The sequence below is a fragment of the Lepisma saccharinum genome, chromosome 4 (genome assembly GCF_977018435.1).
Source record: "Lepisma saccharinum chromosome 4, izLepSacc3.1, whole genome shotgun sequence".
NCBI classification, from domain to species: domain Eukaryota; kingdom Metazoa; phylum Arthropoda; class Insecta; order Zygentoma; family Lepismatidae; genus Lepisma; species Lepisma saccharinum.
In genome coordinates this window covers 116,667,212-116,955,569 of record NC_139232.1, presented here as the reverse complement: position 1 = coordinate 116,955,569, position 288,358 = coordinate 116,667,212, and the positions used below count along the sequence as shown (strand labels likewise).

The 288,358-nt window shown below is 39.6% G+C and overlaps 1 protein-coding gene across 1 annotated transcript; it reads left to right on the top strand.

The window, feature by feature from the left end:
• Positions 1-81,508: 81,508 nt before the first annotated feature.
• On the top strand, positions 81,509-284,859 carry LOC145987069 (43 kDa receptor-associated protein of the synapse). Its single transcript, XM_083121526.1, has 10 exons — positions 81,509-81,547; positions 81,797-81,876; positions 238,737-238,914; positions 249,611-249,762; positions 263,410-263,716; positions 265,103-265,303; positions 281,847-281,945; positions 282,516-282,707; positions 283,455-283,654; positions 284,438-284,859. Exons 1-10 carry the CDS (start codon positions 81,509-81,511, stop codon positions 284,634-284,636), a joined length of 1,647 nt encoding a protein of 548 aa, XP_082977652.1. The 3' UTR covers positions 284,637-284,859.
• Positions 284,860-288,358: the final 3,499 nt, after the last annotated feature.

Below are 288,358 nucleotides of genomic sequence, written 5' to 3'. Positions count from 1 at the left end.
CTTCCGCTATGCGCGGCTTTGTTCCAGAGATGCTGGGACAGAATACAGTTAATTGTTTCTCAAAAGGTATCATCTATCTCTGTATGCCACACATTTAATTCTTACTCACATGGAAAAAAATATGTAAATTTGTATTCAGGGGTAATTTCACAGTTACAAACTATTTTGGCCTTGATGAGAAGTTTAGTGTAAGTAGGCATTTTGTTTATAATTTTGAAATTGAGGTCGTCTAAGGTTGAAATCCTCATATTTAGGGCTTGAACTCGTCACCTAAGAGGTTGAAGATCGTCCTCGACTTTGTGCGTGACCTTCTTTATTTTTCTATTCATAATTCATTCTCATCGTCGCGATTAGCTAAAGGTAAAATAAGAAAAGTCCTCCTCCGTGACCGTGCGGTCGAAGGAGCTGTGCTTTGGACTCCGACTGCAGGAAGGCATGGATTCGAGTCCGCCTATTCTCACTCTCTAGGTTCTCGGCCTGTGTATGGGACCGGTAGCAACCCACCATCGTGAAGAAATTGTGAGTGAGTAGCGTAACCCGGTCTTGGAAATCACATATGGGGCATGTTCCTGGGTAAACAAAAAATAATCGATCAGACAATTCGATTATCGAAGGCGATAAAATAACCTCCAAGTTGCCAATATAAATAAATGGAATACAGATTGTCTTCGAGCATACATTGTTAAAAAGGAGCGGATACACGTATTAATATCCCAATAATTATTCAATACGGTTTTTTGTTTATCAGGAATTATCACTTAAACTATTGCATGTTGAGCTGGTGCCTACCTAGCCGCCTCTGATGAAATCTATCATTCTTCAGATTCTCTTTAAAATTCGACTCTGGTCACTTGTAACGTGCTGGGTGCAGACACTGTGCATCGAACCACAGTGTTTTGCGATAAGAAGCGGCCTTGAATAGCGTGAGTGAGTCACTTTGATCGCGAGCAAGCTAGACTACCAAGCTTGTCTGCCTTTCAAAACCAAGTCATTTTTTTCACGGTTTCCGAACGCGATTGCTATTGTAGAAGTATATATTCTCTCAAAAGAGCAAGAAAGGAAATTCGACCAATGTTCTCCCGTCGTATAAAACCAAATATTATCTATTAAACGAAAAGTTCACGATTGTCAATAAACGGTTTAACCTATCTGAGCATAAGGTGAATGTAAATACTAAATTTAATAGAAAGGTTCTCCAAAATTTCTCTTCCACTGTCTACGTAAGGTCAGTACCCAGGGGAGGGGCCATGTGGGCCATGCTCCCCATTCGAACCCTAAAATATTTAAATGTGAACCTATAAATAAATATATACGAAAATAACATCGTCGATTTTTTAAATGTGTAAAAATTTCAATTTTGCTCTTGCATAAATGAATCTGTTTCTTGCGCAAAAGTCTTCAAGCTGCAATATTGGGTGGTTTTAGTTTTATAATCATTGATGCAAGGCTACCAGACGTCTTATTCACCGATTTAGTCAGGACAGTGCGTTACTTTCAATCCCTGTCCCGACTTTTTCGAACTGCAATCGTGATGCGAAAATGTCTCTTTATTATTGTTTTTTTGTTAAATCACAATTAGACATATTCTTTATTGTATGAATAATTCTAAGTACACAACATAGAATTATCATGACTTTTTAATGGCGCTCTCACTATTTGAACTATTTTGTAATATCTGTCTGTCTGTCTGTCTCTCTCTCTCTCTGGTCTACGTCAATGAAATGCAAGCAATATTCTTATTTATTTTTAACCCAATTAAAGGAAAGTGTAAGAATTTAAAAGAAATAATAAAGATCATCACTGTTGCTCTTCCTTAGAAATTGTTGTTCTTCGAAGAAGAAAAATTAAAAGGATTTAGTCCAGCACCTTAACACAGTGTCCCACGAGTCTCTCTTGACTAATGCTGTCAAATGTAACATGATTTTATGAATAAAATTTTCCGCCTGTTTACGTATAACGTTGCACAGATTTGGTAGTTCGCACAAGGTGTAATTATTTCTTGTTACCTTACGCAACAGCAAATACATTTCATAAGACTGTTCTGGACACAAGACTTGCATCAGTAAACAAGCATTTTGTCTGTTACAGTATCACAAGAAAAGAACATCGTCCTGTAATGTTCAAGCTTCTAGATATTTTCCATTAGTAATGTCTAATCACAATAATAAGTTAGAAGAAATAACTCGCATTTTCACAACTACCAATATTCTTGTTTTTAATCACTTCGAAAATTATTTCTCGAAGATATCGGTTATACTACAAGAAAGCAAATCAAAATTAAAGTAAAAGTTCAACTACACGTATACCAAACGACATTTACAATATTGGAGGGACAGAATACTTAAAAAAAATTGTTGCTTCATTCGAAGGTAAAGGCGTGGTGTAGTGGTTCTTCTACCTGGTTTAAGGAGCGAAAGCTTGTAGGGTAGTGGCTACCGTTCAGGATTGACAATCTGATGGTTGTAGGTTCAAACCCTTCCGGTGGCAGAAAATTTTCGTACGTTTTAGACATATCCCAATGTGTTCATAGTCCACGCCGTGTGAAACAGAATGATTCAGTTTGAAATTAACGATGGGGGAGGGGAAATATTGAATTACAAAATCTAAATTTCAACGAACCGAGAAGTGGAGAAAAATTGAAGAATTCTTATAAATATTAAAAATTACGTTCATTTTTTTAGTGGTGTAATCGCAGGTAAAATCAAAGATCTTACATGGAAGATTTTGATTTGCTCTGAACTCAGCCAAAAGGCATTTCGCACCGATCTAATATATTTTCCAATAAATTTCAAAATGTTATTGAATGTTTCATGTCGATAATTTGACCAATGCATCCATTCTTGACGCTCAGACGATATTTTCTGCAACTACCTCTTCTCTCCAGTTCCTTCTCCTTCTTCTCTCCCCTCTTTCTGTTCTGCTTTTATCTCATATCCCCTTCCCTACTTTTCTCGCATCTTATCTCCATCCCACTCTTCTCAACTCCTCTTATCTCCTTTTCTGTCTTAAATTTCCGACTCCACTGCACTCTCTTTTTTCGTTCTTCTCTATTTTCTCTCCTTTACTCTACTCTCCACTTCCCTCTTCTCGTCTCCTCCTCTCCTCTCCTTTTCCTCCTATTTTCTCTTCTTTGTTCTTTTTTCTTCATCTCTCCTCGAATCTTTTTCCATTCTCCTCACTACATCTCCTCTCCTCGTCTATCCTATCTTTCTTCTCTCTTCTACTTTTCCTCTTCTCCTTTCGCTTTCTCTTTCTCCTCTCCTTTGTAACCTTTCGTTTCCTCTCACCTCTTTTCCTTACTGTAGACTCATCAGCGATGAAATACTAGAAAACCTATTTTTTTCTTTCAGAAAGAATTGTCATTTGCGATATAATAGTGATATTTTTAATAATTTTATACAATAATACTTGTTTATATTTCTTTTGCGTATTTTATAAATATATATTGTGCATGTGGCAACCCTGAAATTGAGCCTAACTCTGCACGCAACCCACCAACGGCTTGTGTAAATTGGGTTGCCTAGTTTAAAATGTCGTTGTCCTAAAACTTTTGAGAGACACTGTACGTATAATGCAGAAGAATGGAGGCTTTTTATTTATAGCTCGAAGAGGATTTTGAAGTGTGTGTTGCTGCGTAATGAATAAGTTAGCATTCATTCCTGTTGGCCACTCCGTACATTTGAAGGAAAGCTACGAAACAATGAAAGAACTGCTTCGAAAGATAAAGTATGCAAATGACAATTGGCTTGTGTGCGAAGATCTTAAGGTCATTTTAATGTTACTTGGTCAACAAGCAGGTTTCACGAAATATCCATGCTTTTTGTGTTTATGGGACAGTCGAGCAAGGAACGAACATTGGGTACGAAGACTGTGGCCTGCCAGGAAAAGCTTTGAAGTCGGGGCGAAAAACATCCAGAACAAGCCGCTTGTTGATCCTAAGAAAGTGTTACTTCCTCCACTGCACATTAAGTTGGGATTAATGAAGCAGTATGTAAAAGCTCTGGATAAGAATGGGGCTTGCTTTAAATACATTTGCTCAAAATTTCCTGCATTGACGCATGAGAAAGTAAAAGCAGGTATTTTTGATGGTCCTCAGATAAGGATGCTAATGAAAGATGAAGAATTCTTACAAACAATGAACCGCAGAGAGAAAGATGCATGGTGTGTCTTTTCTGATGTCATTACAAACTTTCTTGGAAACTTCAGGGAGCACAACTACAAGGTTCTAGTTGAAAATTTGTTGGTGACGTTTCAAAAGTTAGGAGTAAGTATGTGTGTAAAGCTTCACTTTCTGCACAGCCACTTGGATGTATTTCCGTCCAATCTTGGTGCCGTAAGTGAAGAACAGGGCGAACGCTTCCACCAAGACATAAAAACCATGGAGCACCGATATCAGGGGAGATGGAATGAAAACATGATGGCCGGCTATTGCTGGTGCTTGCACCGTGACGTTCCTGAGGCCACCTACTCCAGAAAATCAAAGAAACGAAATTTTTTGCCTAAGTAGGTATGCATGTTGTGCTATTCTATGGCGTATGTTAAGTTTAGCTTAAGTACAGGCATCAGGTGTTGACTGTATGTGCTCGTGAAACAAATTGATCAATTTGCCGGAATTGCCTAAACTTTTTGTCCATTAAGAACTGCCAATTGAGGAAATAGAAACGTATGTTTGTTAAACAACGTAACGTGATACTCTGCATGGACATCTGACTACGTCGCATTCTCTTTGCAAGTGCTGTTGGAATGTAGCCGAATAAAATTTTCTGAAAATTGTGAAATGTGACTTCTGAAACAATGCAACTTAATGCCTGTTATCAGCTACGCCACCTATGTATAGTCCTATAATTTCATTATGTGCAGATGTCTATGTGTAAAATTGGAGTTTAGCCCAGTATTATAATATTGTGAAAATTTTCAAATGTGATTTGTGAAAAATTGTGACGTGATACACGTTTTCTGACTACATATTTGGAATCAGCGAACTCAAATTATATAGAATCAGTTAAAATATCTAAGTCAGCAGAAAAAGAAATTTCATTATGTGCAGATATCTATATGGAAAATTGTTGGAGTTTAGCCCAGTATTATAATATTGTGAAAATTTTCAAATGTGATTTGTGAAAAATTGTGACGTGATACACGTTTTCTGACTACATATTTGGAATCAGCGACCTCAAATTATATAGAATCAGTTAAAATATCTAAGTCAGCAGAAAAAAATATTTCATATGTAGACCAGTGTTATCCGTGGTAATAAGTATTTTTATGTCGTATTCTCCCTATTATGCGTTGCTTTTCTGACATTTTGGGCAAATCGCGATTTTATCTTGTGTAAACTCTACGGCGATTACTTTGTTCGTAGATCAATGCGTTTTACCCCTCCCTCGTCGTTGTTTATTTAGCGTCGCATTTTTCCAATTTTAGGCTAATCGCGACGATGCTATGAAAAATTGATGACACAAAGAAAGCTCTAACAGAGATTCGAACCCAGGACCCCTGCATTAACCGAACAATGGTATTTATCCTTGTAGAACATTTTTATGCACTTATATAAAATAAATACTACGACCTTACGAGATATGTCCCGAATTATTAGCAGAAAAGGAATGGAAGGGTGGGGTGAGCAGATCATTGCGCTACCCAAAGTGTTCTAAAGGGCGCTCGAGCCATGTTGCAACATTTCCCAAATTGTATCTTTCTCTTCATATCAATTGCTGCACAGTTTAACGTGGGTGGCAATCTGCAGGATACAGCACACTTAATACCAGCAACTGTTTCTGGTGCCGTCACTGTAATTTTCTCCCTTGTGTAGGCCTACCATATTCAATCGCAAGATGTAGACACTTCTGATTTACCAACGTAGAAAATTCCATTCATCTGTCTATGGCCTCATAAAACGATAGACAAATGCATCCACTTTCTCTGCAATTGATATCAGTGGAGTACCCTGAGGAGAGGGGGGGGGGGGGAATTTGATGCTGAAAATGCCAGGGAAACAAAATACAGGATTCGAAGGTTTTGTCTCAGGAAATAAGAATAAATCATAAAACGTATTATTAAAAACTACTGATGGACCATTAACGCTATTCACCTAACGAAACCATTACAAATCGGCTGGCGGCTTGTAGGTATGAAATATACTGGAATAAAAGATATATACATATAGTCAGTCAGTACTTGTTTTCCAAACTTAACCACCATCCTAAGAAAATTGGGGACCTACAAGTGAGTAGCGTAACCCAGTCTGGGAAATCTCCTATAACAGCTGAGGGTTCGATGTGCTGACCCTACGTCACCCCATTACTGGTTGAAGATCTCCACACCTCTAGGTAGGGTTGTGGGAGGCAGACTGGCAGTCAGTTGATAGGCCAAGGACCTTCCAGGGCTGTAGAGCAGTGGATCTCCACCTTTTTCAGTCGGGAACCCACCTTGAAGGATATTACACTTCATGGGACCCATAAGATGGGAACAAGCGGAATTACTTTGTAGGGGTGTGCACCTAATCTATAATCATATATTTGCTCTTTTACAACAACACGGCCTGAATTTAAATTGTTAAAACAATATATTTAAGTAATTTAAGGTAATAGGTTTTTAAGACCCAGTTAACAAAGTTTCGAACCCAACTTCCCGACCCACCAAATGTCCCCTCAGGACCCAGGAGTTGGTCGCACCCTATAGGTTGAGAAACTATTCTGTAGAACCATGGGTTATGTTATGCTGTAGATGAAAGTAAATATTTTACACTACAGTTAATTTCTATCACAACTTACATTCAGTGTTCTGTAGATGAAATAGTATTTTGGACAATACGACATAGAAACTAGTTCAGTGCCATCTGCCATGAGAGAATAGAATAAAATAATAGTTATGAGTGACACAGCTCATTGGGGAAGTTATCAAACAGAATAATTTCTGGAATAAAATTGTAATTGTTTTAATTCTATCAGTCTATTTCTCTGTAAAAACTACTATGATGGTGATAATGAATAGTTATAGGAAAATAGAGTAAGAAAATGTCACACCTTACACAAGTTAACCTAGAATGCCTATATAGCAACCACCCCATCTCGAAGTTGTACCTATATGGAGACGCATAGTGGTTCGGATCCCACTTTAAACTGTAGTTCCAGTCCCGATTGGCCTTACTGTGAATAAAGTTGACTTAAAACACCAAATCAATCAATCAATCGAAGTTGTATGAAATTTCACTTTTCTGGTTTGCATAAGAGTAATTTCAACCCATTTCTAAAAACGTGTGAATGTTTGTAAGATATATTATTAACTAATCACTGCATGCTTATTCATTTTAGTATTTGTCAAAAATCCCTAATTTTTAATCTAGAATGGGAGTAGGAGTATGTCATACAAGCGAGTTTTGTTCGAAGTTACTTACTGGAACCACTCTACATATTGACTACAGTTTCATCATATGGCATTACATATTTCATAGTTACACAAAAATCTGGACTCGAAATATGAATGTCTTAGAATAAAAAACAAAGCAGTCATTGAGTATGTAGGATCAAGCTAGATAAGCACAATCCCGGCCCCCCACTCCTAAACACACACACAATGGAATTAAAAATACACCACTGAAAGATCTTATCCTGCACAGATATGTATTTTATATATTCCGTAACGCAACTCCCATGCTGCGTTTGGGATCGAACCTAGAACCTCTAGATTTAATTGGGTGATGTAGTTATTTGTTATTCATCTCTCAGATGGTTATCACTCGCTTGGCCTAAATGTGATAAATGCAAGAGGTTACCTTTTAAAGGAATGGCGATAGAAATTAGCTTAGATTAGATATGGGTTTTATACTCTCCATGACTGAACCGATATGGATTGGTTAAGGAGAGGATATTACTTGCCTTACAAATATATGGAGATTGTTCCTAGCTTGTCCTCTCAACTATCACTTGTCTCTTGTCACACACCATCGTCCAATAGTCGTTCCCCACTTTGCTCCTCTCTCACAATCCGTAGTCCTTACTCTCTCTCGTATTCTCGCCAACTGAGCACACCTCCTGACAATTCCAACACTCATGCCACATACGACTTCCAAGTCAATCACACGACCTTTGCCTGATTACTTATTCAGCATTCCTATCTCTGTTTCCTACTATGCTAAGAATTTATACATCCTACCCAATACCTTGGGTACGATACGATTCATAGACTTAATACAGTACTGAAGATGATACAATCCATGCATTCAGAATAAATATTGCACATGAATTTTTTAAAGCTAATTAAAAAACAAAAGAAATGTGCAAATTTCCAGCTGATGACAAAGAAACCAACAGTATTTTTTTGCAATTTAGAGAAATTTCACACCAAAGTGACATGTGACATATGCCACTTGGAAATGAACCAATGAATAGCAACATTTCACTCATAGTGGATGCCATATTGACAAAATCCCTGCTACTTCTAAATAATGTCACACGTGTTTCTAGTCAGTCTAAAAGAAAGTGAACATAAAGAGTTAATAAATAATCATTCTTTCAAGCTTCACACTATCAGGTCGATCATTGGTGCATGTTTCTCATATCATCCCTTCCATCAAGAAGTAAATTTAACTTGGCCTCGTATTGAACATAGGTGTCTCACTCATGATGATTTGCTGCAAGGGCTAGACCATCCAACGTGTCATGTCTAAATGTTAAGTGATTGGCTTATTCCTACCTAATGTGTAGATTATACTTTCCTCAAACTTTTGATCTTACCAATTATTGACCAGGTTGGGAGATAATGAAAGCACTTTAAGAATGTCATTACCTTTTTGAGAAGAGCTGGGCTCTTATACTGTCTCTGAGGAAGTTCGTAGTTTTGTGTATATCCTTTGCAAGTCTTTATAACATTTCACTTTCAACCTTTCTCAAGGGGCTCTTCACACCCATTTTTTAACTTAGGTATGGGTTCGATACCCGGTGGAGACCCATAGTGTTTCGGATCCCACTTTAAACTGTAGGCTCAACCCAATTAGCCTTTCTGTGCATAAAGTAGACCTAAAAGAACAGTTCAAACTCAAGTAAGGATATTAGATAAGAGGATTCTTCCTCACATACATTGAATGGCCCAATATGGTCATTATGCCTACAAGTCCCAAAATTTATTTCAAGCATCTTACTTCCAATTACACATATAAATTATATTGTTAGCATTAAACATATGGAATATAAAGTAAAAGACTATAAGAAATAATTAAAACCCTATATCAAATAATTTCCACTGTATTGAATATTATCATAATATTGTTAATGAAATTCCATTAGACAAACCATTGTGTCATACTGATAGGTTTCTTGGTCGGACACTCACTATGGTGACATGTTATACTTCACCAAGAATGAATTTACATGTTGAAATACTCCAGAAGAAGAGAACAGTTTTAGAGTAAGTACATTACTCTTAATGATACTCATACTGTGGAAATGTAAAACATTATATTATATTGCTAATAACAAATGTAAGGGAAAATAAACAAACACGTTGTTATTCAGGTATATATATATTTATTGAATCACTAGTAATTAATATATTTTGCATAAGGTATGATAATCTCTTTGAGGTCCTACAGACTTTCACTGGAATAAAAGTTACTGAAATTATTAAAGCCTCATTAACACACTCAACAAACATTTCCATAGTAGGTTCACATATGTACAGTCTCAAACAGAAAAATATGTGCATTTTATTTCCTTTAATCAAACTTTTCAAATATTTTACAGGACTGTTTAGCTGAAAATCATATCTTTTTCATCCATCCTGCTTGGAATATTTAGTGAAACATTTAATACATTTGTTTCTAACATCCTCAAGCAACGTATCGTGTTGTTAGGTGTTATGTACTTTAAGCAAAATTTATCTCTAAAGCATATATTTTTTTAATGCAGAAAAGGGAAAATACAATTTCTTATGCATGAGCCACATAACTGATGACAATGTTATTCCATAAGAAATGCAATATACTTACTTGGTTCTACATCTGGGTATCCATCATGCACTAACTTATTTCTATTAGAATTCATAAACATTTTCTCTGAAAAATTGTCTCCACAAACTCTGTAACTTTTGTATGTTTTGTGCCTCAAGTCCTTTCGCCATATTTTCTCCAACTATATCTCAGCTCTACGAGAAAAATAAAAGACGAAAAATTATTTTAGAAACATATAACTATGCAAGACAAAGCATTCTGCATTTTATGTCACTCAAAAAAGATAAATTCCAAGATGCAAGAGTTGTTTGTGAGCTAAGGTCAAAGCGTGTCAACACAAAGAAAGGTTACTGAAAATGAATATGCATTAGATCACTATCTGTATCTGTTGAATAAAGTAGTGTCAAATGTATAAGGGTCCATTCTATGATAGCTCCTTCAACAATTGCGCAAAATCTTATGAGCTTGTCACCATTCAATTGATTTATTTTTACTCAATTTTCACATTATTTCTCATCGTAACTACTTCTTATGGCACCATACAGTGTGTGGTAATGCAAATAAAAAATATTATAGATATTGCACTAAACTTCCTAACATATGAAGCAAAGTTTTACCACATTATCTTTTAGAAAGAGTCCCTGAAGCTTACTGCCTAACATACAACTGGCTAACAATGCAATTTTTGTCATTAAATGGATCATGGAATCTATTCCCGGGAGTGCTTTCAAGAAAAATGTTACGACACAACATATTTTTGAAGAAGATACCAGGACAGGAAATATGTCAACAAATCAAAATCACCCGTACCATCTAGTAGATCAAAGCCCATGACCAACAACAAGAGCTATTACAGCAATAATATTAACTACAGGTATAACTAGATGATTCCATCAACAAAATATATTATTATTAATAATAGGAGTAACATCCACAATTCTGTAGGGTTGGATTAAAGCACATAGATTAAAATGCGATTTGAAACACAAAATCTTCCTCCCGTGGCACCAGTGATAAAGGATTTTTCTTTACAGTAACACATGTGTAAATGTTCGTAAAATATTTTGCATATATTGCACACGTAGGTTAGTTACACTCATTTTGTTTCCAAAACTAGTGATTACTTATGATTTGGTTCAATGTATGTTTTCGTAGTTAGGTTAGGCAGGCCAGGTTTGGTTCTCTTAGCATTATAAATAAATTACCTAAATTCATTTTACTAAGGTTCCGATTTACTTCTACATTAATTCCCACTAGTCTACGATACTTACAGTCCCTTGTCAATGGAAAATACATTGTCCTTGGGAAGCGTGCAAGCTTGCGTAAGGTAATTTTTAAGTTTTTTTTCAACATAAATATTTTTTTTAAAAAAATCCAAAGAGTACTAATTACTTTAAGAAAGGTTCAAATTTCGTGTGACAATGATTGCTAAAATTCTATGATAATTAGTCTTCCTGCTAAGAGAATTTTTAAAAAAATCATAGAACGATAGGAACCGTTACCTTAGGTTTCATTGCTTTAATATTTACACGCCTTTTTTCATCTCCTGTACATATTGACATAGTTTTAAATGCTAGAAGAAATAAACTTCATGCAGAAGCGAATAGGAGCGCGATAACTTGCAACTTTCTGCATTATAACATGCACGAATGAGCTTTTCCGAACTTCAAACAAACTTCAAGTCATTCCTACTATTCTCGTTGGCTTCCTATCCTCCTGTGTAACTTATAAATAACATTAAGTTACAAAATCGAACCTTTAATCTTTCAGACGTTTTTTTTTAACACATGTCCTTTTACTTAAATGAAGCAAAATACAGAATACGAAGACATGCTAGGAATTATTCTCCGTGGAAACTAACTTTATGGAAATTATTTTTACATAAAGAGCGAACAGAATTCATAAATAACTAACCTTTCAGGATATGACAGAACACGAACACAGCTCTGGATTCCTCTTCTGACAGTTTTTACAATAAAAATCTGCACAATAAGCCATTGTTTTTATTTTTTGTTCTTCTACATCCTTATTAAAATAGTTAGTGTACGTCCATGACAGATCATATGGAACGATGTTACGTCATGTAGAACTAGTGACTTTAAAAATACGATTTTTCTTATGCATGTTTAAGAAGGGAAAGGCATTTAATAAAATACAGAATCACGTACAAGTGATCATCATTGATTAATAGATACATAAACTAAATTTTTAATGAGAAAATTAGGATTTAGCATCGATGGTGGTGCCGACTGGTAGCTGGTTAATTCATGCACGAACAAATGAATTCCGAAATTAACCCTATTCGGATTTTTGCACCAGTGCGGGAGGCCTGGTACCACAAGGAAGTATTATAGGACATATCCTATTTTCCCTATACATCAAAGATTTTAATGATGCATTAAAACACTGCAAATATACCACCAGTATGCGGATGACACACAAATATATATACAAACACCATTAAGAAACAGTGCAATGGCCCTAGAAGCATTGCAACAGGACCTCAATTCAATATCTAAATGGTCTGAATGTAATGCACTCAAACTGAATTCATCTAAGTCTTACATTTTAACTTTAGGCACAACGAGTAACCTCAAAAAGTTAGAACAATTAAAACTCCTCCTCCCTACATTGAATAATTCCAAAATACAGAAAGTAGAAACAGCACGCAACCTCGGCATAATATTGGACGAGAATCTACATCTACACACATAATTAAAAACTCGATGGCCAAACTGAAATCACTTTTTCCATTAAAACATATGCTAAGCAAAGATACAAAAACTCACCTAGTGAACACACTTGTAATGTCAAAAATTGATTATGCTTCACCCGTATTTATAAACATCAACCCTAAATTACAAGCTACAAAAACTTCAAAACAGTTGCATAAGATTTATACTGAATGTGAAAAGAAGAGAAGATATTTCCCCGTACTTATAGGAACTTAATTTGTTAAACGTTAAAAATAGGAGAAAATATTTGGCATTGTCGTTATTGTACAGGATCCTGAATAATAAGAAACCAAAATATTTATATGATCAAATTGCCCCGTACAGGAAGAAGGGAAAACAAATGAATCTTTGTCAAAAAACACAATTCACGATTCCTGTACTCAGAACAATCTATGGGAATTCTTTCATAGTCACCGCAATAAAAGAATGGAATGACCTCCCCCCACCACTGACCTCAGAAGAGCTCCACCCTGCAACACACAAAATAAACCTAAAGCAGCATCTACTGTCCAAACAATAGGGTCTGGATTTGTCTTTTCTGTAGTGATTGGGAATGAGGTATTTGTTTTAGTTTTAGTTTTATCTCTGTAATAATTGTATTCTAATTGTGGTTTTAGATTTAACTCTGTACCTTCAGTACTTTAATTGTTTACATTATAAGTAAGTTTATGAATGTTTTATTTTTATTTTTCTACTCCAACAGTGATTTTCAAGAAGTGTAAAGTGTCAATTGTAATATGTATTTTTATTTTAAGGGTTTGTTGTAAGAACGGCCCGCGAGGCCGAAACACGCCCTCTCAATAAAGACGTTATTATTATTATTATTATTATTAAGTTGGTGTAGTAGTTAGCTTCAAATTATTACGGGAGACCATCATAGATATTTATAAATTGTTCGAGGAGGTAAAAAGAAAATACTCGTATAGCCTACTTGAGTTAACCCAAATGTTATTGTTATTATTTTCATCATTATTTTGATTAAAAATGACAATAATATACTTACCATGATTATTATAATTATTATTAATAATGCATTTTATTAATTTCTTACTTTATCGTTGCTCTCCTACCTTTTAAGATCAATCGTGTCAATTTTATGAAGTAAAATAAAGAACTAATACATTTATTTTCCTTAGAATCATAATTGGAAAAAAGTAGTCCATATGATGATAATACTGACAATGGATTAAGAATAATGGATTTTCCTGCAAGCAGAATTTTTAAAATCACACTTGACAATTGTTTCACAAACAAAACCATTTCTCACTTTGAACTTCTCCATTGAGTTTACTTATTTTATGTATTGCAAGTTCGGCTCTAATTTTCATGATCAGTTTAGCTTTCGTTTCAGTCATAGGAAACACTTCAGGGGCTATTATGTCACTTTTGGCACGTGCACACTCAACCCTGTAGAAATAAGAAAGGACTCGCTGCCTTTTCCGGCTGCGTGTTTTCGGATCCTTGTCCTTCCTGGCTCCTACCTCTTCATCTTCGGGTTCCTCTCTTTTCGTTTTCCTGTCCTTCGACTCATCCAAGGAGGAAGTTTTCTGCCCTGTGGTGAGCTCGTATCATTAGCTGTCCGCTAATGGGACAGTGGCGAGCGCGTGTTAGCCCCGGTTCCAAATTAGTGAGCGTAGTTGAAGCCCTCGCTGCCTTTTCGGGTCTCGTCTTCACGTGTCTCGGGTCGTTGTCTTCTCGTACCCCTATCGTCTCGTGTCTCTGTCTTTTGATTCCCTGCCTTTTCTATTTCTTGCCTTCACTGTTTCTTTATCCTAACAGGACACATTTTAACTTCCATTTTAACAGTTCGATGAAATTTTTCTCAGTGTTCAATTATCCTGTACAAGTCAACCGTTGCTTTGCAAGATACTTGATCTAACTAATAATGACGATCAAACACCCTTTAGCTATATCTTCTGCTGAGACGTTTTGATTGTTGACGATTATGCATGTCCTGGAAAGTTTTGCACGAAATTTACATTTTTCTGACGCCTAGTATTTGAATCCTCTCTCCAAATACTAGGTTGTTTTTTTTGTATTTTACTCTATTATTGCTCGTTCATCCGGGTTCATCCAGCATTCAATCGATCGGGAAAATCAGCACCTTTTGTTGATCTAGTTCTTCTTTACCAGATCTTTGATCCCAAGTGACCTTCATCTCTTCGTACGGAAACGACGAGCCTGGTACCAACAGTATCCTGAAATAACCTGAACATTTTTGGATATTATTTTCGCTGGCAAAGCATTCCTTACATGCAGATGGTCTTTGCTGTGGGAAATACCTTTAGCTTTTGGGGAAAGTACGTTGGAATAAATTAGTTGTAACCAGAACGGGAGTCTCTTTCTCTCTCGCTGCTTTAATGGGTTCCGCGGGTTAGCTGAGTGAGAAGTGCCGGCCATAATTCACACACTTCTCATTACTCATGCAGGCAAATGTGTGTTAAAATTTAACGTCAGGTGGACTACACGCTGCATATAAGGACACGGAGGGAATTTCCACCTTTAACATAGAATGTTTGGTCGTAAAATTTATAGGTTAACTGATTAGGTATGCTTTGGGAGAGAAAACTAATTTTGTCAAGTGTATACAAGCATAGGCATGCAACAGGGGTAGGTGTATTCTACAATTCCATGTAGAATATAGGGCAATATCATTATTTCGCTTCTCATTCCTGCGTTCAGACGCTTCTTCAGCAGTTTAAAGAATTCTGAGCACACCTATGCATACAAGCAAATTAGGGATCTTTTGTGCTTCATACGTCGAAATAATTTGTATCTTTTTTACTGTTTATAGCAGCCATAAACATACTTAAAACATACTCAATGTCAGCATTTGCCTTGACAATAGAACCTTGTGAGGCGCTGAAATACTACCAAAATTCAAGCACAGCACTTGTCAGGTCACAATCTATGTGTTTTTATTAGTTTGAATTTTAAGTTGTAAAACATTAAGCTAGTACCAAGTATGGGTGCCTGTCTAATTCCGTATTATGTGTATTGCACTTTTTGCGGCGACTTACAAGTTGTCACTATTTTGGAATAACTTAACAAAGTATTTTAAAAGATTGTTGGAACGTTGGGAATGCTAAATTTAAAATCATTGCAGTATTTATCGACAATGGCCTGCCTCTTTTATCTTGCTCGTGTTTCTATTAATTTCCCATGTTACATTACAAGTGCCTTATGGTACGAAAATCATTATAAATGTAAGATCCTATAATAATAATCCGTCGCTCGTCAGCCCTGGAAGGACCTTGGCCTATCTCCCGACTGCCAGTCTACCTCCCACAATCCTACTTCGAGCTGTGGAGTTATTCAACTGGAATGGGGTGACGTGGGGTGAGCACGTCGAACCCTCAGCCGTTATAGGAGATTTACGAGACTGGATTACGCTACTCACTCGTAGCTCCCCGACAGAGACTGAACCCAGGCGGACTCGAACCCATGCCGTCCCGCAGTCGGAGTCCAAAGCACAACGTCTTAAACAGCACGGCCACGGAGGAGGACATAAGATCCTGTGATTGTACAATGTTTCCCCACCATCATCATCAAATCTAGAAATGGTGGGTGCGGAACCAAGATCAAGATCAAGACCTAAGAGAATATTCTGATTTATTTTTTTACTTCTCTAAATATTTAAAATGCAGTATTTTTATTATTTTGTCAAGTCATCGCCGCATCTGCCGATGACCGGACGCCTCGCCTCTGTATTAACCTCTTTCCCAGTAACCAATTTTGAAAATGGATGTGGAAGAGGATATACCTCAAGAATGCGGAAAATGAAGAGAAAGCTTTTGTTGCAAATTGTTTTGGGCTACTTCCACTTTTTCCATTGAACTATATCGTTAAAAACTGCAAGAAGGTCGAGAGGTTTGAATTTATTTGATACAAATCATACGTTGGTCTTCGATGCGGAAAGACGAATTTGGTAATAGCTCAAAGGCCTCGAGGAATTCCAGGTGAGTTGGGTTTGGCAACTTCCCTCCGTCTTCCTTTAAATCTTATGGAAATTGGAGCCTGCTTTCGCGGCAGATCTTCCGTCCCGGAGTTTCCCCTTTGTGAGCCGTGATGAAGGGGATATTTATACAGAAGTTCGCCTTATGAAGGTCCGTGACGCAGCCCTCGGGCGGAGAGAAAGGGAAAAGTTGTGCACAAAAGGCACAAAGCGGAGACAAGTCCTAAGAAGCCTTCCCGTCGTATATCTTTTAACGATGTTCGTAGAGAAACAATACTCTGCCGGAACTACCCGAGACTTCGGCAAACTGCTGCTTCAAGATTAACCCAGACTTCGGCGGGTTCTGTTTCGTGCTGTCGCCTTCTCTACGGTGTTACGAGCAAAGTCGCACCGAATAACCGAATCTCAGTCTTTACGTAGGAAGTTACTTTTTAAAGTAACTGAGCTACAGCTGCAGTTACTTCACTCAAAACGTAATTCAGAGTTATCGTTACACAGATCTGAGGTTCCAGGTTCGCAACGTTTGTAGGTAAGAATTTATCAGTGTCTGCCCCAACCCCAACTTTATCAGTTCATAATTCATCTTCATTGTCGCGATTAACCTTAGAGGAAAAAGCGACGTAAGTAATACAAATATGTTTCATATGTAAGCAACCTGTTATTTTTCTAAACTGACATTCTAAATTTTTTAATAATGTTAATTAAATTATACACAACGTTAATTTAAATATGAAAAGATACAGGTAAGAACATTCCATGATAAAGCAAAGAAAAATAATTTTACAAAGAGCAGCTTATTTCGTTACTTCATTTAAAATTTACTGACACATGTAACTAAGTTACTTCCAAAGACTATATCGTAAAATTAACTATGGAGGATGCTTATCATGTGCCAAAGATTCTATTGTTTCATTTTCCTTTCTGTTTCGTACGAGCTGTTTCTGAACAAAAATAAGTAAGTTCTTCACTGGACGGTTCCTTTAGTTACGAAAAATCTTCCCACAATTTTTATTTATTTATGCAAAGCAAACTTAAATAGTTGCTAATTTAAGGCAATAGAAAGCACCACGTGTAAAAATATCCACTTTCCCGCGTGCTCAATAATTTCTTCGAGCAGTGTTGAACATATTTTAAAGACGATTTTTTATTTTTGAGCTTTAGTAACACTACTCACTTCAACACCGCAGCACATAACTGAATTGTAGCTACAAAGCTGTGGTTGCGGTGGTAATGCGTCTGACTGCCATCCAGATTTGATTCCCGGAGTGGGTGATCTAAGGTCTGAAATTTTCCGGCCTTGTCCCTAGATAAAGCGGCTCTGGGGCTCACCCAGCCTCAAATCAATGGGTACCTAGTGGCAACCTTGGGGGTAAAGGTGACCGGAGCGTGATGCTGATGACATCACCTCCAAAGTGGCCCAGGGTTCCCTACCTCCACATATCTTAAATATGCCTTCATGACACGGTGCTATATGCACGGGAACTTTACCTGACATTACGAAACTGTGTGTTAAAAGTTTAAAAGGATGCTTTAAACCCACAAGAAAAGCAATTAGCAAGATTCGTAGTGAGAGACAAATGCTTGTGTACATTTCCGTTTATCATATTAAATCCATGTGTAATTTATTATTAATAGTATGCAAAAATTGTCTGGTAGAATGACGAGAGCGAGCTTTTCAGTCTAGAGTGCCATAAGCCTTTCCAACACTGGATGTAAATTTTGTGTAATTGCCATGCGCAGAGTAGACCACCCTGTATAGTATCGAGGACGAAGAAGGAGAGGAAATTTACTGTGGATTAAATTTACCGTTTCTCTGGTGCAGGCGCCGTTCCATTGCACATTCAACACATGAGTCCGGGGAGTAATATTTCGCGCCTCGTGAGGAGCTGCAGCGTTATTTTGGTTGCGTCGTGAGCTGAAAAACTCTCGTCGCGAAGGAGGCTGAAATTTACTCCCTGATTTTGCGGCTTCTTAACATTCCGCGCAGGGCGGAGGGAGAGAAGTTCCAGAGTTCCTTCGTCTTTCTGGAGAACACGGTTTCTTATGCCAGACAGATTCTTTGCAAGTTTCTCCCCCTCTCTCTGTGTTCGTGTGTGCGGACGGGGATGTCCGAAGTAGGGAGGATAAGGGAACGTCTCAGTAATTCAGAAACATGTTTGATATATGAATAGACCGACCTCGGTGGCGAAGTGCGTTTTTTGCGAGTGTCCCTTCAATTTACTCATGTCGGTCGCGATTAACCAAAATCGGCAGAATGTGACACTAAATAACAAAGATAAAAGTTTTACGAATCGTATATCCTTAAAATGATGTATAGACTATGTAGTATTAAATTAATTTATAGCTTGATGTAAAATAAACCTGTTTTAAAATCAAATTAGATAGATTAAACGTGTATTCTTTTTTGTGCCTTATTGACAATGTATAAATTATACAGTGACTGCTCCAGAGTTTGGCAGAGGAAGGGGGCACCGGTTGATATGTCCGCCCCCTATTGCACCCACCTGAGCAAACAAGAAAACTAGATAAATAAATGTCGTAATACACTCTAAAAAAATACGATTCCTGCGTGTTTTACAGGATTCTTTATTCCCCGTGCAGAGTAATTCATTGGCCACTTTTTAATGCTACCGTGAATTTTGATTAAACTGCAGATAAATGCTCAACTCCTACCAAATTGTATAGTGAATCAAGGGATCCAAAAATTTAATTCTGAACTTCAATTTTTCTGGTTTTCCATTATTCTCGTATAATAGTAGTACTTATTCAGGACATAACACTCCCAATTTTTTTAAACAGTTTTAATTAATGTTTTAAATATTAATGTTCACAATATACTCAAGTTTAATTCGATTGGGGGGAGGAGGGAGGAAAACCAATTGAAAGAAAATAGTTGTTCCAACCATTTTTACAGTTTTGATTTTATAAAAGCTAAAATACTTTTTTAGGATCAGATTCTCTAGGAACATTTGTCTTATTGACGATGAAACAGAAAATTGCTACCATTGAAACCATGCTGTCACACTTGAGAAATCGGAATAAACTTAATTCCAACAGATTTTCACACAAGTTAAAACTATTTTCTATAACTCAATTAAAAAGAGCTATTGTGCACACAGTACAGCACTTGTGAGAAATATTGATGGAAATTAATATTCACCTCGGACAACTTCCTCCCGGTAAGAGAGTTTATGAAGAGATAAATAATGCCGCAACGCACAAGTCATAGTTTACGACGCATTTTTTCGCGGGTTCCCTTTCGCAGCAAACGAATAAAAAAAGTTGGAACGCAAACGAGGAAGTCCCCTCGGCTGCTTCCTTGGCCTCCAGGTCACGCGCACCTCGCAGTTTCGGAGAATTGATTGTAGGCTGCAGACATTCAAGAGGATATTGTGAGGGCGGGACGTGGCTCTCAAGTTGGCTGCATCAAAGCGGCGATCGCGCAGGTCCGTGAACTTAGCTCGCCACTTGTCTAGAAAAATAACGAAATTTTGTCCATCGTTAGTGCTACGTTAGTGCTCGTTTCTGCCGTAAACAGTTTCGTTAGTGCTAATATAATTCCAAAATTAGGGCAATTTCAAAATGGGGCGGGCTAAGTTCACGTAGCCCGCCACTTGTCTAGTAATCTCATGAAACTTTGTCCATCGTTAGTGCTACGTTAGTGCTGTTTTCTGCCGTAAAGAATTTCGTTAGTGCTGCTATACTTTTGGAACAAGGGCCGTTCCAAAATGGGGCGGGCTAACTTCACGGTTTTCGAATTTTCCACAAAACAACCGAAATTTTGCCCATCGTTAGTGCTACGTTAGTGCTGTTTTCTGCCGTAAAGAATTTCGTTAGTGCTGCTATACTTTTGGAACAAGGGCCGTTCCAAAATGGGGCGGGCTAACTTCACGGTTTTCGAATTTTCCACAAAACAACCGAAATTTTGCCCATCGTTAGTGCTACGTTAGTGCTGTTTTCTGCCGTAAAGAGTTTCGTTAGTGCTGCTATACTTTTGGAACAAGGGCCGTTCCAAAATGGGGCGGGCTAACTTCACGGTTTTCGAATTTTCCACAAAACAACAAAAATTTTGCCAATCGTTAGTGCTACGTTAGTGCTGTTTTCTGCCGTAAAGAGTTTCGTTAGTGCTGCTATACTTTTGGAACAAGGGCCGTTCCAAAATGGGGCGGGCTAACTTCACGGTTTTCGAATTTTCCACAAAACAACCGAAATTTTGCCCATCGTTAGTGCTACGTTAGTGCCGTTTTCTGCCGTAAAGAGTTTCGTTAGTGCTGCTATACTTTTGGAACAAGGGCCGTTCCAAAATGGGGCGGGCTAACTTCACGGTTTTCATATTTTCCACAAAACCACCGAAATTTTGCCCATCGTTAGTGCTACGTTAGTGCTGTTTTCTGCCGTAAAGAGTTTCGTTAGTGCTGCTATATTTTTAGAAGAAGGGCCGTTCCAAAATGGGACGAGCTAAATTCACGGTTTTCAAATTTTGCTTAAAACCACCGAAATTTTGCCAATCGTTAGTGCTACGTTAGTGCTGTTTTCTGCCGTAAAGAGTTTCGTTAGTGCTGCTATACTTTTGGAACAAGGGCCTTTCTAAAATGGGACGAGCTAAAAACACGGTTTTCAAATTTTGCTTAAAACCATCGAAATTCTGCCAATCGTTAGTGCTACGTTAGTGCCGTTTTCTGCCGTAAAGAGTTTCGTTAGTGCTGCTATACTTTTGGAACAAGGGCCGTTCCAAAATGGGGCGGGCTAACTTCACGGTTTTCATATTTTCCACAAAACCACCGAAATTTTGCCCATCGTTAGTGCTACGTTAGTGCCGTTTTCTGCCGTAAAGAGTTTCGTTAGTGCTGCTATATTTTTAGAAGAAGGGCCGTTCCAAAATGGGACGACCTAAATTCACGGTTTTCAAATTTTGCTTAAAACCACCGAAATTTTGCCCATCGTTAGTGCTACGTTAGTGCTGTTTTCTGCCGTAAAGAGTTTCGTTAGTGCTGCTATACTTTTGGAACAAGGGCCTTTCCAAAATGGGACGAGCTAAAAACACGGTTTTCAAATTTTGCTTAAAACCATCGAAATTCTGCCAATCGTTAGTGCTACGTTAGTGCCGTTTTCTGCCGTAAAGAGTTTCGTTAGTGCTGCTATACTTTTGGAACAAGGGCCGTTCCAAAATGGGGCGGGCTAACTTCACGGTTTTCGAATTTTCCACAAAACAACCGAAATTTTGCCCATCGTTAGTGCTACGTTAGTACTGTTTTCTGCCGTAAAGAGTTTCGTTAGTGCTGCTATACTTTTGGAACAAGGGCCGTTCCAAAATGGGGCGGGCTAACTTCACGGTTTTCGAATTTTCCACAAAACAACCGAAATTTTGCCCATCGTTAGTGCTACGTTAGTGCTGTTTTCTGCCGTAAAAAGTTTCGTTAGTGCTGCTATATTTTTGGAACAAGGGCCATTCCAAAATGGGACGTGCTAATTTCACGGTTTTCGAATTTTCCACAAAACCACCGAAATTTTGCCAATCGTTAGTGCTACGTTAGTGCTGTTTTCTGCCGTAAAGAGTTTCGTTAGTGCTGCTATACTTTTGGAACAAGGGCCGTTCCGAAATGGGACGAGCTAAATTCACGGTTTTCAAATTTTGCTTAAAACCACCGAAAATCCGGCCAATCATTAGTGCTACGTTAGTGCTGTTTTCTGCCCTAAAGAGTCTCGTTAAGGCTGCTATACTTTTGGAACAAGGGCCGTTCCAGAGTGGGGCGGGCTATCTTCACGGTTTTCGAAATAACCAGTTAATTAGATGTGTGTGTGTGTGTATATATATATATATATATATATATATTAGGGATGGGCCGATATGAAATTTTGACCGATACCGATAACCGATATTCTATCGATCCGATATAAAATTACAAATTGTCATTGAAGAACCTGAAATGTTCATTGATCTCCTTAATAAATGTGTGTTTTGAAGTGACTGCAGTGCACTAATTAGAAGATATTTATCGATACATCGGATCTGTAAAAGAATCGGTAATTTTGCCGATAAATCTATACACCATATGCCTGTATCGGCAGATACCGATAGAGTACCGATTAATCGGTCCCATCCCTAATATATATATATATATATATATATATATATATAAACGCACACACGTGGTGTGATTGTGTGTATGTTAAGGATAGTAGGTACATTACGGTTGGGACATTTGGTGATTTATTTTGGGAGATTTGTAGATCCGGCACTGGAACAAAGAACTCCTTGTTTCAGAACATCACCACACTAAATTGTCCTAACAAGATATTGTCCGCACATTGCACGGTGGTTCGGATCTCATTTTAAACTGTAGATCCAGTCCCGATTAGCTTATCTTTGAATAGAGTTGACTTTAAAATTGTCCAACAGTATATCTACACATTTATGTGAAATCAGTAGCCTCAAAACCAGCTATTTTTGACTCCTAATTCTGTAGAGTTGTAACACTAAGACTTTGTCATAATGACAACCACATTTAAAAAGAATGATACTACATAATTTTGTAGTACTTTGATTTTCATTTGGTAAAAATATTCTTCGCCAGTATTATTAACAATTTCTCTATTTGAAAGGAAAAGAAAGATAGTCATTTTGAATATGGCCGTCATTGCCTAAAGAACGTCGATTTCAGTTGATTCCAGCTTTAAACTCTATCTCATGTACCAATTAGCCTTTACGGAAAGTTAGGCATTTGTATCAGGAAGTGCACTATCATTTTGCCGATCTTCCAGACTATTAGCAAGTAAACGTTTTGTTGTACCGCAACGCATATATTTGCCAACGAAGTTCCTGAAAGAAAACTATTTTATTGCACTTCATTATTTATTTTTTTAAAGTGTGCTGGAACGCCAAGCTCAAAATGCACCTTGTTGAAACTTTTGTGTTCTACATATGTCTCATGTATTAAGACGCCTTTCTGCTGCTTTGGCTGATCAAGAACAAACCATTTCTTGGAAACGTAACAAAAATGGATGAAAACAACATGGCTACGATTTCTTGGAGATTAATGATACCGAGTACATTTCAATCACAAGCATAATTCAAAATTTGCTCACAATAGATGACAACATTAAGACATAAAGAGAATAAAGCATCTCCCTGTATACTAAAAATACAACGGAGAATTTACGAAATATGTTTAAGAGAACGTCATTGCGAAGAATATTTTTGTAGCAAAAAAAAGGAACATTCTGTTTTTCTACAAGCGCTATTCTTGGTAACGAAGTTTTCATGAAATATTTCTACCGCACTCCACTACTTTTTTAGAGTGCAGACCTACTTTAGTACTCTCACTATACACCTTTTCACTAATGTTTTGCACATGAAACAAGCCTATACTATTCTTAAGAGTATATGTACCGGTAAAAAATTAACTGGGTGGGCTTACTATTGTTTCAGTATCATACCACTATTACACCACTATTCCGTTTTCCTAATCCTATATTTTGGGTTGTTTATATATAGCATTCTCAAACTATTATCGGCCTCCCCGATGACGCAGTGGTAGCGTCGCCGCCTTGTAATCAAGGTGTCCCGGGTTCGATACCCGGTGGAGGCACAAGTGGTTCGGTTCCCACTTTAAACTGTAGGTCCAGTCCCGATTAGCCTTACTGTGCATAAAGTGGACTTAAAACACCAACTCAACAACAACTCAAACTATTATCCAAATGTATAACAAATAATAACAAATATTATTAGAATAAAGCATTTATTTCTCCTGTTGAAGTATCGTGTCTAACAATACACTTTTCAAATAATTTTGTATTCTCTCTTTCTACATAACATGAAGAGATCATGACATGAACAGAAAATAAAACTTCTCTTTATCTGGTTATTATTATGCTTCAATAAAAAAGTTCTCGTTAAATAGTCTACGTTTCTTTAGTTGTTTCTTTTGCTTAAAAATGACAAACCCTTTATTCAACACTTTCAAAAGATAATAAAAATATTACTTGAATATAAAAAGTATTTCTTGCATTTCTTTCTGTGGTTACAATATTGCGTTCTAAATTAACATTTATTTCTAATGTTGTGATTTTAGCACGTCACCCACATGTCATACTTTTTAACATATATATGAATGAAAATCAGCAAACAAGGACAGCACATCTATGTACATACTGCTACAAAATCAGACTTCGTTAAATATATCACCCATGCACACCAATCAGAAACTTTGATACAAATTATTTATTTATTTATCATCTATTATATTGCTCTGACTCCAATTTTAATAGCTCTACATAGAGCAATAACAATTAGAAAAACAATTATAACAATGTAAATATGGATAGCAATAAGTGAAACAATATTAAGCTTATTGAAGAAGCACCTTCTCTCAACAGTTCAAATATTTTGCAGTACAACAGTTATCCTTCTAGCTCATTTTGTGAACAATTTTCAAACTTCATAAACACCATTTGTTGTGGTCAACGCAAGACATTAGGAACTAACGGGTTCAAATAATGGTCAGGCGTAGCTTTATCTGAGTGTTTGTCACATTACAAATATCATGTGTTCCACCATTCATCCTTGCCGAAGCGACTTATCCAAGATGTAGAAAAGAGGCGTGTTTCAACCAAAATACAAAAATATAATACAAAAATCTTCATTTCATATATGTAACACAAATAATATTATAATAACAATAGAAAAACGCACATCTACATACCCTTACAAAATTCTCGTTAATGAGCTTTTCCTGTGCGCATGTCACATAAACTGATCGCCTGAAATAGTTACGAAAACCCACAACACAACATGAAATGAATAGCAGAACCTATAGCTATATGTATAATGTTACAATATTGAACACCAGCATAATTCTACTGGTGATTGTGGGTTCTATCTATATTATCAGAATACAAAAAATATTCAGGAAAAGCATAAAATCACTGACAATACAAGACATAAGTAAAGAAAGATATTATTTCAACTGCCACAGTACCGTGCACCATCAATCACTTTGTCATTCATTTTGATTTCTATATACACACATCTAACAAGAATCTAAATTTACAATTGTATAACAATGAAATTCATAAAAAATAGAACAAATATTTAAACCCAATTTATGTAATACCAAGTGAATCAACAAAAACATCTAGAAAACTCGGAGTTACCACACACATCAAATCAAATTTCTCGGAAATTGGCTACTTCCGTACAATTGGCATCTATGTCACACTTTCCTGAATGAGAATTTCATACATTTCAACACAATTTCACATACGGGAACTTGTTTAAATAGAATAAACAGCTAGGTGCGCTGTTGTTTTCGTGGAATCTTTCACATTTAGAACTCTATGCTTCAGGTCGTCATACAATTCCCACGAACCATCAATTCTCTTACAATAGGCTGCATAATGTCCAGTTCCCTTCTTGCACGCAGGGGGAAAAAATGCTACAACAGAGCGAAGGCAATATAATTTCTGTGAAATTTTCAAGTAGGGAGGGAAATCACTCAAAGGGGCACATATTAACTTTTCGACCTCATTATCAGCTTCAATTCCACCAATGTCTATCAGCAAATGGTTCATAAATTCAGTCTCGTATCTGACATCACCGAAGCACAGTCGGTGATTTGAAACAGCCTTGTCTTCATAAATAAACTCCTCCGGCACGTTTTCTTCTGTCATGGGCATTAAGCATTTTACTTCATCGCGGCAGGTGCCCAACTCGATTGCTCTATGAAGAAACCTAGGGCCCTGCACTGAAAGTACTCCCACATGAACTCGAAGCATGCTGAAATGTCTTTCCTGTGTTGCTGAAGGGCAAAATTTAGAAGAACATCGTCTTGTTTCCTTTAACGATGAAGGGATATTTATGTTTCTGATGATTTTGCTGACAGAACACTGACAGTCGATAATGTCAAGGCCATTGACTACCTTGGATGGAAACATGTTTGAAAGAATATTTGCTCTCAGTTTGTATGCGTGTAAGCCACTTCCTGTTGTTGTAAGGTGTACAACAAGGTCTAGCAAATCACGTGGCACATCATTGTTTACACATTCTCTGTATCTTGCACTGTCACAATAACTCACAGCAATACTTTGTACGAATGCGTCGAAGGCACATGTGTTCGATAAACAAACTTTCTTTCCCTGGGTCTTTACACTTCTCAAGGAAATGTCTTGTCCATTTTTGAGAAGTCCTATTTTCACTTTCTTCAGAACCTCGTTCATCGAGATTACATTCCATTCTGGTGCAATTGTCATGTAGAAACTTTTTCTTCTTTTTCGAGGGGGTAAGCACAATCCTCTCCAATTTTCACAAGCTGATAATTCTTTGTGTATATTATCTGGTATAGACCACTCTTTGTCTCTTACAGCACAGTCTTCTTCATCTACTGCACAGTCTTGTTCAGATACAGATACAGGAGTAGCTGATACAATGCAAGCAGGTTTCACTAGATTTATACTTTCCTGGTCTTGAATTTCTTCATTTTCTTCAATGTTCTGCGTTTTATCTATTAATTCCAAATTTTCTGTAGTGAATCTGCTTGCGCTATTGTTATGGCAGGAATTACAGAGTCTGTTCTCTCCATACCCTTCTTCATCACCAACGGAAACTGAACAGCCCTCTAAAATGTGCACTGGCTTCTTGCAGGAAATGCAGCAATGGGCACCTGTTGGCTTGTCTCCTCTTTCACAAGCTGCACACAGAGGGTTGCTAACAATTCTTGGAGTGGTTTGGGCTTTGACAGAACCTTCTTCTTCTAGACACTGATCTGATTGTGTGGTATCTACTTTTTCATTTGAAGTTTTGATTGTTTCCATGCATCTTTCTTCTTCGTGCATTTGTGCTGAAGAAAGTTTCATTTGCCCTTCAATGGTTTCCATGTGTTTCATAATGAAGTCCTCCAGGCGCCTGGGATGTTCTTTGGAGAGAGTTCTCGACTTCAGGTCGTTTATATAACTTTCCACCCCACTAGTGGTTGCAACCCTGCTTCCACACTTAAATAATGGGACCATCGTGGCAGTCCAAAGGGGGAAAAATTTGCAAAGTTTTGCTAAGGAATCCACTAATTCTGGCAAACAATATAAGTTATCTCTGTTTCCTTCTTCTTCCGTTGTGGCTTCTCTCCTAGCACATTCAACGATATTTTGAATCCATTCTCCTGTTCTTGCAAAAGTCTCTTCCTCGAAATCACTACAATGTGAATCAAGTGTAACTTCATTCGACGTTAAGTCCGTAAGATCTGGAATATTCGTACCTTGAACTTCTCCAGTCGACAACAAATGCCGCAAGAAAACTTTTGTGGACTCGCATCTTGTATCTCTACCTGTACTACGACATTGTCCTTCAGTTTCACTAAATGCAGTCACACAAATAGCTTTGAAAATTGTTTCAAAATTCTTGACTTCATCGCAGAGCACCAGTTGTGCAATACTGCGTATGTAAAATTGTCTTACACGCCTCGGTTTATTTCTAACACACTTCCACCTTGAAACAAATTTAAGAAGATGAGCAACATCCACGCGGATAAACGTACGCGGAAGAGTTGACGAAAGCTTCTGTAGGGCATCGAAACAACAATCAATATATTCCTTCACGGAGTGCAAGCCAGCAAATGCGCGACAAGCGGCTCCTAATAAGGCAAGGCTGAAGTCGCTAACAAAAATTTTAGGGGCCTCCGCACCACAACGCAACCACTCTGAGAAGAAGTATGTTATGGCATTTGTATTTTGTCGTTCTGATAGCATTTGAAATATAGGTATTTGGCCATCTCGGATGTCAGGTATTCTTATTACGGCACAATATAAGAAAATGTGACCAGATTGAATCCCTCCTGGTCTCTGTAACTTCCGCACTATGTGCCCAGTTGCATCTACCATCAGTGTCGAAGGTTCACAGGCTGTATATTCAGCATAGACTCGAAGTTGAGATGATGACCAATAGTGCACAAAGAATGGGTCTAAACCGATCTCTCTTATGTAGTCATTATAAGGGCTACTATATTTCAGTCGGAGAATTGACATTAAGGGATCCTGGTCAATTCGACTTGCTTTCACTGCATTGCTTTTAGCCTTCCTAAGCACCTCTAAACTGGGAATGTGACTTGGTTCAGCACCAAATAATTCCATTTTCTTATACGCTTCTTCCCTGCGATACTGACTCGCAGTTTGACGATGGTCAATTAAGTGTGTTACACATTCTTTTCTCGCGAGCCCCCTTAACTGTCTTTTAACAATGGATGAATGTTGGCTTCCGAAATCCCCACTTAGCAAGCATTTTAAATGCAAATATCCACTTACTGGAGCCTCAATTGCCGATAGTTCTAGAGATGAAAGGCACTGCTTACATTGTGCTTCAATTGCTATATATTTTGATCCTGCTTCCGATACCCGCGAATGCTTGAAAGCAAATGTACAGGGAACTTCTACTTTCTTCCACACATAGTCATTGATTATATCTGTCCATACGCCAGGTTGTAGAATCTGGCGCTGTCTTTTCTGTTCGTTACTATGCCCGTCATTTCTATTGTACGTAACAGTTATTGGTTTCATTTTATTCCAGTCATCTGGTTCTATTACTAGGTCAAATTTTAAGAAGTTGCGTCCATCTTCATCACTTGAAAAATGATTCCTCTCTGACACATAATCAGTACAAGTTACTGTTTCATCTTCACTAGAAGATGAAGTACCATTTACAAGTCCTAGGGATGTGCAAACATTATGAGAATCGCATTTCACAAAGGTATACAAGGCTTTCGCTGTCATGGGTACATTGTAATCCACTTTTATCTTGTTCCATATTGGATTGCTGGGCACCACAACAGTGTTATTAACAATAATTTCGCTCTTGTGCGAAGTAAATATCTCTATCAAAGAAATTGGGTCGAAGGCAGGTTTCTTCGGCATCCTGAAAGAAATAAGAGAAAGTAAGATTTTTATGCATAATCAACACAATAAAACATTCGTCATTCGCTAACATATGATAGATTGTGAATATACTCGTAAAATTAATTCAAAACTCAGGCCCAATTTCTGTCAAAGAACCTTGAGTTTACAGTATGTATGTGACAGCTTTCCTGGAATATGGGTAAACAGCTGTATCATAAGAAAGTGAACAACTTATCAGGTTCATTGAAAGAAAATATCTGAAGCACAACAATGGGGTTTGTTGTGTAACAATGAGAAAAATCTTCAAGTTTTGTTTTCATGTGCAAGACTTTTGTAAAGGCGGTCATTGCGACGCTTGTGTATTGTTAAAGAAAATGGCGACTTTTAGTTATTCGCAGACCATGCACCCCTAGTCTTCTGCATTTGGGGCTTTGTGAAATACGTCATTTGTAGACATATGTAGACATTCTTTGCAATTTGAAGTATTACTGATTGATACATAACAAATATCATTTATCATTGTTGTATTCCCATTAGTTCAGTCGAAATAATTCTTAAAGTTGTTTGCTCTATTATGATACACCTTTATTGTTGAGTATCGATTGTTACATCGCGCTTACAGCTTACCTCTCATTTCTGCAAATATATTGATTACACTGTTGAAGAACTACATTTACGAAACCGCACCTGTTACAGTTATTTAGTCATCTGCATGTTATTAAATACTGCTTCGAGGAATTGTAAAATTCTCTTGGATATTTTGTCAGAGTCAGAAATATGGTAGTTTATGTTATGTAGGGTTTTTTAAAATTTTGTTACATCAAAATGAACACAGAAAATAAATAATTCATTTCATCTTACATAACAGGGGCGTCGGCACTTGGTGGGCGAGGGTGAGCTCTAGCCCATCCTAAAATAATCTGAGGAGGTTTTCTTTCATTAATGTGCGAAATATAAGCACATAAAAAAACGTAATTGTTCCGCGGTTAGAAGATGCCGCACTGGTTTTCGTCAATCGGTTTCAAGTTTTGACGATTTTTGTTTTGTTCTCTTGTGTTTATTAAAATTACGTTCACTGCGGAGGGACCGCGTTGGGAGCAGTCTTCTGGGGACGCCAAAATGATCACATTAAACTTTTCACACATGTAAAAACAGTGAGAGAACCTACAAATATACGAAATTTATTGAATAAATTTCATTAAAATGGTTATCTACTACTATTCCAGTACCTGTGATTAAAGGAGTTTTAGATAATATATATATTTTTAATGTTATCAGTTGAAAATGATTTTTTCCATAAAAAAGCACAGAGAAGCTTTTATTTAACTGTTGAAAGCGTATTTCGCTTAGTTTTATAATATTCCTATTTTTTTTTTACAAAATACAGGAAATTTATATGACGAATACTTTGACAAATAAAATTTTCATACAAAATATTTGTAATAATTCCTTTATAGTTATGAATTTAAGTCATGAACAAGAATAGTCAAGTACAGCACAACGTCGCTGCACCTTGAAAAATTCCATAGCCATGGCCAGGACCATTGAACCAGAGCCCATCTACAAGTATTTTGTCCGCCCTTGAGCCCACCCTAAGAAACATTTGTGGCGACGCCACTGCCACGTAACCTATGTCCAGACAGGACTCTAACCCGGGGACTTGAGAAGAGAGTCTGGAAATCGACCTCTTGACGTTTTCATTTCAGAAAGATACCCAGAAGCATTTTTTTTTCAGGTCTTGTCCAGGAATCGAACTCGGAATCCCTGACGTTGTCGACGGTTCAGCCGCCGAGCCAGATCCTAAGATTTTCAGTCCTTCAAAATATTTTCTGCTATGAAAATTAAAGATCCAAATCACATTTTAGGGGAGTTGGTTGTCAGAAATAGAGTTGCAACAAAAGCCTGCTTTTGCGAATGGACTTTTTTTTTTATTCTTTAAGAAATAAAACTAAAATTTTGGCTTCGTTAGCTTTATACCAATTGCGGCTAACCAATTTCACTTGCGTGGAGGTTCGTAATGTCATGTTTTGGAATTAGGTAAATCATTTTACATGATGTAGCAGCCAAAATAAAAATATTTGCAAATTCTTCTAATAACAGAGAAAGACCTTGGCCTATGTCCCGGTTGCTTGTCTCCCTCCCACAATCCTACCTAGAGGTGTGGAGATCTTCAAGCGGTAATGAGGTGGCGTGGGGTCAGCACGTCGAACCCCCAGCCGTTATAGAAAAGGGGAGCACTTTACTTTTTTTTTACTTTAAATTTTTGTGGGGATTATCTTTTACGAATTTTTGTTTGATATTCAATCACGAAATAAATAGTAGGCCTATGTATTCTTAACCTGAACGTCTGAGCTATTCTTCGACAAAGAACTTAGTGTTCCCAATATCCATGGTGAAGATTATAACATTGTTTGTATATCAGTTATTCTATTTCTTTTGATTCGATCGAACCGTTCTGTTAGTTTTTATTGTGTAAAGAGACCAATTGTTCTCAGGAAGCAGGGGTGCCCACAGGGGGAATTCATGACGCCACTACATCATGGGAATCTTTTTTGTGGGGGGACAAAATTTTATAGTTTTCAACTACCAGTTCTATACATCTTCACACAAAAATGGGGGGATTGTTTCGTTTCATGAATTGTTATTGATGTTTACTTATTGTCATTACGCAGTGGCGCAACCACAGACGGGTAGGGGAGAGTTGCCCTCCCGTCCATGAAATTGATAAATAAACTCTCACAAACATCCATGCCCATGCCGGGATTCGAACCCGGCCCCTTGGCGTCGTAGCGCGATGTACAAACCACTCCGCCACGAGGGCCGGCAGACGGAAACCAATTCCCGGGGAGGGGGATATAGAGGTAACTAAAAACAAAAACTAGCAGAATCTAATAGTAGCAGGACAAAAGTACAGTCAAGATGAAATTAGTTTTCAGGTATTTCTTGCAGTTTTCTTCCTGACGGCCAAGGCCATCTGCAGGGGAGAACAGAAGGGCGATTGCCCCGCTCGATTTCAAATTTTATACAAATAAAAATACAGTCCGTAAAGTTTTTATGCTCGCTTGGCTTGCAATTGGTGTTTTTCTTACAGTCTCGTTAAGTTCAGAGCCGTAACTAGGGTGCGGCGGAAGCCAGCCATCGGAGCCAGGCGGATTAAATGAAAAAAAAAAAAGAGGGAATGCTATGGAACCTCATCAAATTATTTGCGTCCTATAAAATCAATATTGTTTCGAGCTTGCTAAAAAAAATCCGTAAAAAAATTCTTGCGAGCGAAGTGTGCAATATGATTTTTTCCTGTATGCATTGTAAATTAACAGAGAGATAAGTAAGATAACCTATGTACTTCAGACTGTAGCTGCTAAACAGTTTTGTCTTAAATGCGTGAACAATTGTTTTAAGAAAAATGAGCGCGCACATTTTAGAGACAATTCATATCATGGATCTACAAATCTTTGGTTCCCCCCGCAAAATATTACCAAAAGCCCCTCTTAACTACCTACCTTTACACACACACACATTATATATCGTACTGGGTGACCCAGAGATGTATACCCATTTTGGAATGAACATTACACAGTTAATTGTACACCAAACTGTATTATTTTTGATGTATAATGTGTGTGATCTATTGCCATTTATTTTACATTTATTTATTTATTTATTGCAGTTACCATGGAGTCGTGGTCGGTGGAACATCACGTGGTCATGTATGATGCCTATGTTGAAGCTCAGAGGTTCAGCACCTGGTGGTGTTTTTGGAGTTACAGTGCCTGTGGTTCGAAACTGCCTAACTCATTCTAAGATTGTTTTGCATGTTGGAACTGCTCCATGCCGCCTTACGTGAAGTGCCGGCGGGATAACCTCTGAGATGCAACCACTGAGTCGCCGTTTCTCACATAGGCATCATACGTGAACACGTGATGTTCCACCGACAACGACTCCATGGAGACTGCAATAAATAAATAAATAAATAAATAAATAAATGTAAAATAAATGGCAATATATCACACACATTATACAACAAAAATAATACAGTTTGGTGTACAATTAACTGTGTAATGTTCATTCCAAAATGGGTATACATATCTGGGTCACCCGGTATAAGAACCCTTTAGGCTATCTAGTTATAACGCCCGGGGTCACGGGTTCGAGTAACGCCTTCGGCGTGATACGATATACATATACATATATATATATATATATATATATATATATATATATATATATATATATATATATACACACACACACACTCCGACTGCGGGACGGCATGGGTTCGATCCACCTGGGTTCAGTCTCTGGGTTCTCGGCTTGTGTATAGGACCGGTGGCAACCCACCATCGTGAGGAAATTGGAGAGTTACGAGTGAGTAGTGTAACCCGGTCACGGATATCTCCTATAACGGCTGGGGGCTAGAAGTGCAGACCACACGCCACACCCACCCCACTGGCTGAAGATCTCCACACCTATAGGTAGGGTTGTGGGAGGGAGACTGGCAGTCGGGGGATAGGCCAAATGGGCTGTCGAGCCATGGGTTGTTAAGTGTGTGTGTGTAATTATTGATCTCATGTTAACAAAGTCAAATATAAGGACCTAGAGGGTGATTCAAAAGTCCCTTAACACCCCTTATAAAAAGTAAAGACGTTAGGCGGGGTACAATTGGTTATTATAGAGAGGAGGAACCACATTGGTGTGTTCAATTGGAAGCGGGTGGTGTTATATATATATATATACGTACATATATGACACTGTTTTCTCACACCTGGAAAATGAGACATTTGTTACAATGTTGCAGTCGTAACTTCTTTCCAGATTAATGGATAGGTTGAAGAAACCTTCACCACTGCATTTCTATTGAAATTCTAGCCTGATTTGATTTTAGTCTGACTGCCACGCGAGAAACCCAGGGTGGGTGATGTAAGCGGCTATGGGGCCCACCCGGCCTCAAATCAAATAAATTGTACCCGGCGGGAGAGGTGGTAAAGGCGGTCGCAGCGTGGTCATGATCACATCACCTCCAAGATGGCCGACATCGAAAATATGTGGGACCCTACCCACACATATCCTAAATGTGCCTTCATACACGGTGCTATATGTGCAGGGAACTTTAACTTTACCTGTATCTATTGCATTTGTTTCCCCAGAGTCACTACTTTTATTACTTACGTACGCATACAAGAACTCTCTACTATGTCAATGTCTGAGGACCCCCTAAAGGTTAACTTGTCTTCGGGGCCCCCCGCACTGCGAAGTTTTACGGGTTGTAGATACGGCACTGATCATTTTTGATGTTGGTTTGTTATGAGGCGGATCAATTGTGTAATGAAGTTATATAATATGTTATATATGAATTAGAGAAACTATGAATAGGTACACAACTTAATGTTAACATGTTGCTTTTGTGTAAAACATATGTTGTAAATGAAACTTATACATGTTATATGTACAAAAATAATTATGTTCGTCATGCATTTTCTGTCTTTTAAAAATACAGTTTATGCGCTTGACTTCCATTATTAGCTAATGTGAAATTGAATAGACCTATGTGGAGAAAAAAATTGAAATCATATCAAAAGGTTTAGCACAGACTTTTATCCCGTTCTTGCGTGATTATAATAATAATAATGTTGATGATATTATTATTTTTATTGCTATTATTATTAATATTAAAATTATTGTCACATTTATCCTCCCTTTTTTACGTACAGTTCTTCTACATACGTGGGCGATGGGGTTGAAGCGAAACACCAACTCTTATGCCTTTAGAATCGGTTTGGAAAGTGGGACGTGCTATTCGCATTAATACAAGCTTTGTCAAACGTTCAGTGCACTAACAATGGCAGTTAACCTGAGCAGAAGATTTAAGAAAATACATGGTTCATTTTGAAACTGGTTGCTTGCATGCTTTAAAATAAGGGGGGATGTTCTACCTTTTTGGGGGAGTGCGTCATAGACCTTGGAGGGATGGCAAGGTACGAAGTCAAGTCGGTACGGCGTCCAACAGTCAACTGGGAGACGCTGCTTCCATTCCTAGCAAGGGTGCCCAAAGGTGCGCCATCAATTTTTTTTTGGAGGGATTCTTTTCCTCAAAAAATATATAGGTAATTGAACATTTAAATATTTTTTCCTTACATATATGTGCACAAACGTTACACATTAGGTGTACCATATTTAAGTTGTTAGATGAAGAAAAGGAAGTATTTAGCGTTGAATGGAATTGATTTGTTTTTTTAAGAGCCCATGTTATACACTTGAAGGCTAATCTGGACTGGACCTACAGTTTAAAGTGCGATTGTAACAACTGTGCCATGTGCTTCCCCAAGGTATCGAACCCTTGACCCTTTGATTACAAGGCGACGACGTTACTACAAGGTTATCGGCGAGGTCCAAGATTTTAAGGATAGGGGAACACACAGGCCGGTTTGTGGTGCAGTTAGCGTATCCCAACTTGCTCTTTTTTGGGGGGAGAGGGGGGATTTAGTGATAGAGATTTCACTGAGTATACAGTACAGCATGGCATAAAAGTTGAATTACGTTACATAAATATTGCTATATGAACAGCAATTTGTAGAATTGTAACGTGTAATATGTATTATTGGGTGGCGGAAGAGCAATATACAACTCTTACGTATTAGATTTATATACGTCACTACAGTTGACTTCAGTTTTTGTTTAAGTCCCCTTTAGGCACAGATAGGTTAATCGAGACTCGTCATACAGTTTCAAGTATGACCTGGATCACTATGTGCCTCTACAAAGGAACCTTCGTGTCTCTGGGCACACCCATCCACGGAATGGCTCTTGTCTCTCATTTCTTGGAGAGTAGAACAATTTTTGTGGCTAGACTCTTTGAAAGATAAATAATTATAGCAGTCATTTGGTGCAAGCCAACTCCTGCTTGAAATCCCCAAATTCGCTATTAGGATCATTAGAACCTCAGAATGCCTATCGGGCTAAAGTAAAGATGCATCGTAAGGAATCGCAATTATACGCTCGCTCCCTACTAGTTCGACTAGAAGGAATGTCGTTTAGTCGAGGGTAGGCTGCAGAGACTGTTGTGTCCTAATTGCGAACAGTCCTAATTGCGAAAAGTGCCTAAATCGTCCTAATTGCGAACACATAAAAATGAGGAAATACTTCCATGTCCTAATTGCGAACACATGTAACTAAAAAACCAGTTTTCAAAAACTAATAAGGGTAGTGACTCGGAGAGACAGATGGTTTGACTAGCAACAATAACCAACGTGATTGACTTATCATGGTCTTCCACTTTCTAAAGCCCTTCATAGTCAATTCATCCTTTCAGTCTACCGAACTTTTACTTTTTTATTTTTTACGAAAAGGTAGCGAAGAGCACTAATAGGTATGAGGGGAATGATGGTATGCATAAATTTTTAAGTACAGCATAATGGTTTGAAATTTGAATTTGAAATTAATAATTATATTATATAATTAAATGACGAAGTTCTTTTTAGCTAGAAACTGTGCAGTATGTAGTCGTATACAGAAAATAGGCCACACTTTTAATATTAAATTATTTATACTTGGGCAAAGACTTTAATCATGTTGAATTTTCTATATTCCAACAAGGCAGTCTCAAAGTCCCTTAAAAATATCGTTAAAAAGACACAGGAAGTGGAGGAGAAAGTTGTAGATCCAAAGGCAGAAATTGTGTTCGCAATTAGGACCTTGTCCTTCGAGGTTAATCCTGTTTTGGCAGCGAGTGTTCGCAATCAGTGGTCGCATTAAGTATGCTGGTGTGGAGGTTGTTAACAGCTTTTTTGGAATATTGTTTCAATTGGTACTTAAGAGTTGGATGTTGTCCCCCAAATTTAATGTTTAACTAGAATTCCCGTGCTAACCTACGTGGTAATCTGAGACTTAACATTTATATTAAACACAAAAAATATTATCCCCCACCACAAATGAATGATCAATCCCTCCCCCAGAACTTCTTGGAAGTAAGCAATATTACAGTGACGCTTAAATGATGACGTAGTAAAACTTCCGTCTGATGCTGTATTGTTTAATGGGACTGGTGAAGTCAACAAAAGCTATTTTAGGTGGCAGCACGATAGATTTGTCCTCACGCATTTCATGGGCAATTGTTATCTCATTTGAATATATGGGAAATTTGATGCAGAACATGTTGTTGTATTACATTAAATTGCAAGATTAATTTGATCTTAATTCCATAAATCATGTCGAAATATGATAGACGAATAATCAGGATGATCGTCAACAACACAAAATATGTAGGAACTAATATTTTCACATATTTAGTATCCACGGATCAGAGGCAGTATCTCAAATCCGTCTCCCAATTTTTGCCCCCTGTGACAGCCACTACTTGCTCTTGTGAATAACCTTGTGCTTGACTTGTACATGACGAGTTTAACACCATTCTATCTCACTTATTGTTAATTCATAGGTAAGGAGGAGGATGGTCAGAGCTAACAATTTCACTGCGCCGTGCGACTCATATTCTCGTTTAGGCCTGCCTATTCAAAGAACACGAGGGAGTGTTTCTCCCAGGTAAAGTAGAATTCATACGCAAGACTGAAAGATTTAGATGTTGTCTATATCGATATCCAATCGTTAGCGAATTTAGTAATCGAAATATCGATAGAGCAGAGCCAAGTCTATGGGCATGTATACCAGTCGTGGATCCACGGAGAGGGCGACAGGGGCGATCGCCCCTCCTTCCCAACTACCAGAATTTGGGATACATTATTTTCCCTAATACTTTTCGAGACTCCACTGTTCTTTTTTTTTATCGCCACGTTTAACAGGCTAGAAAATATGTTTCTAAGATGTCTTCCTGTTTTCTTCAAGTCTCATTGGAAAAAAGCTTTCAGTTGCTTTCGGGTATCACCAGGTCGTTCTCGGGAAATTATTTAACGCAAGTTGAATCGGTGACGGTAGTTTTCTTGTAAATTCGTTCTATTTTTCAAAGACTGTTACGAAGAGGCACAAATTCGTGAAGAAATGGTATAGTTCGTTGTTGGGGAGACAGTGCGTCCCAAGGAAATTTTAACTATGAAGTTGCTGTACACTTAGCGTTTTGTCCTGACACCACAGCATCTGGGCAGGCGAAAGGTAGGCTATGTATTATGTAAAACGAACGCATGTAAAAAGAGAAGTAACAAAGCAACGGAACATTTTCAGAAAAGTGAATCAGTCCAAAAAAGTGAGTTGATAATTACATGAAAGTGACTACATGATTTCGTATTTATTGCGATATTTTCTTTTTAAAATTGCAGAACTTTAGGTTGCATAGTAGCGATTTATTTATTTTACCCAACGCACACAAACTGAATACTCAGCAGTTGTTGTCATCTATACAACGTATTTGACATTTGATTAATAAGTGAATTTTGTACCTCAATTGGTTGAAATCAATGGGATACCGGGTTCGATACCCGGTGGAGGCACATAGTTATTCGGATCCCACATTAAACTGTAGGTCCAGTCCCGATTAGCCTATATGTGCATAAAGTGGACTCAATCTAAAAGTGTACATTTCAGTTACGGTCATTTATGTTAATTATTATAAGAACGTTGCAGGAACATGGTAACTTCAAACTGACGGATCTTTTTAGAGGGATGGGGGGAAATATTAGGTGGGGGGAAATATATATCGACCCCCTCTCCGTGGAAAATTGTCTTGCCTTGCTGGTCTCTCCATGGGGAAAAATCCTCCAGTCGTCCACATATGTCATTGGCCTCCTTTGAACAAGCTCTTATTTCCAAATTTAAAAACGTCGTTGTTCTGCTATAATGAAGCAAACAGCTCGTACTCTTCACTTGCATTAGCATATTATCATAGATGCCTACTAAAAGTTGATTGATATGTGATTTAGGGACTAAAACATCCATGTATTTCATGTTTTCTTTATTTTCAACGTGGCACCCCCTAAATTTCATTCCGCACCCACCTCAGCACCCCTAGATGATAAATCCTGGCGCCGCCGCTGATTGTCCCAGATGTTTGACTGTGATAAATTAGCCATTGATTTTTTTCCACAGCATTTTTGATAACATTTCACGAGCTCAAGGGGGGGGGGGTGGTTAAAGACCGTAAAACCCCCTTGCGTACGCCACTGACGATAAGAATATAGTAGGCGTCCTATGAAGTGTGAATATATATATTTGTGTGTAAAATAATTTGTATAATAAATGAATGTGAATATATATGTTTTCGGATGAGAACATTTTATGCACAGACAAGCTAATCGGGACTGAACCAACAGTTTAAAGTGGAATTCGAACCACTAGGTGCCTTCAATCAGTATCAAACCCAAGACCCCTTAATGGGATGTTACCATATCGCCATCGCGAAGGCCCGAGTGTAAATATCTATTATGAAACTTAAGAATTCCTTGCGTTGTTACGTTAAGGGACGTGTGCGGTTATAAATTCACTATCTGCAGGGAAAAAGTAAAGCCAGCAACTTCAACCTGACAACGTATCATTGCCATTTTATTGCTTACATAAAATACTGTGGTTTTGAGAGTCTCGTGGTACAAATTTAATAAATGTCAGTGGCAACGACGAAATGTGGAACAGAAAATACCACTTTTCGGCAGCTCAGAACATCAAAAGGAGTCCTCTAGGAGCAAACCGTTTCTAAATAAAGTTTCTAGAACACTACACAATATAACATATTAACAGTTGTTGCTGTCTTACAGCGAAAACATTATACTTACCTTCAGGACAATTACAAGTAGTAAAAAGTAGCGGTAAATTAAACTAGGATTTATAGAATGCTTTTTTTGTCAAGGTACTGTACAATGCGTAATATGAGAAAATACATTTGCTGTAGGTACTTCAGGGCACATTCTCATAAATTTGTGACAAAAATAATTCAGCATCCCTTCTGTTTCGAGGTGATCTTAACCTGAAGCCATTCTGTGACTGTCACAATCGACATTAGTTGCAAAAAAGAAAAGAGAAACCGATGTTTGACAAATGTAGACGAGGTTTTGTTTTAGTTCTAGTTAAGTTAGTGCTCCTATAAATACAAAACCAGTGCTTGAATTGGAAGTTCCTAGTTTGGGGAGTGGTGCTTGTAGCAGTTGGATAATAGGGGGACATTAGTATGGAACCATGAATACATTTAAGAAGGAGTGATGCGTATGCAAATTTTCCCAGCTAGAGGAATGGTCCACACAAATTTTCTTATGTGGGGCATAGCATTCTCCGCTTTTCCTCCTCTCCGAGAACTACATGTAAGCAATATTGGGTGCAAATGTTACAAGAGGATGTACGAAAAACCGAATTTTTCCTACCTTGTGAGAATTTAATGGGTACAAAAGTTAAAATATGTTGGACAGAAACTGTTTTTTTCTGCCTTGTGAGAAATTCGAATTTAATTAACTGTTTGTAGGGCACATTTTTGCAGATTAAGATCGAAACTGTCTGCAAATTTATGGTATTACTGGAGCTATATGATTCTAATAAAATCCCTGTTGTTATTAGTAGCAGTGGTGTGGCAAGGGGTGGGCGACCGCCCGGGGCCTCGTTTTCCGTGGTGTTCATACGAAACATGTAATTATAGAAATGAGAAAAAAGATGGAAAGGATAATTTTTGTGGACAATAAGATTAAAACATTATTTTTTTCTTGTTCTAAATTCTAGGTAAAAGTTATAATTTGAACAAAGAAATTTTAGGGCGAATGAAATTATTAAATATCATTCTCGTCAGAAATTTAATATTATTATTATTATTTAAAAATTATTTGCTGACGTGTCACTGAAGATTTTGTATCGATTCACATTGAAATTTCAAATTTAAAGAACGGATGGGGCCTCGAATTCTAATCTCGCCCAAGGCCTCACGATATGTTGCTACGTCCCTGCATATTAGAAAGGAGGAGGTGGAGACGAAATGAAAGACATCGATAATGTGACAGCGATATTGCGGGTATTCAAAATTCTTCTGACAGTATTTTGTAATCTCTGTTTAGACTACATTTATGAAGCGTAACAAACTAAACTGACAGTAATTTGAGAGAAATATTTAGCAATAGTACGTTGTTAATAAGTTTTCAAATATAATGTATAGAATGCGAGGGGATTGGGGGCAAAATTATAACCATTTTCACTCCTATAACTACCATCAATTTAATGAAAAATATGTAATATTCTTAAAAACACCTTAGTGCCTTTGACTGTTGGTCTTGAGTTATATTTGATAAAAAAAGTGAAGTAAAAGTAAAAAAAAGTAAAGTGCTCCCCTGTGCTTTGCACCACGCCCAGAAGGCATTTACTGTGTGTGGAGTTAGGAACCACACTTTCTTGATCACAGCCGAAGGTGGGGTGATGTGATATGCACCACAACCCTGGCCGCCTTTACCCCCCCCCCCCCCCCGAGTTTCCTACAGATATCCACTTTATATGACGCTGGGTGGGCGCCGGAGCTGCTTGAAACTTACATGATCCTATTTTATTAAATGAACTAAATACTTTAGTTAAACCTGAAAATAAGAAGAAAATGGTTCGTACGCTGGCCTAGACCAGCAGTACTAGTTCAAAATGTATTCAAGCTTGTCACTTGCCTACATGATTGGATCTCTAATTTCTTCCCTTTTTTGTTCATAAGAATAGCCACGCAAAGATATGAGAAACTTTAAGTGAAAATAAAACGAACTAGTTATGCGCTATTCTCGAAATTACTTAAAAGCTGATGTAATTCCCTTGCCCACTACCAGTGTCCCTTAATCCCAGATTAAAGAAAAAACAAAGACCTTGACAGTGTCGAATGTACAACTATCAAAGTATAATACGCGGATTCAGGCACCTGGCTCTTCGCCAAATGGGTAAAGTTATATTGCAAAATCAACGCGTCCCTTAATCCACTCGTTTCCTATTAAGAAGTCGGTCCGGTTCCCTTCAGGGGTTCGAAATACGTTTCTCTAAGAACAATAACAAAATCTTCCGAAAAGTAAACGTTGTCTTGTCTCAAAATGAATCTAAATTAGCGTGGACTTATCTATGCATTCCAATGAAATATTTGGTTGACCCGTGACTGCTATCCCTAGGATTAGCCACAGCCACTCCGCCACCGAGAGAACCTTCTAAAATAAATAATAAAGGTAGTCATACTAACCCCCCTTTACTCAATTGATTCCCTTATGGAGGCGATTCGAAAAAAGACCACTAACTTGGAATTTTCCACCATCATGAGTTTGAAGGGACAATGTTTGAAAAATAACCTCCTTCTGCAAGCGTGCTTTTACGGCCAGCCCTACAACACTTTACATTTGAAACTGTATTAAACAAGTGTTACTGTCACTAAACAAAAGAAAATATTGATAGAAGAGCCAAAACGAACGCGCTGTATATCCCTAAAAACACAATTTTCAGAGAAGGACCATGTAGTGATTCTATCGTTAAAGTTTGTTATCTCAAATTGTGAGCATATACGAAATCTGTTGGGCCTCCCCTATGGTGCAGTGGTAGCGTCTCCTCCTTGTTATCAAGGGGTGCCGGGTTCGATACCCGGTGGAGGCAAAAGTGGTTCGGATCCCACTTTAAACTGTATGTCCAGTCCCGATTAGCCTTACTGTACATAAAGTGGACTTAAAACAACAAATCAACAAATGTACGAAATCTGTTAAAAAATTAAAGTGACTATTTGTGCTGCAATTACGTGAATTCGAAAACTGAAAGACATAGACTTATGATAAATTGTATACGTAATTTCGTGATCTTTGTCAGTAGTGAATAGCTTCTCTACTTTTTTCACTGTTGTTTTTCTGGGATTGTTTTATCGCCTGGATTAATTGCAAGGCTGAGAATGAATGATGAACTAATAAAGTGAGCGATCGAAGAAACAGAAGGATAAATATTTCCGTCCACGACTGACGTGGGTTGGAGCCTGGAAACGCAGGCTTCGGAGCGCGTCACGTTGACCACTCCGCAACAGAAGCCAGCAAATGTGCTACATAAGAAATTACAGCTAAATTTAAAGCAAGTTGTTACAGGGGGAATAGGTGATATTTGCTTATGATGACCTATATGAATCCCAACCTTCCTCCCTCCCTCTTTGCAGTGGTTCTATATTTTGAAGATGAAGAAAAACAAAATGAGGATTGATTATATCACTGAATTGATCATAATTAAGAGACCACATATTATATTCCTTTTTAGTGTGTTTTTTTACTACATAACCATCATTCCCCTATCTGATTGCGTTACCAGCTACGAACGAGATGACGGACCTCCCCGATGGTGCATTGGTAACGTTGTCGCCTTGTAATCAAGGTGACCCGGGTTCAATACCCAATGGAGGCATCTGACATAGTTGTTTGGATCCCACTTTAAAATGTCGGTCCAGCCCCGATTACCCTAACTTTGCATGAAATTGACAAAGCATTAAGTCACACAAACAAACGTGATAACACCTTCCGGTAGCCGAGCGCAAGCAGTGATCGATTAACGATTTCGCCTCCAAAGGTAATCAGTGTTTATTTGCGAGTTTCCTCATATTGGTCGTTGAACCTCATCGTTACTATTAGACACATTTGGACGAAAAGCGACACTCAGTTATAAAAAAATACAAATACGAAGAGAATGAATGGCGATTTGTCGCTCAAACAAATGGAATCTAACACATTATGGCTTGTCCGACACTCAAAAGCATAACCATGTGGCAATACGAAGGCGAGATTGTGAATCGATCACTTATCACTCCCACATACGAATGCGAAGATGTCATATCAAATAAAGAGTTAAATGGTTATGAAGGTGACTTACCTTAGGAAAAGGTAGCTTGGTGACACACAAGAGATTGCGGATGAAAGTTAGGAACGTCGTCTTGAATTCTCTTAGTTCGAACACTCTTCTCCGCTCAGTCCAGAACACTTTACGAATTTGCACTAATGTGCGAATACGGATGCAAGTGGGTTTTTGTACGATTCGGAGTCACGTGGAAGGGGGTGGGGGTCTTGTTATCTGAATAAGAAGACAACCTCCGTGCGAAAACATCCAAGAATAACCTACAAAGGGGATGACCCCTTTCCCCTTCTCAGAGAAATCATTTTTGATTTGCCACCCTTAAGTGCGGCGGGAAAGTAAGGCCCTGACCTACTAAAGATGATGCGGAAACGGGGGATATGTGAAAGCAACCCTTTGATGGGCAGAATCTGAAGGTTCGGCTTGGATGTGTTATTCCTCGGGAATCCATTTTTATTGCCTTGCTTGTGCAGAGAAAACACGTGTCGTCGGTGTTCAACCCAAAGTCTTTGAACTGTAGTAAACAAGCTGTAAAACAATAAAACTGCATTTTGTCATATCGTAGCTTTCCCTTGACCAGTGAAGGAGAGATCGCAATTATTTGTAGAAAGAATCCTTTCAGTCCCTTAAACTTGACCTTGGGGAATCAACAAGGACGCCGCGGATTTTTAGGTGGGGGTGTTTGAGGTATAGCAATGGAATAGCAAAGCAATTGCATTCAAGTGTTTAATTTATGCTTAGTATTTTCCAGTGAACATCTATCTATATTTGTACTAAGCTAGTCTGGTCAGTGGCTGAGCGCGTGAACTGGCCGACTTTCCATTTTGCCACCGAAGTTTCGAGATTCGAGTCCCAGTGGGGGCATGAGTGGTCGTTTCATCAAATCATCAGCGATCATCATTATCGCTGTTAGTCCAAAAGCAACATAAAATAACAAAAATTAGAATCATGGAGGGAAAGTAACAATCACATAAAATTAAATGACGTGATCATTATTGTATATTTCACTTTTCTAGTACATAGCAACAAAAACAACATAGTGATGCCTCTCCGATGGCGCAGTGGTAGCGTCGTCGCCTTGTAATCAAGGGTCCCGGGTTCGATACTCGGTGGAGGCACATAGAGGTTCGGTTCCCACTTTAAACTGTAGGTCCAGTCTAGATAAGCCTTAATGTGCATAAAGTGGACTTAAAACAACATTTCAATTCCACAACATAGTGACGAAAGAAAGAATTGTACTTACCTATCTTCTTCTCTTGCGAAACTTTTTTATCCACACAAGACGCAGATGAAATATATTACAATTCTACCTCACCTTAAAGTTTCTTCATCTCAAGATGAAACACCATGCAAGGCGATTATATCCAAATTATCGTGTCGTCTGGAATTCCGATACGGGGCCTGGGCTATTGGTTGGAAGACTAGGGGAGAAGGAGTTCAGACTTTCTAAACAAGAGATATCAGAAACGACAACGAGACAGCGAGCGCACGATACAGTCATGACGAGACCGAGACTCTCATCCTAATCGGAACTTTAGTAACATGAAAGAAATGCAAGGTATTTTATAATGTCAATATAGGAAAGCTACATATTTGCTTAAGACATTTCAAAAGTTTGTATGTCAGTTTATTGTACACAGAATAAACAAAGTAATAACTTCTATTAAGGCAACTACGCTCAGGTAGTACTCAGCACAATTTCGATCTCGACCACAATGGATCATTACTACTCCCCAGTCGCCTTTACCTCTACAGTTTGTCCACAGGTATCCACTGATTTGAGGCTGGGTTAGCTCGTAAGACATCGTTGTATTGTAAACTTCCAGTACACTTCATCAAACAAACAAAGCTCTGTTTTCGGATAACGCTTACCATACTCGTAAACCAGAAGAAAAACATGAGATGGTGAATATATTATGTATTTGTGTATGTGTGTGTGTGGGGGGGGGGGTGTATGCATGCACGCACGTATAATGTGAAAAAGTAAAGCCGGCATTTTTCTTCGTAGTTGTCAATGTTTTCTTAAACTGCAAATTCAAAGAACTTATCGAGGACAGTTCTCTAACACAGACAGAGCTATTTTATCATTCTACTTGTATCTGGAGCACTACCAAAAAATCTCTTGTCTTTTCTAAACTTACAAACTGCTTTTCAGCGACGTTTGCAGAATGATTTCAGTTATTTATACAAAATTGTGAATGGCAAAATCCGCTGCAACACACTTCTTGAGGAATTCCACTTTCGAGTACCTATGCGCACAACACACAACACAAGATTATTTTATACAAAAAAAACTAGACTAGAAATTCAAAAAAGATCTCTCTTTTACAGACTTGCAGCACAATACAATGATCTCCCCTCAAATATTGATATATTTTCCTCCGAGTTTGCCATTCGGTCTTCCATCAGAAGAAATGCTTGTAATTAAAATCACATAGTGCCATCTTTTCCTTATTTTTTTGTTCATTTGCTATTCACTTTTATGTTGTTTGTTACTCTTAATTATTTTTTATTTTTTTTTTATTTATTTTTTATTTTTTTATTTTTATGCTTATTATAATTATTGCTTTCTCATTGTTGACAATTTCAGTGTAAAATGGCCACCTGTGCTGTACCTGAAATTGTCCCAATAAATAAATAAATAAATATGATTGGAATAAATTAGTGTTCTACAATGGCAGATTTGGTTACAAGAACCCAAAACCTTCTTGTCATTGCCTTGTAATCAAGGGGTCCCGGGTTCGATACCCGGTGGAGGCACAAGTGGTTCGGATCCCACTTTAAACTGTAGGTCCAGTCCCAATTAGCCTTACTGTGCATAAAGTGGACTTAAAACAGCAACTCAAACCAAACCAAAACCAAACCAAAACCTTCTTGTTCGAAAACACTTTCACCAAAACGTTTACCGCGCACATTACTTTGAACTACAGCGCCTAGAATAACGTAGTGTGGAAAACGGCATGGTTCTGCGCTTTCTGGCTGGTTCCACTCGAAAATGATCCGCTAGAGGCGCTGGTGTTGACCCCGGTGCTTGGTGTTCGACTGCTTATAATGGAAGTAAATGGGGTTTTTGCTGCAACGTCTGATTCTTTTCCTTGTTACATTTCTTTGTATCAGAAAATTGTTATGATATTTGGTACAGGAGTCACGAAAATATTAAAGAATATTATGAACCGTCGATCATGACCTGTCCTTGAGTTCTTTATTAACAATACGGAAGAAAACATAGGTATGGATTGTAACACGTAACATGACAATTGCTACGAGAATTAGTATTGTGTATGCATTATCCTGAAAGGTTCATTAATATTGTCATTGTCACAAATATTTTTTTATGGAAATTCACACAGACAATACTCGTTTATTTTTCAAAGATTGTTTTACATCCACTCGCGTGTTGTCCAACTTACCGCCCAAAAACTCGCAAGCGTGAAATATGACACTTTTCGTTTCCCGCTTACTGGAAAAATGTAAACGACGCGTTGGTTGAGTTATATTTGTGTTATTATTATATGATCATACGATGTTAAACCGGCCAGCAATTGCACTGCCTGTAAATCGTTCATAAATTCTTTCCCTTAAAAAAAATTTAAAAAATAATCCAATGAAATAAATAAAAAGTGAATAAATACAACGGTGGACTTATGTTAATTTGCTGTTTATTTTCATCGAGTACAAGGTAGACATTTTACAGCCAAGTCACGAGTAAAAATGCACAGCCCTTAACACCAATGTTCTACTTACCAATCGACACGAATGTAAAGCAATTTGTTGATAGAGATGACAAGGTACAGCCTAATCGGCTATTTGAACTCCATGGAATATGAAATTAAATTCTTTCGAATATCTGCATTTCGGGAAAATGACTTCATAATATGTACGCCACGAAACATTTTTTCTCCTTCATGACACTATTTCAATTTTATTAGTATACAAAAATAAACTTGTGTACACAATCCAACGTTTGACGTCCAGCCTCACATGCGATATGTTGATGCTCGTGTTGCGTTGCAGATAAAACGTACTTATGTTACTTTTCTCTGTAAATTAATGCCATTTCGTGGCTGCAAATCACTCCACAAATATAACTGTTTCCATCAATTCACTTACCGCCTTTCTAGAGAAACAAATCTACACAATATATTCCAAAAACTAACTAAGCCGCATTACTTTCATAACAAAATTAGCACCTGGGTCGATCGCACTGCCATCTACTTGTCATCGTCTCGGGGAACCAGATCTTGGGTCGTTTTCCACACTACGTTATTCAAGGCGCTGTACTTTGAACAATGACATTTTGTAGTGAAAGCATCTAATGTAATAAACAAACAGATATCAACATTCATTATATCCAATCGTGCTTGTGTACTACGTGTTAACTACGAGTTAAAATTTAACAAAGTGTTGAAAAAAGAAGGTTACGTTAAGATTTATTTTTGGTGAAAAAATAACAAAAACTACTCTTTGCAGGGTTGATTCTGTCCTCAGCTTTTTCCTCACCACTGCTCGCCATAGAATACCTTCTGTCAGACACCTCCATAAAACAGATGTTATGTATATTTTGAATATTCAGTCACCACACACTCGTCACCAACTAGCAGACATGACATTTTTGCATAAAATCATTAATGACAAAATTAAAACGGAATTCCTAGTCAACCAATTTCATCTATGAGTACCCACACGGCCAACCAGCAACGTAATGCTCTTTCACATCCACGCTACAAGTCTCTCTCTCCTACAGTGGTCTCTTTACTATAGGCTCCCCCACTTATATAATAACCTGCCTGTAAATGTTGATATTTTCTTGTCAAAACACAGTTTCCGACAATCGCTAAGAATGTACATTTAACAATTTATATTTTTTCGTCTGCCATCTTGAATTGTCTTGTTTTGGTGTTGTTATTTTCATTTTTTCTTGTTGCTACAGTTAAAGTATCAAATGGTCTTTCAGTACTGTATCTGATACTTTAAGTAAATTGATAAAAATATATATAAAAAATAAAATTGCGTTCCTTCAAATCAAAACCAACATTAGTGTTGCCTACGAGACTAGACTTTCGTGTGTTTCGTCTCGTTTCGTGAAAATGACAACTCGTATCGAAACTATTAGTTTGCCCCTTACGGTGTCTAGTCTAGAAAATTTTCGTTTCCCCCTTCTCGTGTCTCTTCTCGTCTTGTCTCGAAAACGAGACAAGATGTCTTGCCCAGTCCTGTAAAAGCAGGATATCAGACACAAAATGTAAATGTGGGAGACATCACAAAATGTTATTTATTACATTTTGCTCACTGTATAGCGCGAGAATAAATAAGGTTCGTTATTGAAAAGGAAATTAGTCTTTAAAATGCTTGTTGTTTTTGTTTTAACGATATTTAGGTATTTTACGGAATGTGCCCTGTGGTTTATCTGGCTTCCATGCACTCTTTATCCATCGTACATTAGCCCCGTCTAGTTGGCTGCACTTTTTTACTCTCTTTGCACCGAAGCCTCTAGTTGGTTGCACGGTGCAACACCGAGTCGTCTGGTGTCAAGTAGTGTATTTGGTGTCTGCACCGTTTGCACTACGTTCTGAGTCGGTGTACATGTGCCGTATGATCACGTGGTGAGTGCTAACTAATGAAATGACCGTTTAAAGCAGCAGACAGGCATTTGTTGAATCTTTTGAACTTGAACACCGCCTCGCGAGGAGAAAGAAACCATGTATCGTGCACACACTCCAGACTTCTGACTTCCTGGATTACAATACCATGGCACGTGATCTTCACATACTATCCATCAGAAAAAATGATCAGGGAGATTCTGTTGACTGGACTACAATGCGAGAGGTGATGGTGCAAAAGACTGATAAGGAAAAAGTCTTCTTCAAAACCAGTCATCTGGTGGGAACGACTGCAAGCTAAACTCAATTACAACTACCATGTATATTGTACTCAGAACCTCCTAAGATTTCAAAGGACAATATGATGATTTGATGTCCCTTTGTCCCTTACCTGTAGCCAGAGTAGCGGATTATGTCAGTTTTTTTTAAAAAATCCTTGCCGTATTGAAAAAAAGAGAATCTTGCTTGCAATAGTTTCTTTGATTTGACTATTTGTATCTAAGGGTCAAAATATAATGTTCTGACAGTTTGTGAGTATGTCACTTCATAGTATTTGCGACAGAAGTCCATATAATTCTGCATGTTTACCTTTATATGAATATCTTTATGGCAATACAAATCATGTTCCATTATTGTATTATGTACTTCAGGTTTATTGTCACTGTAAGTGTCCAGTATTTTTTAGTTAATGGGTATGCGATCTATAGTACAATACTTTCCACAATGAAATATTACGCACTAAGCTCCGCGTCAGGTTAAGTTTGCAGCAGGTTTTATGTATTAATCCGCGCGAGAACGGAGCTCAGAATCATCCGTGCCAGTCTTGCCTGAACCACCGAGCTCTTCGTATCGCAGACAATGAGAGAATCGGCAGTATTACCAACCCCTTAACATATGAAAACCCGTACATGCATATCAAACGGAATGCATTGTTGCTTCTTTTTATCTCCTGAACCATACCATTTTTTAAGTACTTTCTGAGCATAGATTATGTAATAAATGTGTCCCTACTTAATATCAATCGCGAAATATCTTCGAAACATGAGGGCATGTGTGTATGTGTCGAGCACGCGTAAAAGAAAAATAGCAAAGGTAAAAGTAAACGACAGGCCCCTCTTGAATGTAATGAGTAACGTTATTGTTTCTCGTTAAGAAAGAAATAAATTTATGAAAATCTTTATTGCTTCGTTCGCAATACATACGTTACTATAAGATACACGCCCTTCAAGTTTATACTACCAAAAAAGCATGATTTGTTTTATGTAGTGAATTGTCTGCTACTATTTCTGTTTGGTTTCAATTTATGAATCACTTCACTAAACCAGGAGCCAAATGTTGATCTGTCCATTTCTTGGTGATAATCACACTTCCCTTTCATTGCACGGAACAGTAAACATTCGTATTCAACAAAGCCTTCATTGCCGCCAGTGCGTGAAACAATAAGCCTCCCCCTCCCCCGCCGTCGGTTACTTCAGCCCTGGTGGTGGTTTTGCACGCTCCCACGGTTGAATCAATGTACGACCCGCGTTGACGCATGCCTCGTCCAAATAATTAACGTTTTTTTTTCACGCGATATCTTTTAATACCGCGGAGATTCTTTTGTCGTCAAACAACAAACAATCGTTTCCTACTCCTAAACTCAACCGCAAATCATTCAAAATCCGAGATAATATGTGCGCTCATCGACGGCAAATCACCTCACGACCTGTTTTATTTTGGTCTTGTTGCCGTAAAGAGGAATATGTATTTAAAACAACTTGTTTAACTTTGAAGAGCTTTATCCTTCGGATGATGTTAAAAATAACACTTGGGCAAAGCCAAAAGACACTGAACAGGAGACCTCGATTTAGCCATTCTCGCTGTACAGCTCGAATAGCAATGAATCACGATAAAAATTGGGATAAATAAATACCCACGTAACGCCGGGAAATCAGCTAGTAAGCCACTAAATGTCTGCTAATAGTTCCCCGTAAATTTGGTTTTCTATTAATGTATACCTCGTACGCACTATCTTTTTTACCTACAGGGTGGGAAATAAGTAGTGTAATTGGCTATACTATGAGCACAAAATCATATAAATGAAAGAGCCATATGCCCGATTTGCCTACACTTAAAACTATGCCAAGATGACCTTATTCCCTATTTCTTCAAGTGTGATATGCTCTTGATTCCAAGAATTCTGAATTCTAGTGTAGAAAAGAAGAACCGTCAATAGACAGATTTGCCTACACTTAAAACTATGCCAAGATGCCCTTATTTCTTATTTCTTCAAGTGTGATATGTTTTTTAATTCCAAGAATTCTGAATTCTAGTGTAGAAAAGAAGAACCCTCAATAGACAGATTTGCCTACACTTAAAACTATGACAAAAAGGGCATATAGCCCAATGGGCCATGTGTGTACATATTTAAATCCCAAGAATTTTGAATTCTAGTGTAGAAATGAAGAACCCTCCTCAGACAGATTTGCCCATGTGTGTAAAAGCTGAATCTCTCAGTTACAAATCAATACAATAGGACAAGAGCAGGCATGCATGTTCTTTCTAATCTTTGATCAGTTTCATGTCCCGGCCAGCAATAAATTATGCACGCCTGGGAGATTTTATCTCATGCTTGCATGCATAAGATAAAATCTACACTGTGCTCTTTCAGGGAAAATTCTCTATACATGCCATCATGTTATTGACTCCAAGGGAAATTCTTAGTAAAAAGAACATTGGCCTCTTGCATGTTGTCATATATGCCTGAATTGGATTCAGTTTTGCCTCGCTCTGATAATATATACCCGAGTGAGACTTACAGCATATTCATTGCTCAGTTCAAAGTCCAACTTTGAATTGTATTTAGCTGATATAGAGCTCATAGCTCTGGGTTCTCAATAAAATGTGGACATAGTCCCATGGCTTATTGCCTTGTAAACAAAAACTCTTGGTTTGAATACTGGTAAAATGTGAGGCCTCCCCTGATGGCAAAATGTTAATATTATTGCCTTGTAAACAAGAGCTCTGGGTTTGAATCCTGGTAAAATGTGAGGCCTCCCCTGATTGCAAAGTGTTAATATTGCTGCCTTGTAAACAAGAGGCTCGGGTTTGAATCCTGGTAAAATATGTAAGATTGAAATACATGTGGCAAAATAATATCTCCACACGTGAGATTTTGAGAATATTCACTGCTAGTTGATATACAACTGATAGCTCCCAGATCTGAAACCTGGTAAAGTGTGTTATACAACAGCATAATAGAGCAAAACTATTCTATATTGTGGATCACCAGAGCCTAGTTATTGCTGTTGTTTGGGTTTAAAAATACCAGCTCAGCCACTGACTGCTCTTATAATTGTTTTGGCATATTGTCCATAGTTCTGTTTTTTTGGACCAAGAAATTTTATATAAATAAACATTAAAAATGCCAAATCAAAAATATTGCAATCAGTGTAAAAAAAATATATCTAGTTCTAATTGGTCTAGGCACTGGCATATTTGTGAGCCTAAGAAATGCAGAAAAACTACTAAATTGTGTTCAAGATGTCAAAAAATATTAAGCAAGGCATATTACAAAAGGCATAAGTGTAATTCTTATGTACAGTCATCAATATTGCCCCCACAACCATCTACATCTGGTCTGAAAAGGAAGCATGAAACACCTGTTAATGCTAGAGCAGCAAAGCAGCCACGCTATGAACCACCTATCCATAGCAGTTTTAATGGCCAATTAAGGGATTACCGGTTTGTATCAGAGCAAAAATGTGGTATTAAGAATTTTTTGAACAGTATAAATTCTGATGTGCAGGCAATTCTAAATGCACAAAATGGCTCTTATAAGCTGTCCCTCAAATTGTTTACACAATATAAGAAACCAAATGGCACAAAATTTACACAGCCCCACATAACAGAAACTGTACCGGTATATTCAAATGCAAATTTAGACAAAATAATAAGCAGTTTGAGAGATCAATTGAATATTAAACACTCTGAATTTGCAGGAAAAGAGTCTGGATGGAGCCTATGCGGTTCTCCACACAAGCTCTATGTTAATATTTCTGAATTCAGCCCATTACAAGGATCTACATATTTGCCATTACCTGCCAATATTAAAAACAAAAGAGCCGTGGTTAATATAGAAAATAATGATGAGAAATGCTTTTTGTGGTGTATTTTAGCTGCTTTGTTTCCAGTTTCAAGGAATCCTCAGAGAATAAGTTATTATAAACAATATGAACAGAATTTTGATGAAGCAATGGAGGGTTTAGAATATCCAATGTCTGTTCAGAATATTGATAAATTTGAAAAAAAGGCCCGGGATATCAATGGTAAACAATTATCTATTAATGTATTTATTTGTTCTACTGGCCGTGGCAATTGCTTGATAGCACCTCTCAGAATCAGTACATTTGATGATGATTCTGCTGTTCCGATTGATCTGCTCTTAATTGAAGGGGATGACACATATCATTACACTCTGATACACAGTCTTGAAGCTTTAGTTAGAACACAACTAGACAAATCAAATCTAAGACAATATTCAAGTTGTGTAGAAGATGTTTGACTGTATTTGATGGTAGAAAAATGGTGAATGGGGTTCGGGAAGTGAATGCAGAAATTGCTAAAAACAAGTTAATTGAGCATCTGAAATACTGTGACAATCATAAACCTGTTCATATGGTGATGCCAATGCCAAGTGAAAATGCCAAATTCAAAAAGTTTGAAGCCCTGTTGGAACACCCAGCATATATAGTCTGTGATTTTGAATCAAACCTCAAACCCCTTGCATTCTGTAGCCCAGATCCTGATGAATCTTCAATTACATCATATCAATTACATGAACCTTCTAGTTTCTGTTATATAGTTATACAGAATGGAGTTGCTAGTGAACCACACTTATACATGGGATCAGATGCCATCAAAGAATTTGCACATAGAATAAAAAATGAGTGCCATAACATAGCATCTAATATCTTATTAAAATCAAAACCCATGTTGTCTTTAACAGAGGATCAGATTGAAGATTTCAACAATGCAGAAAAATGCCCGGTATGTGATTCTGAATTTTCAGATACAAATATCAAGGTGAAACACCATTCTCATACAGATGGTAAATTCTTAATGGCCCTGTGTAATAGCTGTAATATTAAGTTCCAGAGACCAAAATTTATCCCTATATTTTGCCATGGTGCATCCAATTATGATTTCCATCATCTGATTAGGTACGAGGGGTTTGACAAGGAGAATTTAAATATTTTAGCATAAAATGATGAGAAATATATTGCTATTAGCAAAATAATTAAAGTTAATGGTGTTCCTATTCACTTAAGATTTCTTGATTCATACAGAATTTTATCGGCTAGCCTGGCTACACTGGCCACTCAATTATCTGATGATCAATTCAAAATCACATGTGCTTTGTTTCCAAATCAGGACCTGAAATTAATTAGGGGGAAGGGTGTATATCCATATGATTATGTTACAGATTTTTCTAAATTTGATGAGTGTGCTCTGCCCCCAAAACAAGAGTTTTACAGCAAAATCAGAGCATCTGGAATCACTGATGATGATTATCACCATGCCCAGTTGATGTGGAACAATTTAAAATGCCAGAAATTTGGTGATTATCACAAGGCATATTTAAAACTTGATGTGACCCTCTTAGCTGATGTACTTCAGGCATTCAGAAAATCTTCCATGCAAAATTATAAGCTGGATCCAATGTATTTTTACAGTGCTCCGGGCATAGCATGGTCTGCAATGTTTTTAAACACTAAAATGGAATTGGATCTGATCCAGGATCAAGATATGTATCTGTTTATGGAACAATGTATAAGAGGAGGCATGGTGCAATGTTCTCAGAGATATGCCAGAGCAAATAACAAATATATTCCTGATTATGATCCAGCACTGCAATCAAATTATATACTGTATGTAGATGCCAACAGCCTCTATGGTTATGCTATGATGAAAAAACTGCCATATGCAGGGCTTGAGTGGGTTGAAGATTTCAATATTGAAGATCTTAACGATTTTGATGACAGTAACTATGGCCTCTTCTTAGAGGTTGATCTGACAATTCCTGATGATTTACACAATACATTTTCTGATCTGCCCCCAATTCCTGAGGTAGAGTGCTCACCTGGCTCTAAACAGAAGAAATTGATGATGACTCTGGAGTCAAAACAGGATTATGTCATATATTACAAAAACCTCCAGTTCCTAATGAATCATGGTGTTCAAGTGACCAAAGTTGGAAAAGTTTTAAGGTTCAGGCACTCAAGATGGTTGAAACCATATATTGATACAAACACAGAGCTTCGAACATCTGCAATGAGCCAATTTGATAAGACCTTGTTTAAATTGATGGTCAATTCTGTATATGGCAAAACAATTGAAAATGTCAGAAAACATACTAATGTTAAAATAATTACTGACCCCAGCCTGAGCAAAAAATTGATTACAAAGCCTTATTTCAATTATAGAAGAATTTATGATGAAAATATGGCACTCTTCAACATGAAAAAAACAAAAATTAAGTTTGATAAGCCTATTTATGTAGTGGCTGTGATATTGGAATTGGCCAAATTACATATGTTAAAATTGTATTATAATGTGTTGAAACCTTTTTATGGTGATTGTGTAAAATTGATGTACATGGACACAGATAGTTTTGTTCTTGATATTCAAACAGAAGATGTTTATCAAGATATAGCACAGCCTGAATTGTTTAAATATTTTTATACCAGTGAACATTCAAAAATTCAACACCACAACAAAAAGGTGCCTGGCAAGTTAAAAGATGAGACACTTGGTGATGTTATTGTGGCATTTGCTGGGTTAAGGGCCAAGATGTACAGTTTTGAAACATGTAGTGGTGCTGTTGTCAAAAAGGCCAAGGGCATCGGCAGAGTAACTGTTGATAAAGAGGTCCAATTTGAAGATTATGAAAATTGTCTCAAATCATGTAGCACAATCAGAACATCAGAATCCAGAATTCAGAGTGTGGATCACTTGTTGACTAGCAATATTGTAAGAAAAGTGGCTCTGGACCCACATGATGATAAGAGATGCATTTTGTCATGTGGCATACATACTCTACCATGGGGTCATTGTGATTTGAAAAATGGCAATCAATGCCCAATTACAGAGCATGATTTGAAATAAATAAACATGCCCATGAACTTATTTGGGTTCAAAGAACAGGCTATTATGGACCTGCCAACACCACAACCCTCTTCTGATATAATATCTAAACTAAGTGCTTTGTTAATTATTCATCTGAACAGCATACTTACAGATGTTGATGATAAAACAGGTAAAACATTGTACATATTTAACAATAATTTAAATTATTACCAATTACCTGTAGGTGGACAATTACAATTTATTACAACCCCTGAGAGTAATGTCAAGATTTCAATAGGGAGAAATATTTATAGAATTAAGCACTCAAACATGATTTCTGGCACTGTATATACTGTTTCTGCTGGTGACTGCTTATATATTGAGGTCCCGGGATCATATGACAAGCTTATACCTTTTTTTATAGAATTAAGAATCAGATATTCAATAATAAATAACCACTAAAACAAAATGCCTAGTGATATATTTGGCCATACAAGGCATGAAGATCACAGTGATGAGATTTTGATGCTTGATGTCAGAGTCAAGAAATTAAGAAGTGATTTACAAGCTTTACAAACCACACTCAATGCCAGTCTTCAATTAGAAATTACAAATTTACAATCACAATGCATGGACCCTCTTCTTAAAATTGATTCTGAACTCAAATTATTGCTTCAGAAATATACTGATTTGGCCACATTGGATAATTTTCAAAGTTTAGAAGAGGCTGTAGCAGCTCTTCAAGCCAAATTTAAGACCCATGCTAACAACTCTGACCAATTGAAACAACAATTGGAAGAACAGATAAATAATGTCCAGACACAGCTCCAAACAATTGTCAAAAGCATAAAATCACAAGAAGATTTTGATCTAGTGATTTCCACTCTAAAAGAACAGATTCAATCACTGGAGATACCTAATCTGGACCCTCTGAACAATGCCATAGCCGAGGTTAAAGAAAAAATTGAGACACTTGAAAATTTTATGAACAACTTGCCATCTTCTGATGCTTTGAGTGCAATAACTCGGAGTGTTGCCAACATCAAGCTGCAACTTGAAACATATGAAGATTTTGGAAAAATTCAAAGTACCATAACCCATCTTGAGGGTACAATAGCAGCAGTGCAAAGTGATTTGACAAATGTACAAGAAACTCTAGAATTCTGATTGCCTGGGATTGTAGATACCCTTGTCAGTGTCCAGCAACAAATCGCAAAGCTTGAAAACCTCAACACTGAATCTGAGCTATCTCATTTTCATCACTTGATCGATGATATCCAAACAAAGCTTGAAATTTTACAACAATCAACACCCACTCAGGCAGATATAGCCCTGCTTCAAGATGCTATGCGTGGTGTGGTTGATGCTTCTGAATTAAATGATGTGAAATTGGCACTTGAATCTTTGCAAAATACTGTATCAAATCTGCCTACATCACAGGAACTTAAAAATATTAAGAGAGCTGTGAATCGCATATTGAAATCAGAAGATATCAGGAATATCCAGACAGAGATCAAACAACTTACTCAGACAGTGGCCACTCTACCAACTAATCAACATATTAATGAACTGCATGCCCTGTTTGAGGATATCAGAAGACAGGTCCATGATCTTACAACCCAAAATTCAAAATTGGCAGTTGTTGAAAATTTACAGCAAATTGTAGCTAATATCAAGCAACAGCTAGGGACCATGGAATCCAATCAAGCAAATGCTTTGTCTGTTTTTGCCACCCAGCTACAAGAAATTGTGCAACAATACAAGAAACTTGTTGTGGACATAAAAATCAAGCCAGGCCATGATGATGTTGTTAGGACTATCAATGAGCACCTTGAATCTGTAACAAGTAGATTGCTCACAGCAGAAAAGGAAATAACAGGCATAATCGAGAATCCTAAACATACAGTAATTCTTGAATTGTACAGCATCCCCAACAAAGAATATGATTCACCATTTACACCAGGTGGCAAAATATATATGCTGTCCCCTGCACAATTTTATTACCAGTTTTTTGTTGGGGGCACACTGAGACCAATCAAGATCAAATATTGGCTTCAACCACAGGCACACCACTACCCTACCTTATCAATAACAAATGCTGATAACAAACCAAAAATCACGAGTGTAGAGTTAGAGGATTTTACAGACCCCAATACATTAGAAACATCTTATGCTGAAGATGATGGCTCTCTGGAATTTCATATACAAATAGGAGACAAATTATATTCAGAAAATCCTGTAGTATCAGCTGCTGAACACCCCATAGTTGCAATATTCTTGTTTACATATTATGTCTAGACAAATTATTGTTGATGAATTACACAGACAAGCCAGGCATAATTTTAAGAGACTGCCAGTAGTCACAAAAGGCATAGATGATTTATGGCAGAGCGACTTGGTTGAGTTGGCAAGTGGACAGCTGAAAAACTTAGACAAAATCAACAAGGGCTACAAGTATCTACTCACTGTAATAGACACATTTTCAAAATTTGCCTGGGCTGTGCCACTCAAATCCAAGACTGGAAAATGTGTTACAGAAGCCATCAGGACAATCATCAATCAAAGTGGAAGATCACCGCGCTATTTGCAAACAGATAATGGCAAAGAATTTTATAATTCTGTGTTCCAACAATTTATTAAAAGCCCTTCAATACAACATTATTCGAGTTACAGTGATCTCAAGGCCTCAATTGTAGAGAGATTCAACAGAACCCTAAAAAATCATATGTATAAACAATTTACACTTCAAGGTAATTATAAATGGATTAATATTCTTCCAGAACTTCTACATAAATATAACAACTCTGTCCATTCCACAATCAACATGAAACCCTCTGAAGTAACTTCATCTGATGAGCAAAAATTGATCAGGACTGTTTATTATCCTAGATACCATCCAACAACAAGAAAAGCCAAATACCAGGTGGGTGATCAAGTAAGAATCAGCAAATATAAGCACTTATTCAAAAGAGGCTTTACAAGAAACTGGAGCACTGAATTATTTACAGTGGTTCAAGTTAAACCTGGGACCCTTAACACATATATAATAAAAGACCACCGAGGAGAAATTCTCAAAGGCCGGTTCTATGAAGAAGAACTCAACAAAACTAATCAGCCTGACACATATCTCATAGAAAAAAATCATCCGCAGAAAAGGCAACAAGTTATTTGTCAAATGGCTAGGACTTCGAGAACACAGCTGGATCGATGCAGACAAAGTGATAATATGAGCACCTGGGATGTTATAAAGAGGCTGCCAGAACCTGAACAGCAGAATAAGAGAAATGGCAAGTTGCTGCCTGATAATATTAGGTGTCTTATTGTTGGGCCATCGGCTTGTGGTAAAACTACACTAATGATTGATAATTTTTTATTGGCACCCAACTGGTTAGACTGGAAAAACAGGCACTTGTATGTCTTCTCTAAGAGCTTGGAACAATTAAAATATCAGCAGCTGATGAAGCTATATGATGGACTGGATATAGCCACTTTTGAACCAGATGTTAAGCCACTCCATGAATGTCTCGATAATTCTGTTGTTGTGTTTGATGACATTATACTGGATAATCAAAACAAGGTTAGAAATTTCTTTACACAGGGCCGACACAAAAACATTGATTGCTTCTACCTGGCACAAACTTTTTCTAAAATACCGAAGCAACTGATCCGAGACAACAGCAAATTTATATGTGTGTTTCATCAAGACCATACCAACCTCAAACACATACATGATGAATATGTAGGTGGGGACTTGAGCTACAATGATTTTTCTAAGTTTTGCAGTGGGTGCTGGAACCAGGACAGTTATGGGTTTGTCACAATTGATATGACAAGAAAACCCAATAGTGGCAAATACAGAAATAAAATCAACAATTTTCCAGACATTGAAACATATATAAATAACCATGAAAAGGCCAATCATTGATGATCTTAAATTAAAAGATTATCTTGTAAAAAGATTTAAGGGATGGAAATCAGAGAACCGAGGAATTTATGAAAAACACAAACAAACAGAACAGCCTATTATTGATGCTATTAGTGAATTAGGTAAAAATATCAAAACTGTTACAGAGCAAAATCAAAATTTGATCACAGAGCTTGTACCTGTAGCTGCTAGGAACATATTAGATTATCCATTCACCCCACTTTCTAGTATTCATACACCTAGTCCTGTTGCTCCTAGAAGAATTGAAGCTACTCAGGATCCTATTGAATTGGGTCTTCTTGCTCAAAAATATTTAAGCACACCTAAAGACAACAAAGATGATGTCTTTGGCTTATATGCTGACACAGAGCGTGATGGTAGCATCATACATAGAATTGGCAATTTCAGAGTAACATTTATGGGAGATGATATAATTGTATATTCAGAATCTCATCTTGGAGAAAAAGGTGGTTTTGTTAAGTATCTCGGAACACCTGGATTGTGGGAACTGATGACTAGGAAAAGGCCTGGCAGCTATACAGATTAAGATTATGAGCACTACAAAGAAATATTAATAAAATCAGATGCTCTATACCAGAACAATGATCCCACACAAAAAAGAGTCAAGTCTAGCAGTGGAGCAAAATACAATAATTTAATCAAACCCATATGGTCACAGATCAAGACTGGTAGTGGAATCAAACAATACAACACCCTGCCTAAAGAATTTGTGTGGGTTCATGATGTCAGGAAACTTGTAGATAGGTTATTGGTGATAGCTGGGGAGGAAAATGCTGGCAACCACAATTTTTACAATGAAAAGGTTGGAATTATGGACATGATAAGCACAAAATTGTCTAATTTTATAGTGAATGACACTAAGGGGATTGGATATCTTATAAAAATTATTAATACTCTACCACCTAAATTTTGGAATATTTCTGAGGGTCGGGGGCTGGTTAATGACATTATAAACAAGCTGCCATTTGAACTACATATTCCAGGCTATCAGTATTGTGGTCCAGGCACAAAATTGGACCATAGATTAAACAGAGGTGATCCTTGTGTTAATCCCCTAGATGCTGCTTGTAGAGACCATGACATAGCATACAACACACATTCTGATCTTGACAAGAGACATGTTGCAGACAAGAAATTAGAAGAGGCTGCATTTGGTAGATTTGTAAGCAAAGATGCTTCTTTAAGTGAAAAAATAGCAGCATTGGGAACCACCATAGCTATGAACACCAAACAAAAACTGGGGTGGGGGCTGTGAATATGTATATAATAAACCTACAATGAAGGCCAAGGGTGTTATGTATCAAATACCTTATGCAGGTCTTAAATCTCTTAAAACTATTGATAGCCTTTTGACCAAAAAGCAGCGCAAGAAAAAAAATTCTTGTATTGCCAAGGGTTATGGTATGAAATTGTTGCTTAGCACCCCCCAATTAAAAAAATTACAACAATCTAGAAAAAAATCACATGTAGGGGGTTTCATATTTACTATCCCGGCCATCTTAGCAGCACTTGGGGCTGTTGGGAGCTTGGCTGGGGGATCAGCTGCCATAGCAAAAACAGTAATAGATGCCAAGAAGAATAGGGCAGAATTAGATGAAATAAAGCGCCATAACCTGGCAATGGAGAAACAAGGCAAAGGTGTTAAGAGAGCCATGAATAAGTTTAAAAAAAACAAGAGCCGCTTACAAACCAAGATATTGAAGCTTTAATCAAGCCACTGGGCATCAAAAATTTTAGAGGTGTGTACATGTCTGATTCTTTACCAGAACAACCACTAAACAAGAGTGTGGCATTGTTAATTTGGATAAGTACAAAAATCAGGGCACTCACTGGATTTGTTATCTTAAATATTTAAAAGATGAGGCATTTGTGTTTGATTCATTTGGAGGTGTTCCACCTGAAAATTTAGTAAAATATCTAAAATCAGCTAATCTTTATTACAATAATGCCCGTGTTCAAAACTTCAAAGATGTTAATTGTGGACATTTGTGTTTATCTGTTCTTAGATATATGTCTCAAATAAATAAACCATCAATTGAAAATTTTCAAAAAGCCCTGTGGTATTTAAAACATCATGGGGGTATTCCATCTCACCAGCCAAAATTCAATATTGAAACTCAAATTACATGATGATATAGTGTATCCCAAAACAATAGCTCTCAGAGCATTTTATGGCATGTACTTGATCCCTAATATTACACACCACAACAACACAATTGCAGTAGGGGATCAAAAAATTGTCATCACTCCAGAGCAGTATAATCTGTCCACTCTAAATGATCAATTACCCAGAGGTATAGTATTAACTCAAAATTCTGTCACTCACAGAGTAGAGATTGTATCTGCTACAGAAACAGTGGATCTGGGTACTATAGGAGAGCTGTTAGGATTTGAGAACAACACAAAACTTGAACCAGCTATTAAACACACTGCTATTAATATACCTAAATTCTTGGCCATAGAAACTCTAAATATTCACTGTAATGTGGCCGAGGGTATGATCACCAAATCAAATGGCATAGGCACTCACAAACAAACTGGCATCATTGCAACATTCAAACCTAATTCTGAATTTATGGAGCCAATCATCTACACTCCATCCCCAAAATTATATTTTCCTGTGTGCCATAATAGAATAGATTATGTTGAGTTAATAGTCACTAATGAAAAAGAAGAATTAGTTGATTTTGCTGTAATATTTAAATAAAAATACATACAAAAAAAATGGAAAATATTGAGAGTTATGAGCTACAATCATTCCCTCCAAACAGGAGGACATTTGCAAATTTAAATCAACCCAACACAGAGATTGAGGTTGATCTTGATGTAGGGGATGGCTTTATACACTCCCACAGAGCAGATCTATACATCAAATTTGATGTTGTAAAGCTCGATGGTACAGATTATCCGGCAAATTCAAATATAAGATTGGTAGACAATTTTGTGCCCCATCTATTCTCTGAAATTTAGATCAGAAAGCATGGTGTTGTTATAAACAGAGTAGATTATCCCGGCATTACCTCCACAGCTTTGGCCACATTGAAATTATCCAAAACCGAGGCTTCTTACTACAAAATAGGTGGATTTGAGGCTGGTAATAAGATATTATCCAAGAACCACACTGTGCTGTTCCCCATGCGCCTGTTACCAGGATTCTTCTCAGATTACAAAGATATTATGTGGAAGGGTGGTTTAAGAATCACATTTAGAAGAGCTGCCAATGATAATAATGCTTTGATGAGGTACAGTACATTAAACTCTACAGGGGAAGCTCTGCCTAATACCCTACCTGATGAGGGCAAGTGCATTATTCAGACTATGGAGCTAAGAATCCCGGTTGTTGAGTATGAAGCCAGTTATGCTCTTAAATACAAAGCTGATATCCTAAAAAATCCACAAATTTTTTTACAATTTTATACATATCAATGTGTACAGAAACCCGCCACTGGTACCTATTATGAGTTTGATGCTACAAATTCATTCTCCAGTATACAATATGACATGCCAGATTTTGTGGTGGTGCTGTTTCAGACTGGAAGACACAATAATCAGGAAAAAAATTCAAGTAAATTTGATAGCTGCAACATCAAGAACATATATCTTAAAAATGGCAGAAATGAGGTATTCCCTAGAGAAAATTATAATTTAGACATGTCCAAGGATGATTTCCTCAAAGTATATGAAGCATTTACAGCATACAAAAGGGTCACTACTGGCAATACCGACATGTATTACACACCAGATTTATTTGAAACACAGAGACCCATGTTTGTCATCAACACTTCAAAAAGGAAACAAGTTGTGGTTAATGACAGGACAAACATTAAAATTATCTGTGAATTCCACGATACACTCCCTGATGACACCATATGTAGTGTTATTCTTATAGGTGAAAAATCATATGTTTATGATGTAAGAAATGAGAGAGTCACAGAGCAATTCTAGAGGGTCTCTGCACAATGCATTGTCTTAGTACTAGATATGCAAGTTGGACCTGGTGTCCGATTAAAATATTGAGCATATTCCAGGTAATAAGTATTCCAGCATATATTATATTATATTATTGTGTAAGCAAAAGCTCTGATGAGCATTTTTGCCCTAGTTTTAAGTATAGTCAAAACAATAAAAAGGGGGGCATATTTTTGACAAGTTTATGGAGAACAAACTGAGAGATTCAGCTTTTACACACATGGGCAAATCTGTCTGAGGGGGGGTTCTTTATTTCTACACTAGAATTCAAAATTCTTGGGATTTAAATATGTACACACATGGCCGATTGGGCTATATGCCCTTTTTGTCATAGTTTTAAGTGTAGGCAAATCTGTCTATTGAGGGTTCTTCTTTTCTACACTAGAATTCAGAATTCTTGGAATTAAAAAACATATCACACTTGAAGAAATAAGAAATAAGGGCATCTTGGCATAGTTTTAAGTGTAGGCAAATCTGTCTATTGAGGGTTCTTCTTTTCTACACTAGAATTCAGAATTCTTGGAATCAAGAGCATATCACACTTGAAGAAATAGGGAATAAGGGCATCTTGGCATAGTTTTAAGTGTAGGCAAATCTGTCTATTGAGGGTTCTTCTTTTCTACACTAGAATTCAGAATTCTTGGAATCAAGAGCATATCACACTTGAAGAAATAGGGAATAAGGGCATCTTGGCATAGTTTTAAGTGTAGGCAAATCGGGCTAGGCTCTTTCATTTATATGATTTTGTGCTCATAGTATAGCCAATTACACTACTGAAATAACCTTTTGCTAGGGGTCTGCAGGAAAAAGTAACAACAATTAAGAAATTATGGTAATACCAAATGTTTACTACGACAATTGTGGTTACAAAAACAAAATTAAAAGTTAGTTCACGACAAACCACCTTGCTTCAAGGCAAATGCTAAAACCAAGACCTTCTTCGGCGAAGTGGCATTGACCTCTTCAGCAGTTCTGAATGGCCGGGTGCATCACCGGACCTGAATGCAGCGGAGCACTTTGGGGCTATTCTGAAGGACGCAGTTGAGCCCTTGATGATAGTGGAACGCGGACCGGACCGCTATTCCCGGCCAACACTCCTTGCACATTTGGAACAAGTCCTCCGTGACATGGAATGGAATACGGACTGTTTGCGAATCTTCTGAGCTCCTACCATGATCGTCTTCGTGCTGTGAGAGAAGCAAACGGTGGACATACTAACTTTTAATTTTGTTTTTGTAACCACAATTGGTGTAGTAAACATTTGGTATTACCACAATTTCTTAATTGTTGTTACTTTTTACTGTGGAGCCCTAGCAAAAGGTTATTTCCCACCCGGTATATGGTAGATATACTTATAATTGGACGTTAATTCATTGAAGTATATTTTTGATATGGAATGGAACACAACTCAACACAAGGGTGCCCATCTCCCCGAGGATCATCCTATTCACAAGTTCTATACCCTGTTCCAGTTAACTGTAAAACAGGGCCGCGCATATCGGCAGAAGAGGAGGAGGAAAATGGAGTTGTGAAAGCTCAGCGTTGCTAACCGTACGGTACTGACCATACATGTACGGACGTACGGTCCAGACCTTAGTCCGTACGCTAAATGCACGGCCTGTCAAAATTTGCTCTTGCAGTTTTATCCCTAATATTTCCATAAGAAATTCTTAAATCAATCGTACGAACCTGGAGACAAAAATACAATCCGTTTGCAATGTGCGTTCGGTATTATCGTTTTCAAAAGTTTCCAACGCTTACAGTAAGGAGCAGTATTACACAATCTCGTTTCTCTCAATGTTCGTTTGTGGAGCCGTCTCGCGTCACTCCTTGCGCAGGGACTTGTTCTCGTTCGCCTGGTCTACAGTTAGCTGGTACGGAGTTTATAAGTGAGGTGGCAAAAGATTTTCAAAGGTTTAACAGTATTAAATAAAGGTCAATTACGTGTGTGCGCCATATTAAGTTAATCTGGCACACAGGTACAGGTAAAGGTACCCCTGTGCTTTTGCACATATGCCATAAAGGCATATGCGGTGGTGTAAACGTAGAGGTATAGAGCTCCGCATATTCGTGATCTCGGCCATAGTTGGGTTGATGGGATCAGCAACACGTCCGGCCGCCTTTACCTCCATTTACCCATTTGTACTCTGATGAGCGTCAGAGCAGCGCAGAAACAGGATATTGTCTGGACTCGAACCTGGGTCTTCAGGGTGGTGTGCAATTAAAGAGCATCGTATAGAAAATGGAATTCGGGAGGATGATTTTGGCCAACTGAGTTCCTTGGCTCCTGAGAATGTGTTGAGTGTGTTGGTTTGATTTAAATCAGATTGAGTTTTTTTTATTTAAATCACTGATTTAAACCACTCTAAGGAAATAATTTAGAGAATAATCTACATAAGGAATTGTAGATATGAGAATCCCTTTTAATGAAAGTACTGTAAACTCGATATCATTGAATTGTGTTTATTAAACTCTAAGAACGGAAAAGAAAGGATGCAAATATGTGTACTGATGGGGTGAAGATCATATGAAAGGAAATGTTGTAAGCAAACTGTAAAGACACTAAAATTTGTCTTGATCTAGTTTCAATACTAGGCAAATGTAGGAAAAACTCTGTGCAGACTATATAAAATACTAATCATGTAAAACCGTAAATAACGTAATTATCGTTAAGCTGTAAATAATCATGGCAGCTTATATTTTGCAAACTATATTTAAGAAATTGCCAAATTTCAGCTACAAAGACAATAATTTCAATTACAATTACATCGCTCATCCAGAATGTTTTATTTTCACTGGAAAAAAGTTACTGAAATTATTATATTTTCATTAACACTGTCAACAAACACTTCCATAGTAGGTTCATATACACACTATCAGAAACAGAAGAACTTATATTTACATATATCTTTTAAATATTATTCTATACTCAAACGGTTGAAACATGGCCGTTTAATAGAAAAATTCTTTGTATGTACGGTACAAAAAAACCATACAACCAATTATTAGTGTGTTTTTTTCCTTTAAAAAAGCGATTTATTTAAAAAAAACATCAAAAAATTACTTTTTTAAAAATAAAAATCATTATTTTTATCCACCCGGGTTGAGGATAACAAACAGTATACTGTAAATTATGAGAAGTATGTTAATTTTGTTTATGTTGTTTTAATTGTTCATTACATTGACATTTAATATGGGTATAATAATTCCAAAAATTGAATCAAGTAGTTCTTATTCTGACTTGATATATTCATTATAGCTACTATTTGCATCGGTACCACCTTCAGTAATTAACTGAGACTGCTTGCAGACATCACCTATAGTAAGCATTGTGGGAGAACCAGAGGAACCCATTCAGCTCCACCCCGAGTCAGATCAACGTATCTCCACTTCTTCTTATCAGTAAAATGATGGTGTCGAAACTTTTGTAAAAACAAAATTCGCGGACTTTTCCAGGTTTTCCAGAGCAAGAACCAAAGTTTCAAGACCAAATCATTAGGGCAATTGGCGTATATGAACATGTGTGGAAGAAGATCACAATATTTCACACCTTATATACCTGTCAATGAAGGGGGAAAATATCAAATGTCAGGATTAATTCAGTGAAAGCTAACATTTGGTGTGTTGTTAGAAGACTACGAGAAGTGCAATATCTTACAAGTCCCCTTCCCTCTCCCAGATGCTTCTTCCCTTCTGAAACCTCAGTTCCTGACCTACGAAATGAGGTTTCCTCGTATAACCCTGTAACTCATGATCATAAACAGACATTTTTTGGTCGTGATTCCCATTCGATGGACTATAAAAAAGTTATGTTTAATTATTTCAAATGTTAATGGTTTTGCCGTAATTTATCCAAAATTAAGCTGTTACGGGAGTATTCCGATCATTCGATGTTTTTTTTCCCTTCATTGACTGGTATGTAAGGTGTTTCATTGAATGAGGCAGACTACTGTCAGATTATTATTTTAATTTCCAAAGTCATCCCAAAATGAAACTTACACCAAACAGAGATTGCATTTAACTGTGTAACATACTTTATTCCCCACAAAATTGAACATACATATGTTTATATATGCAAGGTCAAAGGTCACATCATGCGACAAAATTTCACAAAATTTCAATATATTCATATAAAGATATTTTTATGAAGACTATAACTAAAAAATGTAGATATAACAGCGAATATTCATTACGTAGATTAGATCGGAATAATTTACATAAAACAAGTGCTCTGACAATGCAATTAATGTCAAATAGATGAATAATTGAATATTTATCGAATAACAAAAATGATGATACATGTAATTGGAGAAAAGTTAATTCCTGACCAAAACAAGTTCACAAGAAATGAATAACCATCGATTATGCAACAAATGCTAATATTTTCATTAATTAATTTTAGTACTTGGTAAGCCTTTCGTGGAGTCCGGACCCCACCTAAATACATCCTTCCTGTCCCTCAAAGCCGTATGATCCCAATATAATCCTTGTCTTCCAATAAGTTAAGGAGGAAATTATACAACAAATGCTAAAGGAGTAAATTTCATTATTTAATTTTCGTACTTAATACGTCTTTCGAGATTGGCCGCGGTGGCTCAGTCGGTAACGCGTCTGACTACCATGCTAAAGGTCCCGGGTTCGATCCCCGGCCGGTTCAAATCCGGGAACTTTTCTAACGATGGAAGCGGCCCCGGCGCCCACCCAGCGTCGAATAACATGGGTACCTGGGGGAAACCCTGGGGGGTAAAGGCGGTCAGGGGCGTGATGCTGATCACATCACCCCCACTCACGACCGGATCAAGAAAGTGTGGGGCGTTACCCCCACACTCCCTATACGCCTTCATGGCGTGGTGCTAAGCACAGGGGAACACTTTACTTCTTTTTTTTACTTTAATACGTCTTTCGAGGGGTTGGGGTCCAGACCACCTAAATACGTCCTTCCTGTCCTTCAAAGCCGTATGATCCCAACATAATCCTCGTCTTCCAATAAGTTAACAGGAAATTATGCAACAAAGTCTAAACAAATATATTTTCCATTATTTAATTTTAGTACTTGATAAATATTTGGGGGGGGTCCGGGCCCCTGGACCCCTTCCCCTAAATACGTCCTTGGTTATAAGTAGGGAGCGGAAGTTGATGAAATGTCATCTTTTTTCTGACATCTCGTACACTATGACCATTAATATACACAATATTAAACTTCGTCTAGAACCCAAAAAAAAGGTAATTTGAAAGTGATTTTTTTTCTTTTTTTTGCCTATTTTTAGGTTTTAGGTCATTTTCCCCGATTTTCGGCATTTTCCCGTCATTTTTCGCAATATTCGGTGTATTGTTACGTCATATTTTGTCACTTCTTTCGTTTTGGTAATATTCTTGAGTTTATTCAAAAAGGTGAAATATATATCTCGCAGGATTGCAATTTATGAGCAAAAGAAATGCTGAACTGGTGACAGTCATTGTTGTGTCCGGGGAAACTACCAGGTGTCCGTCTGGGGCAAACTCAAATTTAAGATCAGATAAGGAGATTGCATTTTGTTTAATTTCCTTTTCATTGAAATTTTTAACCCGAAACTAACTAATTTAATGGTCATTTTTTGCATTTTTGCATTTTTACGTCATTTTTCCCATTTTTAGGACATTCTATAGGTCATATACCTATATTTTTTAGGTCATCAACTTCCGCTCCCTAGTTATAAGATTGGCAATGAATACCGTGTATCACTGAAGGCTAAAATTTCACATATGTAAGTTACTCCATGCCTTCTAACATCCTACCAAATGTCATGAAAATCTGAAATGGTCGGGTTGAAAAGTTCATTTTTTTTAGGATTTGGCATGGAATATACATCAAATTTGTTTGAATGAAGATTTATTAATAGAAGCAGTCAGAAAGCCACTAATTTTATTTTATAGCATTTTAAAATATACTTCAAGCATCAATTTGGAAAAAAAATGTCATGATAACTGCAGTGCCTTTTAGTGATAATGCAATCTTAGTAAAGTCAGACGTTGACACAAAAAACTCAACATTATTTACAATACAATAATTTTTCTGACTCTGAGTGCTAAGGAATGTTGGTGACAACTTTTAAAATGGAATATACCTGTGAATATACCAATATGTATGAAATTTAGAAAAAAAAATTAAAGTGATATATAGATTTGAGTCTGAGATATTACTTCTTATGTTAAGCACTGCAGGCCACTACCATGGCTTCGGCATGACCGATGCGTGCAAAATTCTGAAACTTCAGCCTCCTGTCTCTCAGTAACTATGAGGTGTAGAGGGGAAAAAATTTGCTCGTTTTCATACCTTGTTAGAATTAACAAATACACCAAGTTTAATAAAAATATGAATCTGTGGGTTGCATTTTGAAATTCTTCTGGGTGTTTTGATATGGAATTAGTCGAGAGGAAGTATCGTAAACACAGACAATAGTGAAGAAACACTCTTTAGTTTTCTTCATAATTGTAATGAATGATCTTGATTTAATAGTGTTATGAGTTCTTAACTGAAAAGTGTACTGCTTCTTCGTTGAGGGTTGGTGAATTTCCAATTACTTGGCTGAAAGGGGTGTTCCAAATTGATACGTGTATCTGAATCTTTGTATCTAATAATTTTAGTATGAGGAAAGTTTTAAAGCACTTTTGTTCGTTATGCATTAAACTTTCCTCGCATAAAAAACGTGAATTATACACAAGATGAAACTAAAACTTCACCCGATATAACTAAAAATTGTAAAAATAAAGGAACTTGTGCAAAATGAATATCGAAAAGAAGATGTCATTATAGAAGCTATCGCTTTCTGAAGTAAATATTTTTTTCATAACATGTATGATTAGTTATTATTTGGTCACCATACGTTGCTACGATTTTCGCTCTCTTATTCGGTAAATGTAAATCCAGAGACAGCAAAACTCCTTATAGGATGATGATTTCTGAGTCTTTCTAGTATCGACAATATTCCTAAGGAAAATATACACAGAGACAAGACATAATAATATATTTTTATTGAAGCATTAGCATTTTTCTAAATATTTATTAATATCTCTAGATTTGTAAAGTTGGGAACTGGGTGGCGGTTGCCCAGCCGCGCCCTCTCTTCACCCCGTCACTGCTTCGCGACCCAGATTATCTGAGCCGTCACTCTGCCTTCTCGAAAACAAGCCACCTGACTAACGGTGGGAGAGAGGATTTCAATAAGCAATCCGAAAATCACCAGCCAACGGGGCCATACAACTTGGCGCCACGTGTGGTGCCTATTCAACCGTGAAGTAATAAATATATCAAACTCTATCATTGTAGTAAGAGTTTCCTTGGGAGAGAAAGTCTTCTCAAATAACAAGGCAGTCTAATCAAAACACCAGCACAAAGTTTAACCGAAAACAAAATCTGGCGCAAAAGACCGACAAACGAAAGCGGCACTGGTTCAATTTTTGTCGCAAACATCTCAATGTCCTGTCATAAAACATTTCTCTTGGGAGGCCAGTCTCACAATAGGATCGCCAGGAAGGGGTGGAGAGTTTTGGGTGGGTGTGGGTGCGAATGGTAAAGATGCAAGCGAGAGGTTGGAAAACAAGTGGTATAAGCAGCAGGGTCTGACTGGCGCACCAGGACACCGGACGAAATTCCGGTACGCCCTCTGGAAAACACATTCGGTGCATTTTCTTCCCCACTTCCGGCAGTCGGTCATAGATATAGCAGTGGTGAATGAATCTTTTCTTTTCTGTTTTCCCTTGGACTTGCAAACAATAAAGTACGACTGAGTGGCCTGACGCCTACGGAACAGAAACAATGACCCCAAAAGGATTTGTAGCCCGTGCCCACTGTACAGACCCGTCTTCAAACCAATGTCATTAACATCCCAGTACTTCTGTCAAATTGACGCTTGCCGCCCTTGTGTATACTTCTGTGTCTGTGATATAACCGTGTTAATATTTTAATCCTTTGCTACAAGGTAGCCGCCAGGGGGTGGTACGAAGGGTGCGCATTCCATTCGGTACCAAATTTTAAAAAAACTATGTCCAAACAAAAGCACTATCTCTTACATTATCTGTTCGATACCCGGTGGAGGTACAGTGGTTCCTACTTTAAACTGTAGCTCCAGTCCCGATTAACCTTACTGTACACAAATTTTAAAAACACCAACCCAATCAATCAATCTTACAGAAACATTTTATGTAATGTCGACATATTGAGCTGTTATATTAGGTACTGAAGTGGTATCGCTGTTATTGTATACACCATTATTCCAAATCTGAAAGAAAATACCATTGACTTCTTTCTACCAGTGGCAGTCCCCATATCGGCGCCCGATGTCTTTTGTTGGCAGCAAGCGGAATATTTGAGTTTCTTTAATTACCTTCAATAACGAAACACTTTACGATAGAAAACAACACTAACGATGGGCAAAATTTCGGTAGTTTTGTGGAAAATTCGAAAACCGTGAAGTTAACCCGCCCCATTTTGGAACAGCTCTTTTTCCAAAAATATAGCAGCACTAAAAGGTAAAAAAAGGTAAAGTGCTCCCCTGTGCATAGCACCACGCCATGAAGGCGTATAGGGGGTGTGGGGGTAACGCCCTACACTTTCTTGATCCGGTCGTGAGTGGGGGTGATGTGATCAGCATCACGCCCCTGACCGCCTTTACGCCCCAGGGTTTCCCCCAGGTACCCATGTTATTCGACGCTGGGTTGGCGCCGGGGCCGCTTCCATCGTTAGAAAAGTTCCCGGATTTGAACTGGCCGGGGATCGAACCCGGGACCTTTAGCATGGTAGTCAGACGCGTTACCGACTGTGCCATAGCAGCACTAACGAAACTGTTTACGGCAGAAAACAGAACTAACGTAGCACTAACGATTGGCAAAATGTAGGTGGTTTTGTGGAAAATTCGAAAACCGTGAAGTTAGCCCGCCCCATTTTGGAACGGCCCTTGTTCCAAAAGAATACCAGCACTAACGAAACTCTTTACGGCAGAAAACAGTACTAACGTAGCACTAACGATGGGCAAAATTTCGGTTGTTTTGTGGAAAATTCGAAAACCGTGAAGTTAGCCCGCCCCATTTTGGAACGGCCCTTGTTCCAAAAGTATAGCAGCACTAACGAAACTCTTTACGGCAGAAAACAGCACTAACGTAGCACTAACGATTGGCAGAATTTCGATGGTTTTAAGCAAAATTTGAAAACCGTGAATTTAGCTCGTCCCATTTTGGAAAGCCCTTGTTCCAAAAGTATAGCAGCACTAACGAAACTCTTTACGGCAAAAAACAGCACTGACGTAGCACTAACGATTGGCAAAATTTCGGTGGTTTTAAGCAAAATTTGAAAACCGTGAATTTAGCACGTCCCATTTTGGAACGGCCTTCTTCTAAAAATATAGCAGCACTAACGAAACTCTTTACGGCAGAAAACAGCACTAACGTAGCACTAACGATTGGCAAAATTTCGGTGGTTTTGTGGAAAATAGGAAAACCGTGAAGTTAGCCCGCCCCATTTTGGAACGGCCCTTGTTCAAAAAGTATAGCAGCACTAACGAAACTCTCTACGGCAGAAAACGGCACTAACGTACCACTAACGATGGGCAAAATTTCGGTTGTTTTGTGGAAAATTCGAAAACCGTGAAGTTAGCCCGCCCCATTTTGGAACGGCCCTTGTTCCAAAAGTATAGCAGCACTAACGAAACTCTTTACGGCAGAAAACAGCACTAACGTAGCACTAACGATGGGCAAAATTTCGGTTGTTTTGTGGAAAATTCGAAAACCGTGAAGTTAGCCCGCCCCATTTTGGAACGGCCCTTGTTCCAAAAGTATAGCAGCACTAACGAAACTCTTTACGGCAGAAAACAGCACTAACGATGGGCAAAATTTCGGTGGTTTTAAGCAAAATTCGAAAACCGTGAAGTTAGCCCGTCCCATTTTGGAGCGGCCCTTGTTCCAAAAGTATAGCAGCACTAACGAAACTCTTTACGGCAGAAAACGGCACTAACGTAGCACTAACGATTGGCAGAATTTCGGTTGTTTTGTGGAAAATTCGAAAACCGTGAAGTTAGCCCGCCCCATTTTGGAACGGCCCTTGTTCCAAAAGTATAGCAGCACTAACGAAACTCTTTACGGCAGAAAACAGCACTAACGTAGCACTAACGATTGGCAGAATTTCGATGGTTTTAAGCAAAATTTGAAAACCGTGAATTTAGCTCGTCCCATTTTGGAAAGGCCCTTGTTCCAAAAGTATAGCAGCACTAACGAAACTCTTTACGGCAGAAAACAGCACAGACGTAGCACTAACGATTGGCAAAATTTCGGTGGTTTTAAGCAAAATTTGAAAACCGTGAATTTAGCTCGTCCCATTTTGGAACGGCACTTCTTCTAAAAATATAGCAGCACTAACGAAACTCTTTACGGCAGAAAACAGCACTAACGTAGCACTAACGATTGGCAAAATTTCGGTGGTTTTGTGGAAAATATGAAAACCGTGAAGTTAGCCCGCCCCATTTTGGAACGGCCCTTGTTCCAAAAGTATAGCAGCACTAACGAAACTCTTTACGGCAGAAAACGGCACTAACGTAGCACTAACGATGGGCAAAATTTCGGTTGTTTTGTGGAAAATTCGAAAACCGTGAAGTTAGCCCGCCCCATTTTGGAACGGCCCTTGTTCCAAAAGTATAGCAGCACTAACGAAACTCTTTACGGCAGAAAACAGCACTAACGTAGCACTAACGATTGGCAAAATTTCGGTTGTTTTGTTGAAAATTCGAAAACCGTGAAGTTAGCCCGCCCCATTTTGGAACGGCCCTTGTTCCAAAAGTATAGCAGCACTAACGAAACTCTTTACGGCAGAAAACAGCACTAACGTAGCACTAACGATGGGCAAAATTTCGGTGGTTTTGTGGAAAATTCGAAAACCGTGAAGTTAGCCCGCCCCATTTTGGAACGGCCCTTGTTCCAAAAGTATAGCAGCACTAACGAAACTCTTTACGGCAGAAAACAGCACTAACGTAGCACTAACGATTGGCAAAATTTCGGTTGTTTTGTTGAAAATTCGAAAACCGTGAAGTTAGCCCGCCCCATTTTGGAACGGCCCTTGTTCCAAAAGTATAGCAGCACTAACGAAACTCTTTACGGCAGAAAACAGCACTAACGTAGCACTAACGATGGGCAAAATTTCGGTGGTTTTGTGGAAAATTCGAAAACCGTGAAGTTAGCCCGCCCCATTTTGGAACGGCCCTTGTTCCAAAAGTATAGCAGCACTAACGAAACTCTTTACGGCAGAAAACAGCACTAACGTAGCACTAACGATGGGCAAAATTTCGGTGGTTTTGTGGAAAATATGAAAACCGTGAAGTTAGCCCGTCCCATTTTGGAACGGCCCTTGTTCCAAAAGTATAGCAGCACTAACGAAACTCTTTACGGCAGAAAACGGCACTAACGTAGCACTAACGATGGGCAAAATTTCGGTTGTTTTGTTAAAAATTCGAAAACCGTGAAGTTAGCCCGCCCCATTTTGGAACGGCCATTGTTCCAAAAGTATAGCAGCACTAACGAAACTCTTTACGGCAGAAAACAGCACTGACGTAGCACTAACGATTGGCAAAATGTAGGTGGTTTTAAGCAAAATTTGAAAACCGTGAATTTAGCTCGTCCCATTTTGGAACGGCCCTTCTTCTAAAAATATAGCAGCACTAACGAAACTCTTTACGGCAGAAAACAGCACTAACGTAGCACTAACGATTGGCAAAATTTCGGTGGTTTTGTGGAAAATATGAAAACCGTGAAGTTAGCCCGCCCCATTTTGGAACGGCCCTTGTTCCAAAAGTATAGCAGCACTAACGAAACTCTTTACGGCAGAAAACGGCACTAACGTAGCACTAACGATGGGCAAAATTTCGGTTGTTTTGTGGAAAATTCGAAAACCGTGAAGTTAGCCCGCCCCATTTTGGAACGGCCCTTGTTCCAAAAGTATAGCAGCACTAACGAAACTCTTTACGGCAGAAAACAGCACTAACGTAGCACTAACGATTGGCAAAATTTCGGTTGTTTTGTGGAAAATTCGAAAACCGTGAAGTTAGCCCGCCCCATTTTGGAACGGCCCTTGTTCCAAAAGTATAGCAGCACTAACGAAACTCTTTACGGCAGAAAACAGCACTAACGATGGGCAAAATTTCGGTGGTTTTGTGGAAAATTCGAAAACCGTGAAGTTAGCCCGTCCCATTTTGGAACGGCCCTTGTTCCAAAAGTATAGCAGCACTAACGAAACTCTTTACGGCAGAAAACGGCACTAACGTAGCACTAACGATTGGCAGAATTTCGGTTGTTTTGTGGAAAATTCGAAAACCGTGAAGTTAGCCCGCCCCATTTTGGAACGGCCCTTGTTCCAAAAGTATAGCAGCACTAACGAAACTCTTTACGGCAGAAAACAGCACTAACGTAGCACTAACGATTGGCAGAATTTCGATGGTTGTAAGCAAAATTTGAAAACCGTGAATTTAGCTCGTCCCATTTTGGAAAGGCCCTTGTTCCAAAAGTATAGCAGCACTAACGAAACTCTTTACGGCAGAAAACAGCACTAACGTAGCACTAACGATTGGCAAAATTTCGGTGGTTTTAAGCAAAATTTGAAAACCGTGAATTTAGCTCGTCCCATTTTGGAACGGCACTTCTTCTAAAAATATAGCAGCACTAACGAAACTCTTTACGGCAGAAAACAGCACTAACGTAGCACTAACGATTGGCAAAATTTCGGTGGTTTTGTGGAAAATATGAAAACCGTGAAGTTAGCCCGCCCCATTTTGGAACGGCCCTTGTTCCAAAAGTATAGCAGCACTAACGAAACTCTTTACGGCAGAAAACGGCACTAACGTAGCACTAACGATGGGCAAAATTTCGGTTGTTTTGTGGAAAATTCGAAAACCGTGAAGTTAGCCCGCCCCATTTTGGAACGGCCCTTGTTCCAAAAGTATAGCAGCACTAACGAAACTCTTTACGGCAGAAAACAGCACTAACGTAGCACTAACGATTGGCAAAATTTCGGTTGTTTTGTTGAAAATTCGAAAACCGTGAAGTTAGCCCGCCCCATTTTGGAACGGCCCTTGTTCCAAAAGTATAGCAGGACTAACGAAACTCTTTACGGCAGAAAACAGCACTAACGTAGCACTAACGATGGGCAAAATTTCGGTGGTTTTGTGGAAAATTCGAAAACCGTGAAGTTAGCCCGCCCCATTTTGGAACGGCCCTTGTTCCAAAAGTATAGCAGCACTAACGAAACTCTTTACGGCAGAAAACAGCACTAACGTAGCACTAACGATGGGCAAAATTTCGGTGGTTTTGTGGAAAATATGAAAACCGTGAAGTTAGCCCGTCCCATTTTGGAACGGCCCTTGTTCCAAAAGTATAGCAGCACTAACGAAACTCTTTACGGCAGAAAACGGCACTAACGTAGCACTAACGATGGGCAAAATTTCGGTTGTTTTGTTAAAAATTCGAAAACCGTGAAGTTAGCCCGCCCCATTTTGGAACGGCCCTTGTTCCAAAAGTATAGCAGCACTAACGAAACTCTTTACGGCAGAAAACCGCACTAACGTAGCACTAACGATTGGCAGAATTTCGATGGTTTTAAGCAAAATTTGAAAACCGTGTTTTTAGCTCGTCCCATTTTGGAAAGGCCCTTGTTCCAAAAGTATAGCAGCACTAACGAAACTCTTTACGGCAGAAAACAGCACTGACGTAGCACTAACGATTGGCAAAATGTAGGTGGTTTTAAGCAAAATTTGAAAACCGTGAATTTAGCTCGTCTCATTTTGGAACGGCCCTTCTTCTAAAAATATAGCAGCACTAACGAAACTCTTTACGGCAGAAAACAGCACTAACGTAGCACTAACGATTGGCAAAATTTCGGTGGTTTTGTGGAAAATATGAAAACCGTGAAGTTAGCCCGCCCCATTTTGGAACGGCCCTTGTTCCAAAAGTATAGCAGCACTAACGAAACTCTTTACGGCAGAAAACGGCACTAACGTAGCACTAACGATGGGCAAAATTTCGGTTGTTTTGTGGAAAATTCGAAAACCGTGAAGTTAGCCCGCCCCATTTTGGAACGGCCCTTGTTCCAAAAGTATAGCAGCACTAACGAAACTCTTTACGGCAGAAAACAGCACTAACGTAGCACTAACGATTGGCAAAATTTCGGTTGTTTTGTGGAAAATTCGAAAACCGTGAAGTTAGCCCGCCCCATTTTGGAACGGCCCTTGTTCCAAAAGTATAGCAGCACTAACGAAACTCTTTACGGCAGAAAACAGCACTAACGTAGCATTAACGATTGGCAAAATTTCGGTTGTTTTGTGGAAAATTCGAAAACCGTGAAGTTAGCCCGCCCCATTTTGGAACGGCCCTTGTTCCAAAAGTATAGCAGCACTAACGAAACTCTTTACGGCAGAAAACAGCACTAACGTAGCACTAACGATGGGCAAAATTTCGGTGGTTTTGTGGAAAATTCGAAAACCGTGAAGTTAGCCCGCCCCATTTTGGAACGACCCTTGTTCCAAAAGTATAGCAGCACTAACGAAATTCTTTACGGCAGAAAACAGCACTAACGTAGCACTAACGATGGACAAAGTTTCATGAGATTACTAGACAAGTGGCGGGCTACGTGAACTTAGCCCGCCCCATTTTGAAATTGCCCTAATTTTGGAATTATATTAGCACTAACGAAACTGTTTACGGCAGAAACGAGCACTAACGTAGCACTAACGATGGACAAAATTTCGTTATTTTTCTAGACAAGTGGCGAGCTAAGTTCACGGACCTCGATCGCGCCCTAAGGAGACTCTCCCCTCGCACGACCACAAAGCTCGCGTAGACTTGTGTGCGGAGCTTCATTTGGTTTCACAGGATGGCTGGAATTTGGCTTCACTCAGGCGTCACCTTTCCGAAAATACAATTTGAGTCGTTTTGATACCTTAATTGCATTACTTCTAGGATTATGCCAAACTTACTGCGATTACATTATGTAAAACAATCGTGAATTTCCTGTTATTTTCTAAGCTGCCGTGGCCCGGTCTGCAGTGAATTTGACCGTCACGAAGGATACGTGTTTTAAGACCGCCTTATAGTAATTAACTCTCTAGCCTTCTTAAGCCCAAAGATTTATGGCTGAAGCAACACAAGACTTCCATCTGTCCCTATCCTGGGTAAGATCAATCCAATCATTTCCATCCTTACCGATTTCATTTAGATCCATTTCAACCTTATCCCTTCATCTTCGTATTGGCCTTCCTGCAGGTCTCTTACCATCAGGTTTCCCGACAACAATTTTGTAAACCAGTGGTTCCCAAACTTTCTTGTTTTACGACGCCCTTTGTGTTTCAAGACTTTTTCCGCGGCGTCCAAGTCAGAATGTAGGCCTATCTAACACTCGCAACACTCAGTTAGTGCGGTTAGGTTGCTTGCCTTAAGTTAAAGAAAAACACATACTTCAAATTCAGAAACATTTCATGTGTAAAAAGTACTAAAACCATGAGTAGACTAACAAGTAAGTGTCATTTCAGTGAAAATTTTGGAACATTTCGCGACGTTCCAGGCCGCCGCGACGCACACTTTGGAAACCACTGATTTAAACTCTTCCTTCTTCTCCCATTCGTGCCACATGGACTGGCTTTCTTGATTTTATTATTCTAATAATATCTGAACATGAATTCAAATTGTGTAGTTCTACATTATGTAACCTTCTCCACTCACCTGTCTCCTCGTCCCTTTTAGGTCCAAATATGTTCGCCTTATGCTGAGATAAATTAATTGGGACTGAACCTACAGTTTAAAGTAGGATGCGAATCACCGGGTATTTAACACGTGACCCCTTGATTACAAGGCGACAGACTTACGCCTACACCATCGGCCACGAAGGAGAACTGGGTTCGATTCCCTGGACGGGGTTCATCCTGCAATGGGCGCATAAGAGCAATCATAGACCGCAGCGTAGTGCTGATCACACCACCTGTTATACTATGCCGGCGCCCTAGTTCGAACCCTTTAGGTGTCTTCATAACGCGGTGTCATACCTTTATCTTTGCCGTTAATTTATGATTTCTTAGAACAACTTCCCGACCGTTTCATTAACTGTTAATGGATATTTTTTGCTGGTTGTTCACATTCTCCACTGTTTGTTGCTTGTGGGAAAATGTCCCAGGCATCATATTTACATTTCCTGTATAACAGCGTTAACACTGATCATACGATTATGTTAATTTGATAATTTCGTAACCATGTGTTAATTCGTCGTTATGCCAGAAATGGGAAATAATATTTTAAAACTTTTTATTTACGGCATTTGTGCGACTTTGGCAAATCGCGACGATGAGGAATGACATGAAGGAATTCCCACAAAGAACATTCATGCCCATGGCAGGATTCCAATCCGGTATCCATGGTGTCGTAGCAGTCTGTGCTAACCACTCTGCTACGGAGGTCGGCGAAGTAATTATTATGTAATGCATTAATATTAGGATGATGATAACACCATGACCGTATTTCTTATTTATAGAGAACTATATCAGTTCTTTCACTGTTTCTGCCTGCCACTTGGGGAGTCTGCTCACTATCTCGCTATCGAAGGACTCAGGATGTACGGAACAAAAGGGTGTTTCCTTTATGTCTCTTCATCGCAATCAGGCTGAAAGGACATATGAGGTAAAAACAATAATATTACTTATTAACACTCCATGTTACCAAACTCCATAAAAAACAAAGTCAATAAAAAACCAACCTGTTTCCACATAGCTACCGACAGAGTGCATCTTTATATTTTCTTCTTCTCAACGTCTGTCAATGAAATTAGAAATATACACAATTTCTAATGCATTTAAATGTAAATTCATTCTCGGTTGCTGACGACGTACTTACTTTTCTCTAGGTTCAAGGGAATAAACGACGCGTCAGGAGTCGGGCAGTGCTGCAAAGTACGAGTGCGATGGACGACGTGCTCCACTGAAGGAGGCGAAGAGCTCCACATCCGCATGGTAAGTACACAGTTGTTTGTCTGCAAAATTTACCCAGAGCCCAGAAATTTATCTTAATATCGCCGGGTCAGCTGTAATGACCGTATGCAGTCAAAATGCGTCGCCGAGAAAAGGCCACGTTGCCTGCTATAGGTCTTGAGGCGTTTCGAAGATGAAGCAGATTTTTCAGATGGTACTGTTTTGTTGGTTGCATACATTAAGGAGAAAGCTTTTCGATGCAGATAGTTCTGGCGTCCTACACTAATCTCACCCTTTACCATGCCTCCCTACATAGAGGCCAAAGAGATGCTTCGTTGTTTTGTTCCATTATCCATTCCAACTTTTCATCATTCATCCGCATCCCGCGATTAACCTTAGAAAAAACAACGATGCTGAATATACAATAAACTACCTTTATTTGACATTCACTTTCCTCTTCGGTGACAAATTTTCTAGTGTTTTGAGGTAGGATGCACGTATCTGTCTGTCATTTTTCTTCCAGAGAACTTTCTCGAGTATCATGTGGAATATGTCATACTCATTGGCAGATCCAGGAATGATACTCCAGATGGTTGGCCGATTTCCATTGAGTACCTCCACATGTCGGAAATCTGTGGGTTTATTTCATGTTGTAAACACGTCTGCAATATTACGATCTTATTTCAAGCTTTCAACGCACTGCACTCGTTTCTGTGTCACATGTTCCATAATTTTCGTGAACGTTAAGCGTGTAGCTAAACGATTTGTAACTAAACTAAGGAAGTATAATAATTAGAAATATTCAAATATGTGTATGTTGTGTTAAAAATATACTAACAGCAATGAATAGAAGAAGAAATTTTCCGTGGACCTTTGAAAAAATAGTTAAGGAAGAGACTAATGAAGTATTTTGTGTGGAGTGTAGTTTTGAATGGTATGGCAACATGGAAGTGAGGAAAATCGACTAGAAGCTATGGAATAGGGTTATGGCGAAGAATGGAGCATGCGAAATGGACAGGAAATTAAGAAATTAAACCATATTGGGAAAAGCTTGTGAAAGAAGAGCAATGCTGGAAGTGATCAATAAACGAGGAAGGAACTGGAACACTGGAACACTGGAACGAATGGTTAACGGAGAAAGAGTCCACGTAAGGCTTAAGAGAGGACAGCCCGGAGGTTTCAGTGAAGAACCTGTCCATTGGGCCTAGAAAAATCAACGAAATGAAGTGCACGCATGTAAAAATGTATATGGGTTGCCTATGGTTTCTGTAATAAAGTCAAATTATTGTAAGCTGTCTTGAAGTATGAGCCAATGAACTGTATTAATCATTGTTGGACTACTTACATGAAATCCCTAGAAATATAAGTCGTTCATTCCAAATTAGGAAAAATTTCTTATATATATAATTTCGTAACTGAAATAAAGTTAAGATAATGAGCGAAATAAAAATGCATCAAATCGAACAATTGGGTGTAAAATCACGTCAAAATTTCATGTTTTCATATTTTCCAACTCAATATAGAAAGGAATACTTCAAAAAGTTTCCAAAATTCCAAGAATGAGATTTTTGCCTGAGAAGTTACACAGCGTAAACACTTCGTAGCTAAACGGCATCCCCGATGGCGTAATGGTAATCAAGGCGCCCCAGGTTCGATACACGGTGGAGACACGTAATTGTTCCGATCCCACTTTAAACTGTATGAGCTTTGCCGATTAGCCTATGTGTCCATAAAGTGGACTTGAAACAAACTTCAAACTTCGTGACTAGAATTTCCCTCTAACTTTCAAAGACTTTTTCTTGAACGCGGTGCACGTTAGTGTTTTAATTGTATGAAGTGTAAACAATAAGGAATAGCAGTATTGCTGAATAATCTGGTGGTACGAGTAGAAGTATCTTCCTAACAACATATTGGCAATGGAATAGTTTATCATTACTTAATAATACTGATTGATTGGTTTATTTTACTTCGATTTTCTGCCACTTCTGGGTAATCGCGAATATGAGGATGAGTGAAGGTTTGATGATATTGATTAATAGACAGTCACAAAGAACACCCATGGCCAAGCCGGGATTCTAACCCGAGACACCTGGCGTCGTAGTGCGTTGCGTTAAATTGAAAGTTGTAATCACATCTAGTATTCAATTTCATGTCAAGCTTATCCCCTTACAAAAACTTCTAGCGTCGTCCACACCTACTTGCGTGGCTCTAAACAAAGAAGAATGGAGAGAGGCATCAAACGACATTATTTTCGATAAACTTCGTTCACGGCTTAGTAGTCTGATGGGGCGCTTTAAGGCGTCCACGGTTGCTTAGGAAACGCAGCATCTCCGGCTGCCACAGTCGGATAACGAAACTGGGCGTAGTTTCTGCAGAACCGAAAATCTGCACCCGGCACGGACTCGGGCGGAGCCGAGCGCCTCCGAGGACACCCGAAGCCGCGTCTCACGTACCTGACCTCGTTTGCCCTGCCAGTCGCGGTCGATCGGCGACCTTGTGTGCCACGGGTTGCGTATACTCAGAGGTCGGCGCTCCCGCCGCGGAGCCCGCGGTTCGACTACCGCCTCCGAACATGTCTTGGGAGTCCATCGCTTCTCGGGAGTATCTGAGGTGAGTGCATCAGCTTTCTTCCGTTCCGGTCCCTGCCGGCCGGAGGCATCGGGTGGCGCCCTCTCGCGGAACGTCCGGGCGCCCAGCATCCCGAAGGAGCGAGCACACGTGTCGCGTTCCTGACAAAGATTCTCGCACGCACTTGTTCTCGTGTACACCGTGTTCCCCAAACCTGCGTCGGCATTCTGGAACAGTATTGCCCTTCCTGCCTGGGAAATCATCTTATGCTTGCGTGTCTTTACTCTCGCGTTTAGTTCCATGTTCCGTTGATTTTAAAATGCGGATTCGAACCTTCAACCTTCGAGTTATCACACGAAATCATATCGATCTGTTCGATCGACGAGTATTACTTGCCTAGAAAATGTTTTGACGGAAAGCACGTTGTGATAAATAAGGGAACGGATAGTGTCAACAAAGAGTGGTGTAGTGTATTTTGGGGATGCCTCTATTTCTTTCTCGCTAAATAGAGAATATTTACCGGTTGGAAATGGTTTTCCTATGAAAAGTTTCAGTATTAGATGTGCTGTGTAATTTGTGTTGGTTTGATAACGTGTGAATTCCATGTATCAAGTATCTTACAATGACTTGTATTTTCTATCATTTTGAGATACGTGTACTTCATTGATGCAACTTTACTTACATACAATTGTTGCATTGAAAATAGAAGTGAGCTAAATAGGATACGAGAATGGAATCGTCTCGATTGAGCGGGCGTGTTTCGGTCTTGCGGACCCGCTCTTACAACAAACCCTTGTCAAATACATATTATAGTTGACACTTTATGATGCTATTACTTTGTCTATTTGTATTATGAGTTCATTATTATGGTGTTAGATGGTTAAGTAACTTATCGCATGTATTAATGCCCAACGCTGGTTCGTAATACATGGCATTTATTTTAATTTTTAATTTTTAGAATTAAAGTTCAGGCTTTAGAATTTTTTCTAGGGCAGAAAAAAGACAATAGTGTCATTTTTGCGAATTTACTGCGAAAAATACAGCATCATATACCTCGAAATTTTTATAAATATGGTTTAACGAAATGTCAGTGTCAAGTGAACAGAGTTTCTGTAACATTTTTAATAAGAGTGAAGCCAATGTGTAATACGACACTAATATCTATCGTGTGAAACCAAAAAATCATTTCAATATTAGCGTTCACATTCATTCAGAAGATTAAGGGTGGCACTCGGTGATACTTCCTGCCTATTTGCGTAAAGAACGTGTTTATCCTTTCATTAGACTATCAGTCTCTATTAGGGGAAGAGATGTTTTCAACTTAAGATGCACCTTTATAGTTCTTTGCAAGGTATTATTAGAATTATTGATAGTAGAATATAGAGTCATGGCAGCAACAAGAGAATTTTATTCAACTCCACAAACACATTCGAGAATTACTACATAAGACAACAAACACTGATGTGTAGAATGAAAGTAAGAGTGAAATTAAAAGTTCTATTTATTTGCTAATATTTATTTCTCCTACAAGAATTACAGAAAAAGCAATAATGTACCTCAATGTAATTATCACTACTTAGCTAAATTGTAAGGAAACTAATTAGAATCTCACACACATATTTATATTCTTGTTATTTATGTCGCTTTTCCGTCACTTTTGGATAATCGCGACGATGAGAATGAGTGATGATCGTATGGAATTGTGAAGGGAACACTCACAAAGAACAACCATGTCCAAGTCGGAACCCGAATGCAGAAACTATTGTGGCTAGATCTAAAATCGACCTCTTAACACAGTCGGGCACCGAGCCGAAAACAGGTCAAAAATAGTTGCTATGCTAATTTGCTACAATGTTTCTCTATGTTATTATTATTATTATGACTTATTTGGTTGCAATACATGATTTTCAATGATTCCTAAATTGTTATTATTTTTGTAAAATTTCAAGCTCTATTTTTCTTTTACGTTATGTTTCATCAAAGAGAATTTTGAATTGTCGTTATCATGTTCATAAACTATATTTGGTGGGATGGGGTCGATTATCTGACGCTTAAATTTAGGAGAACAAGGCCACGTCATTACATATTGCAATGTGTAAAACGTTTATTGATCAACAGAAAAATAAAATTGTTTTAAATTTTGTGATATTTCTGTTGTTTCGTTTGCATAATAATCCTATACTTCTACTAAATACTTATTCAGAAGCATCATATTTTATTTCTAAAATGTTGTAAATATCTATTTCACGGTAAATATAAAAAAATAAGAAAAAGAAAGTAACTCGAGAACCATAAACTTTTGCCTCCCATGTAAAAGTGCAGAAAAGGCTTCTATTGGAGCTTCGTGAGTAGCGCAGACTTCATATGCCTTTGAGGATCCTAGACACAACCCCTACACCCCTCTCCCAGCAACAGCGCTGTGTTCCCTTCTGCTTCACTTACGTTGGGTGACAGAAAGTGCCTTGCTCCCCTAAAGTCCGTCTCTGTGATAAGAACCATCTTTATATCGTCAGCGCGAGGAAGAACTGATGTGAGAAAGAGAAATATGTGTAAGAGAGAGTGGAGGAGGAAAGACCCAAGAAAAGTGAAGAAGAAACTCCCATTCAAAAACTAGAAAATATATGGAGGACGTCCTGAATGTTCTTATGTTCAATAGATAGGACTTTATGGGGATTTCACATTATACGATTTTTGTTATAAAAACTTGCTGCAGGTAGCCGTCATCTTGCTTTGTACTGTTGTTTTGCGATACTGGCGTGACGCACGTTTTAAGGTTACATTTGCGACATGGCTGTATCGAAATTCGTTTAGTTGGAGCTTCCAACATGCGTCGTCGCCTTGTAATGCAGGGTTCACGAGTTCGATACCCAGTGGAGGCACATAGTGTTTCGGATTCAATTTTTGACCTGTCGGTCAAGCTCAGATTAGTCTATCAATGCAACTGGACTTAAACGAGAACACAAAATACTTAAAATACATTTAGCTGTCATTATATGCAAAATAAGCTTATTTGTATGTACGTTAAATAACACTACGTCGCGTATACGTTCCGGTGCATTAGTGTTATCTCTTTTAACGGTTCTGAAACACCAGGGGTCCAGCTTCTTTCGCGCAGGGCACCCTTAGTCTGTTATCTTTCATGAGTGGTTATCGTTATCGTCCAGTAATTAAGAGTGCCCGGATTCGGTGCCCAGTGGAGCATATTCCTAAATGTCTAATATGAATCTCGTGTAGGGTTGTTCAAGAGCTCTCTCACTTGGTATAATCCTTTGGCAATGTAGTCATGAATCTCAGTGGTTTGCAGGTGGTGTTTAAATGGCTGTGATTGAGTAAAGTTTTGCCAAAGTTTATTTGAATTCCACTTTGTTTTGATACAGCCTAATCGGGAAAGGGCTTGCAGATAAAGTATAATTCCTTTTTTTCAATTTTAAGAAAGCAACAGGGAAATCTGTGCATTACTGTACTTGACAGTAGAAAACACCAAAACTGCATAACACATTCAAGTCTAGATGAATTAGTATAATTCGAATTCACTAATTTATTTGATTGGATCATCCAAAAGCCAGAGGACGGGAACATATTTGGTCCCTTCCCGTAGACATTGTAGTTGTGAGAAGGGTGATTATCTTCTGTGTACCTTATTACGTTGTTCAATTTCTGTTAAGTTCACTTTATGCACAGAAAGGCTACTCCGCACTGGACCTACAGTTTTAAGTGCGATCCGAACCACTGTGTGACTCCACGGGGTATCGAATCAGGGGCTCCGTGATTATGAGGCGACGACGTTAGAACTACGCCATTCGCAAGGCCATCTTATTAGGTATTGCAATGTGTAAACCCTTATTGATGAACTGAAAAACAAAATAATTTTAAATTTTGTGCTATTTCTGTTGTTTCGTTAGTATAATAATAACCTCCACGATAGCATAACAGCTAACGCTGTCGCATTGTAAAGAAGGGTCCTTGGGTTTGACTTCCTATAAAGAAGCGTTACACTATGCTTGAAATCCCTCTTTAAATCAATCCCGACGAACCTATTTGTGGATAAGGTGGACTTAAAGCAAACTTTCAACGATGATTATAATGTTGAAATGGATGAAAACAAGAAATGGACATTGACATTTGATAGCCGTTGATAGTCGATTTCGATGGTCCAAGGTTCGATTCCTGACGTGGACATGGGTGTTTCTTTGTGAGTACTCGTTCATCAATTTCATCTAATAGTCTCTTCGCACGAAGAGGTAGAAATGGAACATTCGAACTAACGGAACCTAGTTTGACGTGGTACGTCATGCAAAATAACTTCATAAAGAAACAAGCACTAAAGTCCCACAGAATACAAAGTGACCCGAGAGATAATCCGGAGAGATAACATAATGGAAATCGCCCGCCTCATTGTCCCCGCAGTGAAAGCATCCTTTGTATCCGATAGGAAAAATCGGGGAAGGGACGAGGACACTTCCAGAGCAATTTCGTGTACAAGCCATGTTCCGGGGAACTACCATTGTGAGGAATAAATGCCGAATTCTGTCGCCTACTACACTGGTACAACACGATCAATACATCCGCATTCAGAAAGCAAGACTATTCTCTCTCCGCAACGAGGAATTCCATGTCACAGCAGCCGGCCTAATGGACGGTCGGGAGGGACGAAAGATTATTCAGGAGACCAATCAGTAACACGCGGCCTGGTTGCTTCGGACACTCTCCTGCCGAACGGGAACAAAAAACTTCATTAGAAGACCCGATTCGAACTTCGGCATCGTCTCCAGCGAGCCGAACCGGAAACTTTTTGAGTTTACGGCGGGCGTTTGTTCTCGCAAACTCAATAAGAATGTTGGGAACAAATACTGGAGCGTGGAAAGACCGAATTTCGGAGAATAATAGCAGCTACTTACTGGTTTAATGTTCTTAAGTTGGAATTTCAGAGTCCTAATGGGTAAGTCAGTTACAAAGGGAGGGTTTCCAGGTTTCTTCGTATTAATAACAGAAAATGTAATTAATTGGGAAACTGTGTGCTATTACACTATCCCAGCCATGGTAGTCCAGTCAATAGTGAGTCTGACGATAGGCTTCCGGAGGGGGGCGGGGCGGAGGTGCCACGACCCCCCTAGAAGATGAATATCAGACAAAAGTTGCGTATTTCACACAAATAATTGCATTTCATTTACAGTAATTTGCGTTACTTATTAAAAGGGGCTGATAATTACAAGTAAACTGTCACATATCTTTGTGAACGCTGTAACTTCAAATGAAAACAGCGTTTTGAAAGGCTGCAACTCTGTTTTGCGAGGATTTTCTGCTTTGAAATTTAACTATCTGGTCTGAATCTATAAAACTCTTCTGCATAATCTTATATCCTGTCTTCTTACGTACTGGGGAGATTTACTGTGGCTTAATACTGGTAACTTACACATATTCAACAATCGACTGCTAGAATTGTTGCAGAGAATTCTGAGAGCGACTATCCATCTCTACGTAGGTGTCCTGGCATATAACGTATCTCCTCAGATAGACAGGGTAGCCACTTCAAGTATTTATGGGTAAGACTAGTTAACGTGTTGCTGCGAAGTTTGTTAAATCATCTCAAAATGCCAAAAAAAATCCTTTCTTTCAACATACTATAGTTGAGGCCATTCATCGTTTTTATTTTAAAAAATTTGGAAATCAAATTTTAATTTTTGAATTTTTTCACAGTAACCATTGATTTCGCCTTCATAGCATTATGCTGGTAATGGAAAACATTGTCCTGCATTTTATTCGGGAATCTCTTGAAACCCTACTGAACACACAAGCAACTATGAATCAACCAACTTTTCTTGGTACTCATCAATCATTTATTCTTCATCCTACATGCATCATCTGGATATTTTATTATTTTGTCAAGCAGATTATCTGAATATTTCTGCACCCATTTATCTGAGTTAAATTTCTTTAAAATACTGACATTTAATGTTCTTTCCTACTGTCATCTGCTTAGGCCACAACAATTACCTCCTTTGTCAACAATGGAATAATTAACATTAAGCTGTGTATCCTGAATGGTTATGCAAACCTTACGAAGTTGTTGTCAGAATTTATTTTAAAAATAGAGCTTGAAATAGCAAGGCCACAAACAGATATGCTACTGCCTGTCCTTTCTTATGCGACACTTAATTAGCGTAAGCTTGACCTGCTTCCAGTTAGAAATAGAAAACAGATTTTAACATTACAGTTCATTATGTTTTCTTGAATAGATATTTGAATTGTTTTTCATTGTCGTACTTCTCTCCCACCTCATTCAATGAAACACTGCTTGAGTCAACGTCTACCGTGTGTGCAAGAATTGCTATGAATGGATTTGTATTGATTAAGCAGGTATCAGTCCCTACTGTCCAGCCTTGGCCACGCCACTGGCTCATGATTTTTGAAAGTGCATATATTTCTCATATGTGATTTTGTAGAATGTCTTTACGCGTCGTTCAATTTCTACGGAGCCTAGTAAAACGGCATTCTATCCTGAATGTATGCAACCACGTTGCACAGGCTTGAAGTTGCCACCAATGAATTAACTTTGCAATTACATTAACAAAATTTATTTTACATATATATGGCATAACAAAAGCATACTAGAGTTTACCAAAGTAGCATACGAATAGGATAGTCTCTGACAATAAGTCCGTCTCGTTTCGACCTTCTTGAAATGAAAGATTATTCGAAAGACAATTTGGAGGGCTAACCGAAGAAGGAGCTCAGGAAAGCCATCAGAAATAGACGAATGTTGTTCGCTTTATCTCCGCTTCACGGAATTCATTTGTCTTTCTATCTTCCACTCGCGGTTGGCAATTTGTCATCGAAAGGCAAACAAATAACGGGCTTCCTGCGCCGCCAGAGGAACGGAAGGGACAGAATATCAAAAAGCCCGTCCCTGTCCATCCCTCAGACGAACCAGCGAGACGGAAAATTGGGTTAACTGCGGAGGTGGAGCCCAGCGGTGCTTGTCAGCCATCATTGTGGCATCGGCATGTCCTATCTGGGTTTCCTCTGCGTCAGCACGTGCGGCGTCCCCAAGAACTTTCTATGAAGACAAACAAGGAAGGAGACGAAAAATTAACCAGATTAAGAAAGTAGTAGTGGGAGAAAATGGGTAACTACTATATTACGAGCCTTAACACACACACACACACACACACACACACACACAAATAGATAAATATTTACACTGTGCGAATTAAGCTCTTTGTTTTGGGAGATGCCCATTTACTGGCGTATTCGTGATTTCATCTGGGAAGTAGTTTTTTTGAGTGGGGTAGTAGGTAAATTTGTACGTGTTCCCAGTTCGTAAATCAAACCATATGCCTTGCGGTTCTAAGTACCTTCGAACATTAGTGTCGAATAGTGTCATTGTCAGAAATGTATACGGACTCTTCCGGCAAAACACGACATGTCGCTATCATTCCCCGGAACTATTGATCACGCTGTCTTACGGTTCCAAAGGGTCGTTCACTCTGACGGCGCGCATATTGAACAATGCTGTACTGACATTAACTGATGATGAACCTTTGCATGTCCGAGTTCTGTTTGTCGTTATTTCAGCATCCACATTTCCACCTGGTTGCAAAAATTTTGAACTACTTTATTTTCGTCGGGATTCGCTTCCCCATATGGTCTAAACCAAATGTTGCCTTAATCCGTTGATTCAAAGGAGCTGCGGTGCTCCGACAAGGGAAACTTTTTTTCTAACCAGCCGGTACTTTGACCTATCTTCATGAATAAATCAACGTTATATAATAACAGTTTTTCCCGAGTTTGAGAAGGGTAGGCTCGTACAGACAATCTTTCCTAGCAAAGTTTTCATTGCGATTTCTCTGGTAATGGCTTCATTTCACTAAGTTTGGAGGGAAGTTACAGTCGTTGATTAACGAAAGTCACTCTTTGAAGTCGTGCGGCACAACCAGTCGAAATATTCCAAGACATTCGGTGTGCCTGCTAGAACAGTTAAGCAAACATCGCTAAAGGGCGGGCGAAGATGGAATGATTGAAGACTGAAAGAGGGAGAACATCAAAGCCTTCTCCCGACAACAAGCAAGAGAAACAGAGAGAGATGACTGAAGAAATTTGCAGTTGGAAGAGCACGTAGGATTCATGCACCAGTCACAAGATGAGGATTTGTAAGCACTACAAAAAATGCCTTATCATGCTCGAAACAACATAAAACATTAAAACAGCCTACGTCCTAATCCAGAAGAGCAAGAAACGAAAATAGGCAAGAATCTCGTTCCTAGTTATCAGTAAAGCCCTAATACGTAATTACACATTTTCCAGTGTATTTCGTTGCTCAAATGTTTAAAAATAATAAGAAACGTACATTCGGCGTTTACCTCATTAAATTTCTGTTGTTCCGACCAAACTGAAGACTCATAAGGTGTTTATTAATTTATTTACCTAAAGTTTTCGATACAATACTGAATTACAATTTTATATAGTGTTGTAAGCCCGTTTTACCTGGGCTTTGAGGTACAGGGAAGTTTCATTTAAACATTTGAGGTAGAGCTTAATAATGTTTGATGGCTGAACCTGCTCCGTAGGAGGGTAGAGATATGGAAAGTTGGTGTAAAAGGTTATTCACGCTTGTTCATACCTGGTAGATGTGTGTGATGTCTTGTCCTAATGCTTCTCGCAGACCGAATCGTGAAAGTTCCAAGGTTCTATCCAGCGATCCTCAGTTCACCAAGCCAAGCGATCCCTTGCGCCTTGTAGCATGCTTAGGCAGCGGCAACTCCGTGTTCCATCGTCGTAGTTAGCAGTGTAAAGTGTTGTAGAGTAATCGGACTAGTTATCCATGTAGCGTCGATGAGTGTCAGAATCAAAAGAGAGCTAGCTCCGGGTAGGAGCTTGCTTTTATCATTACAGGCGTCGAAAGGTTGTTAAACCTTTCGAACGCGGTAGATCCTGTTTAGATCCACGCGTTTGCCTTTCCAGTTCCTGGTTTTTACGGAAGTTACAAGCTAGCGCATTCTTGAGATCGCTCGCTGGTCGGACAAGTTCAGGAAATGAACAAGTGTGAATATTAACATACGAGGTTTTCTCGGTCTAATGGTCTCCATATCTCTACATTCCCCTTGTTGAAATAATCGAACCACTCTGTGATGGTCGACAACTTCATCCGGAGTAGATTATATTTAAAAAATTAGGATTTATTAACAAATCAAACGTGTAGAAGACCAATACAGGAAACCAATCAGTAGAAGAATCACATCACCGTAGAAAAAAAAAATGGTAATCACCAGAAGAGTCATATCATCGAAAATAACGTGGCACTAAACATCGTTGAGAAAAAAAATATAAAAACACGTAGAATAATAAAAAAAATGAAAACTGTAGGTTATAGCCTCATATAAACTCAAAAAGTACGAGCACAACAACTAAGTCTTGAGGCATGGATAAAATAATTGCTTAAGCGTAACACTGAACTAGTTTTGATTGAGTGATGACAGCACAATAAAAAAAAAAACACATGTCAGCACAGTGTGAGGAAACGCCGGGAACCGCAAGCGGTTGTATTTACTGTTTGCTGAGTTCAAAGTACACTCGGCGGAACAAACACGATGCTGGGCGGAGCCTTGAGGTATGTTACCTATGGCAACTCTGTAAACTGCATGCCGCCAGAGGCTGGACGTGCTGTGCAGCTGACGATAAAAAAAAAAAAAAAACACAAAAGAAAGAGACGTATCTCTAATCCAATATGGGTAGTACCCATGGGCACTAACTTTGGCACTGTAAATGACATATGTTTGTATTAATTGCGTGTGCCTTACGGTACTTGAAATAGCTGAGCACCGGAACACTTGTAGCCGATGTAAGATAACAATAATTATCATGTGTCGCCAGTAAACACGGGCAGTACGCACGGAGTGGGCGGGGCCTGTCGATGAAGATCGCCGGGACGTCAGCGAAGTTGAGTCTGGAAGTCAAATTTGCGATGGCGCTTTGGGTCAAGAGACGTCCTGGGTAAAGCGCTCCACATCTGGGTCGCGGCGTGGGAGATGGAAAAATCAGCCATGGGATCCAGACGGGAACGGGTCCTTGTTGGTGCTGGAACTCCACAAAATCGTTGTTGGTCTCTGCGATGAGCCTAGGTCTGTCGCTCGATGGTACAAGCAGGTCTCGTCATGGGTCCAGTAACATCCGTGGCGATGAGATAATGAAACAAGCGTAAAGGGAAAAATTAGGAGAAAGCAAAAGGTAGTGGAGCAGATTTACAATAAGTGATGACGGGTTATAAAATCGATTGAAAAGGGACTTTCAGTTAAAACTGGTGAATCATTTTGGGGGGGAGGGGAGGTAATATCTAATTTGAATGACGGCGAAGGGGCGTTATTACTTATATCATGTAGGGTTTTAAGGGGACCTGTTTTTGATTAACAGGTTTACCATGTTGTAGGGAAAGTTCGCCGGGGGGGAATGGGGGGGAATAGGTGGAATAATTCCATGTTGTAAGGAAAGTTTGCTGGGGCGCAACGGGGGGGGGGGGGAATTTTCGAATAGTCGGCTTAGCCGGGAATGAAATTAGAAAAGAAAGGGAGAATTCAGCGATAATAGAACGAACTAAGTGATTACGAGACATTTCCTTCTGTAATATGTGTAAATGTCGTTTATAAAAGCAATTGCAAGAATTTTACGTGTCTTGTGGACAAAGGTTTAAGCGCCTTCGATTCGCTGCTAATAAAAAAAATTAAAAAAGAAGTGAAAAAGAGTAAGTAATATATTTGTGTAAAAGTTCATTGAAAAATAGAGTAGGTTGTAATTTCATGGGATATGAGCTATACCATGTTGTATGCTATCAATATTTGAACTATAAAATTAAAGGAGAGAGTGGGAACATTTGCCTATTTTATTATATGCTTTATTAACATATTTAGTGCATTGCAGCTTTCAAAGAAGCAGTTCGCGTTACACCTAAGCGTAAATAAAAAAAATTGCTATGGCTAATAAGCCAAAAGTTCAAGCAAGTTCTACGCAGTTCATTTGTTCTTTAAATCACTGATCTTGTTCTATCTTAGTTCATTCGTTCTTTATTTCTTTGTACTTTTTTCTTCATTTGAGCGTATATGTACCAGCAAATGGGGAAAAAAAAATATTTGCTAGTTAAAAATCATAAACACACTAAGTACTTATTAGTCAAATCAGCTAAGTGATATGTTCTGACTATTACCATGCGTTTAAACGCAAATTATAAAATAACATTAAAATATCTGTAAAAAAAATTAATTATTAGGCAAGAGATGTATTATAAATGTTCCGACGATTGAGATAGCATTCTGTAATCCTAATCTTGTTAAAATAAAAATAACCATGTTGTATTAAAAATAAAAATGAGTTCGTTCTAACGCAGAAATGCAGAGCGTGCACGAGGAGTGGAAGGAGGGGGGGGGGGAAGTGGATGAGCGTGAGAAAATGCTGGATCATGCATGTGCAATGTACGCAACGAGGAACGAGGAGGCTAAAGCGAGTGACAACGGAATGGTGTGTTAATGAATGTTAGTGGGGTTATCATGGCACTAGTCGTAGCGGGCTTTAAGTCTAGAAATAGTAATAGTATCAGTCTTTTGTTTACTTCTCCCGTCGATGTAAGTTACTTCGTAGGAATTCTCATTAACTTTGCGAAGAATAGTTCCTTTATACTTATAAGAGGACGCAAAGGCTTTTGACACGCCTGGAGTTGGAGTGGCATCTAGAATCCATACATGTTGTCCTGGTGAGTATTGTATTTTCCTAGAAGTGCTATCTACGTACCTTTTCTGCTGTTCATAACGCTTGTTCAAGTTGTCATGAGCGGTCTTTCGTATGGATGTCAGGAGTTCAAGTCTCTGTGCGTTCGTCTGGGAAACATTGTCGGGGTTCGAAGGAAGGACTGCGTCAGCTAAGATCCTTGGGTTGTAGCCAAATAAAGTAAAATACGGGCTCTGGAGGGATCCAGAATGGATTGTAACGTTGTGGCTGAACGCTGCGCTAGCCAAATAATCACACCACGAAGCTTTCTTTTCTAACACAAAGACTCTCATAGCTTTCTTTAAGTAACTAAATGAACTCTCAACTAATCCATTCGTGAAATGGGCACAAGTATCTACATATTTTAGTTGTACACCTGTAATATTGGCTAACTCTCGTAAGAGTAAACTTGAATTGGGCGTTGAACGATCTAAATAGATCGTTTCCGGGATGCCATGGACTAAAAAGACTTTCTCAACTAGGGCTGTTGCTATGTTTTGTGCATCGTGATTAGCCAAAGGAGCTGTAATTACATACCTTGTACAACTATCAACTACCGATAGGAAATATTTGTATTTGTGTGTTTTTGAAGAGACTAAAGGACCACATACGTCAATATGAATTCGTTGGAAAGGAATTTGGGCTGGTTGAAATGTTTGCAGGGTATGTGGTTTAGAACCTTGTGGTTTCTTTGAAATCTGACAAGGGATGCAATGTCGAACCTTATCGTACACAAATTTCTTCATATTGGGGAGAAAGTAGCGCATAAGCATTAAATTATATGTCTTTTGTGCACCTTGGTGACTTCCATTCATTTGGTGTGCATGAATAAGGTCGAAAACTTGATTTCTTAATGCATGGGGAATACAAAGTCTATCCCTATTACCAGTTTTGATTTTATTAGTCCTGTATAAGACTCCATTTTTGAGTACATAAGAATACGAAAGCTTTTCTAGTTTAGGGTCACTAGCTTTATCTTTGTTTTCTAATACATCAATAATGTCTCTGAAATAGGGGTCTTTACGTTGTTCTGAACTAATATCAAAATCTGCTGCTTGTGCATGAAATACTTGATGAAAAAATAAGTCATCATCATCATCATCATCTTTCTTGTCATGATTAGTCTTGTCAAGCGGTAAACTTGCACGGGAGAGTGCATCCGCAAGTTCATTTTTACTAGCGCTGACATGCCTTAGTTCTATAGGGTTGTCTTTGGGAATGACAGGTGACTGAGTGTTTACTGTATCATTGGGAAGGACTTCTGGATGCTGGGCCATAAGGGAAGCAGATGGGGTACAAAGTACAGGCTTAGGGGTGTTAGGTGTCGTAGTGGTAATGTTCAAATTGATATAGGTCTTGGATCGTGGACTTAACTGAACTGTGTTTGAAAGGGTAGCTTTTCCCTCATACACATTTACATTCTCAATTTGGGTAAATATGTCATGCGACAGCTGGTGAGTCTTGTACTTTGATCTTAAAATACTATAATTAGGAGTACGTCCTAAATGACAAAGAGTTATTGTATTGTCTTTTAATGACATTTCGCACCTCTGCGTTCGTAAAAAGTCATTTCCTAAAAGGGGAGGGACGTTAATTGAATCTACTATTCTAAATGGGTGCGAATATTTACGCTTTCCAATTATGATAGGAAGAACTACAATTTCAGACACACTCAGTTTCGATCCGGACACACCTTGGATTGTGGATTGTACCTTGTATGTTTTTCTTTCAGTTGGGAGAAGATGGGAAGGATAAATTGAGATTTGGGAACCCACGTCAATAAGTAAATCTACCTGTTTTCCTTGTATGCTACTATTAATAAAGTATAGGCCATTTCTCTCAATTATAGGAACTTTATCTAATCTGGTATTATCTTCGATTTCGTTCCTGCAAGTCGAAGACGATTTTAGTTTAAATTACTGTCTCGTTGTGGCTTGTAAAAGCAGTTGTCGCTCTCGTGATTATAACGACCACAAAACTTGCAGGCTGAGGTATTTGCATCGTCGCGATTAGCCTGATCTCGACGCTGAAACCTGTTGTTACCATTACTTCTGAACTGGCCTCTTGAGTTCGATCGAAAGTTACCTCTGTGATTAGCTCTAGAATTATTATTATTTCTGTAGGAGGAGGACTTATTATTCCCCTTGTTGAAACCTCTGTTATGTGCGTTTTGATTAGCCGTCTTCGCAAATTCCAACACATTTGAACAAAAATTGAAGAGAGAACTCGCGTCTTCGGTTGAGTGCAGAGCTAAGGTCGAGATTTGTGACGAAAGTTTGTTTATTTCGTCACCAGAGGCGGCATTTTGAGCGTGTTCTACTCTGGGTACAGCTGGTGGTGCCGCGGAGCGGGCATTATCAGAACTCGGTATATGATACATTCCTTGATACACTGTGTGGGAACTATTTACGAGAGCCGGACTTTGGACTTGATGTGTCAATTGTGGGAGAGAAGGAAATGGACACTGGTTGTATGGTACAAAGTGCTGAGTCAGGTTGTGAGAATTACTACTGGGGAGGGGGGAATAGACCTGTGCATGCGAACAGCTGTGAAGTGCTGACGGAGTGAATGTCTGGGGTAAGCTCGCCTGAGCAATGGCCTGATCAATTTCCAATTTTTCTTCCAACATACGTGAATTAATTAATGACTGCTGGCGTTCGAAATTCTGTAGGTGGGCAATTAATTCTTCTGTTCTAGCAAAATGCTTGTTGGTTAAACAGCCAATGTATTTGGCTCGCAGTCCCGTGATGATGTAAGAGAGAGTTTGTTCTTCAGTGGCGTTCGGGAAGTATTGCTGGACTAATGCCTTTTTAGCAATAACGTAGGTGTGAATGGGCTCGCTTACCACCTGTTTTCTCTGGAGAATTATCTGTACAGGATCTGTTGACAAGTATGAACCCTTAAATAACGTACTTAGCTCGTCTTTGATATGGGTGTATGTCAAGTCTACAAAATTGGGTCGTTTCTGTATGTCATGAAAATAAGTTAAAGCGGTGTCCGTCAAAAATAAAGGTAACATCTCTTTACGCTTAGCTTCCGACCATCCTGCGGCGTGTGCTACATTTTGAAACTTAAGGAAAAATGAGTCAATGTACGTAGGGTCATTTCCGCTAAATGGTGCCGGGTATAATGCAGTTGGAATAGGGGTAGCCATGTTAGTCGTGGGAATTTCTACAGTTAAGTGATCAGAGTTATTAACAATGTTAGAGGAAGTTGAAACGGGAGCCGGGGTACTCGCTAAGGGTTGGGGTTGGTTTTTGTTGGGTGTTTGTAGTCCAAGGACAAATTGAGGGTAATTTCTATTAGCAGACCTTAACCGTGTTAGTGGAGGGGAGGGAATTGGGGTTAAAGGTCGTGAATTTATTGGATTTGCCGTGATTGCAGTTGCTAACTCTATGATTTGGTCGAGGGAGGAATCTAGGTGTTCGTGCAACGCTATTTGTGACGTATTCATAAACGAAGGTTCGTCGTGCTGACCAAAGAACAAATGAAAGTATGGGTATACAGTTATTTATGTCATTAATATATCGCTGGTCAAATAAGCATAAGCAAGTGTTCCTGTGTGAATGATGCTTGATTACATGTTATGCAGAAGAACTAGATTTTTGTTGAAAAAGGGGGGGGACTCGGCATAAAAGAAAAAGAGGGGTTGTTTTCCATAGGGTAATACACAAAATTGTCACTGGGTCTGACGCATCTTAAGCGTTTTGTGGGAGTATGAATTGGAATTACTAAAAATTTACTTTAAAAATGCTCCCAAAGTGGGAGGGAGGGGGGGAGAGAATAATTTAATGTAAAGCAATTCGTACAGGAGGGTACTTAATTGCAAAAAGGGCCTGAAGCAACTCCACCATGTTGTAAGCCCGTTTTACCTGGGCTTTGAGGTACAGGGAAGTTTCATTTAAACATTTGAGGTAGAGCTTAATAATGTTTGATGGCTGAACCTGCTCCGTAGGAGGGTAGAGATATGGAAAGTTGGTGTAAAAGGTTATTCACGCTTGTTCATACCTGGTAGATGTGTGTGATGTCTTGTCCTAATGCTTCTCGCAGACCGAATCGTGAAAGTTCCAAGGTTCTATCCAGCGATCCTCAGTTCACCAAGCCAAGCGATCCCTTGCGCCTTGTAGCATGCTTAGGCAGCGGCAACTCCGTGTTCCATCGTCGTAGTTAGCAGTGTAAAGTGTTGTAGAGTAATCGGACTAGTTATCCATGTAGCGTCGATGAGTGTCAGAATCAAAAGAGAGCTAGCTCCGGGTAGGAGCTTGCTTTTATCATTACAGGCGTCGAAAGGTTGTTAAACCTTTCGAACGCGGTAGATCCTGTTTAGATCCACGCGTTTGCCTTTCCAGTTCCTGGTTTTTACGGAAGTTACAAGCTAGCGCATTCTTGAGATCGCTCGCTGGTCGGACAAGTTCAGGAAATGAACAAGTGTGAATATTAACATACGAGGTTTTCTCGGTCTAATGGTCTCCATATCTCTACAATAGAGACAGAAACAGCTGGAAAACAACAACATAACAAAACAAGATGGACAGATGAAATTAAAAAGTTGCACGCACATTCTTAACTGTGTTCTGTCGTGAATATGTCAACATTTGGAGGCACCAATATTATCAGATATTACCATATGAGCCACACTAAGGATAGAAAAGTCAAGCACATACGATATGGTTAGGACATATGGAGAGGATGGGGCCAGAAACATTTCCAGTGAAAGACAACGAGTGGGAGAAAAGCCAAAGTGGCGGCCAAGATGTCGATGGAAATAGCAAGTAGTGGAGGAGGAAGACAGGATAGGATCGCAGCGAAAAGAGTGGGATTGTGGAATATCAGAAGAAGACTCGGACAGGCACGAATGTTGGTGACACTACGTTACATAATTGCAGAGGAAACAGATCTCCCTGAGAACCTGTCGCCTAGTAATCAAGGGATCCAGATTGAAGACACAGTACAGAGGTTGTTTCCGATCTATGGTGACGAAATTGCACACCTCTTGCAGCACCACCAAACGGGAAGAGAACGAAGCTGCCAGTCGTATGAGCACGTTGGACCGTTGACTGCGCGTGACAGGTGTGGTCAGTGCGTATCGGGAAGAATGCCACCGAAAATCAGTGCATATTGGGAGGATTACATATCTGCACTTTCCGACGTAAACTACAGTGATAGTGCCATTATAAAACTGTGCAAGGAGCGTGGATTCACTGTGTTCAAAAATGGCATATCACGGGTGTTGAAAGGGGCAGGTAAGGCAAGGCATGGGATGATTCCTGTGGGGCAGAAACCGGCCAACTCCCAGCCTGCCACTTGCCGCACACCAGCTATAATTCGGGACGTCCGGGCACTGGTCATCAAGGAGAATCCAGCTACACAGAGAAGTATCGCGAATCGGCTACAAACATCACTGAAGACAGTGCACACCATCATTCACCGCAATTTGAGTTCGGAAAAGCGACGCAAAGGGCATGTTCATAAGCTCAAAACAAGGTGTCAAGTCACACATCTCGCTCAACCCGCCTCTTCCTCCAAACAAATGGCAGATGAAACTGGAATTCGTGCCATTCCTTTCACGGACATTCCGGTGAAGTCACCTGATGCCTCACCGATGGGCTTTTGAGCCTTCAGCCTACTGAAACGAGCCTTGTCTCACAGGAAGGGCTATGGTAAACCTGTCAGGAGGAGTGGTTGAGGCTGGGCAGGACTACACTTCGTGCCAGTCTCCTAGAGTGGAAACTTCGCTGTCGGGCAATTGCCAAGATGCAGGGCCACCAAATAGAGCACTCTCGATGGTGGCGACATGGTTTCTCTTAAAGTAGGTGCAATTTGAAATCGTCACCATAGATAAGAAACAACCTCTGTATACTTACCGCAGTTTGGATCACACCTTAAACTGTAGGTCCTGTCCAGACTAGCCTATCTGAGCACAAAGCTGACTTACTAAAGAAATATTCACAAACTTTACAGCAGAAGTGAAAAGTGGGTCGAAATGAGGGTGGTTCGTTGTTAGAGAGACAACACGTTACGCCAGCGTGCCAGTTCTGACTCCATGTTGGGTTTAGTAGTCGCACCCACGTTATGTTTCACACATTTAGTTGAAACAACAGGGTGAACTAGAAGGGTGAATGAAACAAGTTGTCAGACTGCATAAAAAATGTCAAACAAACGACGTAGCTGATGGCTGCGCGTTGAAATAACGAGTGCCCATTAAAGGGTCGATGGAATGGCCTCGTACTCCATGCTGGTCTCGGAAGACCTTGCTCCTTGTTCGTCCGCGGGAACAGCTGGTGCGAAATGGCCGCATTATCATGCAGAGATGAAAAGTAGTCGAGGGCGAAGAAAAAGCCCCGGTCGAGCGACAAGAGCCCCGGGTGCAGGCTGCAAGATGCATTAATCACGAGGGCTGATGGCTGAGGAGTGATCGATGGTTTCTGTCCTAGACTATGATATTTTACGTCAATCTGGGAAGAAAGAAGAATTCAATAAAGATCCTTTCTTTTGAAAGTGTATCCAAAAGCAGACATGACGAAGAAGTTCCACATCTAGTAAGTGACAGCTTATTGGGTGCTGGCAAAAACAAATTCGGAAATTGTCTTGATACACAACAAGTACAGTGGTAAATATGTCATTCTACATGTATATTCTGAATATATCAACTCGGATCAAAGTTGTTATACACGAAAGCATTCTCGCTGAGACAGTTCGATATGGTATTTTCCCGGATCCAACTTGAAGTGCTTATTTCTTCTAGAACACTCTCGTTGGAAGACCCGAGCGGTGGAACCCCAGCCTCAGACAACGTTGGGCAATACACATCAAAGAGCCCAAATGATTTCTTTTCATTCTATCTTTTCCGTGACCCTCACTTCATTCTCAAAGTTCCTAATGAAGATATTTCAAGTACTTGTTTTTCGCCGTTCATAAAAATGAAAGGATTATCTTCAAGCTCTTAATTAATATATATTCCCTGGCGTACTCATCACATGTCATGTTTATGTGGTGTTGTTTTAATCGAAAAATGTTATTTTTTTCTGCATCAAACTTTATTTGCTTTCAATATGCAATTTAATTTCAATGTATTTAACCACTTCGCTGACGTTTTTTTTAATACGAATTAATGAATATTTAAATTTTAGTTTAAAATCTTTCTGTTGCCACAACCACACCATTTTTCGTGTTTCCTTGCAGCAAAATTGTAATGCACATTTAAGTGTTCATTTTGAAATTCAGGGCATATAAATATAAATTCGGCCTCTAGTTATGTTATACGCTGTATGACCACATTTAGATCTTCATATTGATATCAAGCACATCGTGGCGTCCCACGATCTTACTTCATGAAGGCACCAGGTACAAGTACTGGCCAGGATGTTGATGTTCGTCTGTGGCTCTTTTAGCCATTCACTTTCATCATCTCGATTAACCAAATGTGGAGGAAACGCGACGCGCATTAAGAAAAATACAAATGGCTATTTTGAGGTTTCGTGTCTACGTTATAACTTTGCCTAAAAGTGTTTCTTTTTTTATTATTATTTCCGCTTTCAGTCGCAACTCCGAATCTCCCTTCATTACCCTGCAAAACAGTGGCGTGCCCAGGATTTTCAGAAAGGGAAGGGTTAGCTATACTTCTTTTTATTAGTAGTCAGTCTTCAATTTGCCATGTCTTCCTACCTTAGGCGTTCCTTTTTTTATTCATTTTTTTATAGGAATATCGGGCCAAATGAGGGTTATGACCCCCACCAACTCCCTCTTCTGCACGCTACTGCTGCAGAAGATAATCTCTTGCTTCGTGGCTGTTTCTGCGTCCATCTAATCACCATCCATCATTATCGTTGCGATGGCCAACAGTAACAAAAAGAACGAAACATAAGAAAACTACAATCGACGAAAATTCCAACCCAATAAGTGGCCAAGCAAGAAAATTATGATTCCACATTGACCGTCACTGCCTATTTTAATGCCTATTTCCTTGTTTGTTTTACAAGTTTAGTGCCTGCAAATGCTCTGAGGAAGTGCAGCATGCGGAATGGAAAGACGATATCCTTCCTCCTTGGAGGATCCAGTGTAACGCCTTGCTCTGCCCGCACTTCAATATTCCTACAAAGGAGACGCGGTTTTTCCTCCTCCCTCGCATTTCCCCAGGCACACACTGGAGCGTTTTCAGGTACTCCGTGGCCGTCCCTCCAGGCGGGCGTTTGTTGTGCAAGACGCAGTTGATCGATAACCAGGATAGTTTTTTGACTTGCATTTGCGCGCTGAGAGCAATAAATACTACCTCGACCCGCGAACCAAATTCCGGAAAGATCAACGGAGCAAGAAGATTCTCTCCTCCCTCGCCGCAGAGAGCGATTTCGAATCTAAAACGTAAGGAATTACTGGGAAGCTGTCGTGGCTTGCGAAGTACTGCATCATTGTCAAAGATGAACTTCATTTTAATGTGAAAGTAAAGGGTGTTACGAAATTCATTGTTTCGTCTTACTTCGTTTCTCTGCTAGTTTTGGTTAATCGCGGAGGTGATGTTGATGAAAGGACAATTTCGCACACATCGACAGACACAGCACGGAACCTACGAAGGCTTATACTGACTGGGGGTCTAGGCGCCAGGGCCTCGTTAGTTTGAAAGAATATAATCCGGGATGTACTAAGTGGAAGACATTGGGTGTCTTCAGAAAAGGACTCACCTGTCATCCCACCATCCGGCAAACCTGCAGCGCTTGCTTGCTTCATGGATCTCGATGTTGTTTACCTCTTTGATGGCCGATATTTGTTCAGTTAGGCTAATCGCGACGCAGACGACGACATGATGCAGGGAGAATAGAGAGCTTAGGAAATTGAACTAATTAGGTGCGATCTTTGTTAAAGTACAGTCACAGGCAATAAAAATTGGACATCTAGATCCTGATGTACTGGCTTCCCTGCCATTCGTTATGTGTGTTGCCTAACTCTACGGCGGCGCAGAAGTTGCCATTGAAAATTTGCTATTAAAATATACATATCTCAGGACAGTCAGGCAACGCGCATGGCTACTTGCAGGGTAGCGAGTATTTCAGGATCTAGGTGTCCCATTTTTATTGAAGGTGATTGTATGTACCTCTCCAGGAATCACCTGAAGTGGCGAGAAAACTAATCACGGTAGCCAGCAATGGGATTTGAACTAGTTTAGTAGATATCAGCAATTGCAGTAGGAAAAGACAACTAAAGACAGTTGCAAAGAATTGGGTCCACACAATCGCCCACAGAGTCTCATAGGGGTACCTGATCATCTTTGCTGATTAGCCCACTAAAAATAGGAAGAAAAAAAACCTTCAATATCACCAGCAACATTATAATGATAATTTCGAAATAGTCGCAAGACTATTCGCTTCAAGTCGATTAACATTCGGTTCTGCAAATATCACCGAAGGGAAAGTGTTAATGACATCATTCAAATTGACCCTTACCGCACAATTGTAGTCCATTGCTTCTCAAACGCCGGATCGCGACTCAGTACCTTGGCATCAATCATACCGGACCGCAAGAGGTTCTCCTCAAACTTGTCATTTAGTTTGCGCAGCAATTGTCATGATTTCTTTAGTGGAAATATTCTGATTAATTGGAATATTATGGTGTTCATAATATAACATGCCAATGAAAAATAGAACTTACTAAATGAATTTAATGATGTTCAGCAGAGGAAACTACAGAATTTCATTAGTTTCAGAAATTGACAACTAAGGTTTGTCAACAAGCTTAAACAAAAGTGAACCATCACTATTTGTAATTATGTTATAATTTATTAATAAATTTCAAGGGTACATAATAATTAGTGTATGAAATTTAAAATAAAAATAGGAATATATTTAGCAGTAATATTGAGGGCATCGACTTTTAAAAGAATTTTCTTGGCAATAGTTTCACGAAGATTGAGAACCATTGGCCTAGCCTGCGCACATACAACTCACCAACTCATGTATTTGAGTGCCTCTGCACTTTCTGTATCGATAAGTGAAAGACAATAGTTTTTTATAGCAAAAGTTTAGAAATAGGGTGTAAAATACAAGGAGTTTGGAACATCGTAATAAAATATTGCCTACATTTTCAGAACCCAATCTGCAAGCATTAATGTTACACTCTGAATGGGCACGCACGGTGTTTTTGATGCTGCTGAAGAATTGAGTTGTTGAAATGGATGAACAATTACAAATGGAATTTAGTTACACTGCTAGCAATATGTAATTGCGGTTGGAACCCCGCACCGTCCATAGAAATACAGTGATAAATTGTTACAGCTTGGTCAGGTTCTTCCGTGAACACGCGACACTGGTATTGATTCGTTGCCGGTCGAGATGAAAAGCATTTATCATGCACATTCGGTTGGCCATTCCCTCGTTCGGGTCTTTGGGACGTGTTCATCCCAAATGTGCTTGTAGTGAAAATTCCACTGCAAGCCAAGTTATGTAATTCGCAAAACAAGGCAGGATATAATTTATTGAAACTGGCCGATGCCGAATTCCATGATCGTCCATCACAGAAGTGAAATGTGACAGATCCCGATGAAAACATTCCCACAGCTTCCGCTATTCACGACGAGATTAACCCCAGCTGCTGTGCTCGCATCACGCTTCGTGGCGATCCCTTTGCTTGTTTCTGTTTTCCGTTCTCTGACGTCACAAGGGCTGGAGAAATAGAGAACTAGAAATTCGTATATGAACAGGGATTGAAAGGATTTCTTTTCGGGTGGAGCATTGGAAATATGTCAACGGAATATAGTACTGAAATAACAGCTCTCAATGTATGTCAAGTTATGATGTTTTCATCGCAGACTATCAAGTAAAATACTGAATATACATTATGTTGCAACTTTTTGTGTGTACAAAATGTTTCAGTATTTCATTTTATCCACCTGTAAGCAATTTCTAGCGATTAGTGTTTGTGGGGGTCATCGCGATTTTGAAAATGAAGTTTCCTACACACGATAAAACATTTGGGGGTCGAGGAGTTCAGTTCAGTTTCCTGTCATAACAGGATTGGTTTTGTCTTTAAAAAAATAACCTTTCATAACATGAAAACAGGCACCAATCAACAACACATAATGTAATTTTGCAATTCAACTCAGCGAAAACTCGGCTACGTTTCTGTAAATTTTTCGATCTAGGGAAATTTGGCAAATGTTTGGGAGGGATAAGTCCAGTATATGTGAAGTACATTTTAATTATTGATTTAAAAATTAGCATTTCAGCTGCTAGGCTCTGTGAACCCACAGTGGGATAGTATGACCAGTAACTTTATTTTTGCAAGGATACAAACCTACCATTAGAATCATGCACCCTGCACTTCCTCCTTCACCATCGAAATTCACTTGCAGGTAAAGTTGGTGTAAAATTACTGTTCTTGAAGACGTATTAAAAAAACACGTTGAAATTCCTCAGAAACAACCTTGCATCCTGTATCACCTCTTCAGTTCCTCCACTACCTGGCCAGAAAGGAACGTAAATCATAGGAATTTTATGGCGTGTTTAACGATTCCATGATGACCGCAATTTCCCCGCGATTGTTTCTACATTAAGGGCCTCCACGATGGTGTAGTGGTAACGTCGTCGCCCTATCATCAAGGGGTCTCGAATTCGATTCCCGATGGAGGCACTTTAAACTGTAGGTCCAGCCCTGGTTAGCCTTTCTGTTCATAAAGTGGATTTAATTATAAACTCTACATGTACCTACATTAAGTTTTGTTGGAAGTACGCGAATAGTCTTTATTTGTTCGTTGTTTCTTCCTAATCAATTACTGAATTTGTTTCATATCGTCCACTTCATTTAGTCTAATGTTTGAAAAGTAGAAATAGATCTAGATGAAACGAGTCTAAATTATAAATACCCATTGGTTCCGAAGATTCGGAAATTTTCCTGCACATCAGTCTAAATGTAAGGAAAAAGCATCTTGAAAAAATGTAAAGGTAATTACGTATTTCACACTTGACTTCGCAATTAACTCAAAAAGTAGAACAACGTAAAATAACGTTAACCTTCAAAAAGTTTTAACATCTCAAGATTTATTAGAAATTATCCATTAATGGAAGAAATAGATGAAGCTGCACAAATTACAAAATAGCAACAGAACTGAACGTTGAATTCATAGTTAGACAAATACATAAACTGTCATTAGTTAGTGAAAACTTCCTGGCTTCCTCCGGATTTTCCAACTCCCTGTACCTATGGTGGACAAATATTTATACTCATTCTTCCCTCTTTTATATCTACATCTTCCTGTTTTCTTTCCATTAATTTTTAACCTATTCGAATCCTCTGATCTCTCTGAACTCTGCCTCGCATCGTGAATATATTTGACCGGAGAAAGTTGAAAAAAACAGGAGTATTTGAGGCGCGTGGTGCCAGAAAGAGCGAAAAGTTTAGATGAAATAAAGCCCTCAAAGAAATGGGAGACCCTGCAAATAGTGAATGTATTCCTGGAGAGGATTGGAAAATCAACAAAGAAGAAAAGTGCTGGTGGATGAAGAAGTAATGAAAGAAAAAGAGGATATAAGAATTGATGGGATTTAATTGTTTGACGAAGAAAAAGACGGACTGCAATAGAAAATCCAAGGAAGACTCTAAGTCTTCAAATAATGACATAATGAGATGTTTATTTTCTAATATTTTAGAAAGCATTGTTACGTTTAATGTACAAATTGTGGGATATCTTATAACACCTGAATTCAATTATCACTAAAGTACAATGAACGCAGTTAGCCAGGTAGATTCATCTACCTGCATGAACGTACCATCCCAGGACAGGCATTTGATTTCCTGTTCCGAACTAGAGAGATTACTCTGAAATGAATATTAGCCAGGATCGTTTATACAGTGATTCAGTCATTTCAAGTGTCTTTTCTACCTCTTGGACTTATAGCAACGATTAAGATGAATGATAAAAATTGATAATGGGATCAACATAACGATACATGCATGCATTACCAGGAATCGAACCTGGATCTCTGGCTTCGCACTGATTTAAAATCTATGTGAATAGTTTATTTCATTCTTTCTTTTTTAGACGACTACACAGATAGTTGGTGATCATCATAAAGAGCTACGAAGCCGGATGTCCCGGGTTCGAACACTGGGTGTTTCGCTGCGTTTGTCCTATCATCTATTTCACGAGATCATCATTCACCCTCATCGTCGCGATTAGTCCAAGAGGTTGAACAGAGACATAAAATAATCGAAACAGAAAGAAAGATTGATTTTTTTTTCTACGTATAAGTGAGATGCGTTATCAACTGTGAAAAGATGGAATAGAAAGTAGCGCCACTTTAGAAGCAATAGTACAGCGGAGAAATTGAAGACGGGAGGATGGAAATACCATACAAGGCAAGGAGCATCACTTGAGGACAGCACACATTAATCAAAGCCTAGTGCCAGCCACTCGGCGCTAAGAAGGGCTGTTGCAGGAAGCTAGAACGCGCACCGCACAATGCCCTGGACGGAAGAATTGTTAATCCGTTACATTTACGCGGTACAATCAGAGAACTAACCGGGGCTCGAGAGATGATATACCCGCGGCTTTTGTTCATCGCCATGATTAATCGCGTCAGGAGCGTCAACACGAGGCTTTCATCCGCCTTATCACTTCCCGCTTCGCCTCCAATTTATGGATAGCAAGGAAACGAACGCAATCCATCTTAGGCACGTTACAACCTTGTAAGGGCCCCATCGAGGAAAATGAAGCAACATGTTCGTTGCGAACGGGGCTGGCTGCGCGAAAAGACAGGGAACGGTAGCTGCGACGCCAAGAGCCAAGAGATCTCTCGAGGTGACGAGCACGACGTAATCCTCGTCAGCAACCCTTCCGATTCTGTCTACTCCGCTTCTGCTCACGCACGAACGGAAAGGCCGAAATGTTTCCCCGAAAAGTAAAACCTGTTGTTAGTTTTTGTCCCCATCCCATAAATACGTCATACGATGAATTCTTCCCATCGCGACTGCGGGCCAGCCCGGTCTCGCGCTGCAGCTTGCCGTTAGTGTTGCCCACGAGACGATACGAGATGAGACTTTGGTCTGTCCCGTCCCGTCTCGTGAAAATGCTGTCTCGTCTCGTCTCGTGTCTCGTCTCGAAAATATTCGTTTGTCCCGTCTCGTGTCCCGTCTCGAAGGGTTCTGTCTCGTCTCGTCTCGTCTCGTCTCGTTTTGTCTCGTCTCGTCTCGAAAAAGTGATCCGGGATATCATGCCAACAAAAGTCAAAAGAAGCAGAAACACGAAATATTTTTCCGGAAAGTGGGATAAAGCTCCAAATATTTTACCCATTGCGTGGTGAGAAAAAATAAGGTTCGTTAATAATGAGGACATTAATATTAAAAATGCAGTTTGTTGGTTACTGATTGCTAGGTATCTTATAAAATCTACCTTGTGGTTTTTCTGGCTTCCATACAAGAGTGCTCTTTTCATTACTGCTATACCTTTTGGAAGTTTTGAAATGTTTTCCACTAGACCTTCTTTCTTTCTGAATGTCGAACTTCCGTGCACTATGAAAATGTACATTTCTTCTTTAAATTCTAAGCTTGGCACTCGGGAGCAACAAAAAAGTTTTTAAATGTGTAGTACGAACACAAAAGACTATTTAAAATTTCAATACTTAGTATATTACATTTATTGTTCTTAACATTGTTAAACATCTTCTATGACATAAGTTTCAAAAAGTGTTTCTTTGTGATATTGTGCTGTTTTATATGCTCAGCTTATGACGCACATACTTCTTTGTTTCCTCTTTAGCCTCTAAGTCTGGTACCACCACCGCTTCATCTAATTTATCCTTCGGCAGACACGCATCTAGAAATACAGGGAGGTTATTTCAGTCGTTCACCGCCAGAGTGACGGCCGTTCCGCGGACTCTTCATGCAACAGGTCCCGGCAAATTGCGTTCAGGAAGTCCGTAACAGAAACCGCTTGTTTTGTAATGTTTCCACTTTTCACAATTACAGTTACAATTACAATTGAAATAAGCACGTACCTTGTCGCACGGATGCAGGAAAAGGTGTCCTCCCAAATACAAATATTTCTGGCACCTTATTTCTGACATCTAATCTTAGATTAGTCATCGCTACTTTATTCTCAGTTGTCGCGACAGCGCCTGCAGCTTATCGGGGGTTGGGTGAGTTGTCAGCCGCGAGAGGGCGCTTCATACTGCACGTGTCGGCAGTGATGCCAACCGTAGGGACATGTCCCTACGCATAGGGACTTTTCACTAAATTTCGCCCGCGTAGGAACGTAGGGACAGATTTTGCCAAATGAGGGAAAACGTAGGTACTTTTTTCAATCTTGGTAAATTACATTTTATGAATTAGTTTATCTGGATACTTTAGCGAGGAGGAGAAAAAAGAACTAACTAACAGATCTCCATCAGAATTTTGGAACATGTTATCGGTTACCAAAAACTTTCAAGGCAAGTTCCTTTTTGAAAACATTTCCACTCTCGCGAAAATAGTGCTAACATTGCCGCATTCTAACGCGGAAACGGAAAGAATATTTTCAATGTTAAGTGATACAAAAACAAAAAAGGGAAATAAAATGGGACCAAAATTGTTAAAGAATGCAGGAAATACAGCATCACCAACCAACATCTATCTCTTCACAGCAGCAGCATGTATGACTTCAAATAACATAATCAACAGTAAACGACTCAACGTTATTCATTAGGGGTGTGCTGGATTCTTTACTTTAAAAAGTCGTTAATTCTCGACGTTTTCTGCCTTGTAAGTTTCTGGAACTTATCGAAAGTTGTAAGTTTTTATTCTAGAAATGCAAAAACAATCACTTAAAGTGAAAATGACTTGTAAAATTCGAGATTTCCAGTGCTTCGGGAAATTTCGAACATTTCCCGTCCAGAAAATTTTCCGACTTGGTCGGGAAATTGCAAATTTTTCAGTCCCGAATGTCGGGATTTAAAAAAATTACCGTCCCGATCCCGTCCCGACCCAAAAAATTCTGTCCAGCACACCCCTATTATTCATTAAGGCAAGAATTTACAATACCGGACCCTTCTGTAATTTCTATGCTACGTCTTATACTCACGAAATAATTATTCGTGATTATTTATCTCAAGTTAACATGTTGGGGTGAGGGGGAAAAAATGTTCATTAACGTGTAGAAGTTGTAAAATAAGCTTTTCAATTCTCGCAATGATTCTCCGTATACAAGTATGGTAGCCATATTTGTTGATATGAACAAATTAAAATTAGTTACGCTGTCTACAGCGTTGCCACACTGTTGATTTCATACTTGGAGAGCATGGATCGTGTAAGAATGGCGGAAGAGAACAGTAAAAAAGTTGTTAATGTTGTACAGATTGTTAGGTGGAGTGTGCAGGAGGATGGCTGTGGGCTAATTAATAAACTTATGGATTTCAGTATATTGCCCAAAGAACGTGCTTACATGTGACAGCGACAATCACGATGTAGAAGAACTGATTTGATTACAGGTAAATTTGGCAACAGTACATCAATCATAAAATTGCAGGATACGAAAATGGCCTTCGATGATGAACGTTTGCCGTTAAAGTGCTACGAAAATAATATTTTTTATCGGTTCGTAATCACAATTACCGCAAAACCATTCAGGAATAGCCCCACTGACCATTCTCGGTAAGTTTAGGTTAAGTTAGGTTAGGCAAACATAGTTAAAATTTGGGCTCGAAAAAAACATGCACGGGTAGCCCAACAAACCATTGACGGATAGCCCCACGAACCATTCAGGTACGGTTAGGTTAAGTTAGGATAGGCAAACATAGTTAAAATTTGGGGTCGTAATAATATCAGGAATGTATATTTCGTTTTTTAAGTATTGGAAACACAAAATCTTCCGGTAAATAATAAGCAATCGTGCCGATCGCGGACCACTCAATGTCACTTATTTTGCAATTTCTACACGTGACCCCCCAAATTTTAACTTCAAATTCGTGATTAGGAGGCCTCAATTAGTGAGTATGCGAAATATTACAAAAAATCGGGGAGAGGTCCTGTATTGTAAATTCGCTCCTTCATTAATTGTGGAAGCACCGAGCAGAAAGATTTGGTAAGTAAATGTGTATATTTTATCTTCTGTTTGCATGCTCATGAGGTGTTTTTTTTTTAGTCACTTTACTTGGCGTAGGGACATTTGGTCAGTTGTAGGGACATTTTGACTACGTCTGTAGGGACATTGCCGAAAAATGGTTAGCAACACTGTCGGCTACCAGACGTCAGTGTACGTTCATGTTCACTTCTGTTCATTTATCAGTACGCGTGTTGCTTATACTGTGTTATTGTAATGTGCTTACTCGTGGCCAGTGCTTTATTGTGTGTTAATTGTTATTCATTCATTACTTATGTCGTTAAACAAATATAGTCTTGAACATAGAGTTTTTATGTACGATAATTACGTGAAAACGAATTCTTGCAGAAAAGTGGTCAGGGATTACGATAGACAGGATCTCTTGAACCTAAGAAACGTGTTGTATTGCTGTTGAAGGAAGTCATTTTCAACATCTCTTATAACACAGGAGGTTAGTGATCATCATTATTATTACTTTTAAATATCATTTTACGCTTTCGGTTTGCTTTATGCGCCGGGATGCTGTCTTCCCTTTCTGTCAACTGAGGATAAAGTAGCGATGTCTAATCTAAGATTAGATGTCAGAAATAAGGTGCCGGAAATATTTGTATTTGGGAGGACACCTTTTCCTGCATCCGTGCGACAAGGTACGTGCTTATTTCAATTGTAATTGTAACTGTAATTGTGAAAAGTGGAAACATTACAAAACAAGCTGTTTCTGTTACGGACTTCCTGAACGCAATTTGCCGGGACCTGTTGCATGAAGAGTCCGCGGAACGGCCGTCACTCTGGCGGTGAACGACTGAAATAACCTCCCTGTATATGTCGGGGGAGGGTGTCCAAGCCAAGTGTTTCAGAAAAAACGATAATAATAACATTAACGACAACAATTAAGCAAATCTGTAAATTAATACATTAATATAATTCATAGGTCTATTCATTTGAATATGTAAATTAATCAATTCTATTATTATTATTACATGAAATGTTACAAAGATTGTAGAAGAATAGTAATATAACAGCACGAATATTAGCTAATATCTAGCTTACGTGTAGTTAAGATCGCCAAAATTTGCATAAAAACAGCTGTCCTGGCAAGAAGTTTAATGTCAAAAAAGGTGATGAATTGAATATTTGCTGAATAACAAAAAAGGATGTTACATCCAGTTGACGAAAAATAAAGTTCCTGATTAATATTTTATGCTCATTATTATAAGTAGTAGTGTACATAAATCTTCATTGATACTGTCATTCAAAGCCGTATGATCGCAATAAAATCCTTGTTCGGCAGGAAAAAGTAACCCTCGATTATGCTAAACAAATATATTTTTTTGTTTAGCTAGAGCAAGGCCCCAGGAGGATGCAAGAAGCCGTTCCTGCAAAAGTGTATGTTGTACGAAGCGAAGAAACGTGACAAAACCACCACGTATGGAAGGCAAACCTGCATATATTTTATATCGCACATTTACAGAGCCGTGCCTTCTGAAGTTATAAAAATCCCAACTGCAATGATTCTTTTAGACATACTATAGTTGAAAAAAAAATGTTTAGATGCACTAAAAGTGCATCATTATCAGATTATGCATATAACGTGTTATTGAAATCAAAAAATTGTGTAAATGGATGCCTCCCCGATGGCGTTGTAATAACGTCGAGGTCTCGTAATCAAGGGTCCCCGCGTTCCATACCCAATGGAGGCACAAAGTGGATCGGATCGCACTTTAAACTGTAGGTAGGTTCGCGATTTAGCCTATTTGTGAATCAAGTGGACTTAAATAAACAATATCAACCTTAAGAATATTAGAATCCACTAATTCACCGGCACCTAAGTCAAATTTCACATATCCCTTTTCATCCTCGTTCATAGAAATGTGAAGTTATTCTTTCCCTGTACTGCGTTATTTCTTTTCATAACAGTAAGGCTAAATTCTCGTTTTATCTGAACTTTTAAAAAATGTGCAAAATACGTCTCTATCTTTAAACAACCACCCTTTCTCATGCATGTGTAAAATAATCCCACTCAGTCTCATAAAACCTCGTCCTACGATCAAATGAAGGAAACAACTCTCAAGTCTCAACAAATATAATTTTTTGCTTAAATTTCCTATCATTTATCCAAACAGTAGCACATATCACGTCCTTTGGTGCAACACTGTCAACAGCTAATGTTACTCTCCTCATCCTAATAAATTTACTTACAACCAGTGACGGTGCCAGGGAAATGTGACGGGGTGGGCGGAAGGGGGGCAACAAAATATTGTAAGGGGGCAGTCACATTAAAACGCCCGAAAACACTACACATATGTATATATACATATATAATAATACTTATAATAATAATAATAATTATTATTATTATAATTATATTCATGTATGGTGTTTTGTGTTTGTCTTTTATTTAGAGTGGACGTTTACTGCCTTAATTTACTTCTTGATTACGAGTTTATCTCCACATGATTCGTTTTAATAAAGACATTAATTCTTTTTTATTGGTAAGTTGCGTTGTCTCTCGTGGCCTATTTCAGTATTGGAAAACATTCATAATTTTATAATTCATCGTCTTTCTTGAGATGAAACTACTGATATAAATATTTAAGTTATAAGATAATAATATAAATGACGAAAAAATGCTTCGAAGAGTTTAATTTTCTTGCAAAATAAAAGTGACGTTGGAAGAAATGAATCTTCTTGAATATTAGAAACAATGTGAGGCACTTCTCCTGTAGGAGAATTCTGCTCTGTGTGCTTTGGAGAACACATTGTCCACCTTTGGTACGTCCAGGACTTGACGTTTTTTCTCAATGGCATACAGAACTTAGTGCATTCCTTCATTTGAAATCTATTCTATATCAGGCTCAGTATTTCGTTATTACAATCCAAGGAATAGTATTCTCCTTAAATAAGAAATACATAAATAAAAAAAAATCATTGGAAATAATCTTCAAACGGACGTAAAAAAATCGAATCCAACCACCTGTAGAATGCCTGAGGGAAACAACAAGAATTTTCTCAACAAAGACATATCCGAAATTTCCATAACATTCTAATAATTTCGCAACCCGTGCAAATAATCATGTGGTAAAATCTTGTCGTGGTTCCCTGTAAACACTAAAATCACCAAATTACTTATTTCCATATTTCCCGTATTTTCTCCTCCTCTTTAGCTGCAAGCTGTTCGGAGTGGGATAATGCAAGATTATGTGTTCCTAATTATCTCCTTCTCTTAGTCTTGCTAATATCTTGGACTCCCTAATAACTTTCCCAACAACTCCTAATAACTTTCCCAACTTTCCCAACAATTTGTACTGCCATATTTCCCACAATGTTTTTCCTACTTCCTAATAACATTCACTTCTGCACACCCTTTGATGTAAAAATTAAATAATAATAATAAACCCTATCCGTCGGTTCGTTTATCTTTCCAACCTATAGAGCCGAGACTATGTTTACAAGATAAATCTCGGACTCAGATACTCCACGATCTTTTGGCCCCTCGTTCCACCTTCTCTACCTGCCCTTTTACTTGATGTTATTCAGAATTGTATTAGTATCTTAAGTACTATCGTTACATAAAGTTATTAACCTGGAATAAATTGAAAAACAAAAATGGGGAGTAATTCTGTGTTTCGAAAGAGTATTGAAAATAAGTTTAAGTATTCATTCATTCCTCTCTCTAGAATGGTCTTCTTTTGACTTAATACACGTTTAACAACGTTTCTAATTGAAATACTTTATTCCAAGCAAAGAAGTATTTGCAACTGATTAAATATTTTGCTTTTATTTTTTCGAGACATTCGAGACGAGACGAGACTTTTCAAAAGCCGTCCCGTCCCGTCTCGTGTCTCGTCTCGAAAACGAGACGAGAAAGACATTCCGTCTCGTCCCGTCTCGAATTTCAAAAGGCTTGTCCCGTCTCGTGTCTCGTCTCGTTTTCGAGACGAGACACGAGACGAGACGGGACATGTCCCGTCCCGTGAGCAACACTACTTGCCGTTCCTCCATTAGAAGACAGGCTTCCCTGTTACACAGTACGAGCGTTGTGGTACGTTGTAATCAGTGTTCAGAAGTTACTCTTAACGCAATCACTAGAAACTTTTAAAAGTCAGTAGCTGTAACTGTGACAGTTACTTTTTTGAATTGAACTAACGTTATCAACTTTTACTTTACGATACTTAAATTGTTAACTTGAAACTTTGTAATGTAGGGGTGAGAGGTAAATTTGACACCTCTGTTTCATAACGCAGAGTTCTTAAAGATCCAGGAACCCATAAATTGTAATGGGTTCTATTGGGTTCCGCAACAGAACCTGAACCTTTTTTCCCGCACAATTTGAATTCGGTCAATACGGAACTTTGACCATAATTAAATTGATCGGGAAGAAATGTTCCTGGACCGAATTGAAACACTTTACAGATTAAAAGGTTCTTTATGGTAACCCATTTACTCTTGCCGATTTTTTTCCTTCTGGATCGGAATTGAATATATATAAAATTTCCTGGACATTTAACTATCCTGTCTAACGTGTTTTCTCCTTCGTTCAGCATCATCCGGTGGTTCAGATGTTTCTGAGAGCTACATGTTCGTTATGTCATCGCATTGTAATCAAGGGATCCCGGGTTTTCTTGCCGTCGAAGGAGGTTGGATCGTGCTGCATTTCTGATTACTACAGTTCCGAGATCTATAATACGTGGAGTCATACCTTCGGGCGTGCTCTTTTTGTGTGTGTGTAACATTATGTTATCATGACACGTAAATATTTTAAATTACTTGAACATTTTGTGAAACATTTAAGATTTACTTGGCCTTATGAGGTTATATTGTAATTTTTATGATTATATTTTAATGACGTCATAACAGAAAATGCACAAAGATGCCAGGGTGGCATCATTCTGTTTCTGAGTCATTAAGTAGTGTGCGTCAAATAAAATAATAAAAAAACAACCTTTATACCCTGCTTGACGGTTCAAGTGAAATTCTGCCCGACTGCAAGGCAAACTTTGTCAAACCTTGATGCGTTGGAGAGCGTGTCAGACAAAGCAAGGAATAAATACCATAGTGACCAGTGCACAGAGAAGCAATGTAAACAGGCGAGAAGAAAAGAACGTGGAAACCGAACTCACCCGGACGGCCTCTCGCGAAGGCCAGGTGTTCTTTTCCGACGAAACATAAAGCAGTGTTATTAAAAGAGACCTCGGCCGCTTGCGTGGAGGCGTGCGGAGGGGGGGGGGGGGTGGGGGGGATGCGGCAGCAAATTTAATCTCGGGACAGGGAGAGGAAGCTTTGTGCGATGTACACACGCACACACTTAAGCCAGCGCAGAATTTAGTAGCCCCTTGATATTGTAGCTCCAGCACTCACGGTGCAATAAAACCATTGAGAACGAAAACATAGTTTAGTTTTTAGTCAGTTTATATATGTGGACAGTGTGCGAATTAACGGGGGGATGCCGGGGATTTCCCCCACAAAAAACTTTATCTCCAGCAAAAGAAACTATTTTTATTCCAGCCAGGGTTATTTTTATTCCCCTCAAAGAAAATGGAATTGAAAGCATAGCGTATACCAGTATACTATATAATTATATATATATGGTCCAGTCATCAAAGATTTCCCTGCCTTAAAGTATGCAGTCTTGTGAATTAAAGAAGGACAGCATTCTGCAATTGACCAACCTCACCGAGCCGAGACGACAGCAGGCTGTTTTGCACTAAAGTTTTCATGGCATAGTGCTGATATTTTATGTGTATTAAAGTGTTCACAAGAAATTTCTTTGTAGTTTAGATGAACGTTATGTTTGAACTTGGCAATAGAGATTTGGTCAATCTTTCGATGTTACTAGTTCCATAGCTCCTTCTGTGTACGAGTTTGGGTTTCCTTAGAATGCAAATGTACTGTTTCTAAATTACGTGTAAATGTTATCACAAGATTGTATGACCTCAGTTTGAAGCAATGTTTTAAGGTACTTAGAACATAAGTCAATAGTTTACTTTACTGACTGGTAGCATATATTCGAATTTGAATACCTCCCAAAATGAAATCACAAATACGCCACTGACTGGGCACCTCCCCCCTCCAAGCAAAGAGCTCAATTCTCACGGTCCACGTGGATACACATAATATAAAATGATTTTAGGGCAAACGTTAAAATTAGTTCCTATGTTAACGGACGATATGATCTTCTTCACATAAAAGCTCACAGTAACCTCGAAACACGTATTGGAGAGTACGCACACACACAGATATATACACCCCCCCCCTCTCTCTCTCTCTCTGGAATCTGAGGAGCAAGGCCGCGCAAAGCGGAAGAGAAGGGAAGAAAGGGAGTTGGCGGAGCAAAGCAGTGTTGCTGCAAACGGCTGTTAGCTGCACTTCCTTCTCCTCTCACTAGTTCATTATTCGAGCCATCTTGAGTCACTACTTGCACAGACACTTGTTTTCGCTCGCTCGCTCCAGATATTCCCGGAGCAGAGTGTACGTAAAACTGAAAATTATACAGGGATGATTATAAAGGGGTCTTTCAGTGGGCAACGAAAGTTTTCAGAAATTGAAAACTAGACTTAATGCATAGTTAATAATGTTGGTTACAACGTTATTAGTGTGACCGATTTAACTGACTTTTAGATATTTTGCAGTTTTCATTATCTACGTTATCAGTGACATGGTGATGCATGATGGACAGACAGATAGAATGAAAGGTAGAAAAAGCACACAGCGTGGATAACTGAAATAAACCATAATTTGAAGTTGCAGATGACCAACAAGGCCAACGCAAATAGATTGATCTTCATTCATTTGGTTTATTTTATTCCGCTCTTGCCAGTTTTGGCTAATCGCGAAGATGAAGATGTGTGATGATATGATGAAATTGACGACGCAAAGAGCACCCATGCCCAGGCCGGGATTCGAACGCAGGACACATGGCGTCGTTGCGCACTGTGTAAACCACTGCAGCTGTAACACAAATGCATCTTTAAACCCTGCTGGGATCGTTTTTACACTTGTACGTCAACATTGTCAGTCACCACCACGCTCCCTTAACGGCTGGCGTGAAATGAAATCTCTTCCCCCGAAAGAGGTAATTGATGAAGAGCATTCGTTCTCCACTGCAGGAACTCTGCAGTTTAATCAGTTGATGTGCGAGGACGGAGAATGTTTTGAAACAACGCCTGCAGATGACGTGGGTTGCGGTTGCTCTGGGTGAGTGTTGTTCTCTGTTTCTCCAACCCTTGGGACGGATTCATTCTCACGCTCGCCGTCGGGAGGCTCTGGAAGTGGATTCGCTGGCCGTGATTTTACCAAGGACCTTGATTTATTCCTCTGTCTAGGGAGAGTCGCAGCTAAACAGGATATATTGACGATATTTGTGATTTTCTGTCGCCTAATTGCATTTTGCTAACAAAAGAAAAGCAACACCAAATGTAAATAACGGTGGTAGATTTAAAGAGCACCGACTGGCCTGAAGGTGCATTGCTTGATTCAAATGAAAAGTACGGATGCGTCAGCACTTAGGCTATTTCCACCGTCACATATCGAGGGGCAGTTCCCTTGTCGAAAATAAAATATCCGACAGGTCTCACGATTTTCAATAAAAACGTAGCTCCTCTTGAATTTCATTGTTGCAGGCCAACGATGCTCTGTCACCTGGAATCGCAACCAAACTGTGTGGTTCATGTTTCGTCCTATCGACGTGCGGCTGTGGTTGTTCCATCTAATGACAATGCATCTTCATCTTTGCAATTAGCCAAAAGTGACGGAAAAGAAACGCGAAATAAAACAAATACAACTTCTTAAAAAATGAGACAGTCTCTTGAATTTATGTCACGCGGAGGTGATGCCTTAGCGCAACTAAAATCGATACACGTATCTGATTATTAAAATTCCCATAGCTTTGATGAAAAATAGTGTAGTGTTATCGCCATTGTCTCGTAATCAAGTGGGCCGGGTTCGATACTCTGTGATGACACGTTGTGGTTCGCATCGCACTTTAAGCCGTGGGGCGAGTCTCGATTAGTCTGTCTCCGCATATAGTGGACTTAATACAACATTACAACCCTTGATAAAACCTTAGGTTGTGTGAGGGCACCTCCGCATGAGGACGTTAGAGGATGACACAAATTCCCATCCATTGGCTATGAGTCTGGTTGCTCTCCAATTGTCTTCACGATGCTGGGTTAACATATAGAGTTCAGAGTTCGTATCAAGATCGAACCCGGAATCTCTCACGCCAAAAGTGAGAGCGCTAAACATTCACGCACATAGCCGTGTTAATCATAATTACAAAATAATGAAACGAAACTTGGGGAAACAGCTTTAAAGTGGAAGGAGATTTTCCGTTTCGGGTTGAAAAGTTAAACGTTCGTAATCCCCATCGAAAGTGCTCTTTGTGCCTGCGGGGGACTTGTTGCGCTGTTTCCCGCAAAACCAGCTCAGCCGGGAGTTCCGTGCAGAAAGGTCAAAGTGCAGTTGGTTCGTACGTTTGACATTTGCGTCGCAGCGGCTCTCTCCATCTCTCTGTACTTCGGGCGCAAGAACCTTCCTGTGCGCAGCGTACTTGCCATCGATGAGATTCGCTTTTGACAAACCATCCTCCAGTCGTCGTATCTCAAGAACTAAAGTTCTGTCGTTTCTTCCACTTCCAGCAATCACGATATGACACATCCTAGATTTGCCTCCTTGGGATGGCAACGAGACTCGACTTGGCATTGTCTCGTTCTCGGCCTTGTCTCGACTCGAAATATATACCGGGTGTTTCAGAAATAATTGAGGAGTTACAAAAAAATATTGCAAGTAAAGCATTGAACTTACTTTGATGAAACCCGTCCAGAACGAACGTGGAACTCATACAGTTTGTGCATGTATGTTTTGTTCAGCCGAATGTTTGTATCCCTGCCGCCAGGCGACACTCAAATGACCCACATCACTCACAGTGTTTTGTGCAATGTTTAGTCCCCAATATAACCGCATCTAACACCTTGTGACTTCTTTTTGTGCGGTTTCATCAAAGACAGAGTATTCGTCTCGCCGATACCGCGTGATATCGCAGTCCTAAGGGAGCGTATCATCGTAGCGATAGACACTATCGACAGGCTCATCTTGATGGGAGTGTGGCAAGAACTAGACTATCGTGTCGATGTCTGCGTTGTCACCCATGGTGCACACATTGAAGATTTGTAGGTGTAAAAAAATGTTTCAATTTCTCGTTCGTTCTGGACTGGTTTCATTAACGTAAGTTCAGTACTTTACTTGCAATATTTTTTTTGAAATCCCTCAATTATTTCTGAAACACCCGGTATTATAAACAACATATTCAGCATGTCACCGCACAAACTCTCCCATCCTATATAAATCATTAAAATAAGCAATGTTTCGTAATGAAGTTTTTCTGCTTGACGCCTCTTCTCTGCGCCAGAAGACATCCATCGAAAACGAACTGTTAATCTGAATAATATATGGAATCACGCAGCACAATTTCACAACTGCCTGTAATGGATTGAATTTGTAATTGGTAAAAAAACTCGCATGAGGTACATATTAATGGCTTCTGAAACAAAGGGCCTCCCTGATGGCGTAATGTAATGTCGTAGCCTTGTATTCAAGGGGTCCCGGGTTTATTACCAGGTGAAGCCGTGGTTCGGATCCCAGTTTAAAACTGTAGGTGCCGTCCCGATTAGCTTATCTGTGCATAAAGTGGACATAAACAGCCAATCAATCAATCAATCAGTCGATCATATATGTGTATTTGAGTCTTATTTTTCTACCAGTTTGCGCCGATGAGGGTGAATGACGATTAGATGAAACTGATAAAGGAACATTCACAAAGACGCACCCATACCCAGGCCGGAACTCGAATCTGGAACCTTCGATTGCAGGGTCGTGAGTCGGTTACCTACAGGCAAGTCACAAGCATTATCCTTATACGTAATAGAAGTTAGCTTAGTACTTACATGCCCACTTTAAAAGTAACTAGAAAACTTGAAGTTTGGATTTGAAGATTTAGTATAACATAATTTTACACGAAGTCATGAAAGAGACATGTTAACTTCGTGTTTTTACCGGATTTTCTTAATATGGAGCTGCTGGATATACGGTACAGATCACAGAGTAAGTGGACAAACCTCTGTACGAAACAATGATTTGACAGTTGTCTTACCACAGATATCAACAATGTCAATAGAAGAATGATATTTGTATGCCAATCATTGTTCCAACATTTATCGGAGGTAAAAATGTTGATACTGATGATCTTTCAGGATTGAAATATTTTGGTCCTGAGTGCACACTTAGTAGAAGTACAACTGTCTTTTGTGTACATCAGTAGTTGTCTCATCTTCTCATTATTTTGGAAGGGGCCAGTTCCCTCCTTTGCCGTTTCCAAATCCTTATAGACCTGTGACGAATGACAGCGTTACGAAGTGAAGTGAACACACGCAAAGAAACAGCAGTGAAACTCACAGATTTATTGCACCGAGAGTGAATTCAGAATTGAGAACTTTGTTATCTTAGAATTGTCCTTCCCAAGACGAGACTATCATTAGGGGGGAAACCTTACATCCCTGTTTTCCTCGAACTCTCTGTATTTGAATCTGATGCTGAGGACAGAGCAGATTTGATCGTGATCACTTAATCGCGCTGATCGCATTTCGCTTCCCGGTGGCTGCAGCATTTGGACTTTTCTTCCCGAACTTTTTGTCCCACGAAAAGACATTCTCATTGTCCGGCGAGGACGTCCTTCCGTCGGCGTCCATCTTCCCTGTGTCAACCGAGAAATTCCTTCGTTTGTTTGGAGCGAAGAATGGAAGGAGAAAAAGCTGATGTGGACGGAAGGGGATGAAGAAATGTATACAGAGATAGAAAGGATGGAAATCTCTTTATTTGCTCCGAAGGTCCGGATCCCGATTGAAAGTTTCGCTGCGTCAGGCGTTTTGACAGGACCCGATGTTTTTCCTGGTCGCAATTTCTGGACACGAATGAAGGACGTCGTCTTTATTGGCCGATGTCTCCCATGAATGCCGTCAGCACGAAGTAGCGGAGGCTGCCTGTAAACACCGTTTAATTGGTTTTCTATAGACAGGAAGGCGGGAGGCTGCTGCCCGTCTCCATGGAACATTTCAGTTTTTGTCAGCGGTGGTCCAGTAACCGCCATACACCGTCGTAAAAATTCAGAGATATACAGAACCTTTCTCCTCACTTGGTATATTGAGGCGTTATATTACCATAAAAATGTAGCTACCCATTCTCATAACTTTTCCATTAACCATTTTCAAAATGTGGGTCCATGCTCAAAGAAGAAACGTAGTTTCTTTTGTCGCTAAGGGAGAAGAGAAGTGAAACCAACGCGAATAGAGGAGTTCTACATCGATCGTCCTTTGTTCAGGCAATTGAAAGCGAATTCATGCCTTACTGTTTCTGCCAGCGGCCGTCGCCTTCCAATCAGAACCAAATCCCACTTGGAACTACGTAATAAGATCCCGTGGTCACTTCCAAGTTTATAATAAATTTTTCACAGCTGATAGTAACTCACAACTTCTAACAATTCTCTGAATGTTAATAACAACGGTTCTTTATTGCCATGCAATGTTAATTTAACATTAACCATTGTGCACTGCTTTTACCTACGCCTATACTTATTCTAACACTACGCTTCGAGAGAGCACCTTTTCTCTTGTATTCAGGACCGAAAGTACGGCACCAGTAGACTAGAGAAGAAAGGCTCTCTTGAAGCGTAGTATTGGGACAAGTACAGGTAAAAGCAGTACGTGGTGGACATTACAATTAACAATGCTAACAAACAATTTCGCCATCAATTTGCTTGAGGCAGGACAACATTTCAGTCACTCTAAAACTTCCTTCTCGTTGGGTCAACCAGTCTGCTGCTGTGGGGAAGGTCATCACGTGGTTGTGGCCACACACGGGCATCACAACAGGTCCAAATTTTTTTCATGTGAAATGACACGAGAAAAACCGATAGATAAATAAGACACAGAACATGGAGGAAATATATAAGAGATAAAGAAACAGTAAGAAATAAATAGAAACAAAAGAGTTTAGAAACGGAGGGGAAGAGAAATAGAGGAAGAATGAGAGAGAAAGGAGGAAGATAGAAAGCAGAAGAAAAAGAGAGAGGAAAACAGAAAGACAGTGAGAAAGATATAGTGATACGTAAGGAGGAAGAAAGGTAGAACAAAAAAGAAAGTGGGAAGGAATGAAACAGCCAGAAATAAGGAGAGAAAGATAGATAAACAGAAGAAGAAAGAAAGGGGGAGAGGAGCAGAGAACCAAAAAAAGAAAATCTAGAGACGCAGAGGAAGAAAAAGAGAGAGTTACAGAAAGATACAGGGAGATAGAATAGAGAGAAAGAGAGAGAGCGAGAGAGAAGCAAATGAAGAAAGAAATAAGTAGATATTGTCAACCACAACCACCGAATCAGAGCCTTCAGAATAGTTCATCTATATCTTTCAGAACAAAATGTCTGGCAACGCCTCTGTTTCCAAATGTAGGAAAATGGAGAGAAGGTAGCTTGGTCATTTATGCTTGTAGCCGAACGAAAAAATGTTAGAAAAGAGCAGAACAAAAATGTAATTTATCAAAAAGTGCAATAAGTAGCCTACATGTTAAGTTAAGCTCTCTTGGAACCAGAAAGTAAGACTACAGCACCGACACTTTAGGATATCTTAATGTATATGAATTGTTGTTAACCGTGTATTTATGTGTACTAATATTACTAGGTGCCTTTAAAAATGTTCGTAACCGTCTTACTTTTACGCTACAATACAACTCTTTTAGTCTAACTGAAAATTGCTGTTGCGGCGTATACAAAACGTTACTAAATTGGCTGTTAAGGGGGTTTAGCATATTGATGCACCATGCTTGTGAAAACACAGAATCACTTTTACTGTAAACCCATGAAATAACACACACTATTAACTTCGTTAAAGCTTGTCTTCCGTTTTTAAAAAATATGTTACGCTGAAGCCTTCAATTATTAGCTACCATCAGCCAAGAAACTATTAATTGTTTCTTAAATTACCTAATACGATATTTTGAATTTATAATGTCGTGACATAATAAATTCATAAATGTATTTTTATTTGATTTTCAAATATCCACACACGCATCTCGCTGCTTGATAATATAAATGTAAATATTAAACTCCTCAAATTCTCTGCCGGACAATTTATGCGAGAAAACAGCTAATTACAATGCCTGATGGAAATCTATGATTGCATTAGTTCTACGCTGCGAAATTAATTTGCCTAACGCGACCAATTCTTCGCTATTATTGTTTACGATGGAATACAGCCACTAGTGCTGAAAGCGATTATCTGTAGTATGTGTCTACACTTTACACAGACAGTCAAATATGAATTGAGCAGCAGCTTATATCATCCAGTGGCGTGTGTGGTGCTAATTCGAGGGATATTAAAGTGTATTGTTCTGTGCAAGATTTTTCAAAATATGAAGTTTTAACTGGACAAGGGACGTTAAGAATATTTTTCATTATTCGTTTGCTTTGGCATTCCATGATGTTTCACTTCTTTCCTCATAGCTTTTCTGTTGTCCGAGTCAAATGCTTTTTCGGGGCCAACGAATACTGTCCATTCCATACACTGCTGCTAATTACTATTTTTAAGATTGATTGGATGCAGCCGCGGTGGTCTAGTCGGTAGAGCTTACGATTGTCACACGAGAGATCCAGGTTCGATTCCCGGGATGGGTTATCTAAGGTCGTAATTTTAAGGTGTCGTTCCTGCATAAAGCGGCTCTGGAGTGCACTCAGCCTCAAATAAATGCGACCTGGGGGAAACCCTGGAGGGTAAAGGCGGCTGATCACATCACCTCTAAAAATGCCAGAGATCGAGAATGTGTGTAGCTCTACTACTACACCCCCCTCTATGTATTTTCATCGCACGGTGAAATGTGCACGGGGAACTTTATCTATCTTACCTTATTGATCGAATGAATGCAAGATCGATTTGGGCAAAGCCTTGGCTATTCTCTTCGGAGTCTCGAGTTGTCATGTGTGGATGTGGATGTCCACAAAGTGGACTTAAAATACCAAAACCAATCCGAGTTGACATGGTGTGTTTAGGACGATGAAGAACTTACTCGGAATAGAGAGAAGTGGTATACCCTTCCAGTTGTCACAGTTTAAAGCATTTTCCCTTTTCCAGCATCTTCACTAATTGACATCTTAAATTCTTAGGCATTTCTCCTTCGTTCCATATTTTCTCAAATAGGGACTGCATGTCAATTTTCACCGCTTCCAGTGGGATGTTGTTAACACCTGCTGCTTTTCCATTTCGCATCTCTTTCGATGCTTGTTAAGTTCTCCCAGTGTAGGTCTTAATTTTAAGATTAGTCTCGACGTCATGTTTTTCAGACCGCTCTGTGCACAAGAGATTGAGGAAAGAGAAGATGATGATGTTGAGTCCGCTCAATCACAGTGTTCAATACTCTTTCTTTCCAGCATCTGTAATTTGTTGTATTTCCTTTCATTCAAAACCTATTAAAATCAATTACACGATTCTTTGTACTGTCCTTTACATGCCGATATGCAAATGGTTACTGAGAATATTCCATCTATGGAAGTAAGGTCATTATTGGGAGATTTAAGACAGAATTAAAACCAAAATTATCATAAATTGGACTTTTAAAGGAAAAGTGGAAGGAGGCTTTTGAGTGGGTGTGTGTGTTATGATTGATTGATTGATTTGGATTATTTTACTTTGTTTTTTTGCAAATTTTGGCTAATCCCGAAGATGAGGACGAGTGATGATTATGATGATTTGGATCAAGGGACATTCACAAAGAACACTCGTGCAGACCGGGATTGGAACGAGGGACCTGGTGTCGTAGCGCGTTGTGTTAACCACTTTGCCACGGAGATCGACGAGTGTATATGTATATATCACTGATTGATATGGAGATTACATGCATTTATTTTTTTCTGATACTGTTATGGTAATCTTGTATTCATTTATAAATGTGAAACGTAAGTCTTGTAGAGAGTACTTGCACGGTACTCTCACAATTTATCTCTCTCTTTCTCTCGATAACTGAGCGTTTTAAGTAGTGTAGGTGGCGTATTACCTTCCTTTGACAAATGCATTGAAGAGTACTCCTTACCTTCCCAAGATAATTTCGATGCTACTACTTTCACAGTAAAAAATATATTTTTTAAAATACAACTTTCTTCATATTCCCGACATATTGGCTCTTTCCATTTGCATTTCACATGTGTTTTCTTTGCAACGTGTAGATCAACAGTGCCATTATCACATTCTCCAACATTTGTATTACACGCTTTATAATCCAGGCTTCCACATAGTCTGCTAGATCCATCCTCTGGACTTAGACATCATGCCCAAGTTCTCCCTTTTTCCTATTCCTCCGACACGTTTCTCTCTAGACGTTTACAACTTCCTACATCTTCTTGCCACTCTTTCATTTTGTCCTTGATCTTTCTTTATATCATTCCATTCTATGTTAATGTTTCACGTCTTCCCCATCTTTCTCTCTGCCACATTGTTCTTGTCTTGTAGTTTTTCTTCTCGAAGTTTCTTTGATGTCCTCATTACGTATCATGCCACTCCTACTATGGTCGCAGGAAGAATCGTCTTCTTATCTGCTTTCCCTTAGCAGATTATTCTGAGGAAACATAGCTAAAATCGTATTCGAGTCGCTCTGCGTAGGGCGATTTTTTTGTTCCCAAAAAGGAATGGTCTGAAGTTAGCTTCCATGGCTGACGGACCGCCGATGTGCGCTGAAATGCAAAGTGGTTCTTCCGCAGACCTTTTTCTGGAGACGGGGGTTGAAAATCGAAGGTGGCGCAGGTTGGGAATCGAAGCCTCCATTCTCCTGTTGAGTGCTATCGACGAAGAACTTAATACCTCTTAAGTGGAGATTGGATGCTAATGCACCTGTCAGTGCCCCTCCACTCTTCGCCCCTAAACCTTTTCTGGAAACAAGTTTATTAAGACCTTTATAACTTTATGAAAAGATCCTTCCTACGAAGGCACATCGCCAACGGCAGTTCAGAAAAAACAAGATTCGGGAAGGGTTTTGGTAAGTCACAGGTTGGAATCGTATGTAAGGTATTGTATCATTCTGTTTGTCTCATCCACCTCATAACTTCATTCATTCTTGTCGTCGCGATGAACCTACCAGGTAAAAAGTAACCGATACATTATTTGTAAACTATTTCAGGGGGGAGTTTTATATAGCTCACCTCTCTCTGTCAGTACAACTAGAAAGACTGCCTCATGTTGCTTCCTACGACTGTTGTCATCAAGATCAAGACTTATGATGGCGGGTTAAGTTATTTGGAAGTTTCGACAACTTTGTTGCCCTGCCATGCCTTCTAGTTTGTGTTGTGGCCTTATCTCCATGTCTTGGTTGCAAGTGTATTTTGTATCTTCTATTACTTTTCGCACGGCTGTCGTGTTACTTGGGTATGGGAATCTTGAAATATTGTATAGTTATCAGGGCTGAGTCGACACCACTTTGAACCGATAACGATACTCTCACCGATTCACACCGATACCGATACTAAACTTTCAATTAACAGTAATTGAAATGATTTGATTCGGTAGAATAGATGGCCTACCATCCAAGTGCTTTTCAGACATAAAGCTGCTAGACTTCCCTTTTTGTTGGATTACATTAAAGAAACTGGCATATTAGACTTGCATCTTCTTGGATCTTGTTTGTGATATAAAATTATTTTGCTTTCATAATCAACAAATAGGTGCATCCAGGGTGACGGACGAAATGATCCCAATTTGTTTTTCACATGTGAGATGTGAAAAATCACTTAAAGTGTATCAACAGCAGTTGTAGCAGTTTTTGGAAAAGTCGCGTGATGAAATGTGAAGCGAAATTCATGATGCTGCTGCTAGGGGGCTAGAATAGACAACATGGCGGACAAAGAAAGACTTACGATTAGGGGTGTGCGGGACAGAATATTTTGGGTCGGGACGGGATCCGGACGGGAAATATTTTTAATCCCCACATTCGGGATGGGAAAAATTCGCAATTTTCCGACAAAGTCGGAAAATTTTCGGGACGGGAAATGTTCAAAATTTCCCGAAGCTCTCGAAATCTCGAATTCTATACGTCATTTTCACTTTAAGTAATTGTTTTCGAATTTCCGGTACAAAAACGAACAGTTTTTGATAAGTTCCAGACATTTACAATGCAGAAAACGTCGAGAATTAATGACTTTCAAAAATGACCATTCCGTATTTCCCAACTACTCGGGATCCCGAAAAGTCGGAAATTCATTTTCCGAAGTCGGGATTGGAACGGGAAATTTTTTTCCAGATCCCGGTCCCGACTTTTCGGTTACCCTCACACCCCTACTTACGATGCAACAGCGATCAGCAACTGTGCTATTTTTTCTCAAACAAAAAGCATTGTTGTGACTCCTCAGGCATTTTCGTGCACATTTCCATACTCGGCGAGCTTCCTCCAGAAAAACGATCCACAAACTGCGTGAAAAGTTTCGAATGGAAGGAACAGTATTGGAATCGAATCGTGATCGTCCCAAACCTGTGCGTTCACCTGAGAATGTTGAACCTGTTCGAGTCGCTACGCAGAGGTGTTCCGTCAAAGTGGCTAGAAAAGCAGCAATACAGCTAATGGATACCGAGACGCTCTGTTCCTTAAAACTGGTTTCCGTATGTATCCGTACAAGATTACCGTGGTGTAAAAACTCACAAATGAACACAGCAACAGAGCAACAGAGAACGGCCTTCGTTCATTGGGCTGCGGATAACAATGAAACACTGAACAACGTTTGGTTTCCTGGCAAGGCACACTTGCATTTGGATGGTGTTGAGAATATTTTCAGAAAATATCCGCAACTGAGAAGAGTTAATGGTTCAAGCTTGCAGTGAAGTTACGAAACTCGTATGCTACAGGGTAAATGGTAACATTGGTATTCGCGTGACTGAGGTTACCAATTACAACGGAGGTCATATTGAGCATGTATTGCAGTACTGAGTTTTCCCAAAGTGTAACCTTTTTTGTGACGTAGCTATGATTCATTGAAAGCTCCTTTCTAATGCAGTTTTTAGCCAAGAACAAAATGGGGGACCATTTCGTGCACCACATGTAGAGCTGCAATCAATACTTTTGTTACATTAGAAAATAAAAAAAAGAACTGTTAAACTTTAAATACTGCTCTAAATTAGTGATAGATATGTGTTTGCATGTTTCTTTATTGAAATTATTATGGATATTATTAAAAATTATAAAGTTGTGAAATTCATTGTAGGAGTTGGTCAATTCAACTCGAAATGGGCACCCTCCTTCAAAAGAGAGTTAATCGCAGCCTGTTGGTCGTTATTAATCTTCCATTACAAGAAAGAGTGAGGGTTGTTTCTACGAACGACTCTGCCACCAGAGTAACTCTACAAAGGACCTGGCAATGTCGTGCCTATCCAGAGGAAGGTCACGCCTTGCGCGTGTGGCACCGGCAGACCAAGGAAGCGCCGGTCGCCTCCCGACGAGCACCGACGGCTTAATTAACGCAAATTCCTGCGTGAGAGGAAGCCACGGAGCCGAATGTCACTGGAACCCATCAATTACTCCATCAGGTGGTCGAACGCCGCCCTGGAATTAACATGGAATATTATTAGGACGATAACATTCTGCGAAACTGCGTCACGCCGAGCAAACAATGTGATTATTCGGGCCCTAATCGCCCTGTTTTACGTCCTCCTGTTATTGCGGTGTAGATTATGCGGGGGCTCGTGAAACGGTGGCCCCGTGTTAAAATTGCCACGCGGCCGAAAAGCGAAGGGTTATCAGGTCACGAAAGCCTGCTGATCTTCCCTCCCAGGTCGAAAGAGTTGTTCGTGTTTCACCTGCATATGTTGAGACGACGACGCACGCTTCTAGCTTCAGAACGCGAAGGTCCACTAAGTGAGACTGACTTACGCGCGAGATACCCGGGTTCGATTCCAGGGACGAGCGATCTAAGGTGCGAATTTTGTCCTTACTTAAAGTGGCTCTGGAGTTCAATCAGCCTGTGGCATGTAAAGTTGCCGGTGCGTTGTGCTGAACACGTCACCTCAAGTACAAATTATCGTGTCTAACCTCCTCAATTGCATATTTAGTGCACCATACGGCAGCTGATAAATGTACCGTTTGATGCGTTTCTCTGTGTAAAGTGCATCATTAGCAGTTTATACACTTAAATGTGTTATTGGAGGCAACAGATTTGTGTCGATTTACACGTTTTGGGTTCTGTGTGGCTTGTGGTAAGTAGGAGTTGTTTCCTATTTCACATTTGTTTGTTCGCTTGCCACATAAGCCAAGGCAATATTACACTAAATAACATTTTGTTCATCTTCGTTTTATTAATCGCATTGAAAACTTAGTGACAGTATTAATGACAATAACTTTGAGCCAAGCGGTCGTCAGCTACAGCCAGCTTCTCGGGTGAAGGTTGAAAATAAATCTCTAAGTAAAAAAGGACAATTGGAATCGCAGTCATTTCCTTCTTTATCTTTCCATTTCGGGACGGGGAAAGTTAGAAACCATGAAAGTATTCAATCTTCATCAGAAGCAGCGGAGGGGAAGAATGGAGGGAGGGGAGGATGAATCCAATTACGACGAGGCGAGTGGAAATCCGAGAAGGAAAGTGAAATTTGCGATCGCCGGAGACGAAGCGGAGTCGCCTAAATCGGCGAGAAAAATGAACGGAAAGAATAAACAACCCGACGGGAATTCCAGATGCACGCCAGGTCGCTTGATGAAGCGTCTTGCGACAGACATTTTAACGTCGGGAAGACGTGGACTCGAACGTCGAGAGATGTTGATTCAGAGATCTCTCGGTTCGGAGAAGGAGTTCACTGTGTTGGCCGTGGGTGATCGTCTTTCACTCTAATCCGCACTTGCTCTCGATCGTTCACTATCACGGCTGCAGATAAAGTTACTGCAGAAACCAGAGACGTAAACTAACGAAAGACTAAAGACAACGTTTCAAACAGGAAGGTAGAGAACGTCTTATTTATTTGAAAGGCTGTAGTGATTAGCACAGCGCGCTTCAACGTCAGAGGTCTCGGGTTCGAATGGTCATGGGTGTTCTTTGTGAGTGCCCTCGTCAATTTCATCATATCATCACTCATTCTCATTTTCGTGATTAGCCAAAAATGGTGGGAAAGCAAAGTAAAATAAATCAAATCAATCCATCAATCAGTTGACAGGTAGTGAGGAAAGAGTTGGATAGACAGCCAAATATAATGGTGTAAATGGACGCCACTATTTCCCACCACACACTCTGCTATCCTTTCTTAATATACGAGGCACAGGTTAACCAAGATATGAATGCTCTCGCTCCCCCTTCTCTGGTGCGTTTTGACCGTGATTCACAATTTGGGAACGCAGGAACACGGGAACAATGGAAGAAGGTGATTGCATCGCCCACGCCCCCTCCGTTTGTTTACGGTTGAAAGTTCGACTGCAGCGCCACAGGGGTATTGTTATCTTCGTCAAGCTGTAATACGGGATGTACAGTCACCGGCAATAAAAATGGGACACCGAGATCCTAAAATGCTTCCCTGCAAGACGTTATGTGTGTTGCAAAATTCTACGGCGGTGGTAGAATTTCCCATTGAAAATTTGCTATTAAAATCTACTTATCGCCGTAGAGTTAGGCAACACACATGACGCCTTGCAGGGAAGCATTTCAGGGTCTCGGTGTCCATTTTTTATTGCCGGTAACTGTACCTCCCACTAACCCGCATTACGCAACCACTTCTGTTGCTGAAGTTAGTCTCAAGTTACAAACACACCGTGGGACATGTGTCGACAGCGTTGTCAGATTCTGTAGGAAGGAAGAGCCTTCGACGCTCATATACGAGTGTAGTTTAAAATTGGATCACGAGCACCACCGGAGATCGAACCCGGAGCCTCTTGATTGTTAGGCTATAGATTTAGAACTTTGTCATCAGGAACGTCCAGTCTGCTGTGGTACACCAAAAACCAGTTCAGGAGGAGAAAGCGAACACACGGCGAGGCAACTGACATACGTAGCGATCTATTCCCACACTCTTACCTCCTGAGTGTTCCCTGCCTTCATCCCTATACTAAATACGTGGCTGAAGATATTGGCCACCATTGCAATATTATACTATGCATTGTAAGTGAATGCGTATGAAATCATAACAATGGATTCGCAACACGTAAAGCATATCCCTTAATTTCTCTTCTTTTGCCAACGCTTCTTCTCTCCGACAAAAAGAAACTCACGTAACCGCCTTTAGTTTTCATAGGTACAGAACCCAAATTGTGTCCAGTTGACATACTCTATGTGATCAAAAATATCCGGACACCAGTCAAAATGTGTGTTGTGCATAGTAGGTCACTCTGTGGTGCCATCTACAGTGAGGTGAGGCAAGCAAGGGACCACTACAGGCAGCATAGTGCATGAGACAGCAGAATGGGTCCGATGAAGGAACTTACAGACTTCGAACGTGGTGAAGTGATTGGGTGCCACAGGAGTAACAAGTCAGAGCGCGAGATATCCACCCTCCTAAACATTCCGAAATCCACTGTCGCCGATGTGATAGTAAAGTGGAAACGTAATGGGACGTGTACAACCGCAAAACGTTCTGGCCGAGAACCCATGTTGACAGACAGAGACCGCCGAGTGTTGAATAGGGTAGTACGAGAGAACCGGCAATCGGCGATCGCCACCATCACACAGTAATTCCAAACCAGGGCAGGATGTAATCCTAGCATCATGACTGTGCGACGTGAGGTACGACGACTCGGTTACCATTCACGAGTGGCTGCCCATAAGCCCCACATCACCCAATGAAACGCGAAGCGCCGCCTCGCATGGTGTAAGGAGAGGCGACACTGGTCATTAGAACAGTGGAAATCAGTGATGTGGAGTGACGAATCGCGTTATACTATGTGGCAATCTTATGGTTGTGTGTGAGTGTGGCAAATGCCTCATGAACGACATTTATCATCCTGTGTTGTGCCGACAGTGAAATTCGATGGAGGTGGGTTGAGAGTATGGGCATGTTTCTCCTGGAAGGGGCTTGGTCCCCTCATTGCTTTGCATGGTACTGTCACGGCACATCATTACGTTGACATTTTACAAACGTTCATGCTGCCTACCATCGAAGGACAGTTCGCGGATGATGATTGCTTGTTTCAACATGATGATGCACCCGTCCACACTGTGGGCCATGTGGGACAGTGGTTTCAAGAGAACAACGTCCCACTTATGGCCTGGCCTGCGCAAAGCCCCGATTTGAATCCCATTGAACATCTCTGGGATGTTTTGGAACGCTGACTTCGTGCCAGACCATGCCGACCAACATCCACTGCTCTTCTCATCTCGGCACTCCGCGACGAATGGGCCGCCATTCCCCAAGATACCTTTCGCCACCTGATTGCCGGTATGCCTGCGAGAGTGGAGGCTGTCATCAAGGTCAAGGGTGGCCCCACATGATATTGATTGCCAGTGCATCCGATGGAGGATGCTTCGAACTTCACGCCCTAATTCCAGTGAGTGTCCGGATATTTTTGATCACATAGAGTAAATATGCATACTTATCTTGACTTTAGTAACATATTTTTGATGCATTAATACAGAAATTATACAGAGAAATGTATCAAACGGTACTTTTTCCACCTGTCGTTCCGTGTGACCTACCTAAATCGGTCATTGCATTGATCTCCCTTATGCCGTAAAAAATCCACAGAACAACAAAACTCTTCGGCCTCTTAACTGTAGCAATATTTTCGATAGTTTATGAAGATTTGTGTATTTATGAACGTTTTTCGTTGTTTTTACATCGAGAAATGTGTTATTGTGAACTAAAGTGCGTCTGTTACTTTATCGTGTTACCTTATAGGGTGAAGCAGAACAGCCCGAAGGCTTCGCGCAAGTGAATATAGCACCCAACACAACATTCCACAACAGCAGGTATAATTGTATGTCGTTATGTTAGGAGTGTTAGTTTTGAAGGTGATAGCAATTTCCGAAGTGTTTTCTCGCTATTTTAGTGTGCATATACCAACTGTTTTTACTAATAAAAAATTATGAAAGTACTCCTAGATGACAGGTTCTTACTTACACTGGATTGAATACCTCCGTTGTTTGTGTTTTCCGCACGCTGAAACCAATTTTGAATTACGTAAAACATTTAAATCTGTCGATCAAAAATAAATTCAACGTAATTCTCGAGACAGTACAGTGAGTTAACGGCCCCAAATCAGGTCGTCCGCGTGACAGTCAGAGAAAATAGATAATGTGCAATTAAGAATGTACAACATTTTTAGTAGATAAAAACATGACAATGGATAGTGTCCAAGTAAGATCCAGTGTTAAAAAGACACATCTCGTCGACCAAGTCATTGTGCACGCTTGTCGCGGGGAAAGAGAGTGTCCAGCATCCTGAAGTAAATGTTATCGCTCTTCCGACTGTCTCTCCGAGTTGGCGAGGCCACAGGGGAGCAGGGGGCCGCGTCCACCGGGGCAATCCCATCCCTTTTATTGCACGTATCGCTCATCCGACGAGAACCGTCGCCTCGTTTGGTGAATTGCTCCTTCCCCTTCCTCGTGGCGGCAGAAGTTATGCAGATAAGCAAACGTGGCGTTTGTCTTGCGGTATTTCCCCCGAGGCAATCGAGGGAAGGAAGAAGTGGCTGTCGGCGGCCGCGCCTCCCTCAGGAAACATAGACGTAAAGAACGGCCGGAATCCTTCCAGAAACTAGGGCGAGATTAAATTCCGCTGACAATACGCGACGTTTATAACTCGCGCGGGTGAAGCTGCGAAGGTGAAGATACTCGTGAGTTACGTCCTTGTTCCTCTCGCAGGATATGGAAGCGAGATATACTGGATAGAGTCGTTAACGGTGCAACAGAAAATTCGAGCCCAGCGTACCTTCTCGTTTTCCGGGCGTAAGGTATCCGCGAATTCTCTTATCTCTTACGCCATCTATTGGAAGTTTTTGGAACGCACGAAAATTAGGTGAAAAGTTGAGTAAGTGTTTGATTCTACGGATGCATAAACCTAACGACAAAACTTACAGAATTCCTATGTCACATGTTGATATAATTTGAATGCTGTACCCTCAGCATGTTTGGCAAAATTGCAAGATATGCCATGCGGCTTTCAAGATCGTAATAAAGTTCTCCTGATTTCACCTAACCTTCGAGGAGCCTGTGAGGCTTTATGAAAAGTTAAAACAGCTCAAGTAGGTCTGCTTGAAGAAATCTATGGCTGCATTTCTACTCGATAGGAAATGCCGGTTTCGAGGGTCGAAATGGGTCCTCAATGAGCAAAACGTAACGGAGAAAAGTTTTTTTCTTGATGTGAAAACTTGTCGATGTTGTACGACGTTACCCTGTGTGTGTGTGGGGGGGGGGGGTATGGTGGCTAGGCGCTTTAAATGGTCAAGTTTTGATCGCATCGCGCCGCTGAAGTTCGCGGGTTCGAGACTCGACCAAGACATGGGTATTCTTCATTAGTGTACCCTCATCAATTTTATCCATTCATCACTCATTCTCACCGTCCCGATTAGTTAAAAGTGGCAGAAAGGCATGCATGCGCCACGACGGACACAAACAGATTCTTCTGCGTTTCGAGTGAATTTTGGTTCGAAGATATCCAATCATTTCAGCTGTTGATTCTGAGGCACGTACAAATGTTTGAGTACAAAATTACGAAACCGCCAGTACAGTACTCAAAATCTGCACATTCTTCCTTACGAATCTACATTGAAACTGGTACAAACGCATTTCTTGGTACGAAAATGTTTATCGCGCTTTGGAAACAGCGAATCGATAAATCTCAATGGAAATGCACCATTAACGTATTCTTAACAATAGCCTTGCGAAATCCTCGCCCCTTGTGAGTTCTCGAGAGTAGAATTTTCTTAACGGAAATCCTCCCCTCGCGGAGACTGCTAATTTGCATCTGTTGCCGTTGCTAGGAAACAACAGGGTTTTTAGATCGTCGCAAAAGAAGAAAATCTCCCACTTCAAAGCAAGAGGGAGAACAATCAATTCATTCTGTTTTTCTTTCATTAATTCTCCTCTGCCTACTTTTCCTCGACTGCACTTCCACCTGTGGGAATAACGAATTTTGAAGGAGAAAAAAAACGCCAGCGTACGATTCGCTGCCGAAGTCAGCGCGGAAATATCGTAATTGTTGGAGCTGCGATAACGGCGCCCCGTGCACACTAAGCAAAGGACACCTAAGAACCGATATGGTTCAAGGGTTCCCCTTATCTGCTAGGCATTCAAATTCAAATCTCTTTCTCTTTCTCGAAAAGCACGCTCAATCCAAGGTAGTTAAGTACATCCTGGACTTCATTTTGCAGACTAGCGAGGCTCTGGTGTCTGGACTCACAGCCAGTATAATCCTCTGCGGGGCTCGTGTTGCGTCGCCCCTGTGTGTTTATGCTTGTCCATATCATCTCATCACCTTTCATCCCCATCACGCGATTAGCCAAAAGTGTCAGAAATTCAATCAATCCATCGAGAAACTTGGTGCAAATTGCATTGTTGTTCGTATGTTAACGATAACCCAGCAACAACAACAACAACAACATTGCCAGCATCCGAAGTGAGCATAAACCGTGAACGAAGCAAGAGGTCCCAGATTCGAACAACGTGTTTCCTCCAACGTCGGTTCATCATTATCCTCATCGTCGTGATGAACCCAAGAAGTAGATAAGTGACGTGAAAGAACGAAATGGAACGGAATACTTGAACTATAATCAGGATAACGAATATATTGGGGTTTGAATCATTATGTCGTCTCCGATATTCCCATTTCGTGTTCCAAAGTCGTAGGATTCAGTATGTGGTACTAGGATGTACGATTAGATCGCTGCCAACATGTAATTTTACACATCTTTGTCCACCAGCATCACCTTAAGCTCATTTAAACCTTCGTAAATGATTCTGTATTACTACCAAATATCTATGAATTTGCTGTCCAATTAGTGAAGTAACATGCGCCGCTTAGCATTTTTGAACGACTTCCTGTAATCTTTATGCGTGCTGTATAGAGATTTCCGTACCACTAATCACTAATTACACTGATAAACAAGCCGTAGATATCTGACATGATGTTGACATTTTCTAATGCAGTTTTCCATGCTGATTTCAAATTTGAAAACCGTTTTGCACTATCACGTCAGGTTTTGAAGATATCGACAAAATTTTATTTTACATGGAATACGGTTCCTCAAAAAAAAAAAAAAATAGTCATTTTTCGTGCAACGCCGTAATTTTTTTTTGTTGTTTGTGAACACAGTTATACTTAATGTAATACGTCGAAATATTTTCGACATCGCATTACTATACTTTCATTTGTTTTTTTTATTTTGAGTGACAGTAGATTATGGCGTCCAGAGGTTGCATAAATTCACCAGATCTGTTTTGCTACGTGTTCGGCTATCTAACAGAAATCCCATCGGAAGACTTTTACACAGTTTCTGAAGAAAGCATATGAACTATACTTTGATTCGAAGGTACGTAGTGGTAAGTCGTGGGCACCACATTTCATATGTTTGACATGTGCACGCAACTTGCGCGGTTGGATAAGGAAGGCGAAGAAGTACTGCTGCTTCATCTGCGAGTGGGAGAGCAGAGATAGGAAGCACCACTACATAAAGAATTGAATTTGAATTTAAAACTTTGGGTGCGTCAGCACTAAGGCTATTTTGTACCCGTCACATTATTCGGGGTCCAGCCCCTTATCGTTACAAATAACAACTCTAACGTTGCATAACTAAATGCATAAATAAAATATAAAATATTAAAATCTTCTGACTTTCGTTAAAGGCTGATGCTGTAAAGGAGCACTCAGCACAAATAAGGAAAAGCACAGGACAACACAAAAACAAAATTATACTGGCCGTGTGGTCAGTCGCCAGACCCTCGTTAGTCTGCAGTCCAGGGTGTACTATGTGGAAGTGAGGTTGACTATTGGGTGCACTATGTGGAAGGAGCATCCTTGACATCCCACTACATAAAGAAGAATTGGCTGATCAGAGATAGAATGCAACCATGAAGGAAAAATGTCTTTCATGTGCCGTTGGTTGAGAGTGAAAAAGTTATCTTTCCAAAGCTTCATTTGAAGCTGGGACTCAAGAAGAATTTCGTGAAGGCACTAGACAACGACTCAGAGGCTTTTCTGTACCTGTGCAACAAGTTTCCGGAGTTGAGTTATGCGAAAGTGAAAGAAGGTGTGTTCATAGGTCCACAAATAAGGAAGATCATTGCTGACAGCCACTTCCAAGACTTAGTGGATGGCACTGAAAGAGATGCATGGGTGGCATTCAAGTCAGTCGTAGCCAATTTCCTTGGAAATTATAAATCTGCTGACTATGTGAATGTTGTGCAGAAGTTCATTACTGCGTACAGAAGAAGGCTTGCAACATGTCCCTCAAAATTTATCTCGTCAACTCATATCTTGACTTCTTCCCCGAGAACCTAGATTCAGTCAGCGAAGAACATGGTGAACATTTTCATCAGGACATCTCGGTGATGGAATCACGCTATTAGTGTCTATGGAGTGCAGCAATGTAGGCGGACTACTGTTGGACGCTTCAGCGCGACATGCCAAATGCTCAGCACAAACGCAACTCTACAGCCGAGAAATTCAAACCAAACACCTTAAATTAAGGAAGTATTTTCTATATGTATGTATTTTACATGTGTGTTATACCTTCAACTAGCTGTTACTATATAGTATATGTGTCATGTGATGCATTTGCATAATTTTCTTAGCTAAAGCCATATTCAATAGTACTCTATGTAGCAAAAAGTGCTCTAGTGAAACCTATGTCTGTGAGTTGTTTGCTTTGATACAATGTTAAACATATATAAATGGTTGATGTCATATATATCTCAAGATTGGTGGGTGTTACAGACAAATGGTTTGCATATTTTGAATCAGCATGTTTCAATTGCCTTAGAACGCGTGTTGAATACCAAGATATCCGCCGAAATTATTTTTTTGTTAATCAGTGTTATCTTCATGTTAATTTCCAAGGCTTGATTCCATTCCATCTGGTGCCGCAGGTGCAGCTCCTACTCGCTTGCAGCAGCAGTTGGGCCGCAAATTAAAGCTTTATGACGTTGTGACAAACTGTACATCGTTGACGCTGAAATTAATTATTTCAGTTAAATTTTTCGGCAATATTTTTTACGCGTTATAGCTACGGGTCGTTTCAATCTCCGGCAGTCTATTACTTCGATTTCCTGTCGCAATTCATCTCACCGGATGTGTTTTATTCATCCTACGTGGATGGTGACGTCATTGATGGTACGCACAGATTGATAATACATACCAAAGTTTCCGTCACCAAAAGTGTCGATATGCGATCCCAATTACTGGGCAGATAAGAGACAATATGCACAACCGCCCCCTTCCTTCCAGACAAAAGGTTTGGCTTTATGCGGAAAATAGCCATGTCTCGTTTGGAACATTTACATGAAACATAAGAAGATCCACACTTTTCAGCTGCTGCTGCACGTCGACAGGATAGACATCACTGTTCAGAAGTCCATTCACTTACTTAAGTTTTCATGTGCGTAATTTTGTTAGGAATTACTTGATTCATTTGTTCAACGTGCCTTTTTATGGACTCCTCTCAATATGCAGATCCTTCTTTTACGTGAATTCTATGACAGAACTGTTTGCAGCGTGAGCTTCGCTGTCGATATCCTGTTGATATCTTTCTCGTGTTGTGAAGTCATGGTGACTCAGGAAAGAGACACTGCAGCAATGTGATTACAGTTATGTGATGTAGTGTTTGTAACCTGATGGATACACATTGGAATATAACCAAAAATAAGGGTGTTCGAGCCTTAGAACCTTTACACGATACCGGAGAATCCCAATGCTTTATCTCCTCATGTTACTATCTAGTGGCTGCTTTCCTTTAGCGTGACATGCAACAAAGTAGAAAATCGCAGGCTCCACCTACGAAGGTGATGAGTAATCAGACATTCCGTCTGTCTTTTTAAGTTGACTGCAGAGTATGATTTCAATTCAATTGCAAATTACATTACTCCAAAGTTCGACTATCGGTTTTCTGTGGAAGAGCAGAAATAAGTTTAAAAATGTATTTTCTGAGTGTACTGTTAGACTAAAAATCTTATGCAAACATAGCTGACAACTAAATGTAATTCAGTTCATGTATTTATTCATTTGGCTTTTGGCTAATCGCGAAGATGAGGATGAGTGGTGATATGATGAAATTGATAAACGGACACTCACAAAGACCACACATTCCCAAGCCAGGACTCGAACCCGGGACCTCTGTGTGATTCAGTTCAGAAATACATACATAATTATAAATCATTAATTGGTACAAATATACATTGAAGAATACATGAAATAAATAGCACACTACATATTAGACAACAGAATGTACAATAAAGTGTACAATAGAATATGCGGCCCTCCCAGATGGGCTAGTGCTAGCGCTCTCGCCTCTTGGTCAAGAGGTCCCAGGTCCGATTGTGGTATTGTTCGGGTCCACTTTAAACTGTAGGCCCTCACGATGAGCCAACGTGAGTATAAAGTAGATTAAACAAACTTCTGACAAGGGAATATACACGGTGGCTCAATAAGTCACTTAACACCCCCAGTACAAGGCCACTGTTTCATGGAACGTAAAAATGGCGATGACCAATCGTTGCCTGGCCAAGAGGGAACCACATTAACGTCACCCGCGTTGTCGGCAGCCATCTTGATGTTCACCATCTTGAATTCAACTTCAGAATTTTAAATGGGAAGGGGGTGATATGATATATCAAATCAGGCTAGAATTTCACGAGAAATGCAATGGTGAAGGTTTCTTTGACGTATCTTTAACCAGTAAAAAGTTATGACTAAATTCTTGTATCGATTTGCTACTTTTCGAGGTGTTAGAAAAATGCCTTAAAATTTGTTTAGCGCATCGGTAATGCATCGAGATCAAAGTGATGTCTAGGGAGAGAAGTTCGCATGCCATTGCACAAGATTTTAATCGGATACTTCCATGAAGAGCTGCGCATTATGAATGGATGTCACGAATAATTACAGTGTGACGCTTCCATAAAATGAAAAGTTCTTCACAGTGAGAAGGCTAATGTTTATGTTCATAAGGAAGTTCATAAACAGAATATTCGATGCTTTTATCTGATAACCCATTTTCGACAGATCAAAGCTGAATGGTTAGTGTTGGTAAGTTAATGGTGTGTCGTGCTCTGTGGAACACGATTGTTTAGTCAATTTTTAATCAACGGAACCTTAAATGCTTAGGGCTACTTGGATTTGTTAAATAAACAGGTGTTTTCATCCTTGCTTATGGAAGAAGGTACTTTTTACAGAGTATTTTTTAAATAGGGAGGAACACCAGAACACTATGGGAACGTTGTGAAGCAGTTTCTGTCCAAAGTTATTTTATCAGATGACAAGGGTCGCATATTCTGTTTATGAACTTCCTTATGAACATAAACATTAGCCTTGTCACTGTGAAAGACTTTTAATTCAATGGAAGCGTCACACTGTAAATTGTTCGCGACAACCATTCATAATGCGCAGCTCTTCATGGATGTATCCGATTAAAATGGTGTGCAATGGCATGCGAACTTCTCTCCCTAGATATCACTTTGATCTCGATGCATTACCGATGTGCTAAACAAATTTAAGGCATTTTTCTAACACCTCGAAAAGGAGCAAATTGGTACAAGAATTTAGTCATAACTTTTTACTGGTTAAAGATACGTCGAAAAAACCTTCACCATTGCATTTCTCGTGAAATTCTAACCTGATTTGATACAGAATATCACCCCCTTCCCATTTAAAATTCTGAAGTTGAATTCAAGATGGCGGACATCAAGATGGCCGCCGACCGCGCGAGTGGCGTCATTGTGGTTCCCCCTTGACCTGATAACGATTGGTCATCACCATTTCCATGTTGCGCGCTGCAGTGGCCTTGTATCGGTGGTGTTAAGTGACTTTTTGAGCCATAACTTTGTGGTATTGTTAACGAGGCAACAATTAAAGTTAGGTGAAAACAAATGTCACAGTTGTTTCCCTGGTGAAATTCTAGCCTATTTTGATATGTCGCACGACCCCCTTCCCATTTAAATTTCTGAAATTGATTTCAAGATGGCGGACATCAAGATGGCTCCCGACCATGCGGGTGACGTCAATGTGGTTTTCCCTTGGCCAGGCAACGATTGGTCATCGTCATTTTTCATTTTTACGTTCCATGCCGCAGTGGCCTTGTACTGGGGGTGTTAAGTGACTTATTGAGCCACCCTGTAAACTGAAATAGAACAGAATAAATTTACCAAACAGAATGTAGCGAAACTTGAGTGTGCCCGATGTAGACTTGTACATTGACTTGCTTTATTTTACTTCGCTGTTTGTGCCACTTTTAGCTAATTTGCGAAGATGGGGATGAGTGATGATATGATGAAATTAATGAATGAACACTGACAAACATCCATGCCCAGGACGGGATTCGAACCCGAGACCGTAGCGCGATGTGCTAACCACTCCGCCACGGCCGGCTACATACAATATGGATCATATCACTTTCACCCATCGGAGTAAAATGTTAAAGATTCAAATTAGTCTCTTGTGAATCATTGGAACATCCTACCCATCAAATAAACTTGAAGGAAACCCCGAATCGACTCTTGCTAGTGTAAACAAGAGCCGACTGAGATTTTGATAGCAGCGGAGAGGTGAGAAGGTTCTTTGTGAGCTCACCCGTCCGCCGGAACAAAGACCAGATTCAGGCGATTGTCTTCAGCCATGACGAATGCATCAAGTTTGGAAGATCCGTTATGTGAGCTGCCTCTCGGAAAATTCAGCTTCTTCAAATATTATGAAAATTATATTTCACGCTGTGAAAATTGAGATAATAGGAGAGTGAGTAGAGCACGTGGTATTCATTCCGATTTGATTTTAGTCATTCCCGCTACTTTCTTTACTTTCTTTCATTTGTTTGTTAATTAGTGAATCTATAGGAAGATAATAAATAGAATGTTAATTTGTTCGTTCTACTCAATGAGAACGAAGGAGGAATGATGAATCTTTGCCACCGATTCACAAACAAGTTTTCATCAATAACCATAAAACATTTAAGTAATGCGCTTATAGAATAAGAAGCGATGGAAAAATAAGTGGAGATATAAAATAGTGCTTCCCATTCGGGAACCTCGGTGGTCCAGCCTTAGTCGACCTCCGAGGGAGACTGGTCGGCCAGGGGTCCCAGGTTCTAATCCTGTAAAGCACTGATTTTTGTGCTGTTCGTGATGAGAAACTGACGAGAAAACTATGAAATTTGAAGAAATAAATACATATATTAAGCCAATACATTTGAAAACACCGAAAAAAGTCAGTATAATAACTGGCTTGAAGAAAAGTAGGCAAGGTGTCTGCCGCGTAGGAGATTCAAGTTCGATTTCCAGGGTGGGAACTTTTATTGCAATATCACTTCACGGAGAGGTTCTGGGGTTCACCCAACTGAAATAAGCATGTACGTACCTGATGGCAATACTCGAGGCAAAGGCTGTTGTTGCGTGGTGCTGATCACGTCACATCCAGCATTTTCCTAGATCGAGAATGTACGTAGTTCAATATCCAGATCTCCTATTTACATTTACGCCACTGTGTAATACACAAAAGGTAGTTTTACTTTCCTTTTTACCCCATCCTGAAAACAACATGTGCCTCGGTAGAAATTGCGAGCAGAATTCATTTTCACCGCCACGTCCTTTCGCTGCAACAACCCAGCGCGTGGTTCAGACCCGGATTAAATTCCCAGATTACCTAAAAACTCCTCTTCGCAGAAACACATTTCCGAATAACGCCTTTTTTAAACGTAGAAGTTTCGAACGCATAAATTCCACCAAGTGGAGAACCCTATCTTAATTACAGGCAATTAATATCGAGCTCAGGGAGAGACGCGACGGGGGAGGAATCGCAACTATCAGGCGTACGTAGATGTAATTGATGAAAATTAAAATCGAACGTGTATATTAAATTATCCAAAAAGCAAAATTCATTTGATCAAGGGAAACACTTAGTAGTCGGTAGTGTTCCGACTTCTACAAAAAATGAAATTTTCAAATGAAAACACAAGCGCGACATTTCCAATATCTCTGCTGATAGCTGAAGTACAGAAACAGAAAAATATGTATTAATTAGTAGATGAAAGCGTATGTTGTCTATCAGTACTACGATATTCACAAAAGGCTCAGTTGAATGCTCAGTAAATCGTACCAGAATTTGTAACATTAATATTATTTTTTCAGACAAGTAAACCGCTTGAAACAAGATTCCTCCAGATAATTCAGAGATAATGCAACAACATTATTCTCAATGTTCTTGCAATACTCGTTTTGTTAAATTTTTATGTTTTGCAGATGTGCTGTGTTGATAAATTTTGTCTACATTTGACAACAGTGACAAACAGTGACATTTGATAATCGTTGTTCTTTTAACATTTCGAAAGAACAGACAAAAGACAATGAAAGTTATGTCGTTCCTTCAACATTACAAATATTATCTTCACGCTAATTTACCAGAAACACATGAGATCAGGCCAACTCTAAGCACAGACAGTAATGATTTTTTGGTGAGTTGTGTGAACTGAAACATTACACATTTGTTAAAATAAATGATTACATTATTCATATCCTTCTACCTTCTACCTAAAAAACTAACATGCTTCAAAATAATTATACATGTGAAAGAGGAACATCGGCAGGTATATTTTGTTTTTTACCAAGTAGATGTTTTAGTCTCCTATTTATGGATTAAAATTTTAAGCAACACTTTAACTTTCCTAGGAGTGTTTTGAGCTCACTTCTCAAAACGTTTTAAAATATTTAGTTAGTTTTTCACGAAATTGCAACATTACGTGAAAGTTTCCAACACTGCAGAATTTGGATAGGTAAACAGACCAGCTGGAACTTGACGTGGAGTGTAAAAATCTTCATCTTGGAGGACCAATTTACCATCCTGGGAGGTCTCGTGGCCACCGAGACGGAAAAAATCAAAGAGAATATTCCTCCTCGGATAATTCCTTTAAAGGAAAGCCTTGGAAGACTAAAAGCAGAGCTTTTTTAATCAACGTGAGTGCGGATGCTCTCGTTCTCTATATTAACCTGCGGTTGATTCCCGGGTAACTGGGCCAAAAATAACTTCTGGTAATTGTGTTCGGGATATTGTAAGCAAGCGACGTAAAGGCTTGGTAGTAATGTACCTATTTAAGGAGAGCCGTACGTCCTCGAATCTTTGGAGGCTGAGAATTTGATGATGGAATGGTGTGATACGGATTATTACAATGTATTTTTACGAGGAAAGTCATTAAATAACAGGAATTTTATTCTAAGGTGCATGGTAAAGTATTCACAGCAGAAAATCTTATTTTGGGACAGCAAATACCCTACATGCAGGTCTTGGCGATCGAGCAGTGTGCACCTGGACAGCATGGCCGCTCCACTGTCGACTTGCACCGTGGAAGAATGACGAAGCACGTTTCTTTTTTTTTTTTTTTTGTGGTCAGCAGTGTTCCAAATTCCTAGCTAGTGAAATGCTTTGTCGAGTTTGGGGATAGGTGAACGAATGCTTGCATGAATAAACGTGGAACCAATGCAATAGGTGGAGGATGCTATGCAAATTTTCCTCGTTGTGGGAATGCTTTATGAAAATGTTCGTAACTGGGGGATAGCATTTCCCGTGTTCTCCACTTCGATCACCGGTGGTCAAAAGGGTCAGAAGGTGTGAAACTTGAAATCTACAGAAGAGTGAAGGTTCAGTATGGAGTCCGCTGTTTGAGTCAGGAGACGGGGAAAGATTTGATAACGAAAGGAACAGAAAATGTCATTGAATAACACCGAAGCGGGAGATCAGCTAGCGTTGCAACTCAGACATTAAAATAACAGATCGAGCAGCGAATTCGTGACCACAGGCGAGTCACTATTGATGAAATTGCCATAGAATTTAACGTTAGTCACGGCTCTGCGAACAATATTGTCCATGATGACCCGGGTATGGGCAAGTGCGTAACAGATGGGTCCCAAAGCAGCTGTTCGAGAGCGCAAGCGTTCACGACAAACGAGTTGTCAGGAGCATTTGGACCTTTATGTTTGTGAAGGAGGTGTTTTTCTCGATCGAATTGTGGCAGAAGACGAGTCCTGGGTGCACCATTATGAACCAGAGCGTAAGGGACAATCAATACAGTGGAAGCATCTGTAACAACCCTGTGTGGTCAACATAATTTCAATTCTGTTAATTTAAAGTGCCAGAAATAGAGCCCTGCGAGGCTTACGCCCTGTTCCACTTTACGGTGTTATGCTCGCTATTCGACCCATCTTCCATCCTTGAGATGAGAGGGTGACGTCAGCTCTCGAAATCTCGGGCAACTTTCCAGAACTGACCTGGTCGGTAGCCTCATCATTCGTCAAGGAAACTTCAAGACTAACTTCAAATTGCAACGATATTTCACACTGAATATACTCGTATATTGTACTCGAAGGATGAGCAGACTTAAACACAATTTTAAAATTAAATTGCAAGTCCTCAGCGCTCAAAGGGTTTTCATAATGTTATTATACTTACATTGCAAGAATTAACAACACAACTCAACTTCCAAAATATTATTTCACTTTATAACATTTGATATAAACTCATTTTCGATTTCTGACACAAGACAATTTAAGTCAATGTTCTTACATATAACAAAAACGAATCGAAATCAACAACCTAAAACAAATATCGACATTGATACAGCGTTCTTAATCTCAATAGTAATGTGATATGGAATATTTCATGGAAGCGACGACAGATGGCAGTGCTCAACAGAACGGGAAAGAAAACTGATTGTTGAAATTAGAATATGAGAAGGATGATTATATGTATTAAAGCAAATGGGAAATAAGTAAATGCAGATTATAAAAATGTATATAAGGAATAAATAACATAATATAAATGTGAGATTATGGTAATTAAAGATATACCCATATATGGAATATTCAGATTCAGTAAAGTTAATAAGTTGAGTGACGAGTTCAGAAATGTGTTCTTTTTCGATCTTTGAGATCTTTATGTCTCAAATACTATATTTCGAGAAGAGAAAAGGATTTCAAACTTATAGTAATAGATATACAAGTTTCCGCCAAGGGAACTTATGATGGCAGTCAAGGTAGTAATGATGACGATCCGAGAAGAAAGGTAATAAAGGATGCCAAGTCATAAAGAAGAAGGCCTAGAACGATTTGTTGAAAAATAGAAGATTGAAGAAATAGATGATAATGCCAAAGAAGAAATTGAAGAAGAAAGCCTAAGACGATTTGTTGCAAATAGTAGATTGAAGAAATAGATGATTTTGCCAAAGAAGAAATAGATGAAGAAGGCCAAGACGATTTGCTGTAAATAGAAGATAGAAGAAATAAATTATAAATAGAAGAAAGAAGAAGTCAATCATCTATCCATAAAAGAAATTGATGTTATAAGAAGAAAAAGAAGAAGACCAAGAACGATTTGTGGTAAATAGAAGATTGAAGAAATTGAAGAAAGAAGAAGAAGTTGATTCTTTTACTAAAGAAGAAATTTACGTTAGTAGAAGAAAGAAGAAGAAGCCTATTGTTTTACTAAAGAAGAAATTTAGGCTAGAAGAAGCCTATTGTTTTAATGTAGAGAAAGAAGGCAAATACTAGGCAGATCGGAAAGTAACGCACAATATTTTTTTTCTCCCCAGATATTGCAGCTGGAATGCTGAAATTGTACGACGAGAGAGTTTGAAGTTTGCACCACAGATGGTATTTTTTTCCCCTCTGCAGCTCTAGCGAGAGAAGTCTGAACTACGAAACAAACATGGCGCGCATGTTACTGTCGTCCACGTGTGAAGAGCAGCAAAGTGTGGTTCGATTTTTGTGAGCCAAAGACCATACACCGAGTGAAATTCACAGGGACATGCGTGGCGTGTATGGGAACGACTGTCTGGACCGTAGCAATGTCTCCAGGTGGTCTGCATTCTTTCAAGAGGGCTGTGTGAACCTTAGTGATTCGCCACGCCCCGGGCGGCCGGTTACAGCTTCAACTCCGCAGAATATCCGCGCCATTGAGGCAGCAATTGTGAACGACCGGCGTGTGCACCTGCGAACCTTATCGCATACGTTCAACATTTCCTATGGTGCGGTGTACCACATTGTTCATGACACGTTGAAATTCCGTAAAGTTAGTGCTCGCTGGGTGCCTAAGATCCTGACAGACCACCACAAGGGCCAGCGAATGATGACAAGCATGGATCACTTAACGCGTTACGCCGCAGAAGGGCATGACTTTTTGAAAGGAATCGTCACTGGTGATGAGTCGTGGGCGTACCACTACACGCGCGAAACCAAGCAGGCCTCTATGGAGTGGAAACATGCTGGTTCCCCAGTACGAAAAAAAATCAAAGTGACTCAATCTGCTAGGAAAGTGCTTGTGACAGTGTTCTGGGACATGTTTTGTGTGTTATTGGTGGACTTTGCTGAACACGGGACCACTGTGAATGCTGCAGCCTACATGAAAACTTTGGTTAAGTTGCGTCGTGCCCTTCGTGACAAACGCCGCAACATTCAAGCTGATGGTGTCAAACTTCTTCGTGAAAATGCCCGTCCCCATGTTGCTGCTCCTGTTCGTGAGAAACTCACCGAATTTGGGTGGGAGGTGCTCCAGCATCCACCATACAGTCCGGACCTGGCACCATCGGACTTTCATCTGTTTGGTCCCAAGATGGAATTCCTGGCCGGCCAACACTTTGCGACAGATGCGGAAGTGAAATCAGCAGTCCGCAGATGGCTAAACTCCAATCAAACGGACTTCTACGAACAGGGCATATTGAAACTGGTACCACGATGGGAGAAATGTGTTGAGAAACTTGGTGACTATGTAGAAAAGTAGGTCAAAGATGTCAGTTCATTTGTGATTTGTTTGGTTTTTGTTACATATTAAACTTTTTGCGAAAAAAATTATTGTGCGTTACTTTTCGATCTGCCCACGTATAATCTCTTCCAAAGAAATATTCATGTACATATATCGTATAATCTCTGTAACTGTGAAGATTATCAGAATATAGACTCGCATTTTTATCATATCCATTGGCTATAACGCTTTCTTATTTGCATTCTCAAACAAAGAACCCATTACCCTGAAGATTTGTAGCCGTGGTATACTAATATAAGTATGCACCCAATAGGCGTAGCACTATTACGGCATAAATATATCTTCACTGAGTTGCAACAATGTAGAAACGTATACAGAGAGGAATTGTTAACTCATGACTTATTACCAGAGCTAGGAATTTTAGGTGCTGCACCTTAAATTTTTTTGTGTGAAAATGGGTAAAAAAGTAACTCATCCCCAAAATAAGCATGTATTGAACTCTACTCATGGTGTTTCGGTTGCACCTTTTTGCACCTTTTTCACAATCTCAGAACCTTTTCCACTTTTTTCACATTCTCAGAACATTTTGCACTTTTCGCCCATTCTGCATCTTTATCATTTTTTAAATACAACTCACGCGCTGTTTAACCCCACACACTTTCGAGGCACGGCTTCTTGGCATGCGATTCTTGTTTACCGCACAACAATTAATCGGCTTTCTTCAGTTCTTGGACATTAATGTAATAAGCGCGCGGACTTTAAACAGTACCAACAATGACGCGTTACAATTGCTAGAAGTTGTGCTCTTTTTGTCCTATGCTGTATTGTTTACGAATTGTTGTAGGAAAGCTGTTTTGTTTTTGTTTCCTTCTCCTGTCTCAGCGAGCAAGGTAACTGCAGTCTGTGATCGACTGATCGATGCATCGGATTTGCTTGTTCACCATGCCAAAACATAAAGTAAATGTTGGGAAACTGCAGGACATTGTTAAACAGTTTAGCAGTGACGGCATTCAGAGTGATGGATCTGTTCTGAGGTGTGATGTGTGTGATATTTCTAATGCTGTTTATGACAAACACCAACACACTCGGGTTGTGCAGCATCTACAAAGTGGGAAGCACGTCAGGAATAAAGAACTACAAGATGGTAAAGGTGGGAAGCGACAGCAATGTATGGTAAAGGTGGGAAGCGACAGCAATGTATTGGTGAGGCGCTTGCATCTTCGAGTTCTAGAAATACAAATGAATTTTTCAGTAACACAGCAAGGACATTTATAGCGTGCGGAATACCTCTTTCCAAACTTAACAATCCTGTCATGAAATCATATTTGCAAAAATATACTGGGAAGTCAGTTCCAGATGAGAGCACCTTAAGGAAATAATCTTACCTTCGACCTATTTATGAAGCTAAAATCTCGCAGATCAGGCAAGTAGTAGCTGACCATCCAGTCTATTGCATACTAGATGAAACCACAGATAGGCAAAACAGGTACGTTTTGAACATTTTAGTAGCACCTCTCAATGGACATCAAGTGAAATCCATGCTTTTAAAAACTTATTTTCTCGGCAAAACAGATAATGCAAGTGTAATGCAAAGTTTCAATGATGCATGTTTTGTATCGTGGCCAGAGGGCGTAAAATATGATAGAATGTAGTTAGTTCTTACAGACCAAGCATCTTGCATGTTAGCTGCATTTTCTAATCTGAAGAATATGTATCCTAACTTAAAACATGTGACCTGCATTGTTCATGCTTTGCATAGAGTTTGTGAAACTCCTAAAGATGAATATACATATGTGAACGAATTTGATTCCAGCATTAAGAAAATACTGAAAAAGGCTCCTTCTAGAATACAGAAGTACGTAGAAAAACTTCCACTACCACCCTCTCCCTTCCTCACTAGATGGGGTACATGGTTAAAAGCTGCAGTGTTTATTTGCAATCATTTCCATACAATATCGAAATTTTTAGATGCTTTGCCTAGTGATTCCTCAGCTGTAAAAAAATCCAAAAAAACTTGCACTTAAACAGGAATTGCAAGATGAACTCTATATTGTACATGGCTTCTCTTTCCTTACTACTGCAATCACAAAACTGGAGGACCAGTGTCCTGAAAAGGAAGCCCAGTGGGCTGTTTTGATGGGTGTGCAACGAGAGCTGCAAGGGGTCGGGAAAGAGAAGTTAGAACAAAGTTTAGCCAAAAGCCCTGATGTTCAAGAAGTTGCAACCAACAAGGATGTGGATTACCGGTTGAAAACAAAATACGCACCACTTGTGTCTGTTGACGTTGAACGTTCTTTTTCAACTTACAAGTATCTGCTTAGTGCCAGCAGATGTAGCCTCACTCAGAAGAACAGAAATTTTGAATGTAATCTATTTTAACACTTTTCTAGATGACTAATTCTAAGCAAGTAAGAAGAAGCATGTTTTCCTTTATGTCGCTTTCTAATGTATCACAGAATTTTCTTTGCTTAGTTATATTAAACGATTTAAAACCAGAGAATACTCTGTATTTATCCAGACAAGTTGAATCATATATGTATGCACTGTTCACAATAAATTTTACATCTGAAAATTAGCACCTATTTTAGCACCTTTTTTGTACAAAAATTGGCACCTTTTTTGCACCTTTATTGGCAAATTTTTGCACCTAAAATTCCTAGCTCTGCTTATTACTTATCTTTACTCCACAGTATACATACGAATCAATTCAATGTATTATTTTTTTTATTTTATCATTTTATAATATTTATATTATCTTTATTGTATTATTATGATCATTATGTTTTCTCTTTCTTTGATTTTTATTGATTCATTGTATCTTTGACAAGGGTTGGTTGTAACAACGGCCCATGAGGCCGAAACAAGCCTGCTTAAATGAAGACCCATTCTTCTATTCTATTCTTTTCTACATGAAAATCGCATGTAAACAGTGCTGTTGAGTGTCAAGGACTCTTTACATTTTATGCACTGTTTCACTGCCGACTACATTTCCCAGACCTTGTCCTTCTTCCGTATATCAACGTTCTTGTCGGTTTTATGCGTGGAGACTGTTGGAGCTAGAACGGAGCACCTACTTGCAGAATTCCGTGAGCAGGAACTCGTAATGCTTCTCTCGACGAGAATCGAACGCCGTCCTGCGTCTTCCCATCCGTCGTCAACATATATTTTCCCTTCTGAATTTCCACTTGCACCAAACTTCAAACTACGTTCACCCACTACTTTGCTTTTAGGATAGACGGTGCATATCCAAATCTCTCGCCTTATGAAGAATCACTAATTAGGTTAGAAATTACCTCCCTTGCAGACAGAAGAATGATACATTAACTTCTGTTTTTTTTTTTTTTAATTCTCATTAGCAACAAATTAGATGTCCTCTCTCCCTTCAAAAGTATTCTTCCCTTTTCCTTTAAGATCATCATCATTCAGAAAGCAATTCTTTGCAGTTCCTATATAAAATCAACACAAACCTGGACATATTTTCACAATTTATATCAATTTAAAAATAAAATGACTGATTACATAAAGAAGGGTTCTCAATTGTATTATAATTGTATTATACGAGTATTGTAGTCAGATTTAAAATTTTCATGCATTTTTTAAAAAATGTGTGTGTGTGAGTGCTAGTTTGTGTGTGCAGTATCATTTCTTGTATTACACTACAGTCTATAGGGCCTCCCATTTAGCTGTGTCAATTGATGCATTTTGTTATCTTTCAAATGATCGTGTCTGATGTTCCCAATTGATGCATTTTAGTGCATCACATGGAACATCATCTGATAAAAATACCCTTTTTACACATTTCTATGTGAAAATGATACACTAAAAAGTGGATCATTTGCAGTTAATGCATGTTAATGTGTCACTGGAGTCAAAATATATGTGTCAATTGACACGTTATGGGTTCAGTGTGTGTTGCGTGCAGAATTATAGTTATATACGAAGAGGTTGCCTTTAAAGTGGGTTCGGATACCTGCAATGGAAGAATAATTGATCATGCATGCAGATCAAATGCTGATAGATATTTGATTACAGCTTTTTATCATTCCTATGGAATCGAATTATTGCTGTAATGCATGACTGCCCGTGTCCTCTAGTTCAGCTAAGTATCTCAACCGCGACGATGAAGATGGAAATACGGCACTTGATCTGCCTCCGCGACGAATACGTTCCTAGTTATACAGCAGAAAATAGCGAACGCTGTAGATGAAAGTCCATTCCGTTTACATACATGCTTACGATGAAGTTTAATTAACAAACTACGCACAATACGACTTTTTAATTGTTTTATTTTAACTAGTTATTGTGCGCTGTAGATATAACGTTTCCAGTTAAAACAACTAAACTGAACAGATGTTTTACAAATTTGGGCTCATGCACTCTATTTTCCTTTGTTTCTTTTAGGTGAGTACCTGTCCGCTAAAAGTGACAACAACTGGGACGTGCATTATTTGCTGCGCCCTTCTAATTGCAGAACAACATGCAATCTGCTTATGGTAAGCTGTCTTCAAATTTTTAAATTTCTATTTTTTTTTAAAAACAAACACGAGTTTTTGTATTTTAATCATAATTTAATGCAAACAGAATGAAGCGTAATAGAAACTAACACCACAATGCTAGTTCTAGAAACAAAGAGGCAACGGAAATCGAAATGAAATTCAACGAGATAAGGTACCACTGAACCTTTCGAAAATCAAGTGTCACATAAACTAACTAAATATTTCATGTTGCATTTATCGCCTTACACGTGTGTAGACTTTACCACCTTTCAAGATAATTAACCACTGAAATTATGTCTATGTTAAAATCGTGCCTGTTTACATGTTGTTAAATATGCATGTTTATCATTGAAATAAATTACGGGAAGACAATTCTTGCGAGGTTCCACTGCATCAGTTAGGGACAGAACAGAATTTTTTTGGAAAGACATTCTGCACTAGCCGCCGTAAGATGATCCTACTGTGTGCCTGAAACGCTATTTGTCTTCTGCAGAGAACCAATGGCTGCGAAACGATGCCAAGTGGAGCGAGAACACGCGATGCACAGCGAGTGGCATGGGAGGTCATTAGGATTGATTAATGCACATCATACATTTAATTAACCACGCACCGCAATGTCCATGCCAATGATAAGCTACCTGATACTCCGCTAACACAACCCACCTATGTACCGTGATCCGTGGGTGATCGACTCTCTAGAGGCTCTAGGTTGCGTCGGGCTTTTTAGAGCTGGTATCTTTAACCGAGCCTTTGGTTGAGCTTTTGAGCTTGTCTGCATGGTTATCTACGTGTGATTTTCCTATTAGGAATTCGCGAGTGACGTTACTTGTAGGCGTTCTTCTCGGAGCGAAGAAGGGAGGTTGGGGAAAGAGGGACTACAGATAGGGGACCTTCAATAGTTCTAGAAAGAAAGGGGATACAAAAGTCGAAATGAAATTCAACGTGTGCTGACCCTGGGAAAGTCATGGCCTGGAATTTTTTATGCCTAGTATCGTGCCTATTTCACACATTTCCGTGTCTTTGTGTCTGCCTATTTGGGCAGTTTTTAGTGGCTAGAAATCCGGGCTCTAGTTGTCAACCACGAAGATGAGGCCATGGTAATATCAGTTGCTTCTAGTCTAGCAGTAAATTGATTCTGAAAAAGTCAAATTCGAACTGTAACAGTCGTGAGAAAATTACCTTTGTTAAGTACTTGCAAAACACTGGAATTGAAGGGCGCTCACAGAGGGTGGCACTTCCTACCTTTGAGATGTCTGGAAAACTTCATGTAATCAACTAGTAAAATTGTTGCATGGAAACATGTATGAGGGGTGCCATGAAAGACAGCAGATTAAGTGGTCTCTGGTTTATATCTGCGCATCGGAAAAAGTACCAAAAGACAAAGAAATGTTCATCATCAAAGTGATAGATGTTTATGAAAGAAGCATGTAGAATCCATTTTCTCTTTCAAGTCTGGACTCAAGTCTGGACTCAAGTCTGAACTTGACAACAACGCCACGGTATTTTCAATTCAATTACAATTATATAATGTATAAAAAAATGATAATAATATAAAGTAAAAAATGAGTTATTATGACTGAAGGGCAAGATATGAAATTTTACTCTGCTCTCCTGTTCTCAAAATGGAAACTTCTAGCTAGGGGGGAATGCTTGGGTAAGATGAGAGGGTACTTGTGTGGATCAACATGGAGAAAGTTTAGTGGGTGCGGGATGATATATGATAATTTTCTTAACTGGGCCACAGCATCCCACAAGTTGCCCCACTTGAACACTGCTGCCCTCTCTGAGAAAAGACCTGCGAGCACCCTTGCTGCAATTCTTACAATTTGCACTATATCCTGCCTGCTAAACAACCTTACATCTGGATTTTCTAACATTACCTGGCTTGTGTGACAAAAAGGAATGTAAATTAATATTTAATTTATGGTGCGTTGTGATAATTCCTTTACAACGGAATTTTCTTCTTGACTGTACCAATCCAAGCATCTTGATTGAGGCGAGATGGTTTCTTTCTCTTCATATTCTACCAAAATATTTAGTGTCATTTTCACCAATTTAGAGTAGCAATGTCTCGTGAAAGAATATAGAGCACGGGACCAGCGGATTGTCACAAATTCTTCTTATTCCGGCAATTTTTGTTTTGTGTTTTCAATTTGATCCTCAATCAGCAGAAGTCGGAAATCTTGCAATGTTAGGTCTGCATCTGGGGAGTCGGGAGATCATATTGATTCGCCGCCGGATTTACTACATGCGGGGCCTTCTAATGCGAGGGCCCTAATGGGCGGTCGACGGAGAGTTTAATGTTAGTTTTCACTCCTGGCGCTCGTAATGACGGCAAAAGGGAGTCGACCGCGGGAAAGCTTCATGACTTGTCAGTTTGTGTTCGGAGATTAAAAGCCATGAATTCGCGAGCGGCGGATTTTAAAGACGAAGGGTCAGGTCCATTACTAAATAACAGACGGACGCTTCTTTCACCGCATTGCGACCACGTAGCCAGCCTTGGCGATGTAGTGTTTTGTAAAGAGGAGTAAGGCGGCCTGGGCTCCTGTACGGAGTGGGTGTATCAATTCATTAGTTAATCATTCATCGTCATCGTTGTGATTAATCTAGCGGAAAAGTGACGCAAAATATCCAAATTTCGTTATATTGTTTACACATGTAACCGAGCCGCAGTTGTTCAGTCGGTAGGGCGTCCAACGGTCATGCTGAACACCCGGGTCCTATTTACGGAGTGATTCCAGGTGGAACGATGTCCCTGCACAATGGTATCTGGGTCACAAACTGAGGGGGTAAGAGCGGCTAGATCGACCACAAGGAAAAAATCTTGGGACGAAATGTCCCCGCGCAGCTTTCCCTTCTTCCCTCCACCTCCGGCCATAAGGAAGCATGGTGCACTCTCCCCCACCTCTACTCGCGGGGGACGGTGCACAGCAGTCGCGGGTCTGCGCAGGTTGTTTTGCTCGTGGTTCCACTATATCTCCGCATCCCCTTTGTGCCTTCGTGGCGAACAGCGGAGAACTTTACCGTTTTTTCTTTATATAATTATTTCACATGTTTCAACCACGTTTTTTCATGTTGTTTACGTTACTAGATATTGCAAGTGGTAATGTCATCTTGATCGTAGTCTTTCACCTGTAAACAGAGGGACCATGAAATTATTCAGACCGACGGACTGACACAACCGTATCAAAAGGTGCTTCGTTGATATCCTGATTGGTGCAGTGGATTTTGTTATCGTACATCCCACATAATTACGATGCAAATACGGTTAGTTCTTTAGATGAGATAAAAGAGACGACGGCAGCTCCCTTTCTCTCCCAATGGCGCTGCTGGAATTGCATAGCTAATTTGACCTGCGTTTCCCGCCGTTCAGATTCCGAGAAGTTTAATCACTCAAGGCATCAGAGTGCTCGGTGACCCGGGAGGGCTTTAATAAGGTCTCCGCGATTTGCATCTTGGGATCCCACTCCCGCGCGCGAGAAATACCCGGAACCCGGATCATCCGCCCCCGGAGCTCATGAATACATTTCGCGCCGTCCCGTCCGGTCGCCTTAATTTGATCGGCGGATGCGGTCGTCCTCCGAAGGAAAGTAAGCGACCCGTTGTCTTCCCCGTCGATCAATCCGCGCCTGTCACCAATGATAGGAACCAAATGAAGCATCGTTCGGATCCTTCCGGAGCGTATTTAGAGAAACGGAAGCGGGTCCTCCAGGTCAAAAAGAGAGATTCCTCACGTCAGTTCGCAGGAGAAGGGTCGTCGTCAAGTCAATCTGCAGTCACACAATTTTGTGTGGATATTTTCCTCACTGCGAAACCAGCAAATTGCTTTCCCAGAATAAGTTAGAATTTTATTTTTCCTTGAAAGGTTCTTCCGGGACTTGAACTCATTATTAGAACCAAAATAACAGAGGCATCGCCAGAGAAGTTTGTTCGGGTGGCCTCAATGAAGGAAGAAATTATTTAGGTGACCTCTGGTTTGGTTATCATGCCTATAAAAATGGCCTCATTGTCTCTCTTTCTATCTTTCCCTCCCTTTATTTCAATTTCTCGCTCTCTTTTTCGCGTTCTCTCTCTCTCACACGCACACCGCATTATTTCCACTTCTCTTTCTCTCTTTTTTTCAATATATATCACGCTCTTTTTTCTTTCTTTCTTCTCTTTGTCCCACTCGACGTTGAAGTCAAGCAGCGTCGGGCTGGGACAGTACATTGATGTGTCACCGACTGGGAAGGAACGAGGAGGCTCATCCCTCAGAACCACCAAGAAGTACGAACAACATCACCGGAATCCACCCGCCCGCGACAGTTGTGAGGCGATACTACCACACCAATACCAGAAAATCCGCCAAGAACCAATAATCGACAATAGCAAATAGGGAGGCAGAGCCATCCAGGCTGAACTCCACATACAGAAACCGACAAGATAGCGAATGACGAATGTATTTCCAGAAACAGTTGCTTATCTACTAACCTGAATATTACTTTACTAGGGTGAAGAATGATCTTGATATTATTTTTTAAGATGTTCTTTGTAGCTACCAGGAGAACATTAAATTGACGTTCTAACTTTCTGTATTGATCATTGAGTGTAACTGTTTTGTAAGTTCTTTGGAAAGTGGAAAATTCGATTACGAATCGTAATACCAGTGTATTACTGCCTCATTATGTGTGAAAGGCAACTATGTAAATGCTAAGTGCTAAGAGAATTTCACGGTGGACCACAGCCCACCCTCACCCGCCAGGTGGCTACGTCCGTGGAAAGAAGAAAGAGAGCGGTGCCACGGAGTGGAATGTGTCAATTTTTTAAACGTCATGAGAAAGCATGATTGAATAAAACTAACTTTATCTAGAAAAGGAATAGATCTGCACTGAGGTCGGTGTATTCTAAATTCGAAGGATAAATAGCCGAAAATGGCGGAAGACCCTATACAGAAGCACGAATTGGAGGATCAAACCAAGTAAACGATTTGATCATCTCAGTCTTGTTTTGTTGAAGTACATCTTTGTGTGATATTAAATATAAATATATGTTGTTTTTCGTTTGTGACCTTTTTCAGTGAATCTATTGGCATAGTCTGCACTTGCACTTGCACATAAAAATAGAACATTTCGTGCGAAAGAGTTTCGTTTTCTCCTCAGTTACCCTATAAAACTTGTCTTCATCTATCTGTTTCACAAACAGTCAAACAGTATTACCTTACAACTTATTAGAAACACTAAAAAAACTATCAGTGTCATACAGGGAGTCCATAAAGTCCTGCAAAAAACTAAAACTCTATAACTTGAAAACTATTAAGTTTATTAACAAAATATTTTGTGTGTACTTACAGCAAGGTTCAAAGTTTATTTCCTGCTTGTTAGGTTCATCGCCAAACCTCCAATTGTGCACCATTCACGTCCAAACACTGTTGCAGTCTTTTTGTGAAACCGAGAATTGCGTACTGACGGTGCTCTCTTGGGATATTCAGAATCACATCTCTTATTTTTTTTCTTTTAGGTCATCCAGATTATCTGGTTTCTGTGAATACACCTCGGTCTTTACATGTCCCCACAACCAATAATCACAAGGTTCCATGTCTGGTGATCTTTCAGGCCAAGGTGTGGGCCCTCTTCGGCCAATCCATCTACCTTGAAATTGTTCGTTAAGAAACTACCGAACTTCAAGGGCAAAATTCGGCGGCGCCCCATCTTGTTGCATGTGGACGTCATTGATGATGCCTAACCTTTTAAGTTCTGTTAAGTATTCCCAGTTCCAGTGATCTTCGTTTCAGCCATTTCATTGGACTCCGATGCACGCTGTCCTGCACTGACTGAATCAGATCGTCACTCGATCCTGGCCTTCCACTGCGTGGCAAATCTGACACACTTCCCGTTGCCTTGGACTTTTCATACCATCTCTTGATACTTGAATTTGCTGGGGGTGGTTTCCCATATGTTGTCTGGAACTTTCTCTGCACTGAAACACAAGATTTTAACTCTGCAAACCACAGAACACACTGTGCCTTTTCCTGGATGGACGCCATCTTAAGTCACATGATCACGTGATTACCAGTGCAAGCGTCACTGAGCAGTGTGGCCAGAACAAAACTTTAAACTTCCACCCTTCTCACCCAAGAAATGTGTATTGTTAAAAGCAACAGCTAAAAAGTTATAGAGTTTTAGTTTTTTGCAGGACTTTATGGACTCCCTGTACAGTAAAGTACATACAGATATAGTCCCACTTGCAGACCTGGAAAAATGCTTGTGATCTGATCTGTGCTTTTATTTGTCAATTTCTTAAATTCATATTGCAGATAATACATATAGGTAATGCACTTTATAAAATTTATGAATTAGTCCTGAAAAGAAATGTATCTATAGTTTCCAAACTGCTGATATTTTAAACATTTCTATAACTCTCTTTGAATCTAAGTTGTCCACTGTTACTTCTATTGTAAACTATACCTCTGGTGCAAAGTGAAATTGAGATGTGTGTTTATACTTCATAACCAGAGTAGTTTCACTTGGGAAAAATGCAAGACCCTAGGGAAAGGTTGTGTTTTTTTTATTAAATTATTTCCTAAAACAGCGCAGTCAGGCACTTGGAGGAAATATCGAGGGAGAAGCGCCGGAACCGGTTTTCCAGTTTCACCACAATCAATGCTCTCCGCTGCTCTATTTATGCGGCGTCTGTTAATGTGCAACACAATACGTTACTCAAAATTACCGACAACGTTTCCATTACGAGAGGAAAAAGCTGCGCCTCCACAGAGAAGCCGGCTCTGATGGAAGCTTCACGCCAGGGGAACAGGCGAAAGCTATTCCGCCACTGGAACAAACAAACGCATAAAAAGCATTTCCACTTCGCAAAGAGTTTCTCTCTCTCTCTCTCTCTCTCTCTCTCTCTCTCTCTCTCTCTCTCTCTCTCTCTCTCTCTCTCTCTCTCTCTCTCTCTGTATCTGTCGAAATCGTTGAAGGTGCTGTGGTTACGGCACCGCAATTCATTTTTGCTTTAGAGTCCAATAGAGGAATCACTTTTAGATACCACGCAAGCGCAGAATGTGCAAAAACTTTATTTTAATTTTTTATTATAAGCATGTCAAGTAAATAATGTAATGGTTGAAGCTGGAGTCTTGATGTGGTCAAGCTGGCCGCAAAAACCATTCTGCCGCTATAACATTTAACTTATTCATATTCTTATTAATTTATTTTAAAAAATCGCGGTTACGCAATAAGTTAAAGTTTAAATATCATGTTTGTCCTTGGCGTTTCTTGAGGGTGTCCTGATTATCCTCTGTAAGCTGCATTTACTTGGTATTTTGTATGTGCAGTTTTTGCTAGCTTGTATGCGGTTTTCTGGTTTGGTGTTTAATAGTATGCTTCTTACTTCTTCTCTTACTTCTGATTTATATTCTAATGATGATTCTGGATAAATAATAAGTATAGTATGTAATAAGTAAAATAAGTAGGGAACGGATTTTAAGGTGAAAATTATGGTGAGAAAGGGAAAAAAGGTTCCAAAAAATTTTCAAAAAGTGCAAAAATGCTGCTGATAAAATGCCTATATTCAATGGTCAATATTTCTGCGCCTTCTGTATATAATGTGCTCGGACCACATAGAGAACTGTGGTTCTGCCGAATATGTTTTGTTGAAATTCGTGTTTTCTCTCGCGGGTTCTGCTATATTATCTTGGGAACTAATGGGGCTGCCATGATTATATTATACCCACGGACGTTCGCAGGATTTTTCCAGGGAGGAACAAGCAAGGCAATTTTTTTCCCAGCGGGGGCAATGGAGACATATCTTTCCCAAATAGTGATGCCCCCTTAAAAAAACACTGCTTCAGTCTGAAATTATCATGTTCCTTCAACGCCATTATAATAATTAACATAAATTACTGTGACTAGAATGAAATTATGTGTGAAATATCTTCATTTTTCAAGGGACCCGGCCCCCCTTGCCCCCTCTTCCGGACGTCCATGATTATACCATTTTATAGCTCTCGTTCAGCTCTACAAAATAAATGAAACTATAGGATTTTAGGTAGCTGCTCAAGAAGAGTGAAAATAATTAATTTTTTTGTCCAATTCTTTAACAAAACATGAGAGAAATGGAAGGAAGAAGGTACTGAAGAATCAAAGAGGGGGTAAAAAGGGGATAAATGTGCTGATCTCACGAAAAAGATGCAGGAAAAAGTGTTTGTTCATTTTACTTGAAGTCATGTCCTAAAATACATATCTCAAACGATCGGTATGATACCTTTGGAAACCTTAAAATCCTTTCCCTAATAATATGTATAGTTAAAAAGCACTAGACAATATATAATGCCCAATTAACATTGCATGCTAATGTTGGACCATTTTCACTAACATTCAGAGAAACCGTACTTGTATAATTACTTGTATTAATTCAACCACTTATTATTAATAGGACACATGTCCATTTTTTGGCGAAAATAAGTATTTGGTGTATTCTCGTTCAAGACGGTTAGGCCTGTTTAGGATATTGAAATAAAAGGGCTCATTCCTAACGCAACTGTGTAGAGTGTTATGGCTAGTTGGAAACAGGGGTGCCCATCCTTCTCTCCCAAGACCCTGGACGCAGTCCCCCCAAATTCGTTCATCATATCCCCCCCCCCAAGTTATTTTGATAAATACTGATTATAATTTGGATGAAATAGCTTGTCAAGTGGTCGACAGTTATATCTTAAAATGTAAATTTTTAACGCGCAGAAAGCTAGCACATTGATTGGTTAGACACTTAATTTGAAATGTCAGAAAATAAATTATGTATGAACAATGTTTTTGGACGGAGAATAAATGTTAAAAAGCCCTCAACTTAATGATAAGATAATACGCAAGTTTCTTTGGCTGGAAATGTAAAAGGTAGATATTACATCTTGCTTTCTGGGAGGATACGGGGTACAGTATAAAATATTTCGTAAATATAATTTTTACCTTTGTTTTAAAAGTTGTTCAAAGACAAAATTGGTAATCGCAGGTCGCCCTTTCCCTCGCGTTCTTTTCTGCTTTCATTTGAAAAATTTGATCTGCAGCGACAGTGGGGCGCACCAAATATTCGTGCTGCATTTCTCTTAACTAAAACTGGTTTGTTCGTATCACTGATTCAATTATTGCGTAACGTTCCTAAAGGAACGGGGATTGAATCTGGGTGGTGTAGCTCATTCATCACTCATCCTCAATAATGGCGTACTCGCTATTCATGGAGAGCTTAATGGTAACGCGCGACAGGTGATAAATACACACATGAATGGCAAAACGCAACACTAGAGTTTTATACCCTCAAAGACTGGATGAACATGGTAAATGGAAAATACCTGTCTTTGTCTGCTAGACGAGAGGTTCTACGGTGGAGAGTTGTGCGTGAGGCTGTACGTCCCGTATATAGAGTCTGACTTGCGACTCGCTGCCTGGTCTGCTCGCATGATCGTCTTCTTGCACCTTCAGACTGTTCGCTCAAAATTGACTAATGACCTCTATTCTCCCATATATTTATTGTGATGGATTTTACTAAGTAATGCCGAGTCAGTCACTTGTAACATCTTCCTGGGTTTCACCTGTTTATATTGTTGTTGTTTAATTTGATGTTTAAGTTCACTTTATACACAGTAAGGCTAATCGGGACTGGACCTACAGTTTAAAGTGGAATCCGAATCACTATGTGCCTCCACCGGGTATCGATCCTGGGACCGGTTTATATGTTTACGCCGTTGGTGACCAGGAAAGGCTTTGTAATGTCTAACACTGCATCCCTGATTGTCAAGTGGAAAATGATAGCTACTGTCTGGGATTTGGAAGTTCTTTTATAATAAATGTATTTCCATTATTTGTGGATTAATACGATTTATTCATACACAGAGCCTTAGACAGTGAAAATTGAATTTGGTGCCTTCTGCAAAAATTCTTCTCCAATGCTTAGAGTATTTCATAGTCAATTCTTTTCTGGATTGTATCTTCCTGCGACAAGTTAGAAATGAACATTTTATATTATATATAAAGGGTGTTCCGTATAGGACGCCGAATTTGAATCGAGTGCTATTATTTTGTTTCGAGGTTGGCAGACCTGTTCTTTCCAATGTTGGTATCTGTTGTCATGCCGATTAATGTAGCCTCAAATGTTTTCACTCGTTTGTTGTGGTTACGATATGGAACAGTTTACGATTGAGCAACGTGCTCTCATTTTGAAGACATTTTAGCAAAGTGGTGAAAGTGCGCGAAAACTTCGTACGATTTTCGGAAGGAATAAAACACCTAATTTTAAGAGAATACAATGACAGACACATTAATACACACACACAGACACACGCATACGTGTACATACGGTGACTGGAGGCATCGGGACAGACATCTGCGAGGGGGTTATCAATAATTTTGTGGAGCGTATAAATGCATGCAGACTCAGTAGGGGTGGACATATGTCTGACATTGTCTTTCATACGGAAATGGGAGATGTTACTGCTTATATATATGTGAAATAAAACTATTTTCATTATATTTTTCCTATTTTATTTGGCGTCCTATACAGAACACCCTATATTTTCTGTTGTATCGGGTTATTTACAATGCGTTACTATGTAGTATGTTAGTAAAATTATTACAGCGCAGGGAATAGACAACATTTCCAATAGAACAACATCGTTGGAATCGTGCACCTGTAGGAAAAAAATCGCACGGGCCAAGTCTTGACAGTAGGCTAGATAGGGAATAAAATCGAAGCAAACTTCATTCAATTTTGCCATTGCGAGGTTCGATTTGTGGGAAGAAGCACTTTTCTGTTGGAAAAGCGATCCATTCACCTAATGAACGACATCATCTAATGAATATTTTCTAAAATATTCAAACAACCTTCGTATAGTAGTACACAAACACTAAGGATTATATTTTTAAAACTGATGTTATTAATGAACAGCTGGTAGTGCAGCAGTCGACCTTTGTGGCGGAGTGGTTAGAGCAGCGCGCTACGACGCCAGGGGGCCACGGGTTCGAATGGCTGGGCATGGGTATTCTTTGCGAGTGTCCATCAATTCCATCATTCATTCTCATCGTCGCGGCGATCAGCCAAAAGTGGAAGAGAAGCGACGCTAAAGAACAAAACTCAAATCAAATCAAATCGTAATGCAGCTATAATATAATCCATCTGAATCATCTTATCATGACATAAAATATGGATAATTGCGACCAAAGCGAGCTGGAAAATTTTTATATCTATTTATTTGCAAACTTCCAAGAATATTAATTTAATTTTATTTTTCGTCAATACATTTACAGGATGCCGTGATATTTACTCGTTCCCAGCTTTCTCTACATTTTCCAACAACGAATGGGTGCATCACTAAGAAACGGGGGGAGTGGTACAATATCAAGTAAATGATAAGACAATGAATCCAATAACGTTTTCGTGTATAATATTATCAAAAATTGCAACCTGTAAGAATTTTACAAGTTTTAGAAGAGGTGATTTCCAGCGCCATATCCACCCTTGTAAACTCCGAGCAAGAAAATGTTTAGCGTATTTATTACGAAATTGGCAATAATACTAATTTAATAAGGAGTCAAAATTTTCACAATGGCCGCGACCTTCAATCCTTGCAATTTTTTCTTTGCTCCTTCAGCATCCACTTTGCCTCTGCGCTTCTGGCGCCCCAGTAGCTAATGCTGTGTCTAACCATCATTCATTCTTATTATACTAAAGTAGCAGAAAAGCGACGTAAAATTACAAAAATAGTTACCGTGGACTTCTTGTCCTATACTTTATTTCACTATGTATCTCTTCATGTATCCGACGTTTGTTTTAGGAGTGAAGGAACAAAGGAGGATGGTTATGACACCCACCACTACACCGCTTAGCGAATAATTCAGAGTAAAATCCACTTGATACCATACGACTTCCAAATTATACAGAAAAATGACAGCCTAAATAATGATCATCACATGAATTTTACACCAAAGCGCTAAATATTCCCCCGAACGTCAAACTTCGATCCCCCTTAGTATGGAAATTCTGTCCCAATCTCTGACCTAACATTGATTTCCAATATCTGGATATTCCCCCTAAAGAGTCCCCCCCCCAATTTTATACTCAATCCCCCTCCCTAGTAGAATTCCCGTGATAACCTAAGATTTATCGTTGATAGTGAAGAGTTTCATTGTGCCTTCCCAAAATAATGCTTAATATCCTTACAAGAATTCACCTGACAATTTAAAACTTAATAAGAACCGAGCACTGTCTTCCCCCCAAATAATACTTATTACCCGTCCCTTAGCAGTATATTAGCAGTATACGAAGTGTTTATTAATGTTATCGAAGTTCAACGTCTGTCCAATGCTGTATTGGTATTGTTTTTTAAGTCAAATTTCAATCCTAAAAAAAACAAATGAGTAAATCCCTCCCACCAAAAAATTTGGGTGGACGCAACCTGTGTCCGCAAACCCTCCTGTGGGCACCCCTGATTCAGAAAGAAATTAAGAGGTCTTTGTTGTCTAGTATAGAATGGCGTAATGGACATGTAAGTAAAGTGAAATTCCCCGTACTTTTCGCCATGCTATCAGGCACGATATATCGGGATGTGAGGAGAGAGCCCAACACATACTATCAATCTCGGTCATGTTGGAGATGATATGATCAGCACCACGCTCTAGCCGCCTTTACCCCCTATGGTTTTCCCCGGGTACCCATTTTATTGAGGCTAGGTGAGCCCCAGAGCCGCTTTATGTAAGGACAATACTCGAAAAATTCCGACTTTAGATCACCGATTCCTGGAATCAAACCCAGCTATCTCGCGTGACAATCAGACGTCCTATCGACTTTTTATTATGATCTTCTTTATTTTTTTACAAAAATATTCCTAAGTGCCAGTATACCCCGTTGTTAGCTTTCTTCTGTTTTGATATATCAACTTTTATTAAAATACTCTATCGTCTCAATTCGGACAAACACAAACATCCATGTTCTAACTGGGATTCGAACCCGCAACCCCTGGCACCGACAAAACCATCGCGGCTCCGAATGTGCATGTGCCCTTTCAATAGTAAATAATCCAATTGTTCTAATTTTCCAGTCGTAGTGCTTTTCGTTCGTTCTGGCCGCAAAACTGAATTTAATACTTTTGCTGGTTTGCTACAAAACTTACAGTAAATCAGTAAGCAGCATTCGCACTTTTTAGTCTGTTTCTTCTTCAGGGAATTATTGATCACAAGAACCAAGAGACGCCGCCTACTTCTTTATTTATTTGCTCTTCGAAACTTGGAATCTCGGGATTCTAAGACGACAGGCTTCTTAAAATTAAGAAGTCACTTCTGCTGGCAAAAGCGTTGGATAATTTCCAGAAATCAACGAAAACTCAGCAGAAAGTTTTCGAGGAAAGACGCATTCATCAGGGGAGGGGAAGGGAAGGAAGTTTCGCCAACTAAATGTTTTTCTTGTCAGGGAACAGGTTTTTAATACTCTCTGTTTCTCTTGTCTGTCTGCTTCTGAGTCGCGTCCTTATCAGGGGATTACTTTGGATTTAGTAGAAGGCCGATCGCTGATCGCTGAAAGGCAAGCTTTTCAGTTATGACAAGGAGGGAACACGTGGCACAAGCAGTGCGCTTTCGGAGGGATGCACGGTTCTGATCCACTGCTGGGACTGCTCGTAGCTTTCATATTTTTATTATACCTCATAATAATAATAGAAGAAAACTTTTAAAATAATATTAAAACTACGCATTCAATTGCCGACACAAATATCTCTCTACTACTGCTACTCTCAATTTTCATTTTTACACAAATTCTCACTGTGCATAAAGTGGACTTAAAACACCAAATCAATCCAATCCACTTTAAAATCAGATAGGCTAATCCGGAATGGGCCTGCAGTTCAAAGTGGCATCCGAACCACCACGTGGTTCCACCGGGTATTGAACCCGGGCGAAACTCCTTGATTGTGATGCCAGTACACCATCGGGGAGACCCCTTCTCCCCCCTCTCTCTCTGTAAGTATACGCAGACAGAGAGAATTTATCTGTGCTTGTTCTACAGAAATTTTAACTTTTATCTTTTTGTGCCATCTTGTGCAAAGATTTAATGTAAACATAAAGTACGAGAATGCTTGTAATAACTAAACTAACTAACTCTCTAGCCTTCTTAAACCCGAAGGTTCATGGCTGCAGCAACACAGGCCTTCCATCTGCCCCTACCCTGAGCAAGATCTATATACTCTTTTCCATCCCTACCGAATTCCTTTAGGGCCATCTCAACGTTGTCCCTCCATCTTCGTCTTGGCCTTCCTACAGGTCTCTTACCATCATGTTTCCCAACAAGAATCCTGTAAACTCCTCTTTCCTCTCCCATATGTGCCACATGGCCTGCCCACCTAAGTCTTCTTGATTCAATTATTCTAATAATATCTGGACATGAATACAAATTATGTAGTTCTAAATTATGTAACCTTCTACACTCACCTGTCTCCTCATCCCTTTTAGGTCCAAAGATTTTCCTAAGGATCTTATTTTCAAATGTTCTCAATATATGTTCCTCTTTCAATGTAAGGGACCAAGTTTCACACCCATATAATACTACAGGCAAAATTACTGTTTTGTATATTTTAACTTTTAGTTTCTTAGATATTAAACGACAAGACAAAAGTTTATGAAGAGAGAAGTAACATGCATTTCCTGAATTGAGCCTACTTTTCATTTCCTCTTTAATATAATTTTCACTTGTTAATATTACTCCTAAGTATTTGAATTTGGAAACTCGTTCAAACGAGTTGTTATCAATAATTAGATTTTGATTATTACCTAACACTTGGTCTCGGCCTGTAAGCATATATTTAGTTTTCTCTTTGCTAACTTCCAAACCTATCTCTTTAGCAGTTTTGAAAAATGTTTTAGCATTATTCTTAATTGTATTTATATCATCCCCTAATAAGTCTACATCATCTGCATATACTAACAACTGAGTCACACCATTTAATTTTAGTCCTTCGTTAGTTTTTTTACCTTCCTAACAGCATATTCTAAGGCAAAATTAAAGAGCAATGGAGATAATGCATCTCCTTGTTTTAACCCATCATGAATTGAAAATTTGTCAGACACATTAATACCCACACGAATTTTACTTTCTGTTTCACTGGTGCATATTTTTATCATACGAACAAGCTTCTTAGGTATTCCAAACTCTACTAATATATTATATAATTTATCTCTTTTGACCGAATCATATGCTTTTTTGAAATCAATGAAGAGCTGATGGTCATTTTGATTATATTCCCACTTTTTCTCAAGTGTCTGTCTGATGTGAAATATTTGATCTGTAGTTGATCTGTTACGTTTAAATCCACATTGATAATCACCTATAATTTCATTAGCATATGGGGTTAGTCTTGTTATATATGTATTATATGTTGTTAAGAGTAGAGAAATTCCACGGTAATTATTGCAGTTCATTTTATCACATATTTTAAACACAGGAACAATTATGGATTCTTTCAACTGTTGACGGATTTCTTGTTTATTCCACATTAAACTAATTAATTTATGAATTTGACATATTAAAGAATTTCCACCATATTTAATTAACTCAGCTGGTATTAAATCAATGCGAGGTGCTTTCTATTCTTTAGCCTTTTAATAGCATCTTTAACTGCAGTCAAGTTAGGTTCTGGAACTAAAGGTTCTGCTGTGTGAACTTCATTTACTTCTGATTTATCTCCTACATGAACATTTAAGAGATCATTAAAGTAGTTCTTCCATCTATTTAAAATATCACTTGGATCAGCCAAAAAAAAATCACCGTTTATACCTTTTATCAAATTTACTTTAGGTTGCCAGCCCTTTCTAAATTCATTTACACCTTTATATAAATCTCTGATATTTTTGTTTTTGCTGTTTGTTTCAATTTCGTTAATTTTGCTTTTCAAGTAATCTCTTTTTTACTTCTCTGCGACGCCAAGGGTCCCGGGTTCGAATCCTGGTCGGGCTTGGTTGTTTGTGAATGTCCATTCATCAATTTCATCATTTCATCACTCATCCCCATCTTCGCAAATTAGCCAAGAGGCACAAAACGCGAAGTAAAATAAACTACATCAATCAATCAATCAATCAATCTTTTTTACTTCTAAACGTGCTGTTAACTAGTCGCTTTATTATATTATAATTGCTTAGATTTGTATCATCAGAGTTATTTAACCAGAGAAGGCTTGTAATTGTGTAAATTTTTCCTCCTGTGGATTTTTCTATTGAATTTTTACTTATAACCACTTCTTTTAGCCAACACGAGCAAGTGCGCCAGGGGTCCCAGGTTCGAATCCTGGCCTGGGCATGGATGTTTGTGAGCGTCCATGTATCAATTTCATCATATCATCACTCATTCCCATCTTCGCAAATTAGCCAAAAGTGGAACAAAAAGCGAAGTAAAATAAAGCAAATCAATCAATCAGAGAAGAAATAGTGGAAATATTGTGATTTTTTTCTTTATGGCCAAATAAGACTGTATCTGTTGTGGAGGAACATTTCATCCCTGGCAGAGATAGAAATTTATCCTTGTTTGTGGATTGCTTGGGCCTAAGGAGTAGAAAACTCGTTAATTCTCACCCTGGGCACGTCGAGTGTGGTTGTGGCACAATGAATCTTGAGAATCCTTTTCCCTTCCTTCTTCATGTTCATTGGCATTTGGAGTGCTGGGAGTGGAGAAGATTAAACACCTAACATTATCACGAGCTTCAGCCAACCACAGACAATTTCCTCCGTTACGTTAGTTATTGACTTTCTCTTAGACGCATACCTCGATTCTTAAAGATATAAATCGTGTTTTGGAAATGCTCTGAAGATTGCGTATTACAGACCTTTCGTGGAGAGAGTGAGAGATGGGGATCTCTCGCTAACACCTCTTGTCTAAGCGCGAGGAATTCCTTAATATACGGGACCTGACTCGGAGTGCATTTTGGGGGTTCACCGCCACTTCCCACTCAGCCGCGTAAGGTGGCGACCATCAGTTACTTGATAAGGAGAAAGCTTTTAACGGGCCTCGCAGAAGACTGTGCATGAAAATGGTGCGAACATTTCTTTCGTTAGCATCGTTTGCACGTGGCATTCTGCAAAGCGTTCGAGAGATATTCTTGTTTCGCTAATCTTCTCGTACATATTTTTTTTGCTCCCTTCTGCCAAACACAAACGGAGATTTCTCTAATACTATATATAACATTGTTTATTTCTAACTTTTGAGAATACATTGTTTGAAAATCATATACATGGAATCAATCTTTATGCAACGTGTTTACGCGTGACCAAATTGAAAGGCACCTTGAATGATTCATCAAAAGGGTTATTTAACAAGGCTTGACAATGAGTAAAAAACATAATAAAACTTTAAACATGCTCCAAAACAAAATTTACCTAGCGCACAAATTCTATTGCATGTATCCAATCACAGGTATGGCGTAAGTACAGGAACTACAGTCGCAAATGATTTCCATAAGGTGAATCCAAAATCTTGGATGTAATTGAGGACTAAAAGTGGTAAACGTTGTAAGTGCCAAAAGCGAAAGTGTTGGGAAATCGCATCGTTCAGCACATCAGACCGTAAGAACGTTCACACTAGTGACCTCTTTACACGCCCTTTGAACTAATTACAGGGCTACCAGCCACATTTCATGTTTACCACATTATAAAGCATGGCATATTTTACAGTTTAACGGTGGAAAACGGTGTTTGAATTATTGTGGCACTTACAGCGTTTACCAATTTTAGTCTTCAATTCTTGATTCTTTTTAAATGCTATGGTGAAATAATGAAGTGGCAAGAAGCACGGAATAATATTTAATGTTAAGTTTTTCCCATTGCGAATACGCTGTTTTTGCGTATAATTAGTTAATGCTAACCAGCAAGTCAATAGCGGCAGGAACTTATTGGCCTAGTGTTCGCAGAGTTAGATAAGATATTTCACATTGTATCTCCATTTTACACTGAAATTTAACAACGTATACCTTTATATAAAAATACGTTTTTGATGTTAGTTTGAGACGAGTAACTCCATGTAGAGGATGTAGTGTACATCTTCTTTATGAGGTTGTAACTCATGAAGGCGCCAATCTCACTGTTTTCAGATTCCGGACATGGTACGAGTTTTCGTTTGCGAGTCCATTAATTCACCCTCATCGTCGCGATTAGTCAAAAATAGCACAAAAGCGACGAAATAATAAAGAAATTACAAAACAAGTCGTGCATATGCATATGCCAAGTTTCTATAAAAAGCTGTTCGAGTAGTTTACTAACTTATTGTTGCCAATTTTTATCTACATTAACCAACAAAATACCATTTACTATTTTTTGGTATTTTGGAACCTGTAAATCGCGTATTCATTCAGTACAGTTGCTTGCATTACAATTTTACTTCCTTGTTCAAATGAGTGAACAAGTTGAACTTCATGCAAAACATGTTGTTTTATATCTCATTGCGGAAAAAAAACACACATTTGTCTAAACCTATGATTTAACTGATAACTAGGAAGCGGATATATATGCACTAAAAAGGCCAAAATATGCATGCAAGTATGCATTAAAAAGAGGTAAAATATGCACTACAAATTTTTAGAAGGTGTCCTAAAAATTGTGGATTACGATAGATATATGCTTTATGACTTCACCAATACTCGCCCATTTCCGGGATGCATGCCACTGCCACACAATTCCAAGATTTGAAGCAATTCTCGCCTACAGAGACAGACCCATATTTACAGCGTAGTTAGCTAATGTAATTGATTCATGATATAAGTTTTCTTTATCTTTGCAATAATGTAGTTTCAAGTTACTGGATTTCCTGGACCCAACTAGATAGGTTACTATTTTCACAAAAAAGTAATAAAGTAGAAGAGGCAAACTTGAAATAAATGATTTCATTAAATTGCTTACAATATATGTACATAATATGTACATTAAGCTCAAATATGCACTAATGTCTCAAATATGCATTTATATGCACTATAAAACTTTCCCAGAGTGTAGGAATTGTAGCTTTCCCAGAGTGGTCCCAATCAAGTGAAATTAATTAATTCGTTGAAAGCATATGCATTTTCTCCAAGGAAAAAAAACATGCAGATATGCAAAAATCCGCCCCTTACTGATAACCGTAACCACCAGACTATCCATCAGACACAACCTCCATCCTCGTCAGTCTATTACTATCGATAAAATCACATTATGTTTGCTGAATACACAAGCTGTCGGAAATAATTGAGTTGGTCTGCGACGAAATAGGCTCTGTGAAGCTTTCGTTTGGTCATATAATTCCACACCCTTCATCTCTTGTTGGCGTTAACGGCTTTATTATTTATGATTCGATTGGTCCATTTGCTGAAAGAGCGTTTGTCTTTCTGATTAATTCCCCGCATTATGCCATGAAGTGCCGCGTTCAATTCCCGACGAGTGCGTGTTCGTCAAAATTCGAATGTTTCGATAACAAAGTTAAACCCACCGCCCTCTCATATCCCTAATACAGCAGAGTGCGTGCTTTGAAATTGCCATCGCATTGACTACGTGGAGAGCAGCGAATAACTGTCAGTTCGAGACGTACGGAAGATTCCTCTACGCCTAACGAGAGCCAACGAGAGCCATCGGGTTCGTCTGATTCGACTGAAGTGGCCCCGATTTGATCAGCAGATGGAGCGGGCGGGCAACCACCATTTGCCCTCCATCGCTTCGGTGTCTGATGCCATTGGTTATCTCGTTTGGATCCCTCATTCGAATTATGAGCAGCTGTTGCTGCCTCTCTCCTGGCAGAAAGGACCGGAATAGAACGTGGGCAAAATTAAATAACTCGAGCAAATCAGCATTGATCAGGTGTGTACGAACTTGAACTTTCAACTCTGAACTTTATGACAACTATACTATAATTAATAATAAGCAAAGAGGGCCTACCCGCAGTGGTAGCGTCGTCGCCTTGTAATCAAGAGGTCCCGAGTTCGATACCCAGTGGAGGCACATAGTGGTTCGGATTCCACTTTAAACTGTAGGTCCAGTCCCGATTAGCCTTACTGTGCATAAAGTGGACTTAAAACATCAACTCAATCAATCAATAATAAGCAAAGGAGAGAAGTAGTAGGACAATGTGTTTTCGATGTTATCCTTAGTCAAGTATACATATTTCAAATCAAGTTATCTTTGTTGTTCCAAAATCTCACCCAGAGAGTTTTTTGAGGGATTTTTGGACAAGATTGTTCGTGAAGGGAATTCTTCCCTCTCCCCCTCCTAAAGGATTTCACACCATGCATGTAAATAGTATTAAAAAAAATATATTTTGAGATTCCAATAAAAGAGAACGCTCTTGTGTTAATTAGTTTCGAAACATCCAAGGAATATATAGTACAAGCTACACGGAAGAAATAATTTATTTGTTAAAATACAGTAGATATCAGGTTTCATTTTTGAAAACAACATTTATAAATATTATCTAAACTGGTGAGTAAAATTTTAGTTTTATCTAAATTTTTTAATGGTCGCGAAACCACCTGGCATGCTGCCACTGGATGTCTCAAGTTCCAATCCTGCGGGAAGTCGTCTTGACTGGACTAATCCCCAACTCTCTAATTATTTCGATATTAGGACAAGGTCATCAGGAGCGGCTCAGGGTAAAATTTTCACCCGACTGAGGTGGATTTTTGGCGCCCCATACTTTCCATCATGATCCCCCCAGCATCTTTCTACTCTGGTCCTCCTAGTTTCCAACTTCCTCCAATAAAAACATTACCATGTAATATATTTATGGTTTTAATAACGAAAAATAAAATCCCTATTTTTAAAATACTTCGGGTGTTACTGTTAAAGAACTCCAACAAGTATTGTTAATCTGCCAACCACCTGGAACGATGTCCTTTCGTTCGGATTTCTCCCGCAATAAGACGATCCTTTCGCGCCAGTGGCGGTGATGCAAACATTCCAGCCGGGGTGTTGATTACTTCTTGACTCCGAATTTGAAGGCTGACGGTCGGGGCTTTCTAGAGTCAGGGCCGGACATAACCTAGCAAGCACGTGGAAAGATGGCGTCGGGTTTGTGTTTCAAAGACTGCGCATTAGAGAATACAATACAATAGACGCAGTGGAAATAGAAAATAAAGGTTTCGTATAATTTGCTACATCATTGCGCACGATGTAGCACAGAAACCATTTGCGTTCTAATTATTTCTTTGCTGGATATTATTTCTCGTTCACTGCTTCTGCTAATAGTGATTATGGAAGTGTTTGTGGGTCTGGTCAACCGTTTCCAAGCAATTTATGAAAGCATTTCCCTTGCCGCCATTTTCCAGTATGGCAGAGTTTCACCAAGGAGATGGGTAACGGATTTTTTTTTTTTTAGTAACGACACATTCTGACACAAAAATATATGTGTTGCAATTTTTTGCTTGTGAAATCGTTTATTTCCTCTACTAAATTATGGTAGCTTTGCCTCGGGTTTTGTTTTTTCAAACAGTGGTGATATCCTGAGGTCTATGCAAAGCTGCCAATTAGTAGTGTTTATCGGGTTGCATAGCTATCAGGATGGATCCTTCGATCCACTTCTTCAATCGTTGCAGAAACTATATGTATATTGATTGATTTGCATTATTTTACTTCTCTTTCCTGCCACTTTTGGCTAATTTGCGAAGATGGGGATGAGTGATGATAGAATAAAATTGATGAATGGACAAATATTCATGCCCAGGTTGGGATTCCAACCCGGGACCCCTGTCGTCGTAGCGCGATGTGCTAACCACTCCGCCACGGGGGCCGGGCAGGAAGTATATAACCTTGCTTGTTGCAAGGAAGTTCTGGATTTTCACTTTAACCTAAGTGAAGGATATAATATGTTTCATAACTTCTAATTGTATGCAATTGTTTAATTTGTATTAAAATCTCAAAATTTAGAACAAATCCATCGAGCTTCTTCAGCTGGAGAGATTCACGACTCATTTGGAGGGCCTCCCTGTGCAAAAAGTGAAATTAAAACATCAAACTAATCAATCAATCAATCGACTCATTTGGGACTTAAACCACAATGTTGCAGTGTGGCCGTTGACCTCAAGAGCTGAATAGAAGAAAGCTTCGTCGTATTTTCGGAATCAGCGAAGTGGACAAACAACCCTTCCTCCTCTCGGGTACCCATCGACTTCAGAGACCGAGTGAACTCCAGAGCCACTTATGTATATTAAGGGGAAAATTACGAGTGGAGAACATTTATCTCGGGAATATATTTTATCTCTTTCACTATCTCTCTCTTTCTCTTTCTCTCTTATCCTTGTGGACGTCAGATACCGTACGTAAAATGTAAGCACCGACTCTGGAAAGAACTCCGTCATAACCCGTGCCCTTTCATGGAATTTCTGGAAACCCCATAGTGAGTGTGTGTGTGCATGTGTGTGTGTGTGTGTGTGTGTGTGTGTGCGCGCACCGAAGAGATATATCTCTTTATAGAAGCACATCCCGCTATATAATTGGCGGAAATGCAAATTTAAGATGTTTCAGATTAGAATTCGGAAAGAAACTATTTAATATAATAGGACAAGTGGCACATGTCTTCCTTGGTAGCCCTGCCGAACATGCTATATTGCTATACGCCTATAACCCGCCTTCACTTTCAACCAAACACTCGGTAACTCCATCCCACTATCAGAAGTGTCCCAGGAAATTCCTAAGCGGCGGCGAGAGAAGGGGGAGGGCACCGCCAGCATTGTGCATCGCAGGCTGCCACATAAATCTCTTTAACCGCTCCGTTGCGCCAACCACCGACACCTCTGTCTGAGGCTGGGGTTCTTTCCGACAAGTTTGTCTCTGCAGGTTACGCTGCACTACACGGGGACGTGATGTAATTTATTTATTGGAAGTTAAGGTACCAATCAGCCAAGCTAATGTTCAGTAACAGTTGTTAAATGATATATTTACAAGCAGGCCTGGATGTATACTTGTGGAGGTCTGGGGCTAAAAATATCATGCCTCCTTACCCGCTCATATAAAATTTCAGTTATAATTTGTAGGAGAAGTTATGTCAGGTGATGAGTTATATTTTTACGTTTACATTTGAAATATTTCTTTTTTCTTTCATTTATCGTCTTTCATCAGAGCAAATTTTCCCATATTTAGACCACTTTGCTGACGGAGGCCCGGGGTCAGTGGCTTGGCCAAGGAGGTTTGGTGGTTGTCATACACCGCTACCCCCTTTGACCTAGTATTTCTTATAAAAAAAAAATAACGTTAAAGTCATGAAAAAATGGCAAATGAGGACTGACTACTGAAAAAGTATAAGTAGTACCCCCTTTCTAAAATCCTTTCCACGCCACTGCCCGGAGCTATAGCACCATGTTGAATTTCTCTTTACTTACATTTCTGTTGTTTAAACAAAGACATTGTTCTCTTTAAATTAATATAACTTCATTCTACAATGTATAACACATAACATGCATCGTGTAACTATGTACCCACGTTTTAAAAAAGCGGGTACAACCACATGGTTTAATACATCTCCATGACAAAATACGAACGGTATGAATTTATTCCGAGACTTAAACAGTTAGAGTTTGCTGTTCCATATTTTAAAAATACATACATACCACCCGGCCAAGCTGGTTGCAAATAACTCTTTGCTTCCTCTTTCTTGCGTTAGTGACAGCAGGTGCGGAATGATTGTAGTTAAAATAAACGGAGAGTGGGCATCTTCTCCGGTTTATCAGCCGTGAAACGTAACCTTCGACGCCTCCTTCGGTTTCCATAAGGAAGATAATTAAGATGGCTGCAAGGGAGCCGCTCCTTTCTTCGCTTCGAGTTTTCATTACTTGTCTGCGGGAGACGAGTCCTCCCGCTCCCCCCCCCCCCCCCCCGTAGGTGCACGCTGCTCCTGGCGAAGCAATTTCCTCCGAGGCGAAGGTGAGGAGATCCCGGAGGACGGGTCGGGATGGAGACATTCTCTTCATGCAGATGGCTTTAGTCCAAGTGGAATCGCTCCCGCATCCATTTCGTCACTTCAGGAGAGAGACGTTCCCGCCACGTGACAAGGAGCGTGCAGTACTTTTGGGAAATGAAGTTATTTTCGCCCCGGGATAAGTGAAAGGGAAGCCGCTTCGTGCTTTTATCTTAGCATTTCAACCACAGTTCTTGTAAATAACCACCACATGAACAGACGGCGCTGGCGGTCGTTAATCAATTAACCAGGGTGAACGACAGCTAGCGTAAAAAAAAAAAAAACCCGTGAAAACGAAGAATTGAACATCCTAGCAGAAGAAATTTGTGGGGAAGAAACAGTAGAAACCATGGTAATATGTTCGAATTGTTCAAGGCACTGCATTCGTCTTTGGAAAATATACCAGGGATCCAGGGTTCGAATCCTGGCCTGGGCATGGATGTACTTTTCATCAAGAATTTTTGTTTCGCACTCGCAATAGCTCTAGATGAAAGTAAACATTCGATCCAAATCAAATGAGAATGCTTGTTTAACATTTGTTCAATAAAACTAAAGCAATTTTATTTGTTCAATCTGTTCTCAGCCTACTGTTATGTGGTATTAGATGACAGAAATGGAACCAGTGATAAATATGAATACAGCATTAATGAATTCTATAACTGGAGGTCAAGATCTTCAACTGGAATTTATTCAAGAAATATTGAATTCTTCATCTCCAGCGATCATGAATTGGATTTAATCGTGAGGTTAGTATCTAATGCGATAATTGATAGAGCGTCTGTTTAAGTCATTCAAACCTTGGGTTGTCATGTAACTTTAGAAAGCAAATCTGTGTCACTTTTGGTTACGCAATTGCGGTTTCTATTTTAACTTTTTTAAAGAAGGTGTTAAACATGAACTTCCATTCGACACGAGGCTAACACCTCTGGGGACGTTGAGCATCCCTGGTGGTTGATGGGCTGATTACGACAGCTATCGATTCCCTGATCTCCCGTGTTGCACGGGGCGATATTATGCGTGGGATTAAATCTTTTATCGCGGACTCCGTGCGACATTCCTCGTGTTTGCTGGATCGATTGCTCCTCCGCCAACTGGACAGCTTCTGCCGCGTCAATCCAATCAGCAGGCTCTGCTCACAGCGTAACGTCCACGACGTGTTTCTGAAATATGTGCAACGAATGTACGTAGATGACGTTCGACGGAAACGCTATCGAAAAGGAAGGTTACCCGTTCGATGTTGCATGCGAGTCTCTTTTCTCTTTCCCGTGCGAGAGTGGTTAGCACAGCGCTCTACGACATCAGGGATCCCGGGTTCGAATCCCGGTCCTGGCATATTTGTGAGTGTCCTTTCATCAATTTCTACGACGTTGCTTCTAAAGCTCTTCTTTCAGATACGTTTACTTTTAATTTATTTCTGAACATACGCACTGTTACAAGTTACCGTAAAATTTACTATATTCTGCCTTTAAAATTTCACAGTCTGCATCTTTATTTTCAGAAACGGTATGAAACGTAATTTTTTTCTGAGCGCAGGAACATTCATGTGTCCCCTCTCTGTGCTGGAGCTGGAATGAGAAGTAAACGTGGCGTTCGTAACCGCTTAGAATGCTCAATGCAGACAGACACTTATAGATGTTATCGACATACGAAGGGGGGCTGATAAGTTCTCGACCCGACGCAGAAGGACTTTAGCTACAGGCACGAAAGGTTCAGGCTATTCAACGTATTCTCCCCGAAGGTTAACACACTTGGCACTTTGTTGCTCCAACTTCTCTAACCCCTCCAAAAAAAAATATTTCTCCTGGTCTGCAAGAAACTGTTCGGCAGCTGCTATAACCTCGTTATCGCTTCTAAATTTCTGTCCGTTCAGAACTTTTTTCAGTCTAGGGAAGAGATAATAATCAGAGAGCGCAAGGTCTGGTGAGTAAGGTGGGTGGTCAATCCATTGAAACCCTAGGTCCTTCAGAAAATCCATTGTTCTTCCAGCCTTGTGAACGGGAGCATTGTCCTGCAGAAACAACACACCTCTTCTCAACTTTTCTCGGCGCTTTTCTTTAATAGCGTCCTTTAACTTAGCCAGAAGACTGCAGTAATACTCTGATGTTATGGTTTGTCCCTTTGGAAGGTAGTCTGATAACAAAACACCATCCTTATCCCAGAATATTGAGGCAGGCACCTTGCCTGCGGACCTCTGTGCTTTGAATTTCTTTGGCCTGGGAGATCCTGAGTGGCGCCACTCGCATGACTGCTGTTTGGTCTCAGGATCAAAGTAGTGGAACCAACTTTCATTCTGGGTAACAAGCTGATTCAAAAAATTGTCCTTAGAGTTCGCAAAATGCCGCAAAATCACCTGAGAATATGTCACACGTTTGCGTTTCTCATCGGCGTTCAAACGTTTGGGCACCCATTTCGCGGAAAGCTTGTGCATGTCCAACTGATCATGGATTATTGACCAGACACGTTCTTTGGATATGTGCAAGGTCTCAGCTATCGCTTGGAGTGAAATTCGTCTGTTACTCAAAATCAGGTCATGAACCTGATCCACTTTTTCCAGAGTTGACACTGACACTGGCCTCCCACACCTTTCACCATCTTCTGTGGAAAAATCACCACGCTTAAAGTTAGCACCATTTCTTCACAGTTGAGTATGAAGGGCAATGTACACCCAATGTGTCTAGCATGCAACCATGGATTTCCTTCGGCGACTTCTGTTGCAGGAAGAAGAACTTCATGACACCTCGCATCTCCTCCTTGGTAAATTCCACATTTGGCTGCGCCATGCTTCAATCAATGGCCTGTAAAGAAAAAAACCGTTAGTGATACGATCATCCCAGTTGGCACTTAAACTTCCAAAAGATCAATGTTTCAAATGCAATGAATGATTTCAGGATGAGATGTGCGGAAGGGGGTCAGGCCGAGAACTTATCAGCCCCCTCCTCGTACACGCGCGCTAAAGTTTTGAGATGTAGAAGAAAAATACTTTCAATTTTAAATGTCAGTCATTTATCTTGGATAAAGATAGATAGATAATGATTATAAATTGCACTTGTGTGCACAAAATGATCCATTTTAAATTTTACATTAATTGGATTTAGTATGTAGCTGCCGTTAATACTTTAAGAATAGTCGTCGTCGTTTTTTTACGCTAGTTGTGCGCAGTGGAAATTGACCGTCATTTCTCCTGTCAACATTTTAAAGTGTACTTCTCTGCAGGTTCATCATTTTTAGATTCTCCATAAAATTTGTCGTTTCATGTTTCACTCTACTTTTTGTGTGTGAACTTCCACATAGACGAATGTGGTTCGAAGGAGTCCTGGGTGCGATGAGAATGTGTTCGTTATGATAAAGAAGTGAGGAATGAAGCGACACACTGAAAAAGAGACGCGAAGAAAACTACAGCTGAGATGTACGTAAAATATTTCCTAAAACCTGGTTAGCTCTCTTCCCTTTAGTAAGAGAGGGTCCGAGTTCGACCATTGGTGTTGACCCATCATGATAGGGCAGTTGAGGGGAAAAAAAGGGAACGGGCTTTGGTGTAGAAAGGTAGATTAAAGCTGTGATCCAAGTCCATGTGCTGACGACGCGAAGGATTTTGGGCTATGGTATTTTGTTCACTTCTGGGTAAGGACGTATTTAGGGAGGGGGGATTCCGAACTCCCCCGAAAGATTTACCAACTACTAAAATTAAATAATGGAAATATACTTTTTGTTCAATCGATGGTTATTAATTTCCTCGGAACATATAGGAAGGAAAGGATTATATTGGGATCATACGACTTTGAATGACATTACAAAGTGGATTTAGGCACACTACTACTCACAATAATATGCATTAAATATTAATCAGAAACTTTACTTTTCTCCAACTGCATCGACGGTAACATTATTTTTCTTATTCAATAAATATTCAATTCTTCATCTATTTGACATTAATTTCATTGCCAGGGCACTTGATTTTATATAAATTATTCCGATCTTAACTACAGGCAAGCTACATAATGAATATGCGCTGTTATATCTCTATTCTTACACCGTCTTTTTACCTGCTGATGTAATAGTAATATAATATTAATATATATATATATATATATATATTGTAATTAGTATTAATTTGATTTAATATAATTATCTTCATTTAAACATTATTATCATTATTATTATTAATCAATATCAAAGACCTAGGTGTTATATATGATACTAAGCTTACATTTAAGCCACACATACATATCATTGTGAAAAAAGCAAGATCTATTATGGGAAACCTGATACGAAAATGGAAAGCAAGCAGTAATTTGGAACTTTTCATCTTCATGTATTCCATCATGGTTAGGCTGTCCTTAGAATATGCTTGTCAAATATGGCATCCATTAAATTTCAAACGTAATATATCGCTAATTGAAAATGTTCAACGGACGTTTTGTAGATTTATGTATAATAATTTTAAAATGTATCATTTCTATTATGAATACAGTAATCTAAGTAATGTAGAATGCAGAAGAAATATATTCTTTAGCAGGTGTAATAGATAGTAAAATAAATCTGGAAAAATTATGCGTGAAAGTGCCTCAATATAACACCAGAAGACATCATAATGTAATTGCAACAACAGTCTTGAAATCCAACACTTGGATGGACAAATTGGTATCTTTAGTACAGGTGAATGTCCCAATCTATGGAAATTAAATTCGACAAAAATGTACGCTATTTTTAGAACAATTATGTTTTAACTTTTATATATCTTCTTTTTTAAATTTCTAATGTATAACCTAACCTTATTTTGTAAAATAGTTTTATGCATATGTGTTAAACACACCCCTAGTAACCATATAGCGCTACATCCCCATATTGGGCCAAGGCTTACCTGCGGACTGCTGGCCTCCCTCCCACGCGGGCTACCAAGGGGGCCTGGAGATCTGCAGCCAGACTAGGGGGACGGGTGGTCACCCCGACTGACCCCCAGCCGTTGTAGGACTTCGCAACCGGATTACGCTCGCTCACTTGGAGCTCCCCAATTTCCTCACGATGGTGGGTTGCCACCGGCCCTATACACAGGCCGAAAATTCCCGGGATCGAACCTATGCCGTTCCGCAACCGCCGCCCAAAGCATGGTGCCTTAGACCGCACGGCCACGGAGGATGACGTGTTAAACACACAGTGTCGTATAAAGGTTAATCTGTTAACAACACTTAAATAAATACATTATGTCACTACATACACATGCGCACACAGACACATTACTCATAAAAAGGCTGATACACAAAAGCAAATGGAAAGAAAGAGAGAAGAGTAGTTTTCTCCTCGTCGGAAGCACTTTACTTCGTGAACAGGAAAGTCAAGAAACTGAATCCGGCAAGTCGCAGGTTCAAATCTCTCGACCAGTCATCCAGGTTTAAGTTTCCCTCGGCCACTTTTGCTTTGCTGAGTCCGTGCAATTAATGACAATCACGAAAACTACTCCATGTCTTCGCGAATTCTTTCAATCGTCCCCTCACCTTCGCGTCATTGTAGAAACAAATAACGCTTATTAAATAAACCAACATCTCCTTCCACATTTGTAGGATGATGGCAACGTTGAAGATGAGAAAGTGACGAAAGGAATCTTATCTAGACTTTCCCAGATGTTGTTCCAGCCGCCAGATCCTCCTTAACCTTAAACAGTGGCAGTTACATAGACCGTGGAAGACGTTTTCTTGCTCTGAGATCGCAGCAGCCTCGAAGCGGCCTCCTTCCACGCGCGACCGCTTCGGGTGTTAGCCAAGAGGTGGCTGCGTCGCAATCGGCGATCGATGCAAGGGGAAGCCGTGGGCCGCAAGCTGTCGGGCACGGTTAATATTTGAAGCCGAAGTTGGCGAACTGCGGCGAACGGGAAGAGCGCCGCAATGATTAATCAACCTTCGAGTGCCTCGCGAAATGTCGCGGTCGGAGAAAGGTTGCGAGAAATTGAAGGAGCTGATCGCTAATTACTTTTTCCTTCCTGCTTTTCTCGCTCGAACGGCGACCACGGTCCGAGAGGGATTGAAACCCGCACAAAAAACGTCGGCGCTTTATAAATGAGCCGTAATTAAGGGAACAATGCATTCGATTTCAAACACACAAAACGATCCATTACGCCGCGATCCATTCTTTCGTCTTCTGCGGACTTTCTCGCGTGCGTTTCTCTGGTTGCCGAGGCCGGTGCACTTTATTCAACGAGGTCCAGGTTTCAATCTTGTAGGTTCGGTAGAGAGCTTCAATCGTCGACACCTCGGAAGAAGCCAGAAAGTGGTTATAAGTGGATGAATTTATTTTCTAAACACATTTTTAAAGCATACTAAGTCTTGCAGTAACGCGAATTTTGTCTTTTGCGTAATTGTTTCCTTTCTTTAGAAGTTTACCACTCGTTACACGTCGAAAATACGGCGAAAATCGAAAATTTGCAGGTACACATTGTCGACGTCTTGCCTCATTTTGGTGTGGCATTACATTTGCCATTTTTTGTAGGTTTCCTGGACTCCCCTATGGCGTTCTGCTTGCTAATGTCGTCGCCTTGTGATCAATGGGTTCCGAGTTCGATATCCGGCGGAGGCAGTGATTCGGATTTCACTTTAAACTGTAGGCCAAGCCCCTTTTAGCTCATCTGTGCACAAATTGAACTTAAAACAGAAAATTCAACTCAACTCAATTCTTTTTGTTACTATTTTTTGCTATGTTGTTCTTTGTTTCTCGTTAGAGTACAAATAATTATTCGGAGAACTTGGAAACATCTCTACTGATGGACTCAAATTGATTTCTTACAGAAAGGGCGACGGAAACTAGCAAGAAATATATTTACAACAATAATTATTAATAGAGTGGCAATGCTTTTCATGGAGTGCCACGACCCTATTTTCCAGTTCTTCTCTCCTTCTGTTTGCTGGATGTCTCCTGTGACACCCCACCTCTGCTCGACGCGTCTGAAAATGTATGAGCTTTTCGTACTGGCGGAGAATACCAGACCACAAACGGCAGAGGGTTTATCTATTCATAGATTATCCATACTCAGAATGCTGGAAGATCTTAGAACAGACAAATGTCCGAAGAGTATTGACATTTTATATATTTCCATCGAAGGCGTCACTGACTACAAAGAATAACTGTCATTAATCCTGCTTTAAGCACACCACAATTAATTATTGTTCCGGAGCTCTTAATCGTCGATAGAAGCAATAGAGAAGAATAACCCACTTCCCTCTTTTACGTGTCGCACGAGAAGAGGTCCTGTTCTCCCGCAGGACCGCTCCAGGAAGAGTTCTTGCGAATGCCCGTAAAGACAACCATAATCAGATTTACGACCAACACAAAACTCGTTAACGGCGTTAGTTGTCAGCGAAAGACTTGGAGCCTTCGTTGCTTCGATTCCCAGGGGCAAACCTAACAATTTCCATGTTGAATTGCAGCAGGATAATTTATTTCCCCTATTAACCCTTTCGCTTGCAAGGTTCCTGCGTTCGAGTCCCGGCCTGGGCATGGGTGTTCTTCACAACTCATTCTCATCGCCGCGATTAGCCAAAGGTGAAAGGAAAACCACACGAAATAAGAAAAGTTACAAAATATTACTCTCTCTCCCTCTCTTACTTCATTTTCCCCTTTTCTTCCTATCTCTCTCTCTCTCTCTCTCTCTTTCTGATCTGTTTTCCTTCTCTTTCTCTTTATATCTCTCTCTGTCTCCTTCTCCCTGTTTGTGCGTTGTGTGCGTGCGCGGCGCTCATGAGAGAAGTTATTAATTTAAAATCTAGCACAAACTATGGCCAAATCAAAACCAGCTATAAACTTTTTTTAAAAAATATTCATTCGAATAAAAAATGTAAAATGTAAATTAAGACATAAAATCTTTGACAATTTTGCAATTATGCAACTAAAAACTTGCAAATCTAAAACGCGGTCACGTAGAAATCCGTACTCCATTCCTTCCTTTCTGTCCGCTGTTTAGAGGCTTGTAAAGACTCTCCTCCGCCGGAGACAGCTGTTCCGCTGGATAAGTGGTGGCGTAAGGGCGGAACACGGGAGAAAGAGCGTTATGCGGTGTTATGGCCACGTCAATACCTTTAACGGCGGCACCCGCAGGCCACATGCTCGTGGCGACACCCGACCAAGTGCCTTAAAGGAGAAGGAGCGAACGGGAACGTCCCGTTTCCCTAACTCCTTGGAATAGGTTCTGTGTCGTGTTTGAAATTGTTGTGCTAATGTTGATTGATTCATTGATTTGGTTAATTTTCTGCCACTTTTGGCTAATCACAAAAACACACATGCCCAGGATTCGAACCTGGGATCCCTGGCGTCGTAGCGCGCGCTGTGCTAGCCACGTAGGTCATTTGTTATCATTGTAGAGAACTCCTCTGCATGATTCTCCACTTTCCTATGTAGTGGGGATGTATTCCGTGGTATCAGGTCTGTAGCGAGGGGTAGGTTAGAGGGAATGAGGCTGAAGCCTAGGGCGCCATGCCGATAGCCCTACTATTCAAAGCTTTTTAATATATATATATAATATATATGTGTGTGTGTGTGTGTGTGTGTGTGTGTGTGTGTGTGTGTGTGTGTGTGTGTGTGTGTGTGTGTGTGTGTGTGTGTAATCAATTTTGCTAGGATAATTGACGATTTTGTTTTCTTGAAAGGAAGAAAAGTTAAATTCTATTTTTTTTCTTTCTGAGATGATATTACATAAATATTTTGTACATTTCACTTAGAATAATGTGCAATATAGTTTATAATGATGCTATTTTCTTCAAACAGAGTTGAATAATTTAAAATTACAATTTTTCTTACTGAAAACATACTGCATGCACACTGTATTATTTATTTTATTCTTAACTTTTTTCTTCTTTTTCTTGCAGACTTATATTCTGGTAACAATTTTCTGCTTCCAAAAGTTGTAGTTATCGTACGTTTTTAAATATGTTCCTCAGACAATAAGACATAATTGAAATATTCTTAAATATGACAAACTTTTTTTAACGGATCTTTAAATATAACAGGTTATATAAAATAGGTCTATTTTATTTTTATGAGTTTTACTTTGCTTCTTCATTTCGAAAATTTGTAGGATGTAAATATTGCAAACCATGGCACAAGAAAATATCGAAGGACGCAAATAATATGTAGTGCGGAAGGCGTGGGGTGAGAGCAGACCACAATTCTACCAAAGGGACCAAGATATCTATCTACGGAGCTGGGTGGTGTAACTCCAGTAACTTACCCATATAATGCATAGTCCAGAACTTGTACAGAATCGAATTTCGAAGGCAACTAAACTACGCTGATTCTATGTCCCGTATCTCCTCGGATAAATAGTTAATTCTTTCAGTGAGTCTTTTCTGTGAATATTTTACATTATAAATAACTATTTTGAATAATACAATTAAGGTATATTTGCAATGTTGATACAATTTGCTACTAAATATAAGACAACATAAATATTACTGGGATAAGAGAAGTGAATTTTTCCTAAGTTATCTACTACGTTCACATTGAAGAGTTGTTGGTTTTTTAAGTCAAACGAAGCCGATTCCTTAATATTCGAAGTAAACTGGGAAATTGATCTTAGCTTCTATGTTGTAAGAAGATTTATTGTATGTTCCCAATTCAATATGTTAGTGACAGAGCATTAGCTAATGTTTACTAGAAGTAAATCGCAGGTTTGTCGTAGGTTCGTTAGAACCCCACCATGTGCAAAAGTGAAATTTACCTGAAGACGAGAAAACAGGTGCTATCTCGAGAGACGTAAGTAGGAGCACTCGCTAGACAATCCACAATGTACAGTCACCGGCAAAAAAACGGGACACCTAGATCCCGAAATACAGGCTTGCAGTTAATATGTTACATGTGTTACCTAACTTCGGCGATAACAGAACTTCCTATTGAGAAGTTGCTATTGAAGTCGGCCCATCGCCCTACATTTAGGCAACACGCATAACGTATTGCAGGGAAGCCAGTAGTTCAGGATATAGGTGTTCCATTTTTATTACCTGTGTCTGTACAATTATAATTGCATGGTGTTATTGTAGGAATCGTTAAAGCTTCAACAGTCTGACCCCACCATTGAAGAACCATTTTATACTTTCTTCAGTCGTTAGTCTCTGTTCATCCTTAATGCAACAGAAATCAGATAGACCAAAGTACGCATAACAAAACAATTAAAAATAATGAAATGTAATCAAAGAGGTAACGTTAAGGAAGTAAAACAATGCGGAAAGTCCCATTGTTGCAGCAAGTTTTTGAGATAAGGCGACGGTGGCGTCATCTTCTCCGCTCTTAGAACCTCACGAAGCGTTACTCACCCCCGGGGGTTGCCTACGTGGCAGGGGAAGCTCGTCTCGATGCATTTAAGATGGGCGAATGCGGTTAGTGGGAGCGGCCGAGTCCACTTCAACTGCGGCTGGCATCCCCGTGGGGAAAGGAGGCGGCTTCCAGGAAATTCCAGACACTTCTTGCTCCCTCGTCTTCTCCTTCGCTTGTCCGACGTCTTCAATTCCCCTTTGGATAAGAGACCATGCTTATGGGAAAATAGCCAAAAATATGTAAGGAGTAGATATGTTTTTTTAAATTTATTTATAGTGATATTATGCTGCTGAAGAACAGCTAAAGAGCGTCGGTACATGTAAGTGTTTATATGTTCCAAATTTGTAATACAAATTGGATAAGGACGCAATACCTAACAAATATACAGGAGCAATACAAAATACATAACGAGTACATTAAAATTTACATGATAAATACATTAAAGTACAATGTGACCCTTAGGATCGGCTAAAATAATTATAATTGCTGACAGTAGTTTAGAAAATATTTTTTTAAATAATCTTTACAGGTTGTTAATGACTCTGCTTTTGTTCTTACACAGTGCGGTGTAGCTTGTAGAGATACTCGTATTGTGGATAATGGCTTGGAGACAGTGCGTATGTAACCTTCTAAGATTGTTGCAACAAATTTGTGATTGAAGTTTTAGCTTGTTCAATACATTATCATAGCTATAAAAAATTAAAGACAGGTTAAATCTAAAATGCAAGTAGCAAAGAAATGTATTTTGTATGTTCTCAATTAAGCCACTCATTACAATATGTGTGGTGGTATCAGGAATTTTACATGTAATAAATTAATTAATTACAATATCGTTAACTTTAAAATTCAATATAATTGAAATATAGAACTATAAGTACAGGATTTCTAGATAAGAACTCCGAGGTATTAAAAAATCATAAATTAAATAAGTGAGTTTGAATCATTCTGTTTTTTAGCATCATTTGGTAGTCATAAAGCTCTGTGAATGAGTGGTTGTGTCATTAGTTGTCACTCATGAGGGGGAAATTTGAATCATTAAATGTTCGTTCAGCTTTATACTTGCAATTTTCTCACAGGTGGAGATCCCTCATGGGAGGGTCAATTCCATGACCAGCACGAAGTCCTGACATTACACTCCTTGATTTTTTTATGTGAGGACATGTTAAGAATTTTATGTAAACCGGAAATTCCTGACCTTCGCCATCTACAAGAAAGGATAATCGATCAATCATAACTCCAAAAATGCTGAAGTGAACGTGGGAAGACGAGAATTTACTAAAATTAGTAAATTACTAAATTCACTACTATATTTACTAAATACTAATTTATGAACTCGAAGTGAAACAGTTTGTATTCATTGTTAACAATTATTTTTTTTCACGTAAAGCGCGAGTTTTGCACTAAATATTGGCAATTCTAATATCTCAGACGAAACATGTTTTCGGAAAGTTATTGTTGTCTTTTCGAGTGACCAACCAACCGAATGATTTACTGTTCTTTTCCTCAGCATCTCAAAATTAATGCTGAGATGGAACCAGTAACCAAAGCCACGACCGTTTCCTCCGACGTCCGTCCACTCAAATATCAGTCGCGGTTAACAGCAAGTTTCAGATTAGAAATATTAATAATATCAACCAACCAATCTAGTACTTCGCGTATGTACCTTATGCCCCGTTCGAAAGTTTGTTTTAAGTTCACTTTATGCACAGATAGACTAATCTGGACTTTGCATACAGCTTAAATGGAGCCCGAAATAGTATGTGCCTCCACCTGGGGATCGAGCCCGGGATCCCTTGATTACAAGGTAACAGTCTTAAAACCAAGCCATCGGGAACGCCATATGTCAGCTTCAAATGGCACGTATAAGTGAAATGTTTGGGGCCATCTTGTTTTCAATCTCAGTTATCTACAAAAATATTAAATATCCTGGCCGCAGAGACAAAACAGTTCCCTCGTTACAGCTTTTGTTGTCGCGAGTACCAATTCTTCACCCTCTCTCTCCGAACGTTCCAATCCAAAGGACAAAAGAGTGGAGCTCTCGTTGCAATCAGCGCTGGTCTCGTTCTTCGGCAAAGAATTGCTTTCCAATTCCACACGAGCCTCCTCGCAGCAAATTCACTCAGCAAACTTTGTTTGGATTTAATGAGGACGCGAGCGTCACGGGAATGAGTTTTCGGTCGAAAGAAGGACTCCCTTTGTATTCATATTCGTTTGGAATTTTATGAAGAATCCGCGTAATTATTGTTCCGCTCTTTCCCGAGTATGAAGATATTTCCTTTTGATGTCTTCTGAAATAAAACGCTGCATTTTCCGGCGATACTCGGTATTTCTTTTTGCAATGGCTTGTGAAGAAAGAAAGCTGGTTTGCAGCAATTGAGTGTAGTTCGTCGCGCCAAAATTGAAGTAGAATGAAGTTAGTGCCTTTCTCATCTGGTGGAACCAATCAAGAGATAGACCTGCCAATAAGAGCTTCGAAATAAATCTACTCTCACACGGTACCTGCATCCATCCCTAGTAGAAAGATGGAAAGGTCCTGTGTTCAGGAAGGCAGCAGGAGAGACCTCACACGATTCTTAAAATCGCAAGCTTAATAACGGCGACTGCATGAACACAATGCATCGCTTCACAGATTAACGGAGGAGTAGATGCCAATAACTGCTGAACAAAGGGGGAAATAAGTTTGCCAAGAACAAATAGTGGAAGAATAAAGTTGGCATTGTGCATTGCTCATAGCAGTGAACCTTAATTTTTCAAGCTGATTACAACTTCATTTGCAAAGTTCTATACAGTTTATCACACCGTTTATGCTTCCGAGGAGCAGTAAATATGATCCACAATGAATTTATTTTAGTTAGGTAAATATTCAAATTTACGTAAATTTTCGAACTTATTTTCTGCTTTTAAATACCTTTTAAATAGCCGAAACAATTTTCTTCCGAAAATTGGAATATCAGTCCTCTGTGATAGAAAAACGGGATAACTCATTTAACTATACCACATGCGAAGTATCTAGCAGCTGTCATGGAACTTGGTCCACTCAGAAAAGACATCAAAACGCGTCTCATGTGATAGAATAGTATCAAGTATTGTTCTCTCACTACTTCCTTGACTACATTTGAAGTTGCCTTTTCGTAGCGTACCTCTACCTCAGTTGTCAGCGAAATACCTTTCAATCACTTTTGTATTACAGTTTTTTAAATTTTGTTATCTGGTAGCTTTCTTGACAAATTTTGTGAACAAAATGTAATTGAATCAAATTTGAATTTGTTTTTGATGTAACTTTAGAGGAAGTGTAATGTGCTAATGTCGCTTCAAGATTTGGTTTGACGTCACGTTTCGCTTTTATAATTCATTAACTTTTTTTAACGTTTGTTTCCGTTATTTAAAAACGATTCGAGACTTGTGTTTTTTCCACCGTAACATTTTCAGGAACTAGTAACCCACAATGATAACATTGTTTTTCTCTAAATTCTTGTCACCTGGTTATCAAAATGATTCATTCGATTACAAATGACCAGATTATGTGCTCACGGAATAATGATAACAGTGCAGAATTCTTGCACAACTTACAAAAGTTTTATGTAATAGCTTGCGAGGCCCAAGTTGAAATCTGTCGTGAATTCTTTCCACATTTTCCTGTCACATGTGGAAACCTTGCTCTCTTTCCTTTGCACAGACATCCAGCATCCACGAACTGTTGGTGCCACCAGCGCATCCGACGGAGCACTTCCGTAAAATTTTATTTTCTAAGCTGTTACTTCCACCTGATAGAAGATGCTTTCAACTTGCCTTCTGCACTACTCTACTCTCTACTTGATAATAACCTCCAAATCTCTCAACTGACATACGATAGTTGCTGCTCGCACCCATCTTTGATCTCGCGGATCACTATCGTGATCCATGGAATATTTTTTATCAAACTTTATCTGCTTTTATAGCGAGAATGTCGTTTTTAAAGCTTTTTGGTTCACTTAGAAAAAAAATTATAAGTTACTTCACTCAACCCATTACAGGAGGAAGGAAATACTGAATATAGTGAATTAATTTGAGTGTGATGAAACCAAACAAAAATATATGATTGATTGATTTGGTATTTTAAGTCCACTTTATGCACAGTAAAGCTAATCGGGACTGGACCTACGTTTAAAGTGGGATCCGAACCACTAGTGCCTCCACCGGGTATCGAACCCGGAACCCACAAACAAAAATACATAGAGGGTATCTTACAATCTTACTTTTTAAATTTTATTTCCGCACAAGATCCACAAACAGATTTCTTATTGTCTGGACGCAATTACTTCATACATTTATAACAGATTTTTACAAACATGTACTTATATACATATGACAATACTACGTGTCATAAATCGCTCCCGTATGGTCGCACAGATCACTATTGTGCTTCACTAAAATGTGAGCTCAATAACAAGTCACAATGGATCTTTTTCAAATGCTGAACGAGTTCCTCGACTGTTCCAGGAAGGTTCACTGGGAGCAAATGTGAAGAGTGTTGCCAGACGGCAGTAGCATGCAAATATAAAATTATGTATCACGATTGTAATCCACGTGACCACTGCAGTGTTAAACATTGTAATCACATTTTTGCACTATCAGATAACATTAAGAAATTTTTCGAATGCAGTGTATTGTAATACACATTTACATAAGATTTAATGACGATGTAATTGAAGTCAGACGGATGCAGTTCGTTATTGAGGTTGTCCCTTCCCGGATCTCCCGAAAGCCTTCGCCTCCGTGGCCCACCGAACCGTGAACTTCTCCTGTATCGGGCCAGAGGTGACGCAGGGCGGAGTGGGCACCCGGCGTATCGATTGAGTCTGCCGAAACTCTCGGGATGAGACGGAAAGAGAGAAGCGAACGCTCTTTTATTCGCTTCGTTCTCCAGATATCTAATCATTTGGTCGCGTCTCCCGGTTGTCAGCCGAGCCTTTGTGCTGCCATCCATTAGCTGCAGCTTCTGGCTTTCTTAACGGTTTACGGGAGAGACATATTTCCTTTTGCATTCTTCTGTTTGTTCGTTTCCCTTTCTTGATCGCAATCTTTCCCGATAACCTTCGGATCCGTTGGTAAAAATGGGCCTTTTTACGAACTTTGTTTCTTGTTCAAAGTTGAGGATTTACTACGGAGTATTACGGCCTCTTAGTTTTACGAGCGTTCCCGCGCCAAATGTCATGAAATGTTTAATATGTTTGCGGAAGTTATGTCCACCATAAGTAAAATGTTAGAGAAAGTAGTTCTGAATGGGCAGGGAATGCATATTTCTTCTAGTATAGTATTCTATTTGCATATTCAATGTAGTAGCTACTTCCCTTTCACTATTACATGATTAAAGTAGATATTACAGGAATTCCAAGTCAAGGGTTGCAATATTATTATATTTATTTATTTACGTTGTTAACAGGATGACATAGTAAGTAGGTGGAATGGTAGGTCCTGGACCAGTCCTTTGACCTACTTTCTCACCTTAATGGATTGCTCTCGTAAGGCACGAGCCTCAAGCAGTGTTGCCAACTCCTCACTCGAAAAAATCACCAAGGTTTTTATCTTGGCCTAACTTAACCTAAAGCGAGGAGCTGGCAACGCTGCAAGGCAAGCCTCAAGCAGTGTTGCCAGCTTTTTTGTTCTGGAACAGTCCTTTGACCTACTTTTTTATTTTACGATGTTTTATGCACTAAACTAACCTACAATGAGAGAAAAATGGATAGAAAAAGCTCTGATATCACTTTTTAAGCTATTTTTTACCTCCTGCAAATTTAGCTCTTATACTACCTCGCCTTTTGACCTACATTTGAAATGACTTACGATATTTTCCTATAAGGCTGCCTCCCTCTTACTGTAAGGCCCCCCTCAGTGTAATCTACTACAACCTGCTAATAGACTTCTACTCTCAGCGTAATTTGTTTTACGGGCCAAACTAACCTACAATGAGAGAAAATTAGACAGAAGAAAAGCTCTGGCATCAGTTTTTAAGCTATTTTTTTTACCTCCTGCAAATTTTGCTAACCTCGCCTTTTGACCTACATTTGAAATGACTTACGATATTTTCCTATAAGGCTGCCTCCTCTTACTGTAAGACCCCCCTCAGTGTAATCTACTACAACCTGCTAATAGGCTTCTGCTCTCAGCGTAATCCGTTTTACGGGCTAAACTAACCTACAATGAGAGAAAATTAGACAGAAGAAAAGCTCTGGCATCAGTTTTTTAAGCTATTTTTTACCTTCTGCAAATTTTGCTTTATGCTAACATAGCCCTTTGACCTATATTTGAAATGACTTACGATATTTTCCTATAAGGCCGTCTCCTTTACTGTAAGGTCCCTCAGTGTAATCTACCACGACCTTGTACTCTCAGCATAATCTGCCACGATGTTTTGTTTTTAAAACTCTCATGTGTGATCTTCTACAATGTGTGTGTGTGTGTGTGATAATCAAAATTTATTTTTGTTAAGGAAATCCCTGGCCCCCAAAAAAGAAAATATCTCGCCAGGGGTGCGTGGTGCCCAACACAGTTCTAATGGCCACGGCTAACAAAGCCGTGCCTCTGTAGAGTTTCATGGTTTTTTTTTTTTAAACCCCCCCATGACTCCCTACAGAGGACCTCCGTGTGTAATGTGTGTGTTTTATGATTGAAGAGAAGAAAAATTTTTGGTTAAGAATGGAATATGTAAGAACTAAAAAAGTTTCCGTAGGGTGCAGCATCTGAAAGAAAAAAAAATATCCTTAAAATAGTGTACATAATATGATAGAAAAATATATAAAAAAAAATGTGAATGCAAAAATTAGTGTGAATGATTGTTTTTTTGAAAAAAAATGATAGAAAAATATATAAAAAAAAAAAGTGGGAATACAAAAATTAGTGAGAATGATTTTTTTTTTTAAAAAAAAGGTGGGGCAAAAAATAATACATACTTTTTTGATGAAGAAGTCTAATGGCGCGAGCAGCTTTCTTCCTCGTCATAGTATCCCCATTCTCGGGTGTGGATGTTGCACTCCAGTAGCCTCAATTTGGTGTCGTGGGGATCAAGCGCCATTTTGTTGATTGTGGATGTATGCAACTGGTCGATGGTGCTCGTGATCCGATGTTCGGTCATGCGTTTGATTTTTTTGTCGAACAAGCACGACTTGTAATCTTCTACGGTTAGTTTGTTTGTGCTCGAACGCCCCACCCCCTTTGCCTTTTTTATTTCGGTCTCATCCTGAACTTTGATGGCGTACATTTTCGCTCGAAGGCCAGCAAACTCTGTGATGATGCGGCCGTTGACTTCATCCTTCATCTTCCCGATCGTCATTTTCTGGCTGTCGTCGAAGAGAGGGTGATCTTTTGGATAATTGGAGAAATCGAAATGCTGACTCATGCTTTTGAGATCTTCGCATAAATCATCGGTGCGGATGTTGTACACGAAGCTGTCCGTGTCGGTGTACGCCACCTCGATCGCCTCTCCATAGCGTGGTTTCATGACGTCGTAGTGAAACTTGTACATGGCCAGCTTCGACAACTCGAGGATCGCGACTCCCACGGCGATTGGTTTGTCGAATGTTATGTGGCGGAGAGCACGTTCGATCAATACCAACGTGTCGCTCAGTATCGTGAAGTTCTTGTACGTGGGCTGAGCGACGAGCTTGTTTATTTTCTTGGGGTCGGAGACCAAGTTGATATTTCTTCTTTTCCTGGCATCTTCCATGCTCTTGCCGTAGATGCTGTTGTTCATCAATTTGTATAAGTCTTTGTCTGCGGAAGAAGAAGCTGATGCTCGACGTTGAGTGTTGTCGTCGATATAGGGTGCTAGCCACCTGGTCTGTTTAAACTTCAATCCCGAGTGCACGCGGTTCAAAACCAATCCATGCTGGAGGTAGAATTGTAGGAGACGATAATGCACCACGTAATTCTCTTTGCTCTTGAAGGTGAGCATCAGCTTTTTCTCCGGAGCTGTTTCCATCACAGGTGCCATCGCAAATCCATGGTGTTCTTGATGAAGCGATGCAGGATATTCCAAATCTACTTTCAGGAAACATCCACTTTCATGATCTTCGCTCCATTCTAAACAATCTTGAAGTTCCTCCTCGCTCATCCATTCGTATTCTCCGATGGGCAGAGGCTCGGACATGGCATAACCATACAGGTTGTTCATGTCCCAGTATGCCAAGAAGTTTGTTGGTTTCCCTGCATCGAAATCGGCAACATATGGATTGTTGGCTTTGACGTATCGAAGGGGACACTGGACGATTCCACCTCGTTTTGCCTCTTCGACAAACAAAAGTTGATTGACGTCCTTGATGAGTTCTATCTTCACCTTCGTGGATTTTAACATTGCCTGCCAAGAATAACCCGGTGTGGTGAAGCTGAAAGCGGGGTCCAAACCATATGCTGCCATTCCTCTCGAGCGATGGAGATGAAAACGGTCGCTCAATAGCGTAACATCCAGTTTCAGATACAGATCGTGATAGTCGCCCATGGTTTGACAAGAGAATGTAGACCAGACGAGCTGAGCATGATGGTAGTCCTCTTCGGTGCAACAGGTGTCGCTAAGACGACTGTAGAATGCTTCTCTCGGTGGTAACGATGTTTCTGAGAATTTGGAAGCATCCGTCATGTATTCGTAGGGGTAAACACCCTTGCGTCTCAACAGTGCTAAATGTTGGTCGCCAAAACATTTTCTGGTGGCGACCAAATCATCGTCGGTGAGTTGAGATGCAAGTGTTGCCAAACTCGAAGACAGAAAATTGTAGGAGTCCAAGAAGCGAATTTCTACGTGATTGCTATTTCCAACGTCCACCATCTTGCTGAATGAAATGAATTTCTCGTTGGTGCGAGCTATGACGCTAATGGGTTGAGCGTCGCATCCCATCTCCTTTATGAAAATTTTGGCGTCGTAGCCCTCCAAATTGTGAATAAATACAGGAATAAAATTCGGTTTTTTGATTTGTATATTACAGTCGTTACACAGGGGGGTCACATATTTTCCCGTGTGATGATTGTGGTGGCGAACTTTGACATTTTCGAGGGTGAAGTTACATTCGCACACATCACACTGAGAGGCAAGGTCGTATGCTTCCTTCTCTTCCTGGGTAAGAGGCTCCATTGGTTTGTCTTCTCTTAGTAGAGGAGCGAATTGTATGGCCATCTCTTTCAAGGTTTGAACGAATTTTTGTGGAGCATCATTGCCGCGATGTAAAATAACACTGGCTGTGTTGTTGACCATCAATCCAAAAGCGCAGGCTTCGTGATGTAGAATTTCGGTGGTGCTCGATACGCTGGGATTCGGTTCGCAGATGGCGAGTGGAAGTTGGAAACTTTCAAAGTCGGCGCATATCACCACGGGATGCCAAAGTAATGCCTTGTAGTTGGAAAATGTCATGTCTCGAGAAGGCATTTTGATAGCCGTAGCCGGATGTTTACTACACATTTCATGATGATCTCGGAGTTCTTCATCAGCATTCTTTTTTCCTCGACCGTAGAATATAGTCAGGCATCTGTCGCATACTTGAATTTTACGTTGATGTGTGGTAATTTGACTTCTTGTTAATTTTGGAAGATTTTGAATTAGACAATAATGATAATTATCATCATCTTCGATCAGGAGTAATCTGATGACACGATTACTTTTAATGTTGCTGTGTCTGAGAACGTAGATGGTGTTGTTTTTGTCTAATCCAAAAATGTGTACTGCTATACTTTTGTTTTTATCTGTTTTGTACTGTGCCTCAAATTTACTAATGTCTCCTAGATTTACAGGGTAATTAATACCAGCCATAGGTTTTTCAAATTCTGAGAGATATTCTGGCTTGTTGTAGTGGCATAAACGATGTTTGTGATCATTGGCTGGGTGATGATCGGCAATGATGCACCACAAAAAGCATCTGTTATCCTCATTTTGAATGTTGATGATTGCTTTCTTACTGGCTATTTCCGAGGGCAAATCGATGTAGCTGGATCCTCCCATCGGGTTGTATCGTGCCACCTTTAAAGTTAAAGTGTGAGGCAAACCGCAAAGTGTCCAACCCGATCCACGTTGTTCGAAAGTCTCGTGCTTGTTCAACAAAGCGTCAAACATCTGGTTGCAAATAGCATCCACCTCATCGACGTCGGCGGCGTGGAGGCTTTTTACACCAGTGTAATGATGGAAAGTTTCTCGCTCTTTTTTTACGTTTTCGTAAATGACGGAAACGATGAGGTGGATTTTCAACGAGCATTGCAACAAAGCTTCGGTGATAGACGAAATTAACTTGTTTTTGACCGAGCGAAAAAAGTTGTTTAGATCAGATGTTTCTTCAGATCGGAAAGTCTCCTTGGTTAAAATATTTCGAATACTTTCGCCGGCACTCTTCTGCTTTTTTCGTGGCGCTTGATCGTCAACATCGAGCTCTCTCTTACTTGATCCTTCTCCATGAACATTCTTCCGATGTCTAATCAAGTTAGAAATAGATATATATTTCCCACATTGGTTGCATGCACGTTTTGCTTCTTTCTTCTCCATTTTTTTGCTAAGAAAAGAAAGATGAAGTTACTAAAAATTGCACGTTTTTTTTTGTGGTGTTATTTATATTAAACCCCAAAAAAAAACCATAAATGATCTACCATAGATGAAGTTACTATTTGTGGTGTAATTTATATTAGACCTCCAAGCATAAATAATCTACCATAGATGAAGTTACTATTTGTGGTGTTATTTATATTAGACCCCCAAGCATAAACGATCTACCATAAATGAAGTTACTAATTTGCGGTGTTATTTATATTAGATACGATCTTATTTTTTTCTTAAATAACCAGCATGAATCTTTTTGGTTTCCGAAAACAAACCAACATGGAGACTGTACACCACACGACGACAGATCTACCTTCCATGTTAACTAAACTCAACGGTCTGTTGATCATTCATCTCAACAGCATTTGGACGAAATTGGATGAGGACGTGGGCAAAATTTTTTACGTCTTCAACAACAATTTACATTTCTACGAAATTCCGATTGACGGGAAACTTCGGATCACCGTGAATCCCGAGAACGAAGGGCGAAAAATCAAAATATCTAGCGGCAAGAACATTTTTCGAATAAAGCACGACAAGGTACTTTCTAACATGGCGTACGACGTGTCTGCAGGAGATTGTCTTTACGTTCAACTCCTAGGAGATTACGACAAACTTATTCCTCTCTTCGTAGAATTGCGAATCGTCTATCCTATTATAAATAACCGTTAACCAAAAATGCCTAACGACATTTTCGCCAACACTAAGCGTGTAGACCATGCAGAAGAGATTCTTATGTTGGATGTGCGAATTAAAAAGTTGAGGAGCGATTTGATTGCTTTGCAGGAGACCTTAAACAAAAGTTTAGAGTCGGAGATCGCTACGCTCCAAACACAATGTCTCGACCCTATTTTGAAAATCGATTCCGAACTGAAAACGCTCATAAAAAATTATGTTGACGTACCTTCTTACGTCAGCGTTCAAAATATACAGTTGAGCGTGGATTCGCTTCAAAATGATTTGGCCAAATTACAGCAATTTCAATCGAAAAATGAAGATTTGGAAAAATTGAAACTCGAAATCGAAGAACGAACTTCCGCAATAGAAAAGAATTTCTCTGAACTTCAAACCGTTGTGAAGGATATTGATGTAGAACGCTTGCACGTCGTCGTTTCCAAATTACAAGAAGAATTCGCCAGCACGTTGGAAGAAATTAAATCCAAGTTACAGACTTTGGAAGATACAATGACGAACCTACCATCGTCAGACGAACTGCAGGTCATCGGCAAAAGCGTCGCGAACATAAAAATTCAATTGGAGGCTTATCAAGATTTCGAACACATTCAAACCACCATCGCTACGCTTCAGGCGTCTCTGGAGTTGATCAACGAAGAAATTAAAAATATTCACGCTGAAGCGAGCGCGTTGACGAGCATTCAGGACACGTTAATCACGGTTCAGCAGAAGATCGAATATTTAGAAAATTTGAACGTCGAATCCAATCTTGTTCATTTTCATCACGTACTCGACAACATACAGGGTGATTTGGAATCGTTACGGACGAGCGTACCTTCGAGCGAAGATTTGGAAAAATTGAAAACGGCGGTGACGGTACTATCCGAATCGAGCGACATCAAAAGTTCGTTAAGCGATCTCGAGAGTAGGGTGGCCAATCTCCCCACCTCCAAAGAATTACACGCTTTGAAAAGGAACATATCACGTATGCTGAAACGACTGGAAACGGAAACGGCGAACGTGGAACAGATTCGAGACGAACTTGCTTCGCTGGTGTCGACGCTGCCCACTTCGCAGAGCGTCGCCGATCTTCACACGCAGTTTACCGAGATGCGAAGCATCGTGAACGATCTCACCGAGAAAAGTTCGAAATTGAATCAAGTCGAGAACCTTCAGAGTATTGTCGTCAACATCAGAGATCAAGTTGGAGTGCTGGAATCCACGCAGGAATCGACGCTGGCCTCTTTCGGTGCCAAGTTGCAAGAACTCAACGAAAACTTCAAGCAGTTGAACGTGGAAGTGAAAATCAAACCGTCATTTTCTACAGTAACGGATACCATAGTCGAATATTTGTTGCCCGTACAAAATACACTGGGACAGCTTCACAGCAACCTCGTTAGCGTCGATACTAAATTCGCTAAACTGCATTCTCTGCAAGCCATCGAAATCAACAGCGTACCCAATCAACAGAGAATCTCCACATTCGTCGAAGGTAACAAACTGTACATGTTGCATCCTTATCATCCGTACTACAAGTTTCTTCTCGATGGCACGATTCAGATAAATGAATTTTCGTACTGGTCTCACGGCAGAAAAGCTAGCGTTCCCACCATGACCTTGATATCGAATCGTGGTGTCCAGAAAGCAGCAAACATTCCTCTGGCACGTTGGAACGAAACGCGCAACGTATATGAAATACACGAAGACGAAGATCTTACCGTTTTCGACGTGAGTGCCGGCGATAAGCTGATCGTTCAAAACACGAGCGAAGTGCCACCCTCTTTGAATCCCATCACGCTGGTGCTTCTCTTCAAACGTAATCTCTAAAAAAAATGTCTAGGCAAGCCATCGTCCAAGAATTGCATAAACCTGCGCGCCGCAACTACGAACGTTTGGCGGTGGTGACCAAGGGCATCGATGACCTCTGGCAAAGTGACCTCGTGGAGATGAGCAGCGGCAATCTAAAAAACGTACATAAATTGAACAAGGGCAACAAGTACCTCCTCACCGTCATAGACACGTTTTCGAAATTCGCATGGGCTCTACCTTTGAAGGCGAAAACGGGAACGTGCGTCACGGAAGCATTCAAGACAATTTTTCGCAAAAGCAACAGACGACCTCGGTTTTTGCAAACGGACAACGGTAAAGAATTTTACAATGCCGTATTCCAAAAGTTTATTCAAAAACATGACATTCGACATTATTCGACCTTTAGTCACATCAAAGCCAGCATCGTGGAAAGATTTAATCGAACCTTGAAAACACACATGTGGAAACGATTCACGCTTCGGGGAAATTACAAATGGGTCGACATTCTGCCGGAACTCGTCGATACCTATAATAATACGGTACACAGAACGATAGGCATGAAGCCAGCTGACGTTACCAAGTCCGACGAGCAGCGTTTAATTTCTACAGTTTACTGTCCAAAGTACACGCCCACGACAAAAAAACCTAAATACAAAATTGGAGACCAGGTGAGGGTCAGTAAATTGAAGCGAACGTTCGACAGGGGTTTCACACGAAACTGGAGCACGGAACTTTTTACCGTGGTTCGAGTTCTACCCGGAAACCGTCACACGTATATAATAAAGGACAGTGGCGGTGAAATTTTATTGGGGCGCTTCTACGAGGAGGAACTCTCTAAAACTAAATACCCCGACACATACCTTATCGAAAAAGTTTTGCGTAAGAGAGGCGACAAACTTTTGGTGAAATGGCTGGGACTTCCGGACACGAGTTGGATCGATTCAAACGAAGTGATTCTATGAGTGCGTGGAATGTCGTGAAACGTCTACCTGATTCGGAAAATCGAAAAAAGAAAAGGAACGGCAAGTTGCTTCCCGACAGCATCCGCTGTCTGATCGTAGGTCCTTCGGGGTGTGGGAAAACGACACTGCTCGTGGACAATTTTCTCCTCGCACCGAATTGGTTAGATTGGAAGAACAGGCACCTGTACGTGTTCTCGAAAAGTTTGGAGCAATCTAAATACCAGCAACTGATGAAACTGTACGATGGTCTGGACATTGCAACGTTCTCTTCGGAAATAAAACCACTCGACGATTGTCGTGAAAATTCAGTCGTTGTGTTCGACGATGTCATCCTGGAAAATCAAAATGAAATTCGCAACTTTTTCACACAAGGTCGTCACAAAGGAATGGATTGCTTCTTCCTAGCTCAAACGTTTTCCAAAATTCCAAAACAGTTAGTACGCGACAATGCTAATTTCATATGTTTGTTTCGTCAAGATCACACCAACCTCAAGCACGCGTACGATGACTACGTAGGCGGAGACATGAACTACAATCAATTTTCGGAACGCTGCTGCTCCCACTGTTGGAACAGTGACGATTTCGGATTCGCGACGATCGACATGACGAGGAAACCCAACGACGGAAAATACAGAAACAAAATCAACGACTTTCTAAACGTTGCAACGTTGTGAGAAACGACGTGTATAAATAACGTTATGACGAAACGAAAAATCGAAGACGAAAATCTCAAGCTTCGCGATTACCTCGCGAAACGCTTCAAAGGTTGGAAATCCGAGAATCGCGGATTCTACGAAGAGAAGAAGCGTCAAGATCAACCTGTGATCGACGCCATCAGCGATCTAGGTAAAGAAATTAAAGGCGTCACGGAACAAAATAAAAATTTGATCAACGAACTCGTACCACTTGCAGCTAAAAGTTACACCGTACCCACGCCTATTTCGAGCATTCCTTCGACACCGTTCGAACTGAAGGACGTACCGCCACGACGTCAAGCCATAAGCAGCACGTCTTCGGATAAAATCGAGTTGGGGCCTTTGGCACGAGACTACCTGAGCACAGGGAAGTTCGACAAGGATGAAGTGTTCGGATTGTATCCGAGCATGGAAACCAACGAGGGTGTGGTTTGGAAGATTGGGAAATCGAAGGTCACCTTCGAAGGCAACGACATTAAAGTTAATTTAGGCGATAAGGATAGTTGGAACAGGTATCCGGGTACGGTGGGGCTGTGGGAACTCGTTGCCAAAAAGCAGCCGAAAGATTACACCGACGAAGATTACCAAAGTTACAAGGAAATTTTGATCATGACGGATGCCTTGTACCAGAACAACGACGCCTCGCAGAATAGGGTGAAATCGAGCAGCGGTGAGAAGTACAGAAATCTCATCAAACCGATTTGGAACCAGGTCAAAACAGGCAGCGGCGTCAAACTCTACAACACGTTACCCAAAGAATTCGTTTGGGTGGACGACGTGCGCAAGCTCATAGACCGATTGTTGGTTATTGCAGGAGAGGAGAATGCAGGCAATCGTAATTTCTACAACGAGAAGGTTGGCATCGTGGACATGATCAGTGCCAAACTTTCCAACTTCATCGTGAACGACGACAAGGGCATAGGTTACCTCATCAAAATTATCAACACGCTGCCTCCGAGATTCTGGAACGTGGCCGAAGGAAAGGGACTCGTGAACGACATCATCAACAAGTTACCTTTCGAGATGCATTTACCTGGCTACCAGTACTGCGGACCGGGTACCAAACTCGAGAAAAGATTGGAGAGAGGAGACAAGGGTGTGAATCCGTTGGACGCCGCATGCAAAGATCACGACATCGCTTACAACACCACTCGCACCGATCTGGATGCACGTCACGAAGCAGACAGAAAGTTAGAGCACGCGGCTTTCGAAAGATTCGTCAGCAAAGACGCATCGCTGGGAGAAAGAGTTGCGGCACTGGGCACCACCATAGCCATGAACACAAAACAAAAACTTGGGTGGGGTATATAAATAACATACAGTAAAAAAAAACATCATGTCTGGTATAACCGACTTGCCACACGAACTGCTGTGTAAAATATTCAAACATGCAGTAAACGGAGATTGTGAGGATATAAGAAAACTTTTAATCATAGCCAGATCAACGCCGGAATTTCGCACCCCTTGTGAAATGGCTGTCAAGGATTATCTTCGGGAAATTAGCGGCATGAGGTGCGGCGATCTCGACACTCTTTTTTCGGTCGCAGGGGAAAAATTAAACAATAGGTTAGATGAACTGCACGAGGCGAGGCAGGGGAGAAGACGATTCTCAGATGATTGGCATAAGTCGAAACAAGAGACGGAAGATATCATCACGCACATCATCGCGTTTTCCGAAGCACAAACTTTCTTCCTCTAACACAGACAAAAAAAAATCTTCGATACAAAAATCTCGTGAAAAAAAAATATATATATAAAATAACACACATCGTGAAAAAAAAATAATCTTCGGTGTATATATAAATAACACACATTGTGAAGAAAAATTAAATTTCTCTAACACTGAAAATTTCTCTTCAATATGACGACTGAAAAAATGAGTGACCTCCAAGCATTAAAACAAATGCTAAATTTGTCAGTAGAGCATGTAAAAATTCAGGAATTGGAAGTCGACAAACCTTACACGATAACTTGCGGTTCAATTGTTTCTACCCAGTATGGTCCCAGGGTGCGTCTGTTGCTCAACGCACAATACAGTCTATTTTTACCGGATCGATACGCTAACATGTTATCCGACGAGAAGCTATCTATTTTAATCGAGAACAAAACTCGAATCGTGTACAAGGGGACAAAGGAACTTCTTGGTAAAAAAACAAAGCACGTAATAGAATTTGTTTAACAACGCTGCGCGGAGTATATCCTTGAAAAAAAAATTGCACAAAACAAAAAAAAATCTCGGAACATACATATATATAAATAACATACCGTAAAAAAATTACACAAAAAAATCTCTGAACATTTATATATAAATAACATACCGTGAAAAAAAAAAACATGAAGCCCAAGGGTGTCGTGTACCAAATACCATACTCCAATCTAAAAAATCTAGGTGCCCTCGATGGGTTACTCACCAAGAAACAACGCGAGAAGAAACGTTCTTGCTTGACGAAAGGACACGGAATGAAATTACTTCTCAGCACACCTCAATTGAGACGCTTGCAGCGTTCGCGGAAACAGCAAAAGATCGGAGGTTTCATATTTAGCATCCCGGCCATCCTTGCGGCATTGGGGGCCGTTGGAAGTTTGGCCGGCGGAAGCGCTGCCATCGCGAAAACCGTCATCGACTCGAAGAAAAACAAAGCGGAATTGGAAGAACAAAAACGTCACAACCTGGCTATGGAGAAGAAAGGGGGGAAGGGGGTGATGAAAAAACAAAAAAGCAACCTCGATGCTTTGAAGAAATATAAAAAAAAAGAAGAAGCCCTGTCCAACTTCGATATTGAATCTCTGATCGAACTGTTGGGAATAAAAAACTTCAGGGGTGTTTTCATGTCCGATTCTCTACCCTCTGCTGTGAAGAAAAAGGAGTATGGCGTGGTCAACCTGGACAGTTACAAAAATCGTGGTACACATTGGATATGCTACCTCAAAATTGACGATAACAATGCATTTGTTTTCGATTCGTTCGGTGGCACACCACCTGCCAGGTTGGTGAAGTATCTCAGTGTTGCCAACCTCTACTACAATGACAAACGCATTCAGGGTTTCACCGATGTTAACTGCGGCCACCTATGCCTTTCCGTTCTCGCATACATGTCTAAAATAAATAACCCGTCGGTGGAACATTTTCAGAAAGCATTGTGGAACCTAAAACACGATGGGCGTGTTCCATCTCACGAGCGAATCTTCAATCTTGAAACTCACGCTGCACGACGACATCGTCTATCCTAAATCCGTGGCTCTGCGTGCATTCTACAGCATGTACCTCATACCTAACGTCACGCAGCACAACAACAAAATTAGCGTCGGAAGCGAACACATCGTCGTCACGCCAGGCCAATACAATCTTTCCACTTTGCAAGCTCAATTACCCAAAGGCACATACCTTTCTCAAAATTCGGTCACGCACAGAGTGGAAATCGTATCGGCGACGGAGACCGTGGACCTGGGCACCATAGGAGAACTTCTAGGTTTCGAGAACAACACCAAACTCGAAGCTGGCATCAAGCACACGGCAGTCAATATTCCCAAATTTCTAGCCATCGAAACTCTGAACGTTCACTGCAACGTGGCGGAAGGCATGATCACGAAATCTTTGGACGGATTACTGGGAAGTCAAGCAGACGGGAATCATCGCCACGTTCAAACCAAGTTCCGAATTCATGGAACCGATCATCTACACACCTTCTTCGCCGATCTATTTTCCAGTATGTCGCAACCGCATAGACGACATAGAGTTGGTGGTGACGAACGAGAAAGGAGACGTGGTGGATTTCGCAGGTGCCACTACGACGGCCATCGTGGAGATCAACATATAATAAATAACACACATAGTAAAAATGGAGCAAATCGAAAGTTACGAATTGCAATCTTTTCCTCCCAACCGTCGCACGTTCGCCAATTTGAACGAAGCGAACAGGGAGATCGAATACGACGTGGACGTAGGCGACGGGTTCGTTCATCCTCACAGAGCGGACCTCTACCTTCAATTCGACGTGGTGAAGAAAGAAAGCGGAGAAGCGTTTCCGCCCAATGCCAATTTGAAACTCGTGGACAACTTCGTGCCTCACCTGTTCTCGCAGGTGGAGGTGAGGAAACACGGTACCGTCATCGACAGAATAGATTATCCAGGCATCACGTCGACAGCAGTGGGAACATTGAAATTATCCAAAACGGACGCAGCATACTATCAAGCGGGAGGATTCGAAGCAGGGACCAAAATATCGACGAGAAGTCACACGGTGCTCTTTCCCATGCGTCTGCTGCCGGGATTCTTCTCCGACTACAAGGAGATCATGTGGAAGGGGGGATTGCGCGTCACGTTTCGAAGAGCAGCCAACGACAACGACACACTGATGCGATACACCAACTTGAACGCTGACGGCACGCCGATAGCCAACACATTACCCGAAGCAGCCAAGTGCGTCATACGGAGCATGGAATTGAGAATGCCGATCGTGGAATACGAGACGAACTACGCCCTCAAGTACAAAGCGGAGATCTTGAAGAATCCGCAGGTGGCGATTCACTTTCACGGTTACCAGTGCGTGCAAAAGATGGCGTCGGGAAGTCACATGGAATTCGACGTGACAACTCAGTTCAACAACATACAGTTCGACATGCCAGATTTCGTCATTGTACTTTTTCAGACCGCACGCGATAACAATCAGGAGAAAGATTCCAGCAAATTCGACGACTGCAAGATCAAGAACGTTTATCTGAAGAATGGACGCAACGAAGTGTTCCCGCGCGAGAATTACAACCTCGACATGACCAAAGATGATTACCTCAAACTTTACGAAGCTTACACGGCTTACAAACGCGTGACCGAGGGAAGCGTGGACATGTACTACACCCCCAGCGAATTCAAAATCCGCAGGCCGATGTTCGTCATCAACGCCACAAAAAGAAAACAGGTGGTGGTCAACGATCGAACCAACATCAGGGTCGTCTGCGAGTTCCACGACGCGCTGCCTGCCGATACTCTGTGCAGCGTCATCCTGATTGCAGAGAAGTCCTTCGCGTACGACGTGAAAAACGAGAGGGTCACAGAGCAGTTTTAAAATATATTGCCTTCATCGAGCAAAAATGGTTTTTCTAAAACTCATTACAATTTTTTTAATCTAAAACACATCCAAAGCACTCCAATAGGATGCAGAGTGTTTTTTAGGATCAAATCGAATTTCTTAAACAAATTTAAAAAAAAAGGGGGGAGGGGGGGGAGCGCTTGCTTGTAGTTGAGTAGTTATCATCATAACCTATCCAACAAACCCACAATCATCATCCTAGCTCAATTAGGAGCTGAGAAAATCAATGTCTTAGAAAACGTCTTAAGATAATTGTCTTAAGAAAATTTTCTTGACAGACCGGAAGTAACATCTTGACAGACCGGAAGTCGACTTTCTTAAAGATTAAGATATTTGTCTTAAGACGTTTTCCAAGACGTTGATTTTCTCGGTTCCTATGGGGGCTAGAACCATGTAACTTTGATCTATGTATATAGCAGTACTTGCCCAACCCTGTGGCCGAGTGGTTAGCACATCGTGTTTGCGACGCCAAGAGTCCCAGGTTCGAATCCCGGTCGGGCTTGGTTGTTTGTGAATATCTATTCATCCATTTCATCACTCATCCCCAATCTTCGCAAATTAGCCAAAAGGTACAAAACGCGAAGTAAAATAAACTAAATCAATAAATCAATTAATATACCAGTACTTTTCCTACATGTTCACTCACCTTACAACCCACCCGATCAAAAAAATAAAATTTACCCCCTGCGCGCATGCGCACATGTATAAATTTAAATATAAGCTTGATATTGAAACAAAATATTATTTTTTCTTCTTCTCCTCTCTCTCTGGCCAAGATTGCAAATAATTGCAGGAATAATAATACCATGATATTTTAGACTGTAGGTCTAGGTCGCCCGAACCGGACAACATTTGAGTTGGTGTTTTTTTTAAGTCCACTTTATGTGCAGTAAGGCTAATCGGGACTAGACCTACAGAGTTTTAAAGTGTTATCCGAACCACTTGTACCTCCAGCAAGTATCGAACCCTTGAATACAAACCTACCTACCACTGCACCATGGAGGAGGCCGCAGACGACATATTTGCACTACAACAAGCAAAAATAAATTCATATCTGTGCATATGGGAAGTCCAATACATAGTTGGTAATATGTGATGTGATCAGCACCAAACATTTAATTTTTATGTATGTCTGTGTTTGCCCGACCCTGTGGCCGAGTGGTTAGCACATCGCACTGCGACGCCAAGAGTCCCGGGTTCAAATCCCGGTCGGGCTTGCTTGTTTGTGAATGTCTATTCATCCATTTCATCACTCACCCCCAATCTTCGCAAATTAGCCAAAAGATACAAAACGCAAAGTAAAATAAACTAAATCAATAAATCAATTAATAAGTTCCGTGTGTTGCAATCATGAAATTAAATTTTAATTAACTTTTTTTTCCTATCCACCTCTCTCTCAAATCTATATAGCCTGTTCATATTTGGCATGTCGGCCATTTTGTTTACGTGGTAAAAAAAAAAATCTCAAGCCACTTTTTTGCGAATGCTTGTTCTGTAGCCATAAGTATAATTGGATATAGTTGTCAGATTTTATTTAATTTGAGGTTTAATATCAATAAGCATGCATAAAAAACTAAATATTTTAAATAAATAAGATTCGAATAACTATGTACTTCCACCAGCCTTTGCGATGGCGCAGCGGTAGCGTCGTTGCCTTGTAATCAAGGGTTCGATACCCGCACAAGTAGTTCTTAAAACTGTAGGTCCAGTCCCGATTAGTCTTACTGTACATAAAGTGGACTTAAAACATCAAATCAATCAGTACTTCCACTAGCCTCTGCGATGGCGCAGCGATAACGTCGTTGTCTTGTAATCAAGAGTTCGATACCCGGTGGAGGTACAAGTGGTTCTTGAAACTGTAGGTCCAGTCTTGATTAGCCTTACTGTGCATAAAGTGTACTTAAAAACATCAAATCAATCAGTACTTCCACTAGATATCAAAAACACGCAACTCTCCTCTATTTTTTTTTTCTTGCTTTCCTCTAACAATTTAACACATTTATTTTTTTTCCCACAATACATAAGAGCTATTTGGTTTTCAAGAAGTTATACCTTCCTTCCACAATCTCTTATATCTGTTTGGGTAGTTTCAAAAATCAACTCACAAAAACAAAGCCATACTTATAAATCAAAGCCAACTCATGCAAGCTAAGAAATAAAGTTACTTACTTTTGGAAAATACTGCAGAAATGCTTTTCACTAACGTTCAAAATAAAAACAGAACTTTCTACAGCAGTGCTTTAAGTTTTATACGGTTTTCTAATAAGGTCAAAAGTAAAATGTTAGCCAACACAACGTGGACCAATAGAAATCCGAGACAATCCGTTCTAGAAGATTCTTCCCCTACATTTCAGCCACATCATTTTGAATAATGTATCGTATTGTATCATTGGTATCTATGCTGCTAACTGACGTCACTATATATACTTCCGTCATCCCAAGGCCTACGTTGATAGCACGCGAAATCCCCTTTCGCATTACAGGTATTTCAATGTAATAAAAAAGCTTTAGAATTTCATTAGAGATAAGAGGACTTGCATCACTGGTATCTATGCCGCTAACTGACATTACTATATATATTTCCATCATCCCAAGGTCTACATATTGTTGAATTTGTGTTATTGCATCAATGTTGATAGCACGGGGAAATTCCTTTCGCATTACAGGTATTTCAATGTAATAAAAAAGCTTTAGAATTTCATTAGAGATAAGAGGACGATATTTCGAAACCAACACAATGTAATTTCCTGTTCATTCTCGTAACCTACTCCATATTCGAGTGAACATATTTTTGTTTAATATCGTAAGTCATTTCAAATGTAGGTCAAAAAGCGAGGTAGCATAAAAGCAAAATTTGCAGAAGATAAAAAATAGCTTAAAAACTGATGCCAGAGCTTTTCTTCTGTCTAATTTTCTCTCATTGTAGGTTAGTTTAGTTCGTAAAACAAATTACGCTGAGAGCAGAAGCCTATTAGCAGGTTGTAGTAGATTACACTGAGGGGGAGTTTACACTAAGAAGAGATAGTCTTATAGGAAAATATCGTAAGTAATTTCAAATGTAGGTTAAAGGGCGATGTTAGCATAAGAGTAGGAGGTAAAAAAATAGCTTAAAAAACTGATGCCAGAGCTTTTCTTCTGTCTAATTTTCTCTCATTGTAGGTTAGTTTAGCCCGTAAAACGGATTACGCTGAGAGCAGAAGCCTATTAGCAGGTTGTAGTAGATTACACTGAGGGGGGTCTTACAGTAAGAGGAGGCAGCCTTATAGGAAAATATCGTAAGTCATTTCAAATGTAGGTCAAAAGGCGAGGTTAGCAAAATTTGCAGGAGGTAAAAAAAATAGCTTAAAAACTGATGCCAGAGCTTTTCTTCTGTCTAATTTTCTCTCATTGTAGGTTAGTTTGGCCCGTAAAACAAATTACGCTGAGAGTAGAAGTCTATTAGCAGGTTGTAGTAGATTACACTGAGGGGGGGCCTTACAGTAAGAGGGAGGCAGCCTTATAGGAAAATATCGTAAGTCATTTCAAATGTAGGTCAAAAGGCGAGGTAGTATAAGAGCTAAATTTGCAGGAGGTAAAAAATAGCTTAAAAAGTGATATCAGAGCTTTTTCTATCCATTTTTCTCTCATTGTAGGTTAGTTTAGTGCATAAAACATCGTAAAATAAAAAAGTAGGTCAAAGGACTGTTCCAGAACAAAAAAGCTGGCAACACTGCTTGAGGCTTGCCTTGCAGCGTTGCCAGCTCCTCGCTTTAGGTTAAGTTAGGCCAAGATAAAAACCTTGGTGATTTTTTCGAGTGAGGAGTTGGCAACACTGCTTGAGGCTCGTGCCTTACGAGAGCAATCCATTAAGGTGAGAAAGTAGGTCAAAGGACTGGTCCAGGACCTACCATTCCACCTACTATAGTACAATACATCGGGTGGCACGCGGTCCAGAATTTTTAAAAAAAAGATGAAGAAGAAAAGTAAACAGGTTCTTGTCAAGTTGTGTTTATATTATATATACAAGGAATGTTTGTGTGTCTGTATGTGTATATAGAATAAATTAGATAAACAGATATTCGTAGGCATTCTTGTAAGAGAAGTGTACATGACACAAGAAGGCAAAATACAAAATGTAGAACTAAATATACACGTAACCAAAACCAAATCTAAATATGTATAATTGCGTCCATTGACCGGAAATTAATTGATTCAATTTGGTTTATTTTACATTGCTTTTCTGCTACTTTCTGCTAATTGCGAAGATTAAAATGAGTGATGATATGATGAAATTGATAAAGGAAAATCACAAAGAACACCCATGGATAGGCTGGGATTTGAACCCGGTATGTCTGGTGTCGTAGCGTACTGTGCTAACCACTCCGCCACAGAGGACCGGGAATGAATATGCCAGGTCCATGATATAATCTACTGCACATCAATCTAAAATGAGAGGCATACAAATCAATCTCAAGTTGAATATTACGGAAGTGCTTTCATAGGGCTAGTTTGGAAAGAGCTAAACTATTTATTTGAGGCTCCGGCGAAACCAAGTGGTTGTCCCGGGTTCGATTCCCGGTGGGAGCCCCAAATTGTCGGCGTTGACCCAACGTCGTGAGGGGAACTGGGGAGCTACTTGAGAAGAAGTATAAGGCTCCGGTCTCGAAAGCCAGAAAACAGCGGCGATAGGACTGGATGCGCTGATCACGCAGCCCCCAATGAAAAAGGCACTTTTGGATGACTCCGGTCATTAGAATGACTGTTGTGCCATGGAGTTTAGTTTAGTTTTAGGACTTTAAATTATTTATTTTAGCACTCTGTCTACTCTCTCTGCAATGAACATTTATAATCACGTGTTAATAAAGTCATTATGATTGGTGTCCTGCGAGATATCTAAGACGAGACTAGCCAATCTACCGTGCGTCTATTTCCTTGCGAGGCCGAGAGATCGGGAGAAGTGTGGCGGGCGGCGCTAGCGGAGATGCCAACATTTTCGAACAGTAACGTCCCGCTTAAGTTTACCCTCGAAAGCGTTTGCTTCGCTCGGAATCGTTTGGAGGTTTCGAATGTGCAACACTGTATCAAGATTTCGTTGCAGACTAAACCTTTAAAAGTCAATGGTTTTCGTGAGCATTGTTTGCAATCTGAAAGCTTGAGTTGTTCTTCCCTTCGCGACTACAGGTGTCCTGGACAGAGCTGCGAATGGAGTGAGGAAGTGACCTTGAACCAAGAACGTGTTAATTTCGTACTGTGTGAAAGAGAGTGGTTTTTGGTTACTTGCAGTGTTACTTCTTTGTGTAATTGCAGTGTGTGTGTGTGTGTGTTGTGTGTAAGTGAGGTGATTGAAATGCCAGCCGCAAAGTTCACGTTAGAACAACGAATTTTTATGTATGACACTTACGTGAAAACAGACTCTTGTCGAGACATGTGTAGGTAATTTGCACAGAAATTCCCTGGCGTTTCACCTCCAGGTAGAGAGACGGTTAGACGTCTCGTCCTTAAATTACGAGAAACTGGATAGTTAAATTTCAGAACCCCTAAACAAGAACGACGGATTCTAACCGAAGAAAAACTCGATGAAATTTGGGCAGCGTTAGAACACAGGTTAGTGCTCGTTTTGCAGTAATAATATAAATATCTGCATGCTAAAGATATGTCCATAAAAATAAGCAGGACATTACTGGTCCAAAATGTCGGCTTCTCCGCTAGCGCCGACCGCCACACTTCTCCCGATCTCTCGGCCTTGCAAGGAAATGGACGCACGGTATTATACTTGTGAAAAAGACACCTGATTGGTTCACTCAATCTGTATTAAATAACAAATTCAAATCTACTTTCTCGATCTTGTCGGTCTGGTATACAAAGCGTGTTTCCACTACAAGTGAATCATATTCCAAACCACAGCGGGGATTGGTTACATTAATTTGAAAAATTGAAAGTGTAAATGCGCTGCAGGGGTACTCCTTGTAGACATGAACGTAAAAACGCCTTCCAAGTCTTCTACTTAAATAGATAGAATTCTGTGCTGGCTCTCTGTTCCTTCAGTGACGTAATACAAATCACTGCATCGAAATGCCTCTGCAACGCGCCGCTCGTTCATAATGCTTGGTAACATCTGCGTCATATCGGATGTCGAGAGAAAGCTAACTTTCGCGTACCTCTGACAAATGTGAAAACAGCGAATGCAGGATATGATTGATGGAGTTTTACGAATTCATAGAAACGGTTTTGAACAGATACAACTGTATTTTAAAGTGGTAACGAGCTTCACCTTAAGATGTATTATCTTATGATGGTTAGCGCGTTCATCGGTTCTGTAAAATGTATTCAAAATAATCTGGATTAGACGATGAGGTATGCTTTCTGGAGAGAGACCAGGATGTGAGCTTCTATTGTTTGTACCTTTCAAGGACAAGTGGAAGCATTTTTTATGCCGTGAAACTTCTGTTTGGAAAAACCACGCGCAAGCGAAAGCTGCTTGTTGAGCTGTTTCTGTGATACTTGATGATTGTTCATTAAAAACTTATTAGTACGGCTTGACGGTTAATGTAATTACATATTCTTTCCTTTGTATGTATCCTAGACGACAAATGTAGATAAAGTAGGAAAGATAAGAATGAGTTTCGTGCACGTGTTATTTGAAGAATATTACATATATTCCGTTTAAAATACTTCCGTTTACTTCTTTAATGAATAATATTGAACAATGCATAGCCTGTCACACACTTAACATACTGTATAACACCGTGAGTTCCTTAGCAGGTAAACGCGGCAACAGAGGGTCGGTCACGCCATAAAGGCGGTCTCCGCGCCGGATCCTATAGTTGCACCTCTTATAGATAGACTGAAACATTTTCTAAGCCGTAAAAATTTCATCCGGAAAAACAACAGAAAGGTTGATAGTTGTGCTGTTTCTCTGATTCTGGTGTTTGTTGTTTACAGAGGTTGTTCGTGTGACTACGTCAGTTACTATTTGTATACGTAAAACTAATTTCTTATCACAATCACAGAAGAGACTATAGCGACGTTAAATAAGCAGAAAATAGTTTGAAAATATATTTGTAGTGCAGGTGGGAAGATCCATGAGAGAAATTCCCAAGCGCATGTGTCCAGAGAACTTAAACTTCTGAACAGGTTAGGGGCCATCAACAAATTATCTCGACGGTCGCTTCGGACGTCACAGGATCAAGGAGAGAAGAGATTGCTGCAAGAAGTCGCTCGCAGGAACCGCCATAAAGCAACGGATGGACATGCTCCGGTCAGGAACTCCAGCCCTTGGAGGCAAGCAGCTATTTGGCACGCCCTGCCTCTTCTCCTCAGTGTCTACAGTTGTCGTTTTGGCTCCGGCCAACGCGGCATCGCGAGCTGTAAAACTCTTCGCTTGCATTTGTAGCGTTGTTAATGGGAGCCTGTTGAAGAGCTCTGGCGCCGAAACACAAGTCAAGTTGGATGCTGCCTGCAGTTGATCTCCAACAAATCGGCAGAGAGAATGAAACTTTGAAACATTGAGGGGAGGATGTGCTCTACGCCCCCGAAGTACCTCAGCTAAAATTCTTTATTTTAAATGGAGAGCGAGATTATTAAGTGGAACATGCTGTAGCTATAGCTATATTGATTTCATTTGATTTTTGTTATTAAGCGTCGCTCTTTCTGCCACTTTTGGCTAATCATGACGACATGATGAAATTGATGAAGAAACACTCCCAAAGAACACCCATGGTCAGACAGGGATTCGAACACGGGATCCCTGGCGTTATAGCGCTCTGATAAGTACTCCGCTATGGAGATCGGCACACACAAACACACAGAGAGATAGAGGAAACATTGTGGAAAGAAAAGCAACATTAATAAAATGGAGTGAAGAAAACAATACATTTGTGTTTTGAACCTTTTTCATTTTCTTCACGCTCAATGTCATCTATTTCATGAATAAAAAATAACAAAAGTCTTATTTGTGATTCGTTGCGATTTTCTCCCTCCATAAACAAAATAATAATAAATGACCATTATGAAATCGCGCAGATGATGGCGAAAAACAAATGTACAAAAGTGGTTTACTATGTGAAAATTGGAAAAACAATTATTCCCACACTTCTAAATATCGGAAACCCTCAAAAACCACGTAAAAGTGTTTGGACAAAGGGACTTAAGTTTGACCATTTTTTTACTGCGTTCAAATATTATGTGAGGGAATAGCACATTATTTGTTGTTTTCAAACAAATGATATTTGTGGAGATAGAGTGTTTCTGAAATAAGCGATTCAATTATTTCAAGCATGCGCTAATGCTTTGCCAATATACAGCTAACAACATTGATCCATGTCAAACACTTCTGTTGCTTAAAAAGAATGATGACTGCTTTTCTGTCCATGTATTTCACGAATCCTGGATACATAAAAAATCTATGTACACCACGATAACAACAATGAAATACAGAACAGTAGCAAGAATATGCACGATCCAAGTAAGAAATCGTTGGAAATTAGCTATATACAGTACAACCACGACCACCTTTGACATTTAGCTTGTCTCCGTGACGAACGTAAGAACCTGCCACACGCTTATGTCAAGATATTTAGAGCGTAGCAGGAGGCTCAGAATGTTCGAGAATATCTCGACATTAATTTCCTCCGCTGGAGTCACCCCCCCCCCCTTCACCTCCCCTTTCGTGGAAATATTTTATTCAAGAACCCGAGAATCTGCGGCACAAGACAGAACGTGTCCGTAAGAAAACCTGAGTCGTCAAGGTAGATGAGGGAAACGGCGGACAAATCGTTCCTGGAGATCATTCTGACAGAGAACTTCAGTTCGAGCTAAACATGGGCTTTGTGTGTGCAATTATCTGACTGCATCGAAAGAAGCACTGTCCTTCACTCTACAAAGGGGAAGCAATGACGCAGTCACGGCAATGAATGTGGCATACATGACAGTATAGACACTAGTAGAAGTGGTTTGGCATTCTGAATTTGATTCATAGTGTTGCCCTAGAGGTCTTCTAATTACAGAACTTTTATATTAATTTATGACATAAAAGCACAGTCTACATCAGTTGAAATAAAACTAAAATTATACATTAGACATAAAATAAGTTAAATATCAAACGTATTTTTCATACTTACTGCACTATTATCCTAATTTACATAACATAGAAATACAAATCACATCGGTTAAAGAGAAAAATGCTAATTAAAATTATGTATATACCCAGATAGATACAAGAAGAGGGGCCTACCCGATGGTTCAGTGGTAGCGTCGTCGCCATGTAATGAGGGTATTTCGGGTTCGATACACGGTGGAGGTACGTAGTGGTTCGGATTCCACTTTAAACTGTAGGCCCAGTCTCGATTAGCCTTACTGTGCATATAGTGGACTTAAAACACCAACTAAATGAATCAATCAATCAAGATAAGAGGAAGAATGTGAAATAGTCTCAGTTCATCCTTCAGTCCATTCAAATAGTATGAGAGAATTTCGGAATCATTTCCGGTGAAGAACTAGGTACAGGCAGAGAGAAATATTAAGAGATAAGAAGGAATAGGTTCGGAGAGTAACAGAGAAGGTAAAAAGAAAAAGAGGTAGAGAGAGAAAGAAGAGAAGAGAAGGAAGAAGGATGAAAGATAATATAAAGTGGTAGAGGAAAATGAGTAAGATTCAGGGAGAGAAAGATAGAGAAAGAGCGAGGGGGGAAGAAAATAGAGAAACAGAGGAAGAGAGAGAAACATGAGAGAGAGAGAGAAATCTTGGCAGGCATAATTACGAAAGAACCCATGTGAAAATATTTCGTTCGTTCATGTAGGCTTATAGACATATCCTTCATCTACATAGTATGACGTATGTGGTCATAGGAGTTGTTTTTTTTATTGTAATCATTCGGTCCACTGTGTTAATTCATGAATACAATGAGTAAATTTTATGTTAACTGCCACGCCACACTCGTTATAGATATTTGTGGGCGATTCAGATCAATGTTTGTACACCTGGTGACAGCAGTGTATAGGACGGATGAATCAGATGATCATTTGAACAGTTCGTAAACAATACGTGTTCTCAGCCGACCTGGTGTTTGCATACAGAACAATGACTGTTTTCTCTTTAATTTATGTAAATGATTTATCATGAAAGCAATGCCATGGTCTAATAATTTGTTTTGTGAAGGAGACACAACTTAAATTGGGTTATGGATGCAACTGTGCACGGAAGATTGAACCTCATCAAGGAACCGAAGAACGGATTCGCTTTCTGATGAACAGGTCAAAGGAACGATTCAAGGACTGGTTCGAGAGGAAGGAAACATGAAGGTCGATTGAGTTTTCGCCGATCAAAGATATCGGTGATCATCCCAACGCACAAAGGATTGCGATGGAATTTTGATTGGATCCAATGAAACACAAAGGACTGTGTAACGTGTTTTGACAAAAATCTATGCGCGCAATATATAGTGTGGACAGATAATTGAAATTTTCTTTGGCTGTTGTGAGCTTCGTTATGAGGTAGCCGGATGGTCGTAAGTACAGTATCTTTACTTATCTAAGTGTCATCGGAAGTCTGCAAGATATTTCGTGGTACGGCGGAATCAACTTGCATCTAATTATAAAAGCTAGCTTTCGTGTGCATCGAATTTGGCCATTTTCGTCGACGCGTCGCATCGTTAATTTACGCGGGAAGGGAGCGCGTCAGGTAGCCATCTTGGCGAGTATAAACAATCGGTCAAAAAACTGTAATGTACATATCAATTATTGTAAATATTCTTTGAGGTTCTTATTCTGTGTACTCGGAACTTCCCTTAAACATGTGGTGTGGGTAATGTTTTATGTTTAAGCATCGGGTAGGTGACGTATGGTAATATGTAACTGCCTCACATAGAGTGAATGATTGACTTTTACATTGCCAAGTTGTTACCGTAATCGTTCAAATTTTTATTGAAAGAGAAACTCTTGATAATACAAGTCACCTATAAACTGCTTGTTTTAGGGGTGTTGCGTTGTAATTTCACAAGTGAACACCAGTAATTCGTCGAATAGATTCTAACTGGGGATGACGTCACGTCATGTTAGCTTGAACAGCTGAGTTCTATAAATAACTGCACTGTTTGTTTATCGGGTTGCTACTTGGATATTATGGCATGTAATTTTGTCGTTAATAATTGAGTATAGAAAGAACGCTTGATCAGCTGGATTTATCTTTGTCTGTGTTCAGTAAAATAAATATATATTAATTGTACTTTGTTGCGTTAACATTTCAACACAAAGAAATCCCATGTTAGATATATTGTTATGTATGTATTAATGACAGTGTTCCTTTTCAGAGGGGGAGGGTACAATTCGCACTAGTCGCTCTGGGATGATAAGTGTTAATTAATTCATAAATAATTGGGAAGTCATTATTGCAGGATTATTTTTACTTTAGTTTGATCTGCCTGGTCTTAGATGCTCACTGTGGTTCTAACGTCATTGCAACCAGCGCTACCAATCAGTTGGGTGGCTCTGAAACTCAGCGAATAATTGGATGCGGTTTCAGCGTATAAATTAAATTGACATTGTTTGTCATTTGCTTCAATTTAATATACCCATCTTACGAGGCAAAAGGGCTTAGTCTTTAGGGATTCCTATCATATACAGGGCTTTCCCTGGAGTTGTGGATTTAATTTGGAGTTCACAGCAAAACAGAGCGTTAAAGTAGATTACGAGGACTCAATGGCAGGGTGACTGCAGTGTTCGGATTTGCTCAGGCATTGTTAAATTGTTCGCGTGGATAATATATATATATATATATATATATATATATATATATATATATAAATCTTTGGTGGATTTTTTTTTAGTAGATTGTGTAAATCTTTAATTATGGGTACGGAACATGAGCCAGTGACGCTCGATACCCTGTTTGCGTTCATTAGAGAGAGTAATGAAGCTCTCAAAGGGGAACTCAAAGAGAGTAATGAAGCTCTCAAAGGGGAACTCAGAGAGAGTAATGAAGCTCTCAAAGGGGAACTCAAAGAGAGTAATGAAGCTCTCAAAGGGGAACTCAGAGAGAGTAATGAAGCTCTCAAAGGGGAACTCAAGGAGAGTAATGAAGCTCTCAAAGGGGAACTCAAAGAGAGTAATGAAGCTCTCAAAGGTGAACTCAGAGAGAGTAATGAAGCTCTCAAAGGGGAACTCAAGGAGAGTAATGAAGCTCTCAAAGGTGAACTCAGAGAGAGTAATGAAGCTCTTAAAGGTGAACTTGGTGATAAACTCATGAGTACCACCAGGGAACTTAAGGGGGAACTCAAGGAGAGTAATGAAACTCTCAAAAATGAGCTCTCTTCAACTAAGGATATGGTTATCAACTTGGAGACCAAATTGTGTCAGTTCAAGGTTGAAACCGATAAAAGTATCTTTGAAGTCAGACAGGGGAATGAAGAAATTAAAAGATGCGTGGCTCAATACCGTATTGAGTGCATTACCAGAGCAGAAGGGGTGGAAAAGCAAGCTAAGCAAGTTGGAAGGGGAAGTACAGGGTGTTAGTGAAAGCATTGAGCAGCTGAAATTAGACAATGCCCTGGAAATCCAAGCATTGAGGCAGGAGGTCACCCAAAAAATGTGTGTAGTCGAGGGAAACAAAGGTTTAACTGCTCTTACCGATCACGACAGTGATGCAAGAGATGGTAATGGGATTCCAATAGTGGATAGCTGTGTAAAAAGGGAGAAGAATTTGATTGATTTTGTAGTTGGGAAAGACCAAAGATCGGATAATGCGGAAGACTTGTCAAAAGAGGTTGCACTTCCACTTGTCGTAATATCTACTTTGAGGTCAATAGAAGGGACGATGAGTAAATTGAATGAAGTTGTTAGCCGGTGGGATAACAGGTGTGCAGATAGCGTAAATAAGGAATCGAGTTACACTGTGGGTAACAATTTGATGGGAGGGGAAACTAGAGGTTTGAATAGGAAGTTTGCTAATAAGGCCACTGCTACAGATGACTCAGATTTAGAAAGCGTTTCACGTATTGGTGTCGGGAGTTATGTAAAGGTGAAGAACGGTTACGCGAGTTCTGGAACGTCGTGTAAGGAAGACGTCTACAAAGACTTTGACAGTAAAAGAAACAAGAAAAGTTACTTAAAAACGCGACACAAAAAATTGAAGTTGAACGAGGGATATATGGTCTCTAAAGGGGAAACTGGTCAAGAGCGACAGGACAGTGTACCGGCTGAGGGTAGGGGAACACATCCAGTGTTGCGTCCGAACAGTGTACACATTAAGCCGCAGGACTTGTTAAAATTTCCGAAATTTAATGGGATAGTCTCTGATGTGACACCGTCTCAGTTCTTGGAGAAAACTGAGGAACTCTTAGATTTGTATGGGATTCATGAGAACCAGTACCTCAACTATGTACCTAAGTTGTTGGTCGACAGTGCAAAAGTTTGGTACGGGGAAAATAAGGATAAAATTTGTTCTTATGGGGAATTCAAACAGGGGTTTCTTTCACATTATGAGAATTCCAGATGGCGCAGCTCCTGCCTTACTAGAATACTTAATTCGCCTTATAATAAGTCCGTAGAGGAAAGCGTCCTCCAATTTTTCTCAAAAAATTTCAAACTGTTGAAATCCATACAACCGAACTTGGAAGAGTCTCATCTTGTAGCCCAGTTAGGTACTTTGTTGCCTTACAAACTAAGGGACCACTTCGTCATGCAGGATGTTTCCACCTTTTCAGAAGCACTTCATGGCATTGAAAGCTATGAGTCATTGAGAGATCTGGGGGCAAAGAAGGATCAGGGTTACACTCAAAAGATTAAAAATGGCCGTGAAACTTTGGGTAGAGTCGCTGTGGTATCTCAAGCGAAGGATACCACAGGTAGAACGAATCTGAAAGATACAAATACAGCTTTGTCTGAGAATGTAAAGAAGCCTCAGGCCAGTCCGCGTAGTAAGAGACGGGTTCAGGCTATGTCGTTCTCATCTAGAGAGTCTGTTTCGGGAAACGAGTCGGAACTCGCATCGCGGGAGGTGATGTGAGTGGGGTCAAGATAAATCCTCATAATAGTCGCTTCAATGGTTACACACCGCGGGCAGGTAATCAAAATATGGGTAAAAATATCCCCATCTTGGAAGGCAAACAGCTCGTAGGTGACAGTATGTTTGTGAGGGTTGCTCAAAATTTCGCAGGTTACCCAGTTTCATTTGATGCAGAGGGCACTAGGCACATTGGTCTATCGGTGAGTGGGCAAACCATTGATCAGCTAAACGAAAGGCTAAGGTCATGTCAAAGACTTGCTGATTCTGTTCTCGTTATGATTGGATCTAATGATTTGCTTAGATATCGCTCAGTGGAAGAAATAAAAAGGGGGTTGGTGGAAACAGTCAAAGAACTGTCTAGCAGGACAAAGGATATAAATCTGTTAACATTGCCACCTATTCCTAAACTGATGTCTTCAAATGGTTCCCCTGCGTGGCGGAATTGGGAGGAAGTCAATGACTTCATTATGTCATTACATAATGGTAATAATGTCAAAGTATTTAATATTTCTCCATTGTTTTTTGATGACAGGGATCGCATCAAGCTTGAGTTATTTGAAGAATTTATTGGGCATCCGTCTAGTGGTAGAATGGACAAAGTTCATTGGAACAGGGAGGGGATGTCGGTCATGTTAAACTTTTTGAGATCCTTGGGAGTGTTGGGTGAACCGGTAGGTCACACTTCAAATAGGGAAACTTGTCAAGTGAAAGCTGAGGTCCATTCTTCTCCAAATTTGAACGAGATTGAAATAGGCAATGGACGGACGGGAAACCACCTATACACTCTCCACAAACGGCAGGGGGGGAGAGTGAAGTAACACGACCTGCCATACTATTTGTAAATATGGAAGATGATGTGGGAGACGGAAATTTAGATGAATTTGATAAACAGTTAATACCTATCAATATACAGAATAATAATAACCGCCCTTCGGCTTTAATTCAAGTTACAGTTTTAGATCAGAAATTAACTGCCTTATGTGACTCGGGCGCAGAAACGAGTCTGATGTCACTAGATGTATGGAAAGGTCTCTCCTCACTCATTTCTAGACCAAGGTTGATTCCAGCATCAAATATTAAATTGTCGGATTATTCTGGTACGAAAACTAAGTCAGTTGAAGGAATAGTAAAAGTAATGGTAAATTTGGGAGGTTATGACATTTATGTACAGTTTCTTGTAGTGAAAAAATTGAGCGTTCCTATCATTTTGGGATTGGATGTAATATATAATGTTCAGGGTGAGTTGAATTTTGATTCGGAAGCGTTGTTCTATCAGACCCAAAATGGCAGAGTCTTTTTAAAATTCACTCCATTGGAGGAAGTGGGTGATTCGAAGGAACCTAGACCTGTCAAAAATTTGCAGGTGTCTGAAGGTAAGAACGTCGGGGTAAATAATGAGCCCTCCTTCGAAATAAAGTTTGAGGAATCAGTTGAGTTATCGATAGAACAAAAGTCTCGACTTATTGATATGCTCAAAGAGTACGAGGATGTATTATCTGATAAACCCGGATTATGCAAAGAGTATATACACGAAATGGAGCTAAATACAGATAGTCCCATAGTCAAGAAAAATTACCCTATACCCTACGCTTACCGTTAGAAAGTGAAGGAACAAATTGATTTAATGTTGCAATAGGACGTGATAGAGCGATCTAATTCGGAATACCATTCTCCTTTGTTGGTGGTACCAAAGCGAAATGGCGGGATTCGCCTTTGCGTAGATTTGAAGAAAATCAATAAGCATGTAAAATTGAAGCAGATATCTCCTTTGAAAATAAATGATTTGTTATCATTCTTTCAGGACTGTAAATACTTGACATCCTTAGATTTAGGGAATGCATACTGGCAGGTGCCCTTGCACCCGAACAGCCGAAAGTATACAGCCTTCTCTTTTGACGGTGTACAATACCAGTTTAAACGTGTAGTTTTCGGTTCAATTAATGGCACTGCAGTATTTGTGGATGTAATGAATCGAGTTCTTGGTATATTTCACGAGTTCACTGTTGTCTATGTAGATGACATAATTATAAAATCAAAGGATTTAGATTCACATATAGAGCACGTCAGATTAGTGCTTTCGAGATTGAAGGAAGCTGGTTTTACTTTGAAACTCGAAAAGTGTAAATTTTGTGTTCAGGAGTTGAAGTTCCTTGGTCACATAATTACCACACACGGTTATCAGAAAGACCCCTCCTACGTGCAAAGTATAGTAAATTTACCTGTGCCTTATAATATTAAGCAGTTGCAAAAGATCTTAGGATGCTTCAACTGGTTGAGCAAGTACATTCATAATTATGCCATGATTGCGCACCCCTTGTATGACCTTTTGAAAAATAAAACGAAATGGCAGTGGACCATAGAGGCTGAGCGAGCTTTTGAACGGTTAAAAGAATTAGTAGTTCAGGAAGTCACTTTAAACTATCCTGATTTCAATAAAGATTTATTTGTACAAACGGATGCTTCCTTAATTGGAATTGCCGGATATTGTTATCAGATCAATGAGGGTGAGATACAACCTTTAGGTTATGTCAGCCGGTTACTGAAATCCTACGAAAAGTCCTATACATCCACGGAATTAGAGGTCTTAGCGATTCTTTTCACTATTGACAAATTTTCATCCTTTCTTCGTGGAAGGCATTTTGTAGTAATATCAGACCATAAGTCACTCACCTGGTTGGAGTCGGCCCACACATGGAATGCTAGACTCACTAGGTGGTTTATGCAACTCCAGCAGTATTCTTTCGAAGTACGATACTGTAAGGGTTCCGATAACCAATTGGCGGACTTGCTCAGTCGTACTTTTCCGGATATTTCAAACTCTGTGTTTCGAATAAACCAAAATCAGGTGTTGTTTCCAGGAAAGATAGTAATTTCCAAAGAGGAAATTATTAAGTCCCAGCGTGAGGACTCTCAACTTAAGGAAATAATAGATTACCTTGAAGGAAATTGTTCAATGGCCAGTCCTCGATCCAGAACTTGGGATCAAACCTATTGCATATTTGATGAAATATTATACATACGTGATTATCATGATCCTAAGAAGCTCAGAATATGTATACCGGTTATCTTAATTGGTAAAATACTCATAAGTTGCCATGATGATGCGGGACATTTTGGGGTGGCGAAAACCTTGGCGGAAGTCTATAGGTTGTTTTTCTGGAAAGGAATGAAATCAGACATCAAGTCTTTTGTTAAGGATTGTGAGATTTGCCAGCGAACAAAACCCAATAAGCATCCTTCTAAATTTGTTGCGAAATCACATAACACAGATAAAACTGGTCATGTGTTATTCCTTGATTTGCAAGGACCTTTCGCCTTAGGGCCGAAAAAAGAAAGATTTCTGCTCACCGTCCTGGATTCAGCTTCCAGGTTTCTCGCGGCGTATTCAATATCAAATAGTAATGCCAAAACGATACTTAACAAGTTGGAAAAAATTTATTTCATTCATTTGGGAGTCCCTCGACGGGTTGTCACAGATAATGGGCCCTAATTTAGATCTAAAATGTTTCAGGAATCCATTAAAGGGTGGGGAATTTGTGTAACTTATGTCCCTACCTACCATCCCAGTTCTAACATGGTGGAGAGATATCATGAAGAGCTTAATCGATTGATGAGGGTTTTGTGCTCCACGAATCACTCAAGGTGGCCAGATTATGTACAGGATGCTCTGCACTTGTTGAATAATTCCATCTCCTCTCAAACTGGTTTTACTCCTAGTGAGTGACGCCTAAATTTGGAAAGAAATTTTTTTTATTTTGGTCCCGTAGGGATGGGAATGGACAGTCTTTCTTGGAACTCTAAGTTGGTAATGGCGGATTTAAGGAGTAAGGAATCAAGAAAAGCCCGATTAAAGAATATAAATTTAAAGACAGCTAACAGATGCAGTATCAAACAGGGAGACTTGGTTTTTGTAAAAAGTCATGCTCCTGGAAATTTGGGCGACAAAATCATTAAAAAATATTGCAATTTATACTATGGACCTTATCTCTGTGTAGAGAACTTTAAGGATTCCACGTTGAAATTAGTAGACTGTATCACGGGGGATTTATTAGAAAATCAATCCATCGAAAATGTAAAACTATGGTTGTGCTCTCAGGAGAAAATGAAGCATTGGTTGACAAAACTAAAGGGGGTCAATCTGCTTTACTCGGGTTTGATTGATGAAAGGTTGCAGGAACTTGACTCACTCGTTCGTCTCGTGAGTGAGCCTGCTTATATTGATCAAGATTGAGGTGTAGTGTTCAGCAATGACGCATACGGGTCAAGTAGAAGATCACCTGCGGCGGGCTAATATGGCCAAGTAGGAGGGATTCAGCTGCGGACCGGAGTATGCTAGTCGGGAACACTTCAATTATTCACGGTAGTTAGAGTTGATTAGAAAGAAAGGTTAGGCAAGCTCGAGAACAAACTATTCAATTGTGGGTTTTAATCAGGAGTCAGCACTAGCTGAAGTGTTCAAGCACAGGGTGACTGGTGCGATTTGGACGTTTGCCTCTCTGGGAAGATTCTTGTTATCACCAAGCAGTGACAGATAAAGAGTAAATGTTGTATATAATTGATGACGATTCATAATTGTGAATTTCATGTGTATCTAATGGTTTTTTCCTTTATAGTTGTGTAATATGAGTGATCTGTATTATCTAGAGTAGAATTGTACTAGTGGATGTGTATAGTTGGGTTCAGCCTCTTGTTGGGCGCCAACTATGACGTATGTGGTCATAGGAGTTGTTTTTTTTATTGTAATCATTCGGTCCACTGTGTTAATTCATGAATACAATGAGTAAATTTTATGTTAACTGCCACGCCACACTCGTTATAGATATTTGTGGGCGATTCAGATCAATGTTTGTACACCTGGTGACAGCAGTGTATAGGACGGATGAATCAGATGATCATTTGAACAGTTCGTAAACAATACGTGTTCTCAGCCGACCTGGTGTTTGCATACAGAACAATGACTGTTTTCTCTTTAATTTATGTAAATGATTTATCATGAAAGCAATGCCATGGTCTAATAATTTGTTTTGTGAAGGAGACACAACTTAAATTGGGTTATGGATGCAACTGTGCACGGAAGATTGAACCTCATCAAGGAACCGAAGAACGGATTCGCTTTCTGATGAACAGGTCAAAGGAACGATTCAAGGACTGGTTCGAGAGGAAGGAAACATGAAGGTCGATTGAGTTTTCGCCGATCAAAGATATCGGTGATCATCCCAACGCACAAAGGATTGCGATGGAATTTTGATTGGATCCAATGAAACACAAAGGACTGTGTAACGTGTTTTGACAAAAATCTATGCGCGCAATATATAGTGTGGACAGATAATTGAAATTTTCTTTGGCTGTTGTGAGCTTCGTTATGAGGTAGCCGGATGGTCGTAAGTACAGTATCTTTACTTATCTAAGTGTCATCGGAAGTCTGCAAGATATTTCGTGGTACGGCGGAATCAACTTGCATCTAATTATAAAAGCTAGCTTTCGTGTGCATCGAATTTGGCCATTTTCGTCGACGCGTCGCATCGTTAATTTACGCGGGAAGGGAGCGCGTCAGGTAGCCATCTTGGCGAGTATAAACAATCGGTCAAAAAACTGTAATGTACATATCAATTATTGTAAATATTCTTTGAGGTTCTTATTCTGTGTACTCGGAACTTCCCTTAAACATGTGGTGTGGGTAATGTTTTATGTTTAAGCATCGGGTAGGTGACGTATGGTAATATGTAACTGCCTCACATAGAGTGAATGATTGACTTTTACATTGCCAAGTTGTTATTTATTTAATTTAATTGAAACACAACAGGCGCATGCCCAATTACAGTGTTCAATATGGGATGACACCATTACATAAACAAGAACATAACTAAGAAAATTAACAAGAAATATGAATGACGCAATATACATTTTAGATTTAAAAACAATTGTGAGAAGAAATTAATTATTAGATTATAGAAGCAAAGGGAACACAGAGACAATACAATAATAAATTACGCTAAACTGTTGGATTTAACCTTACAAGCTGAATGAAAACCAAAATTCAATGAACAAAACAAAACAAAACATACAGAAATTCAGCAAAAAAATCTAATGTTACAATTACATTCAAATAGGTCTACGCTTGGATTATTCTTAGAAACTGAATTAAATAACTTGCACATTTTCCTCATGGGTTCAGCTTCGGTCATTTTGGTTCTTCCAAGGGGGATTTGAAAGAGATCAGTTCTGGGCCTTAACATACAGTTTGGCACATAAAAATTTAAATTCGACAACAGATTAAAAGAATCTATTTTACCATTGATAAGCTTGGAGAGAAAAGTTATTTGACTTGTTTGCCTCCTTTCGTCGAGTGACGGAATATTAAAGATTTCGCGTAATTTGTTGCTAGGAGTGAGTTTTGGATATGTACCATCAAGTTTAAATAGTAGATATCTGAGAAATTTATTTTGAAGCTTTTCTAATTTTTCGATATCTTTCTTGAATTGCGGGTTCCAAACAAGAGAAGCATATTCGAGTTTAGATCTGACGAGCGTATAATATAGCAAGAGAAATGTTTCCTTTTTTCTAAATTGATGACCCATTCTCATTATAAATTCCAAATTTCTGTGAGCTTCGCTTAAAATGCGGGCAATATGTGATTGGAATGTTAACTTTTGGTCAAAAGTGACCCCTAGGTCGGTAACTATATTCTCACTTTGTACTAACACATTAGAAATAGTGTATGAATGTTGAATAGGGTGTCTGTTGTGGATGAATGATACAAGTTTACATTTCTTTAGGTTTAGGCTGACTTTATTAATTTCACACCACTGAAGCAAGTTATTCAGCTCTTCATGTAATATTGTACAGTCATCAGCGTTTTAGATATTTTTGTATATTTTAACATCATCAGCAAAGATTAATGTCTCACATTTTGTGAGTAGTTCTGGCAAATCGTTTATAAAAATTAAATATAGCAAGGGACCAAGGTTCGACCCCTGTGGGACTCCCGAACTGGCCACGAATTCGGTTGATCTGCAGCCTTGATACACGACATATTGTCGGCGGTTCTGCAGATAGGAAGAAAGAAGGGTAATAAGTGGAGGAGAAAGGCTATTGTTGGCAAATTTCTGTATTAATATATCGTGGTGAACTGTATCAAATGCCTTTGAAAAGTCTGTATATAAAACGTCAACTTGCCGTTTATTAGCTATACTGGGTGCAATGTAGCTTGTCAGTTCGACAAGATTGGTTACGGTTGAGCGTTTTTGGACAAATCCGTGCTGTTTGGGGGAAAGAATGGGTTTAATATGAAAATATATATGTTTGTATATTATCTGCTCGAAGAGTTTTGCTGGTACTGACAATTTTGCAATAGGCCTGTAGTTACATATGTCAGCCTTATCAGCGGCGTTGGGAATCGGACAGATTTCTGTTGTTTTCCATATTGCTGGAAATCTCGAAGTTCTGACAGCCAAGTTGAAAAGGGTGTGAAGAGGGTACTTAAGAATTTCCGAACATCCTTTAATTACATAAGGGGGGATTGAATCAGGGCCGGCGGATTTTTTAGGTTTCAGTTTTTTAATGGCTTCCTCAATTTCATTTAGCGATATTTCAGAGATATTTAAGATACTAGGAAGTGAGTTCATGTTTACATTAGGATGCGGATCTTTGTAGATAGATGGTTCCTTGGAATATACGGATTCAAAATACTTTGCAAAGAGATCTTGGACACTTTCATCATCGTCAATGGTTTTATCATTATACTTAGTTGGCTGCACGGGTGGATTTTTTCTTTGATTTTTAGTGAAGGACCAAAACTGGTTAGTATCGTGAGCAAGATTGACCTCTGAAGCCTCAATATAGTTTTGGTAAGCTTTTTCGTTCAAATTTTTATTGAAAGATAAACTCTTGATAATACAAGTCACCTATAAACTGCTTGTTTTAGGGGTGTTGCGTTGTAATTTCACAAGTGAACACCAGTAATTCGTCGAATAGATTCTAACTGGGGATGACGTCACGTCATGTTAGCTTGAACAGCTGAGTTCTATAAATAACTGCACTGTTTGTTTATCGGGTTGCTACTTGGATATTATGGCATGTAATTTTGTCGTTAATAATTGAGTATAGAAAGAACGCTTGATCAGCTGGATTTATCTTTGTCTGTGTTCAGTAAAATAAATATATATTAATTGTACTTTGTTGCGTTAACTTTTCAACACAAAGAAATCCCATGTTAGATATATTGTTATGTATGTATTAATGACAGTGTTCCTTTTCAGAGGGGGAGGGTACAATTCGCACTAGTCGCTCTGGGATGATAAGTGTCAATTAATTCATAAATAATTGGGAAGTCATTATTGCAGGATTATTTTTACTTTAGTTTGATCTGCCTGGTCTTAGATGCTCACTGTGGTTCTAACGTCATTGCAACCAGCGCTACCAATCAGTTGGGTGGCTCTGAAACTCAGCGAATAATTGGATGCGGTTTCAGCGTATAAATTAAATTGACATTGTTTGTCATTTGCTTCAATTTAATATACCCATCTTACGAGGCAAAAGGGCTTAGTCTTTAGGGATTCCTATCATATACAGGGCTTTCCCTGGAGTTGTGGATTTAATTTGGAGTTCACAGCAAAACAGAGCGTTAAAATAGCTCCAGTTCCGCACATTCGAAAATATGACGGAGCTATAATTTAACACCTGTATTTTTGTGACTTTTCAAGTTCAAATGATGTTAAAAGTATTTACATCTGTTACTCGCTAACGTTCAATGTGGTTGAGGGGTCTGGCGCATACAATAATCGCGAGGCATGCAACCAAACTTTTTCAGAGATCTGAGATTTTTGTTCTTTTATCTGGAGTATAGGGGTCCTACGCAATCAACACAATATAGACAGTTAATATACAATTAACTTATGTAATTCGTATGATTACCTAAGAGCAATAAGCAGAACGTGTTGAAGGTTAAAACCAGAAATTTAGGATTCTAATAAAAGTTTCTAAACTATTGCTTCCTTTTCATTTGCGTTGTACGTACCACTTGTGTCATAGTTCTCTTTTGTTTACTTTTCATTGAATTTTGACGCTCTATAGTGAATTCACATTATTTCATATAAAATAATATTTTCATTTCATGATTTCATTACTTAATTAAACGAATAGAGAACATTAAGTATTTCTTATTAAATATATTTGAACACGATTTTTATGTGGTAGCCTACTTTGTTTAAAATATGATTTCAGTAATGTTGGATATTTGAAAGTATGATACATTAGGGCAGGAAAAGTTTAATTAGTTGCTAATTGCACATTTCAAAAGCCTACGATAAAATTAACCATAATCTTCTTCTTCATAAATTACAATCCAGATTTAACATCCATGGTAAGCTTCTATCTTCACTAAAAGACTATCTGCATGCACGAGAGCAGCGTGTCATCCTTTCTGGCTCCTCTTCCAGCTTTCTACCTGTTCTGTCGGTGTCTCCCAGGGGAATGTCTTAGGTCCACTTTTGTTCCTTCCTTACATGGATGATCTGCCCGACAGAGTATTGCTCTTTACCGATGACTGTAAACTCTTCAAAGAAATTTCATCTCAAAGACATTCACTAATCCTACAACAAAATCTTACAGAACTGCTTGTGTGGTATGTCGCCAGAGGAAACTTGAATTGAATCCTCAGAAATGCTTCTTCTGTCTCACTATTTCCCTACAAAGGAACAAAGTTCTTTCTCTCTATACTCTCGAAAACAGTCCCATCAGAAAGGTTTGCTCTCAAACGATCTTGGTGTTATCATCGACGAAAAACTAAACTTCAACGAGCACATTACATATACTACTAAACGAGTCATGCGTCTCCTTAGTCTTCTGTACAGGTTCCCTGAAATCCAAAGCCAATCATCCATTAGCCTATTTTTCAAATCCTTTATCTCCCCCATTCTTGAATACTGCTCCCCCCATCTGGACTATGGCTTCTAAAACTAATCTTTTCAGGATTGATTCTGTCCTCAGCTTTGTCCTCGCCATAGAATACCTTCTCTCAGTTACCTCCATAAAACAGATATTATGTCCATTTTGAATATCCAGTCACCACACACTCGTCACGCAGCAGACCAACCAGACAACAGCGATGGCACCGAGAGTTACGACGTCGTTCTACAGGCTGCTGCGTTTCTTATCGCACTGGATTGGTCGCTTCCCCGCTCCCAACTTCCCTTGCCAGCATATAGGGCGCCCGCCCTAAGACTGGAAAAGACCTGTAGCACACATGATTTTTTTTGCATAAAATCATGAACGGCAAAATTAAAATCGAATTGGCAGTCAACCAATTTCATCTACGAGTACCCACACGGCCAACCCGCAATGTAAATCTCACGTTCCCGCTACAAGGCTCTCCCTTCTACAGCAATCTCTTTACTATGGCTCCCTCACTTATGTAATAACCTGCCCGTAAATATTGATAGTTTCTTGTCAGAGCACAGTTTCCGACAATCGGTAAGAATGTAACATTTTTTTCTCTGTCATCTTGTATTGTCTTGTTTTGTTGGTGTTTTTGTTTTCTTGTTGCTACAGTATCAGTATAAAATGGTATTTCAGTATTGTATCTGAAACTTTAAGTATATAAATAATTGGAAGCACTAGCATTCTATAAACTCGTAATAAACCGTGCACAAACAACTATTTTCATCTGACGCAGGGAGCCCTGAAGCCCGGGACTTTGGGAGAGTTTCCCTCTCTAGGTCCGGCACGTGGCTAAAAAAAAGGCGTTCACTTTCCTCACCATATCTGGATGTAGAGCAATATCAGTTGATAGGTTTGCTTGTTTCTGAATCTTTGGAATTAGCCCCACGCGGATCGTAAGCTGGTATTTTGCTTCTCACGCTTCTGTAACAGTACAGTACGGATACTGGAACTCGGCTCAGGCTCAGAACAAATGATTTGTTCAACTTGAGATAGTTTCGCCACTGTTGGCCTCTTTTGAGCACAAACAACTTTTGAGTTGATTTGGATCGCTAGAGAGTGTGTGTGTGTGTGTGTGTGTGTGTGTGTGTGTGTGTGTGTGTGTGTGTGTGTGTGTGTGTGTGTGTGTGTGTGTGTGTGTGTGTGTGTGTGTGTGTGTGTGTATTATTACGTATTATACAGGGTGTCCACCGTGAGACTCCAAGATTTTAAACAAATATAATTGGAAAGGAAAATTTGTATAGCATCATTACTACACATGAAAATGATAATGTCACTCACAAAGTTTTCAGTGTGACTCATAAAACTCACAAAATTCAGTTCTGTGCACTTGCACATGGGCCCCTTTGGTAGCACGAAGAAGAATGATAAAGTCCATAGCATTTATGAGATGTTTTAAGTCCTGAATGTAGCTAACTCTGAATACACCACTTCTTTATAGTCTTGAATGTCGGAGGGTCCTTATTGTACGTACACACGACGAAAGTTTCGTTCAACTTGAATAATGGATTTCGTTTCTGCATAACACCACGCAAACTGTGCACGCCGCTCGTTTGGAATCGCCATTTTAGAAACAATTTATTGTTTAAGCGCCACTGTGGTTCTAGCTCAAACTAAAACATTACTACGTAAACTCCTTGAGTTTCTGCTTCTGCTCCTATTGGCATCACAACAGTATGATCTGAAATGAAAAACAAATACACTTTGAAAATATTGGAGTTTCACGGTGGACACGCTGTATATAGGATGTATGTATATGTATATATAATATATATATATATGTATGTATGTATATGTATGTGTACAATGCTTTATATAGCTATGAGTGCCTTTGGCTGGATCTCTCCCTTTCTCAAATGAGCAAATCCGCATAAGTGCATGATATTTGCACATATGGTGTGAGTGCTGTCTGTAGTACGAAGCGTTCATCATCTGCTTATATTATCCTTTGCTCGTGATTTGGCTCATAGCCCTTGTAAAATGAAGCAAAGACCGTTCTGAAGTAGACTCTATATTTTTTTTCTCTCGCGTTCGTTACGTTGCTGTGACGACTTCTCAAATTACGGAACTCCTTTCCTTCAGAGATAAGAGATTTCTCGCTTCTGTCTTTACCTTTCCTTGTGTCTCTTGTTTTCTTGAGGATTTTCTTTCAAGGCAAATTCTCGTGTCTTCAGAGTTTCTCCTCGCATTTCAATAAGCGAACTTCTCTCGGGATTAACTCCTCTCTCCCTCTTTCGTCTCCAGAGTTCCCTTAAGGCCCGCTTTTGAGACGGCGACCAATAAACGCCCCGCTTTCAAGAGGCTTAAATCTCCCGCTTACACCCTACCATAATCCGCCCTGGGCGATGAAGCCCTCTTCTCCTGATTCTTTGTATCGACCTGTGGAGACACACTCAACTGACTCGAGTCTTGAAACTCTCATAAAGTCAGGGATCTCTCAAGAAGTAGGGTGTCGGCCTGGTTGAACCTTGAGTTCGAGTTTGCTCGTTGGCTGTGTAGCGCACTTCAGATGCTAATATGCCAGAAGCTCGGGAGGAAAAAGTCCGAATGTGTTTTTGGTGGTAAAGGAATTCATATTATACAAGCCCGGATAATAGTATGGTAAATCTTTCAGACTGATGTACGCTATTGGAAATATGGGAATCGCATTTGAAAGCACACTATTCCCATATAACCCTTCCTATCCTGAGAGAATTCACACTTGATAGCAGTGTGCGAATTAAGCTTTTTGCTTTGGGGGGGAGCCCACTCAGTGGCGTATAGATGATTTCATTTCGGTAGGTCGTCTTGTAATCAAGGGGTCCCGGGTTCGATACCCGGTGGAGGCACATAGTGGTTCGGATCCGACTTTAAACTATCTACATCCAGTTCCGATTAGCCTTAAAGTGGACTTAAAATAGAAACTCATTTCGGTATGTACGAAAAATAATAACTTAATTTGCTAATGATTTAAGTGTTACTGTTAAACAACACGTTTATTGTAGGCATATGTTTAATACCTACATAATAACATCCAAACGACAGCAATCTCTTAGTTTAAAACATTTTTGGACGACTGAAGCAGATACGGTACAAGATCCTTTAACCGTAACTTGTCTGGAAGGTCGCGCTGTAAGTGGCAACTTTCTCTTGTTTTGAAGCTTTCAGCACGGTGTATACGACCAGACAGCACACGCCTGCAAAGATCTCAAGGTGCCGCGCAGAGGGAGGGGATGGGGAGGTTAAAACTGAAGTTCTTAATTAATTTGGATCACATTTATACGTACTTTTTTCCGTTTTTAGGTCCTTTTTTTTAATATTTTTAGGTCTTTTTATAGGTGTTTTTTTGGCAATTTATAGGTCTTCAACTTCCGAGCCCTACTTATTACGATGGATTGGTCGCTTCCCGCTCCCCTCTTCCCTTGCCAGTATGTAGAGCGCTCGCCGTAAGAGTAGACAACAGCTACAGCCCTCGTACCTCGCAGTAGTTTTGCCAAATTGTGCTTCACGAACGAAAAGCTGGTCTCCGCTATCCTCGACCTCGCACCGAAAGGCAAGCGGAAGAGAGCTTTTCATCATTCGTGGCACCGACCCAGGATTCGGGGAGGGTAAACGACTGCCGGTATTATAAAGAAGCAAGGGCTGTATAACTTTTGAAAACGACTCGGGAATTAAGTTAGAATTTAGGAGATTAATTAGATGCCGCGAAGGGGCCTCTGCGTAATAAGATGAAACGTCGTTAGGGCCTCTCCATTGAAGCTCCAAAAGAGAGGAAATGTTTCCGGCGCCGCGGATCGCGTTGGAGCTCAGATACTGCATATTAAGCTACAAATCAGAACAAAGGGCGCTTCGCAGGGGGAGAGAGCAGTCGGAATAATTGAATTCCGTGTTGCCGTTTCTCTTTTATTGTTGCATCAAAGCCAGGCAGAGTGCTCCAGGAGTCTTCGAAGTAAATTTGGCCAACGGACCACCAGCACGTTCCGCAGACTAATTAAGATGTGCTCTCGGCTCCGTTATTACTTCAGTGAAGTGTGAACAGTCAGCAGAAATTGCAGTTATTGTTCTATTTCTTTTTTAGCCTTTTTATCACTTTCCTGGTTAATGCACGATTGATTGATTTGGTTTATTTTACTTAGCACTTCTGCCACTTTTCGCTAATCGCGAAGACGAAATTGATGAAGGACTCTTGTAAAGAACATCCATGCCAGACCTGGATTCCAACCCGTGACCCACTAACCACTATGCCACGGAGGCCCGGTATCATTATAATTCATGAATTTTTGAACTGGATGATGGCGATAGGATAAACTCAACGATACATCCATGAGAAAGATGCAGGAATGTAGATCAAATAAAAATAATCCTAATTTCATGCAATAAAGTACAGTATATACTCGTAGAAAGGTATAGCTACTCACTTGCATCATGATGTACTTTGCCGTTACAAATGACATAAAATGAAGACTTTAATGTATCAATCGATGCTTTCCTGTTGCATCAAATCAATTTTATGCATTTAGTTTCTGTGGTGGAACCTCTGATTTCATGCCGCATTACGCTCACCACTCTGTCACGGAGACCGGAGCTGTTGTTGCCACACCATTGAAACCATCTTAAAATTCCGAAACGCATATTCCTTTTTGGCGAACAAACCAAGTAACGGCTAAGGTTGTTTTGAGTTTCAGCCTTTTCTCAATAATCGCCTAATAATGGCAAATTTCTCTTGACTATGGATGAGTATATAGGTAATAATAAAATAAACTAAATTCATGTCAATACTTGACGCTACAAGATGGTAGTCAACGTATTTTTGAACAGTCATGCCTTGAAGCATCAATCTAAAATTTGTATTTCATATTTTCTTAGCTTTATATTAATATTCTGCCTCTTTAGGCTAATTGCTACGATGGGGATGATTGGTGGTTAAATGATATTAATAAGGACCCTCAGAAGGAGACAGCCATGCTCAGAGCGTGAGTCGAAATCGGAACCTTGAATGATGAGATTTTGCGGCGCCTACTCGCCGAAGCGGTAAAGTCCATTAGGTTGAGGTCACGTGAGCCTGCTGTCAATTCCAGCGTCCGTGGACTATTCATCCAGCCACCTGCAATCAGGGAAAAATACCGCCCATGCGTCCAGACTATATGGCCTCAAATATGATTTTTGTTCGTTATTTTAAATAGATTTCAATGTTACCACCATCATATCTCATCCCCAGTGTTTGACGCTCGCTCTGTTCTCTCCCGCAGCGGCACCGTCAGCCACCAGCTCTCGGCCACCGCCCTCCTGCCTTCGCCCGAGACGAAGCCCCTCGACTTCTACGAGTTCACCGAAGACCTGGGCTCCATGCGCAGCTCCCACAAAGGCCTGTGGGAGTGCCTGGTGGGCTGCCGTCACAGGGTGGACCAGCAGCTGGCGAGGAGGAGGGTAAGTGTCAATCCTACGTGTCACGGTAGAGACAAAGACTTGTTGGGATGTTGGGAACGAGACAGAAGTCTGTTATAACCGAGATTTAGTCTCGACAGTCACGTCTCCTTCGAGACTTTGGGGAATATGAATGTAAATATATGAACCATGCATGGGAGCAGAGCTGTCGAATGCAATTATATTTAATTATCTTGGTGTTTTTCTGCCTCTTTAGGCCAATCGCGACAATGAGGATGGATGAAGATTAAATGAAATTCACGAAAGGTCATTAAAAACACATATTCATATTTTGCCTCATTACTTCCATCCACATCTAACCAATCCTTGATTACATTTTGTCCTCACTTGTGTATTTAAACTTTTTTTTTAATCTCCTTAATTTGTATTAATCGCACCCGAATGACACCAAGCGCAATCGTGTCTGATCATGTGTGTATCCTTTTACCTAATAATGTTGTGTAAGTGAGCATTTTTGTTCTCACCACTTGTGTTTTTTTTTTCTTTTTGTGTGTGTTTCTTTTGTTCTTTATGTGTCTTTAGTATGTATCCATTGGGGTTAGGTGACAGAACAGCCTCAGGCTGAACCTCGTCCTGTAGTTCAGAATAACTAAATTGAATTCATGAAAGGAACCCCGTGCCCACGCCGGGACTTTAACCTGGGAGAGTTGGTGGCGGAATCGTGAGTCCAGCACTCGTTGATTTCGTTCGCTGAGGCGTCTTTAAGGTGACTGTAAAATATGTCGACAATTGAGATGATTCGAGGTTTAGATATCAAGACGATTGATTGCTTTGCTTTTTTTAGTTCTCTTTTTCTGCCACTTTTGGCTAATTTGCGAGTGATGACGTTATGAAATTGATAAATGGACACTGACAAACATCCATGCCCAGGCCAGGATTCGAATCCTGGACCCCTGGCATCGTAACGCGATGTGCTAACCACTCCGCCACGGGGGGCGACAGATATCAAGACGAGACCGAGATCCAGACAAGTAGTCGCAACTCGAAACTAGACAGAACGAGCAGTTCCGGGTTTGAGCCTCCGCTTAGGTATGAATGTCCCTTCAGCAACGTAAAGTGAGACCTAACTTTGGGGTTGTGAGGGGGAGGAAGAAGATGGACCTCAGGTTCCGAAGGCTTTAAGAAAGGCCCCCTAATATGTAAATTTTAATAAACCTGATTTTGGGGGGAGGGGTTGGGTGCTCCCACCGGCGAGACGAGGCCGAGTTTTATCTCGTCTCGTTGCAATTTCTAAGCCCGCAGAGTAATAACATTACGAACATACCTCTAAACGGATGGACTTGGAAAGCAATAACGCACTCTGAAAAAGGAAGGTCTAATAGAAAAACATTCGGTATTAGATTAAGTGGAAGGGTTTTGGTCCCGGTTTGTCTGTTTCCCCTCGGATATGCTAGTTCCACGAAGCGCGCCACCTGCCGTTTCATTAAAAAAAAAAATCAGCACGAGAGCCTTCCGTATGAAAAATGGGGCTCGTTCTATTCGGTGTCCACCGCGAGAGACAAGAGGCAGGATCTCCCCCGCTCGCTCGCAGATGCAGCCCCTTTATGGAAATATCCGTGGGATCTCTGCCCTTGTCCCTTTGTTGCGATCTCCACCAGGAAACATGTTCATGGAGAAAAGGTAAAAGAAAAAAAACGTAAACTTCCCCTTGCCACGAAGACACATTTAGAGATTGTGTAGGTAGGGCCACTCACATTCTCCTTCTCGGCCATTTTGGAGGTGATGTGATCAGCACCACGCTCCTACCGCTTGTTGCCCTCCACCCATTTATTGAGGCTGAGTGCACTCTGGAGGCGCTTTATGCTGAGAGAAGGCCTGACAAATTCCGACCTTTTATCACCCACCCCGGGAATCGAACCTGGGTCTCTCTCGTGGCAGTCTTTTCTTCAAGTTATATTTGCTTTCGTAACTGTTTCCTTTTTCGTGTTATTTCAGTACAATATTAAACCAATGATAAGGTAAACACCTCATTGTCTTCTGTTTTTCGAACTGTTGTATCTCCGAGACAGTGGCAGCGATTCTTGCTTCGGGCCTTCCGCGAAACACAGTAAGGTGTCCTCAAAAATCGATCTTCGTAAGTTTTCGCTGTAGTTTCCAGTACGTATGCTTTCTGTACTTAAAAGTACCTAAGTAAGTGGACAGACACAGGATGAACTTAATCCGCGGTTAGAGAATTTCTAGTTCTATTTGTGACTTTGTTTTCTTGATTTGAATTTTCGTTTGAAGTCCACTTTATGCACAGATAATCTAATCGGGACTAGACCTATAGTTTAAAGTTGGATCTGAACTTCTTTTCAGACTTCTCGATTACAAGGCTCGACTTCTAATTCTAACCCACCAATCTCAAGAACATCTCAAATAAATGAAGTAGTACTATAGTTACACCTTACCTACGCAGTGATGAATAGCATAGTAATTGTAAGACCGATAGTTTCGGACACAAAGTCTCGGTCTTGTCTCGGTTATACACCTCCCCGATAGCGTAGTACTATCGTCGACGCCTTGTAATGAAGGGGCCTCGTTTTCGATACCGAGGTGGTGGTTCGTATCCCACTTTAAACTGTAGATCCAGTCCCGATTTGCCTATCTGTACATAAAGTGGACTTAAACTTCGCCTCCATTTTACAGATGTCTGTCACGTTCTCGCGTTCGCCTCGGAAGGTCTGGTCTTGTTTTCGTTTCAATATTTGGAAGCCGCGTCCGTCTCAGCATCGACGAGTTGGCCATTGGAAGCGCTTTGACTAGGGTTTTGGGGAAAAAACTGCTGACAAGAAATTCACGAAGACTTATTTGTTTCCTCCGAGAATGGCTTAAAGATGAAACACGAAGACGTTTATTTTCCCGAAATGAAAACTCTGCGAAAAAAAAAAAAAAGAAAGAGGATGGAAATGCGTGCACGCACTTTCGTCTTCCTTCTCTCTCGAAGCCGGATGCGAAGTGAACTCCGGAGGAAGCGTATTAGGTGGAGTCCGTCTGACGCTGGCAGCCAGCCATCGCCGCCCGCATAATGCTTCCTTGGAGCTGCTGCGGCACTCGAGCCTTTCTGCGACCGGGAGAATAAACCCTCCTCGACCGCCGCGTTTACCGCAAACTACCACAACCGCCCTCTGTTTCTTTCTACGTCTTTACTCCTGAGTCCCGGTGGCGGCTGCGGCTGGGGTGAAGGGGTGCAAGGGGTGACCAACCCTTCGAAAACCAAAAGTCAACGTAGTGCACCCTGGACTGCATTTTGCAGACTTTGGTTTCACCTTACACGAAAGCATTTTCCTTAGCATTTATGCCATGTGCAAAATGCTACCGTGTAACGTGAGAAATCTTATGGCGTATTTCATGGCATTTCTCAAGGATAGAATCGGTCCCATTTCCGTATCGTTTTTCGTATCATAACCAATCAGAAGCGACCTCTAGGTCACGAGTGCAAATGTAATGGCGGCCGCGTGAGATGTAAACAACGTATCACTTCACATTTTTTAAGAATCGATAACTATTCAACCGAGAGGAATACCGTGTCCTATAAAAAGGTATTATGTACGTACAAATCAATGACGATGCTTAAATACTCGTCTTTCACTTCTTTACTACCTCCCTCACCCCCCCCCCCCCACACACACGGAGGGGGGTTAACACAGAACGCTACGACGCCAGGGACCTCGGGTTCGAATCCCGGCTTGGGCATGAGCGTTCTTTGTTAATGTCCCTTTCACTCATCTTCGCCGTCGCGATTAGCCAAAAGTGGCAGTGCTAAATAACAAAAATAAATCAAATAAAATACTCCTCCCCACACATATGTGTCTGCGTGTCTGTCACTTTCTTCAGATGTCTCTCAGGTTTCCCTTCTCTTCCTTTTTCCTCTCTCTCTGGGTGCCTTTTTCATTCTCATCCTTCTCTCGTCTATTATTTTATCTCGGTTAAACTACTTCTTTCTTTTGATGACATGTAAGCATGATGTCAGCATATCTACATTAAGAACACAACTTTTCGATTTTGATCCTCCCCAACTAGAAAATTTCCAGTTGTGGTGTAGCTGAATGAGTACTAAAATCATATTACTAGAACTACATATTTATGAAGCAAGTTTTTTTCAAGTGTATCTAGACTTTACGATAGCCTACATACTTTAATAATAAGTATTATTTTCAAAGTGGAGGCGATTTTCGTTGTAAAAGGAAACGCTGTTTCTTCGTCCTATTTTCCGTCCGCAGTGAACCCTCCTTCCTCCCCGACCCTTCATCGATAACAATGAAACTGTCAAAAGGAAGAGCAGAGAAATCCGCCGCAAATGACCCGGCGAATGGCAGAGCTTAGTGGTTTCTATTTCCGCCGAGATGAAGGCTAGTTCCGGACATGCTGAGGAATCAAGGTTGAGTCACGTATCTCGGGGCTGCTCCACTGCCAGATACCCTTCGACACCCTGGTTGCGGACGCTATTCTGGACCATGAACGAGCATCCGGGCAGTTGGCCTATTTTTCAGACACTTCTCAACCCAAATAATGATAATAATATTAAAGGTAACAAAAACAAATGCATGGAAACATTATACAACCCCTCACGCCCCACTAACAAAAAATTATTGCTGTTACACGAACAAGAACACACCAACATATCAATCATAAGTTGTCCCTTCAATCGAAAGTGCCACCGGGTGCTCACTCAAACTGAGTACATGAAAGGTTTCGCAATCATTTACTGTAGTGGTAGGGAAAGAAACAACAGATGCAAGTGATAAATAGATAGAAAAATGAATCGAGAGAGAGAGAGAGAAAGTAACAGAAAGATATAGAGGAATACAGAAAGAAAGATAGAGATAATAGAAAAGAGAAAGAAAGATAGCGAATAAGAGAGAGAGAAGGGGTAGATATAAAAAGAAGAGAAAACCAGATGAAGAAAGAGGTACAGAATCAAAGAACGAAAGAGAGGGAAAGAAAGGCAAGGAAGGAAATAAACTAATAAAGACAGAAAGAAATAAGCAGAGCTCAGTTGAAAATATTTCGTTCACCCTTGAGTCAACCGATTGAATTAGACGCGACCCAGTGCCATAACTGTTCAACAAATATGACTCGTATTCTAGGAGCTAAGAAGCTGTATTTACATCTGTGTGGCCGAAAACGTTGTTTGCAACAGTGTTCGTGGGACTGACTGCTGCAGTAGGATATCTGTGCGGGCTCGTACTTGCACTGGCATCGACTTTACGTAAATGAACAAGTATCACGTAATACAAATGCATTATGCAGGCTATGTTATACCTGAACAATTCTGCGGAAATTCAAACAACATATAGCAACATATCGTAGGGTCCTCGGCGAGATTAGATTGCGAGGCCACAATTCGTTCTTTAAATTTGAAATTTCACTGTGAATCGATTCAAAATCTTCAGTCATACGTCAGCAAAAAGATTATCAGATTTAGATAATAACATTAATAATAAATATACATGATGAAAATTATATTTAATAATTTAACTCGACCTAAAAATGGTTTCTCTGCTTTTGATGGAGCTGAATTGGCTCACGACTTCTAGTCCGTGCTCGAAAGGTGAAAGACCGTACTTGAAGCGAGGATCTTCCGAGCCTGGTCTTCCAGTACCGTCTTGAAGTCGTGGACTGGAAGTGAAAGTCTTTCGAATTGAACTTCGACTGCAGCGCCAAATACGATCAGTACATAAAACTGAGGACACGTTGTTTTACCCGCGTTTTGAACACTTGTTTTTTACCACAGAAATCACATAGCATTTTCAAATGTTCTTACACATACATTTCCACACATTAGAAGAATTCCAGCCAACACCTTGCTGGCCTATAACGTGTGTTGCTGGCTTTCTACCTCCGTGAATTCAAACAAATGAACAACGAATGCAGAAATCACGTCATCAAGTTTGCAACGATTCGTGCTACGAGCTGTGGTCTTGTTTGCTTGTGTACTTGGCGCTTTCGAACTGCACCAGGTGACGTCACTTCTGTTAAGACCGTACTTCAAGTCCGTACTTCGTACTTTTCGGTCACAGCCCTAGTCTAGAGGTGAGGCGATGTCGTTCTCTATGGATAATAGGGAACCTGGCAACCCTGGAAAATGGACGACTGATTTAATTTAGATTTACTGTGCTCGGTAATTTTGTGCAATTTAAAGAGTTTATAGTGTGTTATGGCGACTATTCTACACATGGAGAACTGTAAGTACTATAGCACTATGTAGGATAAGAATTACTCTCCAAAATGTAGCATTGATAAAGAAATTGAATCAATTTAGCTCGTTCCAGTGGCTACGCGAATTGTAAACAAGCACTATTGCCAATTACTACAAAAATTACTTAGTGCTCTAAGTGCAGTGCAGTGCTTTGAGTATACTAAGTTATGCCATTTCAAATGTGCACAGTTAAAAAAAAAACATAGAATATATGATGTCCACAGGTCAAACATGGCGTTGTAAATCTTCTTCCAAAGCGAGACCAAGTAGTCTGCAACTAGAATCTACCATGCCAGCAGAGGTGCCAACTCGTTTGACATTTACAAAATAATCCAGGATCTAAGAGAAGAAGTTACCAACTTAAAAAAAGGAAATTTTGAAATTGAACGTGAACTTGATAAATCTCTGGACTTAACTAATTTGACTTTTTTAATGTAGCCTCTTTCAGTAGCGTACGCAGGATTTCAACAAGGGGAAGGAGGTTATTTCTAAAACTTTCTCCAAATTCACATTACCATTGTTTTATTACACTTTAATTAAATAATAATAATAATCACAATTAATTAATAAAACTTATAATTAATTAATTACTTGAATTACTACTAATACCACTACTACTATTAAGTGGTAGAGATCTACATAAATGTAGTATTTATGAAAACAATAGAGTGAAATTACTTTCTGGTCATTCGATTTTTATGAAATCCTGAGAGAGAATTTTTTCCTTTGTTACGAAATAACTGTCTGGTCAACGAGGTGAGACATTTTAAAGGTGAAGAAAATCCATAAAAACAAGAAAATATATTAAAATAAATTAAAATAATCAAAGTATGGAACTCATCCAAGGAGATGCGGTGGTCTGGTCGGTAGAGCGTCTGACAATCACGCGGGAGATCCGGATTCGATTCCCTAAATTGGTTGGAATTTTTCCGGCTTCATCCTCGCATAAATGTCCCCGATAATTCACATCTGGATTGTCTCGCTGTTTTTACCAACAAAACATTTTACACTGTTAAGCTTATTGTCGTTTGAATAATTGTCTAGTCAACAAGGTGAGACATTTTAAAGAGAGACATTCAAACGTGCTGCGGTAAACAATACAATGGGAAGGCGGACTGGCTTGTCCGCCTAGCCTTTGTCTATGCATTAGCCTCTTACAAAGAACCAACAAACTTATTTAGTTAATTCTCATTGGTCACCATTTTTGTCTTTGAATACAATTTTAATGGACTGAAAAGCTCCAAATATACGAAATATTTTATTATGCATCCTGCCCTCCAAAACGAAGCCATGTGCTATTCACATTTACTATTCCAGCCCCTCCCAAAAAAGAATCCTGCGTACGCCAGTGTATTGAACATTGTTGCAACCGAGATACAAAACAACATTTCTCCGTTTTAAATCATAGTTACCCTCATATTTTATTTTCAAGAACTTGTGTTTATTTTCAAGGCATCACTCTGAAGGAGGCGTGTGTTTGGAATGCTGTGCTTTTCTCCATGCTGCATGGAAATAATAATTCAAATTATTATTATTATTAGATGTAGTAATAGTATTGTTCCAGATCTTTCACTGTAATAAATTGGCCACTTAAAATTTTTGCACAGCATTTTCCATAATATTTCACAAGCTCAAGGGAAGGTTTAAACCCCGTAACCCCCTCCTTGCGTACGCCACTGGCCTCTTTTACTTGGTTGCTCATTATATGTACCAGTTAATATGAATGTCAGAATTTTGAATTTGTAAATCTCATTTTGTGGTATACGTCTGAAATGTTCTTGTAGTCTAACTAACTAACTAACTCCCTAGCCTTCTTAAACCCGAAGGTTCATGGCTGCAGCAACACAGGCCTTCCATCTTTCCCTATCTTGAGCAAGTTCTATATACTCTTTTCCATCTCTACCGATTTCCCTTAGGTCCATCTCAACGTTGTCCCTCCATCTTCGTCTTGGCCTTCCTACAGGTCTCTTACCATCAGGTTTCCCAACAAGAATCTAAACTCCTCTTTCCTCTCCCATTCGTACCACATGGCCTGCCCACCTAAGTCTTCTTGATTTCATTATTCTAATAATATCTGGACATGAATACAAATTATGTAGTTCTAAATTATGTAACCTTCTCCACTCACCTGTCTCCTCATTCCTTTTAGGTCCAAAGATTTTCCTAAGGATCTTATTTTCAAATACTCTCAATTTATGTTCTTCTTTCAATGTAAGGGGCCAAGTTTCTCACCCATATAATACTACAGGCAAAATTACTGTTTTGTATATTTTAACTTTTAGTTTCTTAGATATTAAACGAGAAGACAAAAGTTTATGAAGAGAGAAGTAACATGCATTTCCTGAATTAAGCCTACTTTTTATTTCCTCTTTAATATAATTTTCATTTGTTAATATTACTCCTAAGTATTTGAATTTGGAAACTGGTTCAAACGAATTGTTATCAATAATTAGATTTTGATTATTACCTAACATTTGGTTTCGGCCTGTAAGCATATATTTAGTTTTCTCTTTGTTAACTTCCAAACCTATCTCTTTAGCAGTTTTGAAAAATATTTTAGCATTATTCTTAATTGTATTCACATCATCCCCCAGTAAGTCTACATCATCTGCATATGCTAACAACTGAGTCACACCATTTAATTTTAGTCCTCCTTTAGTTTCTTTTACCTTCCTAACAGCATATTCTAATGCAAAATTAAAGAGCAATGGAGATAATGCATCTCCTTGTTTTAACCCATCATGAATTGTAAATTTGGCAGACATATTAATGTTCTTGTAGTACTTGATCCCAATGCCCCATGGGAAGCGAGGCACCCACTTTGCCCACTCGTTGCTGCGCCTCTGTTCCAACGTGCCCAAAAACTGCAGTGCCCTTCCACTCTACAATATGTTCTTGAATTGATCCGGGTTAGTGAAGAAAGTAAGAAAAGTAAGCAGAACTTCTTTTCCCGTTCACCTTGACTAGGCCTGCTGTGTGGCTCGTGACTCGAACGACATCCAACTCTGAATGTGAATTTCATTTAGGCCGACTGAAAAGTATTTTCCAGATGAGCTGTGCTTCGGTGTTCTCTCTTATGCTCCGTCCCATTGCTTCTCTCTTTCTTCTTCTGTTCCTCTATCTTCTATCCTTCCTTCTCTATCTCTGTCTTTCTTACGCTCTATCTTCGTTTCTCTACCTCCCTTCCCTTTTCTGCCTCTCTCTTTGTAACTTCATTTCTTTCTATTTCTATCTTATTCTTTGTCGGTTTCTCTGTCTCTTTCTTTCTCTCTCCTCTCTGTCTTCTATATTTATATATTCTATCTTAAATGTTTTTATTCCTCTTTAGACTACGTTCTTCCCCTCTTATTGTTTCATTCTTGCTTTGTTTCTCTGTTTCATGCTACCTCTTTCTCTCTCTCTCTCTTTACCCCTCTGCGTGTGAGCACTTGATTCTGCTGTAAATGAATTTGTAAATTTCTCACGGGGCGGGCTAACATTATATTACGGGGACGCCCCCACAAAAATCATCACACAGACCTGGATTCTGAACATTTTAGTTACGGCATCGCACAAGTTCTCTGAGCTATATGACGTCATCCTTAGTTCATTTGCTTCGGGATTGATTGATTTGGTTTATTTTTCTTCGGTTTTCTCTCACTTTTGGCTAATCACGAAGATGAATAGGATGAGTGATAACGTGATGAAATTGATGAAGAGACACTCGTAAAGAACACCTATGCCCATGCTGTAGTCGAACACTGGAATTGTAACGCGCTTCGTCACGGAGGCCGGCTTCTGAAATGGATTGCCAAGTAACTTTGCAAAGATAGGGAAGGGGGGGTTTAAACATAAATGACTGATATGAATTATATTTTTAAAGCATTCAACTTCATATTGTACCTTAAGCTCATGTTCTGCTTCGATCAATACTGTAGGAACTAATGAGGATTATAGAAGCTTTAAGGAAAAACAGATTCCAAGTGCATTAACTAGTAATTATATTGAGCAAAAGAAGAGTTGTTGCATTTTGTCTGTAGTAAATATACATTATAATTAATACATTAAATTCTACCACATCTAAGAAAAATAATGGAAAATATAGTTGCTTCTACAAGAGATTTGAATCTGCGATCTTTAGATAACTGGGCCAACTTCTTTCTTACACTTTTGCGCTTTCTTGGACGAATCAGTTCAGTTGATATTTTGTGTTACCAATCTTGTTATTTTAGTTATTTTAGAAGTCGGAAAAGAGTTTGTGGGCTGTTACTTAGAACTAGATTTCTGTGGTAATTTATCCTCACCCGTCTATTGTAATATGGTATATCTCACGCAAAGTGTCAGTGTTGCACGTTCCAACAGATTTTCATTGCTAAGCGTCAGTTCCAGCATCGACCACAGCCACCGCGTATGTATTAGTTTCTGATGGCACCACACTGGGTCTCGCAGTCACGATCCGTCATTGAGGTTCAATAACTGCGGCCGTCGCTCTGATGCTAACAGGAATCTCTGTTGCAGGTGGAGCAGGGTCTGCGTCTGTACAATCAACACAAGCAGCAGGCGGCCGTGAGGAAGTGGAAGAGCGCCCTCAAGAGGATCCGCAAGAGAGACGACAAGTTCACTCTCCTTGGGTATCTCTACCAGGCGTACATGGACTGGGGGAAATACAGGTAAGTCAATTATAAACAGATCGGTTACTTCATATGAACTTTCCAGCCTGACCATTACCAGTGCTTAGTTAGAGATCATTGTTAGTTCATTGAACTCTCCATCCTATTTTGGGAGAGCAGGAAAAGGTTCTTAAAGTCCTTGCCTTGACTCATCTAACCCAAACAGTTCAGTAGACCTGCTCGAGAAAAGTTTCTTAAAGACCAAGTATGTGAATTATAAACTTTTAGGTTACCTTAAATCTTGGAGAGCCGTGTTCATCAAACTTCCTAAGAGGAGAACTCCTTATGCATACCCCAGCTCGTTACATGAACGTGGGCATTGTCAGAAAAATCTAATAATATTGAAAAAAAAAAGTCAGTTTAAAAGTAATCAATCTTTGTTTTTAAGTTCACTTTATGCTCAGATAGACGAACCAGTACTGGACTTACAGTTTAAAATTGGGTACAAAAAACTTTATAGTGTATTTCCACTGGGAATTGGACCCATGGCATAATTGTAATGCCGTCGCCTTGTGTACAAAAGTTCAGTCCCTAGTGGAGGCACATTGTAACCTTTTTGGATCACACTTTAAATCAGTGTAGGCCCAGTGCTGATGAGCATAAAGTGAACTTAAAAACAGACGACATTGTCGAGGCCCTTTCGAAACTGTTAAATACAACACAGTGCAAAACGGTAAGTTCCGGGTCCACGTGGCAGAGTGGTTAACACATCGCGCTACGACGCCAGGGGTCCATTCATCAATTTCATCATATCATCACTCATCCCCATTTTCGCAAATTAGCCACAAGTGGCACAAGAAGCGAAGTAAAATAAAGCAAATTAATCAATGGTAAGTTCCGATATGCATGACACAAAAAAAGATTTCATCATGTTGGCAGCTTGTGACGAATTAACTAATGGTGAAAGTAGTCCCTCCGAAATTGACTCGTTGCTGCCAATATTTCTGAAGGTTTTGTAAGCCATCTTAAAAACCTCTTTTCATATGCTATTTAGGTCATCCGTTGCGTCTTCTGCAGTATCCTTATTGCCGTGTCCCTTTCAGCGTTTTATTCAGCCGGAGAAAAGAAGAAATCATACGATGGCACGATAATATGGAGGATGTCGAATATCTATCATTTTGTGATAAACAAGACATTACTGGAATGGTAGAACAGTGTGTCTTGCATTGTCATGCAATAAGAAGCATTGTCAGATGCCCAGAGTTCGGTCGGCGACTCCTAATTGACTCCCGCAGAGTTTCAGAACACCGAGCGTCAAACGTTCCGCTTATTGTTTGTCCACGTCATCAGCACTACGAATTGTTGCCAGCTGACAAGATCTTGAATCATCTTCCGCTAACACCCCACCTTTAATAAACGCCTCGTGCCATTCAAACACATGGCCTCTTGATAAGGCCTGGTCACCGTAGGCTTGATGGACACGATCCCATGTTCAGTGACGGTCTTTCCTAACTGACACAAAACTTAATATTCTCTCGCTGTTCAAGTTCCACATCCATTTTCATGACACAATGACAAATGCCACCCTGTCACATAGTGGTATTTTTCGGAACCAATTTCACGACTAAATATGTGACTGAATAGAATCTACTGGAATGCAACTGTATCTGAAATTTACACTGAGTTCTAGAACTTTTATGATGAATGTTGCATTAGTAGAGGCACATATTTTTGGTAAATAAAAAAGCAAAATTTCGGTACAAAAACTGAGTCAATTTCAGGTTCAAAAGCGGTAAATAAAATAAAATATCGGTGTTATAGCGGTGAAAAAATGGATGAAAAGTGGTATATAAAAAGACATACTGGTTTTAAAATTGTGAATATAATCCTAAATTGATGCGTTCCGATGAACCCGGGACATATTTCAGAGGCTACACTTATTCCACAGAATTAACATTTCACTTCTAATAGCACATTTATGTAGTTATCATAGCATTGAGTTTATTTCTGTGTAAAGGAGTCCAATTTTGCTTCTCCAATATTAACAGCAGAATTAATCAATGTTCCGGGAATTGCATAACTCTCAGGATAATTCAGACCTCAGAAGGTGTCGCGTCGGTGAATAAACCCTGAATTTCGTGTTTAAGAGTTCATTTCGCTTTTTGTAGTTCATTTCGCATTATTTCGTGACAAAATGTGGTCACAAAATGCATCTCACATTTCAAAAACATGAAAAATTAACACTACAATGTGTTTTTTCAAATTTCGTTTTTTCGTCAAAAACGAAATGTGCATGCCCCTATGCATTAGTTATGTCAGACAACGACACAGTTAACGTTGATAATGAAAATAAAAAGTAAACTTGACTCGTCTGTTCACTCCAAATAACCATTTTTCCGCTTTCGTATTTTGTTTTGTTTCATTTAAGTTATACTAATATTTATCAAATATTTAATATTTGCAGATACTGCGGGTGAACCCGGATGCACCATGAAAATGCAAATATCACCCCGTGGCTCGTTATTTTTTGTTGACATTAAGTTAAATTATATTTCTCTCTCTCTTTCTCTCTCCACGCATGCACGCACACGCACACTCACCCACCCACACATATTCCTACACAAGCGAACTTCTACTGGGCGTCTCCACGGCAAGCTCTCTCCAGTCCAGAGTGAATTTTATCAGCAGAAAGGAAGTTCTCCGAGTGACCGATGCGTTCCGATGAACCCGGGACATATTTCAGAGGCTTTCAGCCGCGCGCTCCCTCTTCCGGGCCCAAGTGAAGGGCCGTGACAGCTCCTGGAGGAGAGCCAGCCAATCTCTCTCCGACTGTCATCTTCCGGCGTGACCTGCAAGCGTGGATTAAACAACGTGACCTCGCTGGAGAAGGAGAGGCCGTCCTCCGGGGAGAGACGCAAAAGGTGTCGGGTTGCACTTGTGAAAAATTCACATTCGAGATAAAACTCAGTTCCATGTTGCAATTGGACCTTTCTACTCTCGGATCAGGTTTTTAAGGAAAGGAGTGGCCGCGGGCGGTAAACAAACCTTTGCTGTCTAACGTACATGACTAGAAACTCTCCTATCTCTGAGAAGTGTGGCTGAAATATCGATGCGCATCGATTGTGATGCAGTAACAACGTCAGCGAATCGTTTTAGGTGAATCGTAGATGTGGACGGACGACTTGGTGTCAGATAACCTGCGGCGTCTCCACTCCTATGATCGGGATGAATTAACGTGGGAGAGAGGATGGTGAGGTTTTTCCCACCGCAAGGCCCCCAAATGTCCCTGGCGAGAAAGGTAAAATTTTATTCCTGCTGGACGCATTTTCAACTAGCTGTCGGAACGTAACGTGTTCGGTTCACATCGTTTACTTTCGTGTCTCAAGAGCCGAACGCTGCTCGCGAAAGAAACGAATGGACATCCATATACTGCATTTTGCCAAACGCACCATGAGCGTACAGTTTCTATCGTAGCAAGGGTCAACAATTAAAGATAACAAAGACGAGAATTCAAAAAGCATTTCACGAAACGATGATTCTTTGGTTACAAAGAATTGCTTGGCGACGTTCTCACTGGAGATCCCATGTTATATAAAGTTTGATACAAAATATTTATCTCGCTATTATATTTTGAGCATTCCAGTATTATATGTTGTGCATCTGCACTTTCCCAGCCACATTCACATTTCTTATTGTTCGTTATTCCAATTCTGGATAAATGTTGCCTAGTACACAAATGACCCGATCTCAGTCTATTAATTAATACAATTAAATTTCTTGTAGCTCTTATATGATAAAACCATGGTTTGTGTGTTTTGAATTCAGCAAATGTTCTGTATGATTCTCCAACTGTAGGAAGTTCATTTCGACACCAATCACACCATTCATTCAAAATTTTATTTTTTACTCTAGGAAGAAGATCCGTATAGTATAATGATAAGTTCGTAATATTTGGAAGACACACAGCTTTCTTTGCACATTCATCTACATGAGAATTGCCTGTAATATTACTATGTGCTTTAATCCAAGTAAACTCAATGGTTTTTCCAGATTTTTGTATTGTTTGGACTAATTGTATACAATTTATAATGCAAGGTGATAATTTGTAAAGACTCTTGTAAGATGATTTAAGCGCCTGTAATACACTTTGCGAGTCAGTAAGTATTAAGAACTTTCGGAAATTTAACTTTTGGACATATATTAAAGCTTGGTAAATTGCGTAAGATTCTGCTGTAAATATTGAGCATTCTTGTGGAAGCCGAAATAATAGGTCTGTTTGATGTTGTGGATCGTACACTGCACATCCAACTCCTGACTCACTTTTAGATCCATCTGTGTATATAAAATGATAACATTCCATTAAGTAAAATATTTCGATATATGTGCAAATAACGAGGGAAATTAATATTATCCATAGGCTGTTGAGGATAATATAATGAAAATACAGGTCGTAAACGCATCTGCAAAACATCCTGGTAATCTTGAGAAAACGTGTTGTATAATTGTATCCAAATAGTATTCTTTCTTTTCGTTATTTTTCCTGTTTCATGTAAGTGTAACATATTTTTAGTACATTGTTGAAAGGATGTGAAAACTGGTAATTTTAATGTAAAACAATTATGTACATTTTATGTATATGTGTATTGTAATGGACAAGAAACGGCATAAAAGCTGTTAGGTTCAAAATAAAGGAATGAATGAATGAATGAATAGTACAGCGTTCACGTTGTAACCGATATTGCAATCCCACCAGGGAAATTGATGAAACTGGAGTATTTTAATACGAGATTATTAACGATATTTTAATTTTTAGAACCACTGAAATATAACCATATAAATGATGCTCGTGGGGAAAAAAATGTAGGAAGTGGAGTACGTGATTTTGGTAAGGTGTTACCAGGATATTTGGCTTTCTTTTTTAAAAAAAACAACAAAAAAACGCACCACTGGTTCCTGCATGTACAAGTGTTAAAAGTAATATAAGTACAAAAGATTCTTACGACAGTTGTAACTACAGTGATTTCTGTTTTCAAGCGAATTAGTTCAAATATCGAATTAAATATAGGCATATAAAATATTTCACAAGTGAAACGATTTTTCAATATGAAACTGTTGGAGAGAATTGGCATAGAGAGAGCAATGCTAGAAGTGATCAAGATGAGAGAAGGAAATTGGTTGGCGCACTAAGAAGGAACATATACAAGATGCGCAAGAGGGAATGGTTAATGGAGAAAGGGTTCGGGAAAGTACAAGATATCAGCTGAAAGATGACATTAAATAAGTAGATCCTACGCTGGCATGAAGCGTAAGGTGCAAGGTCGAAAATATGGAGGTTGCAATGAAAAACTTGTCCATTGCACAGAGAACAATGAATGAATGAAGTACCCTTAAAAATAGAAAGAGGAACGTGTTAAGCAGTTGGGTGGTATATGAATCTTCTGAGGTCATCCAAGGTCATCGGAGCGACATTGTTTCAAGCCATGCACTCCTAATTTATCTGGCGTGTGATTTCCTTCACGAAATTTTCCACTGTGTCCTATTTATGCTTGGACTGTATGTAGTGTGACCATATGCCAGATATTATATTTTCCCTTTTGAATCTCCCTTTTGTCAGCTTTTGAAATACTTTTGTGAGCCAGAATGTTCGTGACCAGGGATGTTCCGTTTCGTTTCATGCTCTCGGGATCACCATCCAATGAGCTGGATTTCCGAACAGCGGAATCTGCTGAATATTCGAGAAGCCGGCGCCTCGCATTGAATGGCCGCGTCCTCGAAAGGGAGCCGTGTTGCGGAAGGCGTAATCCGATTGCCTCGGGAAGCAGTCCGGAAAAGATTAATGAAGCAAGATTGTCTACGAAAGTAATCTCGTCATATATAATCTCCATTGGGGGGACTCGAACAGCCATTCGGAGACCGTTTGCAACTCTGGCACGCTAACAACAATCTGCGAGCTTTTCGAGAAAGTATTTATTGAGTTTTAGCTTCTGCAGATAATTTACAAGGCTTTTCTTTTGGAAACTTTTTCCACTCCTTATTTGTTATTTTAGATATTCTTCTGATTCTAAAGTAGTATAATGTCCAAAAACTTTCTATCTTTGAAACGTCATTTTTACCTTATATGTTTGGGTTTACTGTTCCTCCTGTATCCATTATTTACTTACCAACTTTCCTTTTGCATCCCGCTTTAGAAGTTCCGATGCACTCTCTTCTTCCTCACAGCTAAGAATGTTCACGCTTCTCAGCGTACATTGTTCGGTTCTTCACGATGTAACAAATCCTTCTCTTCGCACTTGAATTTACTTCATTGGCACTCACGAAGACGCACATTCTTCGGATTTCACTCCCCCCTGCTCTTCTTTCTTCTTATTACGGCTTTAAAATTCTCCTCCACTTCGTTTAGTATTTTCTTCCGCACAACTTCCGACTTCCTCTTATTCTCTCACCTGCAGTTTCTACAGTATTGCAGATTAATTTCTTTCCATATTGCCAAAAATATTTCCACTCTAACATTTTTGGAAAATGTTGGTTCGTACTTTTTATTGACCTAATTGAAACTGACACATAACGGCGCCTGGAAGAAATCGGAAAATATTAATTCCCCCAATTAAAAAGTACAAATGAATTAAACTCGATAAATGACATGAATAATGTAAATAATAATTCACTAACTGAATCTATGTGCGTGAACGAACCTTTTTAGACACTTATTTTGGCTTCAACATTAATTCCCTAGCACCTTTTTTCACCGAATGTAAACTTTCATTGTGTTTTGTGGTGGTACTTGATATGTCAAGTAAGTCCAATGTAGCTTAACTTCCCAAGGGGATCACACTGTGGCACCACGGAAACAGCAATGAAATGCTACATAGACATCCAGCTTGTTACAATTAGCATTCATGGTGAAATATACAAACTTTCGAAATCCACTGAGATGAACTTATTTAACAGCACGAGACACGGTCAACATTATAGGAACAACCTGTTGTTGGTTAAAGCGGTGCTCTGTTGGAGGGTCCTAATACCGTTTGTCTCCGCTGAGGCGAGTCGTGAAAGCTTTTATAACTTCTGTTGCAGTGCAATTGTTCGAGCTCTCTTCTGGGGAAGTTGAAACTTTGGTCTTTGGTGTCGAAAGTTGGTCTCTCGGAAGAAGGAGCAACAGATGTCGTCCGGGATGGGTGGGTCATTCTGTTCAGTCAGAAGGTTCCGTAAGAAAGTACCGTGCAGTTTTTAAGAAAATCATCGCCAGAGTAATAATTAGGGCACGGATATTTATGAACGGAAAATACCTAAAACGTACAAAATATTCAAATAAATATGCACTTTAGACAAGCACCTTATCTTTCTTAAACATTTTCTTTCAGTTACCGCAAAACGCTACATGTAAACAGATATTTATTATTTTTCAACTCATACGATTTAGCATGTAATAAATGTAAAAGTTGCAGTTATGAATTCTTCTACACACTCTTGTTTACTTCACACTGCTGTTTTATAAAGAAAAAAATACATTCCATTGAAGATCACGATTGCACTTGATTCCATGGTATCTCAAATTTTCAACCTTAAAACTCCTTCTGTTTTCAACAAGAATATTTTCATACTCAGAAAAAACTCGCTGTACTTCACAAGATACAATTGGACAATATTTTAAGGCAACAGTATCTGACACGTCAAGTTCATCTGTAGACTGGCCGTTGCATTGTCGTCGTTTCTCTGACTCAAACGGAGCAGTTGTTGAGTGTTTCCGCGATAACAACGAACTAAGTCTTACCTCCTTGTTCTGTAAAAGAAAATGGAGAATAAACAGAAGTGACGGTTTGGTTTGAGTTGGTGTTTTAAGTCCACTTTATGCACAGTAAGGCTAATCGGGACTGGATCTACGGTTTAAAGTGGGATCCGAACCACTGTGCCATGTGCCTCCACTGGGTATCGAACCCGGGACCCCTTGGTTGCAAGGCCAGAAGTGATGGAAGGAAATTGAAAGTTATTTTATTAAGAAGACAATACACCTAACGCAGAGACGTAACATGCAATTTTAGTGGTGGTTGGTGCCGAAGTCAACTGCACGATTTGATTTGATTTTGATTTCATTTATTAACTTCGCTTTCTGTGCCACTTTTACACTCAGAAACATCCATGCCCAGGCCAAGATTCGAACCTGGAACCCCTGGCGTCGTGGCGCGATGTGCTAACCACTCCAACTGCACGAGAAGCGTTTCACCTCCTCATCGTTATCGAAAACGTTGACCTCTCAACGGCTCCTTAAGTGTGCCTACCTCCGTGAAGTAGTGTTTAGCACTCTCGCTACTACGCCAAGGGTCCCGGGTTCGAATCCCAACCTGACAATGGGTGTTCTTTGCGAGTGCCCCTTCATCCTCAGCTTCACGATTAGTCAAAAAGTGCCAGAAATGAGAAATAAAACAATCAAATCAATCAATCCAGGTTCATCCAAAATAAATTAGGAATAAAGTAATACCTTATTATTAGTTTCTAATAATAATTCTTATTTTGAGTTTTATTATTGCTACTATTCAACTTAATATCCACAGCTCCACTTTTATGGCTTATAGGAAATTTGACACGGATGGTGACGATGGATTGATCTTGCCCAAAATAGGAACAAATGGAAGTATTGTGCTCCAGTAATAAATCTTCGGGTTTAGGAATGCAAGAGAGTTAGTTGTCTTAGTTCATATTGAAAAGTTGAAGAAAATTAAGTCCCCTCCGTGGACATCTTGTGGTTAACGCAGCGACAAATCAGTGAATCACCAGCAGGAGGTGCGCTTGACACTGGAAGAAGTTAATCCGGAGACAGAGAGAAGTTCCCCGAAGAAGACGGAAGTTGACATCTCGCGAAGGAGCCTTGCAGGAGACTCGAAGCCATTAATTACCCGCAGCCTCCGTCAAGGATCGCGGCAAGAACAGAGACTTCGCTCTCGGCAAACAAAGTTCCCCAACGAGAGCGATGCCTCATCGGGCCTTAAGGTCTCATCCCAAGGTTCATGCGTCTGCGTTTAATATACTCCGGGATTATGCATTCGCTTTTCGCTTCGTTTCTTATTAATTAAAGCGGTTGCAGAGTTGACGTCGGGAGCACGCGTACGTTAACGCACCGCACGCAAGAAGTTACGCATAGTCGAAGTGGTAAGGGAATTAATAACGAGGGAACATTGGGATGTTTACCTTTGCGAATCTCCTGATAAGGAAGTTTAGAAATTCCATCGGCTGTGAAATACAAGACCCTTCAAATGAAAATGAGTCAAATTTCCCCGAATTGCGTTTGGAATTTTAGATTTATTTTTACTTATTTGGTGTTTTAAGTCCACTTTATGCACGGTAACGCTAATCGGGACTGGACCTACAGTTTAAAGTGGGATCCGAACCACTGTGTGCCTCCACCGAGTATCGAACCCGGGACCCCTTGATTACAAGGCGGCGACGGTACCACTGCACCATCGGGGAGGCCCTTGGAATTTTAGAGTTAGGTTGTAGAGCAGCCCATGGCTGAACCTCTCCTGCTAAATTAATATATTATTACTTTATTAATAATAATTATCGATAATTGGTGTTGGGAACTATTAAGGTTTAACAGCAATAAATAATCACTTTTAACAACCACACAGTCAGGAGAAAAGTGACGTCGTTTCTTGAAAAATGCACTGAAATTCTCACAATCACGAACTTCGGGGAAGAGGTTCGAACCATTACTCTAATAACACCGTGCTGGAAATTTGAGTTTCCGAGTATACAAAAAAAATAAGAACAATTTTCTATCCAGGTGTTATTAGAGTAACATTTTTGCTCTCTGGTGGACCCAGTGTTACTAACTTTGCTGAATTAGATCTAGTTACTCTTTCACGTGATTTTTATATATGTATGTGTGTGTGTGTGTGTGTGTGTGTGTGTGTGTGTGTGTGTGTGTGTGTATATGTGTGTGTGTGTGTGTGTGTGTGTATCTAATAATCACATCCCACCCCACATACACACACACACACACACCAAGAGAGTGTGTATGTGTAACTGCAATTTCTATCCAGCACAGAAAAATAAATTCTTCTTTCTGACAAAAAAAAAAAAAAACTTCCGAGAGAAGAGCTTGAAGCGCCCTGAGCTTGCAATTCGTTTCGTTCCAGTAGATGCTAATGTCTCCAAAGAAAGCTTCGAATCTGTCTAACATCTTCTACGGTACACAATTCCACTGCATATTGTGAGAGAGAGAAATTCAAAATTTCCAGCAATATTAAAGATCCTAAAGTTTCTTGCAATGTCTCCGAAAAAGAAGAACATTAAATTATCAACCTACGTGACTTTATAACTTTCTTTATCACACGTCTTTTTTTCGAGTCCCTCCAGCATCCTGCGCGGCATTCGCAAACATTTCATCCTTTTCTGTAACCTTATTCAGATGCAGCCACGCGTCTCCTCTTCCTCGTTCCCTCCATTTTCTCCCTGTCTATTCTCCTCTCCCATCCATTACCCGGCGACACATTTCGTCCACACGCTCCACGGAACAGGCCGCCTCGCGGTGTTTCTTTTCCTGCAGTCGTGTAACAAGAGAGGAGGCCAGGCGCCTTCAAAGAACTCCAGACAATATTACCATCTCCAGGGGAGAAATTTGAATACTTTGTTTGTCGTATTTTTCGCCGTCTCTACTCCACTCATGTTCAAGAAATTGATAGCCTATAAGATCAGGGTGCGAAATCGTTTGGGGGGGGGGGGGGCAGGGAGGATTTCCCCCACCAGCAATTTTGGCCTAAAAAAATTCCCCCACCAAAAATTTCCGGGGGGGGAGAGTTTTTGTTGTAACAACAAAAGATAAGCAATTAGTTTTGACTTCAAATATACTTTGCTAAGGATAATATTGAAAACACACACACTCTCTTTCAAGAGAGCATTAACAGATCAACATTACACCAATAGCAATACATGCACAATAAAAGTTAAACAAGTATACGAGACAAATATAAGTATGAAATCTAGTTACTTTATATTAATAGAAAGCAAGAACTAAACAAAAACTATTTCATATCAACTATTATATAATAAAAGTATTTCAACCATTTTGTAATTTATAGACATCTTTAACCAGTTAGTAAAAAATTAGTTTGCTACTTAATAAATATCTGATACATATAAAAGTTAAAAAATAATTTCTTTCTATGTATTTAATAATAATGTAGTTTTAAATATTTAGTATTTTTATATTCAATAACATTATAAATATGTACCTATGTCATGTAATAATTATATGTATATCTATCTATCTAATGTATATACAGGGGATGGACAAAAGTATGGAAACACCTGGTATAAAACAGGTAGCCATTTCAAACACGATTTACGTCTGAATGGTAGGTGGCGCTGTGGTCACTGGCACTTCCTGCGAGGTATACACCCTGGCCAACCTGACAGATGGGCCAGTTACAGTTCAGCGACCGGTCCATGCAGGTTATCATGAATCATGTCTGAGCTGACAGAGTTTCAAAGAGGGCAAATTGTGGGTGCGCGTATGGTGGGAGCTTCCGTGACGAAAGTAGCGGAAATGTTTGGTGTATCAAGAGACACAGTCTCGAAGATCATGACGGCTCCAAAAGTCACTGCTGAGCTGAATACAGTGCTTACAAACTCTGTTAGCGTCAAAGCAGTCAGAAGAGAACTGCACAAGCAATGTATTCATGGCAGATCTGCAATTCCAAAACCACTCGTAACTGTTGACCATGCTGCTAAACTGAGACAGTGGTGCAACGCCCATAAAAACTGGAAAATGGAGCAGTGGAAGACTGTAATCTGGTCGGATGAGTCATCCTTTACATTCTTTCCAACTGCTGGCCGAGTGTACGTGTGGAGAATGCCAGCACAAGCGTACGATACAGACTGTCTGTTACCGAGAGTGAAGCATGGCGGTAGTTCAGTGATGATTTGGACAGCCATCTCCTGGTATTCTGCAGGACCCATCATCACCCTGCATGGACATGTCACTGTCAGGGACTACGTAACCATTTTGAGTGACCAGCTGCATCCCATGGTGCAAACTTTGTTCCCAGATGGTGATGCCGTGTTTCAAGATGACAGAGCCCCTGTTCATACAGCTCACATCGTCCAGGACTGGTTTGATGAGCATGAAGATGAAGTGTCACATATACCATGGCCTCCACAATCGCCAGACCTCAATATTATTGAGCCCCTGTGGTCGGTTTTGGAGACCAAGGTGCGAGACCGCTACCCACCACCATCGTCTCTACAACAACTTGCAGCTGCTTTGGAGGAAGAATGGTAACATCCCTTTGACAACCATACGCGACCTGTATTTGTCCATTCCACGTCGACTGCAGGCCGTTCTGCGTGCCAAAGATGGTCCTGCTTGATATTAATAAAGGTAATGTGTATTTCTGCAGCTTTTTCCATACTTTTGTCCATCCCCTGTATATATTTATATATTGTAGCGTGACTACTTTTATGCTCCCGATTCCTTCACCAATATATTATATACACATACACACACACATGCGCACGCACGTGTGTATATTAAGATATTAAGATCTCCCCCCCCCCCCCAGTGTTCAATGATTTCATCCTGTATAAGATGGTACTGAAGGACATCATTAGCTTGATCAGATTACCTCTTATAGTATCTGAGCATTCCAGAAACTGACTTTGCCGCGGCAGTACTTTCTTTTAACCACTCTCTTGACTTGTTGAATCCTTTCGATACATTTTTGCACATATTCACTTGCGTTAACAGAATCATTGACGACAGAATAATTAAATTAGTCCCCATATTATTTAGTTCAAACTTGAGGAAACTGCTGATAGAATGTTTTATTTTGTTGCTGTAATTTGAACTTCCTTTATATTTTGTTTCTTATTTAGAATGTTCCAGAAATAGGACAAAAATTCCTATTCCTCTTCTACTAAAATGAAAAATGTTCTCGTCATTGGAAAGTCAAAGCGTCATGGTTTCACAGTTCGTACATTGTAAGCAGCAACAGCTTCAGCAGTGAAAGAGAAAAGGAATGCATTACATTACAACAGAAGGCAATAGGGTTATTTTACTTCCATGCTCCATCCCTGGATCTCCGCTGCATACGATGTCTTGTTGTGATATTTGTCGTTACTTTTCTTCTTCTTTTATTGGCTCACACCACCTTTAAGCGATTCTAGCCAGAGTTGCCGAGTTCTGGTTTTATTGTCTTTGATCTTGTTCCAAACACATTAATATGTATGCTATTCACTTTCCTTAAAACATTATATTCTCCATTGTCACTTTTTCAGAATTATAAACCTTTCTGTTCCGGTATAGTGTGATTTTATTGTTCGTTTTGGTATCGTTTATTCTGGGGCTTATGAAGATGTTTATATTGTGAAGTTATGTTTCCGGGCAAATCTATGCAAGATCTACATAATTGTAGTTTGAGGTTCAGAAATAAGTGTTGATATGGATATCGTAAATTGGATTTTTGTGCGTTGCAAATTTATATGTAAAATATCACGATTGCCGTAAATGGCATTGAAAAAATAAATGATTAATTGACTGTAAAGCTTCTCCGCGTTGCAGGAAGTTGTGTGCATAACTTGTAGACGTGCTAAGTCTGTCACTCATTTCACGAAAATATCAAACTTTTACTGTTGACAAACCTGAAAGTGACTACTTCCAGGGTTACCCAGACACACGAACAATTGACGATGTCTGTCCTTCTTGTCTTCCAGGGAATCTCTGGAATTTGCTCACCGGCAGCTGGGCCTCGCGGACGACTTGGACAGCCCCAGCCTCCGAGCCGAAGCCTACCTCAACCTGGCGAGGGCCCACGAGCGTCTGGGGGGTCTGGAGAGGGCCCTGGCCTACGGGAGGCACTCGCTCTACAACGAATGCGACCAGTGCCGAACGGCCGGCAACGTCCACCTCTGCCTCGGGAACGTCTACCTGCAGCTGGCCAACTTCTGCAAGGCCCTCGAGTGCTTCCAGCAGGCCCACAAGATCGCGCAGAGCATCCAGGACCCCGCCTTGGAGCTGCAGGTAGGCCCGCTTTGTGTTGTCACTTTTGGAATGCCGTTTAACGCTTAACATTCTTGATACTTTAAGTTAATTCAACGTTTATTACTTTGTTAAATATCAAGCATATCACAGACAACTTGATTAGAGCAATTATTTGAACGGGTTCTGATTCGGTTTTCAAACGACGTCATAATATCCTACCAGTTACGTCACACTTATAATTTAAGAGACCAAGCGGATGGGTCAACCTGGATATAAAGGGTGTTCCGTATAGGACGCCGAATTTGAATCGAGTGCTATTGTTTTGTTTCGAGGTTGACAGGCCTGTTCTTACCAATGTTGGTATCTGTTGTCATGCCGATTAATGTAGCCTCAATTGTTTTGACTCGTCGAATGAGACCCTTGCTTTACTCCATGAAAAATTTCGGCAACGAGTGATCTCTTTGCACGGTGACGAAGAATGACCGGCAAGGTCAAGTGATCTTACACCCTGTGTTTTTTTCTTATGGGGGTTTGTGAAAGCACAGGTGTAGGCAAAGCAAACAAACACGAACCCTTTCGGAACTGCAGGCGGAAATCATACCGTTGATTGGAGGCACCGGGACAGACATCTGTAGGGGTGGACATATGCCTGACATTGTCTTTCATACGTAAATGGGATATGTTACTGCTATATGTGAAATATAACTATTTTTATGATATTTTCCCTATTTGTATTTAATTTTCTAATTCGGCGACCTATACGGAACACCCTATACCTGCCTAACGACCATAACTACAAAATAATCCATTGCCAACACCCCGGCGATCTCCATACATAGACGCAACGATTGAGGACTTTTTATGTCCTGCAGTCTTAAACGGGTAACCAAAAGAATAAGAAAAAACTGTATTGTAGCTTCTAATCAATTACGGAGGAATAAACATCTTAGTAAGGATAATTTTCCACTTTTCTTTCGCTACTACTTGAGGAGAATTCTCTCAGTGGCGTAGAGATATTGAACGTTTTCTTCCCTAAATTATTCATTTCCAAATTCATTCCTAATCTGTGAAATATATATTCTAGCATTTGTATCTTTCTTAAGGTGTCGCGGGACCTTTGAACTATCCCACTAAAAACTTTTTCGAAACTTCTCTCGTTTCGAAGTCTCACTACAATATTTCAAATTCTGTCAAATTTCCTCTTTTTAGAAATCATTCTACAGTAAGTAAACCTTGCTGTCACTCCAGTCTAGATATATAATGAAAAGTTGACTTAACGGTGCCAATAAAGAATTAAGAAAGCTATTCAAGAGCGAAAGTATACCACGTGATAGAAGGCATTCTGAGCAGTGACGGCGATGGGGGAATAAGATGGTCACGTGTTCAGGACTTTGTGCTTGATGTTTGTGGTCGTTTCTTCCGCAGGTGTACGTGGGGTTGTCTCAGCTGTTCGGGAGGCTGCAGGACGCGGAGAAGAGCGCGAGATACGCCGTGAAGGCGTACGACCTGTCCCGAAGCCTCCAGCTGGGGGACCTCAACACGAGGCACCACCGCGCGGCCCTCCTCCAGATGGCAGCAGCGCTGAGGAAACAGGGGGAGGTCGGGGACGCCAAGGACTACTGCACGGTAAGTTCCTTCTAATATCTCTCATTTGCAGGGGCGGCGCCAGAAATTTTCGACCGGGTGGGCAGAAGCTGTATATTCATAAATGAGTGGGCAGCATAAATGTAAGACTTTATATGAGTTTTACATGCACTCATGCCCCCCCCCACTTCCAACATATACAGGGTGTCCTATAACAACTTCAACAACGGTTGGATGCTGGTAGATATAAAAAAACAAGGAACTTTTCCTCATACACATAACCTCGAAAGTGCTTAGTTTCTGATCTATGAGCTTTGAAAATCTAACCTGTATGTATGCAACCCAACTCACCAAACGATTGCTCTGACGTAACTTCCAGGAACGCGTAGCAAGGTTGCCACTTGAATTGAAAACAACAACTTGGGAGTCTTACCTGGCACAATACAAAAGAATAATTATACTTGCGATGTTATAATTATACTTGCGATGTTGTAAGCATAGATGTGCGCAGACTAATTTATTTTGGGGTGCCTTAAGGGAAGTTTCAGTTACCTATCTGGACAAGGCTAGCTTAATTGTCGTAACTTCATGTTCCTTTTCACAGAAACTATTAGATATATGAACATGGAATTTTAACATTATAGAATGAACATTTGTTATCACTTTAGCGTAGGTTTTACTATCACTGTGTCGATATTTTAAGTAATGAAAGTAAACAATTGAAAATGGTAAATACAATTCTATATCTCTACATGTACTATATCAGCTGAATCACTCTCACGAAATACACCTATAGGTTCAATTTTATCATGTTTTATAATGCACATCACTTCATAAAATATATTTCTGTACCTGGTCACTCGATAGTTAATGCCATGTGGTATATAACATTTTAAAACGAAGAATTCAGATGCAAGCAAAAATCTGAAAAATGATACACTTTTCATTGAAAGAGAAGGGAGAGAGAGCATTCATGAAAGTGTTTGAACATGAAAGTCTTATTGGAAATATTGGAAAGTTTCATTAACAAACAAGTCGGTCCTCGGGAAAAGAGGAAGTACAGGTCGATATGTGAAGGGGCTCTGTGATTTATACAAGAAAATAATAATTTATTTACTACGTGATTACTGATTACTATAGTACGGAACACCCTATACCTGTGGAGAGGGAGAGAGCGAGCTGGTCTTATCAAATGAAACGAAATTCCTTACTTTTTTACCACGGATATTATTTTCATTATTTTAATGATAGTTCTACATATTTTATATTTTTTAAGAAGACATTTGGGGTAGCCAGCTACCTTTGGCACCCACGTGCGCACACCTATGGCTGTAAGAAGTACTATTTACAGCATTTACAAACTGGCCAAGACAAAGAATTTCCAACAAATGCAGACTGAAATTCAAGACTCTTCATTCTAAAATGCCCCAATCGTGTTTCGAGTGTCGTGCAATACCAATAATCGTGAATCGCGAGATTCACGTACGGCATGTTGATGAAATCGACGGACTGAGAAATGCAAACATAATGTGTTCGCCACCTTGTTTCACACGCAGACTGTTATTTATTTATTTCTAAATGGCTAATCGAGTCCCTCACATAATACGGTGATAGTAAAAGCTCTTGCAATAAAATGAAAAACATCGTTTAAACATTAATTAAGTAGCACATTAAAACTAATACATAATAACTAAAATCAATCCGACTTGGATAAAGGTGTCACTACATCACGTGTTCATTCTGAGCGCCCAATACAGCTCAGCGTTTGACATAATTATGGATAATGTCTTATTAGCAAAATTTAAAAAAAGCAAGAACCCGGGTATAAATCAAATTCTTAGTTCATTCTGCATAATATTTACCTAGGCTAAAGGACATTTTGACAAAATATCACCGAAAAGTAATAAATAAATAACATTGTATGTATTATGTTATGAAGCATAAAGTTCTAAAATTTCGTCCCTATTCTATATTAGTTAACCACAAGAAAAATCACATGATTATCCCGGGTTCAATAACCGGTGGAGACACATAGTGGTTCGGATCCCACTTTAAACTGTAGGTCCAGTACCGATTAGCCTATCTGTGTATAAAGTGGACTTAAAACAACAGCTCATGTAAGACGATTTCTAAATACGGTTGCTAACTCATTATCAAGTCAATAATTCTGCAGCTATTTTTCAAACCTGCAGAGCTGTTTTATCAAAATTTATTTTTGTGATTGCTTCTTATTAGTAGAAAGAATATAAAATTGTTATTTTTTTAATTTTGGATACCATATCGAAATTAGAAGATAACAGGTACATAAAATCGTCATGATGAAATGGACATATCAAATTACCTCGGTCTTAGTATTTCGATATAGACCTAACTAAACAACTTTATGTGTTGCTGGAGGAAGCAACGCGAAGAAGAGGTTTTTATTTAACAGATTACATTAATCATACCCAGGCCGGAAACCCGGAGTTGACAACATCAAGCAACTCCACTTCACCCCTTCTACACTCAGTTTCAGTTATAACTTTTTGGCCAAGTTATGTCAGACTGTTAATTATTTTTTTATATTTTTGACGCATTTCAAGTATCTATTTCTTTTCATTATGTGGCACATTTTCAAATCAATTTGATGCATCGTCCCTGTGAAGGCCAGGAGATGCAGCCCTCAGGCCCATAATCCTGTTCTAATCTTGATCATATTCTGCACAATTTTGCGCTTCCCATAAAGCCTCCTGAGCCTACTGGCTGCTTAAGCATACAAGTGGGCATTAGATCACAGTTTTCGTTTCGAAAGCTTTGGGGAATCTTTTCGCTTTCCAATTATAAAGTTAAGGAAGTTGAAAGAAAAGCTTAAATTGATTCCATTCAACTTATTATTTACTCTGACTTTCGTAAACCTATTCACTGAATCATTGTTTCGGGAAAGGACAACAAAGCTTTTTATTGAATGATAATATGTGAACTTGTCTGTAATATATCACAAGTAAAATATACATGGAGTGAACACCATAATAAACTTATTTATTGAACCATTGGCATTTTCCCAAGTATATATATTTATTAAATTTGATTGGGTGTGCAATCGGGTGGGCACAGTAATTTTGGGGTGGGTAATTGCCCACCCTTGCCCAACCCTGTCGCCGTCCCTGCTCATTTGCAATGTAAAACCGTTTAATACAATATGTTTTTAATGTGAGTACATTTCCTAAAGCTTTATGTCATCGCGTGATAGTAAATTGAAATCTTGTCTTTTCATGTCAGGTATTTAGCACGTTGGTTACGTATGGAAAAAGTGCAATGCAAACAAATTTTATTTCTGCACGTTTCTGCAATTCTGCCGCACGCCATTCCTGCATGTGTACACACTTTCACATAGGGTGCGAAATCATTGAAAACTGGTGGGGGGGAGAAAGATCTTCATCTACAAACCCCCTCCCCCACAAACATATGTGTAAATTTGATTTTGATTTGATTTATTTGTTGTTTTAAGTCCACTTTATGCACAGTAAGTCTAATCGGGACTGGACCTACAGTTTAAAGTGGGATCCGAACCACTTGTGCCTCCACCGGGTATCGAACCCGGGACCCCTTGATTACAATATGTGTAAATTATACAATACATATTTGTAATGTTAATAAAAGTAAAAATAAATTAATCAATTAAAATATATTTTTATTATTAATTATATAAAGGAAATTTAATGTGTTACTTTTATACATACAAGATATTGCAAAGCAGTTAATTAATTCCTTTACTAACTGCTTAAAGATGTTAATAAATTATGAAATAGTTCAAGTGGTTTTATTATGTGTAAGTTTTTGTTTAGTTTGTGCTTTATGATAAATCAATTAGATTTCTTGCATTCTTGTTTTACTTTTATTGTGTGTATTGATGTAGATTTGTTAATAATCTCTTGAGAGAGAATGCATTCAATACTCACAACTACACTAATATGTGTGTGTTTTCGATGTTATTCATAGTAAAGTATATTTGAAATTAAAAATAATTGTTTATCTTTTGTTTTTTATAACAAAAACTCTTCCCCTCCGAAAAGTTTTGGTGGGGGGATTTTTGAGCTCAAAAGGGGGAAGTCCCCCCAGGATTTCGAACCCTGCTTTCACGTCTCGTATGTTTAAAATATGTGAATACAGTTTCACACTTTCAAGGGTTTGAAATGTTTGACACAAATAACTTTCCGGAAGTGCTACAATAAGTAAAGTGTCTTGTTATTTTTCAATGCAATCACCGTAGAAGAAATACAAATCAACTGTTTCTGCAGTGCAATATAAATCCTTTGCAGTTAATCTACAATATTGATTTGGTATTTTTCGTGTGAGATAGATTCGATCCGAAATACATTATTGCGATTACTCTACAGTCTCTGCGTGGTAGGGAATTTCCCTGGTTGCCCAACTCTCGTAGCTTCATCACTTTCCCCTCGGTTTTCTTGGATGATACATGACTTGCTAAATTTTAGGCTCCATATTTCATCCAAAAATATACACCCTCCTGTTATTTTTTAACCTTTTCTTCCTCTTCTAGAGATTTTCAGATCTTTTTATTTAATTATGCTCCAAATATTCTCGGAAATATTTTTCGCTTCCTGATATTTATAGTATGATGTTGTTTTGGCTCGGAATTTGCTATATATTTGGCTATAATTTGCTTGTTTGTTTTATTTCAAAATGGTTGTTTTAAGTCCACTTTATCTGTACTGGCCTACACTTTAAAGTGAGATCCGAACCAGTCTGCAATCTGCCTCTACCTGGTTATAATTTGCTTCTTATCTGGATGGAAGCTTGTTACTCCACTCCATTTCTATATTGTAAGAAGTCATTATCATTAAAGGAAAATATGACATGTACTGTTCTAGTTACGGAAGAGGAATATGAACTTTTCATTAATACATTCTTGCGTCCTATTCTATTTTTCATTAACTGTCATGGATGTGATCATGGTGGCTTAAATACTGTCGATTTAGACGTTTATAATGCAAAATAAATGGTTTTATAATTTATATTTCCAATTGTGACACACCCTTGAGTTAGTGTAGAGACGATATACAGGGAACTAAAACAGAAATAGCATTAGGAAAGTAGAAGAAGTAAGTAATTGGATTTAGTGAGCTGCAATCAAGATATAAACCAGAGTTTGAAATTTCCCTTTGATTTCATTGTACCGTTGTAAAATTCATCGATGCCTCCTGTAATTTGAGAACAACCCTTGTTTCTCTCTCCGACCGTTTTAAGTTTCATTTTATTAATGCAATGTGACGACCTGGCTCAGAATTTCACAGAAGTTGCATCAAATCCACGCAACTCTGATTTAGGATTGAAGTTTTGATAACACAATTTTGTTCTGAAACTAGAAATTCTCTGGAGTCCTCCGACGACATTTTGCATGCAAATTGGAGAGCCGCGAGCACCTTTGAAATGCTCTCGGTAATTGGAAGTCGGTGGCCATTGAAATTCTATCAAAGGTGTTCGACAATGGAAGTTGCGGGTCTGTGATGACACGCACACAATGGGAAAAGAAAGGCCGACCCTTTTCTTGGTCATTTTGTAAAACAACCTCGATTGCTAAGTGTGTGCTCATAAGGGTTTCCTGTGGTTATCACTTTTAATAAAGCAATAAGCCAGGATTTAGAGGGTTGGGTGGAGGAGGGCTTCAGTCCCGGGTGTCAATCTACAAATAGGATCTCCGTTGAGGTGGAGAAATGACTTTGAAAAGGACTACAAAAGAAAAGAACCACTGCACATAACCTGACCTAACGATGGCTAGAAGTAGATAGTTTCAAGGTCTTTTTGATACGATATTGTGACTCCCCGATGGCGCAGTGGTAGCGTCGTCGCCTTGTAATCAAGGGGTCTCGGGTTCGGTAGCCGTTGGAGGCACATAGTGGTTCGGATCCCACTTTAAACTACAGATTCAGTCCCGACTAGCCTTACTGTGCATAAAGTAGACTTAAAACGCCCAATCAATTGATACGATATTGTCGTCAATGACCACGCAACGATTTAATCTACTGTCCCGTTGTATTGGAACTGAGTAAAATGCGTGTAAACAGTCACTCGACGAAAATGGGGCGAGTAGATCAGGCAGCCGAGAGGGAAAACAAGACGTCATTTTTAAGAAAGCAATTCCATAATAGTATATACATTTTTGTGCGAAGTTCCCTGTGCACAAAAAACGACACTGTTTTTAAAATATGGGATATTAATGAAAACATGTCAGCTCATTACAAGTAATGCATAAACATTAAGCGCCGACCTTCTTGGGGGAGTGGTTATCACAGCTCGTTACGGCGCCAGGGGTCCCTGGTTCGAAACCTGGCGTGGGCGTGAGTGTTCTTTGTGAGCGTCCCTTCATCAATTTTATCATATAATCACTCATCCTCATCGTCGCAATTAGCCAAAAGTGGCAGAAAAGCGACGTTAAATAACAAAAATTAAATCAAAATCAATAGACAGTAACCTCGAGTGTAGGAATAATTATATTTCAGTCAGCAAGCTTTTTATGAAATCGTTTATGGATTAGTGTGTCCAATACAGCGAAGGGTGCGATTCCCATCGAGGCACGCCAGGGGTGCGGATTTCGTAAATTACGAGCCCAGTTACAATTAACCCATCTGCGTAAAAAGCAAACGTGCAAACCAAAACATTCGTGTTGAACGTCGCACAATCTCGACATTTTCAAGACAGTTTGAAAGACCATCAAAACTCAATCTACCTCAGCGAAATCGAGTCCACGGTCCCAGTTTCTGCGTTCTCCTTCGATATATTTTTTCGACCTTGCTTTTTCGCTCGGCGGGATCCCTCGGGGACTCGTTGGAAGTTTACTCTGGGCGGGAGGTCGCCCCCGAAAATCCCCCCGTAATACGGAGTATCGATTGAAGTGCGCGTTCGGGCGATATCGAGAAGGAGGAAACATTGTTTTTGTTTCGGAGGCGTTATCCACCCAGATTGAGAGTCGGACGGGCCGTTCTGTCACGGAGAGACACGTGCAAATCCTCGCTCGATTCTCGCACAGACCTTGCGGCGAGGCTGGCGAGACGGAAGTTCGAGGGTGATGTGGTCCACGTTGCGTATTGTTACGGTTCCTAGACCGTATTTAAATTGATGCGGAAAAAAATGTTCCTGGACCGAATTGAAATTCTTCAGGAAAAAAGTTCCTGGACCGAATGGAAATTCATTCTGGAAGAAAATGTTCCTGGACCGAATTTAAATTCATCCGTAAAAAGGTTCCTGGACCGTATTTAAATTGATCGAAAAAAAGGTTCCTGGACCGAATTGAAACACTTTACAAATAAAAAGGTTCTTTACGGTCCAAAATCCATTTACGCTTGCTGATTTTCTCTCCTGGACCGGAATTGAATTTATTTAAAATTCTTGGACCTTTAACAACCCCGGTGGTGTTAGCGAATACGACGCTTTGGGTGCACCTTCAGGATAGACGGGGCAAGTATTAGGTCATTCAGAAAGTAATTCCATTTTTCTTACAGGCTCACAATTTTACAACAGAATTTTTATGACCAAAATCCTTGCACAGAGGGCTTGATGTAAGCCGGAACACACCTGTTGCGGCAAAACAGTTTAGTGCCGGAACACAGAAATGGGACATCCATTTTATTTATTTAATACACTATACAAAAGCCCATCTTTCATTACATTAATTCTTGTAAACAATAGATGAAGAAGAAAAGAGAAAATCTTCGTGATATTATTTCTAATTATATTCTAATAATTAAATTTGTCTCCTGTCGGTGGGTGTTCGGGAAATTTAGAAAAAATAATATATTAATCGTCAGTCAATATTCCCAATGGTTATTTCATTGTTTTAGTAAACATCTTGCATAATATAATCAAAGAAGCAACATCCTATAATTGGCTAAAATCCCAGATTTGTTGGAAAGGTTTGAAAGTTATGTTAATATCACACACACAAAAGTAGGCGTTTTGTAAAAATGAACATTATATTGTTATGGTAACAGACCCTGTTGCGCCATGGAATTTTTAGTTTAGTTTATATTGTTATGGTTGGTATAAATAATGCACATCAAGCCAAAATGTTTACAGGGAAAATTTTATTGGTTGCATTTCAAAAAGCATGTATTAATAATTAATAAATAGTAACAATTAAATTATAACCATTGATATTGTACGTACATACCATCCTTTGGCTACTAAGTTGGAACCCTCCTATTATTTCTCTACATATTAGGCCGAGGTGTGGTCTCGATTTTCACAAGGCCACCACGATACCATCCCTATCATGAAACATTTCAGGTTTTCTTTCCTTCGAAGTAACAAACAGCTAGGTAGATGAAATGCAGGGAGCTTCCCCACATTTTCGAAATTCTGGTTTTCAAACGAGGTTCGCTCTCCTTGGAGGAAGCTTGGTATCAAACAGTGGCAGAAATTGCTTGTGGGAATTGAGGACGGCCTTCATCCATGCTTCTCTATTAGGTAATCCAAAACACGGGAGGATTTTTCGAGCTCCCCGCGACTACTTTGTATTCGCCGGCGCCCGCGACTAATCTCGGTCTTTGAAAATCATCTCCGTCGCAAAACGAAATCTCCCAGCTGAGCCCTTTCGAGAAAAACTCTTGGAATGTTGGAAACAACCTAAATCTCGGCATCTCTATCCTGCAAGCACTAATGATTTCCAATTATACTTTCAAATTAGCTTGTTAAGTTCTTCTTCTCTGTGTCTCCGGAAACGGAGCGATCCCTTCGTTTACGCCTTCGTGTTCCATGATCACGAGGACGTCTTTTTCTGCCTTTGAAATGGTCGTTTCCTTCGTTTTGGAAATTTCGGATGTTCCTTCCAGAAAATCTCGCCTCTGTTGATGTTGCTCAATACGTGCAGGAAAACTAAAATAATTGTAGATGTTCAAAAATGTTAGTAGCGTTTCAATCGCAATGAATAGTCATGGTTGAAGGAGCCTACTTTGCACCTCCGTGGCGGAGTGGTTAGCACAGCGCACTACGGCACAAGGGGGCCCCGAATTCGAATCCCGGGTAAGCCATGGGTGTTTGTGTTTATTCTTAATGAGAAAATTGAGAATTTAGTAAGTGTGATATATATGGAAACAGAGAATGAGAATGACGGTGGAAACTACCACTTAGAGATATTCTTTAATAATAATAATAATAATAATACACCCCCTCCCTGGAAAACGAAAGTTAACAAAAAAAATATATATTTCACACATATAATTTTATTTCCGCCACAATAATACATACTATTATGGGGGGAAATGTGCCTTGTTTGCCCCCCGGAAAAAAATACCTGGCTTGCCCCTCCATGGAAGAAATCCTGGGGACGGCCATGCCCGAGTTGGATCCTCGGGGTGGGTGATGTATGGTCGGAATTTTGGAGCCTTGTCACAGCAAAAAAGCGGCTCTAGGGCTCACGCAGCCTCAAATCAATGGGTACCTGTAGGCACCCCTGAGGAGGGGGGGGCAATAAAGGAGGTTGGAACGTGATACTGATCACAAAATGGCCGAGATCGAGAATGTGTCTGGCCCTACACCAAATGTGCCTTCATGGCACGGTGCTATATGCACGGGGAACTTTGTCTTTTTTACCTTTAATAATAAATAGTGGTTAGCACAGAGCGCTACGACGACAGGGGTTCCGGGTTCGAATCCCGGTCTGTGTGTTCTTTGTATGTATCCCTTCCTCAGATTCATATCATCATCACTCATTCTCATCGTCGCTATTAGCCAGAAAAGCGAGTTACGTAACAAAAATCAGATCAACCATTTATTTTTCTATAAACTCTACAGAAGCAGAGTTCGTCGCATTTAGAGTGTCTTTCCACATTTACCACCGGTTTGGAAACACTCGTTTCTTTATTATTTACTTTCAGCTGAGATTTCAAGACTTGTACCTTACATGATCCAAGTGCGAACTTGTACCTTTTGGACACCGCCACGTCCATTTCCACTTTTCCCTGGTCCTCTTTCATGCAATATAAATGTGGAACAGCAGGTGCCGACAAGATTAAGGTTACATTTTTAATGCAAGCATCAGAACCTACGTTATGGAGTTGCTGCATGAGTGGAATTGCCTCATGTCGGAGTGAAATTCCTTTCTGGGGGAAAAAGTTGTGAAGAATTTTCGAATCCTTACGCATGAAGGATACTTTGAACTCTTCTACTCGTGGGCACTTTTACTGAGGACCTGGGATAGAAGAATACACGTGCCATTTTGTGCTGCCTTGGTGATGGTTGACCACGCTCTCGCCGCTGAAGGTTCCAGGTTCCTCTCCCATCCTGAGCTCTCTTGTGAGTGTCCTTGTTCAATCTTAATGGGCCATCAACCTCAGGGTTAACCAAAAGCATCAGAAAAAAGACATTACAAATTGTTGACAGTATTTTTGAGAAGAGAAATCTTCGTAAATGTGATATAGTCGCAGATTTTCTCCTAACATCCAGGGCAGTGGCGACGATTAGGGGGCAGTTCCCTTCCACTTTTTGCCAGTTTTCCTTCCGCACTATGCTAAACCTTATTTACCAAGGGAAAGTAAAGTGTCCTTGCCCCCCCCCCCCCCGGTCACTGATCCTGGGGCAATTAACTCCTGCCGTGCAAATTATGATTCTATCTGTTACACTTTTGAAAAGATGAATGATGAATCATTTAACAGCAATGCCACTTTTTTTTCAGTTGGCATGTTACACACTAAAATAAATCCAGAACATAATTTGGAATTTATTTACAAAATGAATATAATCAAGAAACAAACTCATCCTCTACAATACAGGAGAGGACTGTTGCAAACTTTAGAATTGGCAACTTTATACTTAGCATAGATATAAGTACAATATTTTGAAAGATATGAAGATGAAGGGTGATCAGCCATTCCAGTTGCACCTGAAGCTGTTTGGAGGTCTGAGCAAACGCTAACTTCAAGTCCCATTTTCCTTCAGAGTGGGCTAATGTTTTACATAACACCAGGCGCAGTTCTACCCTTAGGTCACACGGTCACGTGCCCCTCCATCCATTATGTATCTGAAAAGAACTACAATTACAACAATTTATACTTGTATGCAACGCTTGTATTTGCTGTGAAACAAGCAGTCTTTATCTGAGCTAAGACAACTTTGGACGAAACTTGGCAACATAGCAAGGTTCACATTCTGACTCACTGCTTTATCATCATCCGTACCTTCTGAGCTGCGGGAGAGGTCGGGGGGTTATGAGTGTTTTCATTGCGAATGGTCACAATGAGGCACTTATCTAGAAATATGTTTCGGGGGGGCGGGGTCCGAACCAAGTGTCTCAGGAATAATAATAATACTAATAATGTTTAAATTAGAATAATTATATTAAATCAAATTATACTAATTACAATAAATAAATTAATAAATTAATATTATATTATTATTACACGAATAGGTAAAAATACTGTATAAGAATAGAGATATAACGGCACATGTTCATTACGTAGCTTACCTGTAGTTAAGATCGAAATAATTTACATAAAAACATGTGCCCTGGCATTGAAATTAACGTCAAATAGATGAATAATTGAATATTTATAATTTATATTTATTGAATAACAAAATGATGTTACATGTAGTTGGAGAAAAGTAAGTTTCTGATTAATATTTTATATGGCCGCGGTGGTTCAGTCGGTAACGCGTCTGACTACCATGCTAAAGGTTCAAATCCAGGAACTTTTCTAACGTTGGAAGCGGCCCCGGCGCCCACCCAGCGTCGAATGACATGGGTACCTGGGGGGTAAAGGCGGTCAGGGGCGTGATGCTGATCACATCACCCCCACTCACGACCGGATCAAGAAAGTGTGGGGCGTTACCCCCACACCCCCTATACGCCTTCATGGCGTGGTGCTAAGCACAGGTTACCTTTACCTTTTATTTTATATATATTATTTTGAGTAGTAGTGTATATCCCATACAGCACACATCTCCAAGGGATGTCCATAGGACGTCCACAATATCCAATTCAGATCCATGGATATTGTGGATGTCCATAAGACGTCCTATGGATGTCCTGTTCTTGATATCCAGAACGGGATATCCATGGGACGTCTATGGGATATCCTGTCCTGGATATATATAGGACGTCCCGTTCTGGATATTTATGGGATATGTGGTATTACGTCCACGTGTTATCACAAACTTCACATAAATGTTTTGATATCCGTGTAAAGATTAAGCCATAGTATCTAGTCTCAAATGTGTGAGCACTCAAACTCTGTTATGCAGTAATAAATCGTAAATTAAATACATCTCCCACAGGAATTGCGTTGCCCATAGGTCCATTGTCTCTTCAGCGAATCACACATGCGCGCCAAGCAGGCGAAGTTGCCACGAGGCTTTCTTTGTGTCTCGTCTCCAACACAACGGCTGTTTGCATGAGGACGTTGCCTTGCGTGGTAGTGAAGAATAACTTCGATATGTGGATATTTCTATTAATACATTCATCAATTCGTTCCCTTACAGTAGAACACAATATATCTTAAAGGAATGTCAAGAAATTGGGTTTATCTTAAATTTTCACTGTGCGAAGATTGATACTGTAAACTGGTGCCAAAACATTCTCGTAATGCTATGATCAGAGCTAGGAATTTTAGGTGCTGCACCTTAAATTTTTTTGTGTGAAAACTGGTAAAAAAGTGACACCCCCAAAATAAGCACGTATTGAACTCTACTCATGGTATTTCGGTTGCACCTTTTTCACAATCTCAGAACTTTTTTCACAATCTCAGAACCTTTTGCACCTTTTCGCCCATTTTGCATCTTTATCATATTTTTTAATACAACTCGCGGCTGTTTAACCCCACCCACATTCGAGGCATGGCTTCTTGGCAAGCGATTCTTGTTTACCGCACAACAATGAATCTGCTTTCTTCAGTTCTTGGACGTTAATGTAGTAAGCACGGACTTTAAACAGTGCCAACAATGACACGTTACAATTGCTATTGTACGGACGCGATAAGAAGCGGCGTGCAATCAGAACGCAGAACAGCAGAACGTGACCAAATTCTGTCTCCTCGTTGGCTGGCATGTGGCTGGGGGATTTCTACGTTGCCACGTTCGCACAAACACACGGACAGGCTAGTCAGCTGTTGGCAAGCTCGGGCATTCTGGCAAGCATGAAACATTTTATCTTCCTGCTCTACACAGCAACCGAAAACCTTCACTGAAAGAACCTTTGTTGTGTTTTTATAATGGTACATTGCAAGCATCAGCTACCGGCATCTTTTTACTTATGTTGTATCGTATCACAATTACCAACAAAAGAAAATGCGTCTTGTGTTATGAACAACACTGTGGCAAATCGTTCTCCTTTGATTTCATTCCGCCTCTCTTTGCCTCTTTGTCACGCCGCGATTGTTGAAGCTTCAGAACGTACAAATGAAATGTATTTCCTGAAAATTAGGGCAAATTACGTACAACTTCGTTTCGTTAACACGTTTTTAAATTATATTTTAAGGAACCTACAAAAATTCACCTCCAAAACAGAATTTTACAGAACTGAGTTACTGTATTACGAAGAAGAATTTATCAAGAACAAATCAATTGTGTGTGAATTGATTGATTGAGTTGGTGTTTTAAAGTCCACTTTAGGCACACTACGGCTAATCTGGAATGGACCTACAGTTGGAAGTGGGATCCGAACCACTAAGTGCCTCGACAGGGTATCAAACCCAGGACTACTTGATTACAAGGCGACAACACTTACCCTACCACTGTGCCATCGGGGAGGCACATGTGGGTGTGTGAAGTGAGATAATTTGGGAGCTATATGAGAATACAGGCTCTGGCAATACAGAGTTCAATAAATTACAACGAAACGCTTGGCAGTTGCTCGATTTCCTTAACATTAATGATACATTTGGTACATGTGTTATTAATGCTTTGAGCTACCTGTATGTAAAAACATAAAACATGAATGAAAGAACAGAAGTAGTAGTTAAAGAATCAGTTGTTTTTGCTTACCGGCTACGATTGCAGTGGCGCTATCCCAAGATCATCTTCATTGTTGGTTGGTAAAGGAACATCTTCATCTGAGCTACTACTGTCACTGCTGTCTTCCCGCCCAAGTGAAATTACAAAATCCTCCATTTGCTGCTCTTCAACTCCCTCCTTTTCCCATGCTTCGGAAATAATCTTCCTTGCGTGTTCTATAGCCGAACGCCACCTATCTGCTGTCACATCCCCGATAGCCTGTTCTGTCAATTGCAAAATTTTAGACGGTGTAAAAGGTGGCAAAGTGTCCCTCTGTGCTACCAGCCCTTTGACCTGTGCGCAAATAAGTTCGATTGCATTGTACATACAATGATAAGGCGGGAGACGGACCACCGTATGTCCCGCTTCTTCTGCAAGCTTGTCTATTCGATATATGGGGAACTGGGGTTTGTGTAACATAAGGAGCTGCAGTAGTTCAGCCTTCCTCATGTTTCTGTGGGCTCGCGAGAATCCTGAAGTAGGTCAATCCGGCAACAGCGCGTCGCTACCAGAGTGGGTGGTCCCACGCCGCTTGCTAGCGCGTCCCGACAATAGAAGTTGTGCTCTTTTTTGTCCTATGCTGTATTGTTTACGAATTGTTGTAGGAAAACTGTTTTGTTTTCGTTTCCTTCTCCCGTCTCAGCGGGCAAGGTAACTGCAGTCTGTGATCGACTGATCGATGCATCGGATTTGCTTGTTCACCATGCCAAAACATAAAGTAAATGTTGGAAAACTGCAGGACATTGTTAAACAGTTTAGCGGTGACGGCATTCAGAGTGATGGATCTGTTCTGAGGTGTGATGTGTGTGATATTTCTATTGCTGTTGATGACACCAACGCACTCGGGTTGTGCAGCATCTACAAAGTGGAAAGCACGTCAGGAATAAAGAACTACGAGATGGTAAAGGTGGGAAGCGACAGCAATTTATTGGTGAGGCGCTTGCATCTTTGAGTTCTAGAAATACAAATGAATTTTTCAGTGAGACAGCATGGACATTTATAGCGTATGGAATACCACTTTCTAAACTTAATAATCCTGTCATGAAATCATATTTGCAAAAATATACTGGGAAGTCAGTTCCAGATGAGAGCAACTTAAGGAAATCTTACCTTCATCCTCTTTATGAAGCTAAAATCTCGCAGATCAGGCAAGTAGTAGCTGACTATCCAGTCTATTTCATACTAGATGAAACCACAGATAGGCAAAACAGGTACGTTTTGAACATTTTAGTAGTACCTCTCAATGGACATCAAGTGAAACCCATGGTTTTAGAAACTTATTTTCTTGGAAAAACAGATAATGCAAGTGTAATGCAAAGTTTCAATGATGCATGTTTGGTATTGTGGCAGGAGGGTGTAAAATATGATAGTGTGTGGTTAGTTCTTACAGACCAAGCATCTTACATGTTAGCTGCATTTTCTAATCTGAAGAAATCTGAAGAATATGTATCCTAACTTAAAACATGTGACCTGCATTGTTCATGCTTTGCATCGAGTTTGCGAAGCTCTTAAAGATGAATATACATATGTGAACGAATTTGTTTATAGCATTAAGAAAATACTGAAAAAGGCTCCTTCTAGAATACAGAAGTACGTAGAAATTACGAAACTTTCACTACCACCCTCTCCCATCCTCACTAGATGGGGTACATGGTTAAAATCTGCAGTGTTTATTTGCAATCATTTCCATACAATATCGAAATTTTTAGATGCTTTGCCTAGTGATTCCTCAGCTGTATAAAATGCCAAGAAACTTGCACTTAAACAGGAATTGCAAGATGAACTCTATATTGTACATGGCTTCTCTTTCCTTACTACTGCAATCACAAAACTGGAGGAGCAGTGTCCTGAAAAGGAAGCACAGTGGGCTGTTTTGATGGATGTGCAAGGAGAGCTGCAAGGGCTCGGGAAAGAGAAATTAGAACAAAGTTTAGCCAAAAACCTTGATGTTCAAGAAGTCGCAACCAACAAGGATGTGGATACGCACCACTTGTGTCTGTTGACTTTGAACGCTCTTTTTCAACTTACAAGTATCTGCTTAGTGGCTGCTCACTTAGAAGAACATAGAAATTTTGAATGTAATCTATTTTAACAGTTTTCTAGATGACTAATTCTAAGCAAGTAAGAAGAAGCATGTTTTCCTTTATGTCGCTTTCTAATGTATCAGAGAATTTTCTTTGCTTAGTTATATTAAACGATTTAAAACCAGAGAATACTCTATATGTGTTTATCCAGACAAGTTGAATCATATATGTATGCACTGCTCACAATAAATTTTACATCTGAAAATTAGCACCTATTTTAGCACCTTTTTTGTACAAAAATTGGCACCTTTTTTGCACCTTTATTTGCAAATTTTTGCACCTAAAATTCCTAGCTCTAGCTATGATACAAGATAGGTAAAGAGACAGAAAATGCAGGGTAGCTTAGAGTGCAAATTTTGTATCTTACTGAGCTCAAACTCAGTTACCAGTATCACCAAAAGTAAAGAAAAAATCTATAATATATTTCATTTTGATATTAAATGTTAGTTGCTTTTATATCGTAGCATTCAGTTTGTCCTTGTATTGCAGTTCCACTCATATAATCTGTGTTCATTTTACAGGAAGCCACAAGATTGTCCATGGTGTCTGGGGACCAGGCTACTTATGCAAGAAGTATTCGCATAATGGGAGACATACATAGAAAGAAAAACGAAATAAATGTAAGTGAGACCTTACAATATTAAAGTTATAGTATGTACTAATGTCTGAACTAACGATTTATTCAAGTAGTAATACACACATGCTTCAACTTTCCCACCCCCTGCGTATTGCACCATGCAATAGGGTTTTTGCACGTAGGGCTCCACACTTTCTCAATGTTGGCCATAGGGGAGGTGATAAGATCAGCAACATGATTCATTCACCTTATGCCGCAAAACTATTTTATGCAGGAACATAGCCAAAAAATCCTGAGATCACCTACCGGGGTAATAAATCTAGGTGTCCTGGGTGTCAGACAGATGGTCTAGGGTGCTATATTCAGCCCTGGCTGAAATAGAGAATGTGTGTAGCCCTACCACCAGGGGAAAGCTTTACACACACACACACACACTCTCTCTCTCTCTCTCTCTCTCTTTTATCAATTATAGTTAAAGAATAATATATCTTGATGAAATTATAAAATTGACAATACCTAAGAATCATAACAATTGCAGTAATGAGATGTTATGTATAGACAAGAACTGCCACCACTTTATAGAATTAACATTATGTGCTCCTGTCTCTTTCAGAATGCATTTCGTCAATATGAAACGTCAATGGCAGCTGCAGCTGCAATGGGAGATCGCTTGAGCCAAATGGAGGCGATGGATGGAATTGCAAGGTGCTTGGAGGTTCTCAGAATGCAGCAGAAGATCTGTAACTGCCGGCCATTGGAATTCAACACTCGACTTCTGGAGGTGGCTTCATCTATCGGGGCCAAGGTAGGTTGTTTATGTAGCAGGTTTCCGTTTTTCTCTCCACTCAAGTATAATCTTGTAGAAAAGAGTCATTAAGGCTCAGCTGGGCCTTTGTCCAAATACAGCAAAGCCATTTTCTAAATGCCGGCGCGCCCGTGGTAGAGTGGTTAGCCCATCGTGCCACGATGCCAGGGGTCCCGGGTTCGAATCCCGGCTTGAGCATGGACGTTTGTGAGTGTCCATTCATCATATCATCACTCATCCCCATCTTTGCAAATTAGCCAAAAGTGGCACAAAAAGCGAAATAAAATAAAGCAAATAAATCAATCAACCATTTTCAAAATGTCTTCTTGCTTCGAAAAATCTCTATGATATTCCAAATTGTGCAAATTACCTCTGTTTACAATTCCTTCTAGAGCATTTACGTGAATCTTTGTGTGGTTTGCTTTCGCTGTTGTCTAGATATTCGCAATACTTTAATAGGCCCATATTGTTACAAAACTAATGCAAAAATATAGACAACAACAAAAGCAAAACACATGAAGATTTACATGAATGCTCTGGAAGGAATTCTAAGCAGAAGTAATTTTATAGATTTTGGAATTTTTAAAAAGAGTAGAAGTTTCAACTGCGGCTTCGCTGGTATCGACCAAAGGTTCAACCGAGCCTTGACATCAGTTGTCATTCTGTTCACAGTTTGCTGAATATAATAACTCATGCAATTATAATTCAAATTTCTGTACCAGTCATTTATACATTTTTCCTTGGCAGCTCCTGGTACGGACAGTGCGGTTGCGTTTGAGCCAAATTTATGAGAGTCTTGGAGACGATGAGCAGCAGGCTGTGCAGGAGAGATTGGCCACCTGCATCGAAGATGAGCTGGAGCTGCAGTGTGGAGCGTGCAACGATCCTTTCGGACTGGAAGCTGATTCCTTGGAGGCTTTGCCTTGCTCACATATCCTTCATGCTAGGTACCAGCTTTATGCAAAATCATTGTTTGGCTGCTTATGCCTTCAAACAACTTTGTCTGGTTTACATTATTTCAACTGGTTCCTCCCTCAAGATTTAGTGAACAGTTTTTATCCATTGATATTTTTCACATAGAACTCGTAAGTTTTTTTAACCAAATTTAAAGTGCAAGCTTAGTCCCAATTAGCAGAAGAGCTAAAAACAAACTTTGTCTTGTTATTAAATAAGTTTGTATGCGAATAACTTTTTATTTTTGTTGTTGTTGTTGTTGTTGTTGTTGTTGTTCTTTGATACTAATTTATTCTCAAAAAGTTTAATCAAATTTCCAGGATATGAAAGAGGGACTTTTGGTTGTATGCACAACTAGCAGAAAGTCCAAGCTATGCTATTGCTAGCCAAACTGACCCCCTGAGGAGGAGGGGGTATATTTTCAATTAACAGTTTTGGAATTTTACAACTGGCACATATGTAAATAATTTGTATGTAGTATGTAAGAGCCCATCAGCTGACCTCCGTGGTTATCACAGCATGCTGCGATGTCAGAGGTCGTGGGTTCAAATCCCAGCCTGGGAATGGGTGTTCTTTGCTAGTGCCCCTTTATCACTTTCATAATATTATAGCTGATCACAATTAGCCAAAAGTAGCAGAAATGTGATGCTAAATAACAAAAATTAAGAAAGAAATAACCCATCAGCTTGGAGCCCTCGAATAATATTACAACTTCTTTAAGTTATCTCAATTATGTAGACTTTTAGCTTTTCATGGATGCATTTTTCTTCTTTCAGATGTGCAGCAGAGCTATTGAAAAGAAGGGACAAAAAGAAGAAACGCCTGTGTCCTGATTGCAGGAAGTCAGTGAGCTCCCGTTTGTATCTCTACTGTGACGAGCCACGTTCCAGTTTTAGCTTAGGCAGCCACAGCCATAGTTTGGCCAGCCTCAGTTTAGCCAGTCTCAATCTAAATCAAGTGACGTCGACCGTGTGATATAAGCCAGGGCCAAGGCGAGAGTACACTCTGTAAGTCTTGGCTCGTTAAACAGATAAAGCACCTCTCACTAATATGCTAATCTTACTTCTTAAAGGAAGTTTACAAAATGCTCAATTTGTCAGAGACATTGTACCATTATTGCAGTATTATCGCCGAAGTTTACAGCTAGAAAATATGTAAACTCATAAAAATGACAGATAATCATGATGAAACAGTGTCCCCATGGAAAATACAATGATATTAATTCAAACATGTCACATAGAAGGATTCTTTCATGTTACAAAATGCTCTATTGGCATGTTTAGCCAGACATTTTGTCTGAACAAAATACAGAAAACATATTTATCCAAAGTAAAGTTCCTTAAAACCACCTTCCAGATACATGTGACACAGATAGAAAATCAACAGCACCATGATTTATCCTAAAAGAAGCTCTAATGTGTGTATTTGAGTATTTAATAGAGACCATGAAATGAGATTTTTTCATACTTTCCAATTAATTCATGGTAACTGCCATTTTTCATAAATCCATTATTGAAGAGTCACGTAGCAGCTCTTTCCATTCCAATTTATTCTTACATGTAATTTTACTTAGTCAAAAGCTGCGAGTGAAGATTACTGTAACAGAACTTGAAAACTTTTCTTTTAAGTAGCTGTAATGATTATTTTTTTATTTGATTGGTCTCCATACACTAATTATACTTTGCTTTAAATAGAGAGCTTTTAAGCCATATGTGTCAACAATGAAATAGCTTGTAATTTATTTATGTTGACTTAGTATTTTGATATTTTTGAAATTAGCCGTATTTTAAATATATGTTGTACAAAAATACAAATACTTCAACTTATATGACTTATATGTATACAAGTATATTTTAATTTGAGGTAGCAAAGAAATTTCATTCTTCAAAGCTGTGTCCTCTTCTTAGTCCCAAATTGTGTTTCACTTTTGTTTGAAAATATGTTCTCTTGAATCGTAAATTAAGTTCATGAATTTATTTCAGTGAAATAACTTCCTATTACTGACTGAAGAATGTTTTCTGCATATGAGCAGCAACTATAAACTGATGTTGGTTCAATGTAAGATATTTCTCCAAAATGCTCACTTGCTTCACAACTGTGCATAGTTACATCTGTGTTTGTACTTAATAACATTGCATAAGCCTTGGGTTATGTGTTCAAGGAACTTTAGGAAGTAAGAAAAGTTGCTCATATTATATCATTTAATATATATTTACATATTTGTGAGGGTTCACTATATATGTCAGAAATTAGAAGCTAAATATTGGGTGTGTCAGTGAATTGGAAGATTTTAAGAACATCATGTGAATAAGAAAAGCAATAATTTATTTGGTTGTAACACATTCACCACCATATTTTGTTTATAAAAGGCTTTGTTGAGGAGGCATCATGTGAAGGGGATTCATGGGAGCAAATACAAAATATCCAAATTATGTTTTCTTTTCAGCACAATATAACACTATGTGTTTTTTTTCCCATTCATAAAGTCATCCCAATGCTTCCAATTACACAATTCTTCCTCACTAAGAAAAGTGCAACAGATTAGGCAGTGAGAAGCTAACACCAAGTGCTGTGTGAACCTGTTTTGCTTCACAGAGAAAACTGGGAGAAATCAAAGGAAGTCATAAAAATAATAGGCAGTTGGTGCACACTAGCATCATGAGCTCTCATGGAAGTTTCTTCATTGAAAGTTACAGAACAGTCAACAGATAGCAGCAATTGTTAATGGTGTCGAGGGTGCCAGAACATATTTTTCTGCTGTTCATGGGTATTTCATTTCTAATTTTGCTTAGCTTATGTATGACGGTCTCTACTTTGTATTCAGGGAAAATAAGCAGCAGCAAAGATATAATAATCATTTTTAGTCTTTAATATTTTTGCTTAATAATAGATTTTGTAAAAACTCTCAGCAGACAATTCTGTGAGCTTCAAAACCTTATACATAGTGAAGGTTTTTTGTTCTCAGAATGCTATTCTCGATAAAATGAACAGATTTTTACCTAATTGGTATTTAAAATGTGTTCCATAAACCTCTTGGTTAATGTAGTGAACCATGCAGGAACACTTAGAAGCTGCTGCAGTTTTTAGCAGTGGCGGATCCAGAAGTTCCAGTTGGGAGGGGCAAATTTCAGTCGGGTACTTCACCTCAGTGAGAATCATTTCTGACCTACACTTGCATTGTTTTCTGTAAACAATATGTAGTACTAAACAGGAACCAAGCTGACTTTCATGTTCTAGAGATTAGAGTATTGTTTGCGAAGATGGGGGGCAGGACCTGGAATGGATGGTTAATCCTCCGATTGCCACAGTAAACTGAATGATCAGATATGAGAAGTAAAGTGAATGAACAAAGAAACAGAAACCTATTTTCTCAAGGGTCTTGAGTTCGATTCCCTATTGAGGCATACTTCACGGTAGATCAGATCCAAATTTAAACTGTTCCGATTAGTCTATGAGCATAAAATAGACTTAAATCGATCTTTAAAAAATATTCTCCACTCTTTTAAACTTGGTGATAAAGGCAAAACATTTGAGTCTTCAAAAATATTAGGTGTAATCCAAAATCCTGACAGTTGGGAGGAGCAATCGCCTTCTCCGTGGATCCACTCCTGCGTGTCGGTGAGCATCAGCTCATAATGAACTATTCAACTAAGGGTCTGTAGCAACCTATGATGAAACATTTGTTTCACATCCCCCCAAGTCTCTCATATTTTTGGAAGATTATTATCAGAATATTTTTACTCAGTGCTATAAGTAAATAATAAAAAGAACATAATTGCACGCAGAAGTTTGTTCTTATGTGGTCAAGGCATGTCATTCGTTTATCAACTCGATAGTTCTTTTTATTGAAGTTGGGATAATTTTGCAACCTTACAAAAGTGCGTTGAAGTAGTTATTAGGCTACTGATTAAGAAATATGAACTGCATTAAATATCACAGTAAAAAATTAATTTCAGAGAAATGAATAACATGTTTAAGTATGACTCACCATTTTCCGAAGAAATCATGAAGTGTGTGACAAGCTAGCAATTTTCACATGAGCTATTTTTCCCCTTGTCTTTGACTTACTTAATTGTTGTTTTAAGTTCTCTTTATGCACAGATAGTATAATCTGGACTGGACCTACAGTTTAAAGTGGGATTCAATCCACTGTGCAAAGTAACTCCACTGGGTATTGAATTCCTTGTCTTTGATTCAACAAAAAGTATAATTATACTGTCATAGTGAATTATGTTCATTAGATCACTTCCAATATACAATAGAGAAAGAGTGCCAAACTTTTCTTGGTATAAATTGGATTACAAGTAATTTCTTGCAGGTGTGTTTCTTTGTCACAGTTCTAATATTCCAGAAAATTTGAATTTGCTGGAAATTTATTCATAGATTTGGCATCAATCAGGCCAGTCACTAGTACTGGCTGATTTCTTATTGATTCATCATCAAGTCAAGTTTCTTCTTCCTTTTTGTGTCCTTTTAATAAGCACATGATCCACACATCCGTACTGCCTCTTCTTCAAAATATGTGAGGCCCTTTTTGTCATGGCCTGATTCAGGTATGTAAGTAAATAGCTTAACTGTAAAACAACTCTCTTCGAAATTAGTGTTTAGTTTTGAAGTTGATCTCTCATGGAATTAAATTTCCCTGGAATGAGGTTCCAAAATATATCATGATACAATCCATACAAATTTTCTATAGA

Excerpts from the sequence above, each read along its gene's own strand:
- LOC145987069 (XM_083121526.1), top strand. The coding sequence starts at position 81,509 with ATGTCTCTTCATCGCAATCAGGCTGAAAGGACATATGAG. Across the intron at positions 81,548-81,796 it reads AGGCTGAAAGGACATATGAG|GAGTCGGGCAGTGCTGCAAA; the intron begins GTAAAAACAATA and ends ACGACGCGTCAG. Across the intron at positions 249,763-263,409 it reads ATGGACTGGGGGAAATACAG|GGAATCTCTGGAATTTGCTC; the intron begins GTAAGTCAATTA and ends CTTGTCTTCCAG.